Raw genomic sequence first — 288,358 nt, 5'->3', positions numbered from 1 at the left:
ACTGTTTAGGGCAAAGGAGACTTACCTGTGGGCTCAACACTGCCTGTGGACAATCTGTTTGCAATCGTGGGAATAGATGACCTCTGATACCAGATTAATCATCTGCCTTCAAAATTGACTAACTTCACTGGACCCAGCCCCAGGTGGAGAGTCTGGAAGCCTAGAAATTGCTGCAGCAGCATCAACTTCCTGTTGGAAGCTGGGGAGGCAGATTCTTTCCCTGAGAAAGGGTTGAACCTCTCTTAAAATTTTGAAAGGCCAAAGGCAGTGTCAGCATTTGCGATATGGCAGGAATAACACTGTGCCATGGATAGGGTGCTCTGAATCCTTACCTTGACCGTGCTAAAAACATAGCCTGGACTTGGTTATGTCACCTCCTTTCTCCAAAGCTCTCTTGGTGGGTTTATAATTTTAGATTAAATCGGTATTTCTCAAACTCAATGATTGGTGTATTACAGTATAGTAGCCAGTCTCTGAGATGATTCTTATTTCCTTGTCTTTGCTTCCTTGTGAAGTTCCCTCCCATATGGAATAGGAGTGATTTATGCAACTAATTAGAGATTGCAGAAGTGAGTGTGTGACTTCTCAGGATGTGTCATAAGAGACATCGCCATTTTCACCTTGATCTCTTGGATCACTTGCTCTGGAAGCACAAGAGCTGCTATGTCATGATGACACTTCAGCAGCACTGTGGAGAGGTCCATGTGGTAAGGAACAGCCAGCACCAACTCACTGGTGAATGAACCACCTTTGGAAGCAGATCCTGCAGCCTCAGTCAAGCCTTCAGGTGTCTACTGTCCTAGCTCACATTTCATTTTGACTGCAACCTCATGAGGGACTTTGAGCCAGAATCACCCTCCAATTCCTAACCTACAAAAACTGAGAGATAAAAACATTTATCACCGCTTAGGCAACCAAGTTTTGCATTATTTTATTATGCAGCAATAGATAACTAATATAAAGTCATGATTATTCCTATATTGGCCTGCCATTGATAATGTTACATATTAATGCATGCCAATGCATTTAAATGGCTTATTCTTTCAATTTAAATACATTTATTTTAAGAGAAAAAGTTTTATGTTGTAAATAAAAAATAAGCATCACTAACCACGAAATAAAAATAACTCAGAATTTAATTTCCTTTTTTTGTGACTCATTTTTTATTTTTATGTTTTAAAATAAATTTTATTGTGTGTATTTAAGGTATACCACATGATGTTATGGAATACATATAGATAGCAAAAAGGTTACTATAGTAAGGTAAATTAACATATCCATCATCTTACACAGTTACCTTTTTTTTTTGTTTTTGTTTTTGTGTCAAGAGCAGCTAAAATCTACTCATTTAGCATGAATTCCCAGTATAGTACAATTTTATTACCTATAGTTCTCATGTTGCATGTTAAATCTCTAAAGTTATTTATCCTACATATTTGTTACTTTTTCTCCTTTGACCTATATCTTCCTACTTCTTCCTTTTCTATCTCCTCCTTTGCACATGGTAACCACTGTTTTGTTCTCTAGGTCTGTATATTTGATTGTTTTTAAAAGATTCCACATATAAATGAGATCATGCAATAGTTTTCTTTGTTTTTCTTTCTATGTCTGGCTTATTTCACTAAGCTTAATGTCCTCCAGACACATCCATGTTGTGGTAAACGGTAAAATCTTGTTCTTTATTAGGCTGAATAATATTCCCTTGTATATACATATACCACATTTTTGTATCCATTCATTCATCAATGGACACTTAGGTTGTTTCCATATCTTGGCTATTGTGAATAATGCTGCAGTGAACATGGAAGTGCAGATATCTTTATGAGGTGTTGATTTCATTTCCTTTGGGTATATTCCCAGGAGAAAGATTGCTGGGTCATGTGGTAGTTCTATTTTTAATCCCTTTAGAAACATCCATACTGTTTTTCATAATGGCTATCCCAATCTTCTCCAATATAAATTCCATTCAGATAATGTTGCCAGTAGAAGACTCTGAGCCTAAGGCATCTCACGTCTTTGGAACAAAACTAGGACTTTATCCTTAAATTAAACAAAGTGACTGATACGCAACTGAGCAGGGAATAACTTTCTCACAGTGAAATTTGATGTTAAAATGCCCCCTCTCTCTACATCCCCAAACTGTCTTATAGTCTTCCAAAAAAATGTTGGTGTTTTCTATTTCCCCGTTTGGGAAAATTAGCTAAAGTTTATGGGTTTCTTCACATTCCAAAACATTCTAAGATAGCATATAATCTCTGTGTCAAGTAAGGTGTCTTATAATAAAGTCCTGTAAAATAGCTCATCCCAGCTTTTTAAAAATATTGCTACTAATATAACGCTTTGTGGTTATTTAAAGATGTGCAGTTTCTAAAACCCTACTCTATTCACTGGGCTTTAGTAGCAACCAAGAGACTAGGTCTGCCTGAGGATTATCATCCTTAAATGTATAGATTAGGAAGTTGAAGCCTGGAGAAGTGAAATTAAGATAATAAGATAATTCATCTGGTAATTAGTTGGGCTGGGGTTAGAACCTGGGTCCTCTGGGCCCTCCATCACTCTTTGTGGCCTGCATAGAATCCAGTCTGTGGACTCTTCACATGTGAGGACTCTAACTGCACATGTGGGACTCCCAAGCAGGTATAGTATATCAGAGCTTGAAGGAAGGCTGGCTTGGCAGGATCTGGGGTGGTTTGGGGGCCTAATGCACGGTTATCAGAGAAGGATCTTTAAGGAATCTGAGAAGCTGAGAAGGCAGCAATATCAAGCTGGCCAAGCAGCTGCCATGGCAAATGAGATTACAGAAGCAGTCTTCCCTTCATCCCAGAGGCGGTCACAGCTCAGAGTTTAAATTTGCAGTTTCAGAAAGGACAGCAGACACACAAATGTGCACACGAACACACACACACACACACACACACACACGGTCTCTCTCTCTCTCTCTCTCTCTAATGCTCATGTGATATCAAATGTAGCCTTGACAATGTTCCAGCCCCCACAGAGATGCTAGTCTCTCCAACTCCTTGGTCAACTCCCTGAACCCCATCTCCCTACATGACTGTAGGATGTTTTTCAATTTCTACTAAAAAATACTTCTGAATCTTTGCACGTCTTGAATTTGTCCGGGACTAAAGAAAGAAAAGTATATTTTGATGTACAGGAATGCATGGAGCTTTGTGGTTCTCTACTCACGTGGAGTAGTATTTTTATGTATATTGGGTGACAAAATATTCAGATTACATGGAAACCAAACACGTCAAAGCATTTTGGAGAAATAGTTTGGTAGCTATTTCCAGATGCAAAAATACTTCTGTTTCTCAGTCATGTTCTTCGTCCTGTTTAAACACAGGTAACTAGAGCTACTAATTGTCTTTTCTTAGGATATTTTATAGGTCCTGGAACACAAGACTGGAGCCCTGGAAGGATCAGATTGTCTCATTTTACCAGAGGAGAGACTGAGGCACAAGAGGAGACCAAGGCATGGCTCCAGGGACGCTAGTGAGTCATCTGCAGATGAGATTATTCAACTGTATAAATGAAATCATGTTTCGCCTGCAACGAAAGAAAGCACAAATCACTAGATTTGATTTCTTTCTCTTCTTTTATTAGTTTTAAACGGCTAAATGGATCACCTCCCTTCCATCTCCCTACTTCATCTCCCTTCAATTTGGAAACCAATTACATTCCAGGGAGGTAGAGATCTGGTGATAAAAGACTCGTTTCAGGTTTCACACTTGAATATATATTTACAACTTGCTTATAAAATTCTGAAAGCTGGTCTCCTAGTAGAAGGGCAGATGCTGTCAAATGCTAAATGGTGCAGTTAGAGGGACATTCAGACTTCCTCTCTAGCCCTTCGTCTTTTTCTGGCAACCAAAGGCACCAGCCTTTCATGTCAGCTGTGCAGGCTCCTCATTACTTTCTGGGATCAGCACATGGATCGGCTCCGCGGGGTGTCAGACCCAGTGAGTCAGCAAAGCAAAGCAAAGCGGCTGGGCTGAGACACTGAACAGCCGCCCAGAGCAGAGGCTCATACACCAGCAGCAGGGGAGGAGGAGCTGTGCAGGATCCCCATCAGAGACATAGACCCACGGGCATCGTTCTAATAGAGGGCTTCCACTTTTAATACTCTTCTTTGTTGTCTGGTATGATGCTTAATCAGTTGAAGATTTAAAGGGAGGGTGTGGGGGAGAGTCTATTTATTCCTTGTAATATTTTTCCACCAATTTGAAATAGAAGAATTAGTTCAGACTATGACATTTTGGCTAATGCAACCTTATTTTATTACTTATTTTATTACAGATCAGAGTAAAAGTTGAAGTCATTAAATTCAGGTCAAATTCTAAAAGAAAGATATTACTCAACTTATAAACTATATAATCTGCATCAAGAAAAATGGCTTTTGTCAGCAGCTATCAAACTCCCTTATCCAAAATAGTAAAATCTTGAGACTTCCAATTTTAATGTAAGATTTTCCATTTTAAATATGGATAATTATTTGTGTTAAGTAGCTAAATATAACCAGAGACATTAATGGACAAATGATAATAACACAAATAATCATTTATAACAGTTAGCATTTTTAAGCACATCATTTACCATATTATAGCCACATTGCAGAGAAATTCATTTTAATGGATACTACCTCTGTAGTTCCCCTAATTCTGAAAAGACTTTGTTTAATCTTCTTAGCAACTCTAATTAGTTATTATCATCCTCATATACATTTATTAATTCAACAGATATTCATTGCAAATTATGTGCCAAACATGATTTTAAGTCCCTGGGATTCAAAAAAGTTGGTTAAGATGTACATTCCTCCAGCCCTGATGTTTATAATCCAATGGGGAATTGGATTTAAAAGGGAGTTGGAAACATTGACAGTTGCATGATTCTGTTAGAAATGTAAACAAAGTGATAAGAAAGACTAATCTCAGGGGAATGGAGATCTTCAGTCAGGATATGAAGGGAAGGCCTCTCCTTCTAGATGATGAGTTTCCAGGTACAAAGAGATGTGAAGATTGTCCCAGGGCAAGCTCCAAGGTGGGCAAGGTATTGGCCAGCTCTAGAAGGTAAAAGAAGGCCCATATGACTGGTGATGGTGGGGAAAGGGACAGGAGGGAGGTTGATGAGGTCAGCAGGGGCCAGGTTATGTAAAGCCATGTGGGTTGCGGTGGGGAATTGAGAAGAGAAAACGGAGACACTGAGAAGCATTAAGTCTCTTTTCCAAGGCCACAATGCTAGTCAGGAGTGGTGACAGGTGCCTGTAATCCCAGTGATTCTAGAGGCTGAGGCCTGGGTTGCTTGAACCCAGGAGGCGGAGGTTGCAGTGAGCCGAGGTCGTGCCACTACACTCCAGCCTGGGTGAAAAGAGCGAAACTCCATCTCAAAACAAAACAAAAGAAAACAAAACAAACAAAAAGGAACCGAAGTGCAGCTAAGCCAGGTAAGAATTTATCTCTATCTCTATGTGTATCTCTCTGTCTTATGTGTATTTCCTGTATCTCAATTTCTACATCTGTATATTATCTATCTATCTATCTATCTATCTATCTATCTATCTATCTATCTATCTATCTATCATCTATCAGCTACTATGTGCCAGGAATTGTAGACTGAGGAGATGTGACAATAAACACAATTGCCAGAGTTCTTATTCTCATGGATTTTTAGTAAGTGCAATAAAGCAAACTAAAATAAGGAAAAGGGATGTAGAGTAAAAGGGTGCTTTTGTGGATAAGGTACTTTAAACAGAGAATATCTTTGAGTGGAGGGAGGAATCAAGTGTGGAGGCAGACATCAGCTTTGTGTCTGCAGCAAAGATAGCTTCGTAATTAGCATTTTCTAAATACAGGAAAACATGATTGTCTTTATTGGGTAGTGTGAAACATGCCATGACTATCTTGAGGTGTGTGTGTGTGTGCGGGGTGTGTGTGTGTGTGTGTGTATGTGTTGATCAAATCCTTTCCCAGACCAGAGAGAGCAAGAAAAGGTCAGCTTAAGTTGTATAAACAAAGAGGATTTGGAAGCTTCAGGTTAATAATGTTTTGCTGGGTTTAGAGAGCTATGGAGGTAGTGTTCACAAAAATAGAGAACTCAACCAGACAGAAGTTTGTGTGTGTTTGAGACATGACTCTTTGGTGTCCACACACCAAAAATCAGTTATACCTGGTGAAACAATTATGATATTTTCAACACAAAAGTATATAGGCTTGGTTAAGATCTGACTTCCACAAAAGATTGAGGAAAAATTGATGAGTTCAGCAGCAGCCAATAAAAAATCATGGGAAGACTGAATGTTGGAGTTCAGTTACATTTGGGTCTTAGAAACTGCATTATATTCCCATAAAAGACTGAAGATTAAGCCATATTCCTCTCTCTGTGCATTATATTCCTTGTTTTTTCTTTTTTCCCCAACAGAATTTTAGTTGCTTGAAAACAATTACCATAGAGCAGAATTTTGAATATGGCTAGGATTAGCTATTATAGTATAAGGTAAGTGGGAAAGAACCCGTTGTCATGTTGAGTTTTTGGAATGTCTAGACTGAATAAAAAATAAAAGGTATCATCGATTGTTTCTGTTTTAATGAGTATAAAGTGAATTGGGCAATTCACAGGCCAATTCCAACAGTTTTGGGCTTCCTGATGACTAGGACCAAGCCATTTCGAAGAGTACTAGGTGATTTATTTAGGGTCTTATGCAATCATTATTCCAAGGAAAGAGATGCCATGTCCTTGGCTTATGGGTCTGGAACCTACTCATGCATCTGTCTATCCAGGCTTCTGTCCATGCATCCAAGAGGCTTTTATGGAGCTCTGTGAATGACACAAAGATGAATCAGGCATGTCCTCTGTTCCCAAAAAGCTCACAGCACAGCCACAGATGAGGAAATAGATAATTATTTTTTAAAAGTAGGGTAAGTGTAGGATGATGGCAAGGGTTAGATGTTTTGGGATTGGGGAAATGATCCCAAATTGGATTAGAGCACCTGGTAACAGTTTCTCAGAAACACTAATGATTATGTTCATCCTAGAGAAGAAGAACGTGTGGAGGTTATGCAGGCATAGAAGGAGGAAAGAGGTCTTCCAAGCAGAGGGAATTGTACAAGCCTGGGCAGAGGCACAGAGGGGTGGAAAAGCAAGACTCACTCAGGGAATTGCAGAAAATTGGCACGACTGAAGTCCAGACAACATGTTTGGTCAGGCAGTGGGGTAGGTATGGAGAAGGAAAGAATGGCCAAGAATGAGACTCAGATTATTTGGGATAGAGTTTTGAGAGGCCTGGGGGACACTATAATGAACTTGGATTTGATGCTAGTAGCTCTGAGAAGCCATGTATGTAATTTAAATTGAAGGTGTTTCACTAAGATTACGGAAGTTGCATTGGGCTCCTACGGGGTGAGTAGAATTCTATAGCAATTTTTTGCAATAATTATGGCACGAGAGTGAGGCCAAGAGTAAATGTTCTGGAGGGCGAGAAGCCACTTAATTCTTTGTATTTTGGTCCTTAAGGTGTAAGCATCCCTTTCATGGACCTTTTGTAGGTCAAGTGAATGACTTCAACATGAAACCTTGCAGATAATTTTGAAAGAAAAGGAAAAAAAAAAAAAAAACCTCTTCAATGATGAAAAGGTCTCCATTATATTTCCAAGCTATGTGTAAATTTTTATTATATATCAATTACTTTGGAAACACGACCATTGTGTGACATTGTTTCTTATTCATGAAGGGAACACTTCTGTTTTGAATCCCCAGCGGTGTCTGGTGTAGTGCCTGAGACAGAGAAGATGCTTAGCAAATGTTCAAGGCGTTGGTTTGCCAATGATCCAAACCAAGCTGTGTTTGGGCCCATTTGAACATTTACCGAACCATGTTATTAAATATAAGGAATGTCAGTAATAACCACAAAAGTAAGTCAGTAAAGACAACAGAGCAATGTCTTAATAGTTATTATCTACTGAAGATCTGCTATAAGCTAGGCATGGTCGCAGGCTCTGTATACATCATTTCACTAAATCCTTACCATCCCCACATTATGTCTGTTTTATTATCCCCCTTTACAGTTGGGAACACTGAGGTTAACTGTGTTTACTCAACACTCTCAAAGTCACACAGATGCAGAGAAGAAAAGCAGGATGTGAACCTAGGACTGAAGGCAGACAAAGTCTATGCCTTTTCTCTCCTATTGCAGTTTCCACATATCAGCAGATAATTCCTGTGAAAGAGGAAGCGCATTTGTTCTCCTGGCTCCAGAGAAGAGAAAGCAGACTGGGGGCTCTCCCATGAGGGGAAGAGGAGGACTTTGACAGGACTTTATGACCACTAGGGAGAACAGAACGAACTTTTCTGTATGGCTGTGGCCACCTATCCCTGAAGATGAGATGCTGATGTAAAAAATGGACAGCCATCTCTTAGAGGATCTGCAAAATAATTTCTATTCTGGCTGGAAAAATTAAATACATTCCCTTTATCTTTATGATCTTGAGATACGCTTTGGATAGTAACAACAGCTCCTGACATCTGGAGAATATTTCATTTTAGACAAAACACTTACATGGAGAATCTTATGAGATCCCACATGGAGTTCTTTTTGGGATAAGGTAGCTGTTGCTCAGAGAAGCAGCAGGACTTGTCCAAGGACACACAGGGTGAATGAAAGACTTGGCAGTGGGATCCGGGTCCAATAATTTCAAGACCAGTGCTCCTTCAACTATGCATGTTGTCTACTGGAGTGAAGCAAAAATATGGGTCTATAGGGCAGTATTACGCAGAATGAGTAGTTTCTTTCCATTATTACCGTGAGCCATACACTGAAGCTATTTCTGAGACAGTCATCCTTTTCTATGTGGGTCAATGTTCCTGAGGCATGGACTTCCTTCTGGGGACAAAGTGTCCTTTAGGATCTTCCAATCATCCTCATCAGTGTAATATGTTGCCTCCTGTCCAACTCTGCCCCATTTCCATAGGCAATTTATCTGTATCCATAGAGACACCAGAGATCTGCTTCTTACTTCAAATGTTTCATATCTAGGTTATTCTTCCTGACATGAGAGTCCAGGGCACAAGTCTAAGGCTCCCACTTATACAGCCTAGAGGGACTGAACCCTGCTTTCCATAGTCAGGTCAGGAGCACACTGACTCCTGAGTGTGGAAAGTTTGTCTGTGTGCTAAGTGTAAGCAGATGTCCCCAGCTGCCGGATCCTTTGGCCATATGAAACCAATCACCCACTCTATACAAACATGCATCATCAGGCTAAAATCTGAAGGTGCAGTGAACTCACCCTGCTTCCCATAGGACAGTGGGTGAGTAGAGGCTGTGGGGAGTTCGGTCAGAGCAGTCCATCTAAGGGCAAAATTTGTGTGGTTTAGTGAGATGAAAGTGGTGAAGTGGGGCCAAAGGAAGTGCACCTCAGAGTTAGGATACATACGAGTTCAACATCATCTGAGCACTTTCAACCCTATACACATGGGGGCACTAAGGTTTGGGGGTAGAAGTGACTTCCTCATGATCTCATAGCAATCTAGTGATTCCCTCAGGGTTTTATCGCAGATCAGAATGCCCAGGCTGGTACTCATTCCATTATGTAAGGCTGCCTATGACACTGGCTTTCCCTTGAGCTTCTTCATATGGAGTCCTTGCATCTCTTATGTTTTAAATCTTGGCAGTTTTGGATTGAATTTTCTAAGCCATGTGAACTTTCCTAGATGATAAAAATGATGATGCCATTGATTGCGGGTTAATATTAGGTTAGCCTAGATGTTCTATGTACTTAATTATATTAATAGCCCTAACATACCATGAAGTAGTCTTCTATTTTAAAGAAGAAGAAGATGATACTCAGAAATGGAAAGAGGGTTGCCTAAGGATATGGCTTTTAGATGGCACAGCCTGAATTCCCATGAAGACAGGCTCCAAAGACATAGTTTAAAGAATCAATGAAGTTATACTGAGGCATCTGATTAATATAGGATGGCTGCATGAGTAGTATTATTTATTCACTTAAAATAATTTATTGAGCATTTATTATGTGTCTGACAGTATATGCAGTTTCCAAGTTGAGCATGACATTACTCTATTCTTTTAAGAAAACAGTGTAGTGGTGGAGTCAGAAACACAAACAAACCCCTCATTTATGTTGAAGCAATTGTTAGATTGATGACTGATCAGGTATAATTGGAATAGAGTAAAAGGAGCGCATCAGTTTGTCTAAAGGATAAGAGATGGTTTGTCAGAAGAGGTGACACTTTTCTATCAAACAGGTGAGGATGGAATTCAAAGCAGAAGTTGACAGTCTGTTTAGAGAAGTGAAAACAGAACAAATTACGGAATTGTGGAATATTTGGGGAAATACAGATCATTAGGTATTGTTAATTTGTTAAAATACAAGCAGGGAAGCTGAAAAGATGATATTAAATACACAGGTTACAAGGACCTTATAGGTTTTACTAAGGGAGTTAGAATTGTTCTCTGAGGGCAATTGGGAACCATGGATCAGTTTTAAACAAAAAAATGCATGATTGACATATTGTTTAGGATTGGGTTTGATTACTAGTAATGTAAAACTCTAAGTTAATACTGGCCTAAAAACAGTAGGAGTTTGTTTTTCATGTAAAAGTCTAGCATTACAAGGATTAATATGATGGCTGTTTAGGAATTCAATATTTTTTCAACCATCACCATATGTGACCTTCAGACTCACATTCTAAACCTATAATCATGGCAACAAGGTGGAAACAATGGTAAATAAGAAGAGAGTTACACAGAGGTACCTGTGTTCTTTTAAGGAACGTTCTCAGAAGCTTGCGCAAGACACTTCTGCTTTTACCTTATACATCAGAACTTAGTTACATGTCTACACTCAACTGCATTAAAGGTTGGGAAATACAGTCTTTGCTCTGCATGGTCAAGAGCCCCTATAAAAAATCAGGCTTTGTGGTTTTCTGCTAGGACTGAAGGATGGATATTGAGGCAAGTTATCAGTAAATATTTTCATATTAAAGAGTTCACTTTAATAGGTCTGTGGAAAATGGACAAAGATATAGGAAAGACATTGAAGATATGAGACTGAGGCTGGTGATAACCATGAGGCTGGGGAATGCTTTCCCCTTCAAATTACCTAGGCTTTGCCCAATTAAGGAAATTACTTGGAGTTACTTCTTTTCTATTGAGTCAGAGGTAGATATATGTCTCCTTCAGCAAATGAGTCATACCCAAGGTTGGGTAAACTTGTTTAGATATGCAGAATGAACCACAATATGAACCTGGCTTGGACTGTATCACTCACTGACTTAAAACTCTGCTCATCATTCTTGTGACCTCAAATAGTCAGCTCAGATTTTTTATTCTGATCATCTATAGAGCTAAGATAGGTAAGAGGAAGTTTCTATCCTTTTCATTCTGGTTAGCTGAATTAACATGTTTTGTCTGTTAAATATTCATGGAATTAGGATAAGAACATGAGTTTTAGAACCAAGAAAAATGTGAATGAAAAACTCTGCTGTGGTACTAATCCCAGGTTGTCTGGTTTGTGAGTTAGTTCTGATCATCACCACACCATATGGCATCCTCTGGCTCTTGGCTTACTTTTCCCTCTTTCTTAAACTGTTCATTTTCAAGTAACATGGGGAAAGTCACATCAGTCTTATTGAGTATCCTCTAAAAAGTGGAGGCAGAAGAATAGAATTGAAGATAGAAGAATTTATTCTTGGGCACTAAGTGTGCTCAGTTGGCTATGTCTATCTCCATACCTCCCCTTTAATATTCTTCTCCTGGCCCAACAAGTATATTCGGGGCCCTGTAAAGGAAGTAATCCAGCATATGTCCAATGTTGGTTCACCCAGTCCTCATCAGCTTCAAGCCATCTCACTTTGCTTCTAGTATTTCTAAAGACCCTCTTTTTCAGAGTTCTTACTCCTCTATTTTACTCAGTTTCTCTTGATTCTATATCGTGGCTTCATTCTTGTCTACAGTGTTTCTAGGAATATGAAAGAGTAGGGATGTTGTCTGAAAACTCCAAGGTTGAGATGTAACACACCGTTTAATAACAGAGATGCTGAAATCAAATTGGTATGAATTTATGTCTTTCCCTCACTGCTAGTAATTCTGGACCTTAAGTAAGTTGTGTACTTTTTTCAAGTTTTCTTATCTGTAAGAAGGAGGATAATAATAATTCCTATCTTGTATGTTGTCAGAATTTAATGAGTCAATACATATATGTAATATATATTTGATATATATATACACACACATTTTGGTTTAGTGTTTGGCATATAGTTAAGTGCAAAATAAATATTAGCTATTGATATTAATTTTGGGGTTGGAGGTCAAAAAATAAGGTTGGAAAGTTGGGAGGCTCCATTGTGAAGAGTGACTTAATGATTAAGAAGCTGGATTTGGAGCAAGAAAAAAGAGGGGCTTTGGACAGGACAGTGTGTTCATTTTCTATTACTGCCACACAACATGAAACTTAGTGGTCTGAAACAACACAGACTCACAGTGCTGGAGATCAGATGTGTAACATGGGTAGGCAGATTGCATTCCTCTGGTTTTGGGGAAGCCTTACCTTTCTCAGCTTCTAGAGGTTCTCTGTATTCCCTGGCTGGTGGCCAAGCATATTCCGAATTCTGCTTCTGTTGCCACATCTTTGTGTCTGCCTCTGATTTTACTGCGTCTCTCTCACAAGAACCTTTGTCCCAGATAGTCCAGGACAATCTCCCCATCTCAAGATCCTTAATTTAATGACACTGGCAAAGTCCCTTTTGCCATGTAAAGTAACATATTTGCAAGTTCTGGGGATTAGAATTTGGGCTTTGACAGGGGACATTTCAGCCTACCACAGACAGTAACATGGCTGTCTGGGGATTTTTCCAGGAATGCTTGTGAGATTAGAGTTAGGAAGGCCAGTTAAGATGCTGTTGTGAGATTAGGGATGGGGAATGTGAATGTAAGCATTAGGGGCAATCAGGACACTGTAGAGGAATGGCTGCTGAATAACTAAAATCACCAAGACTTGGCTAATGAGATTAGGAGAAGGGCTTCTTTCTAGATTTCTAGCTGCAGGGACTTTCAGTGAGGGGATGATGGTGTCAGCAGGAGCTGGCACATACCATGGGAGGTGACCGACAAGTTGACTAAGGCTTTCTGAGAAATCTTGCTTCCTGTAGCCTGCAGCCATTCATTATAAAACACAGAGAGCAGCCTGGCCCAGAACAGAGTTTCCCACACTTCACTCATTCTTAACAACTTTTTCCAAATCTGTCTTTTTAATGTTTCAATTTTTGAATATTTTTCATTAAATAGACTCCAGTAAAAGTAGCTTCATCCTAAGCAATTAGTTTCAGAAAACCACAACTCTGATACGCCTAGATATTTGGATGCACATACAATTCATACATACTCATTAATATGGAAATGTATTTTTCCATGCACCAGCTAAAATTATTTCTCAAACCATCAGTGCTAAGCAAACCACATATACGCAAATGTCAGGGAAATGACAAGAACACAGACTGAGAGATTCAAACCTAGACTTGAGTGTATCACTGGAGTCCCTGGACTTTTATTTACTCATATGTGAAATAAAGATAATGCCTAACTTATTATAATAACTTAATTAGATAATTAGAGTGCGGAAAATGCAAGGTACCATATCTTATAACAGAAACCCAGCCTATTATATGCATTTATATTGTTGAATCTTGTGATTGTTTTTCCTTTATATATTTTAAATAAGTCAGTCTTTTCATAAGACCTGCCAGTTAATTTTGATAAACACACTAGGGAACTCACTGTCTTTGCAGTCTAGGTGGCAAAGCAATTTTACTTAATGTTTTTTATTACCTCATGAGTCATCTTTACTTCCAGGGTACTTAGGATCAAGTGACCAAGGGGCTTAGGGAAGCCATTTAACCCTGTTGATTGTGCTAGGAGAACCCTGGGTCAGGAGATGCTGGACTCCTGAGGTAGAAAACCTAGTTCTTTTAAAGATTTAAAGTAAAGATTTGAGATGGAAAGCCCTACTGTTTTCTAGACTATATTAGAATCATTCCTCTGCTCATGGCTCTGGATCATATTGCTTATAAAATACCAGCCTTGTGACCCATTTGAGAACATCACTGAAGGTCCATAAGATAGGACCAAATGGGTTTTAAAAAACACCCCAGGATCTCTCCCTACTGAATCCCTACCCAGTCTAACAGAATTAGACTCAAAGCAGCATTTGCAGAAGCTAGCCCTGTTTGCATGAGCTTTCCAATGATACATCTGGTTTTCCTTTTGAAAAAGGCCCTCAAACCTCATAAAACTGAAGTCTTTTGATTCAAACCACAAATTCCTTATAGCTAACCTCAGCAAAACTCCCTACGCACTCTGTGTACTTAGTCCCTGTAACCCTTATTCATCTTTTCTCTTCCATCTTCATTAAGTTAGTGGGAGCCAGACTTACAAGGATAAATCTGATTGTTTTGTTCAATTCACTTCATATTAATAAAAATTATGGGTCATTTTTCTGCCTTAGACCTTTGCTTTAGAATAGCTACTATGTATTAAACTATGGCCAAGTACATTACATAGCATCCCACTTAAACTTACCACAGTCTTACAAAGTAGGTGGTATTTTTCCCGTCTTTCCAGTGAGGAAAGAGAAACAAACAAACAAAAGCTATTGTTTCATTGTCTTACCGCTGCTAGATGATAGATCTAGTAATTCAAATCCAGTCGGTATAACTACAAAGTCCTCACTTCTCATGTTTGTCTCTCTATATAAGAGATGCCTAAGAGTTAATTTTCAAATATGATATGATATATTAACAATTCCGCATTTGCCTCAGGCAATTGTTATTCTGATTATTGACTTCATGGTGATGACAATTATTGCTACTACTAATAACAGCTCTTATTCTCTTAAGTGTTATACTGAGCGTTTTACATACCTTGAATACAACAATCTCTTGAGGCAAGTATTATTATCTCCATTTTATAAATTTGTAAACTGAGATGCAAAAAGGTTTGTTAACATTTCCATGATCACACAGCACTCAATTAATGGGAACTGCAAATACTAACAAAAAGGAAAACTTTGTACATGCCAGCACTTTTGAAACATATTTTACATGGTTAACTCTTTTAATCCCCACAACAACCCTGTAAGGTAGATAGTATTTTCATCTGCCTTGCACAAGTGAGGAAACTGAGGCACAGAGAAATAAAATGATTATTCAAGGCCACACAAGATAATCAGTGAAAGAGCTAGAGTGTGAATCAGTATGGCCCTGGGTCTGACTCAGAGCTTGTTACCACAGCACCATGCTGCCTAGCTATCTGACTGCAAAACCTCTTTGCTCTGGGCAGGTATCTATGTGAGTGAACTTGAAACTCTATCACTCATTCCAATTCTTTTATTCACTGGTGATTTCACTATGTTGAAAGGACAGGATTTGATGCATGCTGTATCAGTGGTGATCACTGTTATTGAGATAGATTTGCACTGATGTCTGGGTGTTTGGAATGAATGTTAATAACATACAAAGGTGACCTGCAAGAAATATACAGCTCTGTCAGAAAGCTAGAGTTCTGCTTGGCAGAGAGAGTCATCATGGATTGTGACAGATTCTCCTTCTGTCAAGGCTTATCTGAAGGCTAAACAAATCACACTGGAATCTTTTGGGATGTTGGAAGAGGGGAAAAAGTATGTATTGGGTTGGGGTAGGGATGTGGAGGAGGTTCAGGTGGAAATGGAATATTGAATAGAACAAAGGTGAACTTGATGTCAGCCAGTGTTCTTTTTAGAAATGAAGGGCCAAGAATGGAAGTTAAAAAAGAGAAATATTTTCTTTAATTGCAGGCATGGAAATAGAGAAATCAACATCTGAAGAAATTCTAAGTGACACACTGGGCTCTAGATAGATGTTACTCTATGTTTGATTCTCAATTTTTTTTTTGATCTAATGTTTTTGCAACTATAAAGACGTAGCTACACTACAGCATAAAGTGAACTCCTTCATAATGAAAATTTATTTGACACATATTGATAACTGATAGCTATAAATTCACATTTAGATTGGCTGCAATATAAAATACTCACTTAAATTCTTGTGTGGTTACATTTCTTAACTTTCCCAAATTTTCAAGTATAAATTATGCCTGACATTTGGCATTAGTTTTGAGGATTCACAAGCACAGCTTTCTACACCAACATTGAAGAAGCGTCTTCACACCGCAGATTCATAGAAAGATATCCTCCTGTAATACAGAGACTATGTGAATAGCAGTGTGAAGGTGACAGATATTTGTCACCTATGTTATGTCAGGCACTGTGCTAAGTGTTATATATGTACCATCTCATTTAATAATAACAACTGACATGCAGAGTTGTTATTATTAATCCCCATTTTATAGACAAACATTTCCAGGACTCTGAGTTACATTGCCCAAGGCTCCTGGATGTTCTAATCATGCAGCAGAATTTGAAAACCAGTCTGTCTAATTTCAAAACTTGTGTTCTTTTACCAGACCACCATACACTGCCTCTTAGAGTAAAGGAGAGATAAATCAGTGAGGACAGCTAAGTCAGGAGGTCAGGAGACGCTCCCTCCTGGAAGAGAAACACCAAACTAAAACAAAACCATGAAGTTCACTGTTCTAATTTAGAACACCAACCTTTGAAGTCCCATATTCTGGCCTTTGCTGGGTATAGAATATGAGCCATCTCATGCTCTAAGATTGTTGATAACCTTTATCTCTTTCTTCCAGGTTAGAAAGTTAGCTATTTCTGAAGAAAGCATTAATCTTAGTGAGAAAATATATCATACATTGTAATTTATTATGCCACACAGCTCGTTCGTTCATTCAAAAATGTTTTGTGGTAGATTGAAAAATGTAGCTCTGTTTTTTTTAACTCCTCCCATACTCACTGCAATGTGACATTGCAGATTTTTTATCAAGAGGTAGTTTATTTCACCATGATTTTAATCTAGGCTGTCCTTGTATCTTGTTTTGTCCAAAAGAAGGTGGCAGAAATGACAATGTGCCACTTTCGATTGTAGATTATGAGAGGCTTCAGATGCTTCTGTTTCTCTCCCCTGCTCTTACATCTGTCAGGCTATGGGAACAAAATCAGGCCAGAGTACAGGAGGCGAAGAGAGACACATGTGGACAGCCAAACACAGAAGCAGAGCTGCCTGACTGAACGCAGTTAACTTCATTCTCATGAGGGAACCCAGCAGAAACCAGAGCCACCTAGCTAAGCCTGCTTTAAGTTGCTGACCCACCGAATTGTGAGCTAAATAAATGGTTGTGGCTTCAGCCACTAAATTTTGGGCTGGTTTGTTCTGCAGTACCAGATAACTATATCTATTCACTAAGATACAACTGGGTGCCAACACTGTGGCATGCTGTGGGGACACAGAGGTGATTAAGTTATGGTCCCTATTCTGAAAGAGCCAGCACTCCAAATAGGAAGTCAGACATGTAAACAAATGACAACACGGCAAGTTACGTGATTAATCAAAGTAACTTGTGAACTCCTTTTAGTAGGAATAATTCTACTTCCTCTGTAAAGAAACCACTATGATAGGGAGCACAGTACCAGTTGGTTCCAATAATTCTTGTGATAGTGTCATCCAAACCTCAGACTGCATCAGTGGTCACTCAGCAAGGAGCCTTGAAGATTACCCAATGCTATTTATATCTCTTATATGATCCTCATTAAGTAACCTCAAAGGGGAGGCAGGAGCTTGTAACCAGGGCTTTTTGGAAGAATTTCTTTAAAGGGATAGTATTCTGTGATTAAATTAGAAATAGCAAGATATTTGGGAGTACTGATAAAAAATTTTTAGTCTTTTGGACTTTTAATGACTGAAAAAATTAATAGGGCTCTAGGCTCCAGAAACCAGGAACTTGCTGAGTATCTCTGTTTTTTCAGAGAGGAAACTATGGCAGCTGGCAGATAGATTAGTGTAAAGAAGCTACATTTGGGTTTGAATCCCAGCTGAGCCACTCAGTTACTTGATCTTTTGCTGGTTCCTGAATCTCCATGCATTTTGTGGTGCTTATGTCTAAACAGGGACAAAGATATCTACTTTATAAGGTTATGATGAGGACTAAATGTACCTGGCACATACTTAATGTTAATACTTTCTCCGTTCCTTCATTTTTAATTCTCCTTTGCTTTCTGTTGCTGTTTTCTACTTTTTTTTCAAAAGAATCTATTGGAGCCCCTATACATTAACCTTCATGAAATTGGGTCCTGACCGTCCGTGAAATGGATGAGTTTGAAGACTTCCCCAATGTTGGTCTGTAAAAGCACAGTTTGAAAGTGGCTTTGAAGGACTGTTTGAAGAATAAGATCTATTCATGATCACAGAGAGCCGAGACAAAAGGCTGAGACAAGTCTGTTTGGAGCAAACTCTGCGTGGAATGTCAATGCACATATTAGAACCCAGCCTGTCACTTTGGTCCACAGAGAGAATGGTGGTTTTATGACATTCTTGGCACCACAGTCTAACAACTCTCAACTGGCTGGGGCATTAAACATGACAAAGGACATAGCTAGATAGACTACCCTAGATTTTTTTTTCTTCAGAGGGAGCACATGTAATGTTCTCATGCAAACAAGAGAGGAAGTGAGAATTCTTTCATCTTCCTTTTCTTTACTATAACCTCCATCACCTAACTCTTGGGTTAATTTTCCTTCTATAATGAGAACACCAAACAGAAAGCACATGTGAGAATTAAATAAACACAGAGTAGAATGAAGGCTGCATCTATGGAATCTATCAGGACTTGTTTACGGAGAAGGTAAATTAACAATTTCTTGGAGGTACAGTTTTCTTACCTGTATGATAGAAAGAATCACTGTTGGAATAGGCATGAGTGTTAGGGATGCTTCTAGAAAGCCTCTCTACTAGAATACTTTCTGGTCTCAGGACCTTTGTATATACTGGCTCTCTGTCTAGAGATCCCTTCCTTGCCCAGATGTTTTTAGGTTAACTCCTCAAATTTATTCTGGCCTTTTTCCAAATGTCATCTTCTCACAGGAAACTTCCTTAATTATCTTATTAAAATTGTCATCCTTTTACCGTCTACCTTCTCATTCTGGTTGATTTTCACACTGGAGCATCTATCTGATATTGTATCATATACTTACATGCTGCTTTGTTAATTGTTCATCTCCTACAATCAAGTGACAGTCTCACAAGGTGGGGACTTTATCTGCTTTGTTCACTTCTGTGTCCCCAACACCTATAATAGTACCTGTTACATAGGAAACACTCAAACGTTTGCTAAATGAATGAAAATGTAAATAAACGTGCAAGATTGTTTTGACACCAAAAATTACAGCATATAGTAGGGATTCTATAACTGTTGGCAGAATTAATGAGCATGCATATCCATCTGTGAGCAGAATTAGGGAATCATCACTCTCCAGCAAGCCAGTGTCTCTCTCACTTCGCACCCCTGCAGATTGCATAAGGAATGTCCAGACACTTTCTGTTTCCAGAATGACGTAATGTGGAAGGAGAAGACCTGCAGAACATGCTGCTCACAGACGAGACAGATGATCTCATCCCCTTCCTGGGCATTCCCAGGCTTTGCTATTAAAAAAATTAAAAAGCTGCAATGTTCAATTCACAGGTGGTTGTTTAGTCCTCAGCCGTTTATTGGCAAAATACTTTAACTCATCTCTTAGCTCCCTGGTGGCAGGGAGGAGGAGAGGAAAGTCATGTCAGATATCATCTGGCCTATTTCTTCAGCCAAATGGAATAGATTTACCCTGAGAAACTAGGACATAAAGGGGGAGAAATGCATTTTAGCATCAGCCGCAGGGGACAAGCTGTGAACAAGGGGTGATGGGAGAGTTTAAAAAACAAAATAAGCAAAGTGTTTCATTGACACCAGAGGGCTGAGATTGTTCTTGGGATATTTTCAAAAGTCTAGAGCCTGAAGAAATGATGTACCCAATATCCCTCACATGGTTCATTTTTATTTAAAAAATCCTTTAGTTTTGACGTCTGTGTACATATTAAATTGATCAGAATTTTGATTTAAAAATATATATTACTCTACGGTTTATAACACATTTCAACACACAGATCGTCACAAAAGTCCTGAAAGTGAGGGGTATAGAATGATCCCCCTTTATAGTTGAGGAAGCTGAGTTTCAGAGAGGGGAGGTAAATTAAGCAAGATTGCACAGCTAGAGAGCAACAGAGTTGCCATTAGAACTCAGATCTAGTTATCTTTAAGTGCAAATCTCCAACCAAATCTTCAATGACCTGCTTGTCAACCACAGTGTTAGTATGCCTCAGAGGTTTCCCACATCTCTTTTTTCCGTGGTTAGCTACTAGACACCTTATTTCAGATCTGGGGCAGGTGTGGGATGACAAGTCTGTACACAAATCAAACTGAAGTCCACTTGGATGTCTCATGAACAAGTATTAGTTTTGCACCAATTTATTAATAAGCCAAATAGCTGGGATTACAGGCAGGTGCCACCATGCCCGGCTAATTTTTGTATTTTTAGTAGAGATGGGGTTTTGCCATGTTGGCCAGGCTGGTCTCAAACTCCTGATCTTAGGTGATCTGCCTGCCTTGGCCTCTCGAAGTGCTGGGATTACAGGCATGAGCCACCACAGGTAGCCAAGAGAGGAAGCTTCTTGAGGGTAAAACACACTGAGAAGAAAGTAGTGCTTGGATGCTATGAGAGTGAACACTGGCGATATTGTTTGAGGCACTGAGTCCCTTTATACCTTAAATGCTGCATTGAGTTATTGAGCCAATATATCTTTTCCTCTGTGTTTTTTAAAATCAAAATCAAATTGATTTGAGTTTACTATCACTTGCAACAAAATATTTCTGCATTTCCACAAACTCACAATCAGTTGGGGAAAAGTCGATATGTGAACAGGTAAACGCTCTGAAAATAGATGGTTTGTGTGATACAGGTGGACACAAGGGGCTTTAACTAGTGTAGGGGTTGGGGTGGGGGAAAGTGTCTGCTTCCCTCCAGGAGACAATATCTGGTCTGAATCTTGAAACATACTTAGCAGTTGACAAGATGTATCTATCAACCAGAGGATGGCAGAGAGATATTTCAGGGAGAAGAGAAGGCATGAATCAAGGCATAGCATGAAATGGGATGATAGTTTCTGGAAACCACAAATTGCTCATCTTAGCTTTAATGCAGCCTGGATGGTGAAGGCAACGGGAGAGATGCTACAGAGAGAGGCATAGGCCATACTATGAAGTGTCCAACAGTTTGTCCTAACAAGATAATATTATCCTGTGAATTTTGAGAGAGCATTGAGAAATTAATTTTTCCTCTTTAAAAATGAATGTTGTAATCCCTCCCCAGCCTATCTACCATAAAAGATAATGGTGAGGGTCTCTTAGAAAAATGTCTACGAAAATGCTTTGAACCACGTATAAATTGGCTAACTATACTAGGGAAAAAAGAAACTGGAATATGTTTGACATCTTCTAGTTTCCAGGCCCTGGACAAGGAGAGAGATTCTCCTGTGGTTTGACTGTGTCCCCACCCAAATCTCTTTTTGAATTGTAGTTCCCACAATTCCCATGTGGCATGGGAGGGATCCAGTGAGAAGTTGATTCATGGGGGCCAGTCCTTTCCATGCTGTTCTTGTGTTAATGAATAAGTCTCGTGAAATCTGATGGTTTTATAAAGGGGAGTTTACCTGCACAACTTCTCTTCTCTTGTCTGCTGCCATGAGAGACGTGACTTTCACCTTCCGCCATGATTGTGAGGCCTCCCCAGCCACGTGGAACTGTAAGTCCATTAAACCTCTTTCTTTTGTAAATTGCGCAGCCTCGGGTATATCTTTATCAGCAGCGTGAAAATGGACTAATACAGACTCAAAACAGGAATAAGTTGAGAGGATGTGTAGGTGGGTTTGGTGAGTCCCACAAGCTTTCAATTCCTGGCAGTGAAGACCTCAATGGTGGGGGACCCTTGGAAGTTGGGCCATATCCTTGTAGTGAGAGGAGAAAACACTGCTTGTGTACTTAGCCTATTTCACAACTGACCAGAGCAGGGCCTGCTCCTACCCTTCTGTGCCTCTCCCTTGCATCCCAATAACATGATCCCAAAATAATGTTTCTGATTCTTAAGGTCAAACAACTTCAGTGGTCAAAAACTTTGTTCCCAGAAACTGTTCCCCCACATCCCTTCTTGTATTACTTCCTGTGTTTGTTAACACTCTCCCTACCCAACCCTTGGTCATTACATAGTTGAACAAAGCCAAGAATATGCCACAGTGGCAGGTTCACACATAGGCAGCCCCAGCTTCAGTGTGGAGACATGATTGAATTCTCCGGGGCCTTGTAGACTGGAAAGCAGGGTTGTAATTGACAATGCACCAGAACAAGGGTTTGTTCTCTTGGGGGATCTCCCATCCATGAGATCAAGAATCCTAAAGCCACATTTTTGGCATTAGCCTTCCTGGACCATTCAGTATGACCACTAAATGTTAGATTGACTCTGGGCTGATTACTTCTGCTATTTAGTGAGCTGGAATGATGAGCCTGAGCTCTCAGATGTTGCAGTATGGGTCTGCCCAAATAAAACCACATAGGATTGTCACAGGAAACAAAATAATGTGCCTCTTCAGTTTAAGGGACAACTTGGCTACATTTGGAATTTAAAGAGTCTCTCTTCCATTTCTCAGTGAAGGGTACAAAGTATGTTAAAGTAACATGAGATGCTTTGGCTAAGTATTCAATTATCTCATTCATTTACTCCACAGTTATTGAGAACTCGTTCTGTGTCAGATGTGGTGCTGGGACTTAGATAAGCTGAATAAGACACTGCCCTGCCCTCCCAAAACTTGCAGTCCATCAGTGGTGTTGAGCAGTGGTGCTCACTCTCAACCAGAAGATAAAGGATTCCATTTCCTTTCCAGCTCTGCCACAGTGCAGGGAATACTTGACTGTAAGGTGAGAGCTTTTCGTTTACAAACATTCTACTTCAGCAAACAGGAGTATCTTATAATCAAGGCATTACAAGTCCTGCAGATTTAAATTTAATCTCTAAATTGCTTTATTTTTAATGTCACAAATATTACGCAGACAAAACATGTGAACCCATTAAAAATCAGTGCAATGTCTGGATATATAAAGAGGCCACCTGGCCAGGTGTGGTGGCTCAGGCCTGTAATCCCAGCACTTTGGGATGCTGAGGCGAGTGGTTCACGAGGTCAAGAGTGTGAGACCAGCCTGGCCAATATGTTGAAAGCCCATCTCTACTGAAGACACAAAAATTAGCCGGGCGTGGTGGTGGACACCTGTAAAGAATCATTGGAACCTGAGGGGCAGAGGTTGCAGTTAGCTGAGATTTCGCCATTGCACTCTAGCCTGGGCAACAGGGTGAGACTCCATCTCAAAAAAACAAACAAAAAAAAGAGGCCACCTGACCAAATGTTAAGGGAGGAGGCAAAGATATTTATTACATTTTGTAATTATTCCTGATAGACTGTATTGCAGAATTCAAGAATATATATGTCTACAATATGAATTAAGCACACAAACAATGTTCAATTGTTAGGCAAATTGGTATTTGTGACTTGCAGATTAACAAAGAAATAGAGCTCAAACAAATCAATTGCATCCAAAGTGCTGGAGCGCTGCAAAGCTGTTAGATGACTTATAATGGCTGGAATCTGATATCAGAAGTTTGTATAAAATAGATTCATGAAAACTGAGAGTTGGAAGAAAATGTAATCATATTGCATTAATTGAAAATGCAATTAATATTTCTAATTTTATGACTTTTAATATGTGGTAATTTAATTGATAAATATCATAAGTGGACATTTTATTATTTCATCCACATTTCTAATGTTTAACTATATAGGTTAAACAAAGAGACAAACAACTTGTTGCCTTGTGCTGGGGCACCTGTGGTAGGTAGCTGATATAGCTGGTTGGGTTTTCACAAAGGCAATTCCATCTGTGAACCTTGGTCCCTTCATCTGGGAAATGAAAGTGATGAAGTGCCTGCTTCCTCTCTTATTTTCAATCATGGTGCTGTTCAAGGCAGTATGCTATGGAAAATTGTACATCTACACATTGGCTTTGAGTTTATTTAATAGTGTAAATATTATTCAGAGAAAATACATGAAACCATTAAAAATCAACCTTAGGGCTGGATATATAAAGAGGCATGTTTCCCCATTTTATTCCTGGCTAATTGAGTTGGAAAGCCTCCTTAAACAAAGAGACCTCCAGAACTCAGCAAGGCCTGCCCCTGCTCCCAGATTCTAAGTGCAAAAAAAAAAAAAAAAAAAAAAAAAAAAAAGAAGAATATTTTCTTTCTCCCATTTGTTATATAGGTTTAGAATTTAGAGGACATCTCAGAAGGAAGGAAATGGTGGTGGCTGGCATTCTGATAACGTTACCTCCTCACTGATGCTTTGTTCTTGCCCCTGTTTATATGGAACACAGTAGTAAGTGTTGTGTGAGGAATGCAATTATGTTTTAAAAAAGGAGGTATAAGAAGCTATTAGAGTTCTGAAACACTTAAAGGTATCTAAACTCACTTTTCTCTGAGTCGTGTTGATCTGCCACATTAGCCATCCCCGTGGATTGTACCATCCCATGTGGTCCATGAAATCTCCCAAGATAGTTCCTGTCAAATGGCCTCTGCCACTGCTATATTTATTTATCTTATTCTAGGAGACTAAAAACACAGTTCAGCTATTTAGGTGGGCTCTGGCTAGCTAATACAGTCTTCATATAACATGATTAGATACATCTGTGGAAAGGAACTCACGGTGAGAAAATGTTTTATTTTCTCTAATTAATGTATAATCTTTAGAACAGAACTTTGGGTGTTCTGGATTTGTGTTTGGCCCATAGCTGCTGCTTTTCACTGGAGCAGGAAAATAATGTTTAATAGCTTTGTTTAAAGGTTTTTGCTTGTTGCTGTTAGAGTCTATCTCAATCTGTGTGTATTTAAGAAAAAAGGGGAAACAGGCTGGGGGCAAAATTGTGTTCTGGTCTCCACCCAAAATACCCCCTATTTTTTTTTCTTTTTTTTTTGCAAACCATGAAAGCCCTTTAAAAGCTGCTTTGATTAGCTTCCGCATCACTCCCCCCAAAATAGAGTGAGATGCTGGTTTGTGGCCCAGGATGAGAGAAAGGGGAGCCGGGACTCTCACGGGACAGCTTAGCCATTTGAGTCTTCCAAACCCAATAGGCTTTACTTAAATCAGAGATGCACTGGAAGGAGACCAGGGGCCTTTTGAGCTCTTTACCCATCACTAATTCTGGCTCCAGCTGGACTCCGACTTGGGTGATGAAAGAGACTGAAAGCAGTGGGCCTCCACAAGCATTCTGGACTGGATCTATTCAGGCTGCGTTTACTCACTCTGCATTATGGAGTTTCCATGGCAACAGGCACATGTTTCAGCGTGTTACATGTAAAGGGGATGTACCTGACAGTCTTCCTGGTCAGGAAAATCAGATCATGTACCACTTCTTTCCTGGTTGTCTAAATGGGCTCTACCGTGAGTCAGTATCCCCTCCTTCCATGTGATGCCCACAGAGAAAGATGCTGGAAGTCAGCGTCCAAGATCCTGAAATGACCACGGATCCCAGTGGAGACATCTGAGAACAGAGTCTGCTCCAAAGACAGCTGGCATGGTTGCAGTACATCAGAAACTGAGGCCGAGGCTCCTTCCTTGCTCTTACTTGGCTCCTGGCCTTGGCTGGGCTTTGAGGGCCATGAAATGAAAAGATTATCTGGACATGGGCCATCGTGATTCTGTTCCAAGGACTGTGATCCATGAGGGAGCTGGTACCAAAGAAAACTCCATGCATGAGCCTGGGATATTCGTCCCCTGTGATGTCTGTCTATTGCTCATGTGACCAACCTCAGAGCTGAGTGTTTACAGTTTATAGGATCATGCAGTCATATTCAAAGTTAACCTGGTTTAGTATATTAGAGTATGAAAAAACATCCTCTCTCTTTTTCTTCCATTCCCATTGACCGTAGTCCATAAAACAGGACCCAGCATCATCCGAGAAGTTTCAGGAAGAAATATTGGTTCTAGCTGGGCGCAGTGGCTCACGCCTGTAATCCCAGCACTTTGGGAGGCTGAGATGGGCAGATTGCCTGAGCTCAGGAGTTTGAGACCAGCCTGGGCAACATGGTGAAACCGTGTCTCTACTAAAAATCCAACAAAAAAAAATCAGCCAGGCATGGTGGCGCGTGCCTGTAATCCCAGCTACTCGGGAGGCTGAGGCAGGAGAACCGCTTGAACCCAGGAGGCAGAGGTTGCAGCGAGCCAAGATTGCGCCATTGCATTCCAACTTGGAAAACAAGAGTGAAACTCTGTCTAAATAAACAAAAATAAATAAATAAAATAAAGAAAGACAAAAGAAAGCATTGGTTCTTTCTAGCCTTCTCTTTTACTCATCTCCACAGGAGAAAGTGAGACTTCTCTGATAGTGATAAGAGTCTGATTTTCATTTGTCCTCATTTCTCTGAGGGTTGGAGAGAGTATGCTGAAGACTGTGTGACGTGTGATTCTCTTGACTTTGTATGTGTCTTTGTGCCTATCTTTCACACTAGACTATAATTTCCATTTCTTTGTTTATATAGTTCAGGAATATCATTTATGGATAGTTATAATAATTAAGAGTTTAAAAACCAGTAGCCCTGAAAACAGATCTGCTCCAATGATGCATTTTTGTCTCACTCATAGAGTGATTATAAAGTTTTGCTTTGAATATTAAACTTTAAGCATTGAGAAATTTTATAATAAAATCCTGAATTTCTAATTTATCTTGGAAGATCTGGCAAGATGAGGTCTGCAGTAATCAGCAGGAGATGAGCACGGGCTGCCTCCCTGGGTGAGGCTGGGCTCTCCCGTTTGCCAGACTGCCTTCTGTGCACACATTGTACATCTACCATCCTGGCCACTCCAGTGTAGGCTGGAGTGTGTGCTTCCAAGAACAAGAGGATGTGTGGGTGACACTAAGCAAGATAATTCCTGATTCTCTGTTGAAAAAGGTTTGTATGTTAAGTTTGTGTGATGTATGACCTGTCCTTTTGGGTGTTTTTTAAAGGGTGTACAGGAAGCCAGGATGCCCATAAGGCTGGCTAGGGTAACGCATAAGCTGCAAAACCAACTTCCCGAAGTCAAGATGCTGAGGTCTCATTATAATACCAGATGTCTAGGCACTGTGGAGATGGCAGACAGGAGGGAGAGGGCAGCTTCACCCGGGAAGAACAGGGAGAATGATACTGAGTTGGGCTCTGGAGCATGAATGGATTTCACCAGGCAGAGACAGAGGAGAGGAAGCTTTCAGAGCAGAAAGATCAAGAGGTGGGGAAAAAAAGGCATTTATGAAGCACATGAAACTCAAAAGACTATAAATGCTTTGGTATGCCTAAAATGTAGGTTGTGTGATAGGGACCCGGGAAAGATGAGGCAGGTAACAAGGGGGTGGGCGCCTATAGTCCCAGCTACTCGGGAGGCTGAGGCAGGAGAATGGTGTGAACCCAGGAGGCGGAGCTTGCAGTGATCCGAGATCGCGCCACTGCACTCCAGCCTGGGCGACAGAGCGAGACTCCATCTCAAGAAAAAGAAAAAAAAAGTCCTTTGCTGTCAATGGAAAACTACTGAAGGTTATTTTTTAATCACTAGTAATTACATCAGTGATACACAATTACATTATCTTTGAAAGGTCTAAAACATTATAGATAAACTTCTTGATATTTACCTCCTAATCCTTATCACCTCTTTGTCTACCTAGAGTAGAGTTTCTCAGCCTCAGTACTGTTGGCATTTGGGGATGGGTAATTCTTTGCTGGAGGTCTCTCTCCTGTGCATTGTAGGATGTTTAGTAGCATCCCTGGCCTCCATCCACTAAAATGCCAGTAGTACCACCCACCCCCACCATCCACACACAATTTCGATAGCCAAGAATGTGTTTAGATATTGGCAAATTTCTGGGGAGGCAAAATTTTCCCAAGTTGAGAACCACTGACCTAGCAGGAACTAGTGTTATTCATTTACTGATAACATGGGACCTATGTTTATGTTTACCTGTGTATATATTTACCAAGGAAAGCGTTCTCTTTTCTTGTTCACATAGGTACTGTTATTCTACATGTATCTCTTAACCTGTTTATTCTCATGCCCATGTATTTGGGATATCTAAACATACTAGTACATAGGAAGCTGTCGGGTTTTGTTTTATTTTTGAAATGTGGCGTAGTATTCTGTGTAGGGATATATAACCATGTATTTATGTATATTTATGTTATTGAACCTTTAGCTTGTTTGCTTCTTTTCTTTTTCTTTTTTTTCTTGTATTTCACATACTTTTGCAATTAATGTCCTTGCCGTTATTCATCTTCAAAATGACTAAACCATTAACTAGATTCTTTGTGCTTCTCAGAGAAATGCTTCTTTCCTATTGAAAACAACCCTAAAGGGAAAGGAAAAGTGGGGACAAAGAAGAGAAGGGCAGAGAAGAGAGTGGGAGCAAAGAAAACAAAAAGGGGTTTACCAGCCACTCCACTGATTCAAACTACAGTGTTGCTGAGCATTGGTTCAGAAAAAAAAGTTGAATAGCGCAACAGGGTATTTCAGATGTCAAAGGAGACATCCTGGCACAACAGGAGGGAGGGAGAAGGATGAAGCTTCCAAATTTGTTTCCCAAAGCTTCTCAAGACATTACCCCCCACCCTCTTATTTGACCCAAAGCCAGAACCAACTGCCTTCAATATTCTTTATCCCAAAGAAATGTGTCCCTTTAATTCCCTGTTAAGCCATTTATGTGAGATATAACTTATGTTCTGAAAAAAAAATCATATACTTTCTATGGACCCCTACTTCCTGGGCTGATAGATCAGCACAGGGCTTAACTCTTTCATGGGAAATTAATAAATTACATTGCCCTTGTTCACCTCACTGCATTAGCAGGTGTTTGTATCTGTCAACCTTCCCTATGGTCTATCCATGGAGAGCAGAGCCAGAGTTTTTGGGATTAATCAGTTCTGATCTGGAGGAAGATGAAACTGAAGGTTCCTGTTATGGATTGGTCCTTGACAGGCATTCTGTCACCCAATCTGCAAGATCTGGCTTCCCCTGTGAAGCATTTTAACCTCCTTGCTCCCCTGATTCAATTCCCTGATGCTTCATCTCCTATACATTTGACTGTTCCTAAGGTCAAGACTACAATGCCTTAAGGGCACGATGATGTCTAAAGCAGCCCCTGGCTCCTGACTCTGTGCTATGTTGCATTCAATTGATCTAAGTAAGTTCCAAAGTCAGCCCAAACGCAAAAGATAGAGGAGCTACAAAGTCAAATAACAAAACAGCCTGGATACAGGGAGGAAATTATGGCAGTTACTTTTATAAACTATTTACACAAGGCAATTTATGACGTTTATAAATTCATATACTCTGTTACCAACAATTTCAGGGTTTTTTTTTGCTGAGAAATAAAGACAAGGACGTATGTGTTAAGACCTTCATTGCAATTTTATTTACAGTACCAAAACAACAACAACTACAAATAAACTAAAGGTGCAATAATATAGATGTAGATAAACAGAATATATCCAAACTACAGAATACTATACCATATTTTTTTAAAATGGCAGTTTCCTATATACTAGCATGTTTAGACATCCTATGTGAAGTAAGGAAATTACAGATTGATACATATAACCAAGTATGCGAAAAAGGAAAAAAAGGAACATTTTCTATTGCTAAATTTATCTTCCAGTAAATACACAGAAATAGGTGCATGAGCATCTGCAGAAAATGGATAACACTAGTTATCACTAAATCTGTGATTCTCTACTAGGAGTGATTTTGCCACCAAGCAGCATTTGGCAATGTTCGAAGACATTTTTGGTTGTGACACCCTGGGGGAGGGAATGGTGTGACTGGCATCTAATGAGTGGAGGCCAGGGATGTTGCTAAACATTTTATAATGTGCAGAGATGCTCCCCACAGCCAACCATTATCCAGTCCAAATTGCTAATCATGCTGAGGTTGAGAATGACTGTCTTATATTCGCAAGATGTGCTGAGCTCCAGACATCTGGAGTATCCATTGTACGTTTCCAGTTGAATGTTCAGTAAGTAAGACAAACTTAACTTGTATAAAACACTTCTTTAATGTCTATACTCCTGAATTTGCCCCTCTTCCACCCTGCCTTCTTACCCTGCCACTCACCTGCCTCACTTCCCACATCCACTCCATCAAAGGGCCTGTCGGCTCTACCTTCAAACCACAACCTGATTATTTCTTACTCTCTTCGGTTACTTTCCTATCATCTAAGTCAGTCCACCTTTGTATCTTCCCTAAGCCACAGAAAGGGGATAGGGAGGATGAGGAAGGCTGGCGCCATGTGGCCAGGAGAACTGCTGTGTAGAGAATGAACTGATCTCAGGGAAGTGTAGTCTCTGAGGGAGTGTTGGTGAGAATTGGAATATGGAAATCTGCCCTTTTTTGGTAATAGAAGAAAATGCTAAATTAGAAGGGGGAAAAAAAGCTTCACTCATGAAAACAGCCCACTGATTTTCAGGGAGGCTGTCCAAGCTGGGTTTGCATGTGGTAATCAGACATTGTGAGTGGGATTTAGTCAGAGGGCACAGTAGCCCTTTGTCAGGGTGGCTACATGGCCCACAGTTTGCCATGGCAACAGGAGACTGCCCAGTGCTCTTAGGGAGGAGAAGAGCGAAAATGGTGCTTCTGGGTGAGTAGGATGGGGAGCCTGTCAGATTTGGGGTTGGCGGTTGCAATCTCAGCCATTTGTGGAATTGAAGTGAATAGCTGATCAAGTTCGATAAGCCCTGGAGTTTGAATCAGAGAGACCAGTTTCAACCCATCCGAACTGTCTGACTCTATTAAACATTTGAGGGTCTCAGTTTCTTTATCTGTAAAATGGGTTTAACAACCCTGGCTGTCAGGGCTCTTGTTAAGAACAGTGCTTTCTTCCCGCCATAACACCATCCTGTGCGGTCTGCTAAGAAGGTTTCTTGAGCTCATATGCACTTGGCAGGACGCCGGATTAGGCACTGAGACAGTGGGATTTAGAGGGCAGCAGAATTTCATGTTCTCATTGTAAAAACAAGGTCTCTATTTACTGCCTTAGCAACTCTCTTAACATCACCACAGTAAGTAACGCAAGGGACCAGACCCAAAATGGTGGCTAAAATTAGAGTAACTCATCTTTACATAAAAGACCAGGAAATCAATCCCTCCAACCTTACATTCCCATTTTAATCAATTGCTACAATAAATAGAGAATGTCAGCCATTCATTATCACCCAGATTCATCCCTAGGTGGCTCTGTGTAGCTCCTAAATAGAACTACTTTTCATTCTTTCCTCATCTCCCCTATTTTTTCACTCTGTTCTCTCAAACTCATCATCTCTCATCTATATCCTCAAATTCTTCCTTTGATGCTTCTCTTTATCTTTCTTTTCCAAAGGGAAAAATGGTATACTAGAGGTTCTAAGGCATACTGCAGCCCTGTCAAATGGTGTGTTTTCCTTCCATATCTCTGGTTCCCTAAGGTAGGCATTTTCTTCACTACTTCCCAACAATTCTCTCCTTTCTCAAAAATTGATAACTGCATTGAAAAGTATACCATAAGGCTATTCTTCCCATGACCCACTCTTGTTTTGGTCATCAGCCATCTCCCAAGTTGCTTCTCCAGATGGTTTGAACGGTTCAGCTCCTACATTACTGCCTTTCTTTTCAAGACTACTTCTGTCATTATAGCAACCTCTTCGATATCTACTCACGTAGTTAAACCTTGAATTTTGTCATTACTGGTAACTGTGCCTTTTCAAGATTTTGATTTCAAGCTTTCTACCTCTGACCATCTCCTTTTGTTACACAGGATTTTTGTTTGCTTAGGAACATTGTAGGATAAAAACACAATGTTGCTGAAGATCTCACTTTAGGTATAAGACAAACATCTGAAATGTACCCTCAACATCTTCAGGCATTTCCTCTACATTTCCTCAAGTAATCCCTGCTCCAATTCTCTGGCATGGCTTTGTCACATTTTATCTTCTGTTTTCAAACTCCCGTACCCTTATCCCACCTTTCACTCTCATGGGTGGCCTCTACAGTGACAAATTCAATGATCAATTTTTGTATTTTCACTTATTCAACCTCTATGGATCATTTGGTCCTATTAATCATAGCTTTCTTTTTGAAACACTTTCTTAATTTCATTTTAGGGACACCACTCCTTCCTCTTTCTCTCCTGGCATATTAGTCAGGATTATCTAGAGGGACAGAACTAACAGAATATATGTATATGTGAAAGGGAGTTTATTACAAGAATTGATTTACATAATCACATGTCCCATGATAGGGTGTCTGTAAGTTGAGGAGCAAGGAAGCCAGTGGTGAATCAGTCCCAAGACCTCAAAAGCAGGGAAGCCAAAAGTGGAGCCTTCAGTCTGTGGCCAAAGGCCTGAAAGCCCTTGGCAAACCAGTGGTGTAAGTCCTAGAGTCCAAAACCTGAAGAACTTGGAGTCTGATGTTCAAGGGCAGGAAGCATACAGCATGAGAGAAAGATGAAGGCTGGAAGACCCAACAAGTCTGCTCTTCCATCTTCTCCTGCCTGCTTTATTCTAACCACACTAGCAGCTAATTAGGTGGTGCTCACCCAGCTTGAGAGTGGGTCTGCCTCTCCCAGTCCACTGACTCAAACGTTAATCTCCTTTGGCAACACCTCACAGACATACCCAGGAACAATACTTTGCATCCTTCAATCCAATCAAGTTGACACTCAGTATTAACCATCACACCTGGTATTCCAGTATTTCCTATTTCCTCCTAAATCTCCTTTCCTGGTCTTTTGTCTTCTGCCTGAGCACTGAGATGCAGAGTTTCTAAGGGTTTGATCCTCCTTTCCCATTCTTTTCCATTCCTTTCCCTCTTTGCTTTCTTCTCTTCTCTCTGGTTTCTTAGTTATTCCCATCCAGTCCCGTGACTTGAAATATTATCTATATGTTGCTGAGCCCCAAATTTATTCTCTAGTATGGGTGTCTTCTCTGAGCTCCATACCTGTATCTGTATCTCCTCTTCATCCCACTTGGATGTCTATAAGAGGTTGATCTACACACAACAGACCTCCTGATTTCTACCACTCCAAACCTACTTCTTCTCTAGTTTTTCCCTTAATAGGACATGTTCAATTGATAATTTGGTTGCTCACTTTCTTCACTTTGCATATCCACCCCATGGATAAGACCCATCAGCTCTCTCTTTGCACCATATGCTATCTCTTGTCATTTTCCTATCACCCCAAGTCAAGTCATTTTTGTATAATCCTTAAACCACAGACATTTTCTCCCAAATTGATATCTTCTTCTTACTTCCCTGTAGTCTTCTCACCAGTGTCCTAAGAGTAATCCTTTGAAAACAGAAATCAAGTCATAATACTGCTCTCTCAGCCCTTTAATAGAATTCCTTCAAAAGTGGGATAGAATCCCAAGCTATGACCACATCTTGTAAGCTCCCGAACAGCATCTCACCTGGGCCCTCTTTTTGACCTTACCTTCTGCCCCTCTCTCCTTGCTTTCTCTGCTCTAGACATGCAGACTTTCTTGCTGTTACTCAACTCAGCCCCATCCCTGAACTTTATCATTCTGATGGAACATTTATTTACAGACGTTCACATTGCTAATTCCCTTGCTTCATTAAAATCTTTGCTCCTATATTAATCCCCACAGATTATTTCCTTGACCAACTCATAAATCATAAGACTCCTCACCTCCGCAGGCTTCCTCACTTTGTGAGCCCTGATTCAATTTCATTTTTCTTCATTACACCCTTGGTCTGTCACCCTTTCCTAGTAGAATAGAGTCTCCATTAGGGCAGAGACCTTGGCTTTTTTAAGAGCGATACACCCAGTGCCTAGATCAGTGCCTGACGCATTAATTGTCCCCCCAACCCCAATAATTGCTGAAGAATGAATGAATGAATGCTATTTTTGATTAAATGAGAGAAAATAAACCATTAATTTAGTACCACATAAAGCACATAAACATGTAATAGGCTGTCAATAAAATGAAAGTTGCATTCATAGCACAACAGCACCCTACAGCTTTTCTACCATGACACTTAATCACGTTTTAAAAATTTTATTAACATGTTTTTGTTGAGATACAGTTCACACACTATCAAAGTCTTCTTTTAAAAGCATACAATCAAGTGATTTTTAGTATATTCACAAAGCTGCTCAATCATCACTGCTATGTAAGTCTAGAATATTTATGTTACCCCCCCAAAAAAATTTAGTACCCATTAGCAGTCACTTGCGGCAGTCTGCCACAGTTACTACTTGAGACCGTCACTACGACAGTTACTACTGTTACTACTTGAGACCGTCACTACGACAGTTACTACTGTTACTACTTGAGACCATCATTACAAGACTGAATGAAGGAGGACAAACATAGAAATGAAAACTTAAAACAAAAGAAACTGTTTTAAAGAAGGGGTCTGGGGAAGAAGAAGAGGGCTCCTTGCTTCTATTGAGCAAAGGCAGCAGCAGCCCTGAGTTTCCCCAGCCCTTCGTATTTATTGAATAGAGGGAGGAGGAGGTAACGATTGGTCAGTTGCTTGATTGATCACAGGTTCACATTATTGCTAACAGGCTTCAGATGTGCCTAATCACAAGAAACACTTGTGCCTGGGTCATAACTGCCCTCAGCATTTCTTCTGGGAGGCAGACGCAGTTTGTCAGTTTGCAAACATTCTGCATTTGTGAGAACAGTTTGCTGTTTACTCACATAGCCTCCAGGGGTATACAGAGTTGATCATGACCCTCACTCTTTCAGTCTCCAAGAGTCACTCCCATAGTACCTCCTCTCAGCCCTTGACAATCTAATAAGCCACTTTCTGTCTCTGTGGATTTTGCCTATCCTGGCTATTTCATATAAGTATAATGGAATCATAGAATATGTGCCTGTTTGTATCTGGCTTCTTTCACTTACCATGATGTTTTAAAGGTTCATTCATGCTGCAGAATATATCAGTACTTTTGACTTTTTTATAGCTGACTTTTTTTTATAGTTTCCATTGTATGAAAACATATGTCCACACACAAACTTGTACACAAATATTTATCACATAGCATTACCCATAATAGCCGAAAGGTGAAACAAACCAATGTTTATCAATTAATGAATGAATTTTTTATTTCATTCATGAGCTCCCTAATGGCAGCAACTGTGTCTTATTCACAGTTTTGTACATAAAAGATGTTAGGTAAATGTTTATGTAATGAATAAATAAATGCATAGCTATGACTACGATAATAATATGCAATAATTAACTATTATATTGATAATAATGATAATGACAATATTCAGAACGATGGAAATTACTGCTTGATTGACCTTGTTAGGTTTCTGATTCTTTAGACTTCAGTCCCTTTATTAATAAAATTGGGCTTATAGTGATGGTTAACATGAGATCAGGGATATAATCATGCATAAGCTTAATTCCTCATTGCAATCCACTTTGTCAGATCTGCCATATATGTCATAACAATAGGCAATCGCTGGGCATTTAAGATATGTACTAATAACCAAAAGCAAACTTTCCACCGCTTAAGAATTCTGTGTATCAAAGTTCCAGTTGTTTAGGAGCGAAAATTATATTTACTCTCTTGGATAGTATAAAGTTAGTTACAAAATGTTATGAATCTCTGAGGAAAAGTTGAGGTAATACTTGTGTATTTTAGAATTTCAACGTTTGTTCTATGTTTTTCTAATTTCAATAAAATCACTAAATCACAAGATTTCTAAGTTGAGGCTATATCTTTATTGTTGTGACTTTAGTGACAAGCAGAGTGGTTAGCATTTAGTAGGTACCCTTTTAATGTTTTATGGATGACTAAAGAGAGTATTTGATATAAAAAGTTGTGAACCCAATGCTCCACAGATTTTGTTCAAACAAATACCAGCAGCAGTGAATTGGGGCAGAGCCATTGAAGGAAATTACATCTCTGGGACATGAGCTTTTTCCCAGCCGGATTTCTTTTTGAAAAGGGGGTATGTCCTCACACACACAGGCAGACCCTCCTCCACTGCACCATGGCGAGGCAGGCAGAGACCCAGCCACCCAGGCTCTGGGTGACTAGCTTGCTGCAGGAGCAAGCCCTATCGTGGGACATCAATTATATAAGCCACAGCATTTCAGACTGAGGGACAAAAGTAGATTATTTGTGGTGGGGACAGAGACAGTCATTTTAAGCAGTATCTCTGGACTTAAATGAAAAACCAGTCTTTGTGGCTGAGCTTTGGGGAAACTAACCTCAGAGCCATATGGCTGATGGGAAAGGGGAGACTAATTTCATCTGTAAAATGATAGGCCTGGATGAGATAATAATCACTTTTGTCTCTCCCAGCCCTGAACACTCTGTGGCTTCTCCAAGAAACTCTAATGAGGGGAATGTAGAATCCCAGAACACCCGTGGCAGAGCCTTGAGAGTCTACACACTGCTCCCAGGGTACTGCTGAGGGGCTTTTTTTTTTTTTTTTTTTTACTTTTTTGTAGCTGTGTACATCCAGTTTGCCTCTCTGTGTGAGTGCAGAGCCCCTCCTCTGCTCACCCATGCTCACCTATGCTCACCTCCATGTACGCACATGTTACCTACACAACAGAGCTGTGGCCCCTGAGGGAGGAAGGTTTTCAGTCAAGCTCTAGTTTCTGAAGCTATCTCTGTCACTGGTGTGCTTCTAAAGCAGAACTCTAACTTCCTTCTGTAAAATTTTCTATAGCATCCATTGCCATTGGGTTGAAGTCAAAATCCTTGTCACTGCACCCAAGTCCCTTCAGGCAGAGGGCAGCCAACATCTTCAGGATCATCCCTGGCACCGATTTCCTCAAAATTTCTTCTCCAGCTGAAAGGAATTATTCTTTCTTTCCTTCCTTTCTTTCTTCCCTCCCTCCCTCCCTCCCTCCTTCCCTCCCTCCCTTCCTTCCTGCCTGCCTGCCTGCCTTCCTTCCTTTCTTCCTTCCTTCTTTCCCTTCCTCTTTTCTGCCCTTCCTCCCCACTCCTCTCCCCTCCCCTCCCCTTCCATCCCCTGCCTTCCTCTCCCCTCCCTTCTCACCTCCTCTCCTTTCCTTCCTTTTCTTACCTTCTTTTCTTTCCTTTCTTCTATCCCTCCTTTCTTTACTTTTTTCTTCTTTATCTCTTCCTTCCTACCTGCCTTTCTTTCCTCCCTTTCTCTTCACATAGATCATGTCTTCTCTCATCTGGAACCTCTGCAAATATTGCTTGTTTTATGCTTTCACAAGAACATGAGTAATTTTTAAAAATGTAAATCTGACCGCAACCCTCTCCTGCTAAACCCCCAATGGCTCCACATCATAGTTAGAATAAAATTCAAACATCTCACCCTCCCTACATGGCCTTATGGGAGCTGGCCCTGCCATCCTTCTTCCCACAATTTTATGTCCTCCTTGGCCTCCCTGCAACAGCCATGGTCACCTTCTTTTTGTGCCAAGAACCTGCCACACCTGCTCTGAATGTCAGAACTTCATAATAGCACTTCTCTCTGTCTGCAGGTTATTGGTCCCCGTCATTGCCTGGCTTGTTTCTTTTCCTCTCAGGTTTCAACTGAAATGGAACTTCCTTAGAGAGGTCTTTTTTTTTTTTGTCCACAGAATCTCAAGTAGCTTATTTCCCCTGAAGTCTGCTTTGTTTTCTTCGTGGCACAGACAACTTGCTGATATTTTGTTAATCATTTAGTTTTGGTCAACCGGCTGAAGAGTTGACCCTATAAGATCAAAAATCTTATCTATCTCATTCAAGACTCTATCCCCAGTGTCTCAAACAGTTGTTCCTAGAACATACTAGGTACTTAGGACTTGTTTGTTGAATGAATTAATGAATTAATTAATGAACAAATACTTGAACATCTATTATTCAGCTTTTCTTTTCTTTCACATGGATAACTTCTATGTGTCTTTTAGCTGCTTATTTAAACACCACTTCCTCCAGGAAGCCTTTCTGGACCCTGGAGGATGAGCTAGATGATCCTCACCTGTGTTCCCTTAGCAACCAAATGGATAATGGGATTAGGGAAGTTAATTTCACCTGTGAAGTGAAAGGCCTGGTTGAGATGATAATCACCCTTGTCTCTCCCAGCCCTGAACACTCTGCGGCTTCTCTGAGAAACCCTATTGAAGGGGATGTGGAATCCCAGAGCTACTCCCTCTATCAACTCACCGCATGACCTTGGGAAAATCATTTCACCTCTTTCAGCAATGATTTACTGAGCTATTGAAAGCTGCACTTTCCAGATCTAGGTAAGATTGATGATGCTGAAGTCTTATTTCCTTTTAACTTGTCATTTTCTCCTTGACAATATTCTTTTCAGGAGCAAAAACTGTAACCTGAACCTTGTTTCATTCCTGGTGCTTAGCTCAGTTGTGAGCATTTGAGCGATTTTAGAAACTCAGAATAAATTATTGATTCTCTTGCTAAAAATAGACGTGCTTTCTAGGTAGTCACTATGTTAAATTCTCTCAAGGAGGAGAATAGAGAACCATTAATCAAGTGCCTACTAAGTGTTGGTGTTTTACGCAAATATTCTTTTTGTATTCTCACAAAGTGTCTTCATAGGAGTAAATGCTGACTCCATTTTATAAATATAGGAATTGAGGCTCAGAGAGGATAATTATCTGGTCAAACTAGAAAATAGGAGTCGTATCCTAACTTTACAATTTCTGCTCTTTCCACTGTACCACGGCTGTACTCCCAATGGTAGGGAATGAACAACAGGGCTCTCCTAATAATTTTATTAGTCATTCTCAAATTAATAGCTCCCCTTCTGGCCCCTCGGAAAGGGGGCTGCATTCAGAGGTCTAGCCACACAAGTAAGAACAACCCGATACTCTGGTTCCAGGTACTCATTGGGAAGTGGCTGATTGAAGCCAGTGTCACCCCTGACCAGAACCCAGTTGGCCTGCCCCTTCCAGTAGGTCACCCACGTCTGACCCCAGCAGTGTTTTCCGGCAATGCTATTCTGTCCATATACAAGGGAAATAAATGGAGAGGCATTCATAGCTGGCTGGTGATGATTTGTTTGTTGAAAGAAAGGGTATTTGGTGCAATTCTGAGTGTACTGGTGCCAGGTTCTTTCCTCCCTGGTATTTAGGTAACTGCCAGGGCTTGTGTCTGATCTTCATATTCTCCAGTCTCAGCAGGAACCAGCTTGGTCAGGTAGTTCCCTTTGCTGCTTGACACCCTGCTTGACCTCTGCTGACTCACCTACCACGCTCTCTTAGCATCCTCCTAAGTTACTAATGGATTTCAGGGAGAGGAACAGCAGCCAGAAATATGTGGGCAAATGAAAGTCCTACATTTTAAAGACAAGTTAAAGCTGAACTCTTCCGGATAAACCAGCAGCTTTGTCTTCCTGTCAGTCCTCTCTAAATACTCAGTGTGAAAACTGCTGCCTTAGTGAGAACTCTTCCGCACTCTGGAAGGAACTTGCTCACCTTCCACAGAGTCTCGCCCTTGGATAGTTAAACATAGTCATCCATTCTTTTCCATTGTTGATGGGGACAGATGTCAGAGAACTGGGGGACAAGTCAGGACACCCGACTGGAGGAACTACTCTTGTTACCAACTCACGGGATAACCTTGGGAAAATCATTTTACCTCTTTCAACATTGATTTACTGAGCCATTGGGTGGTTCAAATATGTAGTGGTATGCATTGTAATCTTAAGAACTTTCTGACTCTCTCTCTCTCTCTCTTTTTTTTTTTTGTTCTTGGGAAGCTTCTTGCTCTATCACCCAGGTTGGAGTGCAGTGGCATGACCATGGCTCACTGCAACCTTCATTTTCCCTGCTCTTGAACTCCTGGGCTCAAGCAATCCTTCTACCTTGACCTCCCAAAGTGCTGGGATTACAGGTGTGAGCCACCACGCCCAGGTGACTTTTTAATTTGGCTATTTTAAAGCTGTATGAAAAGACAGAGAAAGGTGTCCACAGTATATTAAGTAGGAAAAGCAAGTTGCAATATAGTCATTAAAATATCATATATTTGTCAAATACATGTTTTCATGTCATGTATTGTTTTCATAATTTAAAATAACTACCAACACATCATAAGCAATCTTTAGTAATTTTATAATTTGATTGCTTAACCAATTTATTCCAAAGCCTGTTTGACTGTCTATTTAATATTAGACTTTCGAGACACAGAAAAGACAAAAAAACTCATTGTCCTAGAGGAGCCTAAAATTTATAGAATTTATGAGGACTTGTGTTTTATTTCTAAAAGATTTTGGGAAGTTTTTCTGTTGAGGTTGGGCTGCCTCTGTGTCTGATAAATAGAAAGAACACTAACAGCTCCTTTTCTACAGGAGGTGTATTGTTCCCATTTTCTTCAGTGCCGCATCCTCGCTTTAGTGCTTCCACTGAGCTTGTGCTTCCTGAACTCCTACACAACCTTAGTTTGTGTCAGTAATGTAGCACTTAACAATACAGCATCTTCTCTCCTTAGCCTACCTCCTCACCATCAGCCCTCCTCCTCACCATCCTTTCTTTCCCTAGCCCACCCCAATCAGGTTTTGTCTGCTCCATTCCACTGAAAATTTTCTTGTTAAGATTACAATGTTGAAGATGTTTTGCTTAAAAAAAAAAAAAAAGACCAAAATGCGTGCTTGCAACAATTCCGAGAAATTGGTGAACTGCTGAGGATGCTGCCGTTCATTCTCTGGTCCCTGCTTACACCAGCAGCCTTACCTCCACTTTGCAGCCTTACTGTGTCTTTCTCACCACCAAACCTTCATTCATGCCTGGAATGCCCAGCCTCTTTGTCTCCAATTAGAAAATTCTCACTCACTTTTGCAGTGAATGCCTTTGTTTTATTTCTCCCAAGCCTTTTTTTTTTTCTTTTTTCCAGTTTAGGTATCATCTATTTCTTCTTTCCAGAGGACCTAATTTCTCTTTGGGGAATTTTATCTTCCCCATTGTTGGCAGGGATACCCTGCTGATCTTTAATCTAACTCATTTGGTACAGTCATAAAATGAGCATTGACCCATGCTAGGCCAACTGGGCTTTTTCCCAAGAGAGTGCATAAAATGTATGGATTCATTCATTTCAGCAGGCCATCTGGGTACAGATATCAGGCCATTTTTGGCTCCAACACCGTCTAGTGTTACCTCTTTTCTATCTATTTCAAGTCTCTTTTTTCAACATTCTCTCATGGCCCTCAGAGCTGACCCTCTGAGCTTGTTCATAAGCTCTCAACATATGCATTTTTTTCAAGTTATCCAAAGTTGGTTTCTGCTCCTTGCAATTGAACAACACTAACAACAGCAACAAGAACAACAAAAAGACTGATACATTCTTCTTGACTCAGATAAGGGGATACCTTCTCTGCAACTTTTTCAGGCTTCCTCTTTTGTCCCTTCATTGACCTCTCGTTGCTCTAATAGATTCCTCCACTGTGGCATTATAACTGACCTTTTCTCTAATAATTATAGTCTCCCTTGGGGGGTAGAGATCATGTTTCATTCCAAGTTTTGTTCCTAGAGCCTAAGACATCTTTATCTTGCTGGGGCTCAGGTCATGTTCATTCAGGAGTGAACGAAGAATCAGAACTTTTGTACCTATGAGGTTAGTATATTCTTTCTTGTTGACAGAGACAGCAACTTAATAGGCTAGTTTTCTTTTTTTAGGAGCTAAAATTTTCTTTCTGTATAATTATCCTTGTAAGAGATTTGACAAGACTGCACTAAAGGTGTGAATGCCCTGTTCCAGCAGGTTCTAGTCAGGAATATGTAAAGCAAATCAGAAATTTCAAATAGAGGGGATTTAATATAGGGAATAGATCACATGTATTTTAGAAAGCTGATGTAGCAAACAGGGGATGCTGAGGTAATCCAAACATCAGTAACTGCAGGAAGTGGCTGCTTCTGTCAGGCAGGGAGAAAAAGGAGAGAAAGGTGGTGTTATGAGAACTTACACAAGTGCAAAGGAGAAACCTTGCATGGCTGAGCCTCATACTTCTGGAAGGTGCCTGTGTCTTGTGACTGGTGCTTCAGCCTCTGAGTGGGGGCACCCTGTGGCCAGGCTTAGACATCTTAAAGAGTGCTTGAAGGCTGGAAGTCAGACCTCAGGGAGGGCACACGCTTGCCAGTGCTCAGTACTCTGAGATGGGAACTGAACACTTGAGTTCAGACTTGGTGGGCCAGCTCATGTTGGTCTCTAATGAGGAATCCTGCGGCAGGTGCTGGGAGTGCCGAAAGAAGCTAGATAATGGAACCATAGCTTTCTTTTCCTCTGGAAGCATTTAATGGGGTCTGAAACAGGAAGAGAGTCCTCTTCATCCTGCCAGCTTCTAGTCTCCCGTGAATTTCCCCTGTTGCAGGGCTTGAATGGGAAGTGGGCTGGCAAGGAGTCTGGGAAGTATAGTTTTCAGAATCTCAGCTTCAGTGTCACTGAGTATGGATGGGGGTAGTAGACTTTGAGGCTGAGAGACACTGGGTAAGTAACAGACATATGCTCTTCCAGAAAAAAAAAAAAAATTAAGTAGACTTGGCCTCCAAGGCCATGTGATGAAATACAGTCTCCTTGTTTTGTAACCTGTTTCCAACATGATTCCCAATAACTCTCGAGTAAGAAACTGCAGCTTGGGATAGGATTTCTGTGGAAAAACCCTGGTGCCAGTGTAAAAAGTGCCTCCAAAGTGAAAGCATTCCTGTGAGTCCTGACACATGGAGCCCATGATTTATTGTAATTTTTACTTACTTCTGCCTCCTTCTGTAGGCCCTGGTTCCAAGAACGTCTTTTGGGCCCAATGCCCCCATGGCTCAGATACTTGGGAACAGCAATTTGCTATAAAGCCTGCTGCTCCTCAGGCCTCCCTGCCAACTCCCTGGCTGTGTGCAGCCAGCCACACCCTATTCCTCCGGACTGCATTGCTCCATGTGTTGTTTCTTCCTTGGGAACAGAATGCCATGTCTTAACCTATCCCATCACTAGACTCAATTTCTTTTTTTTCTTCAGTTTTCAATACTTTTGCTCATCCCTTAATTCTGATGCTTGGCCTACGTCCCTGGAATTTTTTTTTTTTTTTTTTTTTTTTAATAACGACAATCCTCTTTTCCTAAAATCTTACTATAGAAAGAGCATCTTGTAATAATAGTGACAGTGAATTTTTTTTTGGCTCCACGAAGCTTTAGATTATTCAAGAGCTTTTAAAACTCTACAACTTCATTAATTCAATATTGGGGGGAAACAGGTCATTTGGATTCAATTAATGACATTCAAATCCTGACTCTAATTTGACAACCTTTTCTGCTTAATTCCTCTGAGCCTTAGTTTCCTCTACTTTAATAGAGGGCTAAGACCTACCTCTGAAGATTGGTAGGAGGATTAACATAAGCTCTGTGCTACATCTGGCACATAGTAGGACAGAATAATCTTAGTTCTCTTTCTTCAAGTGAGAGTGGGTGTGGTGCTTTTATGCATATGGAGGAAGGAGGCCATATAAATCTATTCTGAGCGGTATAATGGATTTCACAATAAGAACAATGAGAAATATCTGAGCAATGCTATTTGGAGGATAATTTTTTTTCTCTGTTCCTATAGAAAAATGGGAGTGATATTATCATCAGATGAATTTCAATTATGGACTGACTTCCCCACTTTAACTTTACCCCTGTACTTATCTATTATTTTTTTATGTGTGAGAGAGAAAATTGGGAACAAAAGCACCAGACTGAGACAATACAGGCGTGTTCCTAGGGAGAGAATGGTGGATTGTAAGACTTAAAAGTTAGTCTTGCATCAGACTATGCAGATTCCTGAATGCCTGGCTAAGTAGTTTCCATTTTATTTCTTAGACAATAGAAAGTTGAAACCAGAAAAGGTAAAATAAATAAATAAATAAATAAATAACCTTGTCAAATGAATTTGACATTTTATATATAATAGCTCTTACTTGAGGAATGACAGGTAACAAGATTCAGAAAAATGTAAGATCCAAGGAGATTCATCTTTGGTGAGTCTTTTTTTTCTTTAAAGGACTTTAGGAAAGGCATACTTAAAGTAAGTGCTAGTAGATGAGGTGTTCCTTTCGTTTTATTTTCCATTTTTTCATTCACATAAATCATGACTTGTCATTGTTTGCTTCAAACACAGGAGAGATTTTACCTGTGGGTTTATTCTGTTAGAATTTGTCTATTTGTTGTAGAGCAGGATCATTGCTGCCTTTGCTAACACTCTGGGTGAGGAGATAGATGCATAAAGAGATCAGGGTAACCAACATGGTAAGCTAATGACAATCACAGGCAGGTATGAGCCCCTCAAGGTGGGGAATTTAGGGCTTCAGGAAAAACTTTCTGAAAACACGCACACAACAACAGAAAAAGATGAGCAAGCTGAGTCTTAGAGAATGAGGAGTCATTATCCATGTGGAGGAAGAGCAGAGGGGACCACAATGATGGAGGAACAATCTGAGCAAGTGCACAGAGATAAGACACACCACACTACTTGAGGACACTACACGCAATTTGTGATTCTGGAGGATAGCAAAGCAGAGAGAGTGAGGAGAGATGAGCTGAGTAGTAAGGCAGGACCAGAAAGAAGAGGTTCTTGTGTGCTCAGCCAAGAAGCTTATACTTTATCCTGCCAGTGATGTGGAGATGTTAAAGGTCTCTGAGCAGGTGAGTGACCCTGTAGAATTTGTTTTCTTCTGTTCCGGTGGCTGCATAAAGGAAGGAAAAAGATGATAGGATAGAGATCAGATTGGAGGCATTGACAATAACTTAGGTAGGCATTGGAGGCCAGGACTACTGGGGCCACCACAGAGTATGAAACTAGGGTCTGTGGGAGTTGATGACTGAGTGAAACAGGGAGGTAAGACATACGGAATGGTGGTGAGTTTAGCCATGATGATTGGCGAAAGAGGTTGCCAACACCAAAACAAGGAACACAAATGGAGGTTCCATTTGGGGAGAATGACAATATGTTAGGCTTAAGAAAGGATGGGTTTGAGGGGCCTTGAGAATGTAGAAAACTATACTCCCAAATCTACCAATTACTCTCTGTTGACCTTGGGTAACTCATTTTATCCTCTGAGCCTCAATGGACTCATCCTTTTAGAAGGACACAATAATATCTAGTTTTCAGGGAAAGATCAATTTGCCCAATGAACTCAAGAGGTTGCTTTTATCAAACTCTTTTCATTAGCACCATGTTTACATTAATGTATAAGGAAAAAACAAGCAAACTTCTCTTTCTAAAATTGACCACTTCTCCCTTCTGAACCAAGGATGCTCTGTTAGTCATGTTAAGCTTCAGAAATTTTCCTACCCTTTAGGACTGGCCTTTGACCTTTATATGTGTCCATGTGTAATATTCTTTCTGTTCAGTCTTCATATCAAGGTGATAGGTTACAGTGTGAGGGTCCTGGGGTGGATATATCCTTCTTGAGAATACATATCAACGAATTCAAAAGTCTGGAGAAGTAAAGGTGATTCAGAAAGAATTTTGAAATTTGTGAAAATTTTTCAAATAATCGTCATATTTATTTATCCTATACCACATTTCCAAAGGTTGTAAAATGAATTTTACTGTTAAATATTTTGTCCTTCTTTTCCAGAATAATGATAAATAGCTTTCTCATCTCTGTAAAAGCCATCTATTTTGGACTCAAAGCTTCCTTGGACTCAAAGCTTCCTTTTTATTTGTTTTTTCAGTGGCAGGACATGAAGGGGACAGAACAAAAACCCTCAGCCCACATTTACTACTAGTAAGCCATGAAATAAACAAGTCCTGACCATCCTTACCACATGTCTTCTTGGAACAAAAGGGATTTGGGTATGACAGATCCAACTTTTGCTATGAACTGTGAACTAGCGTATTTTTAACTTGGCTTCTGAGGTTGGCAAAGGAAACTTTCTTGTCCTTTCCTAATAAGATGCAGATGGTTCTTCTTCCAAAGTTCCTAAATCCCCAAAGTCTGAATCTCATCTTCTTCAAGGATAAGAATAGATTTGTAATTCAGTAAGCCTCAATGGGCATCATCACCATTCTTCCTTCCAGATAGCTTTTTAAAGTGCTCAACATACAATAAGTATTTACTAAATATGTATTGAATGAGTATATAAGAAGACATTGCCAGGCACGGTGACTCACGCCTGTAATCTCAGCACTTTGGGAGGCCGAGGTGGATGGATCCCGAGGTCAGGAGTCAGGAGCTGAAGACCACCCTGGCCAGCATAGTAAAACCCCATCTCTACTAAAAATACAAAAAATTAGCTGGGCGTGGTGGCGGGCACCTGTAATCCCAACTCTTCAGGAAGCTGCAGCAGGAGAATCACTTGAACCTAAAGCAGGGTGGAGGTTGCAGTGAGTGGAGATCATGCCACTGCACTCCAGCCTGGGCGACAGTGTGAGACTTGGTCTCAAAAAAAAAAAAAAAAGACATTATCACTAAGCTTAGAGTCTGGAGTCTGAACTCTTAGTGTAAATCCTGGCATTGCAGGCCACTATCAAGAATGGGAGAAGTTACTGGGCACCATATTAGAAGAAAGACCTTTAAGTCAGGTCAGGATTAGGATCCTGGTTCCACCTGTCCTAGGCACATGTAGGGAGGAGTTGGGTCAAAAAACATAGCTGCTCTGAGCCTCCATATGGTGCAGTGGTTAAGCATCAGGGCTTTTAATATGAATACTTGTTCTGTCATTAATTATCTAGAGGACCTTGGGCCATTTACTCAAATGTCTTTGTGTTTTGACCTTTAAATGGAGAGAATAATTGTACCTATTGTTATAAGTTTGTTGTGAGGATTTATGAGTTAATATACACAAAGCACTTTAGTAGAGCATGGGACACACTAAGGACTCTGTATGAGTTAACTATTACTCTGTTATTTTTATTCTACTACCTCTTACTACTACAGAGTGCTACTCTGTAAGAATGTATACTTCTTTTCCTATGGACAGGTTCCATAGTTTTCAACATCATGATAGTAGTGTTGAGGCAGTCATTTAACCTCAGCCACTTCAGGTTTTAGTTTTCAGACATGCTAGTGAGACAATGCTTCCTATCCCTGCTGGATAGATAAAGCACAGGCTTTTTGTGAGGCGCAAATAAGATTGCAAATGTGAAAACACTTAGCTAACTCTCAAATGCTCTGTAAATGTGAGTTTATTAGTTGGAACTCTTTCTACTACAAGTGACAAAAATCCAACTCAAATCAGTTTATGCCAAAAAAAGAATTTATTGGTCCTTGCAGCTGGATTCTAGGGTAGCCCAAAGACTTGAAGGAAGAACTTTAAGAACTAGGACATTGGGAACCCAAACTGATCGCCATTGTAAATGGAATACACAATTTATACTTATCTGTTATCTCTGATGGCTGCATTCTCCTCTACACAGCCCTTTTTGCAAGTAATGAGGAAGATGACATCAGAAACCCTGCTTCATATTACTTTAAGATTCCAAGCCAGCAAAAAAAAAAAAAAAAAAAAAAAAGAAAGAAAAAAGTATATATGACTAATTTAATCTTTCTAACCTTGGATTGATTGTTGGGTACATATTAAGTGGAAAGGATTGTGACCCAACTTTTTAGGCCTTGATCACAACTCTTTCCATTTAATACGCAACAGAGGAATATATTACCAGAAGAAGAAATAAAGAGGAAAAAAGGTAATAGGAAGTTTTTTTTTTAAATTACTCTCATAGATTACCATTACTAACATTGGTTTATTTAACTTCTGTAGAGATGACTACAATGAACCTCTCTGTGTAACTGAAAGACTAGATTAATTATACTCCAAACCCTTGAGTGTTTTCAAATTTCTGGCCGAGACAGGTTATCAGAATATTGATCCCATTAGAAGCTGTTTTTGTAAAAGAGAAATCCTACCCATAGAGTGGTCTTAACCTTTGAACTATTGACCTTGTGGGCTGGAAGTTCTTTGTTGCGAAGGACTGTCCTGCACATTGTAGGATGTTTATAGCATTCTTGACCTCTAGATGCCAGTAGTAACTTCTCCCTCTCTGTGATAACCCAAAATGTTTTTAAACATTGACAATGTCCCCTAAGGGATACGCCTTCCCACCCCTGCCTTTGAGAATAATTGTACTAGTGGAACACAGCTAAGCAGTAATTCATACTTCTCTATTCTCCACTCTTATTTCAAAATGATGGGTGTAATGCTGGCCAGCTAAACTTGTTTTATAACTTTGTAACCTTCCTTTGTTTCCTCTCTACACATTTCATTACATTGAACTACCCCACCAATGGACATTTGAAAGGTCGTATTGTTGAAACAGACTGCAGGGTATGTGATTCAGGATATTTTGGATACTAGTCCTTCCTGTGCCACTAACTTGGGGTGTGCAGCTGGGCATCTCTTTCCTTTTTGGGCCTTGGATTTCCATATTGGCAAAAACTGAAAGGTTTCCTGCAATTTTTGATATTACTCTAGCATTTTATGATACAATTGGATGAGATATGAACTATGAAATGGGAAATCACCCTACATAATTCGTTAGTTGAATAGTTTGTGATTAAGAAGTCTAAGTTTCCCACAAGCATCTCTTTTGTTTCTTGGAAGTTAAGATCGTGCCCGGTTGCTTGGGATGTACAGGGATTCTGGGCAAAAGCAAGGAAGGGTGTGTTAGTCTGTTATCATGCTGCTAATAAAGACACTTAAGACTGGGTAATTTATAAAGGAAAGGAGGTTTAATTGACTCACAGTTCAGCATGGCTGGGAAGGCCTCAGGAAACTTACAATCATGGCTGAAGGGGAAGCAAACACATCCTTCTTACTTGGTGGCAGGAAGAGAAATGAGTGAGTAAAAGGGAGAAAAGCCACTTAAAACCCCATCCGATCTTGTGAGAACTCACTATCATGAGAATAGCATGGAGGGTAACCACCTCCATGATAAAATTACCTTCTATTGGTTCCTTCCATGACATGTGGAGATTATGGGAACTACAATTCAGAATGAAATTTGGGTGGGGACACAGCCAAACAATATCAATGTGCCTATAGCAGGGTCTTTGCTGCTTCTTGATGTTTTGTCTCTGACAATTCCATCTCTGGCTAGAAAAAAAACAGTATTAAGTGGAAAAGCATTCACTGATACTGAAGCATAATGTATGAGGAATAGTAAGGAATAGTAAGAAATACAGTAGAGGATCGTGCAGGACCTTGGATGCCAGGTTAATGGACACAACACTGATACCCACAGAGGGGGGTATAGTAGAATGCATAACGGAACAAATATCCATGTAACTGGGTGAATTATTTCTCATCTTTATGTTTAAAGTTCAGAAAGATGGTAGAGTAGAATTAGCCAGATGCATTTTGGAGTAGATAATAGTTTACTGCCTCTTTATTTTTCCTATCAAAATTAAATGGCTTCCAATATTCACATAATTGAGAAAACTGAGACTCAAAAAGGAGGAGTTCACAACTCCACAGTGATCACATTGTGAGTTAGTAAGAGTGAAGACAGCCAGTCAGGCCTCAAAACACCCTCCTCTTGCCTTATATAATTCAGTAAAAGGAGACACGTTGAGGCTGGTTTTTCCATCTTGCTGTCCTATACCTCCCCATTCTTGGGAGGGTTTTTCACTATGATTTCAGTATTATTGTTGCCTTTTACTCCTAGCTAGAGACATCAGAACTAATAAGGTCCAGAACAGAGTTCATGGAGCAAATGCCCCCTCTCTACTTGGCTGAGAGAAAAAAAAAAAAAAAACCAAACCAAAACAAAAAAAACCGAAAGGAAAGGAATGAAGATGTCAGTTGTGTTTTCAGAATGAGCTTTCCAGCAGATGGAGATGGGAACCTATATATACTTTTCTAACACTATCTTCTAGTTTCTAGTTCCTGTGTTAGTTTCCAGTGGCCACCATAACAAATTACTACAAATTTCATGACTTAAAACAAGAGAAACTTATTATCTCAGGTCCTGGAGGCCAGAAGTGTGAAATCAAACTGTTGTCGGGACCACATTCCCTCCAGAAGCTGTAGGGGAGATTATGTTCCTTGTCTCTTCCAGCTTCCAGAGGCTCCCAGGTGTTCCTTGGCTTTGGCCAGATCATTCACATCTAAACCTCTATGGTCATCTTTCCTCTTTTTTTTCTCTGTGTGTCTTTTTATAAAGACACTTGTCACTGTATTAAGGGTCCACTCAGATAATCTAGAATGATCTCTTCATCTTGACAGCTTTAATTCTATTACATTTGCAAAGACCCATTCCCAAATAAGGTAACAATCACAGATTTTGAGTATTAGGACATAGATATATCATCATTTAATCCACTACATGTAGGAACTGTGCATACAGTGTCTCATCAGCTCCTCACAAGTCTATGAGTTATAGATATGTATGAACACTGGCTTTTGTTGTTAAATTCATTTTAGGATGAGGACATGCAGAATAGGAGGGTTTTATTTTTATTTTTTATTTTATTTTTATTTTATTTTTTTTGAGACAGAGTTTTCATCTGTCACCCAGGCTGGAGTGCAATGGCTTGATCTCAGCTCACTGCAACCTCCACCTCCCTGGATCAAGTGATTCTTATGACTCAGCTTCCCAAGTAGCTGAAATTACAGGTGCCCACCACCACACCCAGCTAATTTTTGTGTTTTTAGTAGAGATGATGTTTCACCATGTTGACCAGGCTGGTCTCCAACTCCTGGCCTAGGAGGCCCCATCTTTAGAGGACATATATACAGATACACTATGTTGAATAGGGGATTCCCTTTAGGGTATTGAGTTTGACCCAATTTTTATTGTCTTAATGGTTTAAAGGAACCTTGGTTCAACTCTGACCCTGTCTCTATTTAGTTGTGAATAATTTTTAATGAGTCTGTTTGCCTCTTGCTCCTCAGATTTTCCAAGTGTGAAATGAGCAATCTGAACTATGAGGTCTCACTTAGTTTATGAGTCAAACCTTCCATCAAAATCAGTCCTGAAGACCAAGGTTTTGAAGGAATAATGCCATATTTACAAGTATAACTTTTGCTGAAAATATTCAAACTCTTCCCACTACAACTCAACTGGTGATACAAAATCTAAATGCTAGAAAACTTTAGGATTCACTCTGGTGAGGACCATCTTCCCTGAAATATTCTTTTCTTCTAGGCTGTACCTCTTATTTCACCTTCAAAACCCATCTCAAATATTCCTCAGTCCCTGGTCTTCAGAGGCAAAATTCACTAATCTTACTGCCCCCTTTTCCCCCCTCAATACTTTATGTTGTGCATGCTTGAATAGTGATGCTTATCTTTACATATGATTCCTTTTTCTTATCTCACTCTTCTAAAGTGTGAGTAAATGCATGGAGTACTCTTAACCTTCTTTGAGAAGATGTCAAGATGCAGAACCTACACTCTCACTTTTTTTTCTTGATAGTTGATTGGAAGAGTGCCAGAGCTGTTAGAGGAAGAAAGTCTGAGTTAGTGAAATACGGAAGACATTTTTAAGAAGAAGTCTAGTGCTGTTTTTTTCTTTGTGAAAGAAATTGCCTATTTGTTTTCTTCCTCTTGTCTTTCCCTCATCCTTTTCTTTCTGTTTTTTTACCATTTATTTTCGTCCTCTATCAAACATGCACCCTGAGCTCTAATTAATTTGCAGTTACTCCTATGCCTAAAGATAAAGAGATAAATAAGCCACTGTCCTGTCATCAAATAGCTCATAGTCTCATGGCCAAGATAGTTGAGGAAATAATTACAGTACATCATACTGTATCATATCATTTCATATATGACATATATGTTAGTTAACATGGTGTAATCATTGTATTACATGATTTTACACATCGTTTTAATCTATAATATGTACCATATTATACACTACAAGGAGGATGTACCAATGCTTTAGTAGTCCTCCTCCTGGCTTTAGGAGAAGCTTTATAGAAAATGTGTTAGAAAATGAATGTCTTCATCAGACAAAAGAAAGGAAATTTAGAATGGAGCACACTCAAAATCTCAGAGCCTGTGAACTTGAAAAGCAAACCCAGGCAGATGTATAATAATCAAATAAAATTGTTTGTGTCCACTTTTTTCATGGAAGAGCTATTGTTTAAGCTTTCCTGGGTGTTCCAGTTCCCACGGTAGAGGTTGTACCTTCACTAGCTCTGTAAGACAGTGGGCTGTGCCAACATTATCGTCTGCCCACCATTCAGATCTCCATCCAAACCAGACAACAGGACACTAGCAAGCTGAGACTGAGCATATCACCCTTCTCCCTGAATGCTCAGCCTAGTTCACATTAGTCCCCTTCTCCACTACTTTAGACTCCACAGAAACCATGTGTCTTTTCATTGCAAAGTTAATTTGCAAAACACTCAATAATCTTCTAATTTTATTTTATTTTCCTGGGACCTGATGTTGCAAATAAAAGAAAATTATAAAATGGGGGCAATTAATGATTGGGCTGTTATTGTTTACTGTACTATTTTAATACCGCCAATAGCCATTAATTATCAGGTCATAAAGGTACAAAGCATTAGCTGATTTATCTTAATATCCCTGTATCTCTAACTGTGCTTGGCATAAATTAGGTAACCAGTAAGTGAGAATTAAATTCAGTCGAGCAAGGTTGAAGGGTTAAATGAAGAAGGCATTATTCATTCTCTTTATATATCAGAAATGGATCAGAATTTAACCATGAAGGGAGCTGACATTCCCCTTGTGGTGTGCTAGTTAGTCCAGGAGCTATTGCTTTTGGTACAAAACACACATACTCTCCTGTTGGGGTGTTTCTGTGGCTGACTTGATGGAGGTCTGCGTGCATGGCCTTTCTCTTTTCAGCCCTCCTCTCCTGCATTCCATCTTACTTCATGCTACTGACTATAAAATCTTTCTGAAATGCAGATTAGATCACCTGTCCAAGATTCTGTTTATATTCATACAATTTTTGATGGTTAATACTGAGTGTCAACTTGATTGGATTGAAGGATGTAAAGTATTGATCTTCGGGGGTGTCTGTAAGGGTGTTGCCAAAGGTGATTAACATTTGAGTCAGTGGGGAGGGAAAGGCAGACCCACCCTTAATCTGGGTGGATATCATCTAATCAGCTGCCAACATGGCTAGAATATAAAGCAGGCAGAAAAATGTGAAAAGACTGGCCTGGCCTGGCCTAGCCTCCCAGCCTACATCTTTCTCCCGTGCTCTATGCTTCCTGTACTTGAACATTGGATTTCAAGTTCTTCAGCTTTGGGGCTTGGACTGGCTTCCTTGCTCCTCAGCTTGCAGACAGATGGCCTATTGTGGGACCTTGTGATCGTGTGAGTTAATGCTACTTAATAAACTCATATATATATGAATCTCCTATTAGTTCTGTCCCTCTAGAGAACCCTAATACACGATTTGAGAAAATTATAGTGAGAACACTTAACATGAGATCTATCCTTATGAGAAATCTTTAAGTGCAAAGTACAGTATTGTTAATTATGGGCATAATGTTTACAGCAGATATCTGGAACATTTGTGTTACATAACTGAAATTCTATACTCACTGAACACAACTCCCCATTTCTCCTCTCTCGCCCCTCACAGCCACCATTTGGTTCTCTGTTTCTATGAGTTTTACTATTTTAAATATCTCACAGAAGGTGAATCATGCAGTATTTGTCCATTTGTGACTGGATTATTTTACTTAGCTTCAGTGACTAGATTATTTTACTTGGCTTTGCAGAGTTTATTGATGTTATTGGGTATGGCAGGATTTATTTCTCTTTTTTTTTGTATTTTTTAAAATTAATTTAATTTTTATTATTATTATACTTTAAGTTCTAGGGTACATGTGCATAACGTGCGGGTTTGTTACATATGTATACTTGTGCCATGTTGGTGTGCTGCACCCATCAACTCGTCATTTACATCAGGTATAACTCCCAATGCAATCCCTCCCCCCTCCCCCCTCCCCATGATAGGCCCTGGTGTGTGATGTTCCCCTTCCCGAGTCCAAGTGATCTCATTGTTCAGTTCCCACCTATGAGTGAGAACATGCGGTGTTTGGTTTTCTGTTCTTGTGATAGTTTGCCAAGAATGATGGTTTCCAGCTGCATCCATGTCCCTACAAAGGACACAAACTCATCCTTTTTGATGGCTGCATAGTATTCCATGGTGTATATGTGCCACATTTTCTTACTCCAGTCTGTCACTGATGGACATTTGGGTTGATTCCAGGTCTTTGCTATTGTGAATAGTGCCGCAGTAAACATACGTGTGCATGTGTCTTTATAGCAGCATGATTTATAATCCTTTGGGTATATCCCCAGTAATGGGATGGCTGGGTCACATGGTACATCTAGTTCTAGATCCTTGAGGAATCGCCATACTGTTTTCCATAATGGTTGAACTAGTTTACAATCCCACCACAGTGTAAAAGTGTTCCTATTTCTCCACATCCTCTCCAGCACCTGTTGTTTCCTGACTTTTTAATGATTGCCATTCTAACGGGTGTGAGATGGTATCTCATTGTGGTTTTGATTTGCATTTCTCTGATGGCCAGTGATGATGAGCATTTTTTCATGTGTCTGTTGGCTGTATGAATGTCTTCTTTTGAGAAATGTCTGTTCATATCCTTTGCCCACTTTTTGATGGGGTTGTTTGTTTTTTTCTTGTAAATTTGTTTGAGTTCTTTGTAGGTTCTGGATATTAGCTCTTTGTCAGATGAGTAGATTGCAAAAATTTTCTCCCATTCTGTAGGTTGCCTGTTCACTCTGATGGTAGTTTCTTTTGCTGTGCAGAAGCTCTTTAGTTTAATGAGATCCCATTTGTCCATTTTGGCTTTTGCTGCCATTGCTTTTGGTGTTTTAGACATGAAGTCTTTGCCTATGCCTATGTCCTGAATGGTACTACCTAGGTTTTCCTCTAGGGTTTTTATGGTATTAGGTCTAACATTTAAGTCTCTAATCCATCTTGAATTAATTTTCGTATAAGGAGTAAGGAAAGGATCCAGTTTCAGCTTTCTACTTATGGCTAGCCAATTTTCCCAGCATCATTTATTAAATAGGGAATCCTTTCCCCATTTCTTGTTTCTCTCAGGTTTTTCAAAGATCAGATGGCTGTAGATGTGTGGTATTATTTCTGAGGACTCTGTTCTGTTCCATTGGTCTATATCTCTGTTTTGGTACCAGTACCATGCTGTTTTGGTTACTGTAGCCTTGTAGTATAGTTTGAAGTCAGGTAGTGTGATGCCTCCAGCTTTGTTCTTTTGACTTAGGATTGTCTTGGAGATGCGGGCTCTTTTTTGGTTCCATATGAACTTTAAAGCAGTTTTTTCCAATTCCGTGAAGAAACTCATTGGTAGCTTGATGGGGATGGCATTGAATCTATAAATTACCTTGGGCAGTATGGCCATTTTCACGATATTGATTCTTCCTATCCATGAGCATGGTATGTTCTTCCATTTGTTTGTGTCCTCTTTTATTTCACTGAGCAGTGGTTTGTAGTTCTCCTTGAAGAGGTCCTTTACATCCCTTGTAAGTTGGATTCCTAGGTATTTTATTCTCTTTGAAGCAATTGTGAATGGAAGTTCATTCATGATTTGGTTCTCTGTTTGTCTGTTACTGGTGTATAAGAATGCTTGTGATTTTTGCACATTAATTTTGTATCCTGAGACTTTGCTGAAGTTTCTTATCAGCTTAAGGAGATTTTGGGCTGAGACGATGGGGTTTTCTAAATATACAATCATGTCATCTGCAAAGAGGGACAATTTGACTTCTTCTTTTCCTAACTGAATACCCTTGATTTCTTTCTCTTGCCTGATTGCCCTAGCCAGAACTTCCAACACTATGTTGAATAGGAGTGGCAAGAGAGGGCATCTCTGTCTTGTGCCAGTTTTCAAAGGGAATTTTTCCAGTTTTTGCCCATTCAGTATGGTATTGGCTGTGGGTTTGTCATAAATAGCTCTTATTATTTTGAGGTACGTTCCATCAATACTGAATTTATTGAGCGTTTTTAGCATGAAGGGCTGTTGAATTTTGTCAAAAGCCTTTTCTGCATCAATTGAGAAAATCATGTGGTTCTTGTCTTTGGTTCTGTTTATATGCTGGATTATGTTTATTGATTTGCGAATGTTGAACCAGCCTTGCATCCCAGGGATGAAGCCCACTTGATCATGGTGGATAAGCTTTTTGATGTGCTGCTGAATCCGATTTGCCAGTATTTTATTGAGGATTTTTGCATCGATGTTCATCAGGGATATTGGTCTAAAATTCTCTTTTTTTGTTGTGTCTCTGCCAGGCTTTGGTATCAGGATGATATTGGCCTCATAAAATGAGTTAGGGAGGATTCCCTCTTTTTCTATTGATTGGAATAGTTTCAGAAGGAATGGTACCAGCTCCTCCTTGTACCTCTGGTAGAATTCAGCTGTGAATCCATCTGGTCCTGGACTTTTTTTCATTGGTAGGCTATTAATTATTGCCTCAATTTCAGAGCCTGCTATTGGTCTATTCAGGGATTCAACTTCCTCCTGGTTTAGTCTTGGAAGAGTGTAAGTGTCCAGGAAATTATCCATTTCTTCTAGATTTTCTAGTTTATTTGCATAGAGGTGTTTATAGTATTCTCTGATGGTAGTTTGTATTTCTGTGGGGTCGGTGGTGATATCCCCTTTATCATTTTTAATTGCGTCGATTTGATTCTTCTCTCTTTTCTTCTTTATTAGTCTTGCTAGTGGTCTGTCAATTTTGTTGATCTTTTCAAAAAACCAACTCCTGGATTCATTGATTTTTTGGAGGGTTTTTTGTGTTTCTATCTCCTTCAGTTCTGCTCTGATCTTAGTTATTTCTTACCTTCTGCTAGCTTTTGAATGTGTTTGCTCTTGCTTCTCTAGTTCTTTTAATTGTGATGTTAGAGTGCCAATTTTAGATCTTTCCTGCTTTCTCTTGTGGGCATTTAGTGCTATAAATTTCCCTCTACACACTGCTTTAAATGTGTCCCAGAGATTCTGGTATGTTGTATCTTTGTTCTCATTGGTTTCAAAGAACATCTTTATTTCTGCCTTCATTTTGTTATGTACCCAGTAGTCATTTAGGAGCAGGTTGTTCAGTTTCCATGTAGTTGAGCAGTTTTGATTGAGTTTCTTAGTCCTGAGTTCTAGTTTGATTGCACTGTGGTCTGAGAGACAGTTTGTTATAATTTCTGTTCTTGTACATTTGCTGAGGAGTGCTTTACTTCCAATTATGTGGTCAATTTTGGAATAAGTGCGATGTGGTACTGAGAAGAATGTATATTCTGTTGATTTGGGGTGGAGAGTTCTATAGATGTCTATTAGGTCTGCTTGCTGCAGAGATGAGTTCAATTCCTGGATATCCTTGTTAACTTTCTGTCTCGTTGATCTGTCTAATGTTGACAGTGGAGTGTTGAAGTCTCCCATTATTATTATATGGGAGTCTAAGTCTCTTTGTAAGTCTCTAAGGACTTGCTTTATGAATCTGGGTGCTCCTGTATTGGGTGCATATATATTTAGTATAGTTAGCTCTTCCTGTTGAATTGATCCCTTTACCATTATGTAATGGCCTTCTTTGTCTCTTTTGATCTTTGATGGTTTAAAGTCTGTTTTATCAGAGACTAGTATTGCAACCCCTGCTTTTTTTGGTTCTCCATTTGCTTGGTAAATCTTCCTCCATCCCTTTATTTTGAGCCTATGTATGTCTCTGCGTGTGAGATGGGTCTCCTGAATACAGCAGACTGATGGGTCTTGACTCTTTATCCAGTTTGCCAGTCTGTGTCTTTTAATTGGAGCATTTAGTCCATTTACATGTAAGGTTAATATTGTTATGTGTGAACTTGATCCTGCCATTATGATATTAACTGGTTATTTCGCTCGTTAGTTGATGCAGTTTCTTCCTAGCCTTGATGGTCTTTACATTTTGGCATGTTTTTGCAATGGCTGGTATCGGTTGTTCCTTTCCATGTTTAGTGCTTCCTTCAGGGTCTCTTGTAAGGCAGGCCTAGTGGTGACAAAATCTCTAACCATTTGCTTATCTGTAAAGGATTTTATTTCTCCCTCACTTATGAAACTTAGTTTGGCTGGATATGAAATTCTGGGTTTAAAATTCTTTTCTTTAAGAATGTTGAATATTGGCCCCCACTCTCTTCTGGCTTATAGAGTTTCTGCTGAGAGATCTGCTGTTAGTCTGATGGGCTTCCCTTTGTGAGTAACCCGACCTTTCTCTCTGGCTGCCCTTAAGATTTTTTCCTTCATTTCAACTTTGGTGAATCTTGCAATTATGTGTCTTTGAGTTGCTCTTCTCGAGGAGTATCTTTGTGGCGTTCTCCGTATTTCCTAGATTTGAATGTTGGCCTGCCCTACTAGGTTGGGGAAGTTCTCCTGGATGATATCCTGAAGAGTGTTTTCCAACTTGGTTCCATTTTGACCCTCACTTTCAGGCACCCCAATCAGATGTAGATTTGGTCTTTTTACATAATCCCATACTTCTTGCAGGCTTTGTTCATTTCTTTTTCTTCTTTTTTCTTTTGGTTTCTCTTCTGGCTTCATTTCATTCATTTGATCCTCAATCGCTGATACTCTTTCTTCCAGTTGATCGAGTCGGTTACTGAAGCTTGCGCATTTGTCACGTATTTCTCATGTCATGGTTTTCATCTCTTTCATTTCATTTATGACCTTCTCTGCATTAATTACTCTAGCTATCAATTCTTCCACTTTTTTTTTCAAGATTTTTAGTTTCTTTGTGCTGGGTATGTAATTCCTCCTTTAGCTCTGAGAAGTTTGATGGACTGAAGCCTTCTTCTCTCATCTTGTCAAAGTCATTCTCCGTCAAGCTTTGATCCGTTGCTGGGAATGAGCTGCGCTCCTTTGCTGGTGGAGATGCGCTCTTATTTTTTGAATTTCCAGCTTTTCTACCCTGCTTTTTCCCCATCTTTGTGGTTTTATCTGCCTCTGGTCTTTGATGATGGTGACGTACTGATGGGGTTTTGGTGTAGGTGTGCTTCCTGTTTGATAGTTTTCCTTCTAACAGTCAGGACCCTCAGCTGGAGGTCTGTTGGAGATTGCTTGAGGTCCACTCCAGACCCTGTTTGCCTGAGTGTCAGCAGCAGAGGCTGCAGAAGATAGAATATTGCTGAACAGTGAGTGTACCTGTCTGATTCTTGCTTTGGAGGCTTCCTCTCAGGGGTGTACTCCACCCTGTGAGGTGTGGGGTGTCAGACTGCCCCTAGTGGGGGATGTCTCCCAGTTAGGCTACTCAGGGGTCAGGGACCCACTTGAGCAGGCAGTCTGTCCCTTCTCAGATCTCAACCTCCGTGTTGGGAGATCCGCTGCTCTCTTCAAAGCTGTCAGACAGAGTCGTTTGCGTCTGCAGAGGTTTGTGCTGCTTTTGTTGTTGTTTAGCTGTGCCCTGTCCCCAGAGATGGAATCTACAGAGACAGGCAGGTTTCCTTGAGCTGCTGTGAGCTCCACCCAGTTCGAGCTTCCCAGTGGCTTTGTTTACCTACTTAAGCCTCAGTAATGGCGGGTACCCCTCCCCCAGCCTTGCTGCTGCCTTGCCACGAGATCACAGACTGCTGTGCTAGCAATGAGGGAGGCTCCATGGGCATGGGACCCTCCCGGCCAGGTGTGGGATATAATCTCCTGGTGTGCCTGTTTGCTTAAAGCACAGTAGTGGGGTGGGAGTTACCTGATCTTCCAGGTGTTGTGTGTCTCAGTTCACCTGGCTAGGAAAAGGGATTCCCTTCCCCCTTGTGCTTCCCAGGTGAGGTGATGCCTCGCCCTGCTTCAGCTCTCGCTGGTCGGGCTGCAGCAGCTGACCAGCACTGATTGTCCCACACTCCCTAGTGAGATGAACCCAGTACCTCAGTTGAAAATGCAGAAATCACCGGTCTCTTGCTCGTGCTGTGTCGCTCGCGCTGGGAGTTGTAGACTGGAGCTGTTCCTATTCGGCCATCTTGCTCCACCCTATTTCTCTTTTTAAGGCTGAATAATATTCCTCTGTGTGTGTGTATGCAAATATATGTATTTTTAAGGCTGAATAATATTTCATTGTGTATGTGAACACACACACACACACACGCATATATAGACATTTAGGCTATTTCTTGGCTACTGAATAGTGGCTTGAATAACATATATTATCTTGAATAAATGCTGCAATAGATATGTAAGTGTATATATTTCTTTCAGATCTTGATTTTAATTCTTTCGGATATATACCCAGAAGTGAGATTGCTAGGCCACATGGTAATTCCATGTTTAATTTTTTGAGGAAATTTCACACTATTTTCCACAGCAACTGCACCATTTTTATATTCCCAACAGTGTACAAGGGTTCCAATTTGTCTACATTCTTGCCAACATTTATCTTTTTTTTTCTGATAATAGACATTCTAATAGTTGATATTTTATTGTAGTTTTGATTGCATTCTCTGATGATTAATGATAGTGAGCACGTTTTCACATACCAATTGGACATTTGTATGTCATCTTTGGAGAAATGTCTACTCAAGTCCTTTGCCCATTTTAAAATCGTTATTTATTTATTTATTTATTATGCTATTGAGTTGTTTGAGTTTCTTATATATCTTAGATATAAATACCTTATCAGATCTTTGGTTTGCAAATATTTTCTCCCATTCTGTATGTTGCCTTTTTACTCTGTTGATTGTTTCTTTTGCTGTGCAAAAGATTTTGGTTCAGTCTCACTTGTTTAATTTTTCTTTTGTTGCTTGTGCTTTTGATGTCACCTCCAAAAAATTATTGCCAAGTCCAAGGTCATGAAGCTTTTCCCCTTCGTGTTTTCTTTTAGGCATTTCATGACTCCAGGTCTTAGGTTTCAATCTTTATATACATTTTTAATTGATTTCATGGTCCCACTTCTGCCTGGGCCTAAGCCCCACCCCTCAGACATAAGCACACTCTACACCAGCATGGCTGTGCAGCTCTCAAATATGCCTTGGGTTTTCTTGATCCTTCATGGCTGCACATGCTGTACCATGTTCCAGAAAGAGATCTGTTCACCACTTCTCCATTTGTCTGGCTTTTTAAAAAGCTTTTATTTTTTAAAGCCCAACTCAGACCTGACTACCTCATGGAGGCTTTCTCTGAAAGCCCGTGGCTCGATTAGGGAATCACTCTTCCCTTTTTCATAGCCTGTGTTTTCTCCATTGGTTATGTGTCTGCTGTTTTCTTCAATTCAACTCTGAGTTCCATGAGGATAAAGATAATGTCCTTGTTCTTGGTAACATTCTCATTTCTAATCATAGGACCTAGCATCTATTAGTTGCTCAATTAATAGGAAGGAAGGAAGAAGGAAAGAAGGAAAGAAGAAAGGAGAAAGGTAAAAAGGAAGGAAGGAAGAGAGAACATAGAGGAACAGTTATCACCAAATGGCAACAGAAGACCATTTGGTGATATGACCATCCTAGAGGGAAAAAAGTGGGCACAGGGATTGCTACAGTCTGAATGTTTGTGTCCCCCTAAAATTGATATGTTGAAACCTAATCCCCAGAGTAATGGTATTTGGAAGTGGGACTTCTGGGAGGTGATTAGATCATTAAGGTGGAGCTCCCATAAATGAGATTAATGTCCTATTTCATGGTGACATAGTTAAGTTCAGCAAGAATTATTTTATGTATAAGCTCTTCAGAAATAATTTGCAACAGCTGCCCACTATCTGGCTTTAGAGGATCAAGGATGTGTGGCTACTCAGCTACTCCATAAACATTCTAGCGAGTTAAAGAGGAATTTGCTCTTCACCCTGGAAGCCAGTGGGTTGCTTTTGTTTGTTGTGTCTCTGCTGCCATGACTCCCAGATGACACCCCATTTACATAAATGCTGCAGCAAACAGAGATGGAGCCGCCAGGTGGATTTTTTCAACCCCAAGAACCTCAGCAAACCAGCAGCTGACAATGACTGAGAGTGGGCCCCAAACAGAGGGGAAGGAATGTGGATCTGTCTCGATCTGCCTCATCTGAGGGGAAATGATAAAGAAGGAGTCATAACAGACTGGCAGCAGCTCAAGTATTTGGCACCAGAGGCCTCTTCCAAAGAGTCATTTTCAAAGATGGGTCTGCACCCCTGCAGAAGTGCTGATGTTTCTATAAATGCTATGCTTGTCTTTTCTTTCTTTTTTCTTTATCTTTCTTTCTTTTTCTCTTTTAAAAAATTTTCTGGTCTTTCAGTGAAAAGAATTAGGAGAAGGGCCAGGTCTCAGGCATCAGGTAAAGATTGAAAAAAGAAAAATAAGGATGTGAAGCAAGCACCCCTTTGGAGAAACAGCAGGTCTGTCTGGAAGGTGTCCTTCTGCCCTCAGGGACCTTCTCTTTATGTCAGCAATGCCAGGCCCACTGAGTTCTTCCCACTTACCGTGGTGTTGACCTGATGCCTGAATTCCCCATCACTTTTTCCAAATGGCTTTCCATCTCTTCTCTTCTCTTGTCTATACCCTGGGGAAGAGATGCTCTTTGAGCTTCTCTTTCTACTTTATAAAGTAATTCCCTGCTGACAAAAGAGTATAACCATACATTCTTGCCTGACTTTCCTTCAAAGTCATGTCTACCTTCCTCTCATGCTCTTGACTTTTTATTCATTCATTTCCTCATTTCTTCTGTGTCAGTCTCCATGTGTTCCCTGGCTCTTTAGCTTGCAGGGATCCCCTTGTTTATCATAATTAAGGTATACATTGGCTTAAAGCCCTATTCTACAGATGGTGGGATCTCAATGTCCTATGAGGACTCCAGGGATTCAGGCCAGCAAGCTTCAGTTTTACATTGTCACCTCCGGCCCTGGTTCAAGTCTCTCTTATTCTCCATCTCTTCACTTCTCCCACTGCCATTCATCGATGATTGGCAAACATCTCCTTTTAATTTATTTTCCCCAAACTCACAGATAAGAATTATAGATAGCAGACTTTTACTGACAAGCCAGCATCAGAGTATGCATGTAGAAGTGTGCAACTTCACAGCTGATCATGGAAATTATTTCAGCTCAGCCTGCATTCTTGCCATTCCTCTTCCTCCTTCCCTCTTTTCTACTACTTTAAACCTTCCTCTCCAATATTCTGGTTTATTTCCTGGGTCAAACGGTTTAACTGTTTTATCCTAGCCCTGGCCAGTGCCACTTTTAAATAGTAAAATAACCCATAAGAGATTTTTGCTACTTAAAAGGCATTCTCTCCCTTAAGTACAGTTTAATCACTAGATATTAGGCTAACAGCTTTCTGTACTATACATTCGCTCAGTCGACAAATGGCCTTAGTGACTATGGAGGTAAAAAAGGAAAGATTCCCACTTTTCTCCTGCAGTTCAATGCTTTACATTATAGCTTCTTTCAAGTCTTGAGAGCAGGTGCTACATTTCATTTGTTTTTATATGCTGGTGCCTAGTATCATACCTAGCATACATTGACAATATGCAGTAAATATTTTAATGCCAAAATGGTTTCAGATATTGTCATTAGGCACCTTTAACAGGTGGGAAGATGAGACTCAGAAAACTTATGTCGTGAAGTCTTAATCATAGAGTAAATGGCAGAGATATGTCTTGAAATACCCAAATGTTCAGACATCAAATATCAAACTTTTTCTTCTCTATCATATTGGTGGCATGTTTCCCATGAATAATAATTTATTTTTTCAGATTTTACACATATGCAGAATTGTTCCTTTTAGGCTGATTACCCATCCCTACAGGTTCATCCCCCACTGCATTTGTGTGAGAACGGGTGGTGGGCAAGGGTTGAGGGAGGGCACATGCAGAGCCCATTCTTGGCCCTCACTCAGGTACCAGGTGCTCCAGTCATCTTTATAGCTGACTGCTGAAGAAGCCACTGTAAATCAGTTCAAAGAGTTTCTGGGGTCTTTCTTACACAATTAGTCCCTGAAGGCACAAACTGGCTCATAGCAGCAGAAAATGACCATCCTAAAGGAAAAACAAACAGGCACAAGGGATTGCTACAGTCTGAATGTTTGTGTCCTCCTAAAATTTGTATGTTGGAACCAAATCTCCAGTGTGATGGTATTTGGAAGTGGGGTCTCTGGGAAGTCACTAGATCATTAAAGTGGAGCCCTTATAAAAGGGATTAGTGCCCTTATAAAAGAGGCCCCAAAGAACTTCTTCATCCCCACTACTATGTGAGGACTCAGGGAGAAAGTGTCATTTCTAGGAACCAGAAAGTGGGTCCTCACCAAACATCAAATTTTCTGGCACCTTGATCTTGAACTTGCCAGCCTCCAGAAGTGTAAGAAATAAATTTCTATTGTTTATAAGCTACCTTGTTTATGGTATTTTATTAAGCAGCCCAAACTGAGACAATAATATTGCCCAGTACATCAGTTTTCTATTGTTATGTGACAAATTAGCACAAATTTAACAGCTAACATATAACACAATTATCTCATAGTTTCTGTGGACTAGAAGTCTAAGCAAAGACTTAGTTAGTCCTCTCCTTAAGGTCTAGATCTTAAGCCAACAGCTTTTTGCACCATACATTTACTCAGTAAACAAAGATTGGCTACCCTTGTATATGATATCCTAGGCCCTACTGACTACAGAGGTGCAATAGGAAAGATTCCCACTGTGCAATCAAAGTGTTGCCTGGGCTGTGTTTTCATTTGAAAGTTTGACTGGAGAAGAATCAATGTTCAACCCCATTCAGGTTATTGGCAGTATTCATTTCTTTGTGGCTGTTCGGTTGAGGGTCTTAACATTGTGGTGGCTATCAGTATATTTAAATTTCTTCTTTCTGGATTATTTTAACTTCCATTTTAATGAAAACAATATAAAATATTCCTTAAGTATAAGTAGTAAAAATTCCTCAAAAATCATATGGGCATCAATTTTGAAGTAGGTATTTTACTATGAAATTCAATTTGAATAAGAATGTTGGAAATCTTTCCTGTGGAAATAATGATCAAAATAGAATCAAGGTGAGTTGATTTTTTTTTCTTTAGCATGCAAACCCACAAATTGAACTGAATTCAGGAGAATTCCTTGGGCTCAATTAGAAAGTCGCAGGTCTTCAGTAAGTGCTACTTTATGACTTCATGTACTTCCCCAACAATACCCTCCTCTCCTATAACCCCTACATCTTCTCTTTCCCCCATTTATGGGGCTTCCACTGTTCTGTATCATTCACCAAATCTCTTGTATGACCTGAATTAATTATTTGAGAAGTCCTGAAGACTTGGTTGGGAACTAGGTCCCAAATATTCCAACTCCTAAAGGCTCAATCCAACTCAATGCATGCTTACTTGGAATTGGGTATATCAGAATTCCAGAAACTTAATGTAAATTTTAAGATTAAAAGGTTGTATTTAAATAGTTATATATAGTTTGTTCTTTTCTGGAGTAGAGATGTGGACTTGCTTTGGGAGGAGCAGACTCTGTCTTTTGCTCCTTTTTGCAGAGGGACTCCACTGTAGGTTCTTGCAGTCATCTAGCTTACGAGTCGACAAACTTTCTGTAAAGGACCAGATAGTAAATATGTTATGTTAGGCTTTGCAGGCCAGGTGGTCTCTGTCACAAGTACTCAGCACTTCATTATAGCATGAAAGTAGACCTAGACAATATGTAAACCAAAGAGCATGACTGTTATTACAACAAAACTTTATGGACACTGCAATTTGAATTTTATATGATTTTCATAGGTCATGAAATTTTATTATTTTTTTTACCTTTGTTCAATGATTGAAAAATGCTTAAACTATTCTTGGCTTGCAGACCGTAAAAAATCAGGCAGCAGGCTGGATTTAGCCCCTGCGGTATAGTTAGTCAACTTCTGTTATAAATATAAAGCAAGCACCTACTCCTTGTTTTTTTGGGGAAAAAAATCTCTGCCCCATCCCCTTGGAAGTCATTTGGGGCTGCATTCAGAGTTGCAGGGATCTCAGGAGATCTGGGGGAGAAGAGAACTGTGTCTGAGGTTGGGCTTTCAAAATAACTGCTTGCTATATTTGGAGGCAGCAGCCAAAAGAAGAGCCTTATAGACTCCCAGCTCATTGCAGCCACGTGGAGGACAGCTGGGCCTAGCCAATCTAGGATTGCAGTGATCTCATGGGCAGGTGAGGGGGCCATACAGGAAGATTAGGAAGGGTAACAGCTGCCACTTGAGTGAAATCATCTCAGTAGAGCAAGGGGCGACCTGTGGAAGAACAGATGGCTGTCTGGAGATATATGCCTGGTTTATACAAAAGGCGACAACCAAGAGAGATTTGTGGAAAATTTTAAAGTGTCCTGAAGATTCCCAGGGATATTTTGTAAAGTGTGGTGAAGCACTGGTAAAAGAATGAATTTTCTTTGAGTAGCTTGAGGAATAATGCACCTATAATTTGGATGCCCAAAGAAGTTTAGGGTCTGACTTCTGAGGTCTGAGATGTATGTTATCATAAACACTTCTGGTTTCCAAGCAACATCAGTATCTCTATTCTTCATTCTGTTTTTTTTTTTTTTTAACTTGCTACTTTGAAAAAATTTAAATTCTTCAGAAAAGGTGAAAAATAATCCAAAAAACTCCCATATTCCCTTCATCCAGATTCCTCAATTGTTAACATTTTTCCACTTCTATTGCTAGCATTCTCTCTGTTTTGTACATACCCAATTGCATATATGCTATTTTTTCTGAGCTGTTTGCAATTAAGTTACATCAGTTTGTAGTTCTTAAAAACAGGGATATTCTCTGCATAATGCCAGCACAACTGTCAAAATCGGGAAGTTAGCATTGACCCAATAATGCTGCCTGATGTATACATCCAGTTGAAATTTCTCTTGTCCCCATAATGTCCTTTTTATGACCTGGATCCAATCCGGTAACGTGTGTTGATTTAGTTGCCATGTCTTTTTACTCTCTTTTGGCCTGAAAGAATTATTTAGTCTTTTCTTTTCTTTCATGACTGACATTTTTAAACAAAGCAGAATAGTTACTTTGTGAAATGTTCACAAAGTAGGTTTGTATGTACTCAGTGTAGGTTTGTATGATGATTCTTCAAGATCTATGAGCTTTTAATAGTAATATTAGCTAAATATTCTTCTCATGGAATCATATTGTTAAGTACCAAATGCTAATTCGTATCATTACTGGAGATGTTAACTTTTATCACGTGGTTAAAAGGTGTCTATAAGGTTTCTCTCCTGTGAGGTTAGCTAATAAGTATTTTGTACTCATCAGTGATTAATAAGATTGTATTTTGTGGATAAATTCATGTCTTCTACTGTAAATTGTAGTTTTTCCTTCTATCCCATGTATATTGGTATAGATGAATGGATTTCTTTTTAACTCAATGGATTATGGCTTGTAAATATCATTCCTCATTTTGATGCTCATATTATTCTAGAATTGACCAGTGGTGCCTTTCAAACTGGCTCCAGTGGCATCTCCACCTGTTACCATCATTCATTCAGCAATTCCTTGGTTTATCAGGCAACAGAACATTCCAGGTGTTTTGTATTAGTCTGTTCTCGCACTTCTATAAAGAAACACCTGAGACTGGGTAATTTATAAAGAAAAGAAGTTTAATTGGCTCCTGGTTCTGCAGGCTATACAGGAAGCGTGAGGCTGGCATTCACTCAGAAAGTGTATAATCATGGTAGAAGGCAAAAGGGGAGCCAGCACTTCACATGGCCGGAGCAGGAGGAAGAGAAGCAGGGAGGTGCTACACACGTTTGAACCACCAGATATCATGAGAACTCTATCACTATACAGTACCAAGGGGGGATGGTTCTAAACCATTGACAAGAACTCCACCCCATGATCCAATCACCTCCTACCAGGTCCCACCTCCAACACTGGGTATAAAATTGAACATGAGATTTGGGTGGGGACACAGATCCAAACCATATCACTTATCTTGATAAGTGACTTTCCTTTCTTCAGCTCTGGAACCATCAATACCCTTTAGTAGTTCCTCTACTAAAATAATGATTACAAAAAGTAATCATTATTACATAATCATTATTTTAGTAGAGAAGCATATACAGAAACTAAGATACTAAGAACCAAGACTGTCCATTGGGTGAGGGGTGCCAGTGTTTCTAGGTCCTTTTAATAAGCAGATCTAAAACACCCACACACAGAGCACATACAGACACACACACACAGGCATACAGATACAGATACAGATACAGATACACATACACAGGCAGAGCACACACAGGCAGAGCACACATAAACACACATACAGACATACATAGATACAGACACACAGACCCACAGACCTGCAAACATGCACAGACACACATAGATGCACAGACACATACAAACATGCACACAGATGTGCATATACACAGACCCGCAGATACACGCACCTGAGCCAGAACTATAGCATTAAATCAAAGGTAGAGCCTGTTCTATCTTTTGACCCTCAATTATTTGAATCAGTACATTTTATTTATTTATTTTTTATCTTTTATTTTTTTTGAGACGGAGTCTCGCTCTGTCGCCCAGGCTGGAGTGCAGTGGCCGGATCTCAGCTCACTGCAAGCTCCGCCTCCCGGGTTCACGCCATTCTCCTGGCTCAGCCTCCCGAGTAGCTGGGACCACAGGAGCCTGCCACCTCACCCAGCTAGTTTTTTGTGTTTTTTAGTAGAGATGGGGTTTCACCGTGTTAGTCAGGAAGGTCTCGATCTCCTGACCTCGTGATCCGCCTGTCTCGGCCTCCCAAAGTGCTGGGATTACAGGCTTGAGCCACCGTGCCCGGCCCATTTTATTTTTAGTGAAGCCAGTTTGAATTGGGTTTTCTGTTATTTGCTGATGAAAGCAACCTAATTGATAAACACAAGATAATGGTTATATGCATCAGGCTCAGTTCTTAGAAGCTGGAATACAGAGATAAATAGGCCTAATGAGATCAAATTAAATATTATAATAAATTCTATGATAAGGAAGACACAAGACACAGTATAAGCTCAGAGGAAGTCTGCATGGGGTGTTGCCTAAACTAGCCAGAAGTTTGCTATACATAGATATCACAGAAGAAAGAGAAGCCATTATAGACAAAGAATTCAGTGCAAAGACATGGAATGACAAAAGCTGAAGGAGGGTGGTGATAGAGGTGTTCATGTTAGAATAAAAAGTATGAGTCATTATTAATTTTAAAAAGATAAATATATTGGTCATATATGGGTGCTGTAAAGATATCTCTGCTGACTGTATGGGGATAAATATGTCCAGAGGTTATGAGGAATTGAAGATAAAAGGCCAAATTCTTCCAGGGCAGGAGGAATTCAAAGTTATAAATTCATTCCTCTGAAATGCCTCTGCTTGTGAGAATGGATTGTGGTGTGCACCTTACTTCTCTGAAGAGTATGCTGAGTTTGGTTCATGAACCTGAATAATTTTCTTAATCTTACTGACAGCACTGTGTATTGGACATGATAGCAGAGGCCAGGAAACTGTCTATCTCAAGACCTGAGGTTGTTTACTCCTCTAACCCAAGATGGCAGATATGCCTACACATGAGTTTTCTTCAACTAAGTGGTAAAACACAATCTCCTGGGCCAAAACTCAGTCATTCTCGGAAATAGCATCTCTGCTGTGTAGATTCTTTCTGCCACTCCAGAATTGGTCTCTTCCCAGTGACACAGATCTGGTGCAGTTTTGATATGATGCTGTTGGCAGTTGCAACTTTTGGGAAAAGGCAATAAGAATCTGTCTCCTTCGTGATCTCTATAAAAACCTAGAGCACCAGTCATGTCACTGTATTGCTTACCTAATTTTAAAGAAAATTTAGCTTGTATCATTTTAATTAAAATCCAACAAGAGGACAAGACCCAATAAAAGAAAGAAAAGGGTCAAATACTGGAAAGAAAGACATAAAGTAATCATTATTTTTGATTATAGGATATATCTACAAAATCAGAAATAACTAACAAAAATAATATGGAAATAGAGAAGGCAATTTAGAAAGTAGTCTACATACAAGATAAGTAGAGTAAGAACCAATTAAGTATTGGCATTCAGAAGATAGAACATTTAATAATATACTGTACATCAAACAAAACAACCAAAATAAAACTATTGATGAAGAGATATAGACTGTCCAGCAATCTTACCTTCCTTCAGACAACCAAATGTCATTCTCAACTGAACTGAACTGAGCATGAAGGCTAACAATTATTTATCATACATGATAACTCTTTTTGTTGCCAAGTACTCTTAGAACTTGTACCATGATTCTTCCAGCAATCCTTATGGTGTATACTATGAGCCCTGCTATGGCTTGAATGTGTCTTCCAAAGTTGGAACTTAATCTCCAAGTTGTTGTAAACTTAATCTCCAACACAACAGTATTAGGAGGTGGAGCCTACTAAGAGGTGGTTAGGATATGAGGTCTCTGCTATCGTGAATAGATTGATTTTATTACTGCAGCAGTAAGAGTTTATTATGGTCCCAGTAGGTTGTTGTGAAAGTGAGTCCAACCCCTTCTTACTTTCTCACTCTCTTGCAAGCTCTTACCATTTCACCTTCTACTATGAGATAATGCACCAAAAAGGCCCTCACCAGATGCTGGACCCTCAATTATGCACATCCCAGCCTCCAGAAATATGAGAAATAAATGGATTTTCTTTATAAAGTATCCAGTCTGTGATATTCTGTTATAGCAACAAAAATGGACTAAGACAAGCAACATTTTGCACATAAGAAAATTGAGACACAAGAGAGTCTCAGGATCATACAGCTAGTAAATGGCAGAGTGGAATTAAAATCCTGTCTGCCTAACTCCAAAATTCATAGTATTTTTTTATAATAACATGCCCTAGATTGAGTTTTCTGTTGTCAAATTGTCTCCTTAAGTGAAAGATGTTCTTTTTTATGAGAAAACACAAACTGCTATCTTCCACCCTGGCTCTTTTATATTTGTAGGTCAACATTTTTTATATTTGGCTTCCATGCAGTTTTCTCTCTAGTCCCACAAGTGAAACACTCCAATCCAAAATCAGTACCCTATATCTAGCTTGATTTAGAATAGCTGATATTTGTAGGCTGGGTGTGGTGGCTGATGTCTGTAATCTCATCAGTTTGGGAGGCTGAGGTGGGTGGAATACTTGAAGTCAGGAGTTTGAGACCAGCCTGGCCAACATGGTAAAACCCCATTTCTACTAAAAATGCAAAAAATTATCCAGGTATGGTGGTGCACAGCTGTAATCTCAGCTACTCAGGAGGCTGAGGCACAAGAATTGCTTGAACCTGGGAGGTGGAGGTTGTAGTGAGCCTAGATCAGGCCACTGCACTTCAGCCTGGGTGACAGAGCAAGACTCAGAAAAAACAAAACAAAACAAAACAAGAAAGATGATATATTAGATGATACATGTATAAGGAAAACAAAAATGTAGCTATACTATTTCAAAATTAGTTCCTTTGTTTTAAAAGTTAAATGTAGAGAATTTGTGGCATTGTGTCTTGGTTGTTTAAATTAAAACTTGAAAGAGACGGAGGAGGAATTGTGGAGGTCCTGTTGATTGGATTAAGTGTCCTCACTAGAGTGAAGTTCTCATAGAGCGTTCCCCAGCTGTGAATTTCTGAATGTTACGGCGTTATTAATCAAAGCCATCATTCCACATCAAAAGTCCAAATGCTTCCTTCCTGCTTTGTCTGTAATAACATTTTCTCCACAAATGTGATCTTTCCATTATCCTTCCTTCAGAAGAATGTGTCTATGTATAACTGGCAAGAGAACATGGGGGAGTGTTTCTGAAACTTTGTGGCTTCTGTCTAAAATAATTTGTTCAAAATGTTTTGGGAAATTATTCTACAGATTTTTTTTTTTATTATTGGAGAAATAATACAAGGTCCAGAAGTTGCCTTGGTTTGGGGATACTGGCTTTTAAAAAGATCTCATTATTCCTTCTTTTGTTGATTAGTATTTCATGCTTGGTGGTTTAAGAATAAATGAGCTGGAAATACCATTATTTTAGTCCATTTTGTGCTGCTATAACAAAATACCTGAGAAAGGGTAATTTATAAAGAAAAGGAATTCATCATAATTCTGGAGGCTGGGAAGTCCAAGACTGAGGGACTGCATCTGGTGAGGGCCACCTTATTGCATCATAACATGATGGAAGGCATCCCACAGTGAGTGAACTCATGTAAAAGAAAAAGGGAGGTCTGAACTAACTTTTATAACAAATCCATTCTAGTGATAATGAACTCACTTCCACAATAACAACATTAATCCATTCATGAAGGCAGATCATTCATGACCTAATACCTCTTAGAGGTCTCATCCTGAAACACTGTTACATTTGGGCTAGTTTCCAACATGTGAGTTTTATAGGACACATACAAACCGTAGCAACAATTAATGGGTATATATTGGTGAGGTTTCTGACATATGAATAGCAAATATGATATGTGTATTAGTCCATTCTCACATTGCTATCAAAAACTGCCCAAAACTGGGTAATTTGCAAAGGATAGAGGTTTAATTGACTCACAGTTCTGCATGGCTGGGGAGGCCTCAGGAAACTTACAATCATGGTGGAAGGAGAAGCAAACATGTCCTTCTTCACATGATGGCAGGAAGAAGTGCTGAGCAAAAGGAGAAAAATCCCCTTATAAAACCGTCAGATCTAATAAGAAGTCACTCGCTATCATGAGAAAAGCAGCATGGGGGTAACCATCCCCATGATTCAATTACCTCCCCACCAGGTTCCTCCCACAACATGTGGAAATTATGGAAACTACAATTCAAGATGAGATTTGGGTGGGTACACAGCCAAACCATATCGATATGATACAGTAGAAAGAACATAGGGTTGGAATTGTATATAACGTTATTCAATATCTGGATCTCTCATTTTTGAAATGTACAAAACAGTTACATTTACATAGATGCTTTTGTTTGCAAATGATATATAGAGTAAGAAAAAAAATTTTTCCATTGGATTTGCAATTCAACACTTCACATGCTTTTATTTCTCTCTTGAAGGTCTTCCCCTTCTTATATACTCAGATAATGTTTACTTAGTCTTCTAAGCTTAATTCAATATTTATTTCCCCTGTGATGACTTCAACTATTCCTCTCCCCCAGGAAGAGTGGGTATTCTCTCTCTGACTCCCAGATTACTTCACATTATTGTAAATACCACACTAAACTGGAATAATTTACTTTCCCAGATGTATCCCTACTTAGACTCTGTCAAGATTGGTCTTCATATCCACAATGCCCAGCCTACCGCCTGATATCCTATAAGTGTTCAAAAGTGTTTGTTTTGATATACTGGGCCTATATAAATAGAGTCATTTTCAGAATAAATTTACTATTGCCTGCATTTTCTGGATAATTTTGCCAATTAGTCATTGGTGATTGAATTACAGAGTCAAATGCTAGAATGCCAGATCTGACTCATCCAATGCATCATTTGTGTTCCATCTTTACAGTTATCATCATATTCACCTACCCCCTTCATTGGTGTTAATATTTTCTTACTTTGAGAAAATAACATAAAAACTTTAAAACAAGAACAACTGTAAAAACTGAATTAGTTTACATTCATTTGAAGAACTTATGTGACATCAAATGTTTGAGATGACAATTATCTTCTAGTGCACATTACAATAATTTGTAACTGCTAAAATGTTTAGAAGTTTGTCCATGTAGTACCCATGAACATTTTACATATTGCAAGTGAAACACAGAGTGTTTCCTAAAGAAACACTTAGCTTTGGGTCTTTTTTACTTACAAGTGAGGACTTTACATGTTCAGAGAAATAAATGTCTAACCTGTGGTCTCATAGCTGCAGAGCCTGGACAAAAATCTTGGTCTTCTTAGCCGGCCTTCAATGACAGTTTTATGAATTAAGCCAAATATGTACATTTCCTTGGTGCCCCAGCACTTTGAACAGCCTTTGTCATTGCTTCAGGCTTTTGTGGGTAGGGTGAAAGCAAGACACTACACAGCTCCCTGCCTGTGCCCTAGCAACCAAGCACAACACAGATGGCCAGCCTGGCAATCTGCCCAGCAGACACTGATTGCATACCTGGTGGTAAGACACAATAGTATTTGCACAGTGTGGTTGGCATTTATAGTGATAGGCAGTGAAGACTGTATCCTGTGCCTTCAGGCCAGTTTGCTGGTTTCCAGACTAGAGGCAATAACTTTCCACTGGTGTAATGACAACTTGTCTCTTGCAGCTGGATCATGTTAGGAGAGTAGGAATTTTATTTTTGGTCCTTTTTCAATAGTGCCTTTTAATAATAGGGTAGTATTTTCCCAAGATATTTCTTGCCAGTTGCACACGTGTATTGGCTCCTGAAGTCCTGAACATTGATTGGCATCAAAGAATGGGAATGATCCCTATTTATAGGAGAGCAGTCTGTATTCTACAGGTGGAGAGAATATGCCTTATACTAATCCAAGAAACATTTATTATATGCCTGTTATTATTTGTTAAACTGAGTAAATGACTATTGTGTATAAGCCATTATACCAGGCCTTGGGCATAGAAAGATACATAATGTAAGTGTGACTCAAGAGGCACTCAGACCAGTAGAGGTGACAGACATTTAAACTAATAGCCATAATGCAACATGATGAGTGGTCTAATAGAGGGGTGTACCTAGTACTGTGGGAACACAAAGGACAGGGCTGTTAATCCGTCCTAGAGGTTAAAGTGAAAGCTAAATTTATGCTGAACATTGATTGCATCCAGGGAAATGCATTACGGCAAGTTGGTGAGAGCTCTTCTTCTGCTGCCTCATGAATCTATGTTCAAGTTCCCACTTTGCTAATTACTCATTTTGTAGTTTCAGGCAAATCTCAAAGCTTTCCAGAACTGGTTGTATATAAAATGGAGAGAGAGTTCATGCCATATATATGTATATAAAGCGAGAACAAAATGAAATACTAATTATAAAGTGCTTAGCATTTTTTTCTGGCATCTAGTATGTGTTTAATAAATATTAGCTCCAGTTGTCATTCTTATCATTATTGTTATTATGTGATGATGATATGGGTTGCCTTGCAGGCAGACTTATGATGTGGTATTATCATTGGCATCAGAATATGCTGGCTACAAATTCATCCCTGAGTTTGACTACCTATGTGTCTTTGAGCAGATTCTTCACTGTTCTGAAGTGATTTATATTACATGACCGAGATGGATAAGTAAGTCACTTATCATCATCTCCTAAGTTTCCTTCTAAAAACAAACCTTTTGAACAAGATTGGGCATTTCTATAATTTTGGTTCTTTTAGAGTATCTCATTAAGCTTTCAGAGGCATTACTCATTAGGTTTCAGATATAACATGTTTTTGGAGAAATAACACAATATGATATGGCACATTGCATTTTCTGGTATATGAGCCAAATTTGGACTAGTTGCACAATCTCAAGATGCATGTAAGACTCAGAACCTGTGTTCTGATGAAGCAGGAAAAATGGACAGATGTTGAGATAATGTCCAGGAAATGAGGAAAATTATGTTTGAAGAAAATAGTTTCAGGCAGGGGAATGCTCACACGGTTAATGGGAATCCAAAGTGATGATTGTTGTACAGGAGGGAGATGTGGAGTGGTGGTGGTGCACAGTGTGCTGTGGGAGCGCAGAAGTGAATTCTTCTCCTTTCTGGGGTGTTGGGAAGGTGAGCTTGGCAGAGTCATAAAAAGATGAATCAGAATCACCAAGTGGAGCAGATGAGAAAGGATAGCCCAGGCAAAGGGAAGAGAATTTCAGCTACCTGGAAGAATTGGCATATGTTTGGGGAATGATGAGATGCAACTAGTTTGGTGTATCTGGGGAGAAGTGTCAGAATAGACTGGAGAAATTGACTGGAGTCAGATTGCAGGAAGGGAAGACAATGGAAAACTATTCTCAGTTGAGTCCCCTCTATGTGCTTCTCTATTCCCACCCCATCACTCTCACTACATAACTGAAGTGGTCAGTAATAAATGCCAAGTATGTGCTATGCATCATACAAAGTGGTTTACATATTTAATCTCTTAATCTTCACAAAAATGGAAAAATTTGTGTCTTAACTAGAAGCAAATTTGGCTGACAGTAATATTGGTATTTCCTTGCTTTCAAATAACAGAGGCATAAACAAGATATAAATTTGTTTTTCTCTTATGTACAACTCTGGCATTCAGTGTTATCCTGGGGGCTCTGGTCCAAGGGAGTTTTTCAGGTACGTAGGTGCTTCTATTTTGTTGCTCCTCTATCTTAATTCCCCAGGTCATGTCATAGCCCTAATTTGGCTTCTCTGGTTCTAGATGTTTTGTCTGTATTCTTGTCCGCAGCAGGGAGGAAGAGAAGAAAGGAAGAGTTGTGGGAGTATACTAGGTGTGTTCTAAGAAAGCTTTCTGGAAGCTTCCTCACAGTGTTTTTGCTAGCATCTTGTCCAGAAGTTAGTCAAATGGCTGCATCTAGTTGCAGAAGATACTAGAACATGTAGTATTTATTATGGGTAGCCATGTGCTCAGCTAGTAATGGGAGTTCTTTCACTGTGGAAAAGGGGTAAAATAATAGTTGTATATACTAAGGGTAGATTTTTATCCAATTTTCCAGCTAAGGAAATTGAGGATTAGAGAAGCAGGATAACTTGTCCATGGTGGCACAGTTGATGAATGCCTAAGATTTCTACTGATGCTAGTTCTAGTGGTTCTAACCACAGGACTTGCTCTTCAACACTACTCGTATGTTCTAGTTTGGGGTTCCTCCCAAGAGCAGAGCCGAAGACAACTTGGGTGATATTTGTAACGGAATCATAGGATTACCAACAATTCTGGTTTTCTGACAACTGAAGGTGGTCCTGGGTTGCAGGACTTTCAGTTTTAAAACTGATATATCTCTGGAAAACTGTCCTGAGGATGAGATGATCCGGAAGCAGGGGATAAGCACCAGGCAAAAAAGAAAAAAAAAAGGCATCATGAGGTTGCATTATGAGGCAATGGGACTCCATCTCATTGGGGCCTCTGTGAATCATGCGGGATACCCTTTAGAATTGTTTTCCTGATATATGGTACCCAAAGCATGTACCCAGTAGCTCCTTTCATCATGAGTTGAGGGTTTGTCCCAGAGGTTTTGACTCCAGAAGCACTTCTGGGCTTTGTCTGCCTATACCATGAGCCAACTTGGGATGAGCCAAGAAAGCTCTGGGGCAAAACTTAGAAAGACAAATTGCAGTCCTAGATAAGGAGTCTTGGCCTTATCAGGTGAGTGGGAATGGTCTACCATAGTGAGAACTCCAATTACAGGTGAGTTGAGGGAATAAAGTGAGTATCAGAGAAATCAGTTGCATCATATTTAAGAATTTTAAAAGCTCAGATACTATTTTCACGGGGTAGTGATTTTTAAACTGTGCTTCTTTAATTCTCTGAAGGTTCCAAGAATTTTTTCTGGACCAAACTTTCATATTCTCTCTCTCTCTCTCTCTCTCTCTCTCTCTCTCTCTCTCTCTCTCTCTGTGTGTGTGTGTGTGTGTGTGTGTGTATGTATGTGTGTGTGTGTATGTGTTTATATTGCAGGAGTGCTCATTGTTTTGATTCTTTAACTAAAGCCAGAGTGGTTCTAATTTTATCTTTTACATATTATCACTTGAATAAAAGTTTCCACAGTTTAAAAAGTTTGTAAAGCACTGGATTGAGTAATAGGCAGTTATTGCAGTACTTACGCAGGGGAATAAATAATCACATAATGCTTGAAACATCTCTTTCTGGCTGCAGCCTGGGGAATGTGTAGGAAGATCATGCCTGCAGGCAAAGAAAACAGCCTTGAAGTTGAAATCACTCAGTCAATGAAAGGTATTGGAAAAGCTAGGGAAAGAGAATGGAGAACAAACTACTAACAGCAAGACTTACTCTCCAGCATAACTCATATATCTTAGTTTGGGTTGCCTCCCAAAGCAGAGCCCAAGACAAGAACTTGAGTGAGAATATTTGGAAGGGAATTATAGAGTAACCAACTATTCCTGTTTGCTCATAACTGAAGGAAGAATCTGTATGTTAGAGTTCCTGGACTAGACAAGAAATTGGATTTGGATGGTAGAGACTGAGGAGGCACAGTCTGCTGCAGAGTTTTGATTTGTCTAGCTTAGGATCAAAGTGGTGCTATTTGTTGAAAAATTGATACACAGTGGAAGAGGCTGATTTGGGGAGATAATGATTCATCTGTCTAATGAGTAAATGGTCAGCACCTGAGGTCCCTCTTTCTATAATATGTGGAAGCTTTTATTTGGGGAGGATTGTGATAATTTAGAAAAGACTCCTTGGCTCCTACCTCCTCTTGAGAACCCTCAAAGAGAGAATTATCCAGCCAGAGTGTTGGCTTTTCCCAGGGCCCAGGTAGAAAGGAAATCAATTATTCCTTCTCTGAATAAACAGATCAAGGTATGCTGTTGGTGATGCCTGGGACTCTCACCTTTCCATTCGTTAAAGAATCACTGAACATTTAATTCAGTAATGGTGCTTTGGATATAATGTCACATGATGTGAAATTGATTGTCATTAACTCATTTATGCATGGGACTTTCATAAAGTAACTTGGTTGACAAAACTCCCTGAAAAAGGATGACAACTTAAGAATGACATGCTTTCAGCCTTGACGAGCTCCTTGTGGATTTCTACTCATTTGGCCATTTAAGACTCTTCATTGTACTTCACTCATGGCAACACACTGATAAAATTATTGGAAAAAATAAAACAGTAACAACAAACACCAAAAAAGTCCATCTTACTAAAATAGAATAACATCCACAATCTTTAAAGCTTACTTGAAAACTATCACACATGAAAAGAAGAAAGTATGGATTTCTCAAAACCTGAACCTTAGCCAGGTGTATATGGTGACCATTTTGACTTCTTAAGATACGATATGAGACGTAAATGATCTGCAATGATGACAGGCTACTTTAGAAATACCTTTCATTCCTTTTGCTTTTTTTTTTTTTTTTTTTTTTTTTTTTTTTTTTTTTTTTATAGAAAGGGTCTCACTCTGTCACCCAGACTGGAGTGCAGTGGCACAATCATGGCTCACTGCAGGTTCAGGTGATCCTCCCAGCTCAGCCTCCCAAGTAGCTGAAACTACAAGTGCATGCCAACACACCCAGTTATTAATTGTTTTTTGGTATTTTTTGTAGAGATGGGGTTTCACCATGTTGCTGAGGCTGTCACTTAATTCTTTAAAGCCATCAGCTGCCCCAGGATTCATCCTTATTCTCTTTTTAAATAAATGGGTATTTTGGGTGGAAATTTCAAGAAATACAGAAGTATATGAAAGCACTTTAAAATTAGTGTGTGTTAAAAAAAGAATACTAAATATGAACATTATAAGAATGATGTATTATAACTCGTATCAACTGCGTACACTAGCAAGCCCTGCCAACTAAGCAACTTTGGAGTACAAATTGTCTTTTCCTTGACTTGATAGGAGTCTTCCTTGACAGGAGACTTAGGTCTCCTGGATCTTAGCTGCAGGGCTGCTGTTCACAAAGAGAGTGCTGAAACTCTCAGGTTGTTTACCACCCAGCTGAGGGGGTAGAGATTTTCATACATGAGCTATTCTAAGATCCCCCAGTTGAAAAGAATCTCCCTCTTAAATACCAACATGAATAGGGCAAGACCTTGCACAAATTATGTGAAAATGAACGTGATGCAAGATATGGTGCTTCCCCATCCTTGCAGGATTCTCACTTTACCCCAACTGTGCCAGAATCCATGGCTTAGTCTTCCATCTGATGAAGCATGCTCTATCCAGACTGAGGGTTACTGGAAGTTATTGACCCTAAAAGTACTTTATTCAAATGAGATATTTCGTTAAAATTTTATATATTAAATGAATAGGAGCAGTTCTGCTGAAATGGGCCTGAGTACCCTAGAACCCATCTTTTTTAGGTTATTCTTCACTGTGTTTGGAGGCTTCCAGGGATCTACAGAATATAATTTGCAAATATGTTATGCAGATAATTCCAACTTTTGAGTGCCTCTGGGGAAGTTGTCTGAGTTAGTCCTCCAGGATTTGAATCCTGGCTCAAATTCTCGCCCTTTCTATGTCTTTGGAAGACATTAATTTCTCTATGCCTCAACCTTCTAAACTTTTAAGGAAATAACATCTTGTTCACAACCAAATAGAGTTTCTTTGAGGATTACGTGATGTAGACATGTAAAAGAACTTAGAATTATATCTGTTACAGATTAAGCACCCCGTAAATATTGCACATTATTGTTTTGATTATTAATAGGGCTCTAAGTTAAATAATTATAGCTTAGTTTGAGAAGTCAATCCATGTCAGTGAGGCTATGTTCCCATTTTTTCTAGAGTAAAAGTAATAAATAGCAACAAAAACAAAAAGAATAACATTAGTAACAACCACCATGAAACTCACCAATAATCACTGCTTTCTAGTAATTATCTACTCTGTTGAGCCACTGTTTTATAATTTTTCTGGACCTCACAGTAGCCCTACAGGGTAAATGCCTCTTAGACCCATTTTACAGATGAGAAAATCAAGATTCATAGAAGTTAAGCCACTTTCCCATGGTCAGACAGGTAATTCATGGCAGAGCCAAAGATGGTTCCAGATATGAAGGCTTCAGATCCTGAGGTCTACATACATGAATGATACTCAAAAGTAAGTGGCACCTTTTTTTTATTGATGCTCTATAAACTCTTTTTTGGGGGAAGTATTAATCACATCAATCATTTATCCTTTCTTTGTGTTACAAATGATCTAATTATACTCATTTAGTTATTTCAAAATGTACCATAAATTCTTGTTGAGTATAGTTACCCTATTGTACTATCATATACTAGATCTTACTCACGCTATCTAACTATATTTTTGTACCCATTAATCATCCCCACTGCTTCCCAATCCAACTACCCTTCCTAGCCTCTGGTAACCAATGTTCTACTCTCCTATCTCCATAAGTACAGTTGTTTTAATTTTTAGCTCCCACAAATAAGCGGGAACATGCAGCTTATCTTTCTGTGCCTGGTTTATTTCACTTAATACACAGACCTACAGTTCCATTCATGTTGCTGCAAAGACAGAATCTCATTCTTTCTAATGGCTTAAGAATATTACTCCACTGTGTAAATGTACCCTATTTTCTTTATCTGTTCATCTGCTGATGGACGCGTAGGTTGTTTCCAAATAGTAGCTATTATGTATAATGCTATAATAAACATGTGAGTGCAGATATCTCTTTGAAACACTGATTTTCTTTCTTTTGGGTATATACCCAGCAGTGGGATTGCTAAATCATATGGTAGTTTTAACTTTAGTTTTCTGAGGAACTTTCAAACCGTTCTCTATAGTGGTTGTACTATTTTACATTCCCACCAAGAATATATACAGGTTTCTTTTTCTCTACATCCTCACCAGCATTTAATATTTTCTGTCTTTTGGATAAAAGCCTTTCTAACTGAGTGAGATACCTCATTGTAGTTTTGATTTGCATTTCTCTGATGATTAATGATACTGAACATCTTTCATATACCTGTTTGCCATTTGTATGTCTTCTTTTGAGAAATGTCTATTCAGATCTTCTGCCCATTTTTAATGGTCTTATTAGATTTTTTTTTCCTATTGAGTTGTTTGGACTCTTTTTATATTCTGGTTATTAATTGCTTGTCAGTTGGTTAGTTGCAAATATTTTCTCCCATTCTGTGGGTTGTCTCTGAATTTTGTTGTTTTGTTTCTTTCCTGTGGAGAAGGTTTTTTTTAACTTGATGTGATCACATTTGTCCATTTTTGCTTTGGTTGTCTGTGCTTGTAGAGTATTACCCAAGAAAACTTTGCCCAGTCTGATGTCCCCAATGTTCTCTTTCAGTAGTCTCATAGTTTGAGGTTTTAGATTTAAGTCTTTAATCCATTTTGATTTGATATTTATATATGGTGAAAAATAGGAACCTACTTACATTCTTCTGCATGTAGATGTTCAGTTTTCCCAGCACCATTTATTTATTTATTTATTTTTATTTTTTGAGACAGAGTCTTGCTATGTTGCCCACGCCAGAGTGCAGTGGCGTAATCTCAGCTCACTGCAACCTCCTCCTCCTGGGTTCAAGCAATTCTTCTACCTCAGCCTCCCAAGTAGCTGGGACTGCAGGCACGTGCCACCACACCTGGCTAATTTTTGTATTTTTAGTACAGGCAGGGTTTTACCATGTTGGCCAGGCTGGTCTCAAACTCATGACCTCAAGTGATCCACCCACCTCCCAAAGTGCATGAGCCACCATGCCTGGCCCCCAGCACCATTTATTGAAGAGATTGTCCTTGCCCCAACATATATTCCTGGCACCTTTGTCAAAAATAAGTTCACTGTAGATGTGTGGATTAATTTCTGGGTTCTCTATTCTGGGTTCTCTATTCTATTCCATTGGTCTATGTGTCTGTTTTTAGGTTAGTATCATGCTGCTTTGGTTACTATAGCCCTGTAGTATAATTTGAAGTCAGATAATGTGATTCCTCCAGTTTTGTTCTTTTTGCTTAGTATAGCTTTGGCTATTATGAGCCTTTTGTGGTTTCACATAAATTTTAGAATTGTTTTTTCTATTTCTGTGAAGAATGTCATTGATATTTGGACAGAGATTGCATTTAATCTGTAGATTGCTCTGTGCAGTATGGACATTTTAACAATATGATTCTTCCAATCCATGAACATAAAATACATGTACATTTTTCATGTGTGTTCTCTTTAATTTCTTTCATCACTGTTTTATAGTTCCCATTGTAGAAATCTTACACTTCTTTGGCTATGTTAATTCCTAGGTGTTTTATTTTATTTTATTCGTAGCTGTTGTAAATGGGATTACTTTCTTGATTTCTTTTTCAGATATTTGGTCCTTACATACAAAAATGCTACTGATTTTTGTGTGTTGATTTTGTATCCTGCAACCTTACTATTTTATCAGTTCTAATAGTTTTTCAGTGAAGACTTTAGGTCTTTTCAAATATAAGGCAATATCATTTGCAACCAGAGATAATTTGACTTCTTCCTTTTTAATCTGGATGCTCTTTATTTCTTTTGTCAGATTGCTCTAGCTAAGATTTCCAGTACTATGTCAAATAATAGTGACAAAAATAGGCATCCTTGTTATCTTCCAGATCTCAGAGGAAAGGCTTTCAGTCTTTTCCTATGTAGTATGAAACTAGCTGTGGGTCTGTCATATGTGGCTTTTAACATGCTGAGGTATGTTCCTTCTATACCCAGTTTTTTGAGGGTTTTCATTATGAAGGAATGTTGAATTCAAATGCCCTTTTCAGCAGCAATGTAAATGATCGTATTTTTTTGTTACCCTTTATTCTGTCGATATGATGTGACACATTAATCGATTTGTGTATGTTGAACCAATCTTGCATCCTTGTGATAAATCCCACTTGGTCATGATAAATGATATTTTTTAACACGTTGTTGAATTTGGTTTGCTAGTATTTTGTGAAGGATATTTGCATCAATGTTCACCAGGGATACTGGACTGTAGCTTTCTTTTTTTAATGTGAGTTTGGTTTTGATATCAGAGTAATATTGGCCTTGTAGAGTTAGTTTGGAAATATCCCCTCTTCCTCTATTTTTCAGAATAGTTTGAGTAGGATTGGTTTTGGTTCTTCTTTAAATCTTTGGTGAAATTCAGCAGTGAAGCAATAGGGTCCCAGGCTTTTCTTTGCTGGGAGAATTTTTATTACATTTTCAATCTCATTACTTGTTATTGGTCTGGCTGTTCAGGTTTTAAATTTCTTCATGGTTCAATTTTGGTAGCTTGTATATGTCTAAGAATTTATCAATTCTTTTTCTAGGTTTTTGAAAGTCTAGGCATTAGAGGCTCACTGTAGCCTCTAATCTTTTGAATTTCTGTGGTATTGGTTGTAATATCTCCTTTATCATCTCTAATTTTATTTATTTGGGTCTTCTCTTTCTCTCTTTTTTTTATTTTTTTGCTATTGTTGTTAATCTGACTTAAGATTTATCAATTTTATCTTTTCAAAAAAAACTTTTTATTTTATTGATCTTTTATATTGTTCTCTTTATTTCAATTTTATTTATTTGTGCTCTGATCTTTATTATTAATTTTTTTTCTACTAATTGTGGGATTGGTTTGCTCCTGCTTTTATACTTCTTAAAGATGTGTCGGCTGAGCGGGGTGGCTCATGCCTGTAATCTCACCACCTGGGGAGGCCAAGGAGGGCAGATCACAAGGTCAGGAGATTGAGACCATCCTGGTCAATATGGTGAAACCTTGTTTCTACTAAAAATACAAAAAATAGCCGGGCATAGTGGCATGCGCCTGTAGTCCCAGCTACTCAGGAGGCTGAGGCAGGAGAATCACTTGAACCTGGGAGGCAGAGGTTGCAGTGAGCTGAGATCACGCCCACTGCACTCCAACCTGGTGACACAGCAAGACTCCATCTAAAAAAAAAAAAAAAAAAAAAAAGCATAATTAGTTTGTTCATTGGAAGTTTTTCTATTTTTTTTTTTTTGTTTGTTTAGACGGATTCTTGTGTTGTCACCCAGGCTGAAGTGCAGTGGCATGATCTTGCCTCAGTGCACTGCAACCTCTGCCTCCTGGGTTCAAGCGATTCCTCTGCCTCAACCTCTTGAGTAGCTGGGACTACACGCATGCACCACCATGCCCACTAATTTTTGTATTTTTAGTAGAGATGGGGTTTCACCAGGTTGGTCAGGACTATCTTGAACTCCTGACCTCGTGATCTGCCTGCCTCAGTCTCCCAAAGTGCTGAGATTACAGGTATGACCCATGGTGCCCGGCCTACATTTTTGATGTAGACAGTTATACTATAAACCTTCCTCTGAGTATTGCTTTGACTGTACTCCATAGGTTTTGATATGTTGTATTTCCATTATCATTTGTTTAAAATTTTTTTAAATTTATTTTCTAATTTCTTCATTGACCCACTGGTCATCCTGGAGCATATTGTTTAATTTCCATGTGTTTCTATAGTTTACAAAATTTCTCTTGTTATTCATTTCTTTTTTATTTTTTATTTATTATTATTTTTTAATTTATTTATTATTATTATACTTTAAGTTGTAGGGTACATGTGCATAACGTGCAGGTTTGTTACATATGTATACTTGTGCCATGTTGGTGTGCTGCACCCATCAACTCGTCATTTACTTCAGGTATAACTCCCAATGCAATCCCTCCCCCCTCCCCCCTCCCCATGATAGGCCCCGGTGTGTGATGTTCCCCTTCCTGAGTCCGAGTGATCTCATTGTTCAGTTCCCACCTATGAGTGAGAACATGCGGTGTTTGGTTTTCTGTTCTTGTGATAGTTTGCTGAGAATGATGGATTCCAGCTGCATCCAAGTCCCTACAAAGGACTCAAACTCATCCTTTTTTATGGCTGCATAGTATTCCATGGTGTATATGTGCCACATTTTCTTAATCCAATCTGTCACTGATGGACATTTGGGTTGATTCCAAGTCTTTGCTATTGTGAATAGTGCTGCAATAAACATACATGTGCATGTGTCTTTATAGCAGCATAATTTATAATCCTTTGGGTATATACCCAGTAATGGGATGGCTGGGTCATATGGTACATCTAGTTCTAGATCCTTGAGGAATCGCCATACTGTTTTCCATAATGGTTGAACTAGTTTACAATCCCACCAACAGTGTAAAAGTGTTCCTATTTCTCCACATCCTCTCCAGCACCTGTTGTTTCCTGACTTTTTAATGATCGCCATTCTAACTGGTGTGAGATGGTATCTCATTGTGGTTTTGATTTGCATTTCTCTGATGGCCAGTGATGATGAGCATTTTTTCATGTGTCTGTTGGATGTATGAATGTCTTCTTTTGAGAAATGTCTGTTCATATACTTTGCCCACTTTTTGATGGGGTTGTTTGTTTTTTTCTTGTAAATTTGTTTGAGTTCTTTGTAGGTTCTGGATATTAGCCCTTTGTCAGATGAGTAGATTGCAAAAATTTTCTCCCATTCTGTAGGTTGCCTGTTCACTCTGATGGTAGTGTCTTTTGCTGTGCACAAGCTCTTTAGTTTAATGAGATCCCATTTGTCCATTTTGGCTTTTGCTGCCGTTGCTTTTGGTGTTTTAGACATGAAGTCTTTGCCCATGCCTATGTCCTGAATGGTACTACCTAGGTTTTCCTCTAGGGTTTTTATGGTATTAGGTCTAACATTTAAGTCTCTAATCCATCTTGAATTAATTTTCGTATAAGGAGTAAGGAAAGGATCCAGTTTCAGCTTTCTACTTATGGCTAGCCAATTTTCCCAGCACCATTTATTAAATAGGGAATCCTTTCCCCATTTCTTGTTTCTCTCAGGTTTGTCAAAGATCAGATGGCTGTAGATGTGTGGTATTATTTCTGAGGACTCTGTTCTGTTCCATTGGTCTATATCTCTGTTTTGGTACCAGTACCATGCTGTTTTGGTTACTGTAGCCTTGTAGTATAGTTTGAAGTCAGGTAGCGTGATGCCTCCAGCTTTGTTCTTTTGACTTAGGATTGTCTTGGAGATGCGGGCTCTTTTTTGGTTCCATATGAACTTTAAAGCAGTTTTTTCCAATTCTGTGAAGAAACTCATTGGTAGCTTGATGGAGATGGCATTGAATCTATAAATTACCTTGGTCAATATGGCCATTTTCACGATATTGATTCTTCCTATCCATGAGCATGGTATGTTCTTCCATTTGTTTGTGTCCTCTTTTATTTCACTGAGCAGTGGTTTGTAGTTCTCCTTGAAGAGGTCCTTTACATCCCTTGTCAGTTGGATTCCTAGGTATTTTATTCTCTTTGAAGCAATTGTGAATGGAAGTTCATTCCTGATTAGGTTCTCTGTTTGTCTGTTACTGGTGTATAAGAATGCTTGTGATTTTTGCACATTAATTTTGTATCCTGAGACTTTGCTGAAGTTGCTTATCAGCTTAAGGAGATTTTGGGCTGAGACAATGGGGTTTTCTAAATATACAATCATGTCATCTGCAAAGAGGGACAATTTGACTTCTTCTTTTCCTAACTGAATACCCTTGATTTCTTTCTCTTGCCTGATTGCCCTAGCCAGAACTTCCAACACTATGTTGAATAGGAGTGGAGAGAGAGGGCATCCCTGTCTTGTGCCAGTTTTCAAAGGGAATTTTTCCAGTTTTTGCCCATTCAGTATGATATTGGCTGTGGGTTTGTCATAAACAGCTCTTATTATTTTGAGGTACGTTCCATCAATACCGAATTTATTGAGCGTTTTTAGCATGAAGGGCTGTTGAATTTTGTCAAAAGCCTTTTCTGCATCAATTGAGATAATCATGTGGTTCTTGTCTTTGGTTCTGTTTATATGCTGGATTATGTTTATTGATTTGCGAATGTTGAACCAGCCTTGCATCCTAGGGATGAAGCCCACTTGATCATGGTGGATAAGCTTTTTGATGTGTTGCTGAATCCGGTTTGCCAGTATTTTATTGAGGATTTTTGCATCGATGTTCATCAGGGATATTGGTCTAAAATTCTCTTTTTTTGTTGTGTCTCTGCCAGGCTTTGGTATCAGGATGATATTGGCCTCATAAAATGAGTTAGGGAGGATTCCCTCTTTTTCTATTGATTGGAATAGTTTCAGATGGAATGGTACCAACTCCTCCTTGTACCTCTGGTAGAATTCAGCTGTGAATCCATCTGGTCCTGGACTTTTTTTCGTTGGTAGGCTATTAATTGTTGCCTCAATTTCAGAGCCTGCTATTGGTCTATTCAGGGATTCAACTTCTTCCTGGTTTAGTCTTGGAAGAGTGTAAGTGTCCAGGAAATTATCCATTTCTTCTAGATTTTCCAGTTTATTTGCGTAGAGGTGTTTATAGTATTCTCTGATGGTAGTTTGTATTTCTGTGGGGTCGGTGGTGATATCCCCTTTATCATTTTTAATTGCGTCGATTTGATTCTTCTCTCTTTTCTTCTTTATTAGTCTGGCTAGTGGTCTGTCAATTTTGTTGATCTTTTCAAAAAACCAACTCCTGGATTCATTGATTTTTTGGAGGGTTTTTTGTGTCTCTATCTCCTTCAGTTCTGCTCTGATCTTATTTATTTCTTGCCTTCTGCTAGCTTTCGAATGTGTTTGCTCTTGCTTCTCTAGTTCTTTTAATTGCGATGTTAGAGTGTCAATTTTAGATCTTTCCTGCTTTCTCTTGTGGGCATTTAGTGCTATAAATTTCCCTCTACACACTGCTTAAATGTGTCCCAGAGATTCTGGTATGTTGTATCTTTGTTCTCATTGGTTTCAAAGAACATCTTTATTTCTGCCTTCATTTCGTTATGTACCCAGTAGTCATTCAGGAGCAGGTTGTTCAGTTTCCATGTAGTTGAGCGGTTTGGATTGAGTTTCTTAGTCCTGAGTTCTAGTTTGATTGCACTGTGGTCTGAGAGACAGTTTGTTATAATTTCTGTTCTTGTACATTTGCTGAGGAGTGCTTTACTTCCAATTACGTGGTCAATTTTGGAGTAAGTATGATGTGGTGCTGAGAAGAATGTATATTCTGTTGATTTGGGGTGGAGAGTTCTATAGATGTCTATTAGGTCTGCTTGCTGCAGAGATGAGTTCAATTCCTGGATATCCTTGTTAACTTTCTGTCTCGTTGATCTGTCTAATGTTGACAGTGGAGTGTTGAAGTCTCCCATTATTATTATATGGGAGTCTAAGTCTCTTTGTAAGTCTCTAAGGACTTGCTTTATGAATCTGGGTGCTCCTGTATTGGGTGCATATATATTTAGTATAGTTAGCTCTTCCTGTTGAATTGATCCCTTTACCATTATGTAATGGCCTTCTTTGTCTCTTTTGATCTTTGATGGTTTAAAGTCTGTTTTATCAGAGACTAGTATTGCAACCCCTGCTTTTTTTGGTTCTCCATTTGCTTGGTAAATCTTCCTCCATCCCTTTATTTTGAGCCTATGTATGTCTCTGCGTGTGAGATGGGTCTCTTGAATACAGCAGACTGATGGGTCTTGACTCTTTATCCAGTTTGCCAGTCTGTGTCTTTTAATTGGAGCATTTAGTCCATTTACATTTAAGGTTAATATTGTTATGTGTGAACTTGATCCTGCCATTATGATATTAACTGGTTATTTTGCTCGTTAGTTGATGCAGTTTCTTCCTAGCCTCAATGGTCTTTACATTTTGGCATGTTTTTGCAATGGCTGGTACCGTTTGTTCCTTTCCATGTTTAGTGCTTCCTTCAGGGTCTCTTGTAAGGCAGGCCTAGTGGTGACAAAATCTCTAAGCATTTGCTTATCTGTAAAGGATTTTATTTCTCCCTCACTTATGAAACTTAGTTTGGCTGGATATGAAATTCTGGGTTTAAAATTCTTTTCTTTAAGAATGTTGAATATTGGCCCCCACTCTCTTCTGGCTTGTAGAGTTTCTGCTGAGAGATCTGCTGTTAGTCTGATGGGCTTCCCTTTGTGGGTAACCCGACCTTTCTCTCTGGCTGCCCTTAAGATTTTTTCCTTAATTTCAACTTTGGTGAATCTGGCAATTATGTGTCTTGGAGTTGCTCTTCTCGAGGAGTATCTTTGTGGCATTCTCTGTATTTCCTGGATTTGAATGTTGGCCTGCCCTACTAGGTTGGGGAAGTTCTCCTGGATGATATCCTGAAGAGTGTTTTCCAACTTGGTTCCATTTTGCCCCTCACTTTCAGGCACCCCAATCAGACGTAGATTTGGTCTTTTTACATAATCCCATACTTCTTGCAGGCTTTGTTCATTTCTTTTTCTTCTTTTTTCTTTTGGTTTCTCTTCTCGCTTCATTTCATTCATTTGATCCTCAATCGCTGATACTCTTTCTTCCAGTTGATTGAGTTGGTTACTGAAGCTTGTGCATTTGTCACGTATTTCTCGTGTCATGGTTTTCAACTCTTTCATTTCGTTTAGGACTTTCTCTGCATTAATTACTCTAGCCATCAATTCTTCCACTTTTTTTTCAAGATTTTTAGTTTCTTTGCGCTGGGTACGTAATTCCTCCTTTAGCTCTGAGAAATTTGATGGACTGAAGCCTTCTTCTCTCATCTCGTCAAAGTCATTCTCCGTCCAGCTTTGATCCGTTGCTGGCGATGAGCTGCGCTCCTTTGCCGGGGGAGATGCGCTCTTATTTTTTGAATTTCCAGCTTTTCTGCCCTGCTTTTTCCCCATCTTTGTGGTTTTATCTGCCTCTGGTCTTTGATGATGGTGATGTACTGATGGGGTTTTGGTGTAGGTGTCCTTCCTGTTTGATAGTTTTCCTTCTAACAGTCAGGACCCTCAGCTGTAGGTCTGTTGGAGATTGCTTGAGGTCCACTCCAGACCCTATTTGCCTGGGTATCAGCAACAGAGGCTCAGTTGAAAATGCAGAAATCACTGGTCTTCTGTGTTGCTCGCGCTGGGAGTTGGAGACTGGAGCTGCTCCTATTCGGCCATCTTGCTCCGCCCCCTATCCTGTATTTCACTCCATCCTTGGCTACCTTCCCCTTGCTCGTCAGACTCTCCTCCCAGGCCCTCTTCTTGTTTACTTATACCCAGCCCTGTTTTTTCTCCTTCTTTTATTCAGACCTTGTGTCTTCCATTTAGTTTTTCAATTCCTTGTTATTCATTTCTAATTTTATTCCATTATGGTCATAGAAGATCCCTGATATAATTTCTTTTTAAAAAAATTTTTAAGACTTGTTTTGTGGCCTGATGTATTCCTGCTGTTGAGAATAATCCATGTGCTGAGAAGAAGAATGTGTATTCTGCGGCCATTGGAAGAAATGTTCTGTAAATATGTATTAGGTCTATTTTTGGTCTATAGTGCAGACTAAGTCTAATGTCTGCACTTTCTGTCTGGCTAATTCGTCCAGTGCTGAAACTGGGCTGCTGCAGTCTGCAATTGTTATGGTACTGGGGTCTGTCTCTCTCTTTAGCTGTAATAACAATTGTTTTATATATCAGGATGCTCCAGTGTTGAGTGCATATATGTTTACAATTGTCATATCCTCTTGCTTATTTGACCCTTTTATCATTATATAATGACCTTATTTGTCTCTTTTTTATAGTTTTTGTCTTGAAATTTATTTTGTCTGATATAAGTATAGCTACTCCTATACTTTTTTGGCTTCTGTTTCCATGGAATATCTTTTACTATTTTTAAATTTGTATTCTATTTGTGTATTTATAGGTAAAGTATGTTTCTTGTAGGCAATAGATCAGTAGGTGTTTTTTTAATCCATTCAGCTGCTCTATTTCTTTTGATTGGAGAGTTTAGTGCATTTACATTCAATGTTATTATTGATAAGTAAGGACTTACTTCTGCCATTTTAACATTTGTTTTCTGGTTGTTTTGTTATTTTATCTTCCTTCTTTTCTTCCTTCCTGTCTTTTAGTGAAAGCAATTTTCTCTGATGGTATTTTTTTTTAAACTTCTTCCTTTTTATTTTTTGTGGATCTGCTGCATTTTTTTTTTTTAATTTGAGGTTACCATAAGGCTAGCAAATATCTTATAACCCATTATTTTAAACTGATGACAACTTAATACTGATTGAATAAACAAACTAACAAGCAAAGGGACAACTAATAAAAATGCCACATTTTGAGTTTGTCCTCCCACTTTTGAACTTTTTGCTGTTTCTTTTTGTGCCTTACTATACTGTCTATGTCTTCAAATGTTGTTTTAGTTATTAATTTTGATCAGTTCATCTGTTAGTCTTTCTACACAAGATATGAGTAGTTTATACACCACAGTTACAGTGTTATACATTTTGTGTTTTTCTGTATATCTATTATTACCAGCAAGTAATGTACCTTCAGATGAATTTTTACTGTTCATTAATAGCTTTGTCTAGGCCAGGCGCGGTGGCTCACCCCTGTAATCCCAGTACTTTGGGAGGCCAAGGCAGCGGATCATGAGTTCAGGAGTTCAAGACCAGCCTGGTCAACATGGTGAAACCCTGTCTCTACTAAATTAGCTGGGCATGATGGTGTGTTCCTATAATCTCAGCTACTTGGGAGGCTGAGGCAGGAGAATTGCTTGAACTGGGACCTGAGAGGCTGAGGTTGCAGTGAGCCGAGATTGCACTACTGCACTGCAGCCTGGGCTACAGAGCGAGACTGTCTCAAAAAAAAAAAAAAAAAAAAAAAAAAGCCGGGGGGGTTTCTTTTCACTTGAAAAATTCCCTTATGGGATGGGTCTGGTGTTGATAAAATCCCTCAGCTTTTGTTTGTCTCAGAAAGCCTTTATTTTTCCTTCATGTTTAAAGGTATTTTCACTAGATGCTATTGCTGTTCTAGAATACAAGTGTGGTGCTTTTTTTCCCCGCCTTTAGCACTTCAAATATGTCATGCCACTCTCTCCTGTTCTATAAGATTTCCACTGAAAAGTCTGCTGCCAGACATACTGGAGTTTCATTTTATGGTACTTGTTTCTTTTTTCTTGCTGCTTATAGAATCCTTTCTTTATCCTTGATCTTTGAGAGTGTGATTATTAAATTTCTCAAGGTAGTCTTATTTGGGTTCAATATGCTTGCTGTTCTATAGCCCTTTTGCATTTGAATATTAATATTATTCTCTAGGTCTGGGAAACTTTCTGTTACTATTCCTTTGAATAAACTTTCTACCCCTATCTCTCTCTGTACTGCCTCTTTAAGACCAATAACTCTTAGATTTGTCCTTTCAAGGTTATTTTCTAAATATGGTAGGCATGCTTCATTATTTTTAATTCTTTTTTTCTTGTCTTCTCTGACTTTATATTTTCAAATAGCCTGTCTTTAAGCTCACAAATTCTTTCTTCTACTTGATCCATTCTGCTAGTAAAAGACTCTGATGCATTCTCATATGTCGATTTCATTTTTCAACTGCAGAATTTCTGTTTGATTCTTTTTAGTTATTTCAATCTCTGCTAAATTTACCTGATAGGATTCTGAATTGTTTTTCTGTATTATCTTGAATTTCATTGAGTTTCCCTGACAAACTAATTTGAATTATCTGTCTGAAAGGTTACTTATCTCTCTCTCTTCATGATTGGTCCCTGGTGCTATATTTAATTTGTTTGGTGAGGTCATGTTTTTCTGGATCGTCTTCATGCTTGTGGGTATTAGTAGGTGTCTGAACATTAAAAAGTTAGGTATTTATTGTAGTCTTTACAGTCTAGGTTTGCCTGTACTTGTTCTTTCTGGGAAGCCTTTCCAGGTATTCTAAGGGATTTGGATATAGTAATCTAAGTTTTTGTCACTGTAGCTATGTCTGTGTTAGGGGGCACCCCAAGCCCAGTAACTCTGTGGCTCTTACAAACTTATAGAGATACTGCCTTGGTGGTCTTGGTTAAGGTCCAGAAGAATTCCCTGGATTACCAGCCACAGACTCTTGTTCTCTTCCTGCACTTTCTCTCAAACAAATGGAGTCTGTGTCTCTGTGCTGGGCTGTGTGAAGCTGGGGAAGAGGGGATACAAGTTCCCCAGTGGTCACCACCACTGGAACTGTACTGGATCAGACCCAAAGCCAGCAGAGCACTGTGTCTCACCCACTTTCTGGCTACTGTGTGTATTAGCTCAAGGCCCTAGGGCTCTACCATCAGCCTGTGACAAAGCCAGCCAGGCTTGTGTCCTTCCTTTCAGAGCAGCAAGTTTCCCCCACCTCTAGATTGGTTCACAGATGCCATCTGGGAGCCTGGACCTAGAGGCAGAAGCCTTAGGAATCTACCTGGTACTCTATTGTGGCTGAGTTGGCACCCAACCCACAAGAAAAAATCTTTCCCACTTTTCCCTCCCCCTTCTACAAGCAGAAGAGTTGCTCCCAGTGGCCACCAGCATCCCAGGCCCATGGCGAGTACTGACTAGCCACCACTGATGTTCACTCAAGACCCAACGGCTCTTCAGCCAGCTTGTGGTGAGTGCTGGCAGGCATGGGACTCTGCCTTCAGGAAAGTGGGCTGTCTTCTGTCCAGAGCAGGTCTAGAAAGGTCATCCATGAGCCAAGGCCTGGAATCAGGAACCCCAAGAACCTTCTGATGCTCTACCCCACTGTGGCCAGTTTGGTACCAAAGTGCAGGACTAAGTTATCTTTTTTTTTTTTTTCTAAAGCAGAAGGAGGCTTTCCTTGTAGTCACCACAGGTAGGAAATATGCTGGGTCACACCTGAAGCTAGCACATCTCTGAGTCTCACTCGAGGCCCACAGTGAGTACTGTCTGGCTACTGCAGCTACTTATTCAGAGTTCAAGAGCTCTTTAGTAAGCAGGTGATACATTTTTCCAGGACTGAGTTTTTCCCTTCAAGCAGTGTGTTCCTTTCTGGCCCAGGGTGCGTCTAAAAATGATTTCTAGGAGCTATGAACTGGAATGGGGACCTCAGGACTCTGCCTGGTACTCTATCAAACTGCGGCTGAACTGGTATCCACATTGCAAGACCAAGTCCTCTTTACTCATCCCTCTCTTCTCCTCAAGTGGAAGGCAGAAGCTTCCTCAGAGCTGTGAGCTGAGTTGCCTAGGGTTAGAAGAGGACTGGAGCAAGCCCTCCCTTGGCTGCCCCAGCTAGTGTCTCACTAGGTTGCATCTCACCTGCTGACCAAAACCACAGGCTCCAAGTCAAGCACAGCACCAGGACTTGCCCAGGAATTAGTTCTTGTGGCTTAGACTGCCTTTCCAGCTTATTTAGGACCCCATAGCCCTTTAGCTCATGGTAGAAAGGCTTACTGGAACTCAGGTTCTGATTTCTGAGATGAGTGATTCCTTTCTCACTGGGGCTGGTCTAAATGCTCCCTCTGTGGGTGCTGGTGCTGGCTGAGTTCTGCCTGGTGTTGCTTTCTGCTGTGACAGGGCAACACTGAGTTCCAATGCAAAGTCCCACAGTCACTGCACTCTCCCTTTCCTAAGCACATAGGTTCTCTCTCCATGCCACATGGCCACTGCCAGGGTATGGGGGAGGGGTGGTGACAGCAGTTGAAGACTGTCTTTCCTACACTCTTCAGTGCCTCTTTCAGTGATATCAAGTTAAAACCAGGTACTGTGATCACTCAACTGATTTTTGTTCTTATGAAAGTGCTTTTTGTGTGTTCATAGTTGTTTAATTCGGGGATCTTATGGGGCAGATGATTGGTGGAGCTTCTATTTAGCCATTTTGCTCTGCCTTCTCCCTATAAACTCATACATGGGAATGGCAGTAGTTATGTACTCAAGAGCTCAAGGTCCTTCCTTTTCACTGATAAAAGGAAGTGAACTCATGGTTGTGACATGTGAAATTCTAAATCAAGACAGTACTCCTTCACTTTCTCCATCCTGCACCCACCTCGGCTTCTAATTAGCCTAGCAGATCTAGAGCTCCCTTTACTCAGACCCTGAAAGTGAGACAGTGTAATGTGAACTTTGGTGTTAGACTGGGGTTCAAATAATGCCTTGGCCATGTCATAAGTGTGATATTTTCAAGTTTTTTCTTTTCTTTCTTTTCTTTTTTTTTGTTTTTGAGACAGGGTCTCACTCTGTGGCCCAGGCTGGAGTAGAGTGGCATGATCTCAGCTCACTGCCACCTCTGCATCCTGGGCTTGTGTGATCCTTCCACCTTAGCCCTCCAGAGTAGCTAGGACTACAGGCGCATATCACCACACCCAGCTAATTTTTCTATTTTTAGAGAAAGAGTTTCTGCATGTTGCCTAGGCTCGTCTCAAACTCGTGAACTCAAGGGATCTACTCATCTTGGCCTCCCAAAGTGCTGAGATTACAGGCGTTATCCACCATGCCCTACCTTTGCAAATTTTTCCTATTTTCTGAACCTATTATTTTTTTCCTTTATAAAGGTAGTGGCATCTACCCACAGGGTGGCTATGAGAAAGCTTTTAGCCCAGTGCCTGGAGTTCTCAAGATATAAGAGCTATTATTGTAATTATTAAGTTCATTATCCCCATCAGTCCCAGGAATCTCTGTTTCCAGCCACATTTTACCCAAATGCGAGATCCTTTCCCAGGAGTCTGTGTGTTCTGCCTGGCTGAGAAGGCACCAGGCTATTCTCTGCTCCCTTGAAAAAGGCATTTTCACCATCAAATGGCTCTACTGAATCAACCCAAGATTTTCCTCTCCCCTGCCCCCTCCCTGCTAACTACATTTTGGCACTTCTTCAAGGGGCTTTCTGTAATGAGCAGGTTCCCAGAGAAAGCTGTTTCCTGAAAGGCTTATAGCATTTAAAAGAAAACAAGTTTAGGGTCTCAGAATTCTTGCTTCTGAAGAAAGAAAGAAAGAAGCTTAATCTGTAGGCCTGGCAGCTGTAGCAGGAGCCTCAGGCTTTCCTGATCACAAACCTAAAGAACCACCATCTCATCATGCATGCTATTTCTCAGCTCCTTTGCAACTTCATTCTGGCTGGCCGATTTGCCTGGGTTTGGTGGGAAACCCAACCTCTCCCCTAATTCTTTGTTCCTCAAATTAGAGCTGGGTACTGTTGCCATCCCAATCAACACAAATAAACCCTTTTCTTACAGTAGCATGAAATATAGTGGCATGAGTGTGGGCGTTGTTTCTCTGACAGGTTTAGAGACTTGTGGTGTAGTGAAGGGATGTACATATATATGGGGCTAAACAGACTTGGGTGCTGGTCTGCCACACCACAACACAGCTGCGGCACTTTGAACAAGTTATTTATTCTCTCTTAGCTCCATTGTCTTTCTTAGTTCAACTGAAATCACTGGGTCTATTCTGATTGTGCTATGAATACTACATACGGCAATGAACGTTAAGTGCCTAGCGTAGTGCCTTGAATAGTCTATGTACTTAATTAATTTTAATCCATTTATGAGCTATGTATTCATCCATTTGATGAAATGTCTCCTGAGCTCTTTGTATGTCACACAGTGTTAGGCATTGAAAATAAAGACAGTTAGCAAGTTGGACATGGTGTCACTGCTTTCATGGCGGGTAGTCGGTGAATCTATGTTTTATACATTGGGTAAGGAGAGTTGAAGATAAATGACCAGAATGACATAGTTAGTCATAAAATTGTTAAATATTAAAGTTCTATGGGACCTTGGGGATTAAATAATTTGTGCAAATTAAAATACATTGTATAGCAAAGGGGAATAGTGATCTATTTAAAATCACATGGAAAGCCACTGAGAAAACTGGAGCTTAACTCATAGTTAAGTACTTTTCTTCATTCTCTGCTCTCAGGAAGCTTTGGTTTCACTGACAGATGAAATAATTTGTGAAGAGAATGCATCAGTATGTATTATTTTGGGGAAAAAAAAACCCTAAACTAAAGACAAAATAACCTAGAAGGATCTACACTTTTAGGGAGGTATTGAAGGGCAATTTCTATAAAAAGGGAGACCTAGATCTAGGCCTTCATGGATGATGAGTTGGGAGAGAACATTCTGGACAGAGAGAAATGCATGAAAAACACTGCCATTGGGGGAATTCTTCCTAAGATGCTAGAATTTTTTTTTTTTTTTTTTTTTTTTTTTTTTTTTTGAGACGGAGTCTCGCTCTGTAACCCAGGCTGGAGTGCAGTGGTGCGATCTCCACTCACTGCGAGCTCCGCCGCCTCCCGGGTTAACACCATTCTCCTGCCTCAGCCTCCCTAGAAGCTGGGACTACAGGCACCCGCCACCACGCCTGGCTAATTTTTTTTGTATTTTCAGTAGAGACGGGGTTTCACCATGTTCGCCAGGATGGTCTCTATCTCCTGACCTCGTGATCCGCCCACCTCGGCCTCCCAAAGCGCTGGGATTACAGGCGTAAGCCACTGCGCCCGGCCTATAGAATTTTCTTTCAAACAGTTTTAGTGCCACGGGTCTTTCTCTTAGAAGAAGCTCTGCTTAACACAGATGTTTGTCTCAATGGGTAATAAATTACAAATAAATGGCACTACATGCATAGATCTGTCTTTCCACGGCTTTCTGGATTATGAAAACATTACCCCACAGGAAGATTATATTACATCTCTGATCTTTTTCTGAGGGGTATTGAAGATTGAGTTTGCTCCAGTCCCAACATGAATATCTCATTTAAGAGCCACTAAAATTGTTTTCTATCTCTAAAATCTGTAAATTTCAAGGCAGTCACACCTTTTTTCCAATGGGACCTCACACAGACTTTTCATGAGAAGTCTTTTCATGATTTTCGGAAATCATCATTTGCCAGAAAGAATATTAGCTATTCAGCCTAAATCTACAAAGGGAAGGCAAAAGTCAATATTCAGTATGATTCATAGGTATCAGCCTCATAAGAAAAACTCATAAACATTAGGAGGATTAACTTAGATATGACACATGTCGATTCTTGCTAAGTTTCCCACTGACCCTAGGACTTTCTTGGGGCAAGGAATTCCGTCAAGTGTAATGATATCACGATAGATTTGTAGGAGGGCTTTTTTTCTTACAAACTAGAGTCCAAGTTATTTTGAATATAGTAAAAGCACCTGGAATTTTTTCCCTGCTTGCCAAATGAGGACCATTGCCTCTCTTTTGGAAAGCTCTGTGTCCAGGTGAACTGAGCCAAGGTGTTTTGGGCATCTCTAATGTTTTGCAGGGTTGGTTTGTAAGAGCAACTCAATAGCTTCAGTTGATTCTACCAACTGCTCTCCACCAAATGGTGAAAGTGGTGTGCTGGAACTGACCTAGGTCGGAGCCCTCACAGATTTCTATTCAGATGGAATAATAACTTTTGACAGGTTATTGAGCTGGCTGAGGCTGGCTGGGAGGTCACTTCTTGTGATTAGGTGGGTATAGATTTTCTATAGCTCAGAGTTAAGAAAACAGTTTGCACAGCTTACAAAATTTCTTCTCCCTTCCTGCCAAAGAGACATTCCAGGGAAGTAATACATCTGGGTACAGTGGACGTGGGATTGCGTGTGGGCTTTGTCTTTTAATCAGCTTAGCTCTTAGAAAACTTACTTGATCTGTTGGCTGCCTCACCTATAAACAGAGGCACTGATATCTAATTTGTAGGTTTGTTATAATGCTCAAATGAGAGGTGACACATAAAACACTTGGCAAACAAAAAATTCTTAATAATAGCAGTAATTTTTTTTTAAAAAATCAAATTTTAAAAGACTGTCAGGGGAATTTAAAGGAAGAGCTTCCTAAGGAGTGAACACACTGAAATTCAGAAAGAAGCCCGTTAGAATGAAACAACGGATTTCTGGATCTTATCCCAGCTTTTCTATGCCTGTTTCATTTTGTCAGGGAACCTGGAAGTGACCAATAGAAAGCACTCACACTTAAACAAGTCTGCATGTGACAAAAGTCTAAAGCAAAACAGCACCCGACTCATTTATACCTAGAGAGAACCATGATTACCCCATGGCCCTGAGTATGCCTGATTATCTAATTCTTTGCGCTCTACAAAGAAATGTCAACAAGGAGAGTTAAATCTCTACTAGGGAGAGAGTGATTAGAAAATATAAAGTGAAAAATGAGTCAACTAAGGACTTTATTGGCTAATGTGAAGAACCATGACTTCCTGGTTGGCCTTTTCCATGGTAGGAATAAAATTATTAAAGAAATCCCCAAAACCCCAAACAAACAAACGAAAACATGGTATGTTCATGCCAATGAGACAATGTCTATCCTGAAACACTTTCTCTCCCTCCCTTCCTTTCTCCTGGTTTAAGCATATTGAATGAGCAGAATAGGGGGCAGTGGGGGTATCAGAAAAAGGCTATTTTTCCTTAAAGCTGCTCCTATGGACCCCATGTCAACTCCTCCATTCCTGCCCCCTCGGATGAAAATCTTTGGCAGCCCAACAGCATATCTGCTCACTCTTAGGGAAAATGTGTCTTCTATCCATTTCAAACTACAATGCAATTTCATGTCAGCAATCAAAATATTCAGTCCCGTTTATTAAGTCAAAATGTTGAACTTCATTACAATTTAAGTTTCCCTTCTTCTTAGCTCAGAAAGCCTATAGTTGGTAAGGGGTGTGGGTGTAGGTGTCCTTTGATCAGTTGCTTTTATCCTTTTTCTCCAATTTATACTTTTAATTCTCCTTCTCAGTTGTAGAAAATCATGTTTGAGTCAAGGGTGGGGAGTTGAGCTGGGCAGAGAAAGGTTTAGAGACTAGCATTATTGTGAGCAGGCATCAGTGCTCTCTGGCCTGGGCAGTTTGTTAAGGTGGATTCTCTTTTGGAGATCTCTGTGCACAGGTGGAGACTCCACTTTGCTCTTGTCTTCTTTCTGGGGGTTTTCTGTATTAGTTTGTTCTCGCACTGCTAAAAAGAACTGCTTAAGATGGGGTTATGTATAAAGAAAATAGGTTTAACTGACTCACAGCTCCTCATTACTAGGGAGGCTTAGGAAACTTACAATCATGGTGGAAGGTGAAAGGGAAACAAGACACATCTTACATGGGAGGAGGAGAGAGATAGAGAGGCAGTGGGGGTAACCACCACTTTTAAACTATCAGATCTCATGAGAACTCACTCACTATCATGAGAACAACATGGGGGATATCACCCTCATGATCCAATCACCTCCTATCAGGCCCCTCCCTCATCACATGGGGATTACAATTCAAGATGAGATCTGGGTGGGGACACAGAGCCCAACTATATCAGCTCTCCTGTGTGATGTCAGTGAATACATCTCCTATGGCTGGTCGCTTAAGAGGCTGCACAACCTCTGCTGAGTTTTCATCAGCCCTCCTGGTTCCTCTCTTAAATAAAGCCTGTTCAGATGGCTCCTGCATGGCTAGCATGCTCTGTCACTTGGATCCATTATCAGTGGCATGCAGTGACTTCCCAATCTGTTCTACTCAGCTGCTACAGACTGCTTCAGTCAATCATCTCCTCTTTAGGTTTTATAGGCATGTCAGTCTGGTCGGTCATGAGTCTCCTGAGCATCCTCCAAACTCTAGGAAATACATGTGGCCTCTTTTATTCATCTCTTTGAAACTCACTTAGATCAAAATGAGGGGAAAATAAGTGTGTCATAGAATGGAAGTGGACGTAGGACTTAAAGCATGCTTCAGTAACAATCCATCTCTAATGTCCAGCTTAAATTATGCATTCCTTTAATGTATTAGGCTAACACTTGCAAAATCAGTTGTAAGCCATTTCCTTTGTCATTTCTGCATAGATGGACAAGCAGCTTATTTTGATATGTTCAAGTTTTTAATAACCATTGTTTGGGGCACGTAGCTGAAAATGAGGCTGCATGCCATGAAAACCTCCTGTTACTCTTTCTTTCTTTCTACCTTCCTACGTTTATCATTTCACCAGAAAATGTTGCATGCTCTTTAGTTATATGCTAGGCACTCTGTTAGATGCTGGGGATATAAAAGAAAATACAATGGATATGACAAACAAATAAATGTACTACTATAATACAGTGTAATCAATGAGATTATGGAAGAAAGAGAAGGGTTCTATGCCTAGGAAGGTAGAGAGGATAGATCTAACTCTAATTCATAGGATTGGATAAGCTTTCTCTTCTAGTGGGAGGCGTTGTCTAAGCTGAAACTTGAAAAACTAATAGATGTGTTAAGACCAATGATTTGGTTTGAGGGAAAGTGTCAAGTGGAATGGAGAATATGTGTGCATAGGCTGGAAGAAAGTAAGAATCCGGTACATTCCAGACAATAAAATAAATCCCATTTGCATGAAATATTTACAGAGCGTGTGGGTGCTGGAGTGTGGGATGACATTAGAAGGGAAATTGCCATAAAATAATAAAAGTTTAAGACTTTCATGAGGAGTAAGAATGAAAACACTTACACTTTTAAGGAAATGAATCTATTTACAAATTGTGTTCTTTCAGGTATATTTGGTCACATTCCATTTCAGAGGATCTATCCTGTTTGTAGTGATTAGAATTGGCAGCTGTTTATTGTTCCTGCAGTGGAAGTTTTGGCACTGGGTTTTTTCCCTTACTCTTTTTCTTCACCTCTGCCCCAAAGCTCTTTGGATACCAGAGCATTGCCTGCTGCCCTTAAAGGGAGGAACCTAGCTGATCTAATTCTGATCCTTTTAGCAGTATGTACTTTAGCATATATATGTGTGTGTGTGTGTGTGTATGAATACATGTATATAAATGTATGTATATATATTTTCATATGCATTTATATAGATGCATAGCAGAGAGGTAGATCGATGGATAGATACATACATACATACGTACATACATACATATATTTGCATGATACCCAAAAGGGGGAAAATAATTACATTTGTCTCCTTTCAAATATGTGTAGGAAATGTAGCCCAGTAAAGGAATCATTTGAGTGTCATTTTTGTTTATTTTGTTGAATTTAAATTTTATTATTCCATCTTTTCAACTATGATTCATAGGTTACTAAAAATATGTAAAGTGAATTAAATTTTAGACATTAGGATCTAAAATTTTCACAATATTAGATTTATCCTGGAATGAAATTAAATATAGCTGTTACTTTAGTGGAGGGATGACAGAGTTCTTGTAATCTTCCTATCCTTATTTCAATGTTCTACTTTATTGTAGATCTTCTTATATTTCTCTCTTTGTGCCTTTTCTCTCAAGAGGGCTTACAGTAAGCCTCCATATTAGGAGGCAAGAAAATGAAATTGGGTGAATGGTTCATTGTCACCTCTGGTAATGACAAGACTGTCCATGACAACCGTCCCTGAAAGTATTTTCCTCTTCCATGGAGTTGGCCAAACTTATCTGACCAGTATGTGAAAAAATTGATTGAAAAGTTTGGTCAATTTTGGAGGCTCAGTTCTGTCCTTAAAATGTGTAAGATCCATGTTGCCAGAATCCGACAAGAACCTCTTTCCCAACCTCATCACCTCTTTTTACCTCTATCTACCTCACACTTAGCTTCCCAACCTGTGTCTGAATTCCCTGGATTCTTCTCTTTTGTACCAGAAGCCTATGCCCTAGACAGCTTACCTGTGCTGTTCTCTGATTTTCTTCTTCAGTGAAACTCCACACTGTTCCAAGGAATAAATGAGATAATGCATGTAAATGTCTCAGCACAGGCCAAACACTCAGTACCCAGAAGAATAAAAGTATTAATAACTGCTGCTAGCCTTATGATGAATTTTAGGAAAATACGAGCCTGCCTTAAACCATTTATTACTCCACCTAAGAACATGTATTACTATAAATCTCTATTAGCTGGGTGTTTAGTTGGCAATCTTTTTTCTTAATGCCTCCACTCCTGGCTCCTCCATTCTCAGTGGGTCACTGTGTTGCAGAAGCCAGTTCATCTTTTCCCAGCAAGAAGGTCCATCACGATGTCTGAGTTCAAATCCAGGTTTTGCTACTTACCAGCTGTGTGACCTTGGACAGTTTACTTCCATGGGTCTTAGTTTACACCTCTGTAGAGTGGGGATAATAAGAGTGTTTGCCTCATAAGGTAGGGACAGGAATAGTTGGGTTAAAATGTGCAAAGTATTTGCAAACTATCTGGCCTAAGCAATCATCATATGAAGATATATCACTACTATCATGAATCTCCCTGCATTTAGTCCATGACTAATATGAAACTCCCCAAGAAAGGAAAAACACACGCATATAAATGGCTTTCTTAGAAAGGAAATGAATCTACAGAGCTGCATATCTACCCACAAGGATGGCCAACTGTATGCTATTATGCAGAGAATAGTTTATCTCCTCATTATCTGGAAATAAAATATAATAGAATCTTGGAATTTTGTTTTTCTCTGAGAAACAAAGTTTCAGTAAAGTTTTGGACCTTTTGCTCCCCCTCCCAAAGCCACAACAAGTCCTGAAAGATCCATTTGAGTACCCACTTCTATAGAAGCTAGAAAAGTAATTTGTTTATCATTAAAATTAAAAATATCTTGCCAAAACTGCTGGAGGACAGTTTCAGCTAGGTTCTCTGATGACATATTAAGTGCACGTGAGGTCTGGTAAATTTTCAGTAGCAAGCTCCCAAATAGTATTTGTAATGGTAATAATAACTTGCATGACCCTTATATAAATGTTAAGGATTAGAATATATTACTTTTTTTTAAGACAGAATCTCACTCTGTCACTCAGGCTGTAGTGTAGTGGCGTGATCTTGGCTCACTGCAACCTCCACTGCCTGGGTTCAAATGATTCTCATGCCTCAGCCTTTCGAGCAGCTGGGACTATAGGTGCACGCCACCAAGCTTGGCTATTTTTTTAAAATTTTTATTTTTAGTAGAGATGGGGTTTTACCATGTTGGCCAGGCTAGTCTCAAACTCCTGGCTTCAAGTGATCCTCCCACCTCAGCCTCCCAAACTGTTGGAATTTCAGGCATGAGTCACTGTGCCCGGCCTAATACTCTTCTGAGTTGAATTTTTGTGTTGCCTAAAATTCATCTGCAAAATGCCAATTCCCTGTGTAATGGTATTTGGAGGTGGAGCCTTTGGGAGGTAATTCAGATTAGATTATGTTATGAGGACAGGGCCTTCCTGATGGAATTAATGCCCTCCAAAAAGCAGAGAGTCATGAGATCCATCTCTGCCTGCCATGTGAGGATACAAGAAGATAGCTGTTTGCAAAGCAGGAAGAGATCCCTCACTGGACACCAGATCTCCTGGCACCTTGACGCACTTTCCAGTCTCTAATACTGTGAGAAATAAATGTTGTTTAAGCTGCCCAGTTTATGGTATTCTGTTACATCAGCTCAAACTAAGATAATTACATTAAGCCTAATACAATAACTACGTACTTTATATTAATATAACTACCTTCATCACTTTTATTTAATAGTGAAGGAAGGTCTTCTATGAAATTTTCACCTGGGGATCTCATTTGCACTTAAATGATTCCATAATTAAGTTATAAGAGCAGCCTTGCCAGCTTTCTAAAAATCTGCATTTAAATTTCACAGGCTGTTTTTACAACAGGATGAATGATGTACTTTACTCCTGTCTCATCCCAAGACTGTCTCTCTCCTCTCTTTCCCTTTCTTTCTGTCTAACATCCATCTGTGCTTTGAAATCTCCTGAATAGAATGCGACAGTATATGGAAAAGTGTGAGGTCTGTCGGCATCAAGTTGTTGGCACATTTCAGTTTTTGGAAAGTCATAAAGCCCTTATAAACTTTCATAATAAAATTATCAAACAACCGGCCAGGCGCAGTGGCTCACGCCTGTAATCCGAGCACTTTGAGAGGCCAAGGCGAGTGGCTCACGAGGTCAGGAGATCGATACCATCCTGGCTAACACGGTGAAACCCCATCTCTACTAAAAATACAAAAAGAAAATTAGCCGGGCATGGTGGTGGGCACCTGTAGTCCCAGCTACTCAGAAGGCTGAGGCAGGAGAATGGCGTGAACCCAGGAGGCGGAGCTTGCAATGAGCCGAGATCCTGCCACTGCACTCCAGCCTGGGTGAAAGAGGGAGAGACTCCGTCTCAAAAAAAAAAAAAAAAAAAAAAAATCAAACAACCAATCTCTGCATATTTTAAGTCACATTATTTCAAGGAAAGAAAAATTACTTTGTGAGTTTGTACACTAAAGAATCTAATTTTAATTTCTGTGACAAAATTAGTGTGAGATGGTTGTGATACTCCGAGGCTAGCAGAAATGGAGACTCTCTACTGTGAGAATCACATTAAATTTCTATTTAAAGCACAATTATTAAATCTTCTGAATTATCGGCAGTTAAAATTATTCACATTTACAATGTATATGATTATCAACCATATGAGAAGAACATGTGGAAATTGCATGAATTTATATAACAGAAATGTAATGATTTATGATCACTTTGCTCCATTAGAAAATATAAGAAGAAAAAAATCTATAGATCTCATTCATTCATCAGCTCACAGTGATTAAGGATACTATTGCATAACAGATCAGGTGCTAAGTGCTGGGACACAGAGATAAATAAGACATATTCCTCTACATTCTAAAGGACTCTGAAGTTTCTCTAATAGTCAGTGATGGAACAGACTCAGAGAGCGGTCTATTTGCTCAAGATCCCAGAACCAGTTCATAACAGAGTTGGTAAAAATTCAAGTCTCTTGACTCTTAACTTCAGCCTGATATTGAGGCCAAATGACAGCTTTAATTACAACAGAGAAGTATTAAGAATGTCATTTTGGAAAATTCAAAGTCCACTAGAGGAAAACTCATTTCAGTTAGAGACTGTTTCTTTTCTATCTATTCTAATTCTTGGTCTTAGGCCTCCCATGTATAGTGACAGCTGGTAATATGTTTGGGTCTTTGAAGAAAGCAACAGGACCTGTTTCTTTCTACGCACTAACTGTGGCTAAGCAACAAGACCTACTCTCTACTGGGAACAGAATTGGAACCCTTAACTTCCTGTTGGCCACAGCCCACACTAGATTTTCCTAGAATTTTCTGGGGGCAAATGGCTACCACAGGAAGAAAACCATAGAATTCAGCTGGAAAACATCCAAATTTCCTCATCCTGAGCTTCATCTCCAGCAAGCTCAGTCAAGGAGACCCACACCACAAGGCTATGACATAATTCTTGGTTGCCTGCCAAAATAGAGGGAAAAAGGATGAGAAAGAAGAGTTTTTATTGCAAAAGGCAGCTTAGGGAATTTTTTCTTAACTTAGTGAAATGGAATCCTGAGACTAAGATTTGTTAGAGATAACTCATGTAGGGGTGTTAAACTCAACACAGATAAACGGAGATGGGTGAGTAATAAGAAAAATAAATTGACCCTTGGTGTTTTCTTCAGGCAATGTTGAAAAAACAAAACAAAACAAAACAAAAAAACACACACCAAAAAATCCTTATGCCCACCACATCATCATTTGTATCTTAAGTAAATGCTTGGGAAAAGGGGTTGGGCCAGGAAGGAAGAACAGGTGTTGTACATCGAACAAAGCCTAAAGATTTGGTATGGAACAGGTGAAGATTTAAGAAGATTGTAACTACAGAACTTCTGATCCCTTTTTTTGTATTGTTAGTGGTAGCGACAGGGATTAGATAACTCACTTGCTGAAGGAAGCACATTTCTGACTCTGTGATTGAGTCATTCACTGTGCCATGAGCTGCTGTGCTTACTGATACCCATGTGCTCCTTGGCATTTCCCAGTCTCCCTTGCACTTGGGCTGATCATGTGACTATTTCTGACCAATGGACTGAGATTAGAAGTAATGTGGTCACTTCTGAGGGAGGTGGTTAAGTATCAAGTGTGGCTTCCCTCAACTCTTTGACTCCTTCCTGCACCCCTGCAGCTGGAAGGGGAGGCTTGGAGATGGTAGAAACATAGGATGAAAAGGGTCCAGATGGCTGGATGGCTGCTTGAGGAGAGTTATTCAGGACTGCCACTTAGGTGATGTCAGAATCTGAGTAAGTAAGAAACAAGCTTTTGTAAGATATATAAAAGTTTAATTGTAGGAAGAAAAGTCATTTTTATCCATGAAAATAAAAGATGCCTAAGATGTATGTTTTCAAATTATATTGGGATTTATATTTTTCACTTTATATAAACTCAAAATCATCAACATATGCCTTTGTTCACTTGCTTCTCTGAACTTAGAAAGTCTGTAAATAAATGTAATGTCAAAAGCTGAAAACACACAAAGCTACTGTGATTTGTGGATTGTTACAACAGCTAAGGAGCAATATACATACGCTAAATGCGTTCTCCTCATTTTCTTGTGTGTACTGCTCCAATCTTTTTCAGATGTAACTGCTTCCCCAGGTTAAGGGGAGAGTAACTCTGCTCCCTATTCTAGAAGAAAATCCTCTTTGGTGTCTTGGCCATTCCCTTTGCTAGTGACTGGTTTAGGCGTAAAGATAGGACTCGTAGTGACACTTTCTGGGGGCCTCTGAAAAAGATTTTCTTGTTCTTAGAGAAAAGTCACAGATTGAAATTGCTCATTTCTGAATAGAAATTGGAGGGAGAGGTAATGCGGCAAAAAAACTCTGAAGTGGTTGCTTAATAAAATGAAGTAATTTTCATTGTCTAGTCAAAATGCCAACATACCACATATGGTTGACTGGGGCCCTGAAACTGAGGACGAGAAGCAAGGGTAAAGAGAAGATCCCAGGAACACTGTGGTAAGCGGGGATTGGCAGAGAAATATCTCCCTAAGGAGGGCAATGGCCCATGACCTATTAGAATAATAATACCTGCCCTCTAATTTTAAATTGTTTCATGTGTCATAATGTCCTTTTGTTATTGCAGATCTTTGCACACAACTGACTTGTGTGGGTGGGGCTTGCAGAAAAAAATCAGCTAGAACAGCCTTGAGGGTAGTGGCAAGGTGGCCAGAGCAATTGAGCTCTGGGAACAGGAATGAAAAGTAAGAGCTAATAAGAAACATGCCCAGAGCAGGTAAGCACCTCTATCCCTCCAATCTTCAAAAGCATGCCAGGCAGGTGGATCACACATTAAGTCGGAATGTAAACAGAAGTAAAGGAGTATGAAGAACACTATAGCAAGGAGGAAAAAAAGCCACACATTTTGTGCCAGACAGACTTAGTTTGAAATCCTAGTTTGGCTATTTACAAATTTTGTTTCATTAGGCAATTTATTTCACTCTCCGAGCTTCAGGAGAATCTTAGTCATTGCAGTTCTATTACTTAACAAAGTCTTTAATAGTTTTCTGCTTACTATGTAACATATATATTTATAACATCTTGTTTAGGATGCAGAAGAGCTGTGTCTTGTATTTCCTCTGCCACATTCAGATGTTCTCATAGGTAGCTTCATGTGTAAAACGAGGACAATGCCATTGTCATACTCTGAACCAAGCTTTTGGAGGGAGAAGTGTGACAAGCACCTCGTAAACCCTGTTAAGTGTGCAGATAAGCTCTTAATAGAAATTACTGCACCAATTTGTTCTGAAGACTCTTCCAGCTTTGCATAATAGATGCATTGTTACGTTGTCTTTAATAAATAGCCACACTTCACCATTATTTAGATAAAATATGACAAAGTCAACCTGAGTTTTCAGACAACCCTGGATAGTTTTTACTTCACCTTGTATTTGGACTGGCGTTGGGACCTCATTAGCTGAGATTCCCCTCCCCGCTGTGAGCCACTCGCTGAGAAGCACCATTGTCGGAAACTCTGAGGATGCCCCATCACCCCCACAGCCTTGCCCTTTCTGACTTTTCAGCCACCCGCCCACCATCCCCATCTGGCTGAGGCCTCGGTTAGTGTGGGAGAAGAGAAGGAATCTACTTAGCTGAGTCATGACCCAGGCCTAGCTTATGGTGTAAAACCAATTCAAGCCCCTTTATCTGTGGCCTGATCCATCACATGGGGGTATTGAGGGAGGTGAAATTCCAGCCTCATTTCTCTTGGCAGCTTCTGTGAAGCGGTGGGGTTCCCGGTGGTCATGGAAAAATAAGGCACACAGAAAAGGGGGCTGATTGCTTTCACTTCATTCCCGCTGCCTCCCCCAGAAATGTTCTCTGGCCAAACCAAATCCCAGGGCTCCCAGAAGACCCAATGTATCCAAAGCCAAGAGCAACTCCTACCTCGCTGCCACTACTTACTATCCCCAAAGGGCCTATCTAGCGCATCTGGTCAGGAAGCTTAAAAATAGTTGAGTGTGTGGTGACAAGCCTGGTGGATTTCCTTTGTAAAAATATTCCAAGCAGGGAAATAAACCTTTCAGCAACTGATTTTTCCACTGCTCTGGGGAGCAGCTCCCACTTTCTGCTGCCGTAAGTACTTCAGGTACCTTGTGGGTGGTAGTGGTGGTGGTGATGTCAGAGGGGAAGGGTTAGGGGAGAACCAGGGTTAGGGGGCCAGCAACTCTTAGGATCTAGAGGCAACATCACATTTCTGCACATTCTGAATACAGAAGGAAATGCAATTCCAAGCTCCTGAGTTTGTCACACGAGGCCTTTCCAGATCTAGCTGTGTCCACTGCCCCAACATCATAAAGTGTCAGTATCGGCAGCTGCCCCATCACGTTATGATGCTTCATTCCTATATGGCTTCCCATCCTCTATTCCTTCCACTGGGAACCTGGACCCTCACCATCATCCCCAGTCATCATCCAACCTGCCAGTCATTAAAATCCAGCCCAGAAGTCTGCCTTCTCAGTGAAATCTTCTCTGGTCTAAGAGTTAATCACTATTTTCTGAACAACAATTCTGTCATCATTGCCTTTATCATATGGTGGGGTGTTCCCTCGCGGGGTTTGTTTTCTATGCATCTTCATGTTTTTGCAGCTGCGTACAGGATCTGGCAATAATCACTACTGCCAGCAAGTAATAATCACTAATCCAGCAAGTTGAAGATGGCAATATTTCTGCCAAAGAAGAGAAAAAGACAGCTGTAAACTGTAAATGACCAGTTTACAGGCAGCTTAGGTAAATTCAGGTTTCCATGAGGTTAGCATTTTGTGGAATGCTCATGTCCACTTCACATTTCTGTCAGTAAATTACTGTGTTAGAAGTTGTCCCAAATAACACTGCGAAGAACTTTGAGAAATTTTATTTTTTTTATTTTTATTTTTATTTTCCAGGAATCTTTTTCTTTTATTTGTGACCTTATTAAAACGCTGCTATTTTTCCATTTTATAAGTGGAAATATTTTTTTTTCTTTCTTTTTTTTTAATTTATTATTATTATACTTTAAGTTGTAGGGTACATGTGCATAACGTGCAGGTTTGTTACATATGTATACTTGTGCCATGTTGGTGTGCTGCACCCATCAACTCGTCATTTACATCAGGTATAACTCCCAATGCAATCCCTCCCCCCTCCCCCCTCTCCATGATAGGCCCCGGTGTGTGATGTTCCCCTTCCTGAGTCCAAGTGATCTCATTGTTCAGTTCCCACCTATGAGTGAGAACATGCGGTGTTTGGTTTTCTGTTCTTGTGATAGTTTGCTAAGAATGATGGTTTCCAGCTGCATCCATGTCCCTACAAAGGACACAAACTCATCCTTTTTTATGGCTGCATAGTATTCCATGGTGTATATGTGCCACATTTTCTTAATCCAATCTGTCACTGATGGACATTTGGGTTGATTCCAAGTCTTTGAGTTTCTTCACAGAATTGGAAAAAACTGCTTTAAAGTTCATATGGAACCAAAAAAGAGCCCGCATCTCCAAGACAATCCTAAGTCAAAAGAACAAAGCTGGAGGCATCACGCTACCTGACTTCAAACTATACTACAAGGCTACAGTAAGCAAAACAGCATGGTACTGGTACCAAAACAGATATAGACCAATGGAACAGAACAGAGTCCTCAGAAATAATACCACACATCTACAGCCATCTGATCTTTGACAAACCTGAGAGAAACAAGAAATGGGGAAAGGATTCCCTATTTAATAAATGGTGCTGGGAAAATTGGCTAGCCATAAGTAGAAAGCTGAAACTGGATCCTTTCCTTACTCCTTATACGAAAATTAATTCAAGATGGATTAGAGACTTAAATGTTAGACCTAATACCATAAAAATCCTAGAGGAAAACCTAGGTAGTACCATTCAGGACATAGGCATGGGCAAAGACTTCATGTCTAAAACACCAAAAGCAACGGCAGCAAAAGCCAAAATTGACAAATGGGATCTCATTAAACTAAAGAGCTTCTGCACAGCAAAAGACACTACCATCAGAGTGAACAGGCAACCTACAGAATGGGAGAAAATTTTTGCAATCTACTCATCTGACAAAGGGCTAATATCCAGAACCTACAAAGAACTCAAACAAATTTACAAGAAAAAAACAACCCCATCAAAAAGTGGGCAAAGGATATGAACAGACATTTCTCAAAAGAAGACATTCATAGAGCCAACAGACACATGAAAAAATGCTCATCATCACTGGCCATCAGAGAAATGCAAATCAAAACCACAATGAGATACCATCTCACACCAGTTAGAATGGCGATCATTAAAAAGTCAGGAAACAACAGGTGCTGGAGAGGATGTGGAGAAATAGGAACACTTTTACACTGTTGGTGGGATTGTAAACTAGTTCAACCATTATGGAAAACAGTATGGCGATTCCTCAAGGATCTAGAACTAGATGTACCATATGACCCAGCCATCCCATTACTGGGTATATACCCAAAGGATTATAAATTATGCTGCTAAAAGACACATGCACACGTATGTTTATTGCAGCACTATTCACAATAGAGGAATTTTAAATTAACAAAGAACCTTATCATCTTTTTCCTTTTCAACACTCCTGCTCCCTTGAGTTAAAATGTTGTGACCCCATTTTTACAAGTGAGAAAACAATTTCCACAGAGGAGGTAGAAGAGGAGAGAGAGAGCTGGGACTCATCTCTGATTGCCTGTATCCAGTTTTTTCTTTCCACAAATGACCAAAAAGTACCAAAAACAAAGAAACTATAAGAAAAATGCTTTCTAACAGTTGTTTACTATTATGTTTATAATCACTAGAAAATATAAAGCCCACATAAGATTTTATGTCTCCAAATTCAAGAAAATCACCAAAGGGCAAGGCATAGCATAGCAGACAATAGGCTGCATCCTCACCTGGATGCTGAAAGAGTTTGGCCATCCTCACTGATGCTATGGCAGCACTGATACCTGCCAACTACTCTCAAGAGACAGGACAGCATGGTGGTTCAGAGATCAGGCTCTGGAGCCAGATTGTCAGGCTTTAATCTCAGCTCTCCACCTATTTCTATGGGGTCTGGTACGTGTTAATCTCTCGGTACCACAGTTTCTCCATCTTTAAACTGATGGTAGTAATTAGACCTGACTCACAGAAGTTTGTAAGTTAATACTATATAGAACATTAAAAGGGCCAGATGCAGTGGCTCATGCTTGTAACCTCAACACTTGGGGAGGCTAAGGTGGGAGAACTGCTTGAGTCCAGGAGTTTGAGACCAGCTTGAGCAACATGGTAAAACTCTGTTTCTACAAAAAAAGAAAAAAAAATTAAAAATCATCTAAGTGTGGTGGCATGTGCCTGTAGTTCCAGCTCCTTGGGAAGCTGAGGTAGGAGGATCACTTCAGCCCAGGAGGTTGAGGCTGCAGTGAGCCATGATAGAGATATTGCACTGTAGCTTGAGTGACAGAGACCTTGTCTCAAAAATAAATAAATAAATAAATAAATAAATAAATAAATAATCAGTGAGTATTATCTACTATGTGCCAGGTATTTACCCTGACATCATCAGATTCTTTGTCTTTCTCATAAGAACTAATTTAGGTATTATCTCTATTTTACCTAAGAAATGCCTGGGGCTCCAAGGTTAGATGTATTTCTCAGTGGGAGTTCTGGGTTTTGGATCACAATTATTCTGAATTTAAAATTGTGTATACATCATTTGTTATGATAACAAAATACTCAATTTTCTTTTCACGGATCCTGGAAACAGCCCTTCTTTGGGACCTTACTGAAGGCTTAGATACATGGCTTAGATAATCTGCGGAGGGCCAAGTGGCAAGCTTGATAAACTGGGATTTCCTGAGCTCTTGTCAGCTTCTCAAGTCAGAGTTAATGCTGAAAGTTCTGCCTGGGGCATGGGTGTAGCTTAGATAAATACCCAGAGGCTTGGGAGGTAGAGTGAAAATATTTTGAGCTGGCAAGTCTGGTCAATTAATATGTGCTTGGGAGACATTTTCAAAGCTGAGAGATCTTTTGTAAGTGCCAAGTGATATTAATTATTAGTATAAAAGCAGATCCTACCAGTAGAGTCAGAGACACCCAAATTTATGTGTGTTCAGGTGTATCATCGGGTTGTGAGGTTGAGGATGCCAACGCTTCTAGCTGTGAGGGTAAAATTTAGCAAATGAGTGCACCTTAGGAATGAGGCAAGAAGAGTCTGAACCTCTTCTTTGTGCAGTGCAGAAATCTGGTATTGTAGGAAAGAGTTGCCCTCAGTCTTGCCAGAGTCCTGCTCAGAGAGTAAAAGTCTGGCGGGCTGCCCAAAGGGAAGGTGGGCAATATATAGCCTTATAGCCTGGGTTGAATCAGGCACAACAAGAGAAATATGGCTAATGTTTTGCCAGCGGATAAAGCAGGGCCATAAATGAGAGAAAAATGAACCCTGAGCTCAGAGGCGGAAACAATATACAACCTGTCAGGAAGTTAAGTCCAGTGTAGGTCTGGAAAGTGCTTCAGAAGGGAGTAAGGAATAGTGTGAGGTCCTGGCAACTCTGAGAGTGCAGGCTGCCTGCTGCTTGGTGGAGGATGACCTGGTCTCTTACAGGCTTTTCAGAGAGTCAGCTAGTTCCCTTCCCCTCTGTGAACCTAACAGCTTCTGTGCCTTCTCCAGGTGAATTTCACTTTACATCTTCAGGCATGTTTCTGATTTTTTGTGGGGGACAGTGGGGAGAAGGTAGAGAAGAATTTACTCTTGGAGGTAGATGATCCATTCTTGGATCCATACTCTTCAAGGTAGATGATCCATTCATGAGCTCTCTATGACTGTGGGTGAGGTATTTCTTTTCTTTTGTAATCAGTTCCTGATATGAAAAATAAGGAATAGGCTCAGAATGTTCCCTATTTTCTTCCAGTGCCAACTTTCCATAATTTACAGAACTGGTAATTCCTTTCTTTAGATAATTCTGCAAAATCCAAGGGTCTTTTTGAGATGTCCTGTGGGCTAGTTGAGTAAATCTGGGGATACAAGATTGACTAGGGCTGTGTTAAAAAGAACATTTTTGGTTTTATCTGTTTTAGGGTTCATTAAAGTTTAATAAGCTATCTTTGGGGAAAAATAATGCATGCTTATACAATTATTTGTATGTGTGGTTTATCCCTTTTGTGAAATATGCTTTTGAGTGGACTTAATTATTTAAAAGAAATTTATGACAGGTTATAAAGACAAGTTTAGCAATGTAAACAACTCCCACTCATTGTTTTGGCATTATTGAATTTTATTAAAACAATAACTATACCTTATATGTATGAAGCACATTTGATTTTATAAAATCTAGTTGCTTGCATAATAACGGGTCCAGAAAACACCTGTGAACTAGGCTTTTTCTTTTGAAATTGCTTTATTGTTTTTTTTTTCAGTCATAAAATGAATACATAACAGCAAAATGCTATGTTAAATATTTACTTATTTTTTTCTAGTGAAGAGAGAGCCAGACACTACACTACCATGGTCATTCTTGGGAGAATGATTCACTTTTGAGGCAAGAATGTGGCTCCCTTTCCCAAAATGGATGTAGAGATCTACCATCAGAAGCAATTGGTCCTCCTTGTTAGGGAAATAAGCTTCACAATTCTTACTTCTCTGTTGTAGTGATCTGGATTCTCTCAAAGAGTTCAGGGAAGGAGGGAAAAGAGTTCAGGGAAGGAGTCCAGAGTGGAGGAGAAGATTCATTACTGGCAGGAGGTGATTGAGCCACTGCCTCTGGCACAGCACTCCTTGGTGGGCTTGCCTTTTGGCTCTGGATGGAGCTGAGCAAGCTAAGCTTGTAGGTGTCTGGCCCAAAAACCTAGGGACATTGCAGCCACAAGCTTGGCATTGAGGGAGTGGAAGCCCTATCCTCTGAGAAAGCACATGGATGGCCCGTGCAAGGAACTTGAATCAACAGTAGCCTAGTGACATTTCCATAACTCTTTGTCATGGACCAACAAACTTTGTGGAAAGATGCAGATTTAATAAACATTTTGGGCTTTGTGGGCCACATAATCTCTACTGTAACTACGCAGCTTTGCCACTGCCATATACATTGAGCCATAGGTGATTTGCAACAGCATGGATGTTACTATATTCCAAACAAAAACTCTCTTTACAAAAAGTTAGTGGGCTGCATTCAGTCTGTGGGCCATGGTTTGCTGACACCTGGCTTGGGATATTCCCAGAAGTAGAATTGCTATGTCAAAGTGTATTACACTCTTTTCTAGAGTTTTCTACATGTTATCAAGTCACCCTCCAGAAGGGTAACTGAATTGAATCCTTACCATCTACATGAACATACTTGTTTCTCTCCATCATCCTCAATACTAGGTATTTTCATTTTTAAAAAAAAGGCTGGGCCTGGTGGCTCATGCCTGTAATTCTAGCACTTTGGGAGGCCAAGGCAGGCGGATCACTTGAGGTCAGGAGTTTGAGACCAGCCTGGCCAACATGGTGAAACCCTGTCTCTACTAAAAATATAAAAATTAGCTGGAAATCGCTTGAACCTGGGAGGTGCAGGTTGCAGTCATTGGAGATCGTGCCACTGCACTCCAGCCTGGGTGACAGAGTGAGAGTCCATCTTAAAAAAACCAAAAAAACAAAAAACAAAACAAAAACAGGAAAGCATCTGTACTTTAATTTTGCATATGGAAAATGGAAAACATTAACCAAAATGTCAATTTTCTTTTTCTCACTGAAGTCTACATAGCAAGAAATTGACAAATTTGGGGTTACTACATGGAACATGTGAATTCAAATTATATTAATATATTTGGTGTGATGAGTCTCTGCAACATGAGGATGGGGTGTGTGAGGGGAGGGTACCTACAGTGGAGGGAGAAGTTGGAGAATGTGTCACAACGATTGTGGTGGAAAGGATCCTGTGGCTTCTTTATGATTGAATGGGCATGCAGCTGATCAAGGTAATCCCAGCAGATGAGCTGCTTAGGATCCTTCATTACCAAGGGCCCACCTAAGGTGAATCCTCTAGGATGTTATATGACCTATGTAGGATAACCCTTACCAGAGAAATATGTTAGCTTAAATTTAGGTGTCCCTTCCCTCTACTGCATATCTCCCCAATAGGACCCAGGCATCAGAAAGAAGAAAACTCATTTGGAGTTTTTAGGCTGAACTCTTTGGAATCTTCAAAGATGGGAGAATTGTTGGCTCACTTGTCAAGATTCTCTTCTGTTTTCTGATTTTTTTCTATGACCAGCCATACACTAGCCAAAGAGGTGAACTAATAGAGTACACTCTTTGGAGACACACATCTGATTTGAATCCTAGCTCCACCCTATAGTGGCTGTGTAGACTTAGACCTAGTCTCTCTAAGCCCATTTGATTTAACGTTAAATAGGCACAATAATGTCTCCCTCTTAAGGTGTTTGTAAGAATTCCATCATCACATGTCTGGAGAGTCTCTAGGCAAATGGGAGGTATTATTTGTCCAACTCTAGGACATTGCTCATAAACTTGTGATTTAGCTCGTAGAGCACTGGGCACCTAAGGAGATCAAAAGATCTGGATTGCGCTGACTACTTCAGGTAGCCAAGGATTGGTTGGATTACTGGGGCCTCTCAAATCACATTTCACAGGGAACAATCCTATGGAGAGTGATTAGGAATTAGGTCACCAACCTATTTTGAGAGGAGTTGGTTTGCTCCAGCCAACATTTTGAAGTACTCACAATGCCAGGTTCTTTGCTTCATTCTTGAAATATAGATATGAACCAGGAATTAATTCTGGTGCCTAGGAACTTCATACTGTAGAGACAGATATGGGCAATTACCAAAAAATTTTCTAAATATTATCTGATAAAGTTTTTAATGGAGGAAATCATAGGATGCTACCAAGGCAAAGAGGAAAAAATCCCCAACCCAGATGGTTGGGATTAAGGATGGTTTCTCCTAGGGGACAAAATAGCTTAAGTCTTCTTGATGAAGGCATGGTATATATTTGAATGTGAAGGCATAAAATTGAATGATGCATATAAGAGAAAAGAATAAGTTTTGTGTTGCAAGAGACATAAGATGAAAGTTGGGGGATAGCAAGAGATGTCAGTTATGAAAGGCTGATCAAAGTCTTCATTCTTTGGAAGCAATTGAAAGGTATTATACAACAGAGTGACAAAATCATATTCATGTTTCACAAATATCTTTTTGGTTTCAGGGTGGAGGATGAATAGAATGGTGAAACCAGAGGCAGAGATAGTAGTTAGGAAGCTAGTTTAGTAATTCACATGAGAGGTGGTGGTGGCTAAATTAGGGAAGTGGCATTGCAGAAGGGGAAGGGGATGTATGCAATCAATATTAATTGGTACAGTTGGCAAGATTGGGCATGGGTTGCATATGGAAAGTGAAAGAGAGTGAGAATAATTCCCAAGAGTCTGATTTGAGCACTGGGTGGTTGGGGCGGGGAGTGAGGGTAGGGGCATTCCTTGATACCTGAACAATGGAGGGGATAGAGATGATGAGTTAGAAAGCAAAAGAGAGTCTTCAACCAGGAACTTCTGGGCTTGGAATGAAGTTCCATGGCTTCTGACAAACTGTGCTGACTATGGGCAAATCACTCTCCCTCTTTAGCTTTAGTTTCTCATTTTATCATGAAAGTAAGTGTCAGACTGAAGAGAGACTCCCAAACATGTGTCTATGGTCACACAACTGTACACGCTGATTTACTAAGTCTGATGTGCAGTCCAAGAATCAGTATTTTCAAAAGTTTCCCAGGTGACGTTGTTGTCAAACAGGTTTCAAGCCCTTTGGAGCAGGAGATCCCTGAGGATTCTTACAGCTCAAGCATCTCTGAATGCAGTTTCCTCCTAGCTCTTGCTCCTTCCTGCTGACTCTGCAGATATGAGCTGGCATCTAATATCCAGTGTGGCCTTCACAGACACTACCATGCATGCCAGTATCCACAGTGTGTCTCACTTTCTCTGTCCCTCCACCCCCTCCTCCACTCATCACACAGATTGGGTAGGCAGAAAAAGCCAAGAGTATTACCCTTCACATAATTGGCATCAAGGCAACTCCCTGCCATGTTTTTCCTTCCCAAAGACATATGGTTAATTTCCCACCAGGATATTGTATAATAAACCACTTCTGTAGCTCATTGGGATGGAGGGTTAGTGATTATGTTCCAAGTGTGGTGGTAAATGCATTTTTTTTAAAGGCATTCCCTAAACTTAAAGTTTTAGTAGGCAGAACACATCCAAGAATTGAGCATTTATCTTTCACATGTGCCGGGAGGACACGTTACTTATCTTCTCTCTTGGTGCTTCCACTGATCCCACTTCCTGCTATGGATGAGCTCAGCAGACATGGCATGTAGACACATGGGGAAAAGTCATCAACACATCTGAAAAATTAATGATGGCTTGGCCATCAATGGAGAGGCTTAGGTGTTACTTCTCACAACCTACAAACAGCATTAATTACACTGAAATCTCCAGGCTGGACCAAAAAGAGGATCCCCTTACACCACACGTAAGTGCTTTTGGCTGGAGTGAAACATCACAGGTCTTCCCCTCACTACAAGGCTGTGATCAATTCTTGGCCCCCAGATGCAAAAGGGATGTGGAAATCTCGTGGGAACTGTAAAGGCCTGGAATATAAGACTTATGTGCACAGATGAAAGGCAGCAGGCTTGTTCAGCTGGGAGAAACTGTAGGATGGCTTAATTATAACCTCCTGGTCTATAGTGATTTCTTAGATCACTGATGAAGTAAACCCACTGCTGGGTCCCAAGCTGGGAGCTACAGCAGGAACTCAACCCATTTATCTTTTATTTTTCCATGGTGTTTGCGATGCAGCTCTGAATAAAGTGGTGGCTGAGGAAACTGATTCAGCAACTGCATTTCCAGATCCTTTTACAGCAGAAAGAACTTAACTCTGGAGTAATTCAAACCTGAGTTTGAATTCCAATTACACAAATTACAAACTGTAACTTTGGATATTTCAACTGCATACATTGTAATTTTCTTAACTATAAAATAAGGTTAAAATACTGACCACATAGGGCTATTTTGGGGAATGAGAGAGAGAGAGAGAGAGAGAGAGAGAGAGAGAGAGAGAGAGAAGTCTCAAAGTCTCATAAATTTACTACAGAGCCTGGTAAGTTCTTTAAGTATTTTCGGAGTGAAGGGTTAGATAAAGCTATGGAGAACATTTAGACAGACTATGGAAGACAAGCTAGTAGGGTGATTTGAAGTCTCAATTTGCCTCGGATAGTGCTAGCTTAAAAATTCAGCAGGCATGCAAAGGGGTCTCAGATTGAAGGGACAAGGTGATTTCCCGGTAGCCTCAGAGTAACTTGAGCTCTGTGGTTTGCAGGAACTTAGTGATGTGGTCGCGCATGGTGTGTGTGTGTGTGTGTGTGTGTGTGTGTGTGTGTGCACGCGCGTGTGTGTGTGCGTGTATGTAATATCTTATGCCTACTACTTTGATGTCTTTTGAGCTTCTTGGAAACTTGGATAATATCTAATTTATCTCTTCATTTGTCTTTATCTCTAAATCAGTAAATGTGTGAGGAACCAATGGTGTTTATATACCTTGTATAATATGAGAACAGATGGAAAAATAAACAAACACCAAATCTCACTTCCTCCTGTTGCTTAACTTTTAGTGACAGTATCAGATTTTTCTCCTGGACTCCTTCTGCTAACTATAATTTTAAAAATGTATTAATCATGCAACTTATTAATTTAAAAAATCTAAAGCATTACAGATAACATGGAAGCTCTTATCCCTAATATCATTCTCCCTTCTCTAAAGGCAATCACCAATATGAATTTTATTGTGTATCATTGCAGCCTCTGTTTTCTATGTTTATTATGAGATGTATCCACAAATAATACATATGGTTGCTATTTCTTACCTATTTACAGAACTATTTCATACTACAGTTTTTAACAACTTGTTTCCCCTTTTTTACTCAAGATTGCATTTTTGATATCCATTCATGTCTTTACACATAGATCTAATTAATTCATTTTGATTTTTGTTATTGTAAATTGCATGAATATACTACAATTTATTTACTCATTCTCCATGGAAGGACATAAAGATTGTTTCCAATTTTTCTTCATTGTAAACAGACACTGCTGTAATGAACGTTCTGGTTTATGTGCAGGCATTTCTCTGAAGTAGAATGAGAAGTCATTGGGTATGCACATTTTAAAAATTCACGATCTACAGTCAAATTGCTCTCCAAAGTGATTGTACTAATTTAGACTCCCACCAGCAGGGTATGAAAGTTCAGTTTTCTCATGTCTTTACCAACAGTTGCTATTGACAGACTCTTTAATGCTTGTCAAACTATGTGGTGTGAAATGCTTCACTGTTGTTTTAATTTGCATTTCCTTTATTTCTAGTGAGGATAATAATCTATTCATATGTTCATTTGCTCTTCTGAATTGCCTGTTCCCATCATTTGCCAACTTCTGTGCTATATTGTTGGTTCATTTAAACTGATACATGATTTCTTTACCTATTCAAGATTCTAATCTGTGTTTGTTTTATACGTTACAAACATATTTTCTAAGCCTGCCATTTTTTAAAAGTATGTTTCATGGTGTGCTTTGGAATGGAGAACATTTTAATTTTGATGCACTTGTTTTTATCAATGTTTTCCTATAAATTGCTAGTGTTTGAGAGTTTTCTAAGAAATTTGGTTTTTATCTTAGTCAAAAGTTGTTATCCTACATTCTCTTCTAATTAAAAAAAATCCCATTTACAGTTTTATTTAATTATTTTTGTCTACAAAGTGAGTTCTGAATAGGAATCCATGTCATTTATTGCACTTTTTTTCCTTCCCACTGATTTATAATGCCACTTCTGTCATATACCAGGCTCATATGTATTTCAGTTTATTTAAGTGCTTCACATTTTATTTCATTAACTTGAGTTTTTCTCTGCTCCAATATCATTCTTTTAACTTTATAACTTTAAACTGTGTTTTCATGGATAGGTAGTAAAGTGCTAGCTCATTTTTTCCCCTCCCCTCAGAATTATCTTTGCTGATCTTTGTTGTTTGCATATTCAAATGGAATTTAGAATAATTGTGTAGAGTTCCGAGAGAGAAATCTTGTTGAGATTTTATCTGAAACCTCATTAATTAAATATTGATGATTTGGATCAAGTTAATAGCTTTGTGATTTTAAATATCTCCACTCATGGAAATGGCACAACTCTCCATATATTTTGTTTCCTCTTATGCTGCTTATTTCATAAATTTGTATATAAATTTTTGCATATATGTATTTTTAAATTTATTCATAAACACCCTTTTTCTGCTTTTATGCTTGTGCTTATGTTGCATTATTACTGATATGCATATATTCTTATGTATTCTTCCACCCTTGTGAGATCTTAAGAGTCACTTTGTTAGTTTAGTCAGTTTTTCTTGGATTTATTATATTGGGAATCTTATATATGATCTCTAAATATATACTGATAATCTTAAAATCTTAAGTATCATTTATTTTTCTTGCCTTATTATGTAACTAGGGCATCGAGTTGACTAGTAAAAGTAATTATAAAGGCTACTATTTTCTTTTCTTTACTTTAAGAGAAATACTTTTAAAGCTTCGTCATTCATTATTGTATTTGCAGTAGGTTTTTGCTAGATGCTTATTTTTAAAGAAAGTTTCTTGTTACTGATAGATTGCTAAGAATTTTGTCATGGATTCATTTTGAATTTTATTGCTTAACTTTATATATCTGTTGATAGATTTATTTTTACTTTTAGTTTGCTCATATATTGAATTAGCCTTCCTTGATAGAGTTTTTTTCCTAGTTAACCATACCTCCATTTTTTTCTTGATGAATTTTAATAGGCCATTATATTTGTTTGTTAGTTTTAGTGAAGAGTTAGGTTTATTATGCTTGGATTTTACTTAAGATGTTTAATGAATTCTAACAGGCCATTATATTTGTAAATATATATATTTACATATATTTGTAAATATGTGTTTTAGTGAAGAGTTAGGTTTATTATGCTTGAATTTTACTTAAGATGTTTAAAATTAAGATGCTTTTGCCATCTATAACTATTTTATTGCACATTTTTTGGAGTGGAGATCTTATGTTAATATCTTTTCTGACTATTCTATTAGGTTGGTACAAAAGTAATTCCAGTTTTTGCCAATTTCAATCTAATAGTCTATTTGTCTATAGTAATTTCAATCTATAGTCTATTAGATGACTACTATTGTCTATTAGATTATTCTACCTACAATTTTTCTTGTACAAGCTACAGCTTAAGAAAATTTTTCATCTTAGACTATAATTATATCACCTGTGTGCATTTTTCTCATCGTAAAACAAATTGTTTTTCTTTTTGATAAATATTGGCCGGTGCCAATTGTTCTCTCAGAGAAGTAAATGGGATCTTTAAGGAACAAAATATCTAGGTTTCCCTCTTTTAACTTACTAATCTTAGCAATGGCTAATAGTGAAATTCCCAGATGAATCAAGCAAATATCTCGCCTTCCACAACAACAGTTTATTAATTATAATTAATCAAATTGGTAGCTAACAGTGTTTTGGGCACTGGACTAAGCACTTTATTTATATACATGATCTTACATATTTGCAAAAATCATATGGTATAAGCAGCACTAGTCTCAGTTTGGAGATAATAAAATTTGGATTAATGGGGTTTAAGTTACTTGCTCAAGTGTGCATAGGTGGTAAAGTGGTGATTTTTATCCAGTCCTTTCTGACTCCAAATCACATACCCTTGACCACTTTGCTGCACTGTGTCTACAGCAATGTTTGGAGGCCCTAATGCCGACTGTGTTAACTCCATGCCAACACTTAAGGGGGTTTAATCCAACAATGTCTCCTGGTTAGTATATCCCTTATATCTCAGTTCTCTCTGCTTAACAGATACAGATTTCTTTTTAGGAAATGCAAATTATATTTGTCTTGTTCTGTCTTATTTATGTTTTATTTTTTCTTCTTACACTGCATCCAAGAAACACCTCCTCATGCTTTGGTGTCTTCTTTCTTCTTGTTCCTCTTCTCTGTGTTTAGTTTCCTTGTTTCCTCATTAGTCCTATAATTCTTACTGATCCTTCTTTACTTTTACATTAGAAAAAAGGAGGGTTTAAAAAGAGCTTTTTAAATGAAAGAAAATAAATTGTCCTTCGTTGGACTATTGTTCCTCCAAGCTAGGAAGTTGATGCTTGATTCTCTGATACCCCAGGGGCCCGGGTGGTATTTTAAGCTGGGAGAAGGTCAGCACTCTCAGGAACTGCCTGAGATGCCTCCTTATCCTGGGCCTCTCTGACAGGCAACATGCCTCAACTTTGTCAACAAGTTGTGGTTTGTTTCACCGGCCAAGCATAAGACAGAGCATGAAGGCCAAGCTGTGTGCCTGGTACTGCATATTTCCTGTTTCTCTAAGCTACTGCTGTCAACTCTTTCTTTTCCTTTATGATGTTTAATTGGAATCACAGCCTAATGAGGCCTGACCAGTATCTTTCCTTTGGTCACAGATTTGATGCTACTGCCAACGTACCTGAATAAGAAGACAGCCCTTTCTGGAGAAAGGGAAAATTTGAAGGACTATTGAAGGTTGCGAGAAAGGTACTGTTTATATGATGCATTTTCCCCTTACCTTCAATAGGTAAAATTGCTACTAAACTGATGTTTCCTTTAACAATGATAATTTTTGTTTGGTAGTCTTGGGATGTCCCTGGAGCTCAAGTTCAGACATGAATCTAGATTTTTGCCAGTTGAAGTTCAGGTTTTTTACCTCACCTAAATTTGCTCCTGCGATTATGCTTGGAAAGTTTAAAATTGTGCTTTTTTATTTTCTCCTTCCGTTTTAGCCCAGTTCAGATGCCATCTCCCTGTGAATTTTTCCTTAATTCCCAGATTGCAATAATATATCCATCATCTGCACATCTACATTACTTGTATTTAAACTGTTTCATGGCATTAACCATGTTTTACCCTGATGCAATGAGACACAATGCAGTTAGAGGAGAGAATATGAGTACTGGAGCTGGACAGGAATGGGTGTGTATCCTGTGGCAGTTATTTACTGGGTGATCTTAACATCTCAATATTTTCTTCTTCATAAAATGATAATATTAAAAATAATAGTGATGTTAATATGACCTACCTTATCTGGTTGTTGGGATAGTTTAAGGAAATTACACATTGTATTAGTCTGTTCTCATACTGCTGATGAAGACATACCCCAGACTGGGTAATTTATAAAGGAAAGAGGTTTAATTGACTCACAGTTCCACATGGATAGGGAGGCCTCACAATCATGGCAGAAGGCAAAGGAGACGCAAGGACATTTCTTACATGGTGACAGGCAAGACAGCTTGTGCAGGGGAACAAGCTCTGATTTATAAAACTATCAGATCTTGTGAGACTTATTCACTGCCACGAGAACCACCCCCATGATTCCATTATCTTCACCTGGCCCCACCCTTGACACGTGGGGATTATTGCAATAAGGTGAGATTTGGGTGGGGACACAGCCAAACCATATCACACATATAATAGCCTTGGTGCACAGGAGAAGTAATAGATGACTATAATTTTACCATCCTTTGAGTTAATATCCACCATCACTGGCGCCTGTAAAGAGCTGCACTTGTAGAAAGTATGACTCTGTCTTTCCATAATACTAAACATGAAACCTAAGAGCTTTCCATCACGGGGATTTGTCTCATCATCTGGCATGCTTTCTTTGACACTTAGCCAACCGGTAGGCTTTATTTGAGTTGACCTCATAAAGTATCATATTGTTTCACACAGGGGTTTATTCCTGAAAGTTACTTAATGGTAGTTTTTAAGAAAATTAAATCTTATTTTACAGGCACCTGGGAAACTCATTTTTAAAGTGAGTCATGTGGCTAATTGTTTTGTGTAAAGGATCCCTTTGGAAAATGAATAATCTCTTGTTAGTTACCATACTTATGGTCAGATACCAGCATTTCTTAGGGAGGTGCTTAATCCGTGTATATAAAGTACTCTATACAATCTTATACTTCTGCTAAGAACATTTGCCACTGAATCCAGGGATAGATGTACATGAATGATGTTGTGTTACTTTGTAGAATTTGTCTCTACATTTTTAATAAATTGGTACACAAATGGATTGGTATGTATTTGGATTCTCTACAACACAAACTTCTAAGCTTTTTAGTTTTAGGAATCCCCCAAGAGCCGAGGGAAAACTAGAAGGAAAATGATATTTATTGAGCATCTTTTTGCTAAGCATTATGTGAATCATCTTCACTAACATATTATAGTTATTCCTCATCATAATGCTATAAAAAGCATTGTTCACCTTTTATTGGAGAGAAAAAAAATGAGGCTCAGATAAGTAAATTACACTATGCCAGGTAATTCAGCTAGAAAAGAGTAAAGTACAGGATTTGAAATCAAATCTTCTGGATGCCAAATCCCTTACTTATTCCAGTAAAGTATTCTTTCTTGAAAGCAATATACTGAATTTTAACAGGAAATAAAATTTAAGTTCTGTGTGGTATTTATCTTACTATTTGGATACTTAAAAAATATCATGCATTATCTTCGGGCCTTATTTTTTAACCTGCCTATGGAACACAGCTCTAAACCTTTGCAGAGACTAGCTTCAGTGAAATTTTGAAGGAGTTAATGCTTTCCTCTTTTTGATACAAGATTAAACATGGATTGCAACTAGAAACCACAAAGCTGAGTGTTTATTAAATGTACTAATTTCCCTTTCATCTAGTTGGCCAATGTTTTCAACCATAATCTACTTTTCTCTAAATTTTTCCATGGAGCAGGATGATTCCAAATCCTAAAATGTTGGAAAAAAAAATCACTTAATGACCACTGGTGAATTCCTGTAAACTCATCCCAGAATCGGTAATGAGTATTTGGAGAAGATTCATGGGTAAACTCCAATTCTCACCAAAATGGCCCTTTGAGTAGCAATCAAGGATTCTCTGAAGGAATTGGGAAGTTCCAGATGACTTTTAAGGGAGGCTATTTGGTTTAGTTTAATAGAACTTGGTGCTATTAAGGCCAATGGTTGGAGTCCTTTGTCCTATTCTAGTTCTCATATACATTTTTATATACACACACATATACATATATACTCCTCACTCTGTTAATCTAATTAGCAAGTAAATAGCATAGGCTATAAATAGGCAGAAAAAAAAAAAAAAACAGTGGGAATGGCTTAGTGTGAACCATTAAGTCTATATACACATTTAACATGAATTTGCTAAAAGCCCATTAGGTACTAGTCTCTGGAGCCGCATGGTCAACTTGAACAAGAATTGACTTTGAGGAAATAATGGACTAAGGGGGATATATAAACAGATAATTGTGATGTGTTATGATGCGTACCATAGTAAAGGTAGGTATAAATCTGTAAGACTAACAGAAGAAGAATGTTGATTAGTAAGTGGAGTTTATTAAGTTTAGTAGTAATGAGAGTTATTATAATGGTGGTTGTAATTACCATAATTCATTGATCTTTTAATGCTAATCCCGGTGCTATGGCCTGTATGTGAATTATTCCATTCAATCTAACAAACTTGTGATATCGGTGATGACAATTATGATTATGATAGGGGAAATAATGGGGAATATACAGCATATGTATTAAACGTTATTTTCAAGATACGGTATTGGGTCTTTCAAAGTATTATTTTATTAAATCATGCCAGCAATTCTCTGCAGTCGGTATTATTATCACCATGTTGAATAATAGTCTGATGCCAAGAGAGTGTCCACAAATTTCCCAAGAAGGTACAATGATTAGGTTTATGATTTACAACCTGGGCTAGATGACCCCACAGTTCATACCCCTAAGTACAGGTCTACCTTGTTTCATTGTGCTTCACTTGACATATACTGTATTTTTAAAAAATGTTGAAGGTTTATGGCAACCATGCATTGAGCAAGTCTACAGGTACCATTTCTCCGACAGCATGTGCTCACTCTGTGTTTCTGTTTCATGTTTTGGTAATTCTCACAATATTCCAAACATTTTTTGTTATCATTATATCCATTTTGATGGTCCAAGACAAAGAGTTTTTTTTTTTTTGACAGAGTTGGTGTCTCAGGCTAGCGAGTAGCTGGGATTACATGCATGCGCCACCACGCCTGCCTAATTTTTGTATTTTTAGTAGAGATGAAGTTTTGCCATGTTGGCCGGGCTGGTCTTGAACTCCTGGCCTCAAGTGATCTGCCCACCTTGGCTTCCCAAAGTGCTGAGATTACAGGCATGAGTCACCACGCCTGGCCTGATTAGTAATTTTTTATGTCAATATTGTAATTGTTTTGGGGGGCCATGAAACAAGCTCATATAAGACTGTAAACTTAATAAATATTGTGGTCAGCTCCAATGACTGGTCATTTTGCCTCTCCCTTTTTTGGCCTCCCTAATTTCTAGGATACAACAATATTGAAATTAGGCCAATTGATAACCTTACAGTGGCCTGAAAGTGCTCAGGTGAAAGGAGTAGTTGCACGTGTCACTTCAAATCAAAAGCAAGAAATGATTAAACTCAGTGAAGAAGGCACGTTGAAAGCTGAGATAGGCCAAGAGCTAGGCCTCTTGTGCCAAAGAATTTGGCAATTTGTGAATGCAAAGGAAAAGTTCTTGAAGCAAATTAAAAATACTCCTCCAATGAACACACTAATGATAAGAAAGCAAAGCAGCCTTATTGCTGGTATGAAGAAAGTTTTAGCGGTCTACATAGAAAATCAAAACAGCCACAATATTTGCTCAAGCCAAGACCTAATCCTGAGCAACACCTTACCTCTCTTTAATTCTAGGAAGGCTGAGAGAGGTGGCAAAGCTGCAGAAGAAAAGTTTGAAGCTAGCAGGGATTGGTTCATGAAGTTTAAAGATGTGGCTTTAACCTGTGGCTACAATAAACAATAGATATCCAGTGTAGACAAAACAGCTTTATATTGGAAGAAGATGCCATCTAGGACTTTCATAGCTAGAGAGAAGTTGATGCCTGCCTTCAAAGCCTCACAGCATATGCTGACTCTTGTTATGGGTTAATGCAGCTGTTGACTTTAAATAAAAGCCAATGGTCATATACCATTCCTAAAAATCCTAAGATTTATGCTAAATTACTCTGCCTGTGCTCTATAAATGGAAGAACAAAGCCTGGATGACTGCATGTCTGTTTACATAATGGTTTACTGAAGATTTTAAGCCCACTGTTGAGACCCGCTGCTCAGAAACAAAGATTTCTTTCACATTATTACTGCTTATAGACCATTCACCTGATCACCCAAGAGTTCTGATGAAGATATACAAGAAGATGAACCTTACTTTTATGCCTTACTAACACAATATTCATTCTGCAACTCATGGTTCAAGAAGTAATTTTGACTTTCACATTTTATTACTGAAAAACAAAAAACATTTTGTAAGGCCATAACTGCCATAGAAAGTGATTCTTCTGAGGAATCTGAGCAAAGTAAATAAAAAACCTGGGAAGAATTCAAGATTCTAGATGTCACTAGGAGCATTTGTGATTCATGGGAGGATATCAAAAAGTCAACATTAACAGGACTTTGGAAGAAGTTGATTCCAACTCTCACATATAAATAACTTTGTTCAAGACTTCAGTGGTGGAAGTAACTGCAGAGGTGGCTTAAATAGGAGGAACACTAGAATTAGAAGTGGATTCTGAAGGAGTGGCTGAATTGCTGCTGTCTCATGATAAAACCTGAATGAAAAGGAGTTGCTTTTATGGATTAGGAAAGAGTGGTTGCTTGAGAAGGAATCTACTCTTTGTGAGGATACTGTGAACATTGTTGAAATGACAACAAAGGATTTAAAATATTACATGAACTTAGTTCATGAAACAGCATCAGGATTTGAAAGAATTATCTCCAATTTTGAAGGAAGTTGTACTGTGAGTAATATGCTATCAAACAGCATCACATGCTACAGAGAAATATTTTGTGAAAGGAACAGTCAATCAACATAGCAAACTTCATTGTTATATTGAGGAATTTCCATAGCCACCCAACCTTTGGCAGCCACCACCCTCATCAGTCAGCAGCCATTATTACTGGGGCAAGAATTTCCACTGGCAAAAAGATTAGGACTTGCTGAAGGCTTAGACGATCATTAGCATTTTTAAACAAGAAAGCATTTTTTTAGTAAGCTATGTAGATTTTTAGATTTGAAAGACATTTCTCAAAATAAAACATACAAGTGGCAAGCAGGCATATGAAAAGATGCTACACATCATCCATCATCAGATAAATGCAAATCAAAACTACCAGGATATATCATCTTACACCAGTTAGAATGGCTTATATCCAAAAGACAGGCAAAAACAAATGCTGACGAGGAAGTGGAGAAAAGAGAACAGTCAGTGGGAATGTAAATTAGCACAACTATGGAGTACAGTTTAGAGGTTTCACAAAAAAACTAAAAATTGAGCTACCATATGATCCAGCAATCCCACTGATGGGTATATACTGAAAAGAAGGTATATCAGTATATCGAAGAGATATCTGCACTCCTATATTTGTTGCAGCACTGTTTACAGGAGTTAAGATTTGGAAGCAACTTAAGTGTTCATCAACAGATGAACGGTTAAAGAAAATGCAATACATACACACAATGGAGTACTACTCAGCCATAAAAAAATGAGATCCAGTCATTTGGAATAACATGGATGGAAATGGAGACCATTATGTTAAGTGAAATAAGCCAGGCACAGAAAGACAAACATCACATGTTCTCCCTTATTTGTGGGATCCAAACATCAAAACAATTGAACTCATGCTCATAGAGAGTAGATGGATGGTTACCAGAGGCTTGGAAAGGTACTGGGAGGGTGGGAAAGGAGGTGGGGATCGGTCATGTATACAAAAATAATACAAAGAATGAATAAGACCTACTATTTGATAGTACAACGGATGATTATAGTCAATAATAACCTAATTGTATATTTTCAAATAACATAAAGAGTGTTCGTAACTCAAAGGATAAATGCTTAAGGGGATAGATACCCCATTCTCCATGATGCATTTATTTCACATTTCATGCCTGTATTAAAACATTGTATGTACCTCATAAATATATATACTTACTATGTACCCACAAAATTTAAACAATAAAAAAAGATATGTACATTTTTAAGACACAATGCTATGCACACTTAATAGATTGCAGTATATTATAAAAGTAACTTTTATATTTACTGGGAGAGCAAAAAAATTGTGTGACTTGCTTTATTGGTATATTTGCTATATTTCAGTGGTGTATAATCAAACCCATGATATTTCAGAGGTATGCCTTTACATTAAACCAGGCTCTCTTCTGAGCAGGGTAAACACTGAAGGGTGTCAGGTAGGTAGAGAAATAAAAGGAACACATTCCAAGAAAAGGAAGTTTTTTAAAAAATAGTTTCGTAAAATACTATATTAGAGAGGTCACTTAATGAGAATATATAGTGCAAGAAGGAAAACAGTAGTAAATAAAGCCCAAAATATAAATTAGTTTCAAATTATAAAGGAATGTGTATTTGCATTTTATCCTATAGGTTGAGAATCAAAAGATAGTTTTCCAAGCAAGGAAGATAAAGATTCACATCTACATTTTTAAAGAAAATACTAGATCAAACAAAAACTAAAAATAGTTGACATGAGTGGGTAACCCAAAGTATGCTAGGGTTACTCAGAAGTTGTAAAAATATGGTTTAAGAATTGTCCTATATCTGAATATCCCAAACGGTTCATAAATATAAGTAAATAGCTTCTGTCACAGAGTATTATTGAAGTTCTTTATATCTCTCGTTTGGATTAGTTCCCATGCTGGTTAGTATTGAGAGAGAACATCCAGAGGTGAAAACATACTCTACTGAATAGTGTTAACATAAAATTAATGAAAATTGTTGGAGGAAATCAGTTTTTTGGCAAGTGTCTGAGCAGAAAACCTGGGCTTTGAACCCTAGGTAAACCTACTTTCCCACACCCCACTTCCATAGAGTAGACTTATTGGAAGAGCCTAAAATCTCTATCTGTAAAATGGTACCTTTGAAACATTCCAAATTTATTATTTCATTCTTTCATCCTCACCCTTAAAATTTTCATTCCAACTCTGCATCATTGACTTTTAAAAGTTCACCAATACCGGCCAGGTGCAGTGGCTCATGCCTGTAATCCCAGCACTTTGGGAGGCCGAGGCGGGTGGATCACGAGGTCAAGAGATCCTGAGCTTCCTGGCCAACATAGTGAAACCCTGTCTCTACTAAAAATACAAAAATTAGCTGGGGACGGTGGTGCGTGCTTGCAGTCCCAGCTACTCGAGAGGCTGATGCAGGAGAATCGCTTGGACTCGGGAGGCGGAGTTTGCAGTGAGCCGAGATCATGCCACTGCACTCCAATCTGGACGATAGAACGAGACCCTGTCTCAAAAAAAAAAAAAAAAAAAAAAAAAAAAAAAAAAAAAGAAGTTTTCCAATGCCAAGAAATTCCTAATGGTATTCTCAACTTATAAAGAAGGACCAATCTCTAGAAATATAGACTTCTGAAAAGGAAAATGAAAGAACAATCTTTCTTCTCTCTTTTTCTTTTTCTTACTCTTCTTTCTGTCCTTACCTTTCCTCTTTCCCTCCTTCCCTTCCTTTCTGGTATATTTCCTTTCTCCCTTCCTTCCTCCTTTCCTCTTTTATTCGTTTTTCTTTCTTTATTTCCTCTCTCTTTTTGAACTTTAATATTCATTTATTTTTCTACCTCTATGTAGTGGGAATGCAAATTTGCTCACATCACAATTCAGACAAGCAATGAAAATGTAGCCTGTTTATTTCATTATCATAATCTCCCCTCCTGTTACTTTTCAAAAAAGATTTAAACTAAACTAAACTTAATCTACAAATTTGAAACGTACTTTGATCTAATAATCTAAAAACCTTTTGATTTTTTTTTTACCCTATGATATTTACTTTTAGATTCCTCCATTTTCTCCAGTCTCCTTTCTGATTTAGGTGTATGAGGAAAAAGCTAATGGCTTTGGAAGGAAAATTTCTCCTGGCCTCATAGTGCTTTTTAGTAGTGTTCTGGCTAGTGGCCACTGAAGTATAGTCAGTCCATCATGTTTTGGGCATTCTACTAGGTTTTCTGCTTTCTCCTGAATTACTCCTATGTCCAATTATCCTTTCCTGACTCAGTCAGAATCACACAGATTCTTCCTGCTGACCTAGCCACCCTTAACTCTTACTGGGATGAATATCTCTCTGAAATTCTCTCATGGTCTCCATTTGGACTGAAGCTTCTGCTTTGGGAGCCTCTTACCTATACCACTTGCATAAAAACAGGTCTGTTGACTTTCAATTCAGTGTTCATGCCACATAGAAAGGAGGGGAATTGGGTACTACATAATCTTTTATTCTACAGAGCGAAGACTTTGGGATATACATAAGCTAATTCCTCTTTCTTACTCCCTCTCTCCTTCTTTTACTAACCTTTGGCCCCAAAGAAGCAGATTTTGTTTTTCTCTCTGGTCTAGATGAAACATCTCCCTAAATCATTCATACTTATGAAGTAGCATCTACCTAAATCATATTGATACATCATGAAGTAGCAACTTCCTTCCCCATTTCCTCCCGTTGTCTTTATTTAGAATGTAGTGCTAGGGGAAATAAAAATGTCTTACTATCAAGGAACTTAAATTTAGCAGTTAGAAATATATTATTACTTCTGTTTCTGGCTGTTAGAAAGTAGTGGTGTCCAGAATTATTCCCCTATCATAAATACTAGAAGACTGGACAAAAGATAGAAAACAAACATTTTTAATCATTGGCTAATACGTACTAGGACTGTAGTTCCTGTAAAAAGGGAAACAAATGAAGTAAGCCCTGGAATCACGCAGGCTTTCTACTAGGAGGCAATTTCCAGAATGCTTCATAGGGAGGGGCAGCTCAAGGATTAAGAAGGATCTTGCTGAGTAGCTAAGACAGAGATTGGAGTTTAGGAGGCAAAAGTGGTTAAAATGTATATAGGCAAGAGAGTACCTGAGAGGATGAGCTTAACAAAGAATAAGTACCAGACATCTGCAAAGGGTTTCCTTAAAATTCTTGACTGGTCTAGGCTTAGAGTGAAAACTTCAGGCTTATATAAAGAACTTCTGGACAAAGAGTTTACTAGGGAATTTCAAGCCAGATGATTCCTGAACATATCATTTTAGTTCCCACCAGCCATAGTGGAGGGGCTTTATTGAATACTGGAGGCATTCATTAGAGATCCCAGAATTTTCATATCTTAGAAGTTAGGCTAACTTAGCTCTGAAGAAAATACTACTCCAGAGTCACCCTGAAAAAGCATAAAAACAACTTCAAAGGGACCAAACAAATCTGCAAGTAGCCTAACTTCCTGCCACAAGAAAAGGTAGCACTCTTCAAAGAAGTATAAAAAATACACTACTTACAAATGTAACATTCTCAAAAAATACTATATGTACAAAGAAGTAGAAAATGGGGACTCATAACTGGGTGAATATCAGCCAACATAAACAGATCCAGAGATTAAAAAGATGATAAAATTAGCAGACAAAAACATTAAACATACTTTTGTAAATAAGCTTCATAAGTTCAAGTATTGAAAAGAAAGCCTAAATATAATAAGGAGAGAAATATAAGATAAAAAAGAAAAGCAAATGGAACTTCTAGTTGTAAAAACATAACATCTGAAATTAAATCCTATAGGATGAGAACTATAATACTTCAGAAAAATAGTGAAAATGAAGACATAACAATAGAAACTATCTAAAATGAAGCAGAGAAAGAAAAGGAGACTGAAAAATAAGAACAGAACTTTATTGATCTTTTGGAAAGTATCAAGAATTTAAAATTCATGTGACTGGAATCTAAGAAAGGGATCTGAAGAGGTAATGGCTGAAAAAATTTTAAGTTTGATGAAAACCATCCACCCATCAATCTAAGAAGTTCAGTGAGCTCAAAAGAAAATAAACACAAAATAACATAAAGAAATATCATAATCAAATATTTGAAAGCAAATTTTATAGACATAGTTTAAAATTGCCAGAAAAAAAATTGTACCCTGGATATAGCAGAATAAAACTATTCAAGCAAATGGAACTAGGAAAAACAGTGAAATAAACTAAAAGAAAAAGACAAAACTTAATATTCTATACCCAGATAAACTATCTTTCAAAATTGAAGGTGAAATAAAACCATCTTTAGACAAAGCAAAAAACTTAGAATATTTGTTACTAGCAAACCTATGCTATAAGTAATATGACAGGCTGGGTACAGTGGTTCATGCCTGTGATCCCAGAATTTTGGGAGGTGAAGGTGAGAAGATCACTTGAGCCCAGGAGTTTGAGACCAGACTGGGCAACATAGTGAAAACCTGTTTCTATAAAAAATAAAGAAAATAAAGAAAGAAAAAAAGAAAAGAAAGAAATGTTACAGGAAGTTCTTTGGGCCTAAGGAAAATGAGCCCCACCTACTGCCATTCACCCCTTTGTGTAGTTTCTTCCCACACTGTATCATGTTTGGTCTGTCTAACCAAGGAAATATGGCTGATGTGATGGTATGTCACTTCTGAGATTAGGTTATAAAAGACAAGTCTTTCTATGTCTCTGTTTCTGCCTCCGCCTCTCTCTGTTTCTTCTCATCAATCACTCTGTGGGAAGCCAATTTTGATGTTATGAGAAGACTCAGGCAATCTATGAAAAGACCTTCATGGTAAGAAACTGGTTTTAGCCAACAGGCATGTGGATGAGCTTGGAAATGAATTCTCAAGCCACAGATGACTTCATCCCTAGTGGGCTGGTATGGTTTGGCTCTGTGTTCTCACCCAAATTTCATCTTGTAGCTTCCATAATTCCCACATGTTGTGGGAGGGACCTGGTGGGAGATGACTGAATCATGAGGGTGGGTCTTTTCCATGCTGTTCTCGCGATAGTGAATGGGTCTCATGAGATATGATGGTTTTAAAAACAGGAGTTTCTAGAACTCTTTTTGCCTGCTGCCATCCACATAAGATGTGACTTTCTCCTCCTCGCTTTCCACCGTAATTGTGAGGCCTTCCCACCCATGTGGAACTGTAAGTCCAATAAACCTCTTTGTTTTATAAATTGCCTAGTCTCTGGTATGTCTTTATCAGCAGTGTGAAAATGGACTAATAAATAGGCAATTTGACTACAACCTCTTAAGATGCCCTCACCAGTAGTACATCCATCTAAGCTCTCTTGGATCTCTGACTGAAAAAAAAACTCTAAGATAGTAAGTATTTGTTGCTATAAGATGCTATGTTTTGGGGGCATTTGATATGTAGCTATAGATAACTAACACACTTTCAAATTAATTCTACAAGGCAACATTATCCAGAAATAAAATCCATCCAATATTATTTATAAAAATATTCAAAAATATTTAATAAATACTGGAAAATCAAATAGAGCAATATATAAAATGTATTACAGCATGACTAAGTGAGTTTTACCCCAGAAATGTAATGTTTATCTATTAATCAAAATGACACAACAAAATGTACTGTATTTACAGAGTAAAAAACAAACACCAAAACTAAAGGATTATCTCAATAGATGAAGAATAAGCATTTGAATAAACTCAGTATGTATTAAGATATAAACCTCTCAGAGCCCTAGAAGTAGAGGGAGCTTTTAACCTGATAAAAAGCAAGCAAGCAAGTGACAATAACAACTAAAACTTATGTTACCTCATATTTAATTGTGAAGGGCTGACTGCATTTTCCATAAAATCAGAAAGAAGGCAAGGTTCTTTACTTTCTTTGCTTTTTTTTTTTTAAATGGAGTTTCACTGTTGCTGCTCAAGCTGGAGTGCGATGGCACGATCTTCGCTCACTGCAATCCCCGCCTCCCAGGTTCAAGCGATTCTCCTGCCTCAGCCTCCTGAGTAGCTGGGATTACAGGTGTGCACCACCATGCCCGGTCAATTTTTTGTATTTTTAGTAGAAACGGGGTTTCTCCATGTTGGTCAGGCTGGTCTAGAACTCCTGACCTCAGGTGATCCGCCCGCCTTGGCCTCCGAAATGCTGGGATTACAGGCATGAGCCACCACATCCAGCCACGGTTCTTTACTTTCATAACTTCTATTCAGCATTATACTGGAAGTCCTATGCAGTGAAATAACACAAGAAAAATATAAAATACAAACTTATAAAAACATAAAAATTGCCTTTATTTTCAGGCAAGATTTAGAAGAAACTATAGGAGTAAATCTTTTCTATTGGGAATAGTGTAAAAGAGTTCTTAAATAAGACACAAAAAAGTATAAACCATGAAAGTAAATATTAGTAAATATACTTCATGGAATTTAAGCATTTCTGCTCTTCACAATATATTCTTACAAATTTGAAGGGCAAGCTATGGACTATGAGAAAATATTTTCAATAGGTGTGTCTAACAAAGGACTTGTATCTAGAATAATATAAGAACTTTTACAGTTTAAAAATAAGAAGATAAACTGCTCAATAAATATTGGCAAAAAAATTTAACAGACACTTTACAAAAGAAGACACAAATGCCCAATAAGCTTATGGAAACATGTTAAACATTAGACATCATGAAAATACAAATTAAAACCACAGTGAGATGTCACTGCACAACCATTACAACGGCTATGATTTTTAAAAATGATTTTAAGTTTTAGTGAGAAGTGCAACAACTGGAAACTCAAATGTTGCTAGTGGGAATGCACAGTATTTTGGAAACGTTTGGCAATTTCTTATAAAGTTCAACAAATACTTACAATATGATCCAGAAATTCCACTCCTATGTGGTTACCCTAGGGAAATGTAAACATCTGTCTACAAAGTTACTTGGATGGTCTCAGCAGCTTTATTCATAATAAATGATAATGTAATATATGTGAAATGACCTTAGTAATCATTAAGTGGTGAATGGATAAGCAAAGTGTGGCATGTCAATACAATAGAATATTATTCAGCAAATAAAAATGAACCAACTACTGATATGCACAACATAATGAATGCATTATTCTAAGTGAAAAAAGCCAGAGTCAGAAGACTACACACTATGATTAAAATTTTGTGAAATTTTAGAAAAGGCAAAACTATAGTGACAAAAACAGATAAATCACTGCCAAGAGCCTGAGGGAGTGGGGAAGGAATTTATTGCAGAGAGAGACAAGGGTATTTTTTGCAGTGATGGAAATGCTCTGTATTACTACTATTGTAGTTGTGGTTGCATACATTTTCTAAACTCATTGAAATATGCACTTAATATTGGTAAATTTTATTGTATGTAAGCATACCTCAATGAAGCTGACTTTTAAAGTTATACACTTGTTGAGTGATACAATTTTGAATGTCACTGTACAACTACTAGAAAACAAAGTTATGACCTAAAATAGGCCATTTTTTCAACCAGTATAGAATTATCACTTATTATGTGCCAAAGGTTAGTCTAGTTATTCAAGACAAAGTGAGTGCTAGACAGTGAGTGGAACAGGTGAGTAAACGGGAAATTTAAAAAAACAGTATAACTGATATGATGTTGGTAATCACAATGTTATGGATTCAGAGAGAAGAGGTACTCAACTCAGCCTTGGGGTCAGGAAAGATAATATCAGAGTGGAAAACAGATGGAAGAATATGTAAAAGGGATGAGGGTGTGGGAAACGATCCAAGGAGATGGTAATGTATACCTTGGACTTGGAGTGAGAGAGCAGGGGGTAGCCTGTGAATAAATTTGAAGTTAGACATAAGTAGGCTTATTCAATGTATAGTTGAGAAATAGAATTTATAGAATTTAATAATTGTTACATGTGAAAGCTGAGGCAAAGAGGACAACGATGTTATTACTTTTCTAAATTGATTAACTGGGAAAATTACGGCACTCTTCATTGAAATTGAAATACATAAGCAAAGAAATGGGCTTAGTGAAAGGCTGGGGGAGAAGAAGGGATGTCATAAATATTGAATGTAAAGTACCTTTGAGATATCCCGGTGCAGTCTGTAAAAGACCATTGAAATAAAGCCTGGAGCACAGAAAACTGACTTGAGATAGAGATCCAGGTTTGGGCAAATGAACTCATTGAAATCATCACAAGACAGCATGAGATCAACCAGAGAGATGGGGAAACATGAAACAAGAAGGCCCAAGATGGCCCAAGTTTGTGATCATCAAACAGCATGGTGTAGCCATAAAATAAGTACTCAGTAAAAAGTATTGTTATTACCATTACAATTCTGGCTGTAGGTGACGTTAAAGCCCCAAAACAAAGCATCATGCTACCTCTACAGGCTAATGGGATGTAGCCACTAGAGAGGGGAAATAAATGGAGTAACATTCTTCTGAACGTCAAAAAGGATGAGATCCAGAGTATGGGATCCAGTTTTTGGTAAGATAAAGGACATTCCTTTCAGTCTATCAGGAGCGGGGAAGGAAGTGATGAGTGAAGAGGCAAATATGTGTGTAACTTTTATGACACAAAGTTGAGGGAGTTTTGACTGATGCCTTTTGTTTTTTTCTGTGGAGTCAATGTCATACAGAGACTGAGGGAGAGAGGTGGAAGTCATAGGTTTGAGAGAAAAGAAGACAGTTTGAAATATGCTGCCTCAGAGAAGGGGAAAGTACTTCCCATAGAAACATAATAGATCTCCTGGGCATTATTAAGGACCTAGTTAAGGTTGAGGACCATGAATTAGAACATTTCCAATTGAGAGTGATTTTTTTTTTCTCCCACAATTACTCAGCAACCCAACTGTAAAGTGGAGAAAATAACAAGTTGAGTTTATTCAGGTTTGAAGTTTGACAGATGACTCATAATAAGATAATTACAACTTAAGAAATTAAATATTTTGAGGACAGTATTTAATGTGATTATCAGTAAAATCTCAGCTGGATAATGAGAGAAGTGGAAACAGGGGAGTCCTGAGAAATAAGGAGAAAGTAAAGGAGTCTGTAAACTGGAAGTTCCTAGAAGGCCTATAAAATAGTATATTGGGGATCAGTGAATTGGGATAATGTGGCCAAAGTGAAGAAACTGAGACCATAGGGGATGAAGAAGGCAAGGAATCTGAAAAGCTAGGTTGTCAAAAGGATCACCCAATGCTATTGGTAGAAATCACCAATAATAGCAATGCCTGTGGTGGGGAGAATGATGGAAAGGCAGAGGCCAATCTTCAGAGAATTTGGAGGATTGGCCAGGACAGAAGGTGTTTTGATGAAGTGCTCAGGAGGAGTACCCAAAGGTAGAACCACAAGGCAAACACCTTCAGTAAGTGGGAACTGTACGGAAGGAGTGAGGAAAGTTAATCCAGAAGTGGTGTTACAAACCAGGAGAACATGGACTCCCAACCTTCAGTGACATGGGAGATGGGAGGAGGAACATCTTCCCCATGAGTGGTCTATTGTGTGGCTTGAAAAAGGGGTTTATGGAGGGTTTCCTGGCTCAATGTTGCTGATATGCATAGCATGAATAGAGGCTTTTTGGTGATGGGAGACCCTTCAGGATGGATGAGGAAGCAGACAGTTTAGTGGTGAAGATGATGGGCTCTGCTTCATTCTCCACCAATGTCAGTGGCCACCAATGACAGTGCTCACTCTCTCAGTCTGAGCAATAGTGAAGTAATTAAAGCTCTAGCATCAGTCAGGCCTGGGTGGAACCCAGGTTCTGCTCATCACTTACTGCATGTGGGACCTTCTTTAAATTCCAGGTTCTTCAACTACAAAATGAGGAAAATATTATTTACCTCAAGATTATCTTAAAACTCCAATAAAGTGTTCAGAAAAAGTTAATGATAATCAAACAGCACTGTGTAGTTATAGAATGTTTATTAAGCGGTATTGTTGTTACCACTCTTGCCACTCTGAGTACAGATGATTTTGGAGCCCAAAAATAAAGTATTGTGCTTGATGAGATAAACTTTCACTTAATCTGGATGAAGAAGGTAAAAGTATACTAGTTTGCCAAATGAAAAAGATGAAATTGTTCAGATAATGAGACCTTTATTTCTCAAGATAGATCTTTAAGCAATGTAAAGTGTCAAAGAACCTAATCATCAGAGTTATTTTTCTACTCTTCTACAATAATGGGTCTGGAAATACAGAATGATTTAACTTTTCCTGTGTTGACAGAGCAAAGTGTTTGGAAAGGGGAGCTGGGGGAGAGAACCTAAGGCCCTCAACTCTTTACGATGCCCCAGCCCTGGTTATGTAGTCTGCTGAATTTTGATGAGAGAACTGTATTCCTATAAGGGACATCATTGTCCAGATGTAGATGCACTGCTGTGATGTCCAAATAGGAAACAAAGACCACTTGGAAGTGGATACTTTCCTGAACTTACTGCTCTGATGAGGGGCCCTTCTTTTGAAGTAAAATGAGTCTTCGTGTAGCTGAGAGCTCTCTTCTCCTATCGCTTTACAACCTCTATCTTCCCCCAAAGGCCTTTCCAAAGGAAGCAGCCAGGCTCAGCGGCCATGATGTTTTCCTGTAGGTATGGGAGATAGATTATCCAATTAAAAACACAGTTATTTCCCTGAACCCGACTTAACCTCTGCATATAACTTCCTGGATCCTATTCAACGCAGTTGACGATTGCCTGCCCCAGGGCCTCCCTCTGTCCTGAAACTACCCATTTAAATCTTCCTATTTTTTTTATCCCTAATAATTTGTGTCCTACTTTTTGTTGTTTACATTTTGTACATATTTCAAAACCCCAGAGATTTGCTTCAAATTCTACTCATTCATTTATTTCGTAAATAAATGCATTCATTCAATGTTGTCATGAGTTAGGAGGGAGAAATATCTGACTGTTCATCTTTCTGCCAAATGACTATGTAGAATTTAATAGTACACATTATGAATCAGACTGCTTGGGATTGAATCACAGATCTGCCACTATCTATGTGACCTTGAGTAAGTCGTTTAACCTCTCTGCACCTCAGTTCCCATCTGTGAAATGGGGATATAATAATAACTTCATGGAGTTGTTGTGAGGATTAAATTAGTTCATAAATACAAACTACTTAAAATGATGCCTGGTGCAGCTTAAGAGCTATAGACAACTTTGCTATTATTTATCTAGTGATCTTAGCATGCCTCCATTAGAATGGAAGAAGGGTGGAGCTTCATAAATCTTTTTGAAGTGAGTCTTGAAGACATGGATGCTGATAGATGTCAGACTATCATGGATGCGAGTCTCAGCATCTGATGGGACAAGAACATGGTTAATCATTTTTTATCCTGAATATGAATAGATAAGAGATGAGTAATGAGATAAAAGAAGGGAGAAAAAGAAGTCTGCAAAATAGAGAGAGGCTGAGACCGGGCAATATAAGGGGTTTGTGAAGCACCTTGATAGTTAGATGTCTGGAGGAGATTTCTAAACGTGTTCTGTTCTGCTCCATTGATAGTTGTTTTGTTGGTGGCTATAGAGATTTTTTTCCCCCTGAAGCCCCTCTCCCCATTATTGTGTGAAGTTCACTCTTCTTACAAATGTGAGTGGAGTTTTTTTAGAAACTCAAAGCAATAGTTGAATTTTTTCCCCAGCTAAGTCTTTCTAGACTAAGACAGAGATACCCATCCAGAAACAAATCTTAAGATACAAGAGGTGCTGGGTTTTCTGAAAATTTGCCAAAGTACTGGAGAAGATATCTACAGGCTGCACAGTTGGGGAGGATAAGAAGCTAATTTCGCTAAGATCTCAAAGGTCAGCGAGACCCTAGATAAAATCTAAATCAGCATTTACTAGAAGCAGCTGTGTAGTAGTTATTTCCCAGAGGTCTGAGAATTAAGACCTATCACTAGCCCTTCTGTGTTATGTTAGTGCAGTAACCATGTTATGTGCCTAGCTTAGGGTAGGATGATATTGATAGGTGGAGAAGTCAGAGAAGGGTCTGCTCCTCTCCTTGATCCATCCACTCACTCTCTTGCTTTGAACTTCTCCAAATAGCTGAGGATTTAGACTTTATGCTGGTGGAATTTCACATACAATCACATAATAGGCACATAAAATATATTTCATTTAATCCTTCTAAAAGCCCCAAGAGGCAGATCACACTGTCTTTTAAAACAGAAAAACAAACAACAACAACAAAAAAACCAGTAAGGTGAGGAGATTCATAGTTATAGGTGTGAATGGGCTTTAGGATCTGATAAACCAAAACTTGATTGATTTATAGCTTTTCCTGGTCCTATCTGTAGGTCCTTGAACAAAGTATCTAACTTCCAGGAGCTTATATTTTCTCTGAACAAAGAGATCTTGAAGGATTGTGTAAGAGTTACAACAGAGTGCTAGTTGTTGGAAAATACCTACAAAATGATGGTGTTACTCTTTTCTTACTCTTTTGCAGATTTTTTTTTAATATCCATAGATAGTAAATGCTTAACAATCCAGGGATGAAATTAAGTGAAATTATCTTCCTAAACTAGTATACTATAGTCCTGTTAACTCCTGCATGTAAGTTTACAATGAATCCTTTTGTCCCTTGTATGGAAAAATCTGCCTCATTTATCAGCTCTGCCAAGTTCTTACAAAATCAAAAAAAAAAAAAAAAAAAGGTGAAGAAGCAGAAAAAAAAGGAAGATATCCTTTCTGTAGTATTTTACTGTTGACATAGATTTCCTCTGCAGAAGAGAAAACTATGGCTTTAAAACTGGGATGATTCATACTCAAAAAGAATCAAAGCTGGTCTGGTATGAGTCGGTTATGGACTGAAAGGGTAAGGTTGTGTCAAACTTTTCATGAGCCAGTACAAGCAGGATTCTCTGGTTTATTGTTATATTTTAAAAGACATTCCAGGTAATGAAGAAAGAAATTCCCTCAACATGTTCTGGCTTTGGGCCCCTGTCTCGGTCATGTTGTTGGGGCAATGGAGTGGGTGTCTATCTCCCAGGTGTGTAAGTGCAGAATGGGTTGCAACCTGGACTCTTGATTGAGAAACCTTCTGTGCCTCTATAGATGAAGGTCTATTTCCTTCCTCCCGAGGCTTAAATGGGGAGGCATGGAAAGCCTCACACAGGACTGACCTGGATAAAAGGGTCTTTGTAAAGAGAAGGCAATTTATTAACTGCAGTGCCATTTCAGGGAATGATTTATCTGTGGTCACAGTGCTGTTCACAGCAACTTTACATCCACACCTATAGCTCCTACTTTGCCATCAGTTTGCAAACAGGTACCTGATGCACACCTAGGCTGATCTGATGTTTTGGGGGGCTTTCTCTTGAGTTCCAAGTATTTAATTTTATTGCATTTGAGGAACTAGGAAGGAGGGAGGAAAACATTTAAAAAGAGAGACATTTTTAGGGAAGTTAGCCAATGTTCCAAAGAGCCATGTTGATGAAATGGAGCAGTTTAAGTGAAAACAAATTGAGTTTGGAAAAAAAAAAAAAAATTTCCTCCACCCAGTGGCATTTGGAGCTTCCATTCTGTGCTACTTCTAACTTCCTGGAGCCACGTTTACTTTGCTGAGCAGACTAAATCATTTAATTTGTCAGCTTCTCCCTGTCCTTGCCAGACCTCACTCAAGGAATGCTTCCAGGGCCATGGGAGCTCACAAAGGCCTCAGTCTGCCTGAGTCACTCTCTGGGGACCACATATCCACAGGGCAAGTTTCTCTGTCCTAATTTAAGGCTTCTCAAAGTCAGGGGAGAGCCTTTCTGTTTCCATCCACAAAATAGGTAAGAAGGATATGATAATAGCAATAGGTAGAATTTTATTTAGCATTCCTTGTGTGTAGCAAGTACCATATTGAGACCTTTGTATTCCTTAATTAATAAACTCTTCACAACCATCTGATATGGGAAGCTAATAATCTTCTGGTTTTATAGACATTCTTTTTTTCTGAGAATCGGAACAAACAACTTGATTAAGATTATGCAACAGCATTGGGCTTCAAAACCAGGTGGTTTGTCTTAAACTTAGCTCCTAATACTCCGTTCTATTTCTCTGGGGACACTGGGTGTTATTGCAGTTCCCCCCCAGTGCAGCTTACTCAGCACCAGGTTGTGTGCTGTGTGGGGTGAGGAGAGAGGGAGGAGAAGGGACAGCTATGATGCAATTAGCACAGGTCTCTGTTAATTGCAGAGAAGGAGCCTAAATTCTAGAGAGGAGACAAGCATATGAACAAAATCATCTGAGCAGATGTATCTAAAAGGGTATCTAAAAGTACTAAAGAGGGCTTAGTACAAGTCTAAATGTACTAAGGAGGAATGAGCGATTAGCTGTTTCCTTGAGTAAGGAAGGCGCTTTGTAAAGGAAGACTTGAAGAGAAGATCATCCTTGGACAAGAACTTCAGCATAGAGAAGAAAAGAAGTTCATCTAAAACACGATTGACAGTGAGACCAGCAGAGGCAAAAACACAGAGAGATGTAGAATGGTGTGGCAGATAAATAGAAGGAGTCTAGAATTGCTCTAGTGTCAACTGAAAGATAATAGAATGCTAATCAATATCTATTTTTTTTTTTTTTTGCCTCCTTTGTAATTAGGTGAAGCAGTATTCTGATTTCATTTCTGGATGATAGAATAGGACAGGAAATTATATGCCCATCTTCCAAGTCTGGATCATAAACCCTTCAATAAGTGATCCTTTTCCTCTCTCCCCATATTCTGGCAGTCAAAGAGAACTCAGAACCCAAAGGACCCACAAGACCAAAGAAAAGGTCTCTGAATTATTGCCCCAGGCAATCACCCCTTTCTCAGTGGACACACTTTTATTGTGTTATGCTGATAAAATTTGGGGATTATTCATTCTAGTGCTTAGTCTATCTTTACTAATCATGGTGGTTGGGAGAGGAAAATGATACTCAGAGCCTTATACATGGAATGAAGAGGTTAGGATTTATCTTTAAGGATATTGAGAGCTATTGCACAGTTTTAAGCAACAGAGTGGTTCAGATCTGTGGCTCAGGACATTTGTTCTGAATGCTGTGTTGTCTGAATGGGTTGGCACTAGATGGTGGGAATGGGAGACATGAGTGGCTAATGCTCTATCTCCACTGCCCTCAAGAGTATGCCTAACTCCGTCATTTTATTCAATTTTTGTACACTGTGGACGTTGCATACAGTGGTACAAATGACTTCATCACTACCAATGATTTTATACCAGTCATTGTGCTTGGCATTGACGTGCATCATCTCATTTAAAACTTGCCGCAACTCAGAAGATAAATATCATGATTCTCCTCTAACAGGTGAGGAAACAGAAGCTTGGTCAGTTTGGGCAACTTCCTCAAAGACCTGCAGCCATTAAATTATTGAGTTGAGGCTTGTACTCAGGCTTCTGACTCCAGAGTTTATACTCTTTTCATTGCCCTCTGCTTGCTGAGTAACTTTGTTTGTTTGTTTGTTTGTTTGTTTGTTTTGAGATGGAGTTTCACTCTCGTCACCCAGGCTGGAGTAAAATGGCATGATCTCAGCTCACTGAGAGCAACCTCTGCCTCCAGGGTTTAAGTGATTCTCCTGCCTCAGCCTCCCGAGTGGCTGGGGTTATAGGTGCCCGCCACGATGCCCAGCTAATTTTTGTTTTATTAGTAGAAATAGGGTTTCACTATGTTGGCCAGGCTTGTCTCAAATTCCTGACCTCAGGTGATCTGCCCACCTCGGCCTCCCAAAGTGCTGGGGTTGCAGGTGTAAGCCACTGTGCCTGGCTTGAGTAACCTTTAAGTAAGAAAGTGCCTTTTGGGTTGAGTTTAACAATTTCCATGGTAGAGAATCTCTTCTGCTATGTGCTGTTTACTTAGCTTCTGCCTGGTACATGCAGCAGCAGAAAATGGTTTCCCTTGTTGTAGGTCTAATGAGATTTAGAACACTTTGGGTCCCCAGATATAGTGAGCAAGGTTTTCACTTCATAGATGAAGAAATTGCAGCCTAAAGAGGTGGGAAGAAAAGGGTTATCCAGGCTTGCAGTGTGTTCCTTCCCTTCCCTGGGGATTCCTTGGAGAAGAAACGTGGTTGAGCAAATCTCCTTATAAAGATGCTGTGAAGACTCTGGGGAAAACCACTAATGATATTTATTAGTGGCAGTCTTTATCTTTGGGAGACTTTTAGCAGCATGAACCTTACCCCCGTAGCAGAATTATATATGGTAAACAAACCTGGAATCCAAGGATTCATGGGGAATGGCTTCTTGAAAAGTGTCAAGTTATGTAACTACTGCAGGAGATAGAGCTACTTCAGGGTTAAAAGAACTGGCTTTCATTTCGTGCAAGTAATGTACTTGTGTACATCTTTTAGAGAGTTATATGTTAAATCTGAATCAGACCAAGTCCTAATGTGGTAAGAAAAGGGCTGTGGAGTAGTATTGGTAGTCATGGGCTTCTCCCTGTGTTCCTGTACCTTGTGATTAGAGCTTTGAAATTATTAGTAAAGCTTGATACTTGGTAAAATATTTCAGTCTTGCGGGTCTGATTTGAAAATCTAGCCCTTGTGTTATCTCCAACAGATACTGCCTGATCCTAGATCACAAAGTTGGGCAACAATAAAAGATCTAATCTCAGACCACTTCTCTCCTGTATCCCAAACCAGTGCAACAATGAGGTTTCCTCTGTTCCTACATATTTCTTATCTTCTACATCTTCTTACATGATTTAGAATGATGACGATGATGATGATGACAATGATAAAATCAGCAACTACCTTTAATTTACTTACTATATGTCAGACACAGTGCTTCTCATTATATAAAAACAGTGTAAACAACACAACTATATGTAAAAACTCTCAAGTTGTGAAACATACGTATAGAGACTTTATCAGGTTAAACCTTATGAAACTTCCAATATGTATTTAACCTACAAAACAGGAATGTCATATGGCTCAACCCAATATAATATGCCAGCTAGTTTAAATTCGGTGGCCAAGAAAGGCCTCTGAAGATCTGAGATGTGAACAACAGGGAACTTGGCATATAAAAGTTCAGAAGAGAGAAGAAGCTATGCAAAGGGAATCTTCTGCTGCAAGTGCTCTGAGGAGGGGACCAGGTGAGTTTGAGCACTGAGACTCCTGTTATGGCTGAAGTAGAGTGAGTGAGAGACAGAGTGGTACAGGTTGAGTTGGGATGGGTAGGCAGAAGTAAGACCACTGAGCTTTGAAAGCAGGAGTAAAGAGTTTGAGTTTTATACTAAATGGGTTTTGACTAGGGACAGAGAGGAAAAAATGAGATGTGATTGACTGATTGATGTTTTATTATTTTTGTAGATTTAGAGGGTGCAAGTGCAATTTTCCTACATGGATGTACTGCATTGTGGTGAAGCCTGGGCTTTTCATGTACTCATCACCCAAATACTGAACACTGTACCATATAGGTAATTTTTCAACCCTCATCCCCTTCTTGCCCTCCCACCTTCTGGAGTCTCCAGTGTCTAGTCTTCCACACTGTATGTCCATGTGTACCCATTGTTTAGCTCCCACATACTCATCACCCAATTAGTGAACACTGTACCATATAGGTAATTTTTCAACCCTCATCCCCCTCTTGCCCTCCCACCTTCTGGAGTCTCCAGTGTCTATTCTTCTACACTGTACGTCCACATGTAACCATTGTTTAGCTGCCTCGTATAAGTGAAAACATGTGGTACCTGACTTTTTGTTTCTGAGTCATTTCACTTAGGATAATGACCTCTAGCTCCATAACTTTATTTTTAAAGAGTTTATCTAGCTGCCAAGTGAAGAATGGACTATAGGGCTATAAAAGTGGCAGCAAGGAGACTATGCGGGCTGTTACTGTAGTGGGGAGGGCAAGAGCCAATGAAGACCCAGACTAGAGTGATAGCAACTGGATGGAGATAACTCTGCAGATGGGGGGTTTATTTTTGCTGTTTGTGACAGGCAAGTTCCCATTCTCCCCAGTAGCCACCTTATGAAAGGTCTTGTTGATGTTTCAGAGAACATTTACAAACAAACTCTCAGACAAGGCTGTGGAAACAAACAAGAGTTTTCACTCACTTACTTTGATGTCTGACTTGTGGATAAAATACTGTAAGTTAATCCTCTCCTTTGTCTCAGAGAGGAGTTTGCTTTGGGTAGCTAAGAGCACTTGACAGGAGGCACTTTGAGCAGCCCTGTTACCCAAGGGGTATAGGAAAAGCTAGAGACCAGAGCTGATATGCTCTTCTCCAGAAAATGAAACTGCTTCCAGATCCAGAGATAATTAGACAAAAGTCTCACTGCTGCAGGGAGCAAGAAAGAAGGGCTATGATGGGCAGATTCTTGGCGTAGCTCTTCAGGATGCACAAGGACTTGCCCAGTGACCAGGAGAGTAGGGGCCACTGAGGAAAACAGGCTGAAAATTAATTGAATGATGGGGAGAAGGATGAGGAGGAGAGGAAAGGGAGATTGGAATCTGGGACTGCGCCCAGGCTGCCTTTGTATGCGAGTTCCCTAACAACGCTTTCTGAGGGAAGTCAGGGACTGACTGAAGCTTAATTCAGATTCTCTGAATGTGCCTTAAGGAGACAGACTGAGGAATGATCTGATGAAATGCAGGGGAAGCAAAACTTGGCAAGGGCACAGTGGCAAATGAGCTGAGAATATGGGGGGAGAGCCTGCCAAGATCCCCTTCCCCCAAAGACCACCCTTGATGTATCCGGAGAAATCAATCAATTGGACGGGACTGGATGGCTCTCACAGAACAGCAGTGGGGGACCCCTGTGAGACCTGGGGGTCTTCCATTTACAGACAGGATTTGGGCCTCAACAGAGCATTAAGACGGGTCAGTGAAGGCATAGGGGAGGCCCTGAAAGTCTCGTCATATCCTGTGGATGACTCAATGGTGCCAAAAGCTATGCCCATTCCTGGACTGTGCCCAAGGAATTATAGTCTTGCCTCCCACTTCGTGTGAAGGCCCTAGAGCAGGAAACGTGACATGGTTCCAATATCCCTACACACTGGGGGCATTTGTAAGAGCCTTGTAGAGAGTTCACAAAAATCATTAAGTCTACAAAACATCCCCTGTCCTTGCTCTTGATCAAGCCATATTTCCTGATGGCACTTCTTTCCTCTCTTGGGTATTTGTAGTATTCTTCTTTGAATGTCTAGCTGGATATATTCATGCCCCCACTTAGTCAGCCTAATCTTCATTCACTCCCTTCTGGAGTCATCTGCCAGATTTGTTGAAATTAAAAGTTGGAAATAACTTGATATATGTAAACTTCCTCCTGTACCTCCTATCAATTTTATAACCAAATGTAAGAAAAGCTTATATAATATCCAAAGAGCTTTACCCAATATAACTCTGCATCTCACTCAAAGTTTGTGAAGTAGCTATTATTGTCCCCAATTGACTAGTGAGAAACAGGCTCAGAGAAGTAGAGGCCTGCCCAAAGTCACACTGTAAATGTCCTGAAACAGAGGGACTTGGAACCCAGGTCTCCTAGTTTCTATCCAGCCTACTCACCCCTGTGCAATGCTACCTTCAATATCTTATTTTTTATTCCACTATGTCAATGGGTAAAACAGAACAAAATAATATTCCCTTGTTCCCATGTCTACCTAAATGTGGATGCAGTCTCTAGTCTGCTTTCCTTGAACTCAGTGGAGACAATCTCTCATCTGGAAAAAATTCATTTTTTAAGGTTTCCAGTCTCATTGACTGCCCTCTCCAACCTCATACTTTCTGATCCAACACCACTACTCATAATGATTTAAATAAACCCCAAACTGTTATTTCACACTACTGCATGTTTCTTTGTTAAAGCTCTTTTTCCTATTCCAATTGTCCTTCTCTTTGAATAGAAAACTTCTATCCTTCCTCAAGCCTTAGAAATCTACCCTTGACCTCCAAGCAAGTCAAATGGGTTATCTGCTCCCATATCCTCTCTCTATATGTGCCTCATCATAGCACTCACTGGACTCTGTTAGAATTGTCTGTTTAAATGCCCGGCCTCTTCCTCTGGCCCAGAAGCCACTTGGGGACAAGGACTTTCTATCTCCAGCATCTAACGCAGAATTCGACCAATAATTGCAGGTGCTTGGGAAACATTTATTGCCTTGATCAGAAATCACAAACTGACAAATAGTTTCTAGTTATTAAGTAATCATTCATCACTCCCAGAAACAATGCTATTGGAACGTTCTTATAATCTTGCATACAATAAAATATACAGATTCTAAGTATTCAGTTAGATGAGTTTTGACATTTGTATGCATCTGGGGAACAACCACCTCAAAGAAGTTATAGACACATTTTTTTGTTTGTTTGTTTTCCTTGCTTCCAGCCCACAAAAGCAATCTGTTAAACACCTTGGCCAAGGCTAAGAATGTCAGTTTTAAATTAATATCTGAACATGAGCTGCCTCCTGCTAATACAAACCTTGGCCCAAGGGCCCACAAGGGCCACAGCCAATTGGCAGGGTCATAGTAAATGATGCAAAGGATGGCATCACTCTTTTCAGGAGAAATAGCATGGTTGGTGATGTATCATTAACTGAATGACATTTTGTATCTCTCATTTGTGATCACCGGCCAGTGCAAAACCCTCTTTCCCTTGCCCTAAGCAGAGAAGCCCCCAAAGAATCTAAATCAGCCAGGGACAGGTAAGTATGCCCGGGGTCTTAAATCACTCGTAGGTTTGTGGCCAGGTTTGCATTTGGTCCTGAAGGATGTATTTTCCTTTCATGGGTTGTGGGCCAATGTTTCTTTTCCTGCTGATTTATAGCCTCCTATAAATTAACAGGGGCCTTTCAACTGGGAACGCTACATCCCAAAGGCATGAATCTTCCGTAGGTAATTCCTCCCTGAGGAAGACAGAGTTAGCTCTCAATTACCTACAGTGATGGGGATGCATGGTGGCTGAAATGATACAAATGCCACTTATATTCAAGTTGGAGCCTTTTCACAAAGTCACAGAAAGAACACAGTCAGATTTGAGTCCTAGAAGCATAAAAGTCCCAGAGAAAGGGGTCTTGCCATAGCTTTACTTGCATTAAATACAGATTTGTTTAATACCCACCATGAGAAGAGAGATACTGAAACATGGGAAAACATTGTCTCCTCTCATAACATTCGCAGCTCGTGGTGAAGACACATCTCTAACTATACTACCAGCTAATATTTCCCACTCATTTGGAAATTATTTTTACCAATATTTTAGTGACTCAGGCATTCAGGGTCATAATAAATGGGGAAAAATGTACTAAATCACAAGTTTTACTGAGTCTGATATTCAATTTCTTTGATTCATTTATTCTTTATTTAATCAAATATTCACCAAGTATGACTGAGTACCAAACATCATGCCAGTGACATTATTTTTTTAATGTGAAAAAATAAAAGAGATGTTTTTTGCTCTCACGGGGTTCACAGCTGTGGTGGCTGAGGAACTGTGGTCTCTGCCCCCCACCAATTATGCATCAACTGGACATAAGTGTGGAGTAAAACAGAAATTTAAATTTTGAGGTAGAAAATTTACTTATGAATTCAATCACTCATATATATATAGTATTGAGGGAGGAGAAAGTGGGTTACAGTTGAAAAGGGGCTCAACTAGGAGTCAGGAAGCCTGGCGTCTACACCCAAATCCTTTTCTCATTAGCTGGTGATTTATAAAAGTCATTTAAACTCAGTCCCAGTTCTTACAATTGTGTAAGGCTTACCCTGGAAGTTATAAATTGTATGTGTTTTCGATTGGAATCCTTCACTGTACAATTTATTTGTTCTCTTATACATTCACCACTTATTCATTCATTCTGCTGAATAAACATTCATTTGTCCCATGTGTTAATTTTAATGTCTACTATAATAAATTGTCACAAATTTGGTGACCTAAAACACGAGAAATGTACCCTTTCACAATTCTTGGCGACCAAGAGTCCAAAATCAGTATTACTGGGCTGAAATCAAGTCGTCAGTAGGATGTGTTACGTTAGGGTGCTCTAGGGGATAGTGTGTTCCTTGCCCCTTTGATTTTTTAGTGGCTGCCTTACTCCAATCTCTGCCCCTATGATCATATTGCTTCCTCTTCTGAGTGTGAAATCTCCCTTTGCATCCTTCTTATTAGGATATATGTGATTACATTTAGGGTCTACCTAGATAATCTAGGATAAACTTTTCACCTGAAAAATTTAAATCATTCCTGCAAAATCCCATTTTTGGAACATGAGATAATGAATAGTCACAGAATCCAAGCATGAGGATGTCTTTTGCAGGGACATTATTCAGCCTACCACTTCCTTTAGTTATGTGTATGCCACTTTCTCCTCCCTCAATACGAAATATATATATATACACACACATATATATATATATACACACACACACACATAATGATAGAATTTGTAAGTAAATTTTCTACCTCAAAATTTAAATTTCTATTTTACTCCACATTTTGAGAATGAGTAAAGTATATAGGTAAAGAATACAGACTTTGGAATCAAAAGAGTTTTGTCCCGAGTACTGTCTCTGCCAGTTCCTATCTGTGATCTTGGGCAAACTACTTGCATTATAATAATATGTGTCACATTAAATTACATATGTAAATTATTTAGCACAATTAGTTCATAATGTTAACTAATCAGTGGATATCAGAAAATATCAATATTAGGTCTATATATGGTCTAGAGTTGGAGGACCTTGTCCATGCGACTAGCAAATTCAAGTTATGGTTAAGAAATTGTGAAATAAACAGTTCCAATGAAATTCAGTGACTTTTTTTTTTAAGAGATGGAATCTCGCTCTGTCACTCAGGCTGAAGTGCAGTGGATTTATCATATGTGGCTTACTGCAGCTTCGAACTTGCAGACTCAAGCAATCCTCCTGCCTCAGTCTCTGGAGTTGCTGGGACTACAGGAATACACCACCATACCTGGCTATTTTTTTTTTATTTTAATTTTTATAGAGACAGGGTCTTGTTATTTTGCATAGGCAAGTTTCAAACACCTGGCCTCGAGCAAACCTCACCCCTTGGCCTCTCAAAATGTGGGAATTATAGATGTGAGCCACCATGCCCAGCCTAAGTTCAGTAACTTCTGTTAGCAAGGAAATGTCAGGGCTTTTCTTTTTTTTTCTTTTTTATTTTATTTTATTTTTTTATTTTTTGGAGCAGAAGTTTAAAAAGCAGAAGAAAGAGAAGGAAAAATAGTTCTCTCTTGAGAGAGACGGGACTTCTGAGAGGGAAGAAGGCTGGTGGCAGATGCGCCAGATTTTACAGTCAGTTTTGAAGACGCGGTGTCTGATTTACATAGGTCTCACAGACTTTCCTGATCTATAAAACTTCCTGCACATTGCATACACAGAGAGGGTAGGAGATATAATGGTCATGGACAGGAAAGGAGGAAATTAGGATAGAAAAGTTGGAGACCCTGTTGCTGACACCCATCGGGTGGTCAGAGGCTGGGGTCAGTCCAGAAGCCTTTAGATAACACCCGGGGATAGCCTCAGCCAGAAATCCTCATTTGCTACAGGATTCTTCCAGCCCCAGGAGATGGCTAAGTCCTCTTTGAAAGGAAGCTGGTTCAAACACAGTCAATATGCCCAGCAACCCATGGGCACTGGGGGATTCTCCATGTTCTCCCCAGCAAGCCTGTCCCCCAGATTTGAAGGTTCTATGGGTAGAAACAGTGGTAATTGGATGCTGAATGTGAAGAAAAGAGAGAAGTTCTAGATAGTCCCTATCATTTTGCCCAAACGGTGGAGTGAAATGAGGTCACTGGTTAGACAGAGAACCCAGGCAGAATGGCAAAAATTCCATAAAGAATAATTATATTTCCTCTTTTAAAGAAATCCAAAAGTCTTCTTCCTGCTCCCCTTCCTCATTTCCTTTCTCCTTTCCTTCTTCTCCTCTCCCTCCTCCTTCTCTTTCTTCTCTTCTTCTGTGGAGCTAGCAGCATTGGTATAAGCCAATAGGAAAAAGTGAGACAAATCTCAGACTTGACAGAAAGTGTCTTTTCCTGTCTCTTCCCCAAACAGCTTTCTAGGTGCCAAGCTCTTTTCTACCTGGTGGTCATCTTGCTGCCAATTGATCTCTTTCTGAAAGGCTTGTGTCTAACTACCCCCACCCATCAACACCCTCCACACACACACAACACACAGACATTTAACCTGCTGATGTCCTACTCATTATTTAGGCTGTGTTTAATTGACACGTTCTAAGAAAGTATTCACTATTTTTAAGCATTGACTTTCTACCTCACTACCATGAAAACACACACACACACACACACACACACACACACAGTTTATGGTCTGTTATATACTGCTCTGATTTTCTGTATCTTTCATTTTTTGTACTATCACAACTATAATAAAATATTTGAATTTCTATCTATATAATGCCTTTCTCTCCCATTAGTCTATAAGCACCAAGAGACAAAATCCATGTCTGCTTTCCTCACTGTGGTATCTTTTGAACTTATCACAGAACCTGGAAAATACCAAGTTATAAACATATGCTGAATGAAATAATACAAATGAGATGCAGTGTACTTAAATAATGATGTAAGGAACAACTTCTAAGCACACAGAAAGCATAAGACAAATGTTTGAGACACATATGTACCTGTAAAATGAGTCTCTGGTTAGGATAGCTGTTCCAATCATGGGACATTAGACACTTGGTCTCCCTGAGAATTACTCATTGGTAAGCACTTTACAGTTTATGAGCTTCTCTCACTTGCATTATCTCACATGATCCACCCAGCAGTATTGAATTGGAAGAATTATCAGTTCCAATTGCAAATGAAAAAAAAAAAAAAAAAAAAAGGCCCGTGGAGATATTGTAAAGACCCAAGGTGTCACAGAGATTGAGTGGCCGGGTTAGCATTTAAATCCATGTTTTTAATTCTGAAGACATTTTTCTCCATACCTTGATGTCCTTCAAACAGATAGGCATTTACTAAGCACCGACTCTGCTATGTGCCAGGGATATGCAGATGACATTGATTCTCTGTATGGATGCAAATAGATAAACAGACAAAATGGGCCCATACTTAGTGTGGAAGGAGTTGCAAGGAGTGGGCAACTGAGTCGGTTCTAGGACTGGCTCAAAGTCTGGAACCAGAGGACACAGAGCCAGGCAGGGGCAGCACCTCCCTTAGAGATGGGGCTAATCCCTGGCGAGTCAGGCTGATGGAGTGCTTGGGGAATGACCTCAGAGACAGACAGGGAGGGACGTGGCCTTGCCTGCTTAGCTGCCGACAGTCCCAGATCCTGAGGTGTCCTAGTAACAGCAGGGGGAGAGCGGGACCTGCCCTCAGTCCTCAATTCTTTCATGGTCCTTACCTCCTTTCTGAGCCCCTCTACTGTCCTGGAACCATTTCTTCCTGGGTACCTAACTCAGACCTCATCCTCTGTCCTCTTCAGATTTTATTAAAGAGACAGCTGATGAGGACTTAGAGTGCTACTCCTGCAGAGGAGCAGAGAAGGGAAGTGTGTGTTGAGAAGAGGTTTGGTCAATGTGGGATTTTTCTTGCAATGTCCCTTTATCAACCTGAGGTAAGGTCACTTTGGGTACTTTGGTTTGGGTTGAAAAGATAATTTGGGGTATGTTGGTGAATGATTTGAAATGGAGCAGTCAGACCATTTAAGAACACAGGCTTTGGAGTCAAAGATCTGGGTTCAAATATGAGTTTCACTGCTTCCCTTCCTCATTATGCCACCTCAGGGAGGTTACTTGACATTGCTTTTATCATTTGCATCTGCAAAATAATTGTCCTAAAAACCAATTCATAGAGTTGGCTCAAGGACACAACTGGTACTAAGTGAATGATGATCATACATGTATGTGTGTGTGTGAGAGAGAGAGAGAGAAAGGGAGGGAGGAAGAGAGTGTGTGTTTGTGCATATGACTTAGCATTTATTGAGTACTTCTATGGTAGAAACTATGCTAATTGTCATGTGTATATGATTATCTGATACAGATTTTATTAAACCCATTTTACAGATGAGAAAAATGGAAGCTCAGACAACGTAAATAATTTGTCTCAGGTCAAATGTCTAGAAAATGCAGACCTGGGATTTGAGATTTAAATAAGGTTTCTTGATGCCAAAGCACCTGTGTGTGGGTAATCTTTCTAATACACAGCAAACTGGAAGCTGTCTCTCTTGACCTTGAGCCACTCCTTGCGGCAAAGTTTCCAGTTAACGTGAAACCCAATCAGATTCCCCAAAATAGCAGCCTGTTCCTCTAGGGAGAAGAGGAGCCCCACCCAAAGCTTGCTCCAGAGTCTTGGAGGAAAGAAAAAGGAGGGAGCAGAGAGTCTTGCTTACAAAGGTGACACATATTTTCCAGGAGCTCCCTCCAGGCCTGGGATGGAGATTCTGAGCATCATGATTTTAAACTTTTTCCTTAATTTTTCATTCTTTCTTCAGGCCTGGGCAAAGCTGGACTCTTGAGTCTTGAACAAAAATGGAAAAATAAGGGCTGCAGTTGAAAGAAAATCATTTCACTGTGCCTATTTCACATGATGCTGCCTGCAAAGAATATAGCAAACAAGACTCCTCTCTTCAGTTTATCTCCAGAAAGAGGGAACCCATATGGAGAAATTGTAAGGAGTAAGAGAGAGGTTTCAGAGAAAGATGAGCTTTAGCTTTCAAAGATGAGATTTGGCTGTATGAATGTCTTCTTTTGAGAAATGTCTGTTCATATCCTTTGCCCACTTTTTGATGGGGTTGTTTGATTTTTTCTTCTAAATTTGTTTGAGATCTTCGTAGGTTCTGGATATTAGCCCTTTGTCAGATGAGTAGATTGCAAAAATTTTCTCCCATTCTGTAGGTTGCCTGTTCATTCTGATGGTAGTTTCTTTTGCTGTGCAGAAGCTCTTTAGTTTAATGAGATCCCATTTGTCAATTTTGGCTTTTGCTGCTGTTGCTTTTGGTGTTTTAGACATGAAGTCTTTGCCCATGCCTATGTCCTGAATGGTACTACCTAGGTTTTCTTCTAGGGTTTTTATGGTATTAGGTCTAATATTTAAGTCTCTAATCCATCTTGAATTAATTTTCTTATAAGGAGTAAGGAAAGGATCCAGTTTCAGCTTTCTACTTATGGCTAGCCAATTTTCCCAGCACCATTTATTAAATAGGGAATCCTTTCCCCATTTCTTGTTTCTCTCAGGTTTGTCAAAGATCAGATGGCTGTAGATGTGTGGTATTATTTCTGAGGATTCTGTTCTGTTCCATTGGTCTATATCTCTGTTTTGGTACCAGTACCATGCTGTTTTGGTTACTGTAGCCTTGTAGTATAGTTTGAAGTCAGGTAGCGTGATGCCTCCAGCTTTGTTCTTTTGACTTAGGATTGTCTTGGAGATGCGGGCTCTTTTTTGGTTCCATATGAACTTTAAAGCAGTTTTTTTCCAATTCTGTGAAGAAACTCATTGGTAGCTTGATGGGGATGGCATTGAATCTATAAATTACCTTGGGCAGTATGGCCATTTTCACAATATTGATTCTTCCTATCCATGAGCATGGTATGTTCTTCCATTTGTTTGTGTCCTCTTTTATTTCACTGAGCAGTGGTTTGTAGTTCTCCTTGAAGAGGTCCTTTACATCCCTTGTCAGTTGGATTCCTAGGTATTTTATTCTCTTTGAAGCAATTGTGAATGGGAGTTCATTCATGATTTGGCTCTCTGTTTGTCTGTTACTAGTGTATAAGAATGCTTGTGATTTTTGCACATTAATTTTGTATCCTGAGACTTTGCTGAAGTTGCTTATCAGCTTAAGGAGATTTTGGGCTGAGACAATGGGGTTTTCTAAATATACAGTCATGTCATCTGCAAAGAGGGACAATTTGACTTCTTCTTTTCCTAACTGAATACCCTTGATTTCTTTCTCTTGCCTAATTGCCCTAGCCAGAACTTCCAACACTATGTTGAATAGGAGTGGTGAGAGAGGGCATCCCTGTCTTATGCCAGTTTTCAAAGGGAATTTTTCCAGTTTTTGCCCATTCAGTATGGTATTGGCTGTGGGTTTGTCATAAACAGCTCTTATTATTTTGAGGTACGTTCCATCAATACTGAATTTATTGAGCGTTTTTAGCATGAAGGGCTGTTGAATTTTGTCAAAAGCCTTTTCTGCATCTATTGAGATAATCATGTGGTTCTTGTCTTTGGTTCTGTTTATATGCTGGATTATGTTTATTGATTTGCGGATGTTGAACCAGCCTTGCATCCCAGGAATGAAGCCCACTTGATCATGGTGGATAAGCTTTTTGATGTGCTGCTGAATCCGATTTGCCAGTATTTTATTGAGGATTTTTGCATCGATGTTCATCAGGGATATTGGTCTAAAATTCTCTTTTTTTGTTGTGTCTCTGCCAGGTTTTGGTATCAGGATGATGTTGGCCTCATAAAATGAGTTAGGGAGGATTCCCTCTTTTTCTATTGATTGGAATAGTTTCAGAAGGAATGGTACCAGCTCCTCCTTGTACCTCTGGTAGAATTCAGCTGTGAATCCATCTGGTCCTGGACTTTTTTTCATTGGTAGGCTATTAATTATTGCCTCAATTTCAGAGCCTGCTATTGGTCTATTCAGGGATTCAACTTCTTCCTGGTTTAGTCTTGGAAGAGTGTAAGTGTCCAGGAAATTATCCATTTCTTCTAGATTTTCTAGTTTATTTGCGTAGAGGTGTTTATAGTATTCTCTGATGGTAGTTTGTATTTCTGTGGGGTCAGTGGTGATATCCCCTTTATCATTTTTTATTGCGTCTATTTGATTCTTCTCTCTTTTCTTCTTTATTAGTCTTGCTAGCGGTCTGTCAATTTTGTTGATCTTTTCAAAAAACCAACTCCTGGATTCATTGACTTTTTGGAGGTTTTTTTGTGTCTCTGTCTCCTTCAGTTCTGCTCTGATCTTAGTTATTTCTTGCCTTCTGCTAGCTTTTGAATGTGTTTGCTCTTGCTTCTCTAGTTCTTTTAATTGTGATATTAGAGTGTCAATTTTAGATCTTTCCTGCTTTCTCTTGTGGGCATTTAGTTCTATAAATTTCCCTCTACACACTGCTTTAAGATTTGTTTTGCACAGTAAATTTCTGGAATTATTTCATTTGATTTCCCATTGTTTGAGTGTACTGTGTGAAACACCTTGTGCTAGGTGCTGGGGGAACTGTTAGAGGATTTAAAGAGTCATACTCTCTTAGTGATATCATAGTGGGATTTGTTCAAAGAACAGAACTAGCAAAGAGCAGGGCATAATGAACTAACTATAGGTAATTTTTCTCCTCTTTCAAGTCGTAGTTTAAATACAGAATACAAAATATGTCTTTCAAAATGATCATCTTTCACTAAAGGAGGCTGATTAAATGTAGCTCATCTCTCCTTACAGGTGCAGCCTCTAGATCTGCCTCACATGCTTTTCTCTAGCTGGAAGCAGAGCAATGCAATTTACATGGACTTGGTGATCAATTCTTAACATGGGGATTGTTAAGCACTCAAAGAGACTTGATTGGATTAAACATCAAGAAATCTTTCCTTTAAGTTTTCTGAAAATGATAAAAAGAAAAAAAAATTTAAAAAGAAATAAAATCTACTCTATCTTCAGTGAATGTGGAAATAGCTATAACCCTGAACCATAGACTTTGATATATTCCTACTTAGCACCATGAACTCTTGTTATGGACCTGAAACTGGGTGCAGATTTTCCTAGAAGTGCCAAAATCCTCAAAAGACTATTCAGTGATCTTTTGATTAAAGTAGAAGAATATAAAATTGTGGGAAGTCATGGAAGAAGGGAGATAAAGCTATAAAAAAACCACTGGGCTGGAGATGGACTCTATATCATGACATTTGTAATTGCTTGTGATTTAGCCCACCTAGTCTGGTCACTGCATCTCTGGGGAAAAGAAAGGTGGAGGATGAAATGAAAATAGTATTCACTGAATGACAGGCCAGAAGGCTTGTGTATACAGAGATAGCATGGAAGCCAAACTGATCTTCCAAATACCTAAACCAGAAAGAATAGACAGCTGCATGCAGGAATGGAAGGGTTAAACTTAATAAAAATGTTCTGGAAAACAAACTTGCTATAAAGATGAATACTGCCTTTAAATAACTTCCCTCCATCTTTGACTTCTGCACTCCTCACTCTGCACAATATTATTTAGTAAATACTTTGTCATATTAAAAAGGATTATCAGCAAGACATAAACACAGAAGTCTATGCATAGACACTGAATAAGCAAAGGAATGAAAAGCAAACAAAAGAACACACATCTCTGGAGGAAGAGTTCTAGCAAATAGTTTTCCAGTTCCAGGCAGCTTCAGGAACATTAGGTCACCCTGATATCTCTGTTGCATTAAAAAGGGAGTTCTGAGATAAAAAGCAAGAGTTCCAGTAAAAATAAATAAATAAATAAATAAATAAATACATAAATAAATACATAAATACATAAATAAAACAAAACAGAAGGTGAGAAGAGCTGAAGAAATAACTAAAGAAGAAATTTTAAGTAATATTGAAGTGGAAGACACATGAAAATTCCAAAAGTAGAATGAATTCAACTGAAAACCTAATCAAGGACAAAGCTGTGCTTGAAAACAATCACATTAGAAAATGTTTTATGAAATGAAAATAATTTAACAGAAAGAAATATCATCATATTACATGCCAAGAAATTTTTATATAGAATCAACAGCACAGATCCCAGTAAATTTAATACATTTCTGATATGATAATAATAATGTAATAATAATAATAAAGTAATTTAGAAGGAAAAAATTCAGACTTACCTTATACTTCTCCACAGCAACATGTAATACCAGAAGACAGTGGCATAATATCCATAATGTTTAAAGGGAAGAAAACTAGACCCATTATACACAGCACAGCTTGACTTTGGAAGATGAAGACAAGATCTAAAACCTCAGACATGCAGATATTCATCCTATGGCATGCATAAACTTTCCTTAGGATTAAAAAAACAGACACAAGACAAAGAAACGCACCCAATGAAGAAATGAAAAAAAAAAAACAAAACAAAACTTAGAAATAGAGAAGTCTAGTAAAAAGATTGATTGGTAGTGATCATTAAATCCATTTAAGTATGTAACTAAGATTAATAGCTCTGAGTATTATTGTTACCCAGTAGAATAAAATATTATAAAACTTGACAATAAAAATCATATTGTAAATAAGAAAACAGGCAAATCAAGAATTCAAGAGATACTATGTGCAAGGAGGTATATAATTTTTTTTTTTCCTTGAGATGGAGTCTTGCTCTGTCTCCCAGGCCGGAGTGCAAAGGCGCGATCTTGGCTCACTGCAACCTCCGTCTCCTGGGTTCAAGTAATTCTCCTGCCTCAGCCTCCCGAGTAGCTGGGATTACAGGTGCACACCACCATGCCTAGCTAATTTTTTTGTATTTTTAGTAAAGACAGGGTTTCACCATGTTGGCCAGGTTGGTCTCGAACTCCTGACCTTGTGATCTGCCCACCTCAGCCTCCCAAAGTGCTGGGATTACAGGTGTGAACCACCATGCCTGGCCTATAATTTTTAAAAATATCTTCAATCTAATTTTTTAAAATAATATTTTCTGCCTTGAACTTTAGAGATTTTCATAAGTGAAATCTATTTGTATAAGGAAACTTATATAAATTTTTCAGTTACTCCTTTAGTTTCATGTTAGGTTCTACTTTATAATAAATTCAAGACAAGTGAAAATAATGCTTTATATTTTAAGTGGTCTGCATTGGAGAACTCTGCTTTCATTGAAGGGATACATATAGGCAATGATTAGTTTTAAAATTACATATCTGTGATTTTTTTTCTTAATCAAATTTGTATCTGTTTTAAGAAGTGCACATGATGGAATCGAGCGGGCAATCTCTCAGAAACCATAGGAGATATGCTAATAAAATAGTAGAACAGGGATCAAATAGAATTAGATTGAAATTAAAATCTATGAAGGTGAAGAAGAAAAAAGAATAATGAATAAAAGATGAGGAAATGAGGAAACATGTACTGTGCCTTAGGACTACTAAATACCATAATAAGCCATGCTCAGTAGTAACAGAGCAAATCTTAGAAAGTGTGTATTACAACTGTGAGCCCTACACAGCTCAACACTTATACTTTGTAGGCCTCTTATAACATCTGATACTAATACACCCTTTGCATTAAAAATACAAGTTTTTTGTACAATTAACCTTCTCAACTGTCATCAGCAAGTCATCAGGACTGATGTTTAACCAAATTTGCTTCTACCTTTTGAAATTAAGATCAGCTATATTATTCTCTCAAGAGTTTTAGCATTAGACTCTGGACTTAGATGTCTATCCCACTCATGGTTATAGACTCTGTGAAGAATACATATTGTGTAACTTTTGCATGTTTATTTACTATCCTTCAGAATCTGGCATAGTACTTGGCATATAGTAGTGCCTAATAAGCATTCGTGAATTGAGTTAACAAGTATTCGTGAATGATACGTGTATGAAGATTAAGCCCTCTTCCCAAGGTGCACCTAGGAAGGGAGTGACAGAACTGGAATTTGAGGCTCACCACAGACCCTGTAGTTACGCTAGATAGCTATGACTTTCCTACTTTTCAGATGAGGAAACCAAAGCTCAGAAAGTAAAGTGACTTTTAAACTGAAGAAACTCTTTAATGGAAACGTCTTTCTGCTCTCTGCTATACCAGACTCCCTTTTTTAATCTCTAGAGAATGGAACAGTAGAATTCTGATAATGAAACCCTTTGTCAAATGCCAAATGACACTTTGTCAGCCCACACTGGGCTTTGAGCCTGCCATAGGTGATTACCTTCTGGTATGTTATGAGTTTGAGAGAAAAAGAAGAAAAAATTAGAAGAGATTAAGTATGCAGATACCAAAAAAAGACTACAACCTGAGATCCTTAATCACTTACATCACTTTGGTATAGGGCTCACAGGTTGGAAAGAGCTTCCCACACATTCTCTATTCTGTTTTCCTTTAGTCTGCTAAAGGGTGAGGATGCTGGGGTTGTAACCTCATGACATTGCTGCCTACTTGCACAGCTTTAGAGAGCAAGATAAGACTTTAGTGCAATGGTTACCTTGGTTTTTGAAAGATTACCTTCTGTAATGAGGTATTAAAATAAGACCTTCCAATAAGCTAGTTTAAAAATATATAGCGCCAACTACTATTACATTTTAGAGTGAGGTGTTGGAAGACCCATGCAGAACATGCAGAGGATGAGCTCAAAGGTTATGTGACCATTACCCCAATATTCACCTGGAGGATATAAAATGAATGAAAAGAAGATTTAAAAAGTGAGAGACTTTTTAATTGAAAAAAGTTGTTAGGGATGTGGCTCTTGCACATCGGAGGAGACAAGGGCTCATTTTACCTAACCTCAGGGTGAGTGAGTGAAGCTTTAAGGAGACCAGAAACTGTAGGCAGTGGCTGATGCTGGCTTCGTCTCTGTTAAAGCCTAATAAGAAAAACTGTGCCTGGTATTTGCTCTGGGGATAGATGATGAGGGAGATTTCTACTGAGAAACACCTGCTCTTCCAGAGTGCATTGGAGCATAGGATATATACTTCTAATGGGTCAGATGGTGGTCACTTGGAAAGAGCTGGCCAGGAGTCATCCAAAAGAAGTTGTAATTTTTCCCAAAAGAGATTTCTGGATGGATAATGAGACCCCAGTAGAAAGCATCAATTAGGTTACCAGGGGCCAAAGGGAAATTGTAGGGAGTCCACCACAGGATACCGGAAGTGGGACACCCTCAGTTGATGGAGGACTGTCCATGAAGGACTCGTGAATATATCTTCAAAAAGCTTCAGATTTGAACATCCATGGAACCCAGGCTCAGATTTTAGATCCCATTATGCCCAAAGGAAACCAATACTAGATTATATTAGCACTGAAAAAGAGAGACTGTGATGGTTAATACTGAGTGTCAACTTGATTGAATTGAAGGATGCAAAGTATTGTTCTTAGTGTGTCTGTGAGGATGTTGCCAAAGGAGATTGACATTTGAGTCAGTGGACTGGGAGAGGCAGACCCACCCTCAATCTGGGTGGGCATGATCTAATCAGCTGCCTGCATGGCTAGAATAAAGCAGGCAGAAGAAAGTGGAAGGATTTGACTTGCTGAGTCTTCCGGCCTTCATCTTTCTCCTGTGCTGGATGCTTCCTGCCCTTGAACATTGCCCTCCATGTTCTTCAGCTTTTGGACTCTTGGACTTATACCAGTGGTTTACCGGTGGCTCTTGGGCCTTTGGTCACACACTTAAGGGTGCTCTGTTGGCTTTCATACTTTGAGGTTTTGGGACTTGGACTAGCTTCCTTTCCCCTCAGCTTGCAGACGGCCCTACTGTGGGACCTCACCTTGTGATTGCATGAGTAAATACTCCTTAATAAACTCTCCTTCATATATACTATCTATCCTATTACTTCTATGCCTCTAGAAAACCCTGACTAATACGGAGACCTTTCCTGCCCTTTATTTCCCCTCAGTGTTCCACTGATATCCTGAGGAGCTAGAGGCAGCTTCCTGAGTGGGTGAAGGGTTAACAGCTCTCACAAGGAAAAAGAGAGAAAGGCAGCCATGTCCCTGTTTCTCCCATTTTTAAAACCATCAGATCTCATGAGACTCACTCACTATCATGAGAACAGCACAGGAAAGACCTGCCCCCATGGTTTAATCATCTTTCACTGGGTCTCTCCCACAACACACAAGAATTATGTGAGCTACAAGATGAAATTTGGGTGGGGACACAGAGCCAAACCATATCATTCTCCCCCTGGCACCTCCCAAATATGATGTCTTCACATTTCAAAACCAATTATGCCTTCCCAACAGTCCCTCAAAGTCTTAACTCATTTCAGCATTAACTCAAAAGTCCACAGTCCAAAGTCTTATCTATGACAAGACAAGTCTCCTCGGCCTATGAGCCTGTAAAATCAAAAGCAAGTTAGTTACTTCCTAGATGCAATGTGGGTACAGGCATTGGATAAATACAGCCATTCCAAATGGGGAAAATTGACCAAAACAAAGAGGCTACTGGCCCCATGCAAGTTTGAAAACCAGCAGGGCAATCAATCTTACAGCTCCCAAATGATCTCCTTTAACTCCATGTCTCACATCCGGGTCACACTGATGCAAGAGGTAGGCTCCCGTGGTCTTGGGCAGCTCTGTCCCTGTGGCTTTGCAGGGTACAGCCTCCCTCCCAGCTGCTTTCATGGACTGGTGTTGAGCATCTGTGACTTTTCCAGGCAAACGGTGCAAGCTGTCAGTGGATCTGCCTTTCTGCGGTCTGGAGGATGGTGACCTTCCCCTCTAGGCTCCACTAGGTGGTGCTCCAGTAGGGACTCTGTGTGGGGGCTCCAACCCCACACTTCCCTTCCACACTGCCCTAGCAGAGGTTCTCCGTGAGCTCCCTGCTTCTGCAGCAAACGTCTATCTGGACATCCAGGCATTTCCATACATCCTCTGAAATTTAGGTGGAGGTTCCCAAACCTCAATTCTTGACTTCTGTGCACTGACAGGCTCAGCACCACTTGGAAGCTGCCAAGGCTTGAGGTTTACATACTCTGAAGCCATAGCCCAAGCTCTACATTGGCCCCTTTCAGCTGTGGCTCGAGTGGCTGGGATGCAGGGCACCAAGTCCCAAGGTTGCCCATAGCACGAGGACCCTGGGTCCAGCCCACAAGACCACTTTTTTCTCCTAGGCTTCCAGGTCTGTGCTGGGATGGGCTGCCACGAAGACCTCCGACATGCCCCGGATGCGTTTTCCCCCATGGTCTTGGGGATTAACATTCAGCTCCTCATTACTTACACATATTTCTGCAGCTGGCTTGAACTTCTCCTTAGAAAATGGGATTTTCTTTTCTATCACATTATCTGGCTGCAAATTTTCCAAATATTTATGCTCTGTTTCCCTTATAAAACTGAATGCCTTTAACAGCACCCAAATGACCTCTTGCATGCTTTGCTGCTTAGAAATTTTTTCTGCCAGATACTCTCAATCATCTCTCTCAAGTTCGAAGTTCCACAAGTCTCTAGGGTAGGGGCAAAATGCCACCAGTCTCTTTGCTAAACCATAGCAAGATTCACCTTCGCTCCAGTTCCCAACAAGTTCCTCATTTCCATCTGAGAACACCTCAGTGTGGCCCTTATTCTTCACATCACTATCAGCATTTTTGTCGAAGTGATTCAACAAGTTTCTAGGAGGTTCCAATCTTTCCCATATTTCCCTGTCTTCTTCTGAGCCTTCCAAACTGTTCCAACCTCTGCCTGTTACCTATTTCCAAAGTTGAGTCTGCATTTCAGGTCTCTTTTCAGCAGTGTGCCACTCTACTGTTACCAATTTACTGTATTAGTCATTTTTTGTGCTGCTGATAAAGACATACCCAAGACTGGGCAATTTACATAAGAAAGAGGTTTAATTGGATTTACAGTTTCACATGGCTGGGGAAGTCTCTGAATCATGGCAGAAGGCAAGAAGGAGCAAGTCCCATCTTACATGGATGGCAGCAAGCAAAAATATAACTTGTGCAGGGAAAATCCCATTTTTAAAACCATCAGATCTCATGAGACCCACTCACTATCATGAGAACAGCACAAGAAAGACCCAACCTCATGATTTAATCATCTTCCATTGGGTCCCTCCCACAACATGTGGGGATTATGGGAGCTATAAGATGAGATTTGGGTGGGGACACAGAGCCAAACCATATCATCATCTTTAAGGAGACATTAAGAAGTTTATGATAAAATGCCCATGCTTGGAGATGAAGTAGCCTTAAAAAAATGATTGCCACTTAATCGCTCACTAACACAAGAGTGTCCTTTGTAAAACTGAGCAGAAATCAGCTCCTAGAAATACCGAATGTTTATCAATTGATTGGATTGATGATTTCTTATCAGACCTTTCTCTGGTTGGATTCTTTACTCTAGACGCTCCACTGTTTGTTAATGTATTTCTAAAATTGCTATGATCATATTAAATCCCAAGTTTATTCCTCAAGGGATTTTATATCTGTTTTGTTTGTCTAAGAACTGTGACCTCACTTGAGTCATTTAAACAATTCATATTTCTGCATTTCCTTTAGTAATCTTTGTCTTAGTCATCTCTGTTAAATTTGGGCTTGTTTAGTTTTCGACATTCTGCTTTTAATGCATCCCATGACACTCAAGCAGAGCAGTTTTCTAGATATTTAGAACACAGGGCTAGACTTCATGGGCAATGTTAATAATACAGCAACTTTCTGCATGTTACTAATTTAGAGATAGATATATTTTAAGAGAATAAGTGAATAGAGAAGGAAAAAGGAGCAGGGAAGGAAGACTAAGTTTGAAAAAGAGGAATGAAGCAGCTAAACAAATGATCAATAATATTGATTCCAGTTAATGGCAAGTTTCATTAATTAAGTGATTACCAGGTTTCAGGCCCTCCAAATTGTTTCATCCACATTATATTATGTAATTCTCAATACAACAGCAAGGTATATTCTTTTCCTCATGTTACCAAGGAAACTGAGGCTTGGAGATGTTAAATCACTTGCTACAGGTCACACAGCTTTTGAATCACAAAGGAGATTAATCACAAAAGAAACTTAGTTTCTTTTCAACTTAAAAGTCTATTATGTCTTTAACCACTGTGCTATATTGCCTCTTAAGTACGAGAATAAACCAGTGGTTCTTCACTTGGAGTGATTTTACCCCCAGAAGATATTTGGCAATGTCTGAAGACATTTTGACTGTCACAGCTTCTGGGTGGGAGGAAAAAGGGGTGCTACTGGTGTCTACTGAGTAAAGGCCAGGGATGCTGTGAAACATCCTACAATGCACAAGACAACTGCTACAACAAAGACATACTTGGCTCAATATGTCAATAATGCTGAGATCAAGAATGGAATGAAGTTACTGATCTTTATAAAAATTATATTTTTAGCTCATTAATGTTAACACTATTATGTCTAGAGGGACTGAAAGTATACAAAGAAATGGGTTTGCTGTGCAGAAAGAAGAGGAAAAGAAATATACTTTAGAGTGGGACTTAGAGCCTTGGGAGCAATTTGCTGACCACAAGCACATCATTGTTAATAGTAAGTTCTGAGTTACCACTGCATACCAGCCATCCTTTGCTTGGGTGGTTTGGGGCCTAGATAGAAAGAATTGGCCTTTGAATCAATACTCAATGACTGTAACAGATTTGCCTGTCTCCTGTGTTTTTGCTATTCTTTCTTTATGAAAAAAAATTAATGCCCATTTTAAAAGGAGGATCTGTTACCTGCTATATTTAGCATCATGAAGGAGGAGAACTGCAATATTTGCTTTCCATAAATTTGCAAAAAGAAATATATTTTCCACCCACCCCCACCCATGCAATGGTTTTCCACTGACAGCTGCATATATGGATATCCTGCCATATATCTCTGGAGAGAAGAAGACCTGGGAGGCGTAGGCAGGCCGATGAATGGAGCTATTGACTCAGATGTTCCTCGATGGGCAGGCATGATTATTTTAGGGGGCCAGTTCTTCCCCTGTGACCACATAGCTGAGGGCACAGCCAATGAATTAGCTTCACCCAGTAATTTCTGGTTGATTCACATTTGGGTCAGTGATGTGGTGGGCAACGCCAGCTGCAGCCCCAGGCTCCAAGGGCAATTTTCCAAGCTGGGACTCCTTATACTTCTGCCCTGTTAATGGAGGCTGGGGGAAAATCTAGGGTGGGTCCCTCAAGGCATCAGTTGGTGAGGCGAAGAAAAAGAAGGAAATGGTTTTCATGAATTATTGCTAGAGTTTTAGAGAAATAAAAGCAAGGGATTGAGAAGGAGGTGGAGGAATCTCAGCATCACGCCACTCTTACTGCTCTTCGGATAAAGTTCAAATTGCCTAATGTGGCCTACTAGGCCTGTCATGAGCAGGTTACCATGCCATCTTTCTCTCTAGCCTCCCCCTATGCTGCCGTTATCTTCAATATCTACCCACCAGTCAGGCTGACCACATTTTAGTGCCTCTAACAGGGCATTGTTCTCTCCTCAAAGTCTTTGCAAATGCTATTACTTTATCCTGGAAGGGCTTACTCTTCAACCCCTATCCTGATTGAATCCTTCTCATCCTTAGGATAAGTTGGGATGTAACTTTCCTGACCTCCCAGAGAGATCAGATTGCGGTTACATGTTTCCATAGTAACTTGATCTTCTTCATTGCAGTTTTTTCAATAGCTGTGTTTCCCATGTGTCTTCTTCATGACTCTGTGAGCTATAGGAGGGCCAGAAAATATCTACCTTAGTTTCTCTTCCATACCTAGTACCTAATCCAGCACCTGGCGTATAGAAGGTTTTACTGAATATAGTACTTAATAAAAAGTAAAAAGGGGGAGAAAGAAGGAGAGAAGAAAAGAAGGGAAGGAAGGAGGGAGGACAAGAGGAAAGAAGGATACATGGAAGAAAGGAAGAGGAGAAAGAAGGAGAAGAAAGGGAATAATTTAATTTGTAAAACAAAAACAATTTCCAATCATCAGTTTCAATCTCTGGACTTATCTGTAAGGTGATGGCAGAATTGAAGTCTAAAATCTAGGTCTCCTGAATCTCAGTTCAGTAGAACAAACAAATAAGTACAATAGATCCAGAGATAATTCAAAGAGAGGTCAATTATCCTTGTAACATGAAGTATATGAGTTTGCTGTTTCTCAGTGAAAGCCAATTCCCTGACGTGGCCTATTGAGCAGCCACATGTTCTGTCTCCTGCTATTATTTGGAGATTGATTAGAGGCACCAGGAAAATGATTAGAAACATCAAGAGAAAGATTAGGTGCCTCAGAAGAATGAGTAGGGCCATTAGCATTGATCAAGCAGGAACTCTATGCCAAGGACTAAGCAGGGCACGTAAAGCACATTTTCTCATGGCATCCTCACAAACCACACATTGAGGTGAGGATTGTTCCCGGCAGTGAGGCTAATGAGAAAATCAAGACTCAGAGAGCCTCAGGGTATATGAGGAGAAAGAATAATACCCTGAACACCTGGATGCCTTGGTCACTTATTCCCTTTCCCCACCCCAGGCCTACCTGATGACTTTTACTTACACTTCACATTTCGATTCAAATGTCACTTTTATAGGGGGGGGTTTCTTTTTCTTTTTTTTTTTTTTTAATTTTACTTTATGTTCTGGGGTACCTGTGCAGAACGTGCAGTTTTGTTACATAGGTATACATGTGCCATGGTGGTTTGCTGCACCCATCAATCCATCACCTGCATTACGTATTTCTCCTAATACTATCCCTTCCTTAGCCCCCCACCCCCCAACAGGTCCTGTTGTGTGATGTTCACCTCCCTGTGTCCATGTGTTCTCATTGTTCAACTCCCACTTATGAGTGAGAACATGTGGTGTTTGGTTTTCTGTTCTTGTGATAGTTTGCTGAGAATGATGGTTTCCAGCTTGGAGGGGTTTTCTTACCTCCCTCACTAGGTCAGCTCCTCTCTTATAGACCTCCATCTCCTCTTTGTACTTGTCACTTCTAATCAAGCATTTTTGAGTGATTAGTTAACTAGTGTCTGAATGCAAGCCACATGCCCGGATTGGTTTGCCCTTGTTTCTCCAGCTCCTGAATAGTCCCTGGCACATAATAGGTTGCCAATAACCACTTATAAGCAAATGAGTTAGATCATTTTGTTGAGCCCATATTCTGTCCTGGGCCCTGTGCTGATTGACCTTGCTGTGTACAGTGGAAAGTTTTACATGGCACTGCTTTCAAGGAGCTCATAGTCCCATGGGGAGACTGTCTTATCTTTTTATGATACTACTATGTTATTTTTTAAAGATACTACTTTAAAAAAATAAGAGAATTAAAGTGTTATTGGTAATAGGGGGCCCAGGGAAGTCCCTGGGTGGAGAGAAGGTAGAGTTAGTTCATTTTACCTAGGAATGGGTTTCTAGAGGAGTGGGAGCTTGGTGGGAGCCCACAAAAGTGAAAAGGTGTTTATCAGGTGAACAAGGGTGATATGTGGTTAGGCAGAAGGAAATGCAGATGAAGGGAGAAATACGAGCAGAGGGAAAAGAAAAGAAAGTGTGAAACAACATCCATAGCAAATGGTTTGGTTTGCCTGGAGCACCTGCTTGGTTCAGAGGCATATCCAAGATTGCAGTTGAAGAGGTATCTGTGAGTTAGATCATGAAGTGGTTTTCATGCTTGCCTTGGGAGATTGAACTCTTAAGAGTAACAACATGTTGATGGCTAAACACGTTAAAAGGATATTGAACCATTCATCCATTATTTGAGTAAACATTTATTGGGTACTTATGTGCTATCACACTGAAAAATGTGGGTAGAAACAATACAAATTCCCTCCTCCAAGAAGCCTGCAGTCTATCAAATACTAACAGAAGTCAGGCCCTGACCTCTACTTTAACTTGTGAGACACAAAAACAAAAATGAAACAAACTGAAAGCAATCTGTCATCTTCTACTCAGCATACCCAGAGTGGGCTGATAGTGACAGAGTAGGCAATGGTGAGGGATGTGAGGAAAGGAGGGATTACTGTGAAGGGAGGATATGTAACCCCAGGAGCTCTTCATGGAGAAAGTAGCTCAGAGGATAAATTCTGCAATGCAAAGAGAAGAATATGTTTTCAATGCACACGTTTTTATGTTCTTAAATATCTGTTGCATTTTTCTACCATGACTCAGGTCTAAAAAATCTTCCCATCTCTGACATTAAGTGACCACTCCAACTTTATAGTCCTCCCACATCTTCCATTTAACTAAGCTTTCTTGAACACCTACATTTTGCCAGGCACTTTTATAAGCATTTAGTTATATTATTCCATTTACCCATAACTTGTAAGATCTGTTTCATAAACACCATCTTGCAGATGAGACAACTGAAACTAGAAAGTGTTAGGTTGCTGCAAAAGTAATTGTGGTTTTCCATTATTGGAATTTGCCATTTGATATTGAAATACATTCTTAAATAAATGTGGTTATGTTATATATCATTTTAAGGGGCATTTCTTGCTTTATGTTTTTTGCTAATGACTTATTACTTGCTGTTTATTTTATGTTTATTTTAGACTATAGAAATGATGTTAGACAAAAAGCAAATTCAAGCAATTTATTTTACAAAGTTTAAAATGGGTTATAAAGCAGCAGAGACAGCTCACAACATTGACAACACATTTGGCCCAGGAACTGCTAGCAAATTTACAGTGCAATGGTGGTTCAAGAAATTTTGCAAAGGACATAAGAGCCTTGATGATGAGGAGCATAGTGGCTGGCCATTGGAAGTTGGCAATGGCCAGTTGAGAGCAATCATTGAAGCTGATCCTCTTGCAACTACATGAGAGTTGCCAAAGAACTGAGCATTGACCATTCTACAGTCATTCAGCATTTGAAGCAAATTGGAAAGGTGAAAAACTTGCTAAGTGGGTGCCTCATGAGCTGAGTGAAAATAAAAAAAACAGTCATTTTTGAAGTGCCATCTTCTCTTATTCTACACAACAAACCATTTCTCAATTAGATTGTGACGTGTGATGAAAGGTGGATTTTATACCACAAACAGCGATGACTAGCTCAGTGGTTTGACCAAGAAGAAGCTCCAAAGCACTTCCCAAAGCCAAACTTACACCAAAAAAAATCATGGTCACCAATTGGTGGCTGGCTGCCAGTCGGATCCACTACAGCTTTCTTCATCTGGGTGAAAGTATTACATCTAAGAAGTATGCTCAGCAAATCGATGAGATGCACCAAAAACTGCAACACCTGCAGCTGGCATTGGTCAACAGAAAGGGCCCAATTCTCTACAACACCTGACTGCATGTCGCACAACCAGTGCTTCAAAATTTGGACAAATTGTCCAGACAAATTTAGTACGTTTGCTAGCAGTTCCTGGGCCAAATGTGTTGTTGGTGTTGTGAGCTGTCTCTGCTGCTTTATGACCCATTTTAAACTTGTGTAAAAAAAATTGCTCGAATTTGCTTTTTGTCTAACATCATTTCTGTAGTCTAAAATAAACATAAAATAAACAGCAAGTAATAAGTCGTTAGTAATAAGTCCATGAAGATTTGCCTCATCCACCATATTCACCTGACCTCTTACCAACCGATTACCACTTCTTCAAGCAGCTCAACAACTTTTTGCTGGGAAAATGCTTCCACAACCAGTAAGATGCAGAAAATGCTGATTACCACTTTTTCAAGCAGCTCAACAACTTCTTGCAGGGAGAACGCTTCCACAACCAGTAAGATGCAGAAAACGCTTTCCAAGAGTTTATTGAATCCCGAAGCATAGATTTCTACTCTACAGGAATAAGCAAACTTATTCCTCAATGGCAAAAATGTGTTTATTGTAATAGTTCCTATTTTGATTAATAAAGATGTGTTTAACCCTAGCTATAATGATTTAAAATTCATGATCCAAAACCACAATTCTTTTTACACCAACCAATCCAGCAAAAATATGTTTTCATAAATGTTCTAAAACAAAATCTAAGAACTTTCCAATATATTGTACAGTATAACACACATTCTGGTTCAGATGTCCGCAAGCTAAAAGAATGTCATGATCAAATCCATTGAATGCTAGCAAAGAATTATCCAACAATTGTCATCTCACAGTTATTCATTATTGCCAGGAAGTTCTCAGACTTCATGCAAACCTTACTCCCTCATCTTTCACATTAGGAAACTGAGGCCCAGGGAAATTCAGCACTGGCTCAGTGTGATGGAGAGTGCTTGTGGCCAGGCCAGAAGTGAGACCCAGGTTTATAGTTCCTGTTCTTATGATCTTCTCACTAGCATTTATAGTTCTAATGCTAGATTCTGATTCTTACTTCTCATTTTATGTTCTCCTTGCGCAAGTAAGGTGTGTTGGGAAGGGTATAGGTTTTGAAGCCACTTGGATCTTGGTCCAGGTTAGAGATCTACCGTTGATTTACTCTGTGGCCAAGAATGAGCTTCCTCCTGGGTTTCAATGTCCTGTCAAATGGAGTAAAATAATCTCTCTCTAGTAGGTTTGTGATGAGTGTTAAAAAAAAAAAAAAAAAAGTCACATGTAGAGTAACTAGGACAGAGTTCAACATATAATCGGACCTAATACGAGTTCGTTTTTCAAATTCCCTTGCTAGGAGATAGAAGGAAGGTGAATCTGACATGATCGCTACCTTCAAAGAATATGAACTCTCTTTGCTCCCTGCATCCCAACAAAGATTTATCTCTTATCACTGTGACTGTGTTATCAGAGGGGGATAACATGGTGGTTGGAAACACTTCCTCCAACCGGAGAGACTGGCTGGGATTTGAAGAATGCCTCCCTAGGGTCTCTATGTCAGCAGCACTTTATGTTCACCAGTGGAGCACACCAGTTACTTTCTGGATAGATAAAACAATTCCATTATTTACCTGTGCACAAAATGATTTCCTTCCTTGTCAGGGCTAAGGTGCTAGTTTGATGATATAAGGGAAGACTCTGATTTGAGACTTCTCTTTAGTCTCTTATTTCAAAGATAGTTTTTTTTTCTTAGAAACGACAGTATTGGACTGCACCTTTTCATGGAAGTTCTTTTCTCTGAAATAGTGGAACTTTGTAAGTCCCTATAGGAATGGAGTGGCTGAACTTCCGGATTTGAATTTCATTGAAGATGTTTCCGACAGACGTATCCCTTCAATGATAATCTTGCCTTCACTAGAGATTTGAGTACAGAAAGAAGCATGTTTTGCATTTTGAAAATAGAAACCATGGCACCCCAATCTCTCTCTCTCTCTCTCTGTGTATGTGCATGTGTGTGTCTTTTACCTTGCCTGCATCTCCCTTTTTTATTTTTTAAAAATAAATATTTTTATTTTATGTTATAAATATGTTTTATTTATAAAAATAAAATGTTATAATTTTTATATGTGTAAAACAATGTATGCACCTGTATTCTTTATTTCCAGTGGAAAATGGCAAGATTCAGTTTCCCAGATGTCTCCAAACCTACTTGTTCTAGAATCATGTAATACAGTGTATATAGACACAAGTAATATCTACTTTTTCTTTTCATTGACTTCCAACAGTCCACTTTTAAGTGCTCTCATGAGGCTTTTTTTGATTTGCTCTATTTTTCTTTTAAATAAAATCTTAAGCTGCCCACTCCAGTGATGAGGTACTACCTAGTCCCAGTGAGTATTACTGTGGGATCGAATGGGATAAAAACAAAGACCATGAAGCAGTAAGTACTTCCTAACTATTCAAAGAAGGCATATGGAGTGCTTGCCATGTGGCAGATACAGTGCTGGGAGCTGGAGTTAGAGCAGGGAGAAAAAAAGAAAGGACATAGTACTTGCCCACACAGTGCTGGCTTCTTAGAAATTTTTGGCTGAATTTATGAATGAGAGTATTTTTTCATTTATAAAATGTAAATAAAAGCAACCATGCAGTAGGGCAGTTGTGAGAGTTAAATTACATGTATGCATGAACATGAGTAAATATGGCAAACTGGTTAGGAGGTCAGGCTCTGAAGTCAGAATGCCTGAGTTTGAGTCCCAGATCTAAGCACTGAACTCCTTTCGCCTCAAGTATCTCTTCAGTGAAGTGAGTGATATGGTTTGGATTTGTGTCCTCACCCAAATCTCATCTCGAATTGTAATCCCCATGTGTTGAGGGAGGGAGGTGATTGGATTGTGGGGGCAGTTTCCCCCATGCTGTTCTCATGATGGTGAGTGAGTTCTCATGAGATCTGGTGGTTTTATAAGTGTTTTACGTTTCCTCCTACACACACTATCTCTTTCCCCTACCACCATGAAAGATGTGCTGCTTCTCCTTCTGCCATGATTGTAAGTTTCCTGAGACCTCCCCATGTGGAACTGTGACTCAATTAAACCTTTTTCCTTTATAAATTACCCAGTCTCCAGTAGTACCTTTATAGCAGTGTGAGAACGAACTAATACAGTGAGGAAAATGCTATTAGTTGCTGTAAGGAAAAAATGAGATAATTTATGAAAAGCACTTAGGGCTAAGCACAGAGTAAATGCTCAATAATGCTAGTTCTTGGGTACATAGTAGATGCTCACTTAAATTTTGTTAATAATTCACTGAAGGCAGAAGAAAACAGAATTTTGCAATGTAAGTAGAACTGAATGTGTTTTTATATGTGTAACTTTTCTAAGATAATTATGTTTGAGAGGTGTTGTTTCCAGTAGAACTCTTTAAATATTATTACACAGCTCTTGAGAATTTGGGAAAGTTTTACTCATTATTCCAAAACATCTCTGAAGACTGATATCCACCCCCCACAAGTTTCCACGTTCTTCATGGGTCTGGAATGTAGTCAGAGAGACAGGCTACTGTTCTCTAACCCAAGCCTTCTTCTTGAGTGATTAAGCACGTAGTTTCATAGGAAGTTTAAGACTAAAGAATTATGGCATTGTCACGTCAGGCACTCAAGTGTCAGGGATTTGGCTTAAGTGAATTGATTACTGGAAACTCTTGAAACTTGTTATCTTTAAGTTTCTTCCAGCCCCTGTGATCGGAAATGCATGGCGACTCCCAATAACATCTGCCTTTCTTACAACCCTGCCCATACCAGTTCAGAGACCACAGAGCTGATTCTTTTATTAATAAAATATTTATTGAGCTCACACAGTACCCTAAGCACTCTGCTAAGTACTCAGGATTTAGACAGGAATAAAGTATTATCTCTACTATCATGACTGTTATCTTGCAGTGGAGGGTTAGATAAGGAGGCAAGAAATTTCAGTAGATTATAGCAAATGGGAGGGTGGCATAGGGACATGTCTGGGACACATAAGCAAGGTTCCCGCCTCCTCTTTGGGGCCAGATTACATTTAGTGATGACTGTCAAAAAAATGTGTCTGCTGAACTGAGGTCTGAAGGCAGGGTAAAAGTAAGCCAGGCAAAGTGGAAATGGGATATTAGGGTGTATTTCTGCCAGAAGTAACAACATATAAAGGCCTAGGAATTAGCAAAAGCGTAGCACATACAGAAAACTGTAAAGATTGCACAAAGTCTTGTATACAAAGTTGGACATAGTGAGAGTTGAGGGTGGAAAAGCAAACCAAAGGCAAATCTTGTCTAAGGAATTTGAACTACCTCAGTGCTTGGAACATTGGTACATCTTTGTTGAAAGATTAAATGGATCAATAAACTGTATTCTGAGGGAAATGAAGAGCCATTACTTCATTTAAATTAGCATCTGAGTCGTGTTATATGATCATAGAATCTAGGTTAACAAATAATTCTACTTGGTGCCTCATATGAGAGCTTGACATAGGAGGAACAATCTTCCTCTGTGTTGCAATCACCATAGCATGTAACAAAACGGGAATATGGGGAAAACAGGAGAAGGAGACACATAGAAGAGGATTCATCCCAGGGAACAGACTAAATAAGGAAGGCCTATGCCCCGCCTAAAGAAATGCAGAGATGGACAAGTCATCTTGCATTGGTAGGCAACAGAATGGAATGTGTGTATTTAAGCCCCAGAGAGAATGGCGTTCCAACCTTGCCTTTGTTCCTACCACCTATCGACTTTCACCTTTTTGAGACTAAGTTTCTTTATCGGGAAGATGTGATTTATGGTATCCCTGCGTGGAATTGTTGTGAAAGTATAATAGCTTTATGTATAATGCCTTTATATATAAAATTCTCAGGACAGGGCCTATACTTCTACTGGGATACTCAGAAAACATCATTTAAGATTAGAAGCCATCCTAAATTTGGATGTTTTCTAATACACCACTAAGAGTAGCTATATTTATTGAATGCTTATATTGTGTTATGCACTGTTCTGAGATTTATAGTGACCGTGGATTTAATCCTGCCAAAGACCCTATAAGATAGTGAATTCTGTTATTCTCACTTTACAAAGAAGAAAACAGAAGCCCGGTGGAAATAAGTATGAATTTGCATGAAGATGCTGGCCAGAGGTGGTAGAGTTGGGACTCAAAGCCAGGCTGTCTGGGATTGAAATGCTTTCCTATATTGCTAAAAAAAAAAAAAAAAAAAAAAAAAAAAAAAAGCCGTACAGTAAATAACATATCGCAGCGTCATGTATGAAGTCAGTGGTTCTGGCAACCCTGATCTAATGCTGCATGTAGTCATAAACTGAACTCAGGGAAGTTGGAAGTTGAGTTTTGAAACAACTTTAAACCATCTTATTTAGCCCCTTAATACTCATATCAGAAATAATCTTATTTTGTGTACATTGTTAGACAATTACCAACAACCTAACTATGGTTTTGTCTAAGACACTGATTTGACTTAGTTATCTGGAAGATTTAGTTGTCTGGAAATACGTTGTGATATTGCATAAAGTTTTTAAAATCTAGTTAAGTATCACCTTTTACACACAAAGAAAAACAGTTTTGTTTAAGGTGAAGAGACTTGCTGAAATGTTTGGAATCAGTCCATGAAACTGATTTCCTAACAAAGATATTTGGTGCCATGGAGTTTGAAAAACAGGGAAGAATTTTCAGGTATGATGCAGTCTTCATGACTGAACTCATTGTACTGTTTAGTTATACATAACAGAAATAAATCAAACTTGTTTAGAAAATGAAGGGGAATTTATTTGTGATTGCATCCAAAAGTTCAGAGGTAGGAGGAACTTTATGTACAGCTCACATCAGTGGCTCGAGATTATTACCAAAAGAATATTTTGTCTTTTTATTCTTTGTTTTTGTCCTTTTTTTTTATCATATTAGAATATAAGGTTGCTATACTAGCCATATAATATGTTATCTAATATGATAACATAAGCGGGTCTACATGCTTATTCACAGGCAGAGATCAAAAGAACATCGCTGGGGATCAGTCAAAACTACCTGAAATGGGTATCCAAGAATGGTAGCAAGTCAGTTCTCCAAAGGAAATTTGTGGAACTATTATCCTTAAGAAAGGGAAATGGATGGTAAACAGTAAACCAAGGTGTACACTGAAATCTCTTTCTAGGGGAAAAGAGTCCACATTCAAAAGTCCCAAGCATTGTCTGAAGCAATGTTATGTGACTTCAATCAACATTTGCAACTTTGTATTTATTGGATTCGTCAGTGGTCACTTAGCATGACTGCATGATCTGTCCATAAATATCTGAAGGTCATTCTCAGATCTTAGAGGAATATTAAAGTGTGAATGTTTTATTTCTAAGATTGGGAAACTGATGCTCCGGGAGAGAAAGTGCCTTGTCTAAATTCTCCAGACTGGTAAGCACAAAGCCGGCGTGAGAACCCATTCTTGCTTACTGTCTCTCTTAAGTACACAGAGATAAACAAAAGAAATTTCAACTAATCATGACAAGTACCAAATTATTTAAGAGATTACCCAAACAACTTAGCTAATTCTGATGGTTTTTAAACACTAAATCACAAATGAGGCGAGACAAGAGAATGTCAGAGGTGCACACATAACATATTAGGCATGCATGGGAGCAGTAGCGTATTTGCATTATTATTTGTTTACATGGCTTAGTATCCAAGGGACATGATGTATTGTCATTTATCAGAGATTAGGGCTCGAGTTTGACTCTGGTTTAAGTTTTTCATAATCTGCTCACTACATTTCTTCATTTCTTTCACAATGGTAAAAGCATCAGGTGACAACTTCCATCTGGCTGGCCCCAAGTTACTTTCCATGTAATTCATCCTTTTAAGAAGCTATCTCCTGACATATTGGGTCCAGCTTGACAAGCCATGTTTTTTTGTGAGACATCATTCTAATTATCTTAATATCTTAGAAGGAAGAACTCCATGATTATCTTTTATGGGAAGACTCAAGACACACATTTGAAATTGTATGCCCAGGATTTTATGTGCAGAAGAATCAAGGTATCATATTATCCAGCGTCTCTGGAAAGTTTTTGGGACTAAATTTCAGGCTACAAGATGTTTGTTGTTCATTGCAAAGGTCAGGTTTGACTGCGTTTATTAAATTACAAACTTGCTTGTCTTGTATCATCAGAAGATGGTATAAATTAAGGCTTTCTCATTCCAGTCACAGTACAGATTGCAGCTGAAAAACATCTAAAGGGATTCTAGTGACCAAGAATATTGAACAGAAAAACCATAACAAACAGTCCCTGCCCTTGGGGAGTCCCTATGCTATTTGATACAACAGAAAGCCTACCATATGTTAAAATTTCAGACAGACCAAATATCAATCCCTTCCTCAAAATAAATCAAGCTGTCAGTAGATAAGCCCTCCTGCCTCTAACCTTGACTCCTTCAGTTCCCACTGCAATGATCCTGATCTCTTACTACTTTTGCAATCAAACAACTTCAATGGGTTTTCATTGCTTTAATGATCAAGTTCAAATGCCTTAAAACAGTGGTCCCCAACCTTTTTGGCACCAGGGACCACGTTTGTAGAAGACAATTTTTCCATGGACTGAGGGGGGCAGGATGGTTTCAGAATGATTCAAGTGCATCACACTTCTCGTGCACTTTATTTCTATTATTACATTTTTCATTAATATATAATTAATACATAATGAAATAATTATACAACTCTCCCCAAGGTAAAAATCAGTGGGAGCCCTGAGCTTGTTTTCCTGCAACTAGATGGCCCCATAGGGAGGTGATAGGAGACAGTGAGAGGTTCTCATATGGAGCACACTACCTAGATCCCTCACTTACACAGTCCACAATAGCATTCGTGCTTCTATGAGAATCTAATGCTCAGGCTGTAATGCAGCAAGGAGTGGCTATAAATACAAATGAAGCTTCACTCTCTTGCCCACTGCTCACCTCTTGTTTTATGGCCCAGTTCCACACAGACCACTATCAGTCTGTGGCCTAGGGGTGGGGGATCCTTAAAAGATACACTGTACCTCCCCTAGCCTCATCTCTTAATGTTCTTTAAGGCCCCTTTTTACCACCATACAAAAAATGACTTAATTATCTGTTACATGTTATACTTATTCACATAGCTAAACTTTTGAAAATACTATTTCTTCAGTCTGGAATGTTCTACTCTAGTAGTCCAAGTAATAAAATCACCCTTTATGATGTAGCTTAATTATTGAAATCTTTGAGAAGGGTGAATTTTATGGCATATGAAATATATCTTAATAAAGATGCTATTAAAAACAACAACAAAACATTGATGACTCTTTTATGATAAACTTCCCTCTCTTAACTCACTCTACCATACAGTCAAGTACCTAAAAGCAGATATTAACACATATACATGTACATGCACACGATACTAGGTTAGGGAGCAATTTTTTTCTCCATTAAAACCCTGCATACCTACCTATTAACTGTGTTTATAGGTTTGCTTGTTTATTTTCCATCTAGACTTGGAGACTTTAATGTGGTAGCCATTGATAGCATGTGGCTGTTGAGCTCTTGAAATATGGCTAGTCCAAAATGAGATATGCTGGAAGTATAAAATTCACACACAACATTTCAAAGTCTTGTTATGAAACCATGTAGAGTGTCTCATCAGTAGTTTTATAGTGATTACCTATTGAAATTAAAATATACATTGGGCTAAATGAAAATGTTATTAAAATTAATTTTATTTTTTCTCTTTATTTTTTAAAATGCATCTATGTGAAAATTTAAATTTATGTAAGGGGCTCATTTTATTTCATTTGGACAACACTGATCTAGACCGTGAGATACTTAAAGGTAGGGACAGTGTTTTATTCATCTCTGCATATAGAGTCGGGCCTGTGGTAGGTGCTCAAGGACTTATCTGCATGAGGTAAGTGAGTGAATATCATTAAGTCCCAAATAAACAGTGCAGATACTGAGAACAATGGGACTACAAGGGAGAGGAAATGAACACTATTTCCATACAAGGCCAGGAAAATCTGTACAAGGGATGCAGAAGGCCTCGAAGCTGGAAACGAAGCCCTTGAAGCTAAATTCTTGAGTAACTAAAGAAGAGATTGTGCCATGCCGGGTGCGGTGGCTCATCTCTGTAATCCCAGCACTTTGGGAGGCCAAAGTGGGCAGACCATGCGGTCAGGAGTTCGAGACCAGCCTGACCAACTTGGTGAATCCCCGTCTCTACTAAAAATATAAAAATTAGTGTGTTGGCGTGTACCTGTAGTCCAAACTACTCTAGAGGCTGAGGCAGGAGAATCTCTTGGACCCGGGAGGCAGATGTTGCAGTGAGCCGAGATCATGCCACTGCACTCCAGTCTGGCAACACAGCAAGACTCTGTCTCAAAAAAAAAAAAAAAAGAAGAGATTGTATGATTTCTCCAAATCACTCTCAGCATTCACTTTTCTCCTATGAAAATAAAAGGCCAGCATAAAATGGGCTTTGATGTGACTTCATAAAACTGATCTCATCAAGACCACTCCAATGGGAATATTTATTTTACCCTTGATTTGGGGTTGCTGATTAGCTGCCAAGGTATGTAGAGGGTCTTGCCATGCCTGGGGTTTCTCTTAAGATGTTTTATATACATGTGATTGGTTCAGTCGAGGAGAGGCACAAAGTTAATCTAAGGCCTTCTCTGTTCAAAACTGTCAGGTCCACAGTTTTGATTCATGGAAGCTTCTGTAGGCTATTCTATAGGTTGGTGCAAAAGTAACTGCAGCCTTTGTCAGTAAAAGTAATGGCAAAAACTGCAGTTTCTTTGCACCAACCTAATATGTACATCCGAATGGGCTATAAGCAGACATCTGCCCCCTGGCAACCACCGATTGATTTTTTATATATATATATATATATATATATATATATATATATATATATATATATATATATAAATATTTATATATTTATATATTTAAATGTTTATTTGGGACTTAATGATATTCACTCACTTACCTCATGCAGATAAGTCCTTGAGCACCTACCACAGGCCCGACTCTATATGCAGAGATATATATATATATATATATCCGTATATTATATATACGGAGTCTCACTCTTTTACCCAGGCTGGAGTGCAGTGATGCTATCTCCGCTCACTGAAAGCTCTGTCTCCCCGGTTCACGCCATTCTCCTGCCTCAGCCTCCAGAGTAGCTGGAACTACAGGCACCCGCCACTATGCCCAGCTAATTTTTTTTTGTATTTTTAGTAGAGACAGGGTTTCACAATGTTAGCCAGGATGGTCTCGATCTCCTGACCTCATGATCTTCCCGCCTCGGTCTCCCAAAGTGCTGGGATTACAGGCGTGAGCCACCACGCCTGGCTGATGATATTTTATAATTAAGTTAATCCATTCAGACAGACTCTCTGAAATTCAGATTTTAAAATACAAAAGAGTATCGGGCAGTTATTTGCAAGATAAATCTCTCTCAATAGTAAGTATAGTTTTGTATAATATTGTATAAAAACAATGCTAATAACAAAATGTATTGAAAATTCACTGTATCGAACCTTAAATGTTATTTACATTACCTCATTCAGTCTCCACAAGAATAAGTTTGGATTGCCATTCTACATTTACAGATGAGTTAAGTGGCTCAGAAAGTGGAAACAACTGGGCCAAAGTAGAGGCGGAATTAATACTCAAGTCTGTTTTGCTTATTTTTGCTGCTATGTGATGCTATCTTTAGGGTGTCAGCCATAAGTTTTGATCAGGTTGTCCTGCCACTGACTTGATAAATCAGCCCCTCAGGAAATAATCCTCATGCAGAACTTCCAACAGATTGGAGACAACAGAAACTCAGAACCCTGCATTTCTGTCGCATACCATTCTCAGTGTAGAATTGGAACTTTCAATACTGGAACCCTGCTCTGAGACTCTGCAGGCCTAATCATCAACGACTCCTCTAGGTGCCAGCCCTAGAAGGACCACGTCCGGTCTGGCCCTTATTTCAGGGAAAAGGAGACTTTCTGTCCCGTCTCCAGGCTGCTGAATCAGCCTCTTTCCTTCTTGGGCTTTCAGAATTTACTTTCAACCCTTGATTTTTCAGTTTGATGGCCTCACACAGACTGACTTTTGTGAATCGACAGAGATAAAATAAAATAAAAATCTGGTTATGAACCACATGTCTGAGTCTATAAACTGGTTACTTTCCTAGATGTGTGGAAAATATAATAGTGGTAGTTCCCCCCCCCCCCACTTCTTCTTGGACTGTGAGTACAAGGCTCCTTCTTTGAGAATGAGCAGGAATGCCTATAAGGAGTTTTCTTTTTATTTTTCCTGACTCCACTTTTTGTTTCTGGATTATGATTTATATCCGAAAACATTTCCTATGGTTTGGAGATATTTTTAGAAGTCTGAGGGTGGCCTCAGGAAAAATGGAAAATATTCTGTTATTTGTTTCTCTATCTTCCAACTTCTCTCTTTAGGTTCCAATCTGGACCTTGCCCTCACTCTTACTTCCTTTCACTATCTCAGCAAATCTTTTGTCCCTTGTTTATTTCTGTAGGGAAATACCCATTGTAGGAGGTGGTAGCTTTGGAATTTGTCATTGATAAGCCACCTCCTTCCAGAGATCACAAATTCATTCTGACTGAAAACTTTTTTGCTTTAAATCAGAGGAGCGGCAATTTCTAGTTTGAAAGTGACAGACACATGTGGATGGTATCCTTGGGAAGAGGAGGAAGAGCAGCACTACAGTGTTATTTTACGGGTGGCGTTCTACCTCATCTATGCGCACAGAAAGGCAAGAGAGATCCTTATTTTATACCTCTATGAGAAGGTAGTCTATTAGCATTGCAGAGATCCTGAGCCGATACTTTAGGTAATATGCAATGTCAATCATATAGCACCCCTGATGAAAAACCGCTGGACCTAGAAACTTTTAATACTTATGGTGCTGAACAACTCATTACTTTGGAAAGTCTGCTCTTATTATCTTGTGGTTCTTATCATCAAATACGTTCTCAGGGCCCACTGAGTGCGAGGAAGATCTTAAATCATTTGGAGAAAATGCAGCACTGTGTATTGGTCTCCAGACAGGTTACATTCCTGGCTGAGGTCACAATGTCTGGTGCAAAACTGAATAATGCAAGGGTGATATGGGATTTGTAAGCATTTTTACACTCCTGCTAGGACAAGAGAGGGTTTTGGAGATATAGATTCAAAGACAATTATATGTGAAACAGCAAAGTCTGATAGTTGAGGATGTGGCCTCAGGATTCAGAGTTCACTACTTATTGTCTACATAAAGTTGGCCAGCTTACTTACTCTCCATGAGCCTTGGTTTCCCCATTTCTAACATGGGGCTCACAGTAGTATTTGCTTCATGGGGGTGTTGAGAAAATGAAATCATTTAATACGTGCAAAATATTGAGAATACTGCTTGGCATATAGTAAAAAAGAGCTCAGTAAGCTTAAGCTATTATTATTATGATCCTGACTGAAGCATGTGTTGAGAAATCCTGAATGAAGTGTAATATCATCATAGAGGAATGGAACACTTGTTTGTTAAATCTTTGCACTTGCAAGATTTTCAGTGGACACTGAGTTCTTTACTTTTACAGTCTCATTTGTTCTTTTCTAAAATCCTGTTGTCTGGGTACATCTTAATGTTTCCCATATTACAGATGGGAGACTTGCAGCTCAAAGAGGTCAGACATTTTTTCCCAAGGTCTCAGCTTAAATGTCACACCTTCAGAGATAGATGCCTTCTCAAAGCACTCAATATAAAACAGTCACCTGCTCCCTTTTTACATTTACTCTAAGATTATCATCTGCACATTATTCACTATTAGCTGGCATTTTTCTCATATTCCTGTGTGCGATCGTGCTTATTTTATGCCTTTTCCCAGCTAGAACACAAGCTTTCTGAGGATAGGAACCTTTCTTGTCTTGCCACAGAACCAATCTCCAGCATTTAATATGTTGCAAACCTTTGGTAAACATTTGCTGAAGGAGTAAATGAAGGACACTAGAAGGAGAACAGAACAGAACAATTATTCTGTAAGAAAAACGGAAGGAGCTGTCATTGCTTCCCAATGCTATCCCCAATTTTATGACCTTGGGCAACTGATTTCCTGTCTTTAAATTGATGAAATGAGAATAGTAACCTCTACTTCCTTATAGCTGTTGATGAGGAAAAATAAAATAACATTTAAAAATCACTTAGCATAATGCTTGCACATAGCAAGGGCAAAATAAACGCCGGCTTTTGTTATTGGAGGAGGCAGGATTGGTGAGGTTTGTTTGAGAGTCTTTCCTGCTATGTTCTATGCTTATATAGGAAATTATGAATAATAACTTTGATGAGAACAGAAAAGTTCAATAAAAATATCATCTCTTTGTTCCATTTGGTTACTTCAAATTTGACAATTATCTTTTAATGGAGAACTGAACCAAATGCTCTCATTATTTTCTTTTCAGACTAAATGCTCCTTCTTAAACTAAGTCTCCCAATCCCACCTCATATATAGCTATTTTATTTCTTCCCACAAGCCCAAGGAATGTAAAAAAAAAATTAATCTTAAGATGTTAAGCTTAGTGGAAATGCAGGAAGGGCTTACTGGTTGGTTGCCCAGTGCAATTTTCTGTTATGCAGGGAAACCAAGACTCAGAGAGGGAAAGGGATTCACCTCCTGACACAGTGGACAAGCCAGGACTTGAACTCAGGTCTCTTTAATACAGTTTCTGCCACATTTCCCTGACACTTATACAGAGAAAACAAATCTACAACAGTTATGTCTCCACTTCATAAACCTTCCATTCTCCATCACCACTCGCAAATGAAGAATAATGGTTGTTACAGGAATATATCATTACTTGCCCATTTCAAATTGCCAACCAGGGACTCCCATTTCCAACATGTTTATGTAAAAGATTAGGAGACTCTTTGCTCTGATTGGTAATTTTTCCACTGAGCAAGGGAGTTGCACCATTGTTGAGTTGGCTCAGCCTGACACAGGCAGACACACTGGTATATGTATGCTTTAATCTGTTAGGACCAAGGAAGAAAGAAAACCATTATTTACTTTTTGTCCTGACCTCACCATTTAGCCATGACTCTTTGAGAGAAGACTTCATTTACTAAACAAACTGCTCAGTAGCATCAATAACTAGTTTTAGATTCTTTTAAAAAGGATTTCATATGACATTCAATCCTTGATTCCCCAATAAAACAACACAGCTGTTCCCTTGCAGCTCATCTCTCAGCAGGAGCTGCAAAATCATATTTAATCAACTCTGCTTTAAAAGCCATCCAATTTCCTTTAGGGCTTTGGCGAGCTTCCCTGGCCAGGATGGCCCCTGCTGACATGTCAGCAGCAACAGCTTTTCCAAGCCACGGTGGAGGGAGCTGCCATTTGCTGAGCACTTGCTCATGTGCCAGTCCCTCTATTGGGCACTTTAAATTCAAGGTTTTATTTAATCCACATGGCGGTCCCGTGAGGTGGGGATTGATCTCTGATTTTAAGATAAGGAAACTGAGGCTTAGAAGTGTAAAAGCATTTTTCCCAAATCAAAGAGGAACAAGTGAAAGAATTGGGACTCAGCCAAGTGCTCTCTAATTCCAAAATCTGTGCATTTTCTACTTTTCAGTTTGGCTTTCTACATCAAGAGGTACCAAAGAATCATACAGGGGTGAGTGAGATGCAATTTGGTCAGTATGTCAAAGCTGGCAACAGAGCATTCCATTGCTATAGATCCTAAGTCTTTTTAAGACTTACAGCTTTTTCTTACTATGATGAAATTTACTATTAGAATATAAATAATCTTGATGGCATCTTGTATTCAATAGTGATGAACACTTATAATGTACAATTTACTCTCCAAAGTGAGGTGAAGGGATGCAGAGATGAAATAGGTATACATCTTGCTCTCAAGAAACTCTAAGTCTAGAAAGAGAGATACAACAGCAACATCAAACATTCTAATGAAAGATAGAAAGTGGTAAGTGTTATGAGGGGGTTAAATTATGATGGAAAATTGAAAAAGGAGAAATCTATTCTAGCTAAGGTATAAGTCTTATCCAAAACTTTGAATGTGAAGACTATATTTATAAGTATTTTTCCATAAGGCTTTATGGAAGATTGCAATAGTCAGGATGATTAACACTAGCTCCTGTGACAGCCCCAAAATATCAGTGGTTTAACACAACAAGAATTTCTTCTTCACTCTTTGTTGGGGTGAGGCAGTGCTCTCATCTTTGATGTCACTGAGGAGATAGGCTTCTTGTGTAACATGGCTCTACCCTCTGAGAGTCCTGTGTTTCCAGCCACTTGGTTAGAGAAGACAGACAGAGAGCGAGAGAGAGAGAGAGAGAGGAGGATCAATTGGAAAGTAGAGGTGCTAGGCCTAGAAGTGGTTTACTTCATTTCATTTACATCTCAATGGACAGACAAGTCATATGGCCCCAACATAACTGAAAGGAGGATGGGAAATGTCTTCTTCCTGTAAACCCAGGGAGGGAATAGAGCTTAATTGAGCACATAGCATTGTTTCTGCCACAAGGAATATTGACATAGGTGTTGCAGAATCATTTAATTCAAGATCACATGCAGGATGAAGGTAGTGTAGGGGGTATTCATGGAACACTTTGATTCAAAAGAGATTGGTTTGGGGCTGGGCATGGTGGCTCACACCTGTAATCCCGGCACTTTGGGAGGCTGAGGCTGGTGGATCACCTTAGGTCAGGAGTTCAAGGTCAGCCTGGCCAACATGGCAAAAAACCCATCTCTACTAAAAATACAAAAATTAGCTGGGCTTGGTGATGTGTGCCTGTAATCCCAGCTACTCAGGAGGTTGAGGCAGGAGAATTACTTGCATGCGGGAGGCAGAGGTTGCAGTGAGCCCTGATTGTGCCACTGCATTCTAGCCTTGGTGATACACCGAGACTCTGTCTCAAACAGAGTAAAAACAAACAAGAAATAAAAGAGATTTGTTTGGAAAGATAGTTGGTACCAGATCTGGAAAGGCCTTTAGTGATAAACATTTTCCAAAATGCATTTTTCAGAATGTTAGTGAGTAAAATACGAAGAATGATTTGAGTAGTCAAGTAGATTTTGGAAAAACTGCCTTATCAAATTTTAATTGCTTTGGTTCCTGCAGGAGTTCAATTTTTAGAGGGAGGCATGATGTATCAATTATAATAAACCTTTCTGATCACAGAATCCCTTTTTGGCAGAATATCTTGTAAGACTAATATCTTGTGACATGGAATCTTAGGCAACGAAGAACCATTAAGCAAGAAAGACAAATGATTAGACTTACTTTTAGAACTACAAGCCAGAGATGAATTCCAACCCACATCCCAGATTTGACCAATTAATAATGGCTGGCAGCAGTGTTGTCATGAAAGAAATTATGAAACTTCATCTGAACTTATCTGGGAAAAGGTAGTGATTGATTAAAAATGTCTGCTATAGAGTAAAGGATATATAGGAGTGTCTTAGTTAGTTTGGACTTCTATAACAAAGTACCATAGATGGGTGGCTTAAAGAACACACACTTATTTATTATAGTTCTGGAGGCTGGAAGTCTAAGATGAAGATCCTTGCAGGTTTGCATCTGGCAAAAACCTGATTCCTGGTTCACAGATGGCCATCTTCTCTCTCTGTGTGCTCACATAGTGGAGAACAGAGAGAGGAAAAGCAAGCTCTCTTAGCTCTCTTTTTTCTTTTTTAAAGGCACTAACCTCATTCAAAGGGATTCTACCCTCATGACCTAATTACCTCCCATAGGTCTCACCTCTTAATACCATCACATTGGGGATGAGAATTTCAACATATGAATTTGGGGGGAAGACAAACACTCAGTCCACAGCAGGATGTGATGGTTAATTTCGTATATCAATTTAGCTAAACTATAGTGCCCAGTTGTTTGGTAAAACAGTAGTTTAGATGTTGCTCTGAAAGTATTTTTTAGACACGATGAACATTTACAATCAGTCGACTTACGATAAAGGATATGTTTCTTGACAATGTGTCTCATTCAATCAGTTGAAGGCCTGAAAAGTAAAACTGAAGTTTTTCAGAGAATAAATTCTACCTCAAGAGTAACGTGGAAATCCTACCTGAGTTTTCAGTCTGCTGACCTGCTCTGCTCTGTAGATTTTGAATTTCCAGCCTACTGACCTGCCATACAAATTTTAGACTTACCAGTCCCTACAATCATGTGAGAAAATTCCTTAAAGATATATATACACGTACACTGTGTGTGTGTGTGTGTGTGTGTGTGTGTGTGTGTGTGTGTGTGTAGGTTCTGTCCCTGGAGAACCCTGATACGAGGGGTGACAACAGCATGATGACATTTGATTTTATTGCTTTAGGTGAAGGTTGCAAGTTGGGTTACAAAGAGAGCTTGGGTGCCTGAAAGTGGTGTCAACACCAAAAAGGAAAAGATTTCAGGAGGAGAAAGTTCAGATTTGGAATGTTATCCTTTAGATGTCAGCTGGACAACCAGACAGACATTCTTCAGAAGAATGTTCATTCAGAGCTAAGCGGAAGTCAGCGTTATTTCCAGTGTGCAAAGATACTTTGAAGAGAAGGTATATCTCCTTTAGGATCCTTCAACAGATATACTACCTGTCTGCCTGCAGCAGTTTCCTAGGGCTGCAATTTGGAACAAATGCCTCTAGTGACAGGGAACAAAAAGAGCTGCTTTGTCCTGAAAGGAGGTAAGAGTCATTTGAGGCTAACTATTCAAGACACACCTGAGTGGGATGTGAATTAAGAGAAAGGAGGGCCAGGTGTGATGGATCGCTCCTGTAATCCCAGGACTTTGGGAGGCCTAGGTGGGAGGATTGCTTGAGCCTAGGAGTTTGAGACAAGCCTGGGCAATATGGTGAGACCCCATCTCTAAAAGGAAAAGAGAAAAGAAATAAAATAAAACAGAAAGGAGAAAAATGGATATAGAAAATGGAGGAGAGGAACATCACTAAGCAAAAAGCTGAATGGAGATGAGTCACTGGGCATGACTAAGCCATGACTAAGACCTCCAGGGTGATAAACGAAGGTCTCACCACTAGGAGAGTGGAGTAATTATTAATGCAAGTTTGCCTGGTGAGTTATTTAGTTATGAAAACCACAGTAGCGGCTCTTCATTGTAACAGCTCAACAATCATATATAGAGTTTCCACAATGCAGACACTCACTAAACACTGGGGTCACACGAGGGAAAGACACAAGTCCAGCTTCATTTTGAATCACTCTTTTTGTGTGTTTTAATAGCTCCCCGAACATAACTTTGTGTTATCACTCATAGATGTAATGAGGTAGCTTGATTCTATTTATTCAACAAGGACTTACTGATTTCCTACAACAAACCATGCACTGTTCTTGCCACGGGGAATATAGTAGTGAAGAAAATTGGCTAAACTTACTCCTTGCCTTCATGAAGCTAATATTCTCATGTGGGTGACAGAAAATACCATGATAAATAAGTAAACTACACAGTAAGATGTATGGTGATATGTTAAAGAAAAAAAAAAATAAAGCAGCTGTATCAATCAAGAGAGGTTAGGCAGCCAACATGCAATAATTAACAAACTGAAATCTCAGTCACTTCTTCCACTCGCCTAATTTTCATCGTGAGCAAGAAGGGACCTCTGCTCCCACATCCTCACTGTCTTCCTCACTCTAGGACTCTGACTATAGAGCAACAAATATCTGTGCTATTATAGTGGAAAAAATAAAAAGAGATTTCTGCTGGGTCACCCCTTGGGGAAGCAATGCTCAGCCTGAAATTAATGCACGTTATTTCCACACATCGTTCATTGGAATGAATTGATTAGTTGGATTGACCTAAAATATGGAGTCAGGAAGTACAGTTCTATCATGTGTTCAGACTGGGGGAAATCCCATAAATATGGCAAACAATAATAGGGTCATTTAGGTCACAGTGAGGACTTTGGCTTCTCCCGTGAGTAAAATGGGAAGCCATTGGAGACTGAACAGTAGAATGAGTGCAGAATGAGACAGACTTTTGTTGAGATCTTGGCTCTGTGACTCACAACATGTGATCTATAAATTGGGGCAATAAAACCTACCTTATTAGGTTGATTGTGAGGTTAACCAAGATATTTGTGTAATGCCTGGCATAAAATAAATTTTGGCAACATGACAATGATATATTGAATTTCCTATAAGTGTATTTGTTTCATCAAATAAGGATGAATTTCCCCCAAAGCAAAAACCATGTCTAATTCATAATCGAATTCTCAGTTCCTAATACAAGATCAGACCTACTTTATTCTCCTAATATGTGTACTTCATTCTCCAAAGGATGGCTGAGAGGAGAGAAAAGATGCAGAGAGCATCTGTGTATCTTTGCTGCTAAGAATTCACATTTTTCAAAAAAGGGAGCTGTCACCTTGAATAAAAAAGACCGGAGTAGCAATTCGGAAACCACAATTAATGATCAAACTCATGGCAAGTCAGCTTTAGAATCCAGTGGAAGCCATGTTCTCTGTGGCCTTATGGCTTGAGGGACTGTTTGGAATATGGTTAGCTGTCACCTTATATTTCTGATATAAGCTATGACCTGCCTGTGGCTGACACATTTGTCCTCAGCCTCTTTGTTTAAAGAGAAAGGTAGACCACAGTTGTCCTAGTAATAGTTGCAATGCCTAGGGATAGAATTACGAGGAACTTGAAAAATCTTGCTCTTATCATGTGTCACCATACTGATTAGATCGATGGTACAAGGTCAAACTTAATGTACTATGGGAAAGTTGGAAATTTTTTTCTTGTCTTTCTTTATATGTGTCTCCTTTCACTGCATAGCTTTTTCTCCACACCCCTTTCATATTGGTCTGGTAGTAATGCTAACTTTGGTGCACTCAAGAGGCCCCTTTCCCCACCTTCATTTTGTCTTTTCTCTAACAACACTTGTGTTTCATATTCTTGAACACATTCAGCTAGTGGCTGTGAATTTGGAGAGATAAGCATATAAAAACTATATATGCTATATATTATATAAGCATATAATAATCATGCTTCTTAGTTTGCCCAGCACAGTCATGGCTTTTGCCTAACGTCTAGGTGTAAATATTAATGATAATCCCTCTGATTCTCAAATTTTTCTCAGTTTGGAAAATATATGGTCTCATTTATTATAGAAGAACTTTATCCTTTTCTGAAGGGCCACATAATACCAGAAACTATTATGCCTTTCCACCAGCGTGACCCTAGAGTTAACTCAAAGTTTCATGTGTTGTTAGAAATGTGAGGGGTTTCAAGGTCAACCAAAATAGCTGGGAGGTAAGGACATTGTCATAATCCATCCAGGGAATTAGCAGCCCACTCTGCTGCCAATCTCAACTGGCATTTAACCTCCCCATCAGGTTCTGCTGTCACATTATCCTCCTCTGGGAGAGGAAAGATGGTGGTGACAAAACACTCAACTTTGGTCTCTGATGGACCTGGATTTAAACCTTGACTGGGTCAATTAGTCTATGGCAGTTACTGTATTAGTCTGTTCTCACACTGATATAAAGAACTGCTTGAAACTAGGTAATTTAGAAAGGAAAGAGGTTTAATTGACTCATAGTACAGCATGGCTGCCGAGGTCTCAGGAAACTTACAGTCATGGAGGAAGGCAAAGGGGAAGCAAGGCACCGTCTTCAAGAGGTGGCAGAAGGGAGAATGAATGCAGGAGGAACTACCAAACATGTATAAAACCATCAGATCTTGTGAGAGCTCACTCACTATTATGAGAACAGCATGGGGGAAACCGCCCCCAAGATCCAATTACTTCTACCTGGTTTATCCCTTGACATGTGGGGATTATGGGGATTATAATTCAAGATAAGATTTGGGTGGGGACACAAAGCAAACCGTATCAGTTACCTCTTAATTTAAAATTCTTAGTAGGAATACTAACATATGATTCACCCAGATTGTTATAAAATTTAATCACATAATGTCACATAATGTGAAAAAAATTATATAATCTAAAAATTGTTTAATATAGTTTATTGACACTATTATTGAGTGACAGCTTTTATTAGTATTATTAATAAAATAAAAATTGAATTTTCATATTACTGCAATTACCACAGGGTCTGAAACCTAGTAGTTAGTATGCACTTTTTATTTTGAATCTTGATATATACATACAGCAGACATTGTTTTTCAACACAATTTCTTTCTCATTAGTAGAGAAGGAACTTTAGATGTGGGAGAGAAAGACAAGGAGAAATCTGAAAGCAGCTCAGTTATGATAGTGAATGGTAAGATATTCCCCTGACCTGAGATCTGCTTTTACGGAGTAAATAAATGAATGTTACACGAGCCCAGTGCAAAACAAGCAGGGTGTGATTATGCAGGCAGTCTTGGAGAAGTTAGCACCACTGTCAGCTCTGAGGGATCATAGGAGTAGAACAGCTACCACTGAAAGTAAAAAGGAATTTAAATCCAGTTGTTGACAATGACAAGTCAAGTTTAAAAAAACATGAGTAGAATCTGCTGCTATTTTAATAATAGTTGGATACACTGAGCAGAACCTCTGACAGAAGTAGGGTGTGTGAAGCTCTGGGGTTCCCTGCACAGTGTTGCAGCAGAGTAGTGGTCTGCTCAGAGTAGTGGTCCCTCAACTGCGAGCTGGGTTAAGACCTGAGACTCAAACGGATACATTTAACTCATGCTCACACCAATCCAAAGTTTTTCAAGTCTTGGTTGGTCCTGCCTCTTTGAGGGTTTTTTTTTTTTTTTCCCCATTCTAAGTATATTTTTGAGGTTCAGACCCATAAGAACATATCATGGAATTTGCCCACAAGTGCTTAAGTATCATCTCAAATTTAGGCTTAACTTGTTTTGGGGACTTATATTTGTCTTATAGAGTTAAAATTTTTACTACATGGAAAGTGGCCAAGAAGAATTGGAAAGAGATATCAGATTATGGTGTCTAGAGCATCTGGTTTAAAATCATTTGGAAAACTTCTTTAAAATGCTGACTTTTGCACCTTATCCTTGACCTACTGAATCAGACTGTTTGAGAAATGGATCTGAAGATTGATTAGCTCACAGAGTTTTACTATCCTCATCATTGTTGGGAAACCATTAGGTTAGTGGCTCTATGAATAGGTTAGCATAATAAAGGAGAATTATCTTCATCAAGATCCAATAATGCTAGATGCTACCATCTTTATCTGACCATTGAGAAAACTGATGTAGGAGGAGTTGCAATCAGTCAAAGCCCCAAAAGGATATAGTTACAAAAGAAGGAGATGATTTGTCTTTGCCACCTTCTAATGAAAGTATAGGTAAGATGCTTACTCAGATTCTCATCTCCCTGACTCAGTGGGAGACATTTCCATGGACCAAGAAAAAGAGATGACTTAGGCCAAAACCCTAATTTTGATTATTTGATGATAATTTATATTAAAAATATGAAAAAATAGTAACCAACCACAAAATAATTCTAGCCCCTTGAACGAGTCCTGGTAGTCTCTGCTGTCTCTGAAGATGTCAAGAAAGTTGGGCATTTTCCAGGGGCAACAGTAACTATTGCCTTAAGTTTGTATTTTTTATTCATGTTAATGGAATTGGAAAAAGCTTAGATTTTCGGGAAATAGTAACTCACAAGTTACCAAGCAGATGGCAATTTCCTCTCTGTCTCTTGCCTAAAAACACACTTTAGATGCGTCATAAGCAAAGCCCAGGCCGAGTTATAGCTCTGTTACTCAGTCCAGAAGCATTTGCTTCTGTATTTATCATGCTGCTCAGAGTATAGATATAGATCTTAGACATTTTTAGTGAGATAGTTTTAGGAGCCTGTAGGGGCACTGAAATCAGTATAAAATCTAGGAGAAAAAATGGGCATTCATTTTTGAAACAGGTATAATTTATAGGAATGGACACTTCAATCCTTTTCTTTAGAACACAATTTTCATCTGACCAGTTTACTTCTTGCATTGACCAGAAGGCAATTGATCACCTACTCCTTTTTTTTTTTTTTTTAATGTGATCAACAGAGAGAACAGTGTGCTGACTTAGAGAAGAGATTCTCAAACTTCAGTCCACCCACAAATCACCTGAAGATCTTGTTAAAATGCAGATCATGCTTCATCAGGCCTGAGAATCTGCATTTCTAACCAGCTGTTCTGGCTGTTGGTCTGTGGACCACACTGTGTGACCAGGTCTTAGAGCATGGTCAGTTGCCCAAGTTCACTTGAGACCGTGAGAACATTACTGAGCTTCTGAGTCTTCATTTCCTCATTTTAAACATTTGCATATAATACAGATAATGAAAGTGCCTAACATATAGGACTGTTTTAAGTACAGAGTATAGTTCACATGAAGTGCTAAAATAATTAACTGTGGCATCATATTCTATCACTAAATGTTTGCTATCATTATTAGGCATTTGTTGTGTACTTTCTATATGCTAGGGTTCTAGGAAAAGAATCAGAAGATGTGCTTTTTGTTTCTTAAATCTAACAACCTAGAAGTAGTCAGTAAAATAGGTTACATATAGGCACATAAATCTACCATAAGTTAGCAGATAGCCTGCTTCAGTGGCAGGAATACTGGTCATGGAGTAAGGAAGTTGGTTTTCCTATTCCTTTGTCATAAGGAATTTTGTGCAAGCCTCCTTCATTCTCTGGATTGTTGTCTCATGATTATAACAGAGGAATTTTACCCACCTGTATAGTTCTGATGGCAGTGCCTGCTGCCATCATGCCTGCTGCAGCAGGAGCAAGTGGGAGCCCTGCCCCCTTCTGAGTTGGGATGGGAGCTTCCCACGCCACTGCAGCTGCCCAAACTGCAGCTGCAGACTCAGGCCTTCCTGCTCTAGGATGCAGGCCACTCAAACTGCAAATGTGGATCCAGCTACCCTCCCAAGTGCAGGGTCGGAGTGTCTCTGCAGCCTGCACCCTTGGGTGCCCCAGGAAGGATTCCCCTTCCATCCCTGCAAGCTCAGGGGTATCTGCTCCCACTGCCTGGCCTCTCTCCGCTCCTGGTACCTCCAATCTCGGAGCAGGGTTGGAGCCAAGCCCAGGGGCCATGAAAGGCAGCAGGAGGCAGACAGGGTCCTGGGCGGAAGCAGGTGGGGTCCCCAGTAAGGTCCCATTCTCAGGCTAGGGAGGGCCCAAAGGCTGGGGGCTGGGCTGCCAGTTTCTCCAACCAGAGTGGGGACTCATAGTGCCTCTTTTGGCCCACCCATGACTGCCCATGGACCCATTCACATGTACTTTCCCTCTCTAAGGTCCATAAAAGCGCTGGCCTCAGCTGGGTGCAGTGGCTCACACTTGTAACCCCAGCACTTTGGGAGGCCAAGCCAGCTGGATTGCCTGAAGTCAGGAGTTTGAGATCAGCCTGGCCAACATGGTGAAACCCTGTCTCTACTAAAAGTACAAAAATTAGCTGCAAATGGTGGTGGGAGCCTGTAATCTCAGCTACTCTGGAGGCTGAGGCAGGAGAATCAGTTGATTTTCTGTGTGGGGGTTCTGATCCCACATTTCCCTTCTGCACTGCCCTAGCAGAAGTTCTCCATGACAGTCCTGCCACTGCAGCAAACTTCTGCCTGGGCATCCAGGTGTTTCCATACATCTTCCGAAATCTAAGCAGAGGTTCCCAGACCTCACTTCTTGACTTCTGTGCACTGGCAGGCTCAACACCATGTGGAAGCTACCAAGACTTGAGGCTTACACCTTCTGAAGCCACAGCCTGAGCTGTACATTGACCCCTTTCAGCCATGGCTAGAGTGGCTGGGACACAGGGCACCAAATCCCTAGGCTGCACACAGCACACAGACCCTGGGCCCAACCCAAGAAATCACTCTTTCCTCCTGGACCTCTGGGCCTGTGTTGGGAGGGGCTGCCGTGAAGGTCTCTGACATGGCCAGGAGACATTTTCCCCATGGTCTTGGGGATTAACATTAGGCTTCTTGCTACTTATGTAAATTTCTAAAGCTTGCTTGAATTTCTTCTCAAAAAATGGGTTTTCCTTTTCTGCTGCATCATCAGGCTGCAATTTCTCTGAACTTTTATGCTCTGTTTCCATTTTAAGAGAATACTTTCTACAGTACCCAACTCACCTCTTGAATGCTTTTCTGCCTAGACATTTCTTTTCTGCCAGATACCCTAAATCATCTCTCTCAAGTTCAAAGTTCCACAGATCTCTAGGACAGGGGCAAAATGCTGCCAGTCTCTTTGCTGAAACATAACAAGAGACCTTTGCCCCAGTTCCCAACAAGTTCCTCATCTGCATCTGAGAGCCTCAGCCTAGACCTTATTGTTCATATCACTATCAGAATTTTTGTCAAAGCCATTCAACAAATCTCTAGGAGGTTCCAAACTTCCATACATTTTTCTGTCTTCTGTGAGCCTTCAAAATTGTTCCAACCTCTGACTATTACCCAGTTCCAAAGCTGCTTCCACATTTTTGGGTATCTTTTCAGCAGTGCTCCCGTCTACTGATACCAACTTACTGTATTAGCCAGTTTTCATGCTGCTGATAAAGACATACCCAAGACTGGGAAGAAAAAGAGGTTTAATTGGACTTACAGTTCCACATGTTTGGGGAGGCCTCAGAATCATGGAGGGAGGCAAAAGGCACTTCTTACATGGTGACTGCAAGAGAAAAATGAGAAAGAAGCAAAAGTGGAAACCCATGATAAACTCATCAGACTTTGTGAGATGTATTCACTATCATGAGAATAACATGGGAAAGACCGGCCCCCATGATTCAATTACCTCCCCCTGTGTCCTTCCCACAACACGTGGGAATTCTGGGAGTTACAATTTAAGTTGAGATTTGAATGGGGACATAGCCAAACCATATCAGGGATCTTGGCAAATTATCAGATGACCCTGAGAGGTATATAGAGGACTTCCAGAACTTAACCCAAGTATTAGTATGTGAACTCTCCTGGAAGGATATCATGTTACTTTTGAATCAAACCCTGACCGATGCTGAAAAGCAAGCCATTCTCAGCAACTGGCAAATAATTTTGGGGATGAGCTTTATATCTTGTATAGCACCAGGGAAGGGGAGGAGCCTTATCCAGTTGGAAGAATAGCAGTAGTACCATTGGAGTACTCTAAATGGGACCCCAGTGATGAAATGGGAGAGTTGAAGAGGTAACACTTTAATGTGTGTATATTAGAGTGCTTTGCAAGGGATTGAGATTAGACCTCGCAATCTCACTGGGCTACCTGTGATTCGATTGGAGTCCTGTGAATCGACCAGGGATTCGATTGGAGTCCCACTGCCTTCCTGGAAAGGCTAAGAGGGGTCTTGGCAAAACACACCCTTCTCTCCCCTCATTCAGTAGAGGGATAGCTGGTCCTAGGGGATGAGTTTGTTACTCAGGCAGCCTCTCATATCAGGAGGAAGCTGCAGAAACAGGACATAGGACCAGGTAGTACTTTAGAGGACCTTCTGACAGTGGCCACCTTGGTCTTTTATAATAGAGATCAGGAGGTCCGAGAGAGGGAAAGGAGACAGAATAAAAAGGGAGAAGGTCTAATAGCCAGTATACAGTCTCAGAAACCCCAGAGTTCCTAAGATGCACTTTCTGACTGCTGCAAATGTAAACCATCAGAGGGCAGGCTGTTCCTGAAACACAGGTCACCAGGTCCAGGGCTGGTCTTTCAAATGGTACAGCAAGGCTTATGGGTCCCAGGGTTCTTTTCCCTGGCTTTGGTGATTCAGACTGCCATTATCATCCAGGAGCCTTGGGTGATTATGGGTATCAAGGGAAAGAGAGTGGATCTCTTCCTGGACTCAAGTGGGCATTTCAGTTCTCTCCAACCTAGGCCCCCCCTCTCTTAGCATGACTGTGAGGAGCTCATGAAAAGCCAAAACTCTTAGTTGTCACCTTTTTAGGCAAGGACCCCAATTCCTGGGACTCCTATTCCTGGGATTGCCTTTATCTCCCTTGTTTGAGGAGGACCTGGCCCCACAGCTTCACCTGCTTGTGATAGGGAGGCAACAGAGGAGTGGGCTCTGCCAGGTGCTAGATGCAATGTGACAAAGGCCATCTGGAACTAATTTAAAGGGTTCATATACCCTCCTGAGGCATCTTTTATCCCAAACTTTGGTTTGAAGCCCTGTAATGGAACACTAGACCTGAGACAGATGACAGTGGGAGTTGAGGGTCACAGTGCAAGTGAGCATGACTAATTCTTGCCGATTAGGCCCTCCCACTTCACAGATGGAGGTTATGCTCACATCCATGGTATAGATAAGGTCTAAGGGACTCACAGATTACCAAGAGTGGGAGGCCTAGGCTCCACTCAGGTAAGTGTGAATATTCCTGTCAGCTATGCTTCTCACTTCATGGGTGAAGGTTGCACTTGTACCCATAGTTGTCACCGGCACAAGTCACCAGGACTCAGGGATATAAGGTCAGAAGAAGGAAAAGAGCCTTTTCTTCTCTTTGTCACATACCCTGGGTGTTCGCTGGGATGATGAAAGGAACAAAGGGATGCCTTTTTCCCCTCTTCCCAGATGGGTAACCAACCAATCATTTTCAACCTACACTCCTCAAGTGCATCCTAAATCACTGGACAGGACTCTAGAGCTCATGGCTCAGGGGAAGGGAACCCAGAAGCCTGACATGCTGGCAAAAGGGGAAAGGTTCTTGCCATTCAGACTGTGGCTTCTCTCTTTCTGTGCAAACTGGTGGCAGGAATGATATAAATCACTGTATTCTCTACTCCATGATTCAGTTGGCCATTTTGGCATGGCTAAGACCAGGTAATAGATTTAAAATAACTTAAAAAAGGAACACTATGGTTAAAAGTTAGCTTAAAGTAGATGTTCATTGGTATCAAAGCTATATGTATATTTACAAGACCTTTATGTCTTCTCTCTTTGTGGATCTTGCTTTTCTGAAAAAAGGTTTTTTTCTTTTTAGTTGCCTGAATTATTTTTCTCCATTTTTGTCTTTCCACTCTTGATGTGCACATGAGAGGCCCCAAGGTAACTTTTGATGGCCTGGGGTTCCTTGGGGAAATGGAGGAGGTGCCACTGGCTCGTTTTGGGAAAGATCTCTGTTTTCCTCATGGAGCCCCAGGGATTAGGAGCTGATGGATCCCTTTTGTCTTCCATAGCCGGAAGACAAAAACGGATCTCAAAATCTTTGAAACTGCCATGTTTTCCTGGCCCTGGTTCTTGAAGGGCTCCACCCCAGGGCCAACAATGCAACTAGGAGATTGGCACATGAAAATCTTACAACTACTGGATCTCCGTCTGTTTGTCTGTGTAGGTATATATGTGTCATGTGTGTCATGTTTATATAAAAGAGCTCTAACTGATTGACTTAAAGACAATAAGTTCTTAGATTAAATATTTTGAAAGAAAAATAAAGCTGTAATTCCTTTTAGTTCATGGCTATCACTCTAGTGGAATGGAAAGCATTGGAAAGCATGGCCTTAAAGTTCATAGTAAGCCATTACCTCTGGAGGGAAAACATAAAGTGGCCCTGGTGCCCACCTAAGGTTAGAGTAAGACTGGATCTCAGAGAGGGATGCCTCAGAAGATCCTCCAGACCTCCCCCTCTCCAAAGGGGAAGCCCAAAGATTCTGAGGTCTAGTGCTAACCCCTCCTTTGAATTCATTCTCACAGTTGCAACAGTCTTTGGCCAGTATTACCTGGAATCTGGAGTTTATTGCTGAATGGGAAAGTGGAATGGCATTGCGTGTATCCAGGCTTTTGTGCTGCTGTTCTAAGTAGGGGTCCTCATTAATGTGTGATATTTTCCTTTGGTGCTGTTTGGCCCCAGTGTTCTTCGAAGCCTGGGGAGATTTGACCTTTAAATCAAATTGATATGGAAACTGTTTTGCCTGAAATTTTGGTTTACAGCCTTCAGTGGATTATCTATTGGGGCACACAAAGTAAAACCAGTGAGCACATGTTGCTGTCTCATGGCTAGGGTACCAAGCTATTAGATCTTAGTTTGTGTGTGTGTATACATGTCTAGATGCATTTACTGATGTATGCTGTGTCAACCAAAATGGCTTATAAGTAAAAAGGTACTCATAAATTAAGTAAAGGAATCCTTCAGAATTGTTAGCATACATTTTTGTCTGGATTATATTTGTCTATTATAACATCTAATGGAGACTCCTGAAAACAGATTTACTTGTAAGATGTAAGGAAAGTAAAATGTGTCTTTAGTAAAAGAATATGAAAAAGCATGGGAATGTAAATTTTTGCCTAGTTCAGAGGGTTCAAAGATTGTTTTAAATGAGATAAGATAAAACTAAAGGTTCAAACAAGTTATGGAAGGTTTGTAAACGTTTTGTAAAATAAAAGCATGTAAATATATTGACTAAATTCAAAAGGTATTTGGTTTTTCCATAAATTGAACATTAGGGTAAATATACAGCAAGGGTTTCTTGAGGATTGGTCTGTAAGGTTGTATTTTTTAAAAATTGGGGTGAAATTTGGCTTTCTCTTGAACAAGACTTTTGTATAATGAAATATTTTTGTTTGCAAACATCAACAAAAGAAGGGAAGGCCAAGAGACAGATTATTTGGAAAACTAGGTCTTCTATCTTAATGAGTAAACAGTTTTGCTTTTTAAAATAAATTTGAGTCATCATTGTGGCTAAACGGATGACTTACGGTAATCTGAAATTCTATTAAGTGTTTGAGCGTTTACAGCTTTAAAATTGCCTTTCCTATCTCTCAACTTTTGGAAGCTGCAGAGGGACCCTGGAGTGTCCAAAGTAGAGGTAAACAGGATTATTTGATATGTTTCGTTATATAGGATTATTGAAATAAAGTGGTGTTTGATCTTCGGGTTATATTTTAGTGAAAAATGTTAATATGAGTTCCAAAATAGTACGGGATTTCTAGAGTTCTGATGTCTGAATTTGTGTTATTAATCATAATTAGGGTCATTGTGTTAGGTTATTGTAAATCACAGAGGTGACCAAATTTCTTTGTCAATTATATTTTTGACTGTAACTGCCCTAGGTCATTTTAACATTCATAGACAATTGTTGTCTTATTTTGATCCTCTTCAAAGAATGGATTATAACCCTCAAGTGCAGGTTTCTTATAACTTTGAAGATTGTGAACAGGAGTTGAATAGGTAAACTGAACTATTGGAAGACCAATCTTTTTTGACTTTTTGCTTTTTGCTTAGAACATTGCTGATCCTTATGTCCTGTTTTTCGGAATCAAGGAAGGGTTTCTTTGAGCTATTTGTAGCTTTTAACAATTATAGGGTGAACCAACCAGTGATCTCTGACTACAGCTCAGAAGAAACAAAAGGGATGGGCCATCAAACTCCAAATGGTCACACAGATGGAGCCCTGGATGGTGGCTCCCTTGTACTGGAGACCTTTAGATAGGACCCACTGAGAGATTTGACTGTAGGTTTCCCAGAACAATGCCCCTTGTCAGCATGAAGCAGTTAAGAGCAGTCATCGTCTTCATCCTAACAGCAATTAGGTGTACCTCTTCAGAGGGGAGATGGATGGCATTGGCTGCTGTCATGTCAGTTGCAGCAGGGAAGTGCAGCTGGGGCTGCACACTCCATGGAGCAAATGGGAGCCCCGCCCCTTCTGAGTTGGGATGTGAGCTCCCTGTGCCTCTGCAGCTGCCCAAACCACAGCTGCAGACTCAGGCCTACCCGGGCAGAGCTCCGTTGCCCAAACTGCAGCTGTGGATCCGAGCCTCCCTGTGCTTTTAGGGGAGCTGGGAATAGGCAAGATCTGCCCTCTCAGGTACAGCTGCAGCCGTGGCATATGCGGCTGCAGACCTGGGCCTCTGGCTCCAAGAAGCAGGCAGGAACTGGGAACAAGCGGGAGCCCTGCTCCTTTTCATTTGGAGGCGGGGGTGTGGTGGGGTGGTGGGAGATCCTGGGCGCAGCTGCGGCCACCCTCCCAGGCACAGGACCCAGGTGTCTCTGCAGCGTGCACCTTCGCACGCCCCTTGAAGGACCCCCCCCCTCCACCCTCATCCCAGCAGGCTCAGGGGTGACTGCTCCCACTGGCTAACCTCTTTCTGCTCTTGGCACTTGATACAATCTTGGAGCCGGGTTAGAGTCAAGACTCGGGGCCATGAATGGCGGTAGGAGGCAGACAGAGTCCCGGGCGGAAGGGGATGGGGTCCCCAGTAAGGCCCCACCCTCAGGCCAGAGAGGGCCTGAAGGTTGGGGGCTGGGCTGCCAGTTTCTCCTACAGGAGTGGGGACTCGTGGTGCCTCTTCCAGGCCCGCCCATGGCTGCCCATGGACCAATCAGCACGCACTTCCTCCCCTCTGGGGTCCATAAAAGGCCTGGGCTCTGTCAGCGCAGGGTAGGGAACTGCCAGAGGAGGAAGAGAGCCGAGGACTGAGAGATGAGGAGATGACCAGCTGCAGAGAGGCGCATCCTCTCTGCTGATAGCTGGTGAAAATGGGATGAGAGACCTGCAAAGATATTCCAATGACTTGCCTGTGGAGAGGAACCACCCTCTTCAGAGCCTCCTCTTTGCTGAGAGCTGACGACCTGCCTAAAGAGAGGAGCTACCCACTCCTCTGAGCTGTTCTAACACTAAATAAAACTCTTTTTCTTCACCTTTCACTTGTCTGTGTACCTCATTCTTCCTAGATGTAGGATAAGAACTTGGGCAAGGGCATCACAGCCACAGAGCTTTCCAGCTTTTCCAGCCAGAAAAATGGACACCCCAGAGATCCCGTAACTGTTCTATCTCCCAAGCCATGACTTATTAGCTTTGATGACCTTAGTCAAGTTTCTTAAACTCCCAGGCCTTATTGTCCCGATTTATGAAGTTGAGATAATAAGATGACAGTTGTGAGGATTAAACATATTAGCATAAAATATTTAGATTATCATCTTGCTTCCTTAAGCACTCTGTGAGTGCAATCATCGTGATCCTCCTCCTTCTCCTTTACTAGCCCTTTTTCCTTACTCTTTTTTTTACCAGCTCTGTGACCTTAGTCACCTCACATTAGCCAGGACTCATGGCTTTCTAAAATGTTCAACTATTAATATATATTGGAACTATTTTTACTTTGTTTTTGAGTGGTTTCTGAAATCAATCGAAAGATTAAACCAGAGGTCAACAAACTGTTTTCCGTACTAGACCAAATAGTAAACATTTTAGGCTTTACTGTAGACAATATAGTACAATACGAAAATGGGCAAGGCTGTATTCCAATCAAACCTTATTTACCAAATAAAATTAAATTTAAAAGGTATGTTGACAGGAATTAGTTTGCTAACTCCTGCTTTAAAGTAAAGAAGCTATAAATGTTCTATGATTTATAAGGAGGTAAGTTTCGCCAAACACAAGCCTGTGATCCATGAAATGCGACATAATATTGTAGGAAAGTCAGTGGCTCTGTGCTCTTCTCCACTAGTCCTGCCTTTATCTTAAGAACTCCATAGGCTTAGAACCACTCTTACCTTGGAGAAGGATCAAATCTCTATTTTTTAACAGCTATATTAAACTGTGGCCCAGATAGGGAAACTGATTTATTCAGAGTCAGCAGCTCCAGGGATAGAGCCAGCACCAGAGTCTTGATCTCCTGACTCCAAATCAGGGACTACATATTTTCTCTCTAGCTTGAAAGGAGAAAGAAATCATTTTCCTCAAGAAAACAAAAACAAAAACAAAAAAAACTTTATTTCCACTAGAGTTTCAACATAGAAATATGTTTTTAAAACCTTCCTGTTAATGGTTATGCCACAGTCAGACATGAAAAACACTGCTATGTCTGCTTAATGGGAATACCAGTCCCCTGTCCTTGTCACTTGGATCTCATATTAAAGATCTCTTTTCATTTCTATCAAAACAGAAAAACACCCTCTCCTTCTACTCACACCTAGTCAGATTCCAGAATCATTTCTTTGGAAGTAAATCAGTAGTGAATTAAAAGGCTACTCACATCTATCCATATCCTATCCCCAAAGAAGAAATGGGAACAGAAAGCCCTGGAATGAATACAAGCTTCCTTCTGCTAGGATCTGAATGGAAATACTTCTCTCCTTTTAATATGCCATCCGTGTAGATTTTCATGGAGTTCCTTTTCTTATTTTCCTAACCTGGCCTTGCTGAACTGTGATGGGATAATAACAACAATAATGCTAACAGTTATGATTTAATGAGAATGTACTGTTTACCAGCATTATGCCAAATATCTTAGTCATATGTGGGAATATTCTGAATCCCATTTTATGGATGAAGAAGTTAGGCACAAGGAGGGTAAGTCAGACATGCAAAAAGAGGAATATGACTTCAGAGCAGATGATTTAACCCTGCTTAGATTCTTCCTGCAAATAGCAAAGAGGTACAGCATTTTGATATAAATTTAAAGATGTGTACTTGTACAATTCCATTTACATGAAATGTCTAGAGAAGGTAAATGGTCAGAGATAAAAAGCAGATTAGTTTTTGCCTGAAGCTGGGAGTGGGAATGCGGAGTGACTGCAAGGGCCGTGAAGGATATTCCGGGAGTGATGGGAAAGTGTTAAAATTTGGCTATTATTATTATTCTGAGACAGGATCTCACTCTGTTGCCCCAGCTAGAGTGCAGGGGCATGATCACAAGTCATTGCAGCCTTGATCTCCTGGGCTCAGATGATTCTCCCACCTCAGCCTCCTGAGGGCTGGGACTACAGGTATGCATTACCATGCCCAGCTAATTTTTTGTAGAGATGGGGTTTCAGCATATTGCCCAGGCTGGTCTCCAACTCCTGGGCTCAAGCAACCTGCCCACCTTGGCCTCCCAAAGTGATGGGATTATACACATGAGCCACTACACCTGGCTTTAAAATTGGATTATAATAATGGTTCCACAACTCCACAAATTTACTAAAGATCATTGATTTTTCTTTTTGCACTTGAGATGAATGAATCTTATGGTATGGAAATTAAGCCTCAACAAAGCTCTTAAAAGATTAAGCACATGGAACAGAAATTGTGAAGCCTTTTCTTAGTCTTCATGGCTTCTCCTCTTGTGTGGGCATCTTCATTTCTCTTTACAGCCACAATCATATTTGACCATAGAAAGGTCCTTTCTCTCCCAGGATTGTTAACTTCCAATTCTTTGATGATAGAATATGGACAGATGAGGATTAACTTCTTCCTCAATGCTAATTTATTGCCAAAGCAAGAATCCTGGAATTTGAGTGGGTGTAAATAGAGGAAGAGGGTGTTTCTTCGCTTTAATAGAAGTGAGACTTTTATTACAAATGGCATATGATAAGAACAAGGGACTGTTTTTCCCATTAAGCAAACACAAGCATATTTTAATATATCTTAAAAAGGTCTCTCTATTACAATAAGCTCATTTATGTATTTGTTTATTTACTTGACATGCATTCATCAAATCCTTCTTATGTTCCAGGTACCCTTCTTGACTTTGGGGATAAAACAATGAGCAACATAATCATTATCCTTATCTTCCTAAAGCTTTCAGCCTAGCAGGGAATCTGACCTTCTTCCTTCTGTCTTTGTGAAAATTCTATTTTTCACAAAGGCTCTATTCTCCCAGGCTCTAACTCTATTGGGAGGTAATCCCTCCTATACAATCCCCCACATCATTTTATCTACCTCTCTCTTACGACTCCAGTCATGTCTACATTGCTCTGGAGTTATATTTGTTTACTACCAATTGCCAGAATTATCTTCTCTACAAGCCTATAAAATCCTTCCTAGTAGATGCTGTGATTAATTCACCTGTTTGCCGAGTACTCATCATAATATTTTGCATCTAGGAGACAATCCATAAACCTCTGTTATATGAATTTGCTAATTTATCCATGAGCCACATATTTTAGATAACTTTCAAGCAACAGGTACTGTTCTGGGCACTAGGCGATTTGGCGGTGAATAGGACTGGCAATATCCATGTCCTCCAGGATCTTACCTTAGCTTAGAGGAGGCAGTCAATGAACAAATGATTAGAAAGACACAGTGAATTTGGATAATAAAGGATATTATGAAGGAACTAAACAGAGTAACTCATTAGGGGTGGACTGCAGGGAGCTACTTCAGCAAGGATAGTCACGGATGCCCTCTTTGGGGACACAGTATTTGATCTTAGACGTGAAAAGTGAAAAAGAACCAGCCTTATGAATAGTTAGGTACAATAATAGTCTAGGTAGAGAGAAAAGCAAGTAAAAAGACCCAGAGGCAAGAAAGAATTTGATGCTTTTTTTTTTAAAGGAAAACAGGAAATCAGGCCAGTGTTGCTAAGGCCTAGTGAGAGAGAAAAAGAAAAGGAATAGGAAGATAGGAAGGATCAGATCATGAAAGGCCTTGCAGGCCACAGGAAGGAGTGCAAATTCCATTCTATGAGCAATGGATGAAGGACCTTTAAGAGTAAGGTGACTTATATGTTATTTGTAGTTTAATGAAATAATTTTGTGTGATTTGTGGCAAATGTATAATATTTGGGGGCTAACGCAGTGAAATCATGAATAAATACTTCGTTTGGGTCTTGCTCTGTCACCCAGGCTGGAGTGCAATGCTGCGATCTCCGCTCACTGTGCCCTCCACCTCCCGGGTTCAAGTGATTCTCCTCATGATAAATACTTTGAATGTAAAGTTCCTTAGATAGGAGCCTAGAGACCTGGGTCCGGATTATAGAGTGATCTCAGTGTTATCAGACATGTACATCAGTTAACTGTTTTCAAACCCAACTCACTGAGCTTTCTAGTATCAAATGTTCTTTGTTAATTTCATGCATCTCCTTATGGACCACCATGCCCAGCTAATTTTTTTTTTTTTTTTTTTTTTTGTAGAGACAGGGTTTCACCATATTGCCCAGGTTGGTCTTGAACTCCTGGGCTCAAGGGACCTGCCCGCCCTGGCCTCCCAAGGATCAGATTATGAAAGGCCTTGCAGGCCACAGGAAGGAGTGCAAGGCCTTCCATGATCTTATCTGTATCTACATCTGAAATTATAGACATGTGTTACAACCAAGAATCATCAGAAAGATCATTCAAATAATCAGGGAGGTAACCCAGAGTCCTGGGCATCTCCTGATGTTGTATCATATTTTTGGTGGTGGTGGTGTTTCTGCATCTTACTTCTTCCCTAGGGAATTAGATGCACTTCCTATTACCCAGTCTAACTTTAACTGCAGCTCTCATTATTGCCTTTTATTGGCTGGACTTTGCTGGATTTGGCACTCCACACACTTCCTCTCATTAAAAGAAATCCATTTCAACCCGTTTCCTCATTAGAACAAATATTTTATGTGGGCAGCATCCCATTCCGTGCATCTCAAGATGAAGAAAAGATAGAGAACAGTGGGCTGGGAACCAAAAGACCTGGTCCTATTCTCCACTTAGCTATAAATCATTGTCTGGCTACTCGCCTTCTCTGTGCCTGGGTTTCCTTATTTGTAATTTAAGAGGGTTGAACTTGATGAGCTTGTATGTGCTTCTCTTGTTTCCTAATTTGTCTCGATTGGTATTGTGTTTTCCTCTCTGTAGTTTTTAGGGCTTTCAAGGGTTATGTACAAGCTTAGTACATTGTCTAAGCTTTATCATCTGCAACAACTCATTGCAGCAATTTTCCAATTTTGTTCCTTTGCCCACGCCATTCAGCCATCCAGCCAGCAAGTCATGCACTCACTCATTGATGTTGGAAATATCCTTAGAATTCTGCTAGGTATCAGGCACTATGCTGAGTAGTAGGCATTCAATAGTGTATGTAATATAGTCTCTGCTTTCAAGGACTTCAAAGTCTGGAGGCAGAGAGATAGACATAGCCAACCTTATGCACAGTGTATAGTGCACTGACTTCCACGGTGGAGAGAAACTCAGGATGTGGAGGAAATTAACACAGGAGGCATCTATGACAAGCTGGGGAGTAACCCAGCAAAGATTTCTGGATGAAGCAATTCACAGGCCGAATCTTGAAAGTATAGAAGGAATGAGCTGCGTGAATGGGCAGGGAGGGGTGCTCCAGGAAGAGAGAGCCTATGACAGTGAACCAAAGGTGAGAAATCTGTGAGAAGTCCAGCTTGACTGGACAACTAAATGGAAGCATTGGGTGGGTAGGAACCAAGGCTGGAGATCTAGGCAAAGAACATATCAAACAGGGCCTTATGTATCATGCTAAAGAGTCAGAGTGAGTGACTGAATGAATGGCTGAGGAAGGAAAGGAAGCCCCATGATATATTAAGTACTGCAGCATTGCACACAGTGCAATGTGAAGTGTGTACCACATTGCTTGGCACCTACAAGACATTATAGCATTATGGTAATGTGCAGATTCTCTGGGCAAACAACTCTGGATCTGAATCCTATCTCTACCACTTACTAGTCATCTGACCTAGAGAAATTTCTTAACCTCACAAGGGATCATCTTTTCTCGTTTACATCAAGGTTACTGGAGGGATTAAATGAGATTACATACATAGAGCTCTTACTGCGGGGTTTGCACTTTTGAAAGATTTAATAAATGTTCACTACTATTACAAGTAAATCCTTCTCTATACTCCCCTCTCTTTCCTGCCTTCCTTCTCTCTCTCCCTCTCTCCCTTCCTTTCTTCTTTTCTTTTTTTTCCTTCCTTCTTTCTGTCCTTCTTTCTGTTCATAGACTCCTAGCTTAATAGACAAGGACGAGATTTAAAAATCATGCAGCCCAAGTGCTTGCATTTTTCTAATCTGTATAATGATGCTACATCATTTATTTGGTTCAAACAGTGTCTAGATATTGGTGCATTTAGCCAGGACTGTTCACAGGGAAATAATTCAGCTGTGTATTAGTGAAGATGGAGGTAGATAGTCAAATCCAGTAGAACTGGTGGCTACAGATGTAACACAAATCTTTCTTTATGCTAATTCTTTCATAAAGACAGAGGACTAAATTTCACCTTTTTCACATGGATGATTTACCTGACCACCTGGATGAGAAGAGGAAGACAGTAATTAAAGGCATGACTTGCCCAGTCAGGCCTGAGTGTTTATCTTGACCCTGGCCTTTATTAGCTGTATGATGTAGGCAAGTTATTTAACCTTTTGGAACCTTAATTTATTTATGTACAAACTGAAGATTACTTGATCCACTCACAGCAACCTAGAGGTAGTGAAGAAAAATGCATGTTGGAGTGTTTGACACAGAGTAAGTTTTCAGTATATGGTAGATATAATATTCTTGCCAGTTTTGTTAGTGTTATTAATAGTATGCATACGAGAGCTATTATTAGTAGTTGTGTAAATTTATTATTAGTGTTTAAAGTATTTTATTTTACATTAAGTGCCCTTGTTAGTATTTTTATTATTTGTGTCTATATTATTAAGTAACGCAGAAGATAAAAATACTCATAGTTGGAGCCTATACATAGGCTGTTGTTCCCTTGGTGAGGACCAACAACTGGGCAAACTGAGAGCATCTTTGAAAAGATGGATCGGCTGGGTGCGGTGGCTCAAGCCTGTAATCCCAGCACTTTGGGAGGCTGAGACGGGCGGATCATGAGGTCAGGAGATCGAGACCATCCTGGCTAACAGGGTGAAACCCTGTTCTCTATTAAAAAATACAAAAAAACTAGCCGGGCGAGGTGGCCGGCGCCTGTAGTCCCAGCTACTTGGGAGGCTGAGGCAGGAGAATGGTGTAAACCCTGGAGGTGGAGCTTGCAGCGAGCTGAGATTGCGCCACTGCACTCCAGCCTGGGCGACAGAGCGAGACTCTGTCTCAAAAAAAAAAAAAAAAAGAAAAAAAAAAGAAAAGATGGATCAGGACACAGTTTCATCTTTTCCAGAAGATCAGTCCTCAGGAAACCAGACTTGACTTTGCTGTTGCTCCAGAAGTCAGCTAGGATGGGTCTGGGGACCTAGAAATAAGAACAGCAAATATGCTGGCTGGGGGCGAGGGTGGCAGCAGGTGGATGATGCCAATCCTGATCCACTCAGAGTCACAGTACCTGCCCAAGTCAGGAAGCACAATTCTTCATAAAGAACAAAGAAGCTACATTTTACTGGGCAGAAAGAGCCACTGGGCTTGTAAAGGAGAAATGAAGGGCTGGGCTTAGCTCTCTGGGTCAGGAAGGATTTGTCAGAGAACAAAAATGGTAACTTGTGAGACATTAGAGAAAATTATCTCTGAGAGAAAGACAGGCTGGGCTTAGCGTGTCTTTCCTTGTGGTTACATTATATTGGTGCTTGCTGGGTGACAAATCATCCATTTTTAGCTTTTATGTAACTTTAGTCTTGATCTTAAGAGCTAAGAATAACTAATACCCAAGAGGGTATGACCCTGGAGCAAGGCATGCTGGGAAAGCACATTTCTGGGTGCATGTTGCCTCTGTGCCTAGAGACATGGATTCAAATAAAAGTCAAAGCTACTGTCCCACCAGGGGCCATTGCTTTGGAAAGTTTAACAGAGCTTTTGAATACGTCTTTGTTTGCCATTCTTATTCAAGGTTATCCAAAGACAAATCTGCTTCAAGAGAGGAGAAAATAGTAAATGTAAATGGACCTTTCAAACAACGTTCAGTCTAAAAATGGAGAAGCTCAAGATCAAATACGTATTTAAAGTCACTGGCTAAGAAACAAAATTAGTGTTTTCAATGGGCATCGTTTCCTTGGTCTTGCTGGCTCAGAAGAGCAAGTGCAAGGGTTGAGAAATTCTGTTCTTGCTCAATTCCATTAATGGTCAGGCAGTTGGGGGAAGAAAGCCAATCACCTCCCATCCTTTTCTGACTATTTTTATTGTCTAGAGTTGTGTCCATAAGAGGTCAACTCGCTATGGCTGAAAGGAAGGGAGCATATTGGATATTTAGTTGTGAACTTTTGCATGCATAGGCTGTGATGGGCTAGTCAGAGACTGATCACACCTGTGGGGCGAATTTGTTCCTTTCAACAATCATAGGAGGGAACCATGATCATTAGTGTCTCTACTTTACATATGGGAAAACAGATTCCCAAGAATTTTGGTGACTCGTCCAAGACCATACAATAACCTACTGACAGAGTCAGAATGTGAACTAGAATCTCTCCAATTCTTATTTATACCATAATTATTGGAGGACCTAATGATCTTTTTTATCTTACTAAAAATCAGAAAAATGTTTAGTGACCAAACTCTACATCTGTCTTATTTCTCTTGACCTCTAGATTGAAATGTTTCCAATTTCTTCTCTTTCTGAGCCATATAGCATTGCCAGCTGGTAACTTCTCCATCGGCTTAGTGAGATCAAATATGTGAGAGTTTTCAAATTGGGGTGTTTCAGCTTTGACAACCATCATGTGCATCCTTGGAATCCCAGGACACTGAGGCATAGACAAAGCTTAACCCCATCATATTATTTTACAGAAGGGGAAACAGATTCAGAGAGAAAGAAGGAGTTGCTCGTAGTCACACAACTGCTGTGACATTGCATGTCCATTGGTGTTTTCCAAGAACTGATGAAATAGATGTTTAAGGAAGCTCAAAGAGAAGAGATAATGGGGAAAAACATTCATTATCAACAGACCATCTCTGTCACTTCCTTGCTGTGCAATCTCTGATAGGTCTCTTAAACTTTTAAATTCTCAGATTCCTCCTGTGTTAAATAGTAATCATGTTGGAACCTACCCCAATGGTATATGAGGATTAATTGAATCTATGTATGTGAGTCTCCAAGCACAGGGCCTGGACCTCAGTAGGAAATCAATGCATAGGAGCTATAATAAGATCTTATCAGGTCAGAAGCACAGACAGAAGGAGTGGGTTTGTGAGCTCAAGTCGGACATTGCTAGAGGGAGCTCAGAGAGTGATCTGAGGGGATGTCTGTCAGTTCCCACAGAGCAGTTCAGTTTGGGAAAACAGAGGGGTGAAGATAACAGGAAAAAGGGGCATGTCCTTTGGTAAATTGCTTGTTGTTGCCCAAATATCACTGTGGTAACAAGGAAAGCCCCTGAAATCAGTTTGTCCATAGCTCAAGATATAACTCCCCAGGGTTTTCAGTGGCAAGTTCAGGGGTTCCAAGGAAGAGCCAGGAATGAGGCCGTCACAGATGGGAACATTTATTTCTTTGAGAGTCTTCCTTTTAAGACGTTCTCAGAGTTCTGGAGCTAAAGGGCTCTTCAGGCTAGAACTTGGTCTTGGAGGGCAGCTTCCCTTCCACCTGACCATGTTTATCTTACTTCCATTAGAAGGCAAGATGCCAACTTTCCTATTCAATGAAGTGTTTAGATTCCATGAGGTCCATAATTAGCCTCTGGAAACTCCTTTCTGAAACTTCCCATAGAACTTCTAAACTCTCCTTAATCAGAGCAGATTGCAAGAGCAAAGGCTTCTTATTGATGGGTTTTAAAAAGGTGAATAGACCATAGAGAAAATCATAGTGAAAGTGGGAATTTGAGGAAGGTCTGTTTGCTCAGGAAAATTTTCTAAATTTCAAGATTATAAATGAAAGTGCAGATGATCACTCAGGCAGGATGTGGTTTAGATTAGTTTCTTCATGACCATGATAATTTTTTTTTCACATAAAAAGATAAGTAGTACTCATAGAATAATGTAGAGAAAATCATTTTGTTTGAAAGAATAAATTGTGAAGCATTTTTAGGCAGTCATTCAGTTTTAAGTAGCTACAGACAACCCTTATCTGTTCAGTTACAGACAATCCTTATCTGTTCATGGCAAGTAGCCACATACTTTTCACCAATATCCTTTTCTGTAGCTCCCCAGTGAAGAGTTGACATTAAAGTTCTAGGGTGGAGTTGGAGTAATTTTGTTTTCCTCCAGGGGACACAAGTGCAGAGAATGGATAAAACACAAAACACTAACAGAGAATGGATAAAGCTTCACTCTTTAATGCCACCTCCTGGAGCCCATATGAAATCCAAGAGTGAAGAAAGCAAAGAATTCTTAGGCATAACAGGGCATTAAGGGTAACCATCTTTTATTTCTTTTCATTCCAGACAGGGTTTGGCCTGGCAGTTCAAGCTGATTGCATGAAGGGTTGGGGTAGGCGGAGATGTCTGATTGTCTTTGAACTCTTTGTTTTCTAACCAGAGGGGAGATAGCTCTTTCAACAGAAAGTCCCAGCAAGTGCAACAACAGTGACCTGGTGTGCCTCTGCTTGCCTTGGCTGCCTCAGAAAGAGCCCTGAACATTCCTCACAGGGCCTGTCTATGAAGCCTACTGGATGTAGTCTTATTATTTATCAGAATTCATCAGGCAAGCAGTGAATTGACAGCAGACTCTCAGGGAATTATCTCAGGGATTCTCTGCCAGTTTTCAATCAGATATCACACCAGAGCAATACATATTCCCCACGCAAGAAGCAGAGTAGGCAATCCATATCCCTAGATACATAACACTGATTAGTGCTTCTGTTGTTAAAATTATTTCCCTTCATATAAAATGTATTCAATGTTTCAATGTTTATAGTGAATTTAAGAGGTAGATATAACAGTTATGGTGAAAATCCTCATTTTACAGAAGACAAAACAGAGCTTTGCATATGCAAAATGAATCTACCAAGGTCCACAGCTATTAAGTGCAAAGTTCAGGATTTGAACCTGTTTTGAAAAAATTGACAACGTCTTAGAGCCTTGTCCCGGGTCCATTCATTCCATTCAGTCACCTATTTTCTAACTCATTCATTCATTCCTTTAGCAAGGATGGATACAGCACCTGCTATGCTACAAGCCCTACTCTAGGGACTTAGGTTATGTTACAGAACAAGAAAGACATAAAGATTTGCCTCTGCAGTCAGATACAGAATAAAATATGTATAATGTCTCCCCTTCCATTGTCAGCCACCACCTTGTGCAGCATGGCTTTCTACTCAAAGAGTGTTTATTGTGTAGGGGAGGTGGGCACAGACAACAGATAATAATCACAATTCTGGGTTAAATACTAGATAAAAGGTGCTAAGTGATCTGGAAGAAAGAGAGGAGGGCAAAGGAGATCAGAGTGTTAGGTAGAAGGACAAGTACAGTTTTAAGTAGGATGACTATGGAAGTCATCATTGAAAAGGTACATTTGAGTTTGAAGAAGGTCCAGAGAGGCATCTGGGAAAGAGCTTTCCAGGCAGAGGACAAAGCAAGAGAAGAGTTTCTAAGGTGCCAGGCATGGCTAGAGCATGTGAGTGAGGGGAGAGTAGTGGAAGCTGAGTTTTGCAAGATAATGGGGCCAAATCATGGGGGCCCATACAGGTCATTGTGATTACTTAGGCTTTTACTCTGTTAAAAACTGTAAAGTCACTGCTGAGTTTTGAGCACAGAAGTGGCATAATCAAATTATATTTTTTCAATGATTCCATTGGCTGCTGGGTTAATATTAGTTTGAAGGGGGAAAGGGTAGAAGCAAGAAATTCAAAGAAGGCATAGGGCAGAGACAGTAAAATGTGTGCATGAAAGCCTTCCAGTTTGTCCTGGGTATTTGTGAAGACACTTCACATTCTCTTTTTACAGTGAGGTGAGCATGATATGACTCGGTCACCATTTCCAGACTTGGCCCTAAAACCTGACGTGTGTTCTAAACTCTGATCCTTCTGCAGCAACCATTGAGACCCTGTGTTGTTGATGAAAACATTGTAGGGTGGAAGGAGCTGTCATCCTCAATGACAGCCTGGAGCACAACCACCCCTTTTCGTGCCAACCGCACTGGATTGTGACTTGAGTAGTTTTGGAAACTATAAAAAAGAACAAAAAAGAATGTTTTGTAAAAATTCCCTGTCCCTCTATATTTCTTTCAACCTTGTTGGCAGTTATTGCTGAGATTCACTTCCTGTTTTTATTTTTCAAAGCAAGAAGAGCAGGGCACGGGTCAAATGCACCTCTTCTCCACATCTCTCCAACAGCTTCTTAAAATCATGCCGCTGTGCTATAACACTTTTCAACATCCCAGCATGCCTTGGGGGACCTAAGACACTTATGATGGAGAATCTCTAAGTCACTGTGTGCTGAATTTGGAAAATGACAACACTATAACAACAACAATCATTAAAATTAAAACAAATTTGTTTTCCCTTTCTTTCTAAAAATATATCAAATTATTGGCAACATTTCAGCATGTTTACTATTTGTTGGAATTCTTTTCTAAGCAGATTGTCATTCACTACACCAGTTCTTGAAAATTATTTAAACTCCCCACATCACCAAATATATATAGAGAGAAAGATAAATAGAGAGATAGAAATAGATATCCTTTTACCTTCCTTCAGTTTGATGTTTTATCAGATACCTGTTTTTAGAAAATTTCAAAGGTAGAAACCCAATTAGCATTAATGATAGACAGGAAGTAAACTTTTCCCAAAGAAATTACCATAATTCTCCCTAGACAGCCTCTTGGACATAGAAAAGGGGAAATGGGTGATTAATATGCTTACTATGTGCTGGGACTACTCTGGGAACATTATTTAGAATATTTCATAAGTATCTTCAGCATTACTCTTAGCCAGCTTGTGGTTAAGATGGAAGGAGCCAGTGCTAGTATTATCTTCTCTGACAAATGATAAGCAGACACAAAGAGGTGACATGACTGTCACCAACCCACACTACCAGGAAGAGCATATCCGGATGTGTGGGACACATCACTGCAGATGCTATTGCTTTCTTTTCCTGGAACAGTCAGAGGTAGAGAAACACTGCAAAATTGATCCAGACCAACTGGGGGATGCCCAGCAGCTCAGCACTTTAGGAAACCACCATTGGATTCGGCCAGAACTGCGTGTGGATTTTGGTTTTGTCACTTTCTAGATGTAGTCCTTGACAATTTGCTCAATCTTTCCATGTGTCCTTAAACATCAGTAATGGCTATAATATATTTAACATAGTACTCTGGCTTATGATGAGTACTCATATTATAGCCACTGTGTTTATTCTAGTACCACTAAAAGGTCTCCTGATTTTGAAAGGAGCATCCCCAGAGCATTGTGTGGACCATTTACAGACTTGTAAAATGTCCCATTTACCTACACCCTCAATATCTGCTGAACACTCTCAATAGGCAGTGACCATGGGTCCTTCTTGAAGGTCATAACAAGCTGAGTCAGGAGGATTCTTCAGGGGTTTAAGAGAGAATGAGAGAGCTGACTCCTGGAAGTGGGAAGGGAATCACCATGACTATCTCCCATCTTTGCTGTTCTCCTTTCTCATAAGGGAGGGCTCTGTGAATGGCAGGCAGCAGCATCCTTGTCCACACTATACATCCTTTGCTCCCTCCCACCATAGGCAAAGAGGGATGGATGGTAGGATAGCCATGTGAGAACCATAGAGCAAAGGTAGAAGGCTAGAGGGCAGCAGGGAATCTAATTAGCACTGGTCAATTATCTCTTCTATGTAACCTGATGAGTTTACTGTCAGAAGGAATGCAAAAACAACAACAAAACATTTGTTTTTCATCTTCATCTCTGTGAGCTCCTATGGTGCAACTGTCAGAAAACACTTGCCCCAAAGATTTTATTTATTGTCAACTTTTGCATAGAATGGAGTAATTCCCATGGGATCTGCTAGGTAGGTTGGTGGAATGAGAAGATTAATAAATTATAGACATGTACTTTGTGCAAGGTACTAATGTATTGTACATTATTCCATTAGATCATTACAAAAGGTTGCCATCTTAGGCTATTTTCTGTTGCTCTAACAGAATACTTAAGACTGGGTTAGTTACAAAGAAAATAAGTTTATTTCTTCCAGTTCTTGAGGCTGGGAAATGGAAGAGCATTGTGCCAGCACCTGGTGAGGGCCTTCTTGCCATGTTATATGTGATGGTAGGTGAGAGCTCAACAAGAGAGGAAGTATTAAGGGCAGAGCTAGCTTTATAAAACCCACTCTGAGGATAACTAGCCCACTCGTGGCATAAAGGCATGAATCCATTCATGAAGGTGGAGTCCCCATGACGTAATCACTTCTTAAAGACCACACCTCTTAATACTGATACAATGGCACTTACATTTCAACATGAGTTTCAGAGGGGACAAGCACTCCAACTACAGCAGTAGCTATCCCCTTTTTAGATATAAGAAAAATGCATTTAGCAAAGTTACATAGCCAGAAACTGTCAGAATCAGAAATCTACACAGGATTGTCTACTCTAGCCTCTTAAGCACCCATATCTCTCTATTACATCTCCAAATATAAAACAAAAGCCATGGCATATGATCCTACCCTGCTGAGGGGACTCTAGGGTGCTTGCTGTCTGAGCCCCTGAGAGAGGCCTCACTTCCAGGGGAGCTGGTGTCTGGCCTCAGACTTCAAGAGGAGAAAGTGCACATCTGTTAGTCTTTAGTATGCATCACTGAAATTCTTGCAAGGAGTCTGGATGGAGTTGGTGTTCTTCCCTGTGCGTGACCTTAGGCCAGGCAGCGGCCAGCAAGAGAGAAACACACCAAGGTTCCCAGGGAGGCTCTGAACAACTCTTTCCCAGAATTGCTTTTCCTGCCCAAGCTAGTGTGAAAGGAATGAGGTGAATGATGCATCCAGGGAGATGGCCTATACGGATACCTTCTTTGTGTCTCTTATTATCTTTGGGCTTTTACTGATGCCCTGCACAGAGAGAGGTCTGTAAAGTGGCAAGCAGGAGTCTGTTACAATGGAGGAAAGGATTTTGCTGTATCTCTTGTCAGGCCCAAGACTGCAGAGGGAATTGGTAATATACTTCATTTAATAATGGTGTTTTAAGGGATATCATCATTTCATCTTATGCGGTAGATATGTTCATCTTCATCTCACAGATGAAAAGAGACAAACCTGGGATTCAGAGGTACTTGCCTGTGAGTTTCTTACAGATTTCATTTTACAGTCCAGAACTGCTGATTCCTGGGTCAGTGTCCTTTCCAATATGGGATCTTTGGTATGGCAATAAGCGAGATCTAAAAACTAGTTATTTGATGCTTGGACAAAGGCTTAGGGCATGGGCTTTGACCTAATGAACTAGTCGATTCTAGTCTATTATTTTAAAGGATTTGAAATGATTCCAGTTTATAAGTCCCTTTCACTGTCTTCTAAGATGTGGCTAAACATTCCAACCTTCCTTAGCTCAAATGTGGACAAAACAAGAGATGACATGTGTTGAGACTTTGGGAGTCATAGAGAATTCACATATACATAGGCAGAGTGGTTCTGTAATTAACCAAATCTTTAGAGGTCCAAAGTTAAAAGTATTGACCATTCATAATTTAGCCATAACTCAGACATTTAAAAAGCCTCATGAGAAGAGAAGTATACTTTTCAAATGTTACAGACCCTAAACATTAGTATTTTATTGCCTAGAGCAAGCATAGCTAATGGATCATCACAAGGCCTTGCACAAAGGAAGCCCAGTGAATATTTGTAGATTCGATTTAATTAATGAAGGCACAAACTTCCTGGCTCTCTTGCTGGGTTTCATGACATCTTATTAAACACACTTTATTTAGCAAGCTTGGTTATTTGCTTTTTTTTTTTTTCTTTTTCTTTTTTTTTTTTTTTTTTTGTCTCCCAGCAGATTGAATATAAGTGACTTGGAAAGGAAGAGGAGTTGCCAGAAACAGTTAAAATGTCAATAGAAGACTTGACAGGTTGAGAATAGAGGAAAAAAATAAAAGCAAAGCAGACAAAAAGAACCTTACCTCCCCCACAATATAACATTTGGCTGCTGAACCCACAAAAATCTAAATCTGTTTAGAATCATCTATTTAACTCATCAGAGACATGCACAAACTATCCTAGAGAGGCTTGCACCTATGAAGATTACTTAAGAATGTGTTGACACATTTGGAGGGGGTTAATTTACCACTTATCATTTACTAGAAAGGCTTTTTCTATAAGAATATATGAAAGAGTTTCCTCGGAGCATTCAACCGGGCTTCTTTGTAGGGTATGTATACTACTTGGAGCTATGGAAGACCATGTCCTAGAAGTGCTGTGTCCCTGAGGCACACCTATGTGTGTTATCTCTCTGGCATACTTTCCAACAAGGGTTCTCTTGTAGTCTATACATTCTGATTAATTTGTAGTCAGAGGCAATGCCAAAAGCATTCTTCTGCATCCTAATCTCTGTAAGCTCCAGCACGGTACAGCTGTCAGAAAGCACTTGCCCTGAAGATTTCCTTTATCATCAACTCTTAGAGTAAATGGTGTAGATCTGCCACTGCCTATTCTGGTTTCAAGATTTGGTCTTATATCCTTTTTTTCCTTTTGTGACAAACAAAATACAAAAACAAATCAGCAAACAAAAAATGAAAACAAAAGAACAGACATATATATATGTATATATGTATTTATATATATGTACGTACATATATATACACACACAGAGAGAGAGAGAGAGAGAGACAGAGAGAAAGAGAGAGAGATATGTTTTCATGTATAGTTAGTGACACGGTTTGGCTCTGTGTCCCCTCCAAAATCCCATCTCAAATTGTACACTCATAAATCCTATGTGTTGTGGGAGGGGCCCAGTGGGAGGTAATTTGAATCATGAGGGCAGTTCTCATAGTAGTGTGTAAGTCTCACAAGATCTGATGGTTTTATCAGGTGTTTCCGCTTTTGCATCCTCTTCATTTTCTCTTGTCACCACCATGTAAGAAGTGCCTTTTGCCACCTGCCGTAATTCTAAGGCCTCCTTAGTCATGTGGAACTATAAGTCCATATAAACCTCTTTTTCTTCCCAGTATCGGGTATGTCTTTATCAGCAGCATGAAAATGGACTAATACAGTTAGATAGATGATAGATATAGATATAGAAGTAGATATATAGGTATGGATTTAATGTAATGGTTGTTAGCAATGAATTATGAGCAAATTGTCTGTAGAATGCAAAAGACAGAAAGAAGCCTTCTTTCTATGTTGAGTTTAACCATACTCCTGTGACACTGATAATTAATACTGTACCAATTAATTAATTAGTATGATCAATGTGTATTAATTAGTCACTGTCCATAAGCAAAGCCCCGAGTTTGGCTGAGGTGTAAATTCAGTGTGTGGCTCTAGTATGAATGCCTGAATAAAAACATATTGATGTGGGTCACGGGCGCAGGGCATAGATCTACTGTGCTAATCCATGAAGATTTCTTAGTGAGTTAATCACCAGATATAATGTATAATGTCATATAACAGACATAATGATGGATTAAAAATGTCATTGGTAGAGATAATGATGGCAATACAGATAAGAGTTACCTTTTATTGTACATCTGGTGTTTGTCTAAAATAATTCTTAATACTTTATCTATACTCTCACAATAAATCCCCATAAGAGTACATTGAGACAGAAGTCATTAGCTTCTCATGATTGAACAGGAAACTGAAAATCAAGGTTAACTCAAAACCCCAATTCACTCAGCTAGTAAGTGACAGAACTGGGTCCCTCCCCCACCCTTCCTTCTATTTCTCATCCTCCCCCACTTTTTCTTCTCCCCTCTTCTTTTTCTCCTCCTTTTTCTTCTTCTTCTTCCACTCCTTAAGGCTAGCTAACCTCATAGATGTCTTCTTTGATGTGTTATCCCTGATATCCTTTTCAAGAGTAAAATGATTAAAAATATAAGGATAAACATTTTTTGACACTTTTTACAAAGCACTGTGGCATAAAAACTTGCAATTTGCAAAAGAATGGGGCAATGGAGCACATGTTTGCTAAGTGCTTACGATGAATCAGGTACTATATGTTTTACATTACCGCTTTTTAATCTTCTCAATAACACTATCTATTTTACTCTCATTTTACAAGTGAAGAGACTACAGCCAAGAAAGTGTAAGAAAGAAACTGGTATAGAATTACATATCCTGTAGAAACTCCGACTTACCTAAATAGTAACCAATTCAGGCAATGTCTTTTTAGCTGGACCAAGACACACAGAAAGGAGTGATGCTCTGAACCTCTAGGACAGAAGGGCTTGCAGAGCCCCTGTGCTCAAACACACACATAGCCTCAAATGGGATGTTTTGGAGACATTCTTATATAGTATATGGGAGGTATAAATTCCAGAGGGCAATTTGATGGTAGTTATCAAGTACGTAAAGGAGTTTATTGGCTACCGAACAGTTACATTCCTATAAATGATATGATAAATGCTTAAAAAAAAAAAAAGCATGTATACAGTGATCCTCTTTGTGCATACTCTTAAAAGAAATAGTAAACAAATATGGTATAAAGTAAAAGTTAAACTCAAAAAATATAGACACTTCGTAAAATAATAGCATTGTCATATAATGGAACAAAATGCAGCTGTTAAAATTATGACTTACATCCATATTGATTGCAATGAAAACATGTCTAATGTATAGCCCAGGTAAGAAGCATTTCAAAACTATGTATTAGGGCTGGGCATGGTGGTTTACACCTATAATCCCAGCACTTGGCAAGGTGGGAGGAACACATGAGCCCAGTAGTTTGAGACCAGCCTGGGCAACATAGTGAGATCCTCTCTCTTTAAAAAACAGAACAAAACAAAACAAAATCTATGTATTAGATACTGAATAAATCCATATTTTTAGAATTAACACACACATATACACCTGAAAAAAATGTGTATGAACCCACAACTTTATTTTTGCTTGGCTTTTGATTGTGGGATGAAGAATAATCTGTACTTCTTTCTTAAAATTTTCCTCAATTTTTTGTTTTCCAATAATATAAACTAATATTTATTGAATACTTACAGTGTGAAAAATAACTTATTTACACTTATTTCATTATCACAATAATCCCTATTTTAATATTATGCAACCTGAGGCACAAAAAGGCTGACAGTCTACCCAAGAGAGTGACAGAGTTGAAATTTAGGTAGATTTTCTGCTTCTGCAAGCTCATGGTCCTATCTACTACTTTATACTACAATTGCTACTTAACAATTTTGACATTAAAAAGTACAATTGAACAACGCTAATAAAAGTAACTTAAAAGTTTTGCTTCCAGAAAATGCACAATTATCTGTTAACTTTACACAATATAATAAGTGGAGTTTCAACTATTTTATCATTTAAAGGCCTAGCCATTCTTCATTTACAGGTATCTCCATTTCTTTATTTTTGACAATATGTCTTCCAAAAGACATTTAAAATAGGTATTGTCTAATGTTCCCTCAACTACTGGGAAAGATTGCCTCACAGAATCATTTAGCATCCAAGATGTCATGGGATGTTTTAAGAGGTAGCATATGTGGTTTTAGTGGTGGTATGGTTGTTTATTTTTATACAGGAATTTATGGATTGCCAAGTGTCAAACTCAAGAGGTTTAATTGCAATTTAACTTCCAAGCCACAACCTTCAAATGTATTTGGCACTTTATAAGACATAGTACAGCTCCCCTGAGACCCCACCACCCTGTGGGCTGCCCTATCATGATATTTATCATGGTTCCTAAAGCAGTTTGGCTTTTTGTCGAGATGTGTCATTAGACTGAAAGCTTGATCTGTCTTGTTAACTGCTGCATCCTCAGAACTTAAACATTCAGCTTATTCTTAAGTCTGCTAGTTCATAGGGTCAGGAAGTTCTCAAAATGCTAGTATTGAATGCAGGGTGCTTCTCCTCTCCTATCCCCCTTAAAGCTATTTTTAAAAGTGTGTGACATTTCTGCATTCTGTAAATAAAGATGAAATCTATCTCTTGGAGCAGAGTTTTAGATGTGCCTTTGTTACCTTAGAGATACAGGTAAGTTATCACTTATTGTTCTAAGGAAAGTTTAGAACCAAAGTAATAATATAGAGGGCTTTTCCTCAGTCAAGAATGCAAGATTCTCAAACAAAGGACCTTCATTTTAAGCAGAAGGCATCTCTCAGTGATGATGATGATGTTGATTTTAATTTCTTCAATGTTCTGGCAGGGTTAAGAGACAGCAGGGGTTAAGGCGACTTGAGAAAAGCAACTTTTCTCCTGTGACACTTCAAATGCTAAGGAGAAAAATGACCATAGGGCTGTCCTGTAAAGAGAAATGCTGTGTGTGCTCAAGGAGGAGATATTTTGTATCCAGCTCTGGGTTTTTATTTATGAATTTTCATTCCCTTGTATCATGCTCAAGCCTTAGCAAAGTTTGATAAAGTTGAGTGTTTTGTCTCAGCTGATGGAAAAGAAGTTGGGGGCATTGACCTGGAATGAGAGATGAGGAGCCCAACTAAGATAGATTTGTGCAACATATACTCACTTCCCAGGGATTCTCAGAAGTATATGGGAAACAGGCAAGGCTTCCTGCATACTCAATTTTGGACCTGGATCATATTATTTGGATGTGAAAGGGGAAGCTGCCCCAAGAAGGAAAGAGATCCTGGGGTCGCTTGGCTTACATTTAGTTTAGAAAATTTAAGTTTCCTATAGGATAAAGAGCACAGGGAAGATATCTGTCAAACATTTCATAACCCAATTAACTGAATCAGTTATTTATTCCCAAATCACTATAGCTTTACAACCATAATTTGATTTCATATTCCCAAAGATACACTATATGGTAAATATTTTAGAGTTAAAATATCTTTGAAAAAACATAGGTTTTCTGAATCCTGATATTGTGGCAATTTCATCAAAGCACAATGAAGGTCCAGCTTAGAAAAATTAAAACCATGATCAGAAAACTGTTCCCATGAACCAAGCTCTGTCTTTGCATCTCCATCATAACCGAACAATTTTCATGCATTTCTAAGAAAAAATTGCAAGCAGACATCCCAAGAGGACATTTCAACTCATCACCAATTTGGAAACAATGGCTGGAAATGTCAGCTAGGAGAAACTTTTAGATACATATGGTAGAAGGGACCAGCTATAGGCACATGTCTCTTAGACTAAGAGTGGTAAACATAAGAATTGGAGAAGCAGGGGTAAAAGAACAAGCCCACTAGTCTTCTCCTCCATGAATACATGTGATTACTACAGTGTCTCCTTATCCTCTCAAAGAATTGCTGTCTTTGGCAAAGCCAAGGATCTGAACAGGAAAAGGAGGTGATTGATGGTCCATGATAGGATTTCCAGAGCAGAAGCTGAAACCTCTGAGTACTGCCTCCTTGACTTCTCCCCTGCCACCTCCTCCTTAACTGATGACCAGTGGCCAACTGAAAGTCCCAACCAGGGAAAGCCATTTCCTCTTCCCAGCATGTCTGGAGGGCATCATCATCTTCTGTGCCCATTTCTCAGGTGTACTGCCCCATCAGTATATGATCTGAGATGGTATCTCCAGCATCCTAAACAACTAAAGGAGATCACAGATCAAAGGCTTTGGGAGGAAAGGCAAGGCCAGCAGCAAAGGAAATTCTTTCAAGAAGGAAAAGGTAATCACTTCTCAAGACCTAATCTGACTCAAGCCTGTTAATGTCATTTGCATATTACATGACTTTTGTTAATGGGGCTCAGTCAACTTGACGTTTTTAAATGTTTCATTGTTTTAGTTCTTCTACATAAAATTATGACATTCATTGAACTGTTGTATAGACTGTAGACTATAGACTAAATAAAAGTAGATTTTAATGTGTATAATGACGAATCTACTCCATTTTTAACCACAACTGAAAGCTTTGAATGAATGTTAAAATTTTGTATCAATGATACTCAAACTTTTGGAGTTTTTCTTTCTTTGGAAGGACAGAAATGTTTACTTTTTATTGTTACCACTCTTGTTTGACATAGAATAAAATGAACATTAAATTAGCTAAAGACTTGAAATGGGCCAAAGCTGGGAGTATTCCAGGTTGGATGAGATGGAAGCAGTGTCCTGTCATGAAAAAAGTATTGATAACAAGTATCAGACAGCTTTGCCCACTCTCTTGGGCTTGGAGATACAGTGGCTAGACAAATATGCCCTTTGCCTCCGGGGAAATCAGTCTCACATAGAGATCTCCCAGAAGCAGAAAATTGTGGTAGAGAAATGCAATCTAGTAAGTGCTGCAAGGGGAGAACAATGAGACAAACTGGGAGGCCACCCTTTCTAATGGAGGGAAATGTGATATGCCAGGGAAAACTTCTGAATGGACTAGGTGGACAGAAAGAGTGTGTACTCACTCTAAGTAGTTATTTAATATAGCTGGGACACTGTGTATGCGGATGTAAGCAAGTCATGATGAGGTGGCTGTTGAGAAATAAAGCTCAACCAAGATTCAAGGGTGAGATTCTGGAGGACCTTGTGTCCTAAGCAATTTTAATGTGATTCCAGGGCAATGGAGAGCCACCAATCATTAGATGAGAGTTATTTATTTGTACATTTACTTGTCAGGTATTTGTCATGCATATTGTACTTTTTATTTAACAAACATTTATTGAACACATAAAGGCACTAGAGACAAAGCAGAAAAATAAATAAACACAAAAACAAAAACAAACAAACAAACAAAAAGACATACAAATCCTTCTCCCTTGAAGGAGCAGATGGCAATTTTAGATGTAGTAGTCAGGGAAAACCTCACTGAGAAGGTGGCATTTGGGCAAAGATATGAAGGAGGTGAAGGGTAAGCCATGTGGGTATCCATGAGAAAAACATCCTAGGCAAAGGGAAAAGCCAGGGCAAAGTTCTACAGGAAAGAGGGTATTTGGTGTGTTTGAGGAACACCAAGGAACCTCATGGGACTGGAGAGGAGGTGTATCTAGAGAGATGACGGACCATGTGGAACATTGTGCAGGCTTTGGCTCTTACCCTGGATCAGAAGGGAAGCCACTGGAATGTTCTGATCAGAAGCTTGAAGCACTAAGCCTTCCAGTCCAGAACAATTTCTTGGAGTTGAGATGAAACAAGGACAGAAACAAAGAAACTAGTTAGGCAGCTGGTACAGTAAACCAAGAATAAAAAATGGTGGTGACTTGGATTGTAGTCGAAGCAGTGAGTATGATCAGAAGTTGTAGTGACACCCAACAAGATGTGTTGATCCACTGGAAGTGGTGTGCAAGGACAGATGGAAAGTCCAGAATGACTTCATGTTATCGGCTTGAGCACCTGAAAGGATGGGGTTGTCCTTAGCTGTGTCCCATGGGCAAGACGATGGGAAAGAAGCTGGGAGAATGTTGTGAGAGATGATAAGAAGCTCCGTTTTTGATCAAAATATTGATTGCATATGCAAGTACAAAGACAGTTATTAAAATCAACGTTTTGGGGAGAGGTGTGGTATAGACCTACAAATCTGGAGTTCTTTGGTCTATGGAAGGTATTTAGATGTAGAAGAATAAATGAAAACACTGAGAGTCAGACATTGTCAGACACTGGGACATTCAGCAGAGAGAAAAATAAACCAAATGCTTGTCCTTGAAGACCTCACAATAAATAAAAATAAATAAATAGAACAAAGTACAAAAAGTAATGAGTAAAACAATATTATACTGATATCTGGATGCAGAGTAGAGAACAATGTGGGAGTGAAGACAGGCCTGAGAAGATGCTTTTGCAATTAGCAGAGGACATCTTGTCTTGAATTTGGTGTTGGCAGTGGGAATAGAAAAAGATTTGGGAGACACTAACAAGATTTGATCTGCAAAACTGGGTAATTTTGTTTAAGTTCACCAAAATAGTTTGCTCAAAAGACACAAAAACAGTCTTTGGTACTTTAAAAAAAAAAAAAAAAAAAAAAAAAAAAAAAAAAAAAAAAAAAAAAAGAAGGCATCAGGGTGAGGTTGCAACTCATAGAATTGACCTTAGTTGTAATCCTCACTCCGTTTGCTTAACCCTTTTATTACAATTGGTGGAATTTTAACGTTTCTATGTTTTAGTTTCCTTTTCTCTGAATGGGATAAATAACACTTTACAATGTTTCTGTGAGTATTAAATAAAAACTTATAGAGTAGCTCCTAGCAGGCAGGGTTAGTGTGGAATAGTCAGCAGGTGTAGGAGAGGAAAAAAAAATCACTTTTTCCTCTACGTATCTTTGGTTCAATGGCTGGACTCCTGCAAATTAGACTACAAATGATAGATTAACAAGATAAGAACAAAGAGAAATTGACTAATATGTGCATTGCATTATTCAAAGAAATATTCAGTGATGAATAACTCAAAGGGATGGGTATATATATGTATCATCTTAGCAAACAACATATATATCATCTTAGCAAACAACAATAAATTTGTAGACAATTGATAAGACAAAAGAAAATGACTTTGCATTCTAGAGGTGGCAAATTGTAGGAAGGAAAATATATGAGAAAACTAACAGAAGAATAGAGCTAATTAGTGAGATTTGTTATGTAGACACTCCTGGTAGTCTTCAGTCTCCAGGATAATAAGAGTTTAGAGTTGTTTCAGGTGATTAAATTACATCCTTCCTGGTAGAGAGGATGGTGTGGGGGCACCCTTATAAATTTATGTCCCACTTTTAGGCAAATAAGAGTAGGGCAGAGAGCTTTTATTTTATCTGCTTCCTCTCAATTGTCTTCAGCTCCAAATAATCAATATGCCAAAGTGGCATATTCTGCTACCATTCACAGGCATTCAGAAAGTATTACTTCTCTTTTTATCTAATTAAGAATCTCAGAAACTTCATAAAATGAAATAAAAACAGAACTCATTAACTCAACTCAAAAATGGCTTTAGGCATGGTTGGATCCAAGCTTATCAAAGCTCAGTTTCTTTTCCTCTCTCATTCTGCTTTCAGATCTATCAGTTTTATCACCAGGCAGGCTTTAACCAGATAATGCAAGAGACTGAGGCAATAAAGCTGGGTATTCCAAGTGTCAGGCTACAAAATATTATTTGTTTTGTCATCAAGGCTCCTTTTGTCCTACCTCAAGCAGAGCTATCTGTTAACTATTCCACCATCTGTGTCCTTATGATATTGAATTGGTGCTCTGACTACTGGCAGCCTCAGTGGAAAGAATGTCTCTTTTCCAATATCTTCAGCAAAATGTCCAGATATGACTCTTGGCCCATCCTAGAATATGCTACATTCTTGACTATGGACAAGAGGTTGGAATTCTCTTTTACCAAGGGCTGGAATCAGCCTCACCCAAACCTCATAGAGTAAGGTTAAAGGAGGGTCAAGGAGGCAAAAATTTCAGTCCACTATTTTACTTTTGCTATTTGATTATACTTTCAAATACTTCAAATATTTCTGGCCACCACCAGGCTTCTCATTTTGTTGTGTAGTAGCCATGTTGGATTTCATGACTCAAAGACTGTGACAACCTGTAAACTCTTTGTAAAAAGTAACCTTCACTTGAGCCTGGGAAGTCTAGGCTACAGTGAGCTGAAATCACCTCACTCCACTTCAGCCTGGGAGACAGAGTGGAGTGAGATTCTGTCAAAACGAAAACAAAAACAAAAACAAAAAAAACAGAGAAGCAACCTTGTGCCTGGGAGGAAAGCCATGTGCCCCCACCCCTCCCACTACTTTCTATTCCTGCCTCCTCTTGATCTCCTTCCATAGATAGCTGTCAAAACCATAGTGCTTTGAAAAAACAAAATAGCATTTCAGTTTCACTCAGCCTTTTAACAACTGAAGATAGTAGTTAACTATAAGATAAATAAAGGGATTCCTAAGGCCACAAGCGCAGCATGACAAATTAGCAGGCTCATGGCCCTAGGATAGCAGAGAGTTTCCCACTCGGTCTGAATCACCACCTCACTGGGGGGAATAATTTATTTGATGCAAATAAAAAAACAAACATTTATAAACTAGCTAAACAAGAAGCTTAAGGGGAGAGCTTCTGGTACTTGGAAAAAAAGAATTTATTCTCCATGGGAATTAGATGATTGGACATCTATCAGGACTTCAGACATGCACACATCTGGTGCATATTGCTAGGACAGTAAGTCACTTAGTAAAGTCCTCACCAGCATGTAGCTTTTGATTATAGACCTTGCTTTTCCACTGAAAAGCCTTTCCTCTAATGCGAGAAGGACATATTGGAACTGTCAATCATACCTCCAAAATAAACCTCTAATTCACTGCTCTCTATCTCAATGTCCTCACTAGAGTCTACTTTCTTGTCTAGAAAACTGGCTTCAATAGCTAACAGATTTTTCTGCTTATTCTTTTTTTTAAAAATAATCTTCTTATTTTAGAATAATTTTAAATTTACAGAACGGTTCCAAAATAATACAGATAGCTTTTGTAGATCTCTCACCTGGTTTCTTCTAGTACTAACATCTTACATCACCACAGCACATTTATCACAACTAAGAATCCGAAATTAGTACATTACTAGTAACTAAACTGCAGACTTTGTTCAGATTTAGCCAATTTTTATGCCGATATCATTTTTCTCTTCCAGGATACCACATAGCATGTAGTCATCATATCTCATTAGTGTCCTCTGGTCTGTGACAAGGTCTGTCCTTTCCTGCTTTTCATGCCTTGATAGCTTTGTGGAGTACCTGAGGCCAGACATTTTTGCCAATGAACCCAATTCATGTTTTTCGGATGTTTGCCTCATTGAACTAAGTTTATGGATTTGGGAAAAAAATCTCACAGAGTTGAAGTTCCCTCCCTATCACATTATATTAGAAGGTACTTATTATCAGAATGGCCTATTGTTGGTGACATTAACCTTGATTATTTTGTTAAGGAAGTGTTCGCCAGTTTGTTTGTTAGTTTTTTTCTATAAAGTTACTACTTTGCCCTGTCCCATACTCTAAATATTGGATGTGAATTGCTAAGTATAGCCCACACTCAAAGTGATGGTGGTGTGGTAGACCTGGTGGGAGGAATTGCCTATTTCTATTTTTATCTAGTGCGAATTCATTATACACATTGAGTACACTTTTTAAAAAGCAATAAACAAATAAACAAACAGAAAACAAATTAAATTAGGTAACTCTCTTCCCTAATACCTTTCAGTGGCTTCCCAGTCTCCTCAGGAGAAATCTGAAATCTTATTGATATTGTGCCATTAACTGAATTGCACAATAATTTTAACCCTTCTCCCCTGAGACACACCCAACTTTTTATTTCTCTAACTCCTACTTACTTTCCAGTCTCGACTCCAGTGTCACTTCCTCAGAGAAGCCACTGTGAATTCCCCTGAAATTGAAATTAGTTTTCCCTACTGTCACTTTTTATTAATGTAGTGTTCCTTGTAGAGATAACTACAAATTATCACATTTTATAAATTTGTAATTCTGTATTCATTTAGTTTACATTTGCCTCCTCCATGAATTTACAAGGATAATGTGGTCAGAGCCTATGTTTATTTATTTATTTTTGTCAATTATACAGCTCTTAGCACGAGCAGGATTTTGTACATAGGAAATAGCAAATAACTCTGGATGATTAAGCAGTAACAGGTTGTTAAAAGAATAAAAAGTCACAGTTCACAGTGTTGCTGGGAATGTTGACCCAAAAAGCCAAACTCTGTAAAATACTTGAAGAGATTTATTCTGAGACAAATATGAGTAAGCATGGCCCAAGGCGCTGTCTCAAGAGGTCCTGAGAACATGTCCCCAAGGTGAGGTGGTTGGGTTACTTTAGGAAAGAAGGAAGGAAGGAAGGAAGGAAGGAAGGAAGGAAGGAAGGAAGGAAGGAAGGAAGGAAGGAAGGATATTGGAGAGAAGGAAGGAAGGAAGGAAGGAAGGAAGGAAGGAAGGAAGGAAGGAAGGAAGGAAGGAAGGAAGGATATTGGAGAGAAGGAAGGAAGGAAGGAAGGAAGGAAGGAAGGAAGGAAACAGGAAGTTTGTGCCATTCAATTTTTGATTAATCTGATTCCAGATTTACCAAGAAAACATCTGACAATAATTTGACATTTCATGAGGAACCAGCCACTGGAAAAGAATAAGCTGTTCAGACTGCCTGGAATTTCTCACTGTTAACTGAAAAACTGGCTTTTGACTAAGATGTGGTGTACCCTGTAGCTTGGTACAGGGAAGGAATGTACTGACCTCAGGGACATTCATATTCCGGTCCATGTGACAGTTGTATTTTGCAATATCAGTTAATAAATTAAATTTACAATTTTATACTTCATTCCTCAGAGTTTAATTACTGTGATTCTCATCCCGAGAGATGAATCTGCTCTTAATGGGTATGCTTAGCATAGGGAATGCAAGCCTCTATAATTACGTTGGCAACGTTTTATTTCCTAAACTGAATGGTAGGTATATGGGCTTTCATTTATTCTTTGTCACATTTTGTGTATTGAAATCTTTTATAATGTATTTTCAAATAAAATGCAATAAAAGGAAGAATGGTTTAATGAATGAAGAATGAATTTGCTTTTAGAAGATATTGCTTTAGCCCAGATTAACCACTCTTTCATTTCCTTCTATTTTACCCTCCAGCAACACTGAATTAATTGGATGAATTTTTAGTTCCATCTCTGCTATGCTACTCCTTATACAGTTCCATGCCTTATTTCTTTTCTCCTGCCTTGGAAAGTCTTCCTTTATTCTTTCTTCTTTCTTCTAGCCACTCCATCTCACATTTTATTTTTTAAAAAGACGACCCATAATCATCATACAAGACAATTCAGGAATTTGTTTCCTACTGACAAGCCTTCTCTTTCAGTCTCTCCTGCCCCTACTTACTGGAGAATGCTATACTCCTATCCATGCCTTATCTCTATCTCTCCCATCCAGTGGCATTATGTCCTCTGCTGCTCCCAACACACTGCACTATCTGTTTACAGGTTTGCCTTGCCACCAAATAGAACCTCGTCAAGAGAAGGAACTGAGCCTTGTTCATTCCTTGACCTCCTGTACCTAGCAATATGCCCAACTCACATTTACTGAACTGACCATAGGAAAGCTCTGTCTCTGAAACTTAGTTGCCTCCATTATAAACACATACAGGCAGACATAGTATAGCCTACAGCCAGTTTTTAGCCACATATTAGCTACTTAAAGCAAAGCTTGCTTTTCTGTACTCGCAATGCATCAAGGCTAATCCAATTTCCTTCTCTTAACAGTGAGTAAATTAAGGCTCAGAGAGGGAAAGTAACCTGTACAAGATCTCACAGGAGTGGGAATTCCATTCACAGCCAGAATTCAGGTCTCTTCCTATGGTACCTGTTGATGATCATGAAAAGCAGGTTGTCAAACTTCCTAATGCCCCAATTCTGCAAAGTAGCCAGGTGGAAGTGGTTTTTACTGGCACAGCCCTTCAGCCAAACCAGATCAGAATTCCAAAGAACAGCTTGTAGGAGGGTCCACAGTCCGTGGCCATTAACATGGCATTTTCACACTTCCTGGTGCCTAGCCTGCAATGGCAGTTCTGCTTCCTTTTGGTCCGTTTGGACCAAACGGCAGACACAGTAAGTAATATCTGTGTACCCTTTGAAGATCTTTCCCCTAGGGCCTTGTTAGCCTCAGCTCTTGGAGCCTTGACTGAGACTGTCCTTTCCATATTCTTCTGACCTGAAGTCATTTGGTGCAAGTGGAAACAGAGGAGCTGGCTCTCTGGAAATGAGTCTTACAAAAACAAGTTGCTTTCTTTTCAAACTGTGAATTCCATTAACCAACTAGAATGGCCTTTATGTATTTGGCATCAGATATAGACTTGCCCTCCTTCTGCCCCTTCAGAATTTTGGAGATAATAATATTCTACCTTTGGGCATTTTCAGAGCCAACCTGGAGGGAACATTTTAACACGGATTTCCCAGCTGGTTGTTTTCTTTTTTGGAAAGTGCACCTTTTTTTTTTTTTTTTTTTTTTTGAGACAGAGTCTCACTCTGTTGCCCAGACTGGAGTGCAGTGGTGTGATCTCAGCTCACTGCAACCTCCACCTCCTGAGTTCAAGCAATTCTCCTGCCTTACCGTCCTGAGAAGCTGGGACTACAGGTGCACACTGCCACACCTGGCTAATTTTTTTTTTTTTTTTTTTGTATTTTAGTAGAGACGGGGTTTCACCGTGTTGCCCAGGCTGGTCTTAAACTCCTGAACTCAGGCAATCCACCTGCCTCGGCCTCCCAAAGTGCTAGGACTACAGGCATGAGCCACTGGGCCCGGGCACAAAGTGCATATTTTTAAATGCTGGTCTCCATTGATATGCTTGAGAATGCACAACTGAGTTACCACCCCTTCTTGCCTGTCTTCTGATTCTAGAGGGAAACTCTGTGATAGCCTCATCTATTGCCAAACAGATCAGAGTATGAGCATTCTCAAAGCTAAAAGGCCCTTCAGCAGCACCTGGGTGAATCCTTAATCTTTATGAATGGAGCATAAAAGTCTGAGAAGGGAGGAACTTTGACCAAGTATTCCCAATACTAAAATTGGGATTAAACCCAGGTTTTCTAGCTCCTGATCTAAATCTCAGAACTTCAAGGAATTTTCAAGCAACAAACAAGAACAAAAAAGGGCCTCAAACATTGATAATACTGATAAAAAATTTTCTATCAGTTTATTCTTACAAATTCCTTCTTCATTCCCTCTCTTGCTTCCTTTATTTATTCATTTGTTTACTCTTAATTCTTCATCTGTGTTTTGTTTGTCTGAAATTCTTTTCTGCTCCCTTGAATTTGTCCTTCAAACGCAGCTCTGTGAAGTTTTTTTCATGTCCTGGGACAAATAGTTCCAAACCTAACTGTGTCTAAATTATTGGAGAACTTTTTTGAAGGAAGAAATCCCTGTACTTAATGTGTGAAAATTCACAAACAAGTGGTCTAGAGTAGGTGCAGAAATTTGCATTTTTGAGAAGTACAGCAGATTATTTGGGTGCATTAAGTAAAACAAAGTAAGTTTTGGTACAACTGTTCTACATTTTTTCCTTTGGAGTATGAGGGGTGAGCACGTACCTCTTAAGAATGAGCTTACTATAAGAAGTCTGGTTAATTCATACCTCAAGTGACCATCTGTCCAAAGTAAAATCTCTACTTTAGTTTATGGCTCAAATCCTGTAGGTGTTTTGGGAGAGAAAGAAAAACTCTGAAAAAGATCTAGAAATAGGTAATGGCTATTCACATTGTCCTAAAGTTAGACCTCACATTATTCTAAAATGGCTCTCTCCAACTGGAGTTTTAGGTTTATAAAGATTGAAATTTAGTCCATTTTTCACCTCTGTATCCTCAGCACCCAAAACTATGACTAGCAGATGACTTGGGACTTAGTTGTTGAATGAATGGGTGAGTGAATGAGTGAGTGAGTTAAGGCCTTCCCTGCTGGTCTGTGAGCAATTTGAGTGGAGAGATGAATCTTGTGCATCCTTAAGTCCCCAGAACCCATCATCAGAGCACCTGGCACAGATCAGGTGCCAATATGTTTTGCATTGAATTACATCCGTTCCTCTCAGATCATTAAAATAGCAGCCGGATTTAATTGGAAACATACCACCCAGTAGGAATACATTTCCATTCTCATTTTCTTACTGTTTTTATGCCAGATATAACTTGCTTTCCAAATTCTAGATATAGTGTAAGTGTACTTTTTTTAGCTCAGATTTATCCTACAAATAAGGGCTTCTAGAATGCTAATTTTGTGGCACATCTGAAGTGTCATTAAGAAATATATAATAAATGAAGAGAGAATTAAAAACCTGGCTACTATGGAAAAAAAAAAAAAAGACAAGTTGCTTGTGATAGTCTAGAATGGTAGGTTGTAAAAGTTATTTGTCACTTTGGGAGGCTGAGGCAGGCAGATCACCTGAGGTCAGGAGTTCAAGACCAGCCTGGCCAACATGGTGAAACCTCTTCTCTACCAAAAATACAAAAATTAGCTGGGCTTGGTGGTGGGCACCTGTAATCCCAGCTACTCGGGAGGCCGAGGCAGGAGAATCGCTTGAACCTGGGAGGCGGCAGTTGCAGTGAGCCAAGATCACACCAGTATACTCCAGCCTGGGCAGCAAGAACAAAACTTAGTCTCAAAAAAAAAAAAAAAAGTTATTTGTCTTATCCCCCAACTAAGAAATATAAATTTGAAATATTTACATAAATAAAGAGTGAAAGAAAGGAGAGAAATCACTTATTGAATCTATTCTGAGTAAGGAGAACCCAGAGTGATGCTTTCCAAAGAGTCATGTAAGGTTAAACATCAAAGAATGACCAGGAATCCTGAGCTGCACATCTGATCAATTGAAAATACATTTTAATAATCATCTCATGTAATTTTCAAAGGTTGAATTTGACCTAAAGAAGGTAGTTTGGTGAAAAAGAAATGCCTTTTTGAGAAATAAGGAGACTTTAGTCACACAACTGGCTCCTACAACTGGAAGGGAAGGAGTTAGCTAAATTGAATTATTGGTTTTAATTTTTCATTACCCTGTAACATTAACCATCCACACTCTTGCTTTGGCTTTGTGGTAATAAAATATATTCCCCACTCTGTGACTTTTGGGGTGGCTGTTGATTTGTCATGTCAGTAGGATGTGAGCAGGCATGATGCAAACAGATGAGAAATGTGCCTGCTCTCTTGAATTTGCTATCTCCTGCTTCTGCCATCACCATGTGCACATAGCCTGGGTGCCCACTCCCCTATAAACCTGGGCCGCAGAGTGAGACATCAAGAGCAGAGCTGGACCAGACCTACATCTTGAAGCTAAGCTAAGCAGAGCCTACTAGAGCCCGATGGATGCAAGAAGATGTGCCTGAAACTCTCCAGAAAAGGCCTCTGTCTTAAGAGAAAAGTGATACCTCATTATACATATTCATGCATATGAAATATCCTAATCTCAAGATAAAGTAGGCTTCAATCTTTACTCATTCATGAATTTATTCAGTCATTGAGCATATAATTACTAAACACCAACTATGATACTATCTAAACTGGTGGTTCTTAATTCTCTGAAACTACATGTCAGGGTTGATGTATTGGTGCATTTTTCTATGGAAGGGATTTATGAATTTATCCATTTACTCCAATGAGTCCTTTTGCAATTTTATTTTGTTTTAAATTAACAGATAATAATTGTATCTATTTATGGGATACAATGTAATGTTTCTATATGTCTATGCATTGTGAGATAAATATTCAAAAACCTGGGGGGAAAAGAACCTATCAGCCAAGAATATTATACCCAGCAACTTTGTCTTTCAAAAATTAAGAGGTGATAAAGATTTTCTCAGGAAAACAATAGCTGAGAGAGTTCATCAACACTAGGCCTGCCTTACAAGAGATGTTATTGGGAGTTCTAAGATGAAGGAGGACTTCAATTAGTAACACGAAAACATATGAAAGTAAACTCCTCATTGGTAAAAGTACACTGTGAAATCTGTAACACATCTAATGCTGTAATGATGATGGGTAAATCAATTATATCTCTAGTATAAAGATTAAAAGGCAAGACGAGGCCAGGCACAGTGGTTCATGCCTGTAATCCCAGCATTTTTGGTGGCCGAGGCAGTGGGTCACGAGGTCAGGAGTTTGAGACCAGCCTGGCCAACATGGTGAAACCCCATCTCTACTAAAAATACAAAAATTAGCCGGGTGTGGTGGCAGGTGCCTGTAATCCCAGCTACTCAGGAGGCTGAGGCAGGAGAATCACTTGAAACCGGAAGGTGGAGGTTGCATTGAGCTGAGATCACATCACTGCACCCCAGCCTGGGTGAAAGAGCAAAACTCCATCTTAAAAAACCAAAACAAAAAAAAAAGGCAAAACAATTTAAAAGAAACCTCCGATAATCTTTTAAACGGGCTTGTAAGCTGCAACCAAATGAGTAAGTAAGAGATCCTGGTAAAAGGGTTTACTTGGTGCTAGATTTATTTGCCATAAAAGGTTAATTTTTCAATAACATTTTATGTATCTGCTGGCCTATGACTGCAGACTAAAAAACATTTCTGTTCCAATCATTTGACTATTGCTAGAAGGATTGACCAGTAGGGTTGAATTTTAATATTATAATTACTAAATGAATGCACTATTCATTTGTGATGATCACCCATATAATGAGCAAGTAACACAGTAACAATGTAAAACTTGCACACTAAAATTATGATAAAATACTAAATGTTTATAAATACTATCTTAAATTTTAACTATTGCCCCAATAATTTTGTAACTAGGGTTCTAGTATCTTTCTGTTAACACTCTAACAATTTGCCATTTTTTTTTTTTTTTTTGGTATATGTGCCACATTTTCTTTTCTTTTATTATTATTATTATTATTATACTTTAAGTTCTAGGGTACATGTGCATAATGTGCAGGTTTGTTACATATGTATAGTTGTGCCATATTGGTGTGCTGCACCCATCAACTCGTCAGCACACATCAACTCATCATTTACATCAGGTATAACTCCCAATGCAATCCCTTCCCCTTCCCCGCTCCCCATGATAGGCCCCGGTGTGTGATGTTCCCCTTCCCGAGTCCAAGTGATCTCATTGTTCAGTTCCCACCTATGAGTGAGAACATGAGGTGTTTGGTTTTCTGTTCTTGTGATAGTTTGCTGAGAATGATGGTTTCCAGCTGCATCCATGTCCCTACAAAGGACACAAACTCATCCTTTTTTATGGCTGCATAGTATTCCATGGTGTATATGTGCCACATTTTCTTAATCCAATCTGTCACTGATGGACATTTGGGTTGATTCCAAGTCTTTGCTATTGTGAATAGTGCCACAATAAACATACATGTGCATGTGTCTTTATAGCAGCATGATTTATAATCCTCTGGGTATATACCCAGTAATGGGATGGCTGGGTCATATGGTAGTTCTAGTTCTAGATCCTTGAGGAATCGCCATACTGTTTTCCATAATGTTTGAACTAGTTTACAATCCCACCAACAGTGTAAAAGTGTTCCTATTTCTCCACATCTTCTCCAGCACCTGTTGGTTCCTGACTTTTTAATGATTGCCATTCTAAATGGTGTGTGATGGTATCTCATTGTGGTTTTGATTTGCATTTCTCTGATGGCCAGTGATGATGAGCATTTTTTCATGTGTCTGTTGGCTGTATGAATGTTCTCTTTTGAGAAATGTCTGTTCATATACTTTGCCCACTTTTTGATGGGGTTGTTTGTTTTTTTCTTGTAAATTTGTTTGAGTTCTTTGTAGGTTCTGGATATTAGCCCTTTGTCAGATGAGCAGATTGCAAAAATTTTCTCCCATTCTGTAGGTTGCCTGTTCATTCTGATGGTAGTGTCTTTTGCTGTGCAGAAGCTCTTTAGTTTAATGAGATCCCATTTGTCAATTTTGGCTTTTGTTGCTGTTGCTTTTGGTGTTTCAGACATGAAGTCCTTGCCCATGCCTATGTCCTGAATGGTACTACCTAGGTTTTCTTCTAGGTTTTTTATGATATTAGGTCTAACATTTAAGTCTCTAATCCATCTTGAATTAATTTTCATATAAGGAGTAAGGAAAGGATCCAGTTTCAGCTTTCTACTTATGGCTAGCCAATTTTCCCAGCATCATTTATTAAATAGGGAATCCTTTCCCCATTTCTTGTTTTTCTCATGTTTGTCAAAGATCAGATGGCTGTAGATGTGTGGTATTATTTCTGAGGACTCTGTTTTGTTCCATTGGTCTATATCTCTGTTTTGGTACCAGTACCATGCTGTTTTGGTTACTGTAGCCTTGTAGTATAGTTTGAAGTCAGGTAGCGTGATGCCTCCAGCTTTGTTCTTTTGACTAAAGATTGACTTGGAGATGCGGGCTCTTTTGTGGTTCCATATGAACTTTAAAGCAGTTTTTCCAATTCTGTGAAGAAACTCATTGGTAGCTTAATGGGGATGGCATTGAATCTATAAATTACCTTGGGCAGTATGACCATTTTCACGATATTGATTCTTCCTATCCATGAGCATGGTATGTTCTTCCATTTGTTTGTGTCCTCTTTGATTTCACTGAGCAGTGGTTTGTAGTTCTCCTTGAAGAGATCCTTTACTTTCCTTGTAAGTTGGATTCCTAGGTATTTTATTCTCTTTGAAGCAATTGTGAATGGAAGTTCATTGATGATTTGGCTCTCTGTCTGTTACTAGTGTATAAGAATGCTTGTGATTTTTGCACATTAATTTTGTATCCTGAGACTTTGCTGAAGTTTCTTATCAGCTTAAGGAGATTTTGGGCTGAGACAATGGGGTTTTCTAAATATACCATCATGTCATCTGCAAACAGGGACAATTTGACTTCTTCTTTTCCTAACTGAATACTCTTTCTTTCTTTCTCTTGCCTGATTGCCCTAGCCAGAACTTCCAACACTATGTTGAATAGGAGTGGTGAGAGAGGGCATCCCTATCTTGTGCCAGTTTTCAAAGGGAATGCTTCCCGTTTTTGCCCATTCAATATGATATTGGCTGTGGGTTTGTCATAAATAGCTCTTATTATTTTGAGATACGTTCCATCAATACCGAATTTATTGAGTGTTTTTAGCATGAAGGGCTGTTGAATTTTGTCAAAGGCCTTTTCTGCATCTACTGAGATAATCATGTGGTTTTTGTCTTTGGTTCTGTTTATATGCTGGATTACATTGATTGATTTGCATATGTTGAACCAGCCTTGCATCCCAGGGATGAAGCCCACTTGATCATGGTGGATAAGCTTTTTGATGTGCTGCTGAATCCGGTTTGCCAGTATTTTATTGAGGATTTTTGCATCGATGTTCATCAAGGATATTGGTCTAAAATTCTCTTTTTATGTTGTGTCTCTGCCAGGCTTTGGTATCAGGATGATGTTGGCCTCATAAAATGAGTTAGGGAGGATTCCCTCTTTTTCTATTGATTGGAATAGTTTCACAAGGAATGGTACCAGCTCCTCCTTGTACCTCTGGTAGAATTCAGCTGTGAATCCATCTGGTCCTGGTTTTTTTGGTTGGTAAGCTATTAATTATTGCCTCAATTTCAGAGCCTGCTATTGGTCTATTCAGGGATTCAGCTTCTTCCTAGTTTAGTCTTGGGAGAGTTTAAGTGTCCAAGAAATTATCCATTTCTTCTAGATTTTCTAGTTTATTTGCATAGAGGTGTTTATAGTATTCTCTGATGGTAGTTTGTATTTCTGTGGGGTCAGTGGTGATATCCCCTTTATCATTTTTTATTGCATCTATTTGATTCTTCTCTCTTTTCTTCTTTATTAGTCTTGCTAGCGGTCTATCAATTTTGTTGATCTTTTCAAAAAACCAATTCCTGGATTCATTGATTTTTTGGAGGGTTTTTTGTGTCTCTATCTCCTTCAGTTCTGCTCTGATCTTAGTTATTTCTAGCCTTCTGCTAGCTTTTGGATGTGTTTGCTCTTGCTTCTCTAGTTCTTTTAATTGTGATGTTAGAGTGTCAATTTTAGATCTTTCCAGCTTTCTCTTGTGGGCATTTAGCACTATAAATTTCCCTCTACACACTGCTTTAAATGTGTCTCAGAGATTCTGGTATGTTGTATCTTTGTTCTCGTTGGTTTCAAAGAACATCTTGATGTCTGCCTTCATTTCGTTATGTACCCAGTAGTCATTCAGGAGCAGGTTATTCAGTTTCCATGTAGTTGAGCGGTTTTGATTGAGTTTCTTAGTCCTGAGTTCTAGTTTGATTGCACTGTGGTCTGAGAGACAGTTTGTTATAATTTCTGTTCTTGTACATTTGCTGAGGAGTGCTTTACTTCCAACTATGTGGTCAATTTTGGAATAAGTGTGATGTGGTGCTGAGAAGAATGTATATTCTGTTGATTTGGGGTGGAGAGTTCTGTAGATGTCTATTAGGTCTGCTTGCTGAAGAGATGAGTTCAATTCCTGGATATCCTTGTTAACTTTCTGTCTGGTTGATCTGTCTAATGTTGACAGTGGGGTGTTGAAGTCTCCCATTATTATTGTATGGGAATCTAAGTCTCTTTGTAAGTCTCTAAGGACTTGCTTTATGATTCTGGGTGCTCCTGTATTGGGTGCATATATATTTAGGATAGTTAGCTCTTCCTGTTGAATTGATCCCTTTACCATTATGTAATGGCCTTCTTTGTCTCTTTTGATCTTTGATGGTTTAAAATCTATTTTATCAGAGACTAGTATTGCAACCCCTGCTTTTTTTTGTTCTGCATTTGCTTGGTAGATCTTCCTCCATCCCTTTATTTTGAGCCTGTCTATGTCTCTGCATGTGAGATGGGTCTCCTGAATACAGCAGACTGATGGGTCTTGACTCTTAATCCAGTTTGCCAGTCTGTGTCTTTTAATTTGAACATTTAGTCCATTTACATTTAAGGTTAATATTGTTATGTGTGAACTTGATCCTGCCATTATGATATTAACTGGTTATTTTGCTCGTTAGTTGATGCAGTTTCTTCGTAGCCTCGACGGTCTTTACATTTTGGCCTGTTTTTGCAATGGCTTGTACCAGTTGTTCCTTTCCATGTTCAGTGCTTCCTTCAGGGTCTCTTGTAAGGTGGGCCTGATGGTGACAAAATCTCTAAGCATTTGCTTATCTGTAAAGGATTTTATTTCTCCTTCACTTATGAAACTTAGTTTGGCTGGATATGAAATTCTGAGTTGAAAATTCTTTCCTTTAAGAATGTTGAATATTGGCCCCCACTCTCTTCTGGCTTGTAGAGTTTCTGCCGAGAGATCTGCTGTTAGTCTGATGGGCTTCCCTTTGTGGGTAACCCGACCTTTCTCTCTGGCTGCCCTTAAGATTTTTTCCTTCATTTCAACTTTGGTGAATCTGGCAATTATGTGTCTTGGAGTTGCTCTTCTCAAGCAGTATCTTTGTGGTGTTCTCTGTATTTCCTGAATTTGAATATTGGCCTGCCCTACTAGGTTGCAGAAGTTCTCCTGGATGATATCTTGAAGAGTGTTTTCCAGCTTGGTTCCATTTTCCCCCTCACTTTCAGGCACCCCAATCAGACGTAGATTTGGTCTTTTTACATAATCCCATACTTCTTGCAGGCTTTGTTCATTTCTTTTTCTTCTTTTTTCTTTAGATTTCTCTTCTCATTTCATTTCATTCATTTGATCCTCAATCGCTGATACTCTTTCTTCCAGTTGATCGAGTTGGTTACTGAAGCTTGTGTATTTGTCACGTATTTCTTGTGTCATGGTTTTCATCTCTGTCAGTTCGTTTATGGCCTTCTCTGCATTAATTATTCTAGTTATCAATTCTTCTACTCTTTTTTCAAGATTTTTAGTTTCTTTGCACTGGGTACGTAATTCCTTCTTTAGCTCTGAGAAGTTTGATGGACTGAAGCCTTCTTCTCTCATCTCGTCAAAGTCATTCTCTGTCCAGCTTTGATCCATTGCTGGTGATGAGCTGCGTTCCTTTGGAGGGGGAGATGCGCTCTTATTTTTTGAATTTCCAGCTTTTCTGCCCTGCTTTTTCCCCATCTTTGTGGTTTTATCTGCCTCTGGTCTTTGATGATGGTGATGTACTGATGGCGTTTTGGTGTGGGTGTCCTTCCTGTTTGTTAGTTTTCCTTCTAACAGTCAGGACCCTCAGCTGTAGGTCTGTTGGAGATTGCTTGAGGTCCACTCCAGACCCTGTCTGCCTGGGTATCAGCAGCAGAGGCTGCAGAAGATAGAATATTGCTGAACAGCGAGTGTACCTGTCTGATTCTTGCTTTGGAAGCTTCCTCTCTGGGGTGTACTCCACCGTGTGAGGTGTGGGGTGTCGGTCTGCCCCTAGTGGGGGATGTCTCCCAGTTAGACTACTCAGGGGTCAGGGACCCACTTGAGCAGACTGTCTGTCCATTCTCAGATCTCAGCCTCCGTGTTGGCAAATCCACTGCTCTCTTCAAAGCTGTCAGACAGAGTCGTTTGTGTCTGCAGAGGTTTCTGCTGCTTTGTTGTTATTGTTGTTTAGCTGTGCCCTGTCCCCAGAGGTGGCGTCTACAGAGACAGGCAGGCCTCCTTGAGCTGCTGTGAGCTCCACCCAGTTCGAGCTTCCCAGTGGCTTTGTTTACCTACTTAAGCCTCAGCAATGGTGGGCGACCCTCCCCCAGCCTCACTGCTGCCTTGCCCTTAGATCACAGACCGCTGTGCTAGCAATGAGGGAGGCTTAGTGGGCATGGGACCCTCCCAGCCAGGTGTGGGATATAATCTCCTGGTGTGCCCATTTGCTAAGACCCTTGGTAAAGCGCAGTATTGGGGTGGGAGTTACCCGATTTTCCAGGTGTTGTGTGTGTCAGTTCCCCTGGCTAGGAAAAGGAATTCTCTTCCCCCTTGCACTTCCCAGGTAAGGCAATGCCTCGCCCTGCTTCAGCTCTGGCTGGTCAGGCTGTAGCAGCTGACCAGCACTGATTGTCTGGCACTCCCGAGTGAGATGAACCCAGTACCTCAGTTGAAAATGCAGAAATCACCTGTCTTCTGTGTCACTCCCGCTGGGAGCTGGAGACTGGAGCTGTTCCTATTCCACAATTTGCAATTTCATAACACTTTCTCCTGTTAAACTAGTCTAGGCCCCCAATAGTTGCTTTATGTCTACTTTTTTCTTATATAACATGATTTTAAGATCCTTTACCATTCCGATTTCTCTTTGGTGAATTTCCTAATTTATCATTGATTCTCTTAAATACATCAATCAAAATTGACCAGACCCCAAATGCAATAAAATGTTTATCTCCTACTGTTGATGAATTGTGTTCCCCACAGAATGTATGCATTGAAGCTCTAACCCCCACTGTTTTAGTATTTATAGATGAGGCCTTTGAGAGGTATTTAGGTTTAGATGAGATCATAAGAGTGGGGACTAATGATGAAATTAGTGCTCTTATAAGAAGAGACACCAGAGAACTTGCTCATTCTCTCTCACAATCTTATGAAAACACAGTGGGAAGGTTCAAGTCAGGAAAAAAGCCCTCACCATCAACTGACTATATTGGTATCTCAGACTTCCAGCCTCCAAAACATTAAGAAAATACATTTCTGTTGTTTTAGCCACCCAGTTTTTGTCATGGCAGCCTGAGCAGTCTAAGACACCTCCCTTCGCACTTCCCATGCAATGTCTGGCATAATGCTTCACTTCCATGGAGTGATTGACAGACTTGTCCTTAGGATGCCAGCCTTAGGGGACCATTCTTAGTTTGCCCAGAATCGACATAAATTGATGGGCCTAGCAGTCCCCCCAACTGCATGCCAGACTCTCCCACTGTTGGTCTGGATTTCTGGGTTTCCAGTGCCTGCCTACCCATGCCAGCCTTGGGGAGCCAACAGCTTCTTGGGGAAGACACCACATTCATGAATAATATGACAAACATCTGAGTTGGCAGCAAGGGGTGGCAGAATTTTCTTAGGGTTGAGGCCAAGGCTGACAGATTTCCTGCTTTCATTCAGCTCCTGGAGGCCCAACAAATTCACGTGGCCATGTCTGGTGCTCCAGGACTCACTGGTGGGAAGACTTAGAGAAAGCTGGGTAATATTCTCCTCTGCAGCTGCTGGATATCCTCCACAGTTTATTCATTCTTACAACTCCCTCATGAAGGACTGATGAATACCTGCTGACACCCACTAGTGCTGCCCGCAAGAATAGTAGAGCATCGTAAATGAGTCTCTTCAATTTCCTCACCCCAAAAATGAGGTCAATGGTAATAAAAATATTGCTCAAGATTTCCAACAGCAAATCCGTCAGGCCAAGTAATTAGAGGTACCATCACTAGGCACTGTTCTAAGAACTCTTGACATACTGCTTCTTATGAAGCCTACAGTGCTATCAGCAAGACTGTCATGCTCATTTTACAGACGAAGAAACTGAGGATAGGAAGATTTATTGACTTGCACAAGTTCACAAAGTGTTAGTGTAAAATTTCTTTCCCAGTGCTTGATGCATAGCAAGCACTCAATTTGCATGTATTGAATCTATACCAAATTTTGGTTTTTTAATTCAAGTTGACTACAAAGTCTGTGATTCTAACCATTGCATTGTATTGCTTAACTCTAAACTATAGAGTGCTGTTCATATGTAATGAGCATTTGGTCATTGGTTCTGATTCCCAAACTGATCCCCCTATGAGTCACATCCCAGCAGACCTTCTGAACTTTATATCCTATCTATTCATATATTTTGGGGGTTACAGATCCGGTTCAGGCTTCTGTGTGGGGCAAAAGTAAAAGAAATGTTAGTGCTGACACTATGTTTGAGAATATTATGCCACAGAAGAGGGAGGAGAGTAGGAAAAAATAAAATTTGATGAAAAAGCTTAATAATAACCTGTCTAGCCTGCTCTTATGCTGCTATAAGGAAATACCCAAGACTGGGTAATTTATTTAAAAAAAAAAAAAAGAGAGAGAGGTTTAATTGACTCACAGTTCAGCGTGGCTGGGGAGGGAGGCCTCAGGAAACTTACAATTGTGGCAGAAGGCAATGGGGAAACAAGGCACCTTCTTCACAAGGCAGCAGGAAGAAGTGCTGAGTGAAGGTGGTGAGATCACCTTATGAAACCATCAGATCTCATGAGAACTCACTCACTATCATGATAACAGCATGGGGGAAACTGCCCCCATGATTCACTTACCTCGACCTGGTCTTTCCCTTGAAATGTGGGGATTATGGGAATTACAATTTAAGATAAGATTTGGGTGGGGACTAATCATAGAATTCCACCCCTGGCACCTCCCAAATGATATGTCCCTTTTACATTTCAAAACCAATCATGCCTTCCCAAGAGTCCCCCGAAGTCTTAATTCATTTCAGCATTAACTAAAAACTCCATGTCTAAAGTATCCTCTGAGACAAGATAAGTCCCGTCCTCCTATGAACCTGTAAAATCAAAAGCAAGTTAGTTACTTTCTAGCTATAATGGGGGTACCGGCATTGGGTAAATACAATCATTCAAAATCGGCCAAAATGAAGGGGCTGCAGGCCCCACGCAAGTCTGAAATTCAGCAGGGCAGTCAAATCTTAGAGCTCCAAAATGACCTCCTTTGGCTTCGTGTCTCACATCCAGGTCACGCTGATGCAAGAGGTGGGCTCCCACAGCTTTGCACAGCCCCATCCCATGGCTTTTCAGGGTACAGCCCCACTCCAAGCTGCTTTCACAGACTGACATTTAGTGTCTGCAGTGTTCCCAGGTGTACAGTACAAGCGGGCGGTGGATCTACCCTTCTGGGGTCTGGAGGACTGTTGCCTTCTTCTCACAGCTCCAGTAGGCAGTGCTCCAATGGGGACTCCTTGTGGGGGCTTCAACCCCACATTTCCCTTCTGCACTGCCCTAGCAGAGGGTCTCCATGAGGGCTCCACTCCTGCAGCCAACTTTTGCCCGGATATCTAAGTATTTCCATACATCCTCTGAAATCTAGGTGGAGGCTCCTATACCTCAATTCTTGACCTCTGTGCACCCACAGTCCCAAAACCATGTGTAAGCTGCCAAGACTCCTGGCTTATATCCTCTGAAGCAATGTCCTGAGCTGTATGTTGGACCCTTTTAGCCAAGGCTGGGACACAGGGCATCAAGTCCTGAGACTGCACAAAGCAGAAGGCCCTGGACATAGCCTGAGAAACTGTTTTTGCTTCCTAGGCCTCTGGGCCTGTGATGGGAGGGGCTGCTATGAAGACCTCTGACATGCCCTGCAGACATTTTCCCCATTATCTTGGTGATTAACATTTGTCTTCTCATTATTCAAATTTCTTAGCCAACTTGAATTTCTCCCCAGAAAGTGGATTTTCCTTTTCATCAAGCCATTAGGCTGCAAATGTTTCAAACTTTTATGTTCTGCTTCCCTTTTAAACATAAGTTCCAATTTTAAACAATCTCTTTGTGAATGCATAAAACTGAATGCTTTTAAGAGCACCCAGGTCACATGTTGAATGCTTTGCTATAATACTTAAACATTTCTTCTGCCAGATATCATAAATCATGTCTCTCAAGTTCAAAGTTTCACAGATTTCTAAGGTGGGGCAAAATGACCCCAGTCTCTTTGCTAAAAGACAGCAAGAGTCACTTTTGCTCCAGTTCCCAAGAACTTCCTCATCTCCATCTAAGACTATCTTAACCTGGACTTCATTGCCCATATCATTATCAGCAGTTAGGTTAAAGTCATTCAAAAAGTCTCTAGAAGTTCCAACCTTTCCCACATCTTCCTGTCTTCTGAGCACTCAAAACTGTTCCAACTTCTGCCCATTACCCAGTTCAAAAGTTGCTTCCACATTCTCAGGTATTTTATAGCAATGCTCCACTACCTCAGTACCAATTTACTGTATTAATCTGTTTTCACATTGCTATAAAAAATACCCAAGACTGAGTAATTTATGAAGGAAAGAGCTTTAACTGACTCACAGTTCAGCATGGCTGGAGAGGCCTCAGGCCACTTACAATCATGGCAGAAGATGAAGGTAAAGCAAGGCTCCTTCATCACAAGGTGGCAGGAAGGAGAAGTGCTAAGCAAAGATGGGAAGAGCTCTTTATAAAACCATCAGATCTTGTGAGAACTCACTTTCATGAGAACAGCATGGGGGAAACCACTCCCATGATTCAATTGCCTCCACCTGCTCTCTCCCTTGACACGTGAGGATTAAGAGGATTACAATTCAAGATGAGATTCACTTATCATTGAATGTTTTTCTGTGGCAGACATTTTGTTAAATATTTCGTAGACAGTATCATTTTATCTTCATATGATCTCATGAAGTAGGGACCTTTACTATCTCTCTGTCACAGATGAAGAATATGAGAATGTTTATTTAACACTTACTTCATGCAAGTCCCTGATGTTCCCTGACTTGTCAGACAAAATTTAGCAAAGTCATCAGCATGGTAAAGAGGCTGTGTCAGGCCTCAGGGAGCTCTGAGTTTGGATCCCTTCTGCCAGTGAGTCCTGATGAATCAGAAAAAAGGAGTTGTCATCTCATTTCTAAATCTCAGTTAGCTCACATGTGGAAATGGGGATAGATATTGTACAGTAATATGTGAGATAGCTGACATGGTTTGGCTGTGTTCCCATCCAAATCTCATCTTGAATTTTAGCTCCCATAATCCCCACAAGTTGTGGGAGGGATCCGGTGGGAAGTAATTTAATCATAAGGACAGGTTTTTCTTGTGTTATTCTCATGACAGTGAATATGTCTTATGAAACCTGATGGTTTATAATGGACAGTTCCCTTGCACATGCTCTCTTCCCTGATGCCATGTAAAACATGCCTTTGCTCCTCCTTCATTTTCTGCCATGACTGTGAGGCCTCTCTGGCCATGTGGAATTGTGAGCCCATTAAACCTCTTTTTCTTTATAAATTACCCAGTCTCTGGTATTTCTTTATAGCAGCATGAAAATGGACTAATATAGTAGCTGTAAGGCTTAAATTAGTCAGTAAAGTGCAATTTGTCTGCTTGATAAAGGATGCCTGCTAACATTATTATGTACATATAATAATAAAAAACAAACCAAAAACACTAAGCCAGTAGATTCTAAGTTCAGGTATAAGTTTCAGACAGAGAATGTTTTCAGAGTAAGGAGAAACCACTGACTTCCAGCTTGGAGGTGAAGGAAGAGCTGTGATCATCGCCATTCAGAAAATCAAGATCAAGTCATTATAGAGCCTCTATTCTGTTCAGACCCTAGGCTAATTAGGGGGCACACAAAGAAATGAATGAGACCATGTCTCCCTTCCTAAAGTGCTCATAATCGATTATAATATCCACATGAAATCCTGATATCTTAAGTTTTGATTGACTGCTGATTTGGAGGGCACAATAATGTTGCCTCATATATGTTCAGCATCTTTACAGTTTCTAGGGTTCTTGCACATGTGTGATTTTGCTCACGTGGCTCCCTTTCCAAACTTGTGAGATTCTCTCTCCTCCTTGTGATATGAAGCCACTTAGCAATCATCCAGTTCACATAAGTGGGAATTGGCAGAGTTAGGGCTCAAACTCCCATCTGCCTAACCCCAGGTTCAGTGCTCTGTCAGCTCCTAGAATGCAATGGTGGAAAGAACTGCCTGGGTAGATATAGGAGGGATTTTAAGGGAATGTTCTTTAGAAGAGGGGATAGTGCACCCCAATGTCTCCCACCTGCCACAAATGTGTCCTGGTGGATGGTATTGCTGGTTAGTCCTCCATTTCAGTAACTAGTGAAAATCATTGACCCAAAGAAAAAGTATTTTTTACTACATTCTATTGCAGATGAAAAGCAAGCATTTTCAAATAAATCATCTGTTTTTAAATTGGTTCCAAATAAGGGATATCCTGCCCTGAAACATTGAGACACAACTTAATGGAAATAACATGGACTTCAGAATCAGAGATATGTTTTTTCTAACATGAGTTCTGACACTTAATAGCTGTGTGACTTTGGACAAACCACTAGACTACTGAGAGTCTCCGTCTTTTCATCTGTAAAATGGGGAAAATAATAACTAGCTGTAGAATTGTGGAGAGGATTAACTGTTATAGTATGTTGAAAGTATCTAGATCACAGTGAACCCCAAAACATAGTAATAAATTTTACATTACCTTTACATTAGTAAATGAATTGCAGTTATAAAAAAGAGTTATTTTCTAGATCCAGTGACTTTCGAAAGTCTTATGATTATGATGCCAGAGAATTTCAGGTAGTTAGCTTGATTCACAGCTTCAAAAAGTCAGCTGTGTTTGGTGTTAGGAGGGGAGCATGAACTCATTTCCAGGTCAGGCAAACAAGTATGCAAGAGAGAAGGTAGAGGAGTATTCTCAGATCCCCAGATTAGACAAGAACACTAGAGTAACTGCAAGAAATTCCTGGGGCAACAGGAGATCATTTTAGATGTATGACATTTGTCAAAGATGTTTGGGATTTGTGTATCTAATGAATAGTTGGCCATTTATTTTGCTTCCACATTGGTTTGGTGAGACTGAAAAAGTTTTGCTACCCACAATGACTCCAAACAGGCTGTATCATTTATATTATCATATACACGCTTTAGATAGTAGATTTCAGACATGATCTCACTGCTGAGCAAAGCTCTGGATATCATGAGCTCCTCATATAATCTGAAATTATCTAGCTGGAAAGCCACCCCAGAAGTTGAAATTTAGGGGGACGTATACATGGAGGAAGGTAATTTCAACAGAATGCTGATTCTATTGAGTTAGGAAATGTATGAAATGCTGTGGGAGCTGATAGGAATGTCACTGAATGCAATATTGGTGATAAGGGCATTATACATTTACCTAGAGGAAGTGATGTTTTCAGATGATGATGAAACTATACTAAAATTATAACCAAGTGGAAGGAGGAGGGTAGAGATAGAGACATGTCCTTGAATAAAGGAAATGCATGTGCAGAAGCATGGCAATAAAAGAGAGCGTGATACATTCAAGGAACTGAACAGAAATCAGTCATGTCTGGAATGTACAGTGGTTGGTGGGAAAATAGCAAAAGATGAGGATAGAGAGGGGAAAATGTACGATTCCTTAAAGGGGCGGTAAATTTTGCAAAGAGATTGGACTTTACCCTTGGGGTGAAGTGTTAAGCAGAGGCATGCCAAGATCAATCTTATAAGAAATAATGTAGAAAGTGGGTTGAAGCTGAGAAGTAATAATGATGGAGAAGAAGTAGGAGAAAAGAGAAGAAGAAGGAGAACAATCACCTTCAACAATGTCATCACCAAAGAGAAATATGTGGCCAAGAATTCAAAAATCCCTCTTGTGTCCTCAGACAGCTCTATTCATGCAAGGATTGGGGTCAACTCATCAAAGGAGCTTGATAAATGAACACCAGGTGGTACATTTGATTTCATAGATCTCTTTGAGATGGCCAGCCTAGCACTCTCGGAATGTGGCATTAGAAGTGTGGGTGATATAAAATAATAAATATTAAACAAATTCATGCATTATTCTTGAAAACCAAAGAATAAATTGTGGTTTTATGTTTAGCAAGAAAGTTTTCAAATGCAAGACGCAAACGTTTAAACAAGCTGATATTCTATCCCCCATCTAATAGACCTCATCACAGGCACTGAAGGGTAGGGCAGTAGGAAAGTTGACAATTATTTTGTAAAATCTATTTATTGAACAGATTGAAAAATCAGCTCAGAGAAGAAAAGATGTGCTTGTAATCATAAAGCAAATTAATGAAAAATTAGTAGTAGTATTGTCTTCTGGATTGCAGTTTTTGGTGTGTGTGTGATTTTAACTGTATTCATGACTTTATCACTTACAAAAGTGAGGATGAGGTACATTTTTACAATAACTTATTCCCTGGGATAAGATATATTCACCAGGATGTAACAATGGTAAATGGTAGTAGCTAGTTTGTATGTGGGGTTGGGAGAAGGGAGGAAATACTGGTGGGGGTGGGGGAATTTTAGTTTTATATGTGTGTGGAAATGATGGTAAAAAATAAAGCTAAGTAGATTTTATTATTACAGGATGTTTAAGAGCTTTGAATAAGCTAATTTGCCCTTGGAAATTCTAAGAGGAATATTTCCATCTTTCTAAAGTGTTGAATATGACATTAGATTGACATGTTTTTTTTTTTCTGTAAACTATGCTCTCATATCAACTTTTCAGCATCTTCAGAATTGACATTATAATTATATATCATAAGAAAGACTCTTAGACTTTTATCTGCATTTCCTATTATGTACTTCATTTAAGTATGTATCACTAGAAGTTAATCAGCTTCTCTTGAAATTCATCTGGAAGCTTTTGACAGATAAAATAATTCAAAGACTAAATAAATCAGACTTCTCCCAGCTTTGAGTATTTTATGATTTACTTCAAGAGATTTGGCAGTGTCTGCTACCTTAAATTGAAAGACTTGTCTTGAGACTGTCAATCTTCACTTTTATAAAAATATTTCATTTTAATGCAACATTGGAGTATAATGTTTTATAAGCCACAATTGAAGATCTAAGTTAAATTCAGCAACATGAGGTGCAATAAATGCAAATAAGTCAACTGAGGAGATCGTTAGATGATAGGTCATTATCCATAAATAGCTAAGTTTGTTCAATCAAGGTCTAGTGGCTAAAAAAAGTCATTTGACATTATGTAATAGGCAACCCAGTTTCAGATTCATTAAAATGGGGGTGGGCATATATATGTTAGAATTAAGGAACTGGGTATCATGCAGCTGACTGGTGTTTTACAGACCACATTTTAGGAAACATTGTTTCTCTATTGCAAGGAACAAAGGGCCCTAGAATCTTGCCAACCTCTTACCACAGGGTAAACTATTCAAACTTGAGATTCACACATACTCATATAAGTCTTCAAGTCATTTCTCAGAGGCATTTTTCCTCCAAACATAATCCCATTTTTCTCTAAGGACTCAAGAAGCAATCTCAAGTTTTAAATCTATGAAAAGTTGTTGACATTTTAAGATATCTAATACTTAAAAATCTATGGTCTAAAAAGTGTAGAAGTGAGAATATATGTTCCAATATTAAAAGTAATATACAAATCTATCTTTTTCCTTAGAATTTTACTTTTTCATTTTGAAAATATTTTTACCCATTTCATTCAGAAATTTAGTGGTTTTTTTTGCTAAGTTAACACTTCTGAATGATAGTTTAAAAACTGTCAAAAGAGGAAAAACTAAAACATATGATCTTAATTAAGTTTAAATGAATGTTTTACCAATTCAAAATTATAGTTTAAAAAGTCAGTACTTTATTTTAGAGAGACAAAGTGAAAGTTTATAAGTCTGTTTTTGCTTTAAGTCAAAACACACCTGCCCCTATCTCAGAATCATTTGTATTCCCTAAGTAAGAGTCCTTTGTCTGATAGTGGTCCCAGGACATGCATTGTGAGGGTGATATAGTTTGGCTCTGTGTCCCTACCCAAATCTCACCTTGAATTGTAATCCCCCATGATCCCCATATGTCAAGGGTGAGACTAGGTGGAGGTAATTGAATCATGGGAGCAGGCTCCCCCATGCTGTTGTTGTGATAGTGAGTGAGTTCTTGGGAGATCTGATGGTTTTATAAGTGTCTGGTGTTTCCCCTGCTTGCACTCATTCTCTCTCCTGTTGGCCTGTGAAGAGGTCCCTTTCACCATGATTGTAAATTTCCTGAGGCCTCCCTAGCCATGCTAGGGAGTCATTTAAGTCTCTTTTCTTAATAAATTACCCAGTCTTAGGCATTTATTCATAGCAGCATGGTAATAGACTAACAAAGAGGGGTATGGATATCACCTTCATTTTAAGTAAACTACTTAGAATTGTGTGTTGAACACTATTAAGTTTCTTATAAAAATCTGAAATGGCTCCCCTGAATACCTGTAATGTGTTTAATGGTTGTCCCCCAAAAGATATGTCCACATCCTAACCCCCAAATCTGTGATTGTCACCTTATTTGTGAAAAGGGTCTTTGCAGATGTAACTAAGGATCTTGAGATGAGGTCATTCTAAATTACCCTAGGAGCTCCTACCTCCAATAATAGGTGTAGTATAAGAGGCAGAAGAGGAAGAAACTTGTAGCCACTAGTCAAGCAATGCCTAGAGCCACAAGAAGTTAAACAAGACAATGGAAGTGTTCCCCTTGGACCTTTCATGAGGAGTGTGGCACTGCTGACATCTTAATTTCAGACTTCTGGGCTACAGAACTGTGAGGGAATATTTTATTATTTTAAGCCACAAAATTTGTGGTAATATGTTATGGCAGCCACAGGAAGTTAATATACAACTCAAATACTCAAGGTGTTTCCTTTTCTGAAATCATTAGACACCAATAGTGTAGATTTGAGAACCAACTCCACAAATGTGGGACACCTATTTCAACTTTCAGTGAAGTTATCAACAAATGGCAGTGGAGTGTTCTTTACTCCTTCTGAGATTGTTGGGATGACTTGAAGATTTTTTTTAGATAAAGCACATTGTGAACTATATGCACTATATATGAGGCAATTGTTGAAGCCTTTCTGTGACATTAAAGTTAGTAATTTCTCATGTTTTACTTTATTGCCAATAAAAATTTAATGAGGTGAAAATGCCTGATAGCTTCCACTCTCCTCACTATGTCTCAATTTGCTCATCTGTAAAATGGGAATTACATGATAATACTGGTCTCACAGAGTTCTTGAGAGGATTAATTGAGTTAATGCATGTAAAGAATTCAGAAGAGTGACACATACTAAGGGCTTTCTAAATATGAATTGTTATCATTATTAATATTATCATTATTAGATGTTAGCATCTTACTTATCAATGTACTAATCACAAAGTAGACACTTAACATTTGTGACCTGAGTAAATACCTAATCTAAGTTTGATTTAGCTTGATGTTTCCTAACAGAAAAAGTCTAGATATCTGTTATGTATGGATACATTTTTATGGTCTTTCTTCAAACTACTAAGTGTGATGTTGTCATGGTGTGGTAAAGGCATCTTGGACTTCAGAGCTAGATAGACCTGAGTTCAAATCCTTGCTGAATCCTTCTTTGTAACCAGAGTCAGGTTACTTGTGATGAACACCTCTTAGGCTGTCTGCTCAGTTTCTTCTCTTCCCACCCACATTGTAAAAGCCCCAGCATCTGTGACCTTGTCAGAGGTTACGGATGATTGAATCAAGATTGAGAGTTGGGTGCAAATTTAGCTATGAGAGTACCTTTACAGGGATTTACAAAGTGAGCTGAGAAAAAGAGAGAGATGTTCTTTTCTAGGAACTGAAAACCCAAGCGTTAGTCTGGAGTGTTAAAGTGAACTAAATATGGTGTGAGAAGGACTCCATACTTCAATATTGAAGTCCTTGTGGACGAACTGCAACGTAGCTTAATAGGTACACAAGATTGAAAGCCTGACTTAGGAGTATGTGCCTGTAACAACAGCTGAGTCTTGGTCAATCCCAGCAGCCGTACTTCAACCATGCATATACTGCTGAGTGTTCAAACTGTGTTCAAATAAGGTGAATGACGAGCTGTAACCAATCCAGCTGTTCTGTACCTCACTTCCAATTTCTGTATGCCATTTTGCTTTTTTTTTTTTTTTGTCTATACATTTTCTTCAACCACGTGATTGGGCTGGAGTCTCTGTGAATCTGCTGTGGTTCCAGTGGCTGCTCAATTCGCAAATCATTTATTGCTCAATTAAACTCCTTTAAATTTAATTCGGCTGCAGTTTTTCTTTTATCAGGAGACAGAGAGGTGAGAGAGGACACAAAGAAATGAAAATGAGATAAGATAGGCTGTGTGAAACAGAAAGGAACAAAGACAGAACATCTTGGACATCTAGAAGGTTAGGCTATATCTTTGGCCTTAGATTCCATGAGACACATCTCTAGGCTTATAACAAATTTCACCTTTTTTTTTTTTTTTTTTAAGCCAGTGGGGCTTTGTTCTTGTTGTTAATGTCATTACTTGTAGCTAAAGGAGACCTAAATAACATACCGTTTATTCTATCTGAGGTTTTATTTTCTTCCTTTTAAAAATGAGTATATGAATATTCAGATCATGGTCTTGATAATTAGAGATGATGTCTACAAAGTGTGCAGCTTCAACTCTGAAGCAATAAAATGTTCTAACCTATTGAAATCATCCTTCTGCTCCTCTGTTTGCTTCTCCTTCATCATCCTCATTATAATTGCCATGATCCATTTCCTTTCATGTAGAAAAACCAAACCAAACAAAACACAGATGACTGAGTTTGTATTTGAATTATTAGAAGGGACATAAAAAGTTTTGAATAAATATGTAGATACAATTTTGTCAACTTTCCAAGGCTTAATAAAGCCATGTATTTCATTAACTATGTTTTTTTTCTAAGTGCTTCAACTAGGATTAGAAGATATCAAAGCATTTAGCCAACCATATTTTGTCTACATTAGTCCAGATGAGCAGATGTTCCCAAGTCTTTTTAGAGATTGTTTTGATATGTGCATGCACCCTTGGCTACTAGACGGATGGTTCTAATTAGTTTAGTCAATTGAGTCAAATAATCAGTCATTCAGTCAAGTAATCAGTTGACCTGCTTCTACCCTTCTCCCCTCTCCAAGGTGGCTTATTTGGTTATGCTGTTGTTCAGTTTTACATTTAATCTTCATGCATGTCCCCTTAAGTAGAAGAGTCAGTCATTACAAGGCATAACATGATGTTTTCAAAACTAAATAGGAAAGACTTTGGATTTTCTGATTTCCAGAGGAACTACTTTTCCTCCACAGATCACACACACACACACACACACACACACACACACACACACCCCACATACACATGGGGGAAAGAAGCAACTACCTTTGCCCTGAAGTACAAGTCATTTTTACTTTACAGGTGGGGAAACTAAAGTTCAGAGAGATGTGACTTTGCCGGTGTCACAGGGCATGGGGTGTTCCAAGAGACTGAAATAAAACTCACAAAATCTAGATACCCTATTCAGTAAGACACAGTACCTACGTAACATAAGACATAGTACCTAAGTGACAGAAGCCTGATCTGGGGCTCCAAGGAGCATAGTTTTGCAGACAAGACCAAACCATGAAAATAGATAGCTTCTGGCAAAAGAAGGGCTAGAAAACTCAGTGTAGATAAGGTGGAAGGGGTTGCTGCAATGGCCCAAGCGTAAAGTGGGAAGAGTATAGAGAGGAAAAGCAAATCTGAACAAGATTGGCTTCCCCCCTGCAGGAGCATTTGCCTTTGTTGAAAAACAAAACAAAAAATTAATTCAAGAAGCATTATGTACAGAAAGTGAAATGGATGGGCTGTTTGCCTAGAGCTAAATATGCTGACTCTATTTTTGTTCATTTACAGCTACTTTGTATTTAATCAATGTTTCTTTAATGGCTTGTTTGAGGCAGTAAACCTCTTTAGTAAGAAACTGCATCTTTTTTATTATATATTTGGGGTTCATCAAAGAGCACAAGAAATAGTTTTAAAATGCTGAATGATTTTTTAGATATGACATTCCTCCAGCCTCGCAAATCCTTTTTCTTGCTATTAACTCTAAAAGACTCAATTTAAAGGTCATTTTCTCTAGAAAGCCTTTACTATGTTTACCTTTTTCCATTAAAATCAACGTCCCCACTCCCTGAAAATGTTACATGTATGTCTATCGATGCACGCATATTATTCTGCTTTATTACTGTGTTCAATTACTGAAGACAGATTGCCTTCCTAGCTGTAGGGTCCCAGAAATTTGTAACCATTTTACCTCAATACCTAGGCCTAGGATAGTGATTTTCACTTTTGATAGGAGAAAAATTTGATAAATAAATAAGAAATACTATGAATATGGCTATCACACATGTTGGGTAACACCCAGGCAAAAGCTGTAAGTTTGATTTTGGTATCTCTCCTTAAATATTTAGTATTTGTGGCTTTCTCTTCCCTGACATCCAAGAAATTGCATGGGATTATCGTAAACTAAACCATACTAAGATATAGAGTACTGAAAATATCATTGGGGAGTTTCTTCTCAGCTTGGAAAAGGCCTAAAGCTGAAGGATTCTGAGCTCATTGAATTGACAGAGATACTTTAGTTGGGGAGATGGATCAAGACAAGGGCGCTTCTTCAATTGGTCTAAATTGATAGTTTTAAAACATGACCCTTTATGAGACCTAGTTGTGGCTAATTGTGATTGGAAATAGGGTCTCTGGAATCCTGAGGTTTGGATTAGTTTTAGCTCTGTCAATCCTGTGGCCTGGATTACACAAAATAAGTCTCAGCTTCCAAGATTTTCTATTCATTATTTCTGGAATATCAGCTGAAAAAAAAAATTACCTTTGGAATCCAGGGCTAGAATTGGATATGAAACAGAAATAGTAAAATCAAACAACTAAGTAGTTGAGTATTAGTCATTTTGTGTATTCAAAACTGGGGCAAGGTAGGCCTAGTATATGGAAACTGGTCATTATGTGGAAGGAAAGAAAAAGGGAAAGGAAAACAGATGAAGAAAAAGAGAAAAGAAAAAAGCAAGAAAAGTAAAAGGGAGAGAGAAAATAGTTGAGAGCTAACCTGGGCACATTAAATATCATGTCATTAACTGTTGGAAAAATAGACGTATCCCACAAAACCCAAGTGCATAGTAACCGACATAAATATTTTCTGCAAAGATCTACTCCATCCTGGGTTTACGTCTGTTTATAATTGATGACAGCAACTCTTGGCTCGAGAGGACAATCTTTATTCACATCACCCCGCTAGGCTGGTTTTTAATTGCCCAAATATAATTCAATCTTTAGAGTTTGTAGTTCTTAACTAGGTAATGTCAACATGGGAATTGGCCAATGGAACATGAATGGGAAGACAGCTACCCTCGTTCAAACTTTCTCTTAAGGTGGATTATAACCAGAACCTTCTACTGATTGTTTCTTACTTTTTCTTTACATCATTTTTTTCTACTGTATAAGATTATACAAAGATCTAATATACTGGGCAACTATATATTTTTAATCTTTCACTCTTACGGTAATCAGATAATATTTAATGTTAATTGGATATTACTCTCTGTTAGTACTTTGATTTGGGTGTAAGGCACTGGAATTTATTGGTCACTCACATTTTAATGTTATCCTGACATTAACACAATCAAGGCATTTCTCTGTACTCTCACACTTTCTACATTACATTTTATAGATACAAAATATGAAAGTCACAAACAGGTAAATAACAGAGATGAGATTTGTGTGCAAATCTGTTGGGTTCCAAAATGTGTTCTCTTTCTTGTCCTGCCGTCATAGATATTTTGGTCCTAAATGTGACACACTGTCTTGATGAAAAGCTGCAGCAAGTATTGTCTGAGTATTGTCTGAAATACTTTCTTTAGCACTTGTAGATAGAGCTATTTGGTAATAAAAACTTTGCTACCAGAAAGGCTTTCATCAAAGTTATTAGCAAGCAGCATTTAGCATTAAAGTACCATTTAGTAAATGGTACTTTACCATTTCCAGAAAATTTGACACATACTTTCTCATTTAATCTTTCCAGCAATGAGTTAAGTAAACCAGTTAGGACAGCTGAAGCTGTGATGTAGAGATAAATATACTCCTAAATCTCTGTGGCTATACAAAACACAAGTTTATTACTCTCTAGTGCCATGTCTAATGGGAGGGAGGTAACTCTTCAAGACAGCTCTTCATGTGGAAATGCAGCGATCCAGAGTGCTTCTGTTTTGTGGCTCTGCCATCTCAACAAATGGTTTTCTTGATTGCTGTGTCAGGGGAAGAGAAAGTATAGAGAACTAACTCTTGCTTCTCAAATTCTGTTATTAAAAGTGACACTTCTTACAGCCCATTGGCCAGAAATGGTCACATGACCTCAGCCTAGCTGCGAGGAAATCTGGAAAGTCTTCTCACAATCTCAAGAAGGAAAAGACTAGGTATGGTAAGTATTAGTAATTTCTACCACAGAAAGTTTGTACTCTTTTCTCCATTTTGCATAAAACTTTTCCCTTATGCTTCCAGGAAACATCTGGATTGCTCTGTAATGGGAAGAATCCCATGTTATTTATGACCAATCAATAGTAAGTGAATGTGCCATAGTTATTCAATCTTCCCCATAGAACATCTTTATTTCCTTTAGAAATCAAGATGAATTGAACCTTCAGAAATCACACTTTCTTTGTATTTTCTCTTTATTCTTCTTATCTTTTCTTTTTACCTTGGAATCTCAAAAAATTTTATCACCACAATTTGTTTTCAGTCTGCCTAGTCAACTGTAGTCTGGATTCTCACTTCTTTAGACTACTTCACCAATAAAATAAATTAAACTTTATAATGTTGTATTAATAATCTCTCAGAGTATAACACTGATATTCTATTAACTTAAAAAATTTTCACAACTAGAGAGAAGATGTGGAGGTGCTAAGAGAGGACAAACCCTAACTTTTCACATACAGAAATAAAACTAAGGTTCAGTGATTTTAATGAAGTTGCCCAAGGTCACAGAGCATTTATTGTGGCTGATGTGGTGATGGCTGTGTTTATGAGGACAGAGACAAATGGGTGATGAGGATAATGATAATGATATTTGGACTAAATCCTCTTCAGCAATCCTGAGATTGTTTCCTGCTATGGGAGAAGAAATGTAGTTCATTTTTGTACTCCTCGAAAACATTGTTGATGTAAAAAAGTGAAAAAGCGTTTGCATCACTCTGCAAATATTTTGTTTTCTTGAAGTTCCTGCCATCCATATATATTAATCTTTATCTGGTGAGGCAGTATCACTTATCCACTTATTTTATTCAACACATATTTATTGAGCAATTACCAGATGCAATGTTTTAAGCACTAAGGATACAGGGTCTACTGAAATGACTATCCTTTCATGCTTCTACCAAAAATGCTCTCTGTAGCATTCCTAAAATCTCCAATTCAGCTTTGCCTACCTAAGTGTGTCTTAGTTTACTTATGAAGCAGCGTTGCTGCTGGCCGACACATATCACTCAGTGCTCCCCTCCCTTTATCATGTATGGTAGGACACTGCTATTTGCCTCCGTCCAAAAGAATCTAGGGATTTCCCAAATTAACACAAGAGTAAGCACTATCAGACTTATTTAAACTCAGTAGAAACATGTTTTGCTCATGAAGTAGTGGAAAATCTGACATCATGTTTAAACTTAATCCAACTGCAATCAGATTTCTAAAGTTGAGAACTGAAATGTCAGACAGGAAAAAAGTGTTACCCTCATGGCTACTGTGCTCTAAACTGAAGATGATTCAAGAAAAAGACTGTGTATGTATGCGCGTGTGTGTGTTTCCTCAGACCATTTGACAATTACTAGCACTAGGAACTGGGAATTACAATATGATTGAACAATTAGGAAATGTGGACTACATCTGAGATTTGGGATCTCTTTGAGTGGTTTTGAGATTTTCTTGAAACATGTAGAGAAGTAAAAGAGACACAGAAGTATCTCTTTTTCTTTTCTGATGGATGCTTTTGCATAATTATTTTTTGGCTCTCTGATTTTTACTCTGCTATGGTTAAAATATTTATAAGCCGACTGGAAAACTTTTCTGGAAAAAGGAGCTTTAGATTTCAAAATATAAAATTTGTTAGTAAAGTTGAAGGATTTTTTTTTCTAATACAAGGAGTTTACCTACTGGTAAATAGTATATATTTATATCATTATGTCCCACTAGCAAATAAGCGATGTATAGAATAAAGGCATTTGGGAAATTATTTTGTTTTTAAATGTCTTTTGCTTACATGTTATTTTTCTTATTGAGCCAGTTTCTCTTTCCTCCTCTTCATAGACACCTCCTTATGCTTCTTCACTAAATTTGGAAAAACCTTACCAAGCATCTTCTACATGCCAGTCACTGCCTGGCCCTAAGGATCTTACAGTTTAAACAAAGATCAGGTTATGAAGCTACAGGACAAGTGCTGTGAAGTGTGATGTAGGGGCCATAATGAGTGGAGAAAGCAGCTCAGCCTAGAAATTTGCAAGATTATTTCACAAAACAAGTGCAATTTACGTTGTGTTTTGCAGAAGCAGTAGGGCAGTTTGGTCAACAAAGCATGAGAGCAAGGACACTGCAGCAACTGGAATTCCTAGGTCATAGACGCAGATGAGAGCAATACGGCTGGAATGCAGGGCAGGTGGAGTGAGCTCTAGTGGGAAGTGAGGCCATAGGAAGAATAGGCATGAAGAGCATGGCAGGCCATATGAAGATGGTTTTCTTGTGTCTCTGTGTCTTTTGGCCTTTCTGTCTGCCAACCTATAAAACTGACGCAACACCTATAAAACTGACGCAACACAAAATGGGTATGTATGTAGCCAGGAGAAATTAAAGTGATATGTCAATGTGGTTCTCAAAGACACAGTACTTGAGGGTGGCTAGCTTTGTGGCTTCTCAGGGAGTTTCCAACAGTTCATTAAATAAAGTGATTTAGGCCAGGCGCGGTGGCTCACGCCTGTAATCCCAGCACTTTGGGAGGCCGAGGCGGGCAGATACCTGAGGTGAGGAGTTTGAGACCAGTCTGACCAACATGGAGAAACCCAGTCTCTACTAAAAATACAGAATTAGCTGGGCATGGTCATGGTGGTGCATGCCTGTAATCCCAGCTACTCGGGGGGCTGAGGCAGGAGAATCGTTTGGCAGAGGTTGCAATGAGCTGAGATCATGCCATTGCACTCCAGCCTGGGCAACAAGAGCAAAACTCTGTCTCAAAAAAAAAAAAAAAATTTACTGAGATCTATAGAGTACTTTCTACAGAACCAGCAGAGAATCCAAGATTGTGGAAAAGAACCAGGAAATATCTAGTATGTTTTATTTAAGATAATGCAAGGAAAGAATGGGATGGCTCAATTGCTTCAATTACTTACTACCATTAGTTGAGTTTCTACAATATGCAAGTTATCGTGTTTGAAGCGAGAAAGAATCACATTTATATCTACTACATCATTTACCAAAAGGAACCACTTGTCTTGAAGAGGCACATAGTGTACTACCTAAATAATGTATACAAACAAATGTGATATAAGGAAAATTATATACAAAATGTATCTGAGAGAGTTTCCTTTAGGGTAATTTGTATAGAAAGAAGAGGCTGGATATTACAGAATATCCTCTATAATCCTCTATAAAACCAGAAGTTAGCAAATACAATCCCATCACCTTACAATGATTCCCCAAAATAGACATCCTTATCTTCATTTTACAACCAAGGAAATAGCTTAAAGAGGTTAAAGTAACTTGCCTAAATATAAACCACTGCTATAAGTAAGGACTTGAATTTAGGTGCTTCTAGTTACATAATCACGTTTTTCTGCACGTTATATGGGCTAAGTGAAATTTAGAATGCCTTGGAGAAAGGAGTGACATTCAAGAAAATCTAATTCCAACATTCTCATAAAGACACAGCCTTATGTATGTTAGCTCTTCTATTAAAAGCTGGCCAATATGTCTCATTGTCCAAAGTGGTCAAACTTAGATAAAAACAAAGCAACGGAAACTTTCAGACTTAGCAAGTTCAGATGGTCTCTCGTGCAGACACAGGAGTTTCATGGCATGTAATGTGTATGTATCCTTTCTAACTTACTTAAAATCATCTGGCGCCAGTTATATGGCTGGAACCAGTTTGCAACCACTCCTGTTTGTTTTTCAAACATTTATAATAACATTGAATAAATAATATTAGCCCATGCACATTGTTCCTTGCCAGGGAATACATTAACAGAACCCTCAGTTCTCTAAGTACGATTTTGGTGGAGAAGACTTATTGGTTCTGGCATTAAAGATGTTAACATGTGAAAGTTTACACGTGATGAGACGGAGTGTAAATGACTTTGGTTTGAAGCCCTGTCACTTGAAATGTGGGCCATGAGAGGCTTTAGTGAAAAAGTAAACTTGAAATTGTAAATAACGCCTGACTTGACATTTCCTTTGTGGGGACGCCAGTAATAGGGTCCAGCTGCCAAATGCGACGCTCCATTGAGTCATAGGGAAAAACAACACTTTTTTTTCAGACTGATACTGTGAGTTAAAATGCACAGCTACATGTCATTTGTTTTTCTACTTTACAACAATTCAAACCAGACTATTTTCTACTGCAGCCACATAAAAACAATCCCCATGGCCAGCCCCCATCTTTCCTCCCTCCCAACAGATCTCTTTTGTTCTCAAACTACAGGTTGGAAATGGGAGCTGTTTACTGAGTTTTTTTTAACTGAAGTTGCATGATGAAAAGCTTTCATAACTGATCCTGAGGTACTAGAGTGCTTTTAATCAGTGTGTAGGATTTTAATTAATCCCAGGGCTGTCCGCTTTCTCAGAAGCTAAAGTGCAAGTTTATATTCCTCTAGGTTATGTTCGAGTGAGGCTGAAAGACCCCTTTAGAAGACAGAATGGAGAATGCAAAGAGATTCATGCTGGAGATAGAGACCTGAATTCTATCTTGTTTCTGTTTTCCTGGGATTGTTGCCCCATCTGCACGATAAGGAGACTTGAAGAATGACTTTGCAACCACTGGTCCAAGATTCAGGATAAAGTGAACATATGCAGAGATGTTTTGATTTTAAGTTTACCCATATGTGCTTTGCAATCACTGAAGTCAAAGGCTAATATCATAGTCTGTAAGTTCTACTCACGTTTTTAGAATTCTTCAAGTCAAAACTGGACAGCCATAGTTAAATTGGTTTATTCGATTTATTCTCCTTTCTGTGTCCTCATTTGTAGAATTAAAGGGTGGGCCCAGGTAGAGACTCTGGCTTCTGGAACAAAGTTCAATTTCCTGGATTCACAGTCAAGTTTCTTCAGGATCTGACCACTTGATATCCTTCCAGATCTGCCTCCTGCAAGCACTCTGCACATTCCCGTGTCCTAAATGTTCATTCCAGAGATCTATACTATTTTACACTTTTTGCCTTCTGATAAGTTACTCCTTCTGCTTAGAATTTACTTACTTGCATTATTAAGCCAGAGTAGTAAATAGCATATTCTAGAGGTAGTGGCATTTTCTTTTCTTTTCTTTTCTTTTTTAACTCGAGATGGAGTCTCACTCTGTCATCCAGACTGGAGTGCAGTGGCACAATCTTGGCTCACCATAACCTCTGCCTCCCGGGTTCAAGTGATTCCCTCACCTCAGCCTCCTGAGTCACTAGGATTTCAGGCGCGTGTCACCATGCCAGGCTAATTTTTGTATTTTTAGTAGAGATGGGGTTTCACCAAGTTGGCCATGCTGGTGTTGAACTCCTGACCTCAGGTGATCCACCCACCTTGGTCTCCCAAAGTGCTGGGAATACACATGTGAGCCACCACACCCAGCCCGAGATACTGCTATTTTTTAAGTGAATCCCATGAGACATTGGTCCCATAAATGTTTCTCTGGTGTGTTGGGCATGTGTTTTGGGGAGAAGTGGGAAGAGGAGAAGTTTTCATGATGAAAAAATTAGGAACAATGATGTTTATTCTGCCAATTCCAGAACCATGACACAGGTAAGTATAATAAAGGTTCTGAGAATTCCTGAAAATGAAAACTGCTTAAGCCAGCATTTCCCAAATGTCCGTGATGACAAATTCCTTCTGTTACATAACAGCTACAAACACACTCCAGATCACAGTGGGAAACACCTGTTCAAGTTAATATAAAACATATGTCACATACAGATTATAAATTTTTAAGGACTGATGATGTGCTTCATTCTTAGCAATACAATTTAATTAGTTTTTAAATTTTGAGATAATTATAGTTTTCATATGCAGTTGTAGGACATTATAGAGAGATCTATGTACTGTTTACTCACTTTCCCCCAATGATAATACTTTGCAAGTCTGTAGGACAGTATCACAACCAAGATATTAATGTTGATAGAGCAAAGCTACAGAACATTTCTGTCACCCCTAGGATCCCTGAAGTTGACCTTTTATAGTCACAACCACTTCTCTCCCTTCTTAACCCCTGGTAACTAGTAATCTAGTCTCTATTTTTATAATTTTGTCATTTCAAGAAAGTTATATAAACAGAATAATACAATATGTAATCTTTTGGGTTTGGATTTTTCACTTGACACAAAAGCATTCAGATAGTTGCATATATCAGTAGTTTGTTCATTACTATTGTTAAATACTATCCCACGGTATGGATGTATCACGATTTGTTTCATCTCTTACCTGCTAAGGGATGTTTGAGGTTTTTTGTTTTTTTTTAAGTTTTAGGTAGTTATGAATAAAGCTACTATAAACATTAGTGCGTGGGTTTTTGTTTGAATATAAATCTTCACTTCTCTGGGTTAAATGCCCAAGAATGCAATGGCAGTATCATGTGGTAGTTGAATGTTAGTTTTAAGAAACTACCCATCAATGGTGGATTGAATAAAGAAATGTCATACATATACACCGTGGAATATGATGCAGCCATAAAAAGGAATAAAAGCATGTCTTACAGCAACGTATTTGGAGCTGAAGACCATAATCCTAAGCAAATTAACACAGGAACAGAAACCAAATACCACATGTTCTCACTTATAAGTGGAAGCTAAACATTGATCACACATGGACATAAACATAGGAACAATAGACACTACAGACTACTAGTGGCGGTAAAAGGGATTGGGCATGGGTTGAAAAACTACCTGTTGGGTACTAGGCTCACAATCTGGGTCCAAAATACCCATGTCACAATCCTGCACATGCACCCTCTGTATCTAAAATAAAAGCTGAAATTAAAAACAACAATGACAACAAAAGCAAACAACTGCCAAACTGTTTTCCATAGTAACTGTACCATTTTACATTCTCAACAGCAATGTCTGAATGATTCAGTTTCTTCACATCCTAGACAGCATATGGTATTGTTACCATTTCTTATTTCAGCCCTCTAATAGATGTGTGGTGATATTGCATTGTGGTTTTAATTTGCATTTCCCTAATTGCTAATAATGTTGATTTTGTTTTCCATGTGTTTATATTTGCCATCCATGTATCTTTTTCTGCGAGGTCTCTTCAAGTATTTTGCCTTTGTTCTAACTGGATTGTTTACATTTTATAATGTTGAATTTTGAGAATCCTTAATATACTTTAGATATTTTGTTACATACGTGGTTTGCAAATATGTATCTCCTGGTCTACTTTTTCTTTTTTATCTATATGTCTTTTATTTCACTTTCCTCCCTCATTGTATTGACTAGACTTTCCATCATTATGACAGCAAAGACTCTTCCTTTGTTTCTGAACAAAGAAATAAAGCCTTCAGTCTTTCACCATTAATGAAGTATAGTTTTAGCTATAGGGTATTTCTTCGTTTTTGCTAGATGCTTCTTATTAAGTTTGGGAAGTTCTCCTCCTTTCTTACTTTTCTGATTTTTTTTTTTTAACCGTGAATGGATGCTGAGTTTTGTCAAGCATATTTTCTGCGTTGATTGATATATTCATGTTGTTTTTTTTCATCAAGCTATTTGAATGGTGGATTACATTGAATTGTGAAGATTTTCTCCTATATTTAAAGAAATGAAAGAAATGGTTTTATTTATTTATTTATTTAATTTAGTTTTGTTTGTTTGTGTGTTTTTTGAGACGGAGTCTTGCTCTGTCGCCCGGGCTGGAGTGCAGTGGCGCCATCTCTGCTCGCTGCAAGCTCCGCCTCCCGGGTTCAGGCCATTCTCCTGCCTCAGCCTCCCGAGTAGCTGGGACTGCAGACACCCGCCACCACGCCCGGCTAATTTGTGTGTGTGTGTGTGTGTGTGTGTTTAGTAGAGACGGGGTTTCACTGTGTTAGCCAGGATGGTCTCGATTTCCTGACCTTATGATCCGCCCGCCTTGGCCTCCCAAAGTGCTGGAATTACAGGCATGAGCCACCAAGAAATGGTTTTATAGTTGTGTGTTTTACATGTAAGTTCATAATCCATTTTGAGCTAATTTTTGTAGAAGATGTAAGATTTAGGTTGAGGTACTTTTATTTATTTATTTTTTATTGCTCATGGATGTCCAAGTGCTCTGCATGCTTTGTTGAAAAAACTATCTTTCCCCATTGAGGGCAATGGTAGCTACATAAAATGAATTGTAAGTATTCCTTCCTCTTATTTTCTTGAAGAAATTATGTAGAATTTGTGTTATTTTTCCCTTAAATGTTTGGGAGAATTCTCCAGTGAAACCAAGTGGGCCTAGAGATTTCTTTATAATCAGCTTTTAAATTATAAAATTGATTTCTTGAATAGCTATAGGACTCTACAAATTACCCGTTTTATTTTGAATAATGATTTGTGTTTTTCAAGGAAGTGTTTCATGTTGTCCAAATTGTCAGATTTATGTGTCTAGCTTTGTTTGGAGCCTTCCTTCATTATCTTTTATATGTCTACAGGTTCTGTAGTAATGTCTCCTAATTTATTCATGAGCTTTGTAGTTTGCATCTTCTTTAATTTTTTCTTTGCCAATCTCACTAGAGGGTTATCAGTTTTGTTGATCTTTCCAAAGAACTATGTTTTTGTTTAATTGATTTTCCATATTGTTTTTCTATTTTCTATTTCGTTAATTTCTGTTCTTACTTTTTATTTTCTTTAGTTTTTGTTTTTTGCTTGCTTTGGGCTTATTTTGACTTTTTCTCTTTTCTGATGTACATATTTAATGGTATGCACTTTCTTCTCAGTCCTGCTTTCATTGTGTTCTACAAATTTTAATATGTTGCATTTCATTTTCATTCAGTTCAATGAATTTTCTTTATTCTTGTGAGATGTTATATTTGACCCATGGACTATTTAGATGGATGTTGTTCGGTTTCCAAGTGTTCAAAGATTTTCCTTTTATCTTTTGGTTATTTATTTACAGTTTGATTTCATTGTAGTCAGAGCACATTGGATTACTTTAAATTCTTTCAAATTTTCGGAGGTTTCTTTTTTGTCCTAGAAGGTGGTGTATCTTGGCGTACACTTGAAAAGAATGTGTATACTGCTATCGTTGAGTAAAATGTTCTTTAAATGTTGATTAGATCCTATCATTTGATGATGTGATTTTTTCCATATTATTTTTGGTTTTCTGTCTAGTTGTTCTATCAATTACTGAAAAAGGTGCGTTGAAGTCTCCAACTATAGTTGTACACTTATTTATTTCTCCATCAGTTTTTTTTTTCATATGTTTTTCAGCTCTGTTATCTGATGCATACACGCTTAGGTTCGGAATATCCTCTAGGTAAACTGACTCTTTTTCATTGTGTAATGCCCTTTTCTGTCTCTGATGATTTTCTTTGCTCTGAAATCTACTTTATGTTACATTAACATAGCCATTTTTGTTTTCCTTCAGTAAAAGTTCTCATGATATATTGTTTTCATCTTTCTACTTTTAACGTGCCTGTATCATTATATTAGGTTGGTGCAAAAGTAATGGCCATTGAAAAGTAATAGCAAAAACTGCAATTACTTTTGCACCACTGCCTAATATTTGCAGTTTCTTACATATAACAAATAACTGGGTCATATTTTTTAAAGCAGCTTTGCTAATATTTGTCTTTTGATTGTTGTATACTTAAATAATTTATATTTGATGTAATTATTGCTATGTTAGGCCTTAAATCTGCTATTTGATTTGATCTTTTTGTTTTGTTTGTAATGTTTTTCATTTTTCTAATTTCTTTCGCCTGCCTTCCCGTGGATTACTGAACATTTCTTAGAATTATAATTTGATATACTTTTAATATTTTTCAGAGTATATCTTTTGTGGTTCCTGTAGGTATTATATTACATTATTTATACATAAGTTATTGCAGTCTACTGTTGCCATCATTTTACTAGGTGGAGTAAAGTATAGAACGCATATAGAAAGCTTACCTCTCTTTATGCCACTTTACCCTTTAAAATCTTTGTCAACTGACACTAACATCTCTGTTATCTTAGTATTATTATTTATTGTCTTTATTCATTCTGTTTCAGATTATCCTAATTCTTGGTATGATGAGTGATTTCAAATTAAAACAAGGAGATTATTTTGTAAAATTCTGGATATTTTTTAAACCTACCATTTAAATAAGACTGGTTTTCTCTGACATTGCCCTACCAGGGGAAGGGAGAAGACCATCTTGTCTGGTGATGGTAAAAGTCCGGGTTCTCTGCTTGATTTCCATTGACACTGAAGGAAGGGAGGCTCATTGTTATTGCTGGGAAAAGGAGTCCGGCTTCCTACAGCATCTCCACTACTACTACAGAAGGGGTGGCTTTATTACTTTAGATGATGGTGAAAGTCCTGAATCTTCATGAAGTCTGCCCTGACACTGTCCCAGTGTGGAGGGAAATGGGGAGTTGGGGTAGAAGTCCAGAAATTTTATATGGTCTCTCATGACACCAGCAGGATGGTTCATTACTGGCTAGAGGAATTGAAATCATTGGTCCTAACTTGGTCTTCTCTTAAACCATGCCAGTCTTGGGTATTGGGGGTGCTGCATTACAGCCTTGTGAGGGTGGATGTCTAGGCTGCTCCTCACCTGGCATTTGCTCATGCAAGTATAGATTGGTCACGGTTTCTGATGTGTTTGTCCATGGTAGATTGATGGCTGCCTAAAATCTATCTTTAAGTCTGGCTTGACTTCCTTTCCCAGTCTTTTGCTAGAGAGAAAAACCAAAAAGCTTTTGTTGGAGATTTTGGTCTGTGCTAATGCTAATGTGTATGTCTATTAGCATTTTTAGGTTACTTGTTTCTTTGACTCCCAATCTTGAACATATGAGGCAAAAAGAAACCCACAGAACTCACTATCTCATTGTTCCTCAGGTCACAAGGTCCCTAGATGGCCTGCCTTCCTCTCGTCAACCTTCTGAGTCTTCTTTTGTGTATTTATGTATATAATATCTACAGGTTTTAGTTGTACTTACTAGGAGAAAAGTAGATCTACTCAATCTTTCTGAAGGTGAAAGTCCTTTATAAATAATTTTAAATCATCATACTGAATGCTTATTACCTCTAGGTACAATATGATATTCTTTGTATACAGTCATACCTCTGAGATATTGTGGCTTCAATTCCAAACTACTGCAGCAAAGGAAATATCACAATTAAGCAAGTGACACAGTTTTTTTTAGTTTGCCAGTGCATATACAAATTATGATTCCATTATACTATAGTCTATTAACTATGCAATAGCATTATGTCTAAAAACGTGCATACCTTAATTAAAATACTTTAATGCCAACAATCATCTGAGCCTTCAGTGAGTTGTAATCTTTCTGCTCGTGGAGGTTCTTGCCTCAATGTTGATGACTGCTAACTGGGATCAGAGTGATGGTTGCTGAAGATTAGGGTGGTTGTAGCAATTAAAAAAAAAAAAAAAGACAACAGTGAAGTTTGCTGTATTGATTGACTTCTTTCATGAAAGATTTCTCTGTAGCATGTGATGCTGTTTGATAGCATTTTACCCAAAGTAGAACTTCTTTCAAAATTTGGAGGTTGGGCATAGTGGCTCATGCCTACAATCTCAGTGCTTGGAGGTGCCAAGGCAGGAGGCTTGCTTGAGGCCAGGAGTTTGAGAACTGCCTGGGCAACAAAGCAAGACCCTATCTCTAACAATAACAACAACAAAATAAATAAATAAATAATAGCCAAATGTGGTGGTGTGTGCCTGTAGTCCTAGCTACTCAGGAGACTGAGGTGGGCAGATTGCTTGAGCACAGGACTTTGAGGTTGCAGTGAGCTATGACAACCTCTGCACTCTATCCTGGATGACAGAGTGAGGCTTTGTCTTTAAAAAATGAATAAATGAATAAAACAAATAAAATTGGAGTCAATCCTCTCAAACCCTGCTGCTGCTTTAACAACTATGTTTATGTAGTATTCTCAGTATTCTAAAGTCTTTGCTGTCATTTTAACAATTTTCACAGCATCTTCACTAATAAATTCCACCTCAAGAAACCACATTCTTTGCTCATCAATAAATAGCAATTCCTCATTTGTTAAAATTTTATCATGAGATAGCAGCGATTCAGTCACATCTTCTACTCCTAGTTCTCTTTCCATTTCCACCTCATCTTCAGTTACTTCATCCACTGATGTCTTTAATTCCTCAAAGTCACTCATGAAGCTTGGAATCAACTTCTTCAAAAGCCCTGTTAATGTTGATATTTTGACCTCTTCCCATGGATCACAAATATTCTTAATGGTGTCTAAAATGGTAAGTCCTTTCCAGAAGGTTTCCAATTTAGTTTGCCGAAATCAGAGGAATTACTCTGTATGGCAGCTAAAGCCTTACAAAAATCTTGAATAATAAAACTTAAAAATCAAAATTACTGTTTGATTCATGGGCTGTAGAATGGATGTTGTATTAGCAGGCATGAAAACAACGTTAATTTCCTTGTACTTCTCCATCAGAGATCTTGGGTGTCTAGGTGCATTGTTAATGGACAGTAATATTTAGCAATAAATCATTTTTGTTCTTAGCAGTAGGTCTCAAACTTGGGTTTAAAATGTTCAATAAACCATTCTGTAAGCAAAGTTGCTGCCATACAGCCTTTATAGTCTTTGATTTTATTTATAGAACATAGGAAGAATATAGTTATCATAATTTTTTAAGGGTCATAGGATTTTTTTTTTTGGATAATAAATGAACATTGGCTTCAAGTGAAAGTCACAAGCTGCACTATGTCCATTGAAACTTTAAAGTCAGGCATTGACGTCTCCTCTCTAGCTACAAAAGTCTTACATGGCATCTTCTGTGATATGGTTTGGCTCTGTGTCCTCACCCAAATCTCACCTTGAACTGTCCTCTCGCAATTCCAATGTGTTGTAAGAGGGGCCCAGTGCAAGATAATTTGAAACATGGGGGCGGTTCTGCTCATACTGTTCTTCATGGTAATGAACAAGTGTCACAAGATCTGATGATTTATCAGGGGTTTCCACTTTTGCATCTTCCTCATTTTTCTCTTGCCACTGCCGTGTAAGGAGTGCCTTTTGCTTCCCGCCATGATTCTGAGTCCTCCCCAGCCATAAGGAACTGTAAGTCCAATTAAAACTCTTTTTTTTCCCAGTCTCGGGTATGTCTTTATCATCAGCATGAAAATGGACTAATCTTTCAATATAAGGCTGTTGCATCTACATTGAAAATCTGTTATTCAGTAGCCACCTTCATCAATTATCTTATCTTCTTGATAACTTACAGCAGCTTCTACATCAAAACTTGTTGCTTCACCTTGCACTTTCATGCTTTAGAGACAGCTTCTTTCCTTAAATGCTATGAAGCAACCTGGTTAGTTTCAGACTTCTTCTGAAGCTTCCTCTCAGTGATCATAGAATTGAAGAGAATGAAGGCCTTGCTCTGCATTAGGCTTTAGCTGAAGGGAATGTTGTGGATGGTTTGATCTTCTGTCAAACTAAAACCATCTTTATATCAGGAATAAAACTGTTTTGCCTTCTTATTCATGTGTTCACTGGAGTAGCACTTTTCCTTCAAGAATGTTTCCCTTGGATTCGCAACTTAGCTAACTGTTTGGCACAATAAACTTTTTTTTTTTTTTCCGTCTTGGCTTTCAACATGTCTTCCTCACTGAGTTTAGTCATTTCTAGCTTTTGATGAGAGATGTGCGACTTTTTATTTCACTTGAACACTTAGAGGCCGTTGTAGGATTATTTGGCTTAATTTCAATAGTTATGTCTTGGGAATCACAGAGGCCTGAGGAGAGGGTGAGAGGTGGGGGAATGCAGATTGGTGGAGCAGTCAGAACACACACAACATTTGTCGATTGTTTGCTCTCTTGTATGGGTGTAGTTCTTGGTGCCCCCAAACAATTACAATAGTAACATCAAAGATTACTGCTCACAGATAACCATAACAAATATAATAATAATAAAAAAGTTTAAGGTAGTATGAGAATTAATAAAATGTAACACAGAGACACAAAATGCGCACTTACTGTTAGAAAACTGCTCCCAATAGACTTGCTAAATTCAAGGTTGCCACAAAACTTCAATTTGTCAGAAATGCAATATCTGTGAAGCACAATAAAATTAAGCACAATAAAATGGCTGCCTATTATTTTATTTTGTTCTTAATAAACAATGAGTGTGGTATCGTTGTCTCAATTTGACAACTGATCACTGAGATTGGGAGAAGGTAAGGGGACTTAGCTCAGCAAATGACAAAGTCAGGATTTAACCTATATCTTTTGCTTGTGTTCTTTTATTTAATATGTTCACTCACTTAAAATGTCGTGCTGTAAATTCTGCTCTATCCAGGACTGTTGATTTACTTCTGTAAGTTTGCATTTGTGATGTTTGTTTTGTTTTGCTTTTGGTGAGAGAATTCTTGATAACTAAAAACATTTCTGAAAGAGAATAATAAAAATGGTAAGAGATTCGGGAGTCAGAACATATGAAGGAGAACCGAAGGAAACTAAATATGGGAAAGAAGACTCTGTCTTCACATATTTGAATAACTCTCAGATAGATGATGCTTTTGAACTACTGTGAGGATCTCAAGAGGATATGATCAGGACTCATAATTAAATATTATAAAGATACTGAGTTCAGCTTCATTATAAGGAAGAACAGTTACAAATGCATGAAATGAAGATAACAGTGTTTGTTGGCCATAAATCTTCATTCCTGAGTCCATCAGAGCAGAAGTGGGATGAGTGTCTTGTTGCTGAGAACTATGCAGAGGTTTAGCAAATATAGCCATGAAGTCCCCTCTAACCTTCACAGTCTCTAGTGCAGGCTCTTCCATGTACCTGCTATGTGATAATGGACTAATTACTTCTTTCTGAACTTCACTTCTATAGAATGGGAATGATAATAGTACCAGCCTCATAAGATGACTGTGAGGTTAGATGAGATAATGAATGTAAAATGTTTAGTACTGTACCTGCAACGTAGAAAACACTGAAGAAATTAGCAGTGATAAGGAGGATGACAACATGGTGGGGTCCAAAGGCACTGCAGGTGGGGTCCAAAGGCTCTGCAGGAACATTGAGTGTTCAGGCTATTGTATGAGATATAGGTTGAAAAACTGGTCAATGGTCTTAAGTAATAAAGATAGGTAGATCTCAGTAATGAAAAATTTACTCTACCCAACCTGTCTATGGAAATTTCATTAGTCTAGAACTGACCTAAGCTTATCATTGATACTTGACATGTCTTGCACTTGGGATACATCCCTGCATACAGTAAGTACACAGCAAATGCTATTCATCTATAGGCACACAGTTATAGACTCAAGTTTTTCAGAATTTGTTTATCATGTGAGTTAACCAATCCCCATATCCAAATTGCTGTTTGATCTTTGATAAGTTTCTTAATATTTCTTAGACTTCAACTTTCTATTTTACAAGATGAAATTAAAGAAGCTCATCTATAGTCTGTGATTTTGCTCTGAGATTTAGTAATTTTCTATTTTGAAATTAACCACCTAAAGGGGTCACATCTAAAGGGGTCAGAAAAACTGTATCACTGCAACTGACCAGCCTCTTTTCTTCCCATAATCTGTTTCAGAGTCACAAATCAGAGAAATTTACATTATCAGTCCAGTAGAAGATTGCAATCCAGCCAGATGCTATTCTAATTTTATTCCAGTTTTAAAAGTAATGATTCTATGGACCACTGCCATCCTGCTGAGCTTCGGTTTCTTAGATGAATTAGCTATTCCCAGCATTGCTTCTTGCACAATTCCTGAGTCTGTGAGGGTGAAGTTAGTATTGCTTATTTCACCTCCTTGCAAAGAAAAGTCTTCAAGAAGTTTAGGAATTGGGGCTAGTTCCAAATAGACACTTTCACAGTTAGATCACTTCTAATGGTGAAATATTTTCCAGACAATCTGATTATTTTCATCTATTTAAACACTGTAGTCATCAGGACATGCCTGCCTCCTACATAGGCGTTCTATATGAAGTCTCAGCCTTCCAGTGGCTAAGGGACATGTCCCGTTATGAGAACTATTCCCTCCCAACTCTGTAAGTTAGTGGTGGAAGACATCTTTGGAGAAACTTTTTTTCCTATTGCCTCTCATGCAGTCGATGTCACAGTGTCTCCCAGTAACTCAAACCAAGTGCCTAGAACTCACTTTAATCTTCCCCCTTCTCTTTCCCCATCATCAGATGGTCTCCACTTCCAGTCCATTCTACCTTCTAAGGTTTTTTTTTTTTCAACTCTACTCTTCTTTAGTATTAAAACATCCAGGGGGCTGGACTATCTATTGGCCTGGAATGGAGTCTCTCTGCCTCACTGCTCAGTCTCACTATTCTTCTTCAACATCCTCCACACTGCTTGACCAAGCCATCATTTTCAGTTATAAAATGGGCACAGTCATTCCTTGTGTCAATCGTTTTAGTGGCTTCTCATCACCTATGGGATAAAGTTTATACCTCATATGTATCATGCAGGGTTTCTCATAATCCAGTTAATTCCCCTTTTCTGATTTTATTTCTCATCAAGAACTCTTTTGCACCCAAAGTCCTAAGCACTGAACTTGTAATGTTTCAGCAATATGTCATATTCTTATTCCTCTGGGCTTTTGCAATTTGATTCGTTTTGCCTATAATGTTCTTCCCTTCAGAATCTATACCTAGCAAACTCACAGGATTTCACTGTGAAGAATTGCTTTAGCTGTAACCTCTTCTATAATACCTTCCCTAATCAGCTAGGTAATTTTTTCCTGTGTACTCATTGTGCTTTTATAAAGGTTATGTTTATTTGATTATTCTTTTCCTTAAAGACTGTGGACACTAAAGGGAAAAAAAAATTCTTTTTCTTTTTAGGCACAGATCTTGTGCTCTACTAATGTATTTTTTAAAAAGTACAAATCTCTCTCTCTTTGTGGAAAACTAGCTATCTTTTATTTGCATATGAGAAAATGTTGAGATAAGTAACTTTGGCATTTAAGAAGGCAATAGCCCATAACTAGTGTCTATAGTGGTAGGCAGGCTATAAAACTACAAGGGGTTGTAAAGGATTCAGTTAGTTGATTCTGTGCTACCTGTGGGCTATGGTTGTTGGTTAACATTTCTCCAAGAGGCTTTTTTTTTTTTTTTTTTTTAGCATTCAAAATAAACATTTATTTAGCTCAGGAGACCCCACGAAACCCTTGACTAGAGTAGAATAGTCACAGGGAAGTGAGTCATGCATGTGTTTTTAACATTCATCTTTCTACCCTGTTTCTGACCATGAAAGGGACATTTTGGCCAAAATGTATATGCAGAATAAGACAGATCAAGAGTACACCATCCCTCCAATCCTCAGAATCCCAGATCTGGCAAATCTTACTAACAATAGAGACAAAGCTGGCAGGTAGAGTCTAGGTCTTTGATCACTCACATTGTGAGGAAGAGAGTGCAGGTGACTGGACTCAAGGGGTGACTGCCCATCTATGCAGTGGCAACACCAGTAACCACTGTATTTTGATGGGGAATATAAAGATCCCTGTTTGTTTTGATCTTGCAAACATGAAATTATAAAGGGAAAATATGGAACAGAACAAGGGAGATTAAGAAGGAATGGATTCTAAAGGTAACTGATCAGCAAAGAAAATATCACTTGACGAAAGGGACATTTTTATATATCCTCATAGAGAAGGTTTATAGTGTGCTTCCTGATTCTCTTGAGTTTAAGATGTCTTCTGCCTTCACACTCCTCTGTTCTTTCTTTGCCTTCACTCCTCCACTAGGTTTCCATAATTTTTCAAGCTTAAATCAAACTCCATGTTTTTTATGAAGGTTCTCTGTTCTGTTTCATAAACCTAATCCATATCATTACCCTGCCTGGCACATAGGTTAGGTGGCATGATTCTAGGAGCATCTCCCACAAAACACCTTCTTTCTTGCTAATGGTGTTAAACTGATAAGTTGGCTTGACCTCTCTGTATTACAAAATCTCTGACCTGTTTTGTGTGAGAAGACACAAAGATTTCAAATCACAGAAAGGCGCAAAAGGTTTATTTCAGATCTTTTTCTAATGTTTGCTGTGAGAGAGGGGTCAAAGAGAAAACAGAGCCAGATACTTGTTAAAGGTGGGAAGATAGATTTTATTCAGACTACTATAGAAGGAGGAGAGACTCTAATGTAGAACAAACTCAACTCCAACTAAGATGAAGATAACAAAGGTTTTTAAAGGGAGAATAGATAGGGAACAAAACTGGACTAAGTGGGAATGAGAAAGGGACTGGGAGCTATGTAGAAATGGAGAGTTACAGAAAAGTAGGGTAAGTGGAAAATTACTTAAACTGGTATGGCAAAGTGGGTTGGAACAATGTACCTTTTGGGGTTTGGTGGCTTGTATTTTCTCGAGTAAAAACTCAGCACGGAAGCAGAGGTTGCCTTTAGGGACACAGCTTGGTGCACATGAAAGCCAGGCTAGAGTTTGGTCAAGAATCTTCAGAGTTTGGGCAAGTCCTTTGTGCCACATGAGAGTCAACTGTTCACAGATAAAAGGGCAGAAAATACAAAAGAAATAAGGGAAACCTGTGACCTGGAATTTAGTGGACTGTATAATGGCCCCAAAAGTGTCCACATTCTAATTTCTAGATCCTCTGAATGTTTCTTTACTAGGCAAAAGAGACCTTACAGATGTGATTAAAGTTAAGGATCTGGAGTTGAATAGACTATCCTAGCTTATTCTGGTTGGGCCCAATGTAATCACAAGGGTCCTTGTAGGAGGGAGAATCAGAGTTAGGGAAGGTAATGTGATGCAAAACAGACCAAAGAGAGATTTGAAACTGCCATGCTCCTGGTTTTGAATATGGGGAAGAGGCCAGGGCTGAGGAATAAGGGCAGCCTTGAAGTTTGATTAGGCAAGGAAATGGATTCTCCCCTAGGGGCTCCAGAAGGGACATAGCTCTGTAGATTCCTTGATTTTTGCCCTGTATGACTCTTTTTAGACATTTAGGCATCTGACATACAGAATGGTACGATAATTGATTTGTGTTGTTTTAAGCCATTAAAACCTGTTTGTGTTTGTGGCCATTTGTTACAGCAGCAGTAGGACAATAGATAATAATGATCATTACCCTTGTGCTACCCATTTCACCATTGCTCCCAGGCCCTGGCATCTCATCCCAGAGACTGAGCTGGCACCACATCCTGAAAATTGTCACATCTCAGGGACTGGAGAATAGAGTGTGCTCTGAATCTTGTTCCCAGAAGCAGAGTTTCATGGTAGAAGAGGACAGGGTTGATTTTCATTTCCCCAGGAATGTCATGGCATTTGTTGTGTTGCTTGTGGTTTTGATATCAATATTAATGATCCTAATGCAATCATCATTTTGTCATTTAATTGCATTTGCTTGGTGAATTAAATGACTCCCTAGCTAACTGACATTTAAAGACAGAGTACATGCTCCCTTCATTGGCTTACTTAAACAGGAAAAGGTTGGAGTGATTAGCACAGGCGAAAGCTCATTTCTAAACTATTTCAGTCGCCTTTTCACTATCTGCCAATAATTTCTATTCCAAAAGCAATATTGGCTAGGGTACTGGAAGAATGTGCTAGTATTTTCAGACAGACTGCAAACTACCAGTAAAGTTTACTGAGCAACTCTGTTACTCAAGCCACAGAGATGATAATTCTTTTTCTCCTGGGAAATCATATGTTCCCCTTCACTGATATTTCTCATCCCTTCTGTGCAGGTTACGGTGGTCAGTGTTCAGGACATAAAGTCCCAGAAAGGTGGCATTGCATATTTTATCAACTTCCCCCTCTGAATTCTAGTTCTGTTCCCAACCAGATCTCATTCTTTCACATTGATATAATTGAGTTAAGACTCAGGTTTTAATCAAGATATCAGGGAGCAAAGAACCACTGTGATAATTTAGCAACTATGAATAAAGAGCATCTCATATACCAGGAACCATGATAGCATTTTGTAATTATTTCATTTGTTTAATCTGAATTTTTATGTTTTCAATCTGACATTGGTTAACGTTGTTGCACTATTGATTGGAGTCACAGTTGGGCTTGGAAAGTAAGAAGCTACAATTCCTAATAGCTAGAGAGTTTTTGGAGGAATAATGTATACTTTTGTTCTTTTTCCCTTAAGAAATGGGGCCATTCCTTCTTACAGAGGCAGAGTTTATGGCATTCTAGGCCTATAGCATTGTTGATACTAAATTTTTTTGAACATATATGTATTTGTGTGCACCCTAACAATTTGAAATAGTTTTTGTAGATTTAGGCTTTTCAAACATGTAGCATATGCGTTCTTGGAATTAATACTGTCTACCCTGGTTGTGCCTCCACCAGTTCATTCATTCATACATTTATTAACTAAACACATATTTAACAGTGTCGTTGAGCACACTTCTGAGTATTACGAATATTAGGTGAAGGAAGTTGTTTCTTTCATGAAGTTTATATCCTAGTGAAAGAAACAAGCAATAACGACAAGAAAACTCACTTATATAAGGTCAGATGGTGATAATTCTTATCTGGGAAAATAAAGCAGAGAAGAGGAAAGAGAGAAACAGACACATACATCAGAGAAAGCTTTTCTTGAGGTGGTGATGTTTGAGCAGAAACCTTAAGGAAGTGAGAGTAGCCAGCCATGCTTGTCTATCGGAGAAGAGAGTTCTAGACTGAGAACTAGCAACTGCAAAGGCAATTCTGATGTAGAAGAGTGTCTAAGGCCATTGTGCTAGGTTAGGTTGCCCATGCTGTCTTATAAGTTATTTGTTATGGAGGCACTTGGCAGAAGGAATCTGTAAGGGAGTCTAGGAGGTAGGAAAGGAAAAAGTAAGAATTTACGCAAAGTGCTGGCCTTAGCTTCATCTTTCCTGGAGCTTATACTACACCTCAGGGAGCCAGGGAGGAAGTCGACTCCCCTAAATTCCAGGTCTCTGTTAGGATTAGCTCCAGATGCCCAGGGGCAGTCCTTTAAACAAAGCCTCAGGGGTCAGCCATTAGAGGATATGGCTCGCTGAGGTTGGAGGATGAGCACAAGACCAACAAAGAGATAGAAAAGCGTCTGGAAAAACCATCAACTGTGTCTGCTAAAGCCAGCATACTGAAGCACAGTGCGACAGTGCACAGAGCAGAGGATCAGAGAGCCCTGTCAAGGAGGCAGTCAGGAGCCAGACCGTGGAAGGGCTTCAGAGTTTTATAAGTGCTAGGAAACCGGAGGTATTTGGAACAATAGAGTGGCATGATCTGATTGACATTTTTAAAGGATCATTAGACTGTGGCGTGAATCATAGACTTGGTGGAATAAGAGTAGAAGAATTTAGACCTGCTAGGAGGCTATTAGAGAATTAGGGGGATTATGACCTTGGACCAGCACTGCTTGTCCAACACAGAACCCACTGGTAAAATATGCTTACTAACAATTGAAATGTAGCTCCTGTAAACGAACAGACTCTGTACATGTAAGTATGCATCAGACTTCAAGGGCTTAATAGAAAAGAATGTAAAATGTCTGACTAATATCTCTTTTGTATTAACTACACGTTGAAATGATATAATATTTTTCTCAAATAATTGCTCAAATGGATGAAATGAAACATTAATAAATATGTTAATAAAATGCTATTAAATATGTTATTCAGTGGTTTCTTCTTACTGTTTAAAATGTGGCTACTGGGAAATTTAAAATTGTATGTAGGACGTTATATTTCTATGGGATACCCAGTCTAGACTCAGATGGGGAAAAGTGCTTAGATTCTGCATATATTTTGAAAGTAGAGAGGACAGGAATTGTTGATAGATAGTATATGGAGTGGAAAAGATAATCATTCAATGATAGTAATATTTTCTGAGATGCAAACAACTGGGAGAGAGGGGTACATATTAAGGAGGGTGATAAATGGAATTTACTTTGATCATAAGTTGGACATGTCTAAAAAACCTTGAAATGGAGGTGCTGAATGGGGTGGTTGAATATATGAATCTGGAGCACCATGTGGAGCTCACGGTTGGAGCTTTACATGTAAAGATGTTTAGTGTATACATAATTTTTTAAGTGATTAGACCAGATACCATCGCCTAAGGAAGAACATAAAGAAAAGATAAGTGATCAAATCCTGGAGTGGTCAATCTTGTGGAAGACTGGGGTCTGGTGGGGGATCTTATGAATGAGACTTGCTAGCCATCTGAACTTGGTCAGGTCACTTAACTTGTTTAAGTCTTTATTTCATTATATATAAATGGGCATTAATAATAGTGTAAATCTCATAGGACGGCTATGAGAAGTAACTGGGTTAAAATAATATATATCCACACTTAGCACAGGGTCTGGCAAAAATCAAGAACGTGGTATCTCACTGGATCTGTCACCAGGAGCAAGAAAGCCCCAATTTTGGGGGTGTTTACCTAGTTTTTCTAATATGGGAAAAAATTAAACCGTTTGACCACTCCAGACTAGGAACAGAGATAGTACCTTTTTTGTCTCTAAACATTGGCTTCCATTTGGCACTTTTCGAAATGCAGATGCCATATCTACATGGACCTAGAATGGACTAGCAGAAAACCTTGCTTGCTTTCTAACAAGAAGAAAAGATACTTAATTTGAGACCCTGAGCCAGGGGGAGAGCAGGCACTCACATTTGTGTGTGTGTGTGTGTGTGTGTGGCTGGAGAGGTAGCAGAAGTGTTCTGTTGGTTGGGCAATGAAACTGGATCCCTATCTCTCACTATATACAAAAAAGTAACTCAAAATAAATTAAAGACTTAAATATAAGACCTGAAACCTTAAAAATTCAAGAAGGAAACACAGAAAACACTCTTGTGGACATTGGCCCAGGCAAAATATTTATGACCAAATCTCAAAAGCAAAAGCAACAAAAACTAAAATAAATACATGGAACCTAAAGGAACTAAAAAGCTTCTGCACAGCAAAAGAAATAATCATCAGATTAAACAGACAACCTACAGAATGGGAGAAAATGTTTTCACATTATGTATCTGACAAAGGACTAATATCCAGAATCTACAAGGAACTCAAACAAATCAGCAAGTAATAAACAAATAATCCCATTAAAAAGTGAGAAAATAACATGAATAGACACTTCTCAAAATATATATATATATAACATATTGAGCATTAAAATATGTTACTTAAATATATTTAGCATTAATACATAACACGTACAATTTAACATAAATATATTTAACATTAAATGGAAAAAGAAGATGGTTCAATTTCACTTTGAAGAAAGGATTACATGCACGTATATGTTCATCACAGCACTATTCACCATAGAAAGACATGGAATCAATCAAGGTGCCCATCAACAGTAGATTGGATAAAGAAAATGTGGTACATGTACACCATATAAAACTACACAACCATTAAAAAGAATGAAATCATGTCTTTTGCAGCAACATAGTTGCAATTGGAGGCCATAATCCTAAGCAAATTAATGCAGGAACAGAAAACCAAATACCACATATTCTCACTTACAAGTGGGAGCTAAACACTGGATACTCATGGACATAAAGATTGCAACAATAGCCACCGCGGACTCCTAAAAGGGAAGGGGGTGGAAGGGGAGCAAGGATTGAAAAACTGACTGTTGAGTATTATGCTCACTACCTGGATAACAGGATCATTCATATCCCAAACCTCCACATCATTCAATATACCCGTGTACCCCCTGAATCTAAACTAAAAGTTACAATTTTTTAAAGTGTTAGTACCCCAATTAAGCAAAAATTATGATATGGGTGGAGAGGGGTGATTTTTCACCTGTACATATGCATTTCAGTATATGCACACGTATAAACGTAAAGGTATTTCAGTGACAGATACACTAAAAGCCTGGACTTTACCACTACACAGTATACACATGTGACAAAATTGCACTTGTACCCCTTAAGTTTATACACATTTTAAAAATGTAGAAGCGTTAATAAGTACACATATAAGCTTGGATTTTGGCCAGCTTGAGGTTAGAAAGTGGATGGATTAAAAAAAAAAAAAAGAGGAATGGGAAATTACACAGATCTTACTTTGTTTTAGGCACTGTACTCTGTACTTTACATAAATTACTTTACCTACTTTTCACAAATTATTTGTAAAATAGCTGCCAGTAGTCTGGAGGCCTTACATAAATTGCCCTGAGTCTCACTACCAAAAAGTAACATATGAGGACTTGGAAGTGAGTCTATCTGACTTTAAGATCTACACAAATTTTCTACTCCATTGAGGAGTAGAATACTTCCTATCATTATTCCAACAGTAGCCCAGTGATTAAATTTGTGTAATACATTTCTGCCTGGGGGTTAGCAGGTGTATGTATAGGAGCCCCACTCCTGGATAATCTTCATGCCTAGAGTTGTTGAAAGACTTGAAAGAGGCCGTGGACATCCGGTCACCTCATTTGACACATGAGGAAACTGAAGCCCAGATGTGATTCTTACACCTACGGCCACATGGTTATTTATAATGAGGAACAACGATCAGGATTCCTGTTTTCCAGTCCTAAACAATGTCAGCTCCTATCACCTCTCAAAATGGGGCACATGCAAGGGGCAGGACTTTCAGGACCCACATGGGCTCATATAAAAATGTAGAAGAGACAACTCCTTGACAGAATTTAACTTGAAGAGAGTCCTAATCTGAGTCTTTTGATTTGACCATTCTCCCTCTTGGGTCAAATCAAAAGGCTCAGGTTAGGCTTGGGGAGATAATTTGGTATCTGTGCATTCTTGGAGTTCACTCCACAGAGGACAGAAATCCATAGGCATGCTGCCTTTATGGGAAGCACTTGTTTGCCTAGAGGGGTCTCTTCCCTTTTAACTTCTATGGGGACTCTGCTCACATGTCAGGGAGAGCTGATCAAAACAGTAAATGAGGACCCTGACAAGGATTTTCAAAAATTACATGCAGATGTCTCCATTTCAGAGAATTGGAAACACAAATTTTTTTGGATTGCTGTAGCAACAGGGAGAGACAAAACAACACATTGCAAGAAGCTGTCCTGTGGGGACTGATAGTAATTTAGGAGAGTAGAGCTGGGGGATTGCAGAGTCCAGACCAACATGTGCTGAGACTGGGAATCCCACTGTGGAACGTGGAGCTTGTGTTCTGATGGAAACCACCAGTCTCCAGGGCACACTCCCTTCAGTCTGAGCCCCAATGTGAGAATGTGAGAATGTGAAATTGGGAAAGGAAAGGCAGGGGGCCAGAAGTAAAGCGTGGGCTGGAAATGCTGTCTTTTTGACTTAGTCTTCATTTATCTTCTACCAGTCCTTCAGATCACGACCAGTAGAACACAACAATCACATGTTCACAGCAGTTTACCATTTGCAAGTTATTTTTCTGCATCTACTATCTGAGTTGCTCATTTCATCATTTCAATTTAGAGAATGGATAATCAGAGCTCAGGGATAGGAATCTAGAACTGTAGTTTTAATTTAAGCCCTCTGGCTCTAAAATCCTTGACACTAAGCCACACTAACCAGAGAGTTCTTCAATCATTTGATTGTTATTGAGAAATTTTAACTTTCTTTATACTTTGCCTGGTAGGCCTCAACTTCCCTCTAACTGGCAAATCTGTGGTGGCCAAAGAGGCTGGACTTTATTTCTTTGTTTGGTTTTACTTCTGAGTTATGAATTGGGAAAAGGAAAACTACAAAGTTCACGGTCAAGCTGTTGGGCATATGCTGGAGTCAGTTGATAAAATCTAATGATCTCAATGTCCAAAGGGTCTATAAAGATCTATCAATCTAATTAATTCTTAAATGACACACAATTTTTAAGTCACAAATCCAAGTAAGCAACCTCCCACTCACAACTGAAACTCTGATTGGTTTTAAATAAAGGTTAAATGTTTAAATGGGTCACTCAACAAGAACTCGTTGTACCCTCATGACTATATTTTTGACATCATGACATTAACCAGTGTGGTTCACTACATCCTGGTTGACATGTTGCCTGAGTTAATGACCATATGTGTACCAAACATAGTAATTAACTAAAGAGGCTACTTAGAGGCAGAAGTGAGCCGTCCAAGGACTCTGGATAACCACAAAGATCAAGGGGATTAATACCCTTGCAGGCCTCCAGACTGCAGCCCCTCAGATGGGAAACTCAGCATTAAATGAACAATACAAATTAGAATAACTTTTCTGGGGTTGGGGGAGTATATAAATCTTTTGACTATACCTCTTGACTTAAAATAGTGAAATAGGAGAGGTCTTTTGGCCCCTTTGCAGGACTTGTGAAAGGGGTGGCTTGTTTACTTGGCCATTGTGCTCAACCCCTTGTCGGGGGGAATACGCAAGCAGACAGGTGTGGGAACCAGAGTGAACAAACACCAGAACCCCCAGCCACTTCTCTCCAGGGGGAACAGGCCCTGTTTAGGCCCCATGACAGTGTCCACACGTGTTACAATGCTCTTTTATCTCTGCCTTTGGGAAGGGATGCCTGGGACCCCTGGAGTCCCAGAGGGCATGCTACCAGCTCAATGAGACATTTACTTCATTATATGGGCAGCTACCCTCTACCAGTGAGGACTAGGGGCCAGTGTGACAACCTTTTTTAGTTCTCCCACCCAGGATGTCATGAGTTCTTGTCCAATGTCCAAGAGGAATGAGGTCACATGGACCTAAAGGATGGTGAATGCAGAGATTTTATTGAGTGGTAGAAGTGGCTCTCAGTGGGATAGGGAGCTAGAAAGGGGATAGAGTGGGAAGATGTTCTTCCCCTGGAGTTTGACTGTAGTCTCTGATGTCCAGCTGCCTTTTCTCCTCTAAACATTCTGATGCTTCTCTCTTCTGTTCTCTGCCACACTACTCAGCTCTTCTGCCAGTGGAGCTTGGGGTTTTCATGGCACAGGATATGGGGCATGGCAGGCCAAAAGGAAACATTCAGATGCAAAAATAGGGATGTGAAGTTCTCATTTTAGCATTTCCCTGCCTCCTGTCCATATCAATAGCATCGGTAAACCTCATCACATTTATGTGGTATGCTATTTCTAAGCTATTTTTATTCTATTTCTATTGCAAATCCCACTTTCAATATAACATTAGCAATACTATGATTGGGGCTTCACATATATTTATAATGGGGATCTGATGTGAGTCACACATTATCATAAATGCTTCATTTTTTTTTTCAGTTTTGCAATGATTTTGAGGGCTAAGTGTTTTCTTACTCCCTTTACAGAAGGAGTAAGGCATAAACCACTAAAAGTAAAAAGATTTGCTCCAGATCACAGTCAGTAACCCCCAGAAAAAAAACTTGAATTCATATTTTTTTGAATTCAAGGCCATTGCTTTTTCCATCTCCGAATAACATGGAGACAATATTAAAAATGGATGTTTTTGGAAAGGAAGAAATTGGCATATAGTTGCTTATAAATAAACTAATGAATAGACTAAATGGAAGTAAAACAGAGAAGAGGATGTAAAAGCAAGAGGTGACTCCACAGGTTGATGTAAGAAGAAGAGAATAGTAGTACTAGATTAGAGTTTTTCTGTTGTTTTACATTTGTTTATTTATTTTATTTTTGGTGTTGTTTGCTCATTTAAAGTGTCCCAGTTACCGTTAGTCCCACCAGAGCTTCAGTGGAAAAAGTGCTTAATGGTCAAATAAGCCTCAGGCTCTGTCATCCTTGGGCAAGTACAAATATATTATTATTATAAAGGCCCTCTTCATTTAGAAAGTGGCAGCCTAGAGGGATAGATTTAGCTTTACCTGGTGTTTCTTAAA

Source organism: Macaca mulatta, chromosome 15, assembly GCF_049350105.2.
Source record: "Macaca mulatta isolate MMU2019108-1 chromosome 15, T2T-MMU8v2.0, whole genome shotgun sequence".
In the NCBI taxonomy this organism is placed as follows: domain Eukaryota; kingdom Metazoa; phylum Chordata; class Mammalia; order Primates; family Cercopithecidae; genus Macaca; species Macaca mulatta.
Note: the sequence above shows the minus strand (reverse complement) of the source record.